The following is a 288358-nucleotide window of genomic DNA, read 5'->3' on the forward strand; positions in this document are numbered from 1 at the left end:
AATATAGTCTCTATTTGTGCAGTTTTGGAAAACTTTTAATATGGACATTTTCAAGTGCTTTTAAGTAGAGAGAATAGTATACCTGGCCTCATTTCCCCATCACCCAGCTGTGTTTATTTACTGAAGCAGTTTAAAGCAGGTCACAGACACCATATTCACTGTGGTCTTCAGTTGCATTTCCTGGATGTCTAATGAGGTTGAGTCATGATTATGTTTATGGGTCATTCTTGTGTGAAGTGACAGTTCATCTGTTTTTGCTTTATTTTTGTGTTTAGTATTTTGTGTGTCTGTGTATGTACTTTTTTGTCTATTGGGTTATTTGCATTTTTTTTTCTTATTAACTTTTAATGGTTCTTCACACAGTCAAGACGTTAATCCTTTTTAAAAAAATATTTATTTTATTTTTTACTACGCTGGGTCTTGGTTGCTGTGCACAGGCTTTCTCTAGTTTGGGCGACCAGCGGCCACTCTCCAGTTGCAGGCTTCTCATGGCAGTGACCTCTCTTGCTGCTGAGCACAGGCTCCAGGGCACACAGGCTTCAGGAGTTGTGGGGAGTGGTGTCAGTAGTTATGGCTTATGGGATCCAGAGCACAGACTCATTTGTTGTGGCACACCTGCTCACCTTCCCTGTGGCATGTGGGATTTTCCCAGACCAGGGATCGAACTGGTGTCCCTTGCATTGCTAGGCACATTCTTAATCTCTGGACCACCAGGGAAGCCATGACATTAATCCTTTGGCTGCTTATATGTGTCGCAAATGTTCTGTGGCTGATCTCTTCATTTTCTCTATACTTGGTTTTAAACTTTTAATTTTGAGATAATTTGAGACTAATAGAATAGTTGCAACATAATACAGAAAATTCTTATATACCCTTTACCTACTTTCCTTTCTGTTAACATCTTATATGACCTGCATAATATTTTTGGATGAACAAAAGTTCTTAGTTTTAATGTATCAGTTCAGTTCAGTTCAGTTGCTCAGTCGTGTCCGACTCTTTGCGACCCCATGAATCACAGCACGCCAGGCCTCCCTGTCCATCACCAACTCCCGGAGTTCACTCAAACTCATGTCCATCGAGCTGGTGATGCCATCCAGCCATCTCATTCTCTGTCGTCCCCTTCTCCTCCCGCCCCCAACCTTTCCCAGCATCAGACTCTTTTCCAGTGAGTCAACTCGTCGCATGAGGTGGCCAAAATATTGGAGTTTCAGCTTCAGCACCAGTCCTTCCAATGAACACCCAGGACTGATCTCCTTTAAAATGGACTGGTTGGATCTCCTTGCAGTCCATGCATTCATATTAATATATCATTTATGTAATATATATCTATATACAAATCTATGTAATACAAAACATTATTTAAAATATAATATAAAAATATATTCAAGTAACTAAATTAACATAACTGTATATAAGTGTACAATGTGTTGATATTCCTTTACAGTTGGGGCTTTCTATATCTTATTTAAGGAATTCTTCTCTACTCAAGGTCATATGTTATCCTCTGCTAGCTACAAGGCATTTTTAAAAATTTATTTTTTGGTCTTGCCGATCTGGGATCTTAGTTCCCCTACCAGGGACCCATGCTGTGCCCCCCACACTGGAAGTACAGCGTCTTAAACACCCGACACTAGTGAAGTCTCTCCTAGGCGTTTTTAAAGTCTTGCCCTTCATATTTAAATCTTTATAACCCATCAAGAATTTCACTTATCAATTAAAAGGTAGGGCTTCAATTTCATCTTATCTATACGGATTCAGTTCAGTTCAGCTGGCTGTGCGACCCTATGGACTGCAGAGTGCCAGGCTTCCCTGTCCATCACCAACTCCCAGAGTTTACTCAGACTCATGTCCATCAAGTCCGTGATGCCCTCCAACCATCTCATCCTCTGTCATTCCCTTCTCCTCCCACCTTCAATCTTTCCCAGCATCAGGACCTTTTCCAATGAGTCAGTTCTTCACATCAGGTGGCCAAAGTATTGGAGTTTCAGCTTCAGCATCAGTCCTTCCAATGAATATCCAGAAGTGTTTCCTTTAGGATGGACTGGTTGGATCTCCTTGCAGTCCAAAGGACTCTCAAGAGTCTTCTCCAACACCACAGTTCAAAAGCATCAATTCTTCGGCGCTTAGCTTTCTTCACAGTCCAACTCTCACATCACACATTATCTTGATACTATTACTCAATATTCTAGCCTGTAGTGCCACCTCTGTCACATAGGGTTTTGATATCTGCTAATATGATAGGTGAGAAGGCACACCTAAGTGCAAGTTTAATGTACATTTCTCTTATGCATTTAGGGTTATCTTTTAAGTAATATTTTCAAGACAAGAGGTGAGAAGTGGTGGGTGGAGGAGGAATTAACAATTGCTGAGAACCCTTTATGAGGCCCAGCTGCTGCACTTCATTTAATTCCCATGATGGCTTGATGAGATGAGGAACCATTACCTTCCCTATTCTCGGTGAGGATGCTGTGCTCACAGAGCCAGCAAGTGGCTGAGCAGCGACTCTGGCCAAGCCTGTCTGGCTCCCCCGTTCTGCCCCCTGCAATGCCTTCAGGGATGGTCCATACGCCCCAGGGCCGTATGGGGTCAGAGGTGGGGTGCTGCCAACTGTACCGCCTCTCTCATTGCTGAAATGACAAAGGTGGGGGACTGGTTAGCCATATAGGGCCTTGGTCTATGTGGAATGTAGGCTAACTCCTTGCCTGACTCCTTGTCTACCTTCTCATTGGGACACAAAGCTTTATTGAAAGAAATAATCTTGCTCTAGACACATAAAGCTTTATGATCTTTCTAAAGAATTAAATCTATCAATCACGGAGATATTGTGTAGGAAATATATATTGGGTCATTCAGATGGCCAAAATACCTTTCTCATATATATTTGGTCTGCATTCACAGTTCCTGGCTCACAGCTCCCCACACCCTTGGAATTTCCTAAATGTTGAGAATGATAAAGGTGTCTTTTACTATGTGAATGAGGTAACTTTTAGAAGCACCTAAGAAAGGGGGCTGGAGAACTAGGCAGGTGATTAGAGCGTGGGGGAGGAGAAAGGGACTAGGGGTTGAATAAATCATCAGCAGCTGGTGATTTAGTTAGTCATGACTGTGTAATGGCGCTACCACGCAGACTCAGCATGGGTACTGTGCGTGTTTCGTCACTCGCTGGAGTCCGACTCTGCGATCCTTTAGGTTGTAGCCGGCCAGGCTCCTCAGTCCATGGAATTTTCCAGGCAAGAGGGGATTTTCCTGATCCAGGGATTGAACCCGCATCTCCCGCGTTGCAGGTGGATTCTTTACCCGCTGAGGCCTCGGAGAAGCCCAGTAAAGATCCAGGAGGACAGTTTTTTGGCCCTTTTTCACATAGGCAAGCAAAATGCTTCTACGTGCCCCCTTGTGTGCCCAGGGCCTCATGAAGACAGCTTCTTTGTTTGGAACCTTGCTTTGTGCATCTCTTCACCCAGCTGTTGATTCATTTCCTTCAACAGCCTTTTATAATAAAGTGGCAATCGAGTGAGTCAATAGGCTTCCCTGAGTTCTGTGAGCTTTTCCAACAAGTTAATTGAACCCGAGAAGGACTTGTGGAAACTTCTAGCTTATGGTCAGTTGGTCGGAAACACAGGTAACAACCTACGTTTGCTCCTGGTGTCTGAGGTAGGGCGTGGTCTTGTAGGACTGAGTCCTCTACCTGGGAAGTCTGATTCTATCTCTAGGTAGAGAGGGTCAGAATGGAATTGGAGGACACCCTCCTGGCATCTGAGAATCACCGGTTGTGGGTGTGGGACAGCCTCCACACACACGAATTAACATTGGGTCCAGGAATCCTTTCCAATCACTGACTACAGGAAGAAGCTACAGAGTCTCTTGGTTTAGGCAGATATTTTAAATAAGGTTGGCTTTGTTTATTTACTTTAAAATTTATTATTTTTGGCTGCCCTGGGTCTTTGTTGCTGCATGCGGGCTTTCTCTAGTTGCGGCAATCAGGGATTGCTCTCCAGCTGGCTTCTCATTGGGGTGGCCTTTCTTGTTGCGGAGCACAGGCTCTAGGGGGCACTGAATTCAGTACTTGAGGCTTGTGAGCTCAGTAGTTGTGGCACATGGGCTTAGTTGTCCCACGGCATGTGGAATCTTCAGGGACCAGAGATTGAACCAGTGTCCCTTGCATTGGCAGGCAGATTCTTCGCCACAGGATCACCAGGAAAGTCCCTATATATATATATATATATATATTTTTTTTTAATTGATAGTTTTGATTGAACAGAGTTAAACTTGAGTTGTTGTGACTTTAGGATAAAGAAGTTATGACTCTAAATTGCTCAATGACATTTGGCAACAATTATTTACATGTATGTCTGTTTCAACGAATTGGATGTGACACTCATTTGATACCCTAGAGCTTTTGAGTCAATGTGCTTTTGTATGTAAATGGTCTATAGCCCTAAGGGTCTATCTCTGTGTTGCCTACAGATTCATCTTCATTTGTGTGCAGGGAGACAGCCTAAGGAATCCCAGGGGACAGAAGCATCTTAGACAGGGTGCTTTAATCTCTTGCTTCTTGCCTCCGTAGACAACATGCATGAGCACATTTTTATCAATGACATGAATGATAAAAGCAAAGTCTCAGGACTTCTGCTTTCAGCCCCAACATCTAAAGAGCTTAGAAGAAATAGATAAATCCACTATTTGGGGATTTTAACCTCTTCTGTCAGTAATTGATAGATCAAGTAGGCAGAAAATCAGTAAGGATATAAATGACCTGAGTGTTATCAATCAGCTTCATCTAATTGACACTTATGGAGTACTCCATCCAACCACAGCAGATCACCAAGAGAGACCATCATTCTGGGCCATAAAACACAACTTAACAAATTTAAAAGAGTATAAAGCATACAAAGTATGTTCTCAGAACAAAATGTAATGAAGCTAGAAATCTGTAACAGAAAGCTGGAAAGTAATAGAAAGCAATAAAGATAGCTGGAAAATTCCCAAATACTTGGATATGAAACAACATATTTCTAAACAGCACATGTGTTGAAGAAGTCTCAAGACCAGGTGGCCAACAGGTTCATTAAAAGATGCTCGACATCACTAATCATTAGGGGGCTGCCCTCATAGCTCAGCCAGTGAAGAATCTGCGTGCACTGCAGGATACCCAGGGTCCATTCCTAGCTTGGGAAGACCCTCTGGAGAAGGAATTGGCAACCCATTCCAGTATTCTTGCCTGGAGAATCCCATGGACACAAGAGCCTGGCAGGCTGAACAGTCCATGGGGTCACAAGAGTCGGACACGACTTAGTGACTAAACCACTAATCATTAGGGAAATGAAAAGCAAAACTGCGATGTGATGCCACACATTCAGAATGGCAGTAATGAAAAAGACAAAACACGAGTGTTGGAGAACGCTTGTTAAAAAGAAAAGGGAACACTCGTGCACTGTTGGGGGGAATGTAAATTGGTGTAGCTACTATGGAAACAGTAATTTCAAAAAATTAAAAATAAGACTTCTACAGGAAAACACAAAAAAGCTTCCTGGCTTAGAGTTGGTGATGAGTTTTTTGGTACAACACTAGAAGCACAACCCATGAATGAAAAAAATTGATAAGCTGGACTTTGTACAAATAAAAGCCTTCTTTGTGCAAGACACTCACTGTTAAGAGAATGAAAAGACAAACCATGGTAATTAACATATATATGATAGAGGACTCGCGTCTAAGATAGACAAAGAACGCTAAAAAGTCAAGGATAAGAAAGCAAACCCCAGTTTAAAAATGGGCAAAATATCTGAACAGAAAATGTATCAAAGAAGCTATCAGTTCAGTTCGGTTACAAATAAACATATGAAAAGATACTAAACATCTTTTGCATTAAGGAAATTAGAAATGAAAATAATAAAACACCACTAACACGACTGAAGTGACTTAGCAGCAGCAGCAGCAGCAACATCTGTTAGAACGGATGAAATCCAAAAAACTAAATGCCAATTGTTGGCAAGGGTGCAGAGCAAGAAGCACTCTTATTCATTGCTGGTGAGAAGGCAAAATGGAACAAGTACTTTGGAAGACTGTTTGGTGGCTTATTTTGAGGCTAAACTTAGTCTTACATATAATTCAGCAATCGTGTACCTAGGTATTTACACAACTGATTAAAAAGCTTCAGTTCAGTTCAGTTCAGTTCAGTCGCTCAGTCGTGTCTGACTCTTTGTGACCCCATGAATCACAGCACGCCAGGCCTCCATCACCAACTCCCGGAACTCACTCAAACTCATGTCCATCGAGTCGGTGATGCCATCCAGCCATCTCATTCTGTCATCCTCTTCTCCTCCTGCCCCCAATCCCTCCCAGCATCAGAGTCTTTTCCAGTGAGTCAACTCTTTGCATGAGGTGACTGAAGTATTGGAGTTTCAGATTCAGCATCAGTCCTTCCAATGAACACTCAGGACTGATCTCCTCTAGAATGGACTGGTTGGATCTCCTTGCAGTCCAAGGGACTCTCAAGAGTCTTACATCCATACAAACACTTGCACACTAATATTTATAGCAGTTGTAATCATGATCACTAAGAACTGGAAGCAGGGACCTTCCCTGGTGATCCAGTGGTTAACAATCAGCCTTGTAATTCAGGGGACATAGGTTCGATCCCTGGTCGGGGGCTGAGATCCCATATGCTGCAGAACAGGTAAGCCTGCCCATCACAGCTTACTGAGCTTGTGTGCTTCAGAGCCCGAGGACCACAAGGAAAGATCCCATGTGACACAACTAAGACCCGATGCAGCCAAATAAATAATTAAATGTTTTGGAAAAGAACTTGAAGCAGCCCAAAATGAAATATTTTCTCCTCAACAAGATATAATGTATGTAATATCAAGCCACACAAAAATACCAGTGAATCTTAAATACATACTGCTAAATGAAAGAAGCCAGTCTGTAAGGCTACGTACTGTATGACCGTGATTACATGACGTTCCGGAAAAGGCGAAACTGTAAAAGCAGTAAATAGATCGGTGATTGCCAGGGCTTTGAACAGGTGAATTACAGAGGGGGTTTTGCATATGCAAGACTGGGGATTGATCAAAACCCACCAAGGGGTTTCTGTGTGCTTTAAAGTTTGAGAAGCACAGGTTTGCTATGACGCACATATTTCCAGGTGGTACAGTAGTAAAGAATCCTCTTGCCAATGCAGGAGATGCAAGAGACACCAGTTGGATCCCTGGGTAGGAAAGATCCCCTGGAGAAGGAAAGGACAATCCATCCAGTATTCTTGCCTGGAGAATTCCATGGAGAGAGAAGCCTGGTGGGCTACAGTTCATGGGGTCACAAAGAGTCAGATATGATTGAGTGACTGAGCACACAGCAACACACTCAGTCCAACTCCACTGGTGCCAGACATGTGACTGAAGAGGACTTCAGATGACTCCAGCCCTAGGCCTCATCTGAGTGCAACAGTATGATGGACTTCCCTGGTGGTCCAGTGGTTGATAGTCTGCCTGCCAGTGTGAGGGACACAGGTTTGATTCCTGGTCCAGGAGGATCCCACATGCTGAAGCTCGTGTGCCTAGAGCTCGGACACTGCAATGAAGAGTAGCCCCTGCTCACCACAACTCGAGGAAGCCTGTGTGTACTAACAAAGACCCAGCACAGGCAAAAATAAGTAAATGCAATAGAGTCACCCAGCTGTGCCCAATCAACCCACAGACTTGTAAAGAGATAACAATAAATTATTGGTCTTTGCTATTAAGTACTGGAGTGGTTTATAAGACCACAATAGATAACCAGTCCAGATGGCTCAGTGGGTAAAGAATCTGCCTGCAATGCAAGAGATGCGGGAGACTCAATTTGGTCCCCTAGAGTAGGAAATGGCAACCCACTCCAGTATTTTTGCCTGAAAAATCTCATGGACAGAGGAGCTGTCGAGCTACAGTCCATGGGGTTGCAAAGAGTCAGAAACAACTGAGCTAGAGCTCTAAGGTTTTACCTTGATCTGGGGACTCCTACCATGTTGCCTTGCTTACCCCAAAGAGAGAGTGCCTGAACTATCAGAGGAGAAAAATGGAAAAGATCTGTAGGTAACATTCCCAAGTCAAGGCAGTTACCCCAGCTTATTCCTCACCCTTCTTACCCATTCTCCAGCAGCTGAAAGAATGAACAGATTTCATTATAAATGGTCAATAGCTAGTTCTGCAGTTCTCTTTCTAAGGGAAGAATTAAAGCAATGCTCAGGTTATCAGGAAAAAATTGGTGTTGGCATCATGCAGTTCTCAGGAAGGCTCCAAGAGCTACCCCACTCAATATGACCAGAAAGGGACCAATGAGGGACTCAGGCTTAGATGTTACAAAAATGGGGTTGGAGAGTACAGATACACCCCTGAACAAGAATTAGCTCACACAACTGAAGAAGTGAAAGTGAAGTTGCTCAGTCATGTCCAGCTGTTTGCAACCCCATGGACTATACAGTCCATGGAATTCTCCCGGCCAGAATACTGGAGTGGGTAGCCATTCCCTTCTCCAGGGGATCTTCCCAACCCAGGAACTGAACTGAAGAAACATCTTTTCTGGCCACGCCGTGCGGCTTGCAGAAACTTAGTTTCCTGGCCAGGGATTGAACTTAGGCCAGCGGTGAAAGCGCTGAGTCCTAACCCCTGGATTGACAGGGAATTCCCTGAAGAAACATTTATATAAAACATCTCCAAAGTCTCAACGAAATTATCTTTAATCTTAATCACAGGGCATGCCTACGAAGCAAGAGGTTAAACAGAAGGTCAAAGACAAGAGCATCAACCAGGAAGTGGCTCTTAGAAGCTGAGTGGAGGGGGAAACTTCATAGAATGAAAAGTACCTCAGAAGCACCTCGAAGCCGAATGTATCCTGCTGCCTTGGAGATGAGGTCCAAGGGAAAACCCGTCAGGGGCATGGGGCAAAGGTAGCGGAGAAACGTGATGAGATGATGCATATGGAAGCAGGCAGTAACGACGCAGCATGCAGTGGGTTTTCCCAACGAGAACAGAGCAAGTGTATCAGAACCAAATTTGTAAATAAAATAGAAGGGTGACTGTAATTTGTCTACTAAAAGGATTCTCTTGCTATAATAAGACAAACAGTATAAAACCATCAGAACCAATACAAATCCTATAAGCAGCAGGGCAGAATAGGGCCAGCTTATCATGGGAAATTTAAGGTTGGCTTCAGACTTTCCCCCCAAATTCAAGATGCCAAAGGAGAATGGAACAGTCATTTGCAGAGTATGGTGGGAAAACCTTTGAGCTGAGAACTCACAAATGCTTCTTAAACTATGTGCTTTCAGGGAAGACATATTAAAAGAAGAATCAAAATAAAGGACATATGAATATGAAGATTGAAGTCTGTGATGAGCCTTGAATCGAAATAAACAAAATTATTAGGTTAACGTGACTGACAATTGTGGCCATAAACCAGAATTTACTTATTAAATGTTATTATTTTTACATTATGTTGATTATTCAAGAAAAGTAAGAGATCACAAAAATCTCAGCTAGTGCCAGCAGAAGCAATGGAAGCAGAGAAAATCGGAAAGGATCTTGGCTTCTTCATTTTTCTCTACAAGGGTAATGTCTTAGTCCATTTGGGCTGCTATAACATAATTCTACAGACTGGACAGCTTGTAAACAACAGATATTTATCTCTCACATTTCTGGAGACTGAAAATCTGAGATCAGAGTGCCAGCATGGTCAGGTGAAGGCTTTTCTTGCTGTTTTCTTGCCTGGGGGTAGGAACTGTGGGGTCTTTCTCTCTTTTTTTTCCCCCCATACATAACATTTTATTTAGTATAAGCATTATATCTCCTTCTTTTTTTCCTTTTGAACTTTTTATTTTGTATTGGAGTATAGCTGATTAACAATGTTTTCAGGTGAATAGCAAAGGAACTCAGCCATACATATACATGTATCCATTCTCCCCCAGATTCCCCTACCATCCAGGCTGCCACATAATATTGAACAGATTTCCATGTGCTATACAGTAGGTCCCTGTTGGTTATCCAATATAGCAGTGTGTACATGACCACCCCAAACTCCCTAACTATCCCTTCCCTTCTCCCAGCAACCATAAGTTCATTTTATAAGTCTGTGAGTCTCTTCTGTTCTGTAAGTAAATTCATTTGCATCATTTCTTTTTAGATGTATGGGGTCTCTTTTATGAGAGCTTTAATCCCAATGGTAAGGGCTTCACCCTCATGACCTTATCATCTCCCAAAGTTCTCATCTTCTAATACTATCACCTTTGGGGATTAGGATTTTAAAATATGAACTTTGCAGTGGAGAGGACACCTTCATATCATAGCAGGGAATCAAGAAAGGATATTTTATTAATTTATTTGCCAAGTGGTACTTTGGGCTTCCCAGGTGGCACTAGTGGTAAAGAATCCTCCTGCCAATGCAAGAGATACAGGAGATGTGGGTTTGATCCCTGCATCAGGAAGATCCCCTGGAGGAGGAAATGGTAACCCACTCCAGTATTCTTGCTGGGATAATTCCATGGACAGAGGACCCTGGCAGGGTTACAGTCCATGGAGTTGCAAAGAGTCGGACATGACTGAGCGTGACTCACGTCACATGTGGGATCATAGTTCCCTGACCAGGGTGGAACCCTCACTCCCTGCATTGGAAACGCAAAGTCTTAACCATTGGACTGCCAGGGAAATCCAATAATATTTTATTTTTAAAGCTCATAAATAGGGACTTCCCTGGTGGTCCAGTGGTTAGGAATCTGCCTTCCAATGCAGGATATGCAGGTTCCATCCCTGGTCAGAGAACCAAGATCCCACATCTAAGCCCACAATTAAGCCCAGGCCCCACAACTAGAGAAGACCCAGCACAGCCAAAATTAATTAATTTTAAAACATAATAAATAAATAAAGCTTATAAATATACTTTAACTTTTTTATGTTATTGTTCAGTTGCTAAGTCTTGTCCAACTCTTTGTGACCCCATGGACTGCAACACGCCAAGCTTCCCTGTCCTTCACTATCTTCCAGAGTTTGCTGAAATTCATGTCATTGAGTCAGTGATGCTATCTAATCATCTCATCTTCTTCTGCCCTCTTCTCTTTTTACCTTCAATCTTTCCCAGCATCAGGGTCTTTTCCAATGAGTTGGCTCTTCGCATCAGGTGGCCAAAGTATTGGAGCTTCAGCTTCAGCATCAGTCCTTCCAGTGAATATTCAGGGTTGATTTCCTTTAGGATTGACTGGTTTGGTCTTCTTGCAATTCAAGTCTCTTGAGAGTCTTCTCTCACAGCACAGTTCAAAAGCGTCAGTTCTTCTGCACTCAGCCTTCTTTATGATCCAACTCACATCAGTACATGATTACTGGAAAAACCATAGCTTTGACTAGACAGACCTTTGTCAGCAAAGTGATGTCTCTGCTTTTTAATATGCTGTCTAGGTCTGTCATAGCTTTTCTTCCAAGGAGCAAGTGTCTTTTAGTTTCATGGCTGCAGTCACCATCTGCAGTGATTTTGGAGCCCAAGAAAATAAAATCTGCCACTACTTCCGCTTTTCCCCCTTCTATTTGCCATGAAGTGAAGGGCAGAGTAGGCACAGGTGATTCCAGTAACAAATCTGTTTCCTCCAAGATGAAAATATACTTCCCTTAATAAGCATTTCCCCACTTTTAGGTTGCAAGCTTAATTTAGAATTTTACTTGTAAATGAATCTTTGAAAATGAAGATATCATGCAAAGACAGCATAGCGTAGTGGTTAGGAGCAGACTCTGGAGCTAGGCTACTGGTCAATTCCAGCATGTACTGCTGTTGCTGCTGCTAAGTCACCTCAGTCGTGTCCGACTCTGTGCGACCCCACAGATGGCAGCCCACCAGGCTCCCCCGTCCCTGGGATTCTCCAGGCAAGAACACTGGAGTGGGTTGCCATTTCCTTCTCCAATGTGTGAAAGTGAAGTCGTTCAGTCGTGTCTGACTCTTAGCGACCCCATGGACGGATAATTTTTTTGCCATGTGGCATCTTGGGCTTCCTTGGTGGCTCAGCTGTAAAGAATCTCCCTGTGATACAGGAGATACAGGAAACAAGGGTTTGACCCCTGGGTCAGAAAGATCCTCTGGAGGAGGGCATGGCAACTCACTCCAGTATCCTTGCCTCCCATGGACAGAAAAGCCTGGCAGGCTACTGTACATGGGGTTGCAAAGAGTCAGACATGACTGAAGCAACTTAGCATGCACGCATGCATGTGGAATCTTAGTCCCCCAGCCAGGGATCAAACCTTGAACCTGTATGCCCTGCATTGGAAGCACAGAGTCATAACCACTGGACCACTAGGAAAATCCACCTGGGGGATCTTGAACAAATGCATTGGTTGAATTTTCTCATCTGAAAATGGAGTTTGTACCTTTCTCATGGTGCTGAAGTGAGGATTAAATAAATTGCTATATGTATATCACCTAGAGGGCTTCCTGGCAGAGAAATGATGCTATGGAAATGTTAGCTACAATAATTACAGTAGATAAAGGGAAATAGAATGTCTGACTGCCTTTTACTGTTGTCCTTGCTGAAGGGTGTGTTGATTGTGGTTAGCCCAGCCCATGAGTGTTCTATCTTTGTATGTTGTGAGTGGGGCAACACACTTGGAGTTGGAGTGATGAACTCGGCATCTGGCTCTTAAGTCTGGGTGGAGAGAGTACCTCCTTCCACTCAATTTAGAAATTCCTGTCCAACACCCGTAGATTCTGGACTTTAAGCTTGATGCCATGACTGGATGGAACTTTTGGATATCATCCTTGGAGGGGAGGTGTGTAAGTATATATTGCTTATAGGGAAGAAGGGTGGTCTAAATAGTGACAAGAAGCATAGACTGTGATAATCTTTAGTTGGCCAATATTTCCACTTCTCCCATTTCTGGGTATACTGCAGGGTACAATTTGGGGCCCCCTGGTCATAGAATGAGTTGTGAGCAAAAGAGATGTATCATTTCCAGATCAGTGTTTGGGTGGGGGGGAGTGTGTGTGTGTTTAAGTATTTATTAATTTATTTTTGGTTGTGCTGGGTCTCTGTTGTTGTGTGCAGGCTTTCTCGAGTTGTGGCGAGGGGGGCTACTCTAGTTGCAGTGTGTGGGTTTCTCATTGTGGTGCCTTCTCTTGTTACAGAGCACTGGCTCCAGGGCGTGCAGGCTCAAGTAGCTGTGGTGCACAGGCTTAGCTGTCCTGTGACATCTGGGATCTTCCGGGACCAGGGATCAAACCTGTGTCCCTTGCATTGGCAGGTGGATGCTTGACCACTGGACCACCAGGGAAGTCCAGGTCAGAGCTTTTAATTACTGATGCTATCTCTTCCTCTGCCACGGTGACCAGGCACATGCCACACAAGGGCCACTTCATCAGTCAGTCTAGGAAGGAGGATAGCATGATGGAAATTTCCAGTCAACTTGCTGGATATGTAGAAAGAGTGGGAAATAACATTTTGTCGCTATAAGCCACTGAGATTTTAGGGCTGCTGGCAGCAGAATTAAGCCTATCCTGAAGACACAGAAATGTGAAGGGAACATTTCACTTGTGTGAAATCGCCTTACACTTCATCTCCCTGTTTGGGGGCCAAAACCCTTGTTAAGGCCAGAGAGGAACCAGCACAGCGCTGATATGTCGTGGCTGCCTAGAAGGTAGTTTATGATTGATCGGTGAACGTCATATTTTTCATGCTAGAAATTCACTTCCATTGGACCTCTAAGGTCTCCACTAAGCTATTATTAGAATATAAATTGGAGCAGACTGCTTTGTAGTGACAGGAATATGAAAGTTGGTAACTTAGAGGCACTTCATTTTGAAACCGTTTAGACAGCTCACATTCAGGTATTACAGCAGGAGAGTTATAAGGAAAGATGAGCATGGGGAAGGCAGACAGGTTTAAAATGCGGCTGCTAGAAATACTCTGAGGGGATTCCAGCATCTCAGTATTTACTATGTGATGAGTATTGAAGGGAGGCAGATGCTTTTTAGCATATCAATGTCCAATGACTTTGTTTTCTTATAGACCAGAAAAGGGGCCTAGTAACCCATGGGTATTAAATTTAAGTATTTAAACAATTTAAGTATTAAATTGTTGGATGTTAAGTCGTTGGGTGTTGAGCAGGTCAAGGCCAAGTTCAAAGTCATTCTTTTTTAGAAAGATTTGCATTTAAATGTTTTTGAAGTACAGTTGATTGACAATGTGTTAATTTCTGCTGTACAGCAAAGTGACTCAGATATACACACATATACATACTTTTTAATATTCTTTTCCATTATGATTTATCCTAGAATATTGAATATAGTTCCCTGTGCTATATAGTAGGACCTTATTGTTTATCCAATCCTATATGTAACATTTTGCATCCACTAACCCCAAACTCCCAATTCATCCTTTCCCTACTCTCCTTCTCCTTGGTGTAACCACAAATTTGTTCTCTGTCTGTGAGTCTGTCTCGGTTTCAATGTTGTTCTTGTTCAGTTGCTAAGTTGCGTCTGACTCTTTGCGACCCCATGGACTGCAGCATGCCAGGTTTCCCTGTCCTTCACTATCTCCCATAGTTTGCTCAGACTCATGTCCATTGAATCGGTGAAGCTATCCAACCATGTCATCCCCTTCTCTTCCTGCCTTTGATCTTTCCCTGCATCAGGGTCTTTCCCAATGAGTTGGCTCTTCATATCAGGTGGTATTTTGCCGAAAGTTTTCACCTTCATCTCAGGTTCAAAGGATTTGTTAACAAAATAAGCCACACATTATATACAAATAAATAATATAGATATTTATTAGAGAATTACCTAGCTTACTTTCAATATGCTAACATTAAAAGAAAAGAGAAATAGAGCGGAGAATACATCGCCAAATCGGGTTTTGACCAACATCCAGACTTAAACAGCGCTGGGACGTCCTCTGTCACAGCACATCTGGAGTCACAATTGGGAAAATGTCCCAGGCACCTTGTCCACTCCATGGGTGAGACTTCAAGATTGCAGTTCAGGGTTCCCGGTTATAATCCCAGAAAGGATGCCAGCTGATACCATCATCAATCTGTGACCAAATTGGAAGCCTGGTTTCCTGTTAATGCTGTTTGTTTTGTCTTGTAAAACTTGGAATGTTGCTAAGCTTGGGGCTTGGTTGGCCAGGCCCCATCCAGGGGCTCAACAATCTCAAGATTCCTCTCCCATCTTACCTATGCTGCTGCAAGTCTTGCACTCAGAGCAGGCAGTCACTTACAGCCACTCTCAGTCAGGGCAGTGTCCCGGCAGGTTAGAAGCAAGGTCAGAGGCCTGCTCTGCTTAGTCTCTGAAGCCTAAACAAGACTATTCATTAAATTCCCCAACAGGTGGCCAAAGTATTGGAGCTTCAGCTTCAGCATCAGTCCTTCCAATGAACATTCAAGGTTGATTTCCACTGGTTTGATCTCCTTGCAGTCCAAGGGACTCTCAAGAGTCTTCTTCAACACCTCAATTTGCAAGCATCAATTCTTTGGTGCTCAGCCTTCTTTATGGTTCAACTCTCACATCCACACATGACTACTGGAAAAACCATGGCTTTGACTAGACGGACCTTGTCGATACAGTGATGTCTCTGCTTTTTAATATGCTGTCTCTGTATCATAGATAAGTTCATTTGTGCCATATTTTAGATTGTACATATAAGTGATATATAGTGTTTGTCTTTCCCTTTCTGACTTACTTTACTAGTGTAATTATCTTTAGTTGTATCTATGTTGCTACAAATGCCATTATTTCATTCTTTTTATGGCTAAGTAGTATTCCATTGTATATATATTTCGTATCTTCTATATCTATTCATCAGTTGATGGACATTTAGGTTGTTTCCATGTCTTGGCTATTGTGACTACTACTGCTATGAGCATAGGGATGCATGCAAAATCATTCATTTTTGTAGTGACTCCTCTTAATTGTTGTACAAAACATTTCTTTGCCTGCTATATATCACCTTTTTCAAGACTTCATGAAGTTTATCCTTTTAATTCATTCTCATTTTTAATATGGACTTGTTATTTCTAGTAGTTCATTTCATAAGAGCAGTGAAAAGGGACGAGTGTGGATTGGGCAACATAATCAGATTTGCATTTTGAAACAACTCCTCTGCAATATGGAGAACAGATCTCTGGGTGCAGGAGTAGGTGCAGACAGACAGAAAGCTGCCTAGGACTCTAGGTGAGAGATGATGCTAGGTTGGATTGAGTCATATAAAAACGAGGAATTGACAGGTACCAGAGAGGTAGAAGAAATAAAATGACTTCTGGATGCCTTTGATCCTGGAGACAAGGGAAAAGATAGTACAAGGATAGTCAGGTTTCTTAAACATCAGGATGGATGAAGGTACCACTCATTGAAGTAGATGCAGTGGGTTGAATGGTGCTCTCCTCAGATGTCTACGTATTAGAACCTGTGGTTGTGACCTTATTTGGATAAAAGGTCTTTGAAGAGGTATTTATAAGTTAGGATCTTGACATGAAATTATCTTGGATTTTTCCAGGATCTTTTAAGAGAAAGGCAGAGGGAGATTTGAGACATACAAGGAGAAGAAGTGAAGATCATGTGAAGATGGAAGGAAGAGACTAAAATGATGCAGCCACAAGCCAAGAACACTGGGAGCCACCAGAAGCTGGAAGAGCCAAGGGAGGATTGCCCCCTATATCTCACCTTTTGAGGGAGGCTTGATTTCAGACTTCTGGTCTCCAGAACTGTGAGGGCATAACTTTGTTGAAGTCACCCAGTTTGTGGTAATTTGTTATAACAAATATAGAAATGAATGCACTAGTGAACACTGGAAAAGGAACAGGCTTGGAAGAAGAACTAATGAGTTTGTTTGGACACGTTGAACTTGAACTGCCTTGGAGACAGCAAGGGAGAGACGCTGAATGGGCCCATATGTACTTGTCTAGGCTGGAGTTTGTGAGTCATGGACATTTAGGTGGTATTGGGAGATAGGACATGGTAAGATCAGAGGAGAGAAAATGCAAGGAAGAAGTATTTACAAGAAGACTAGGTCTTGAAGTACCTCAACATCTAAAGGGGTAAGTAGTAGAAGATACACCTGTAGAAGAGCTAGGGAAGGGGAGGGCAGGGAAATAGAATGAATCAGGAGAGCACTGTCTTAGAAAATAAGGGAAGAGGGTTATTTCGGAAAGGATGGAGTGGTATAATTTTATTTTTTATTAAAATATACTTGATGTACAATACTATGTTGGTTTCAGGTGTACAGAAAAGTGATTCAGTTTTACATATATATTCATAATACATATGTGTATATATCAATTTGGATAAGTATGAAAATATATATATTCTTTTTTCAGATTTTTCCCTGATGGATTATTACCAGATATTGAATACAGTTCCCTGTGTATTGAATACAGTTCCCTGTATATACAGTAAGTCCTTATTGGTTATCTGTACACAGTGGTGTATATACGTTAATCCCAAACTCCTGATTTGTCCTTCCCCCACCACCTTTCCCTTTTGGTAACTATAGGTTTATTTTCTATGTCTGTGAGTCTATTTCTGTTTGTATATAAATTTATTTGCATAATTTTTTAAAAATTCTACATATAACTGATATTATATGATCTCTGTATTTATCTGACTTAGTATAATCTCTAGGTCATCCATGTTGCTGAAAATGGCATTATTTCATTATTCTCTATGGCTGAGGACTATACCACATCTTTATTTAGTCATCTGTCAAAGGACATTTAGGTTGCTTCCATGTCTTGGCTATTATAAACCACCAATGTTTAAAATTAAGGGAGTACAAGGACTAAAAAGTGTCTCCAAATCTCATGAAGTCATTGGTAACAAGAGCTTTGCTAGTCAAGTAATCCTGCTAAATCTACACTGGCACGGGTTGAAAGTGACTACAGGCAGCTTCTTTGGGGAGAGGACAAGGGCATTAGTACTGTTCAACAAAGGAGAGGAATTTATACATTGGAAAGAGAGGATATGAGGGTTTAGTTGGTTTGGTTTGTGCTTTTGTTGGTCTGTTTCTGTGAGAAGAGTCACGAGGACACTGAAAAGCTGACGAGAAAGACCCAGTTGAATTGAGAGGTTGGCCATGTAACAAAGGAGGGATAATCCATTCTGAAAGCATGCCGAGAAGAAGGGTCAAGATGGGAACCAAACCACAGGTGAGAGGGCGCTTCTCTGTTGCGACAGGTGGTAATGATAATGAGATGCTGCAGATGAATGAATGGATGTGAACGTTCTCATGCCATGGCTTCTACTTTCTGTGTAAAATTGGAAATGGAATGTGGTTGGTAGCCTTGAAGATGGCCCCCAGGGATGCCTGCTGGTGCTCATGCCCTTGTATGACCCCTCCCTAGAGTGTGGGCTGGGCCCAGTGACTTGCTCCCGCCAGACCCAACATGACACCATCACGGGAAGCCACTTCAGTTATGAGATACCCTGAAAGGCAGTGGCTTCTGTCTTGAACTCTGTTGCATGCAAGGGCATTTGAGGAAAGCCAGCTGAGTTGCCTATGGAAAGTCTCAAAAGGTGAGGAACTGGGGAGGGGGCCTTCTAACCAATAGCCTGCAAGGAGCTGAACAGCACCAACAAGCATGGGAGTGATCTTAGAAGAGGATCCTGCCCCACTTGAGTCTTCAGGGGAGGCACAGACCTTACCGACAACTTGGCTGAAATCAAATGAGACCTGGAGCCAGAGGCATCCAGCTGATCCACACCTGAATTCCTGAACAACAGAAACGATGGACAGCAAATGCTTTTCATGTTTTAAGCCATTAAGTTTTTTAAGGGAATTTATTACACAGCAATAGATCGCTAATACTTGGTTTTATCTACTGAGAATGAAGGATGGTCTTTCTGTGACATCTTCAGGGACATAGACTCATTCAGCACATCTGCTGAGGGTTTATTATGTGCCAAACACTCTTTATGCATTAACAAATATTTACTGGGTGTCTAATTGGGCTTCCCTGATGGCTCAGACAGTAAAGAATCTGCCTGCAATGCAGGAGACCTGGGTTTGATCCCTGGGTCAGGAAGATCCCCTGGAGAAGGGAATGGCAACCCACTCCAGTATTCTTGCCTGGAGAATTCCATGGACAGAGGAGCCTGGTGGGTTACAGTCCATGGGGTCGCAAAGAGTCTGACACGACTGAGTCAGTAGCACTTTTACTAATTGATGCCAGGGCTTCCCTGGTGGCTCAGACAGTAAAGAATCTGCCTGCAATGTGGGAGACCTGGGCTCGATCCCTGGGTTGGGAAGATCCCCTGGAGAAGGGAAAGGCTACCCACTCCAGTATTCTGGCTTGGAGAATTCCACGGACTATATAGTCCATGGGGTTGCAAAGAGTCGGACACAACTGAGCGACTTTCACTTCAATTGGTATCCGCTGTTCTAGACACTGTTCTTGTGGGAGATGTGGAAAATTAATAAGTAAACAAAAAGGTGATGCAAACTTGAAAGGAAAGAGGAAGGAATGGGATGAGGGGGCTCTTTTATGTAGGGGGCCAGGGCAGCTTAGTTGCAGGGGCTTCTGGAGATAGAGGATAGTGCAGGGAACAAGATAAAGTCTTTGCCTTCTTGAAAGTTACATTTCTGTGGAGGAAATAGAAAATAGAAGAAGTACAATTGTGGGATTTCCCTGGGGGCTCCAGTGGTTAAGAATCCACCTGCCGATGCAGGGGATACAGAGTCAATCCCTGGTTCAAAAGGATCCCGTATGCTGTGGGGCAACTAATCCCGTCTGTTGCAACAACTGAACAGGTGCTACAGAGCTCCACAACAAGAAGCCCAGGCACCACAACTTAAAGTAGCCCACTCTCACCCCATGAGTGAAAGCCTGTGCACAGCAGTGAAGACGCAACACAGCTACAAATAATAAATAAATCAATAATTAAGAAAAGTATAGTTGTCAGCACTGATAGATGGTAGGAAGCAGAATTAGAGTGAGCAGGGCACGCCTCTCATAAAGGGTACTATCTGAACAGAGTTGGATGGAGGGAGGGAGTTCTGTGGAAACAGAATCCCACCCAAGCCAAGGGGATGATTTCTAGAAATGCTCTTGGATGGGACTACGCTTGAAACTTTCCAGCCTTGGCCAGTGCTCTGGGAAGTGAGAATTGCTTTTTGCTGATGGCACAGAGTATTTCCAAATTTTCATGGAGTTAAAAAAAAAAAAGAGCAGAAAGTGTCTATTAACAGATGATCTCCTCACTCCAGGGGTAAACATTTTATTCCATTGGGTAAGAAGAAAAATTACACAAGCCAAACTCCCCTTTAAGAAGTGTCAAAATTGTGTTAATAACAGCAGTAAATATTTATTAGGTGCTTACGCCATGCCTGACACTGCTGGAGAGCTTTAAATTATTAACTAATTTAATCCTTTCAAACCTTATGGGATGAGACTATTGATTTAATCTATTTACAGTTCAGGAAACTGAGACACAGTTTCCTGTGTTTATGTGTTTCTTGTCCAAGGTCACGCTGCTGTCAAGCGATGATGTTCTGGCAGAACCCTTCGCCCTTGTGCTGCCTTCATCCAAATCTCTTGGAAGGATATTAGAAAATATTAGCAAATAATATGCATTATGATTTAAGTTTAATGGAGTGGATTATATATGTGAAGGGGAAATTAATTTCAAATATCTTAATGTAACATTAGATTTCAGTAGTTGGATAGAAAGCAGCTTAGATTTTACAGATGGCTTACTAGTTGTTTGGGTTAGAATTCTTAAAATGTCACTCACTGAGTTTGTATCTAATCATAAAATATTAATGGGCTAATGATTTATGTGGAACTCTCAGCTGCTGATATGCCGAATCTTTTCAAATACTGTCCATCTGGAAAAACCCTAACTGATCATGGGGTAGTAGTCACTCTTTTGTCTTTCCATTTACACAGCAGGCTCAAAGACTCTGCATTTGTTTTTCCTTTGATGGTTTTGAGCTCAGTCTGTTAGTGACTGATTTTCATACAATTAACTTAAAAATAGGCTTTATTTTTCACAGCAGTTTTAGGTTCATAGAGAAATTGAGCAGAAAGTATAGCGGTTTCCTATATACTCCCTGCTCCCCACTGACTCCTAGACAGCTTCCCTCACCATCATCTTCCACAAGAGGAGTGCACTGATGAACCTACATCGACACATGCTAGTCACCTGAAGTCCACCGTTTAGGGTTCACACTTGGTGGCATATATTCTATGGATTTTGGCAAAGGTATAATGACAAACATCCAACATATATTTAGGGAAGATGCATGTCCCTAAAAATCCGCTATGGTCTGCCTGGTCAACATTTCCTCCCACCCACCCCTGGAAACCGCTGCTGTTTTATGGTCTCCATAGTTTTGACTGTTCCAGAATGCCATGTAGTTGGGATCACACAGCATGTAGCCTCTTCATGCTGGCTTCTTTCACTTAGTATGCTGGCTCCTGGATGCTGCAGGCTTCTCATGATAGCTCATTTCTTTTTGTGCTGAATCATGTTCCATAGTCTGGATGTACCACAGCTGATCCATTCACCAACCAAAGGACATCTTGTTATCGTTCTTGTTCAGTCGTCTGGTCGTGTCCAAATCCGACCCCGTGGACTGCAGCACTGAGGGACAGGGAGGCCTGGTGCGAAGGACATCTTGGTTGTTCCCAAGTACTGGCAGTTATGAATAAAGTTGCTATAAAAGTATGCACAGATTTTCAACACATTTAAGTGGAGGGATTTCTGTCTGGGTCATGTGGACTTGGTGGCAGAGGCATCCCTTCTGAGTGACACCCTTGCTTTCGGAGGAGGACGCTGGGTGAGGGCAGTAGCTTTCAGTCTTCCCAAACCGCTCTTCCTGGCATTGACCCTCAGCCGTATGAATAGGGTCTGGTATTTTCAGCGTGCCACCCTTGAGGAGAGCCTCCATCTGCAGGGATCTGTGTGGAAGAATGGAGCCCCATACCCTTGGCCACACCTGCCTGGAGTCTAGTCTCTGCAACACGTAGCTGGGGTTGAAGGGTAAGGAATGCTGTGCCTCCTGGAAAGACACTGCAGCCATCAGTTGGGAGGTTGGGGAAGGAGCCCTGTGTTCTCATCTGCACTGGCCTGGACTGGAGTTCTGTTACGCTGAATAGCGACGGGGAGGGGAGAGAGGGACTGGCTGTGGTTCAGATACCGCAGACTTGCACTGTATTTACTAAGTTTTAATCGATTTTCTTGAATAAATGTTTTTTTTGTAAGATAATTTCCAGAGACTTTAAATGGTTGGGTTTAAAAAATTATTTTCCCAATTTATACTTACTTCATTGATGAGCAGGTCCATAGAATTCCTCGTGTTCCCAGTGTGGAAGTGGAACTCCTGGAAAGGTTTTTGCTAAATTCAATTTTATTAAGACGTTAATTCCTAAAGTATTGTCTAAATAGCTACAAATAAAGTGTGGTAAAGAGAAAGGGTGAGGGAGATCGCTTTAAGGGTTACAATAGGTGCCTTCACTACAGAATACCTTCAAATAATACTGTGTCACTTCAGGTAAAACATAAGAATCTTATAACAGGTGGAGACAAGGGTGAGAAATAACAGTAAACAGAATATAGTCTGACAAAGTGTAAGTTATGACTGAAATTTGGAGGAGAAGGGAGAAAAGCCAAGGTAGATGTGATAATTGATTGTTGAACAGATAACAGGTGAGAATCAACAGACACCCTAGACACTAAAGCGTAAACGCTAAATGAGCTTTTCTCACTTATACCTAATGGAGAACATAGAAAGTATAAATATAGAAGCAACCAGTGAAGCAAGATACAGGCTTTCCTAAATACAAACAATAATTTTAGAAAGAAGGTGACATATCACATAAAGAAACTTAGTAAATATAACACACACAATAATTAAAACAATATGAAGGCATTAAGACCATACATATCAATCGTATCTATAAATGATAATGGGTTTAACAGCTATTAAAAATGAGTAACATTTTTATGAAAATATGTGAGATGATTTCAAGGATATATCATTAAGAAAAAAATAGCAAAGTGCAAAAGGATATATTCATTTTGTGTAAGGAAAAATGGAAAATAAGAAAACATATACACACCTGCTTGTTTTTGCAAAAAGATACAAAGAAAAAATAAACACCAGAAACTAGTAGTATGGATTGTGCACAAGAATGAAGTCGGGTGGGAAGGATAATGGAGAAAATGATACTTTTTAATTTTTTTGACTTTTGTAATCATATTAATGTTCTAAATACTAACAAACAAAAAACAGAACAGCATGGATGGGGAGGGGAAAACTAAAACTAAATGCAAACATAGACGGTGAATTCAACTGTGTTTCCTGACAACCACAATAAAGGGGGAAGGGATTAATCTGAGCAATATTTGAACACAATACTTTGACTACATACCCACCCTCAGTCTAAAAAATATAGTCTAAAACATTTCCAAGTAGGCTTTATTTTCATAGTGACTTATAGGCATAGCAATTCTGAAACTGTTTTATGTGATTTTGGATTGTGAACATTGAGATGGCTGGATGGCGTCACCGACTCAATGGACATGAGTTTGAGTGAACTCTGGGAGCTGGTGATGGACAGGGAGGCCTGGCGTGCTGTGATTCATGGGGTCGCGGAGAGTTGGACATGACTGAGCGACTGAACTGAACTGAACTGAACATTGGGAACCAGGTTCTCACTGCAAAAGTAAGATATAAATATCGATTTTTTGTTTAAATATAGGGAAAGCAAGGAAGAACATCGTGGAGTTGTATTGGAATTGGCTGTATCAGCACAAAGTCCTGTGTATGTTGATGCATACATGCATGTATATATTTATGCATCAGTTCAGTTCAGTCGCTCAGTTGTGTCCGACTTTTTGCAACCCCATGAATCACAGCACGTCAGGCCTCCCTGTCCATCACCAACTCCTGGAGTTCACTCAAACTCATGTCCATTGAGTTGGTGATGCCATCCAGCCATCTCATTCTCTGTCGTCCCCATCTCCTCCCGCCCCCAGTCCCTCTCAGCATCAGAGTCTTTTCCAGTGAGTCAACTCGTCGCCTGAGGTGGCCAAAGTATTGGAGTTTCAGGTTTAGCATTCATACACATATGTATTTAAATTTTCTCGTGCTTGAATATATGTGCATGCATGTGTGCATGTGTTTCTGTGTATTTCATCTCACAGTCCACTGGAAAAGCCTAGAAGCCACAGTGGTCAATAGCAATGAGCATATCTAGCATTCAGAGTTTGGTTTCTAAATACCATTTCCTATTGAAAGGACCAGAGCTCCTTAGAGAAATGTTTGGTTATAGGGCTCAGGAAGGAATCACACAAAATAAGTATGGAATGTCTTATTGTACCAGAAGAGAGGAAAGGTTAAGATAAACAACAGGGCATGTGAAAAAGGCAGAAGAGTCAGCTTGAAGGACTTCACTGTTCAAAGCTAGAAGAATGTGAACACTGAAATAATAAGATCAGGGATGGTTTGCACATCTAGTGGAGGAGCCGGAATTAATGAAAAACAGTGTTTTTGTTCTCAAAGTATCTTCCCACACATTACTTACTATTTATCTTTTCATAATTATTAATAACAACTATACAGTGGGTCGGAGAAGGCAATGGCAAGCCACTCTAGTACTCTTGCCTAGAAAATCCCATGGATGGAGGAGCCTGGTGGGCTGCAGTCCATGGGGTCGCTACGAGTCAGACATGACTGAGTGACTTCACTTTCACTTTTCACTTTCACACATTGGAGAAGGAGGTGGCAACCCACTCCAGTGTTCTTGCCTGGAGAATCCCAGGGACGGGGGAGCCTGGTGGGCTTCCGTCTATGGGGTCACACAGAGTCGGACACGACTGAAGTGACTTAGCAGCAACAGCATACAGTGGGTAGTTGGACAACACCTTAAGTAAGTGACCAAAATTACTATCACTGAGAAAAGAAAAATGGTATCATGTGTCTTCAGGTGTGGTGCCCTGAGAAGGACACAAAATCACTGGTTTAGAATCACAGTATCTACATATTTATCCATGATTACACTGAAATCTAAACAGACTAAACATTTCTTTTGAAAGGACAACATTTTCAGAATGGAGGGGAAAACCCTACTGTAAGTTTGTAAGAGACAACATAAATATAGAAATACAGAAAGTTTCCAAGAAGAAGGGTGGAAATATATACATACCGTGCAAAGAGAAATGGGGTAACTCTACTAACATCAGACAAAGTCAGCTAAGCCAATAAGCACCATTTAGAAATTAAGTGGGGAATCTCATAATATTGAAGAGATTCCTCTACCAGGAAGGCATAGCAATTCTAAATCTTTTAAAATTAATTAGTTTTGGTTGTGCTGGCTCTTTGTCGCTGTGTGTGTGCTTCTCTCGTGGTGAGCAGGGCCTACTCTCCAGTTGTGTTCGGGCTTCTCTTGTTGGGGGGCACAGGTTCTGGGTGCGTGGGCTTCACTAGTTGCTACACATGGACTCAGTAGCTGTGGCATGTGGGCTTAGTTCCCCCCATTGCATGTGGAATCTTCCCAGACCAGGGATCGAACCCACGTTCCCTGAATTGACAGGTGGATTCTTAACCACTGGACCACCAGGGAAGTCTGCAATTCTAAACCTTAATGCATCCAGCAGCATAGCTGATAGACATGTAAAGCAAATTAAAGAGGTAAACTGAGGAAAAGGCGAGCCCTATGGGTTCTACCTTGACGTACACCTTTTCCTATCTGGAACCAGTCTGTTGTTCCATGTCCACTTCTGACTGTTGCTTCCTGACCTGCATACAGGTTTCTCAAGAGGCAGGTCAGGTGGTCTGGTATTCCCATCTCTTTCAGAATGTTCCACAGTTTACTGTGATCCACACAGTCAAAGGCTTTGGCATAGTCAATGAAGCAGAAATAGATGTTTTTCTGAAACTCTCTTGCTTTCTCCATGATCCAGCGGATGTTGGCAATTTGATCTCTGGTGTCTCTGCCTTTTCTAAAACCTGCTTGAACATCTGGGAGTTCATGGTTTACATACTCCTGAAGCCTGGCTTGGAGAATTTTGAGCATGACTTTACTAGCGTGTGAGATGAGTGCAATTGTGCGGTAGTTAGAGCATTCTTTGGCATTGCCTTTCTTTGGGATTGGAATGAAGACTGACCTCTTCCAGTCCTGTGGCCACTGCTGAGTTTTCCAAATCTGCTGGCATAATGAGTGCAGCACTTTCACAGCATCATCTTTCAAGACTTGAAATAGCTCAACTGGAATTCCATCACCTCCACTAGCTTTGTTCGTAGTGATGCTTTCTAAGGCCCACTTGACTTCACATTCCAAGATGTCTGGCTCTAGGTCAGTGATCACGTTATCGTGACTATCTTGGTTCCAAATAGGAAAAGGTGTACGTCAAGGTTGTATATTGTCACCTTGCTTATTTAACTTCTATGCAGAGTACATCATGAGGAACGCTGGGCTGGAAGAAGCACAAGCTGGAATCAAGATTGCTGGGAGAAATATCAATAACCTCAGATATGCAGATGACACTACCCTTATGGCAGAAAGTGAAGAGGAACTCAAAAGCCTCTTGATGAAAGTGAAAGAGGAGAGTGAAAAGGTTGGCTTGAAGCTCAACATTCAGAAAACAAAGATCATGGCATCTGGTCCCATCACTTCATGGGAAATAGATGGAAAAACAGTGGAAACAGTGTCAGACTTTGTTTTTTTGGGCTCCAAAATCACTGCAGATGCTGATTGCAGCCATGAAATTAAAAGACGCTTGCTCCTTGGAAGGAAAGTTATGACCAACCTTGATAGTATATTAAAAAGCAGAGACATTACTTTGCCGACCAAGGTCCGTCTAGTCAAGGCAATGGTTTTTCCCGTGGTCATGTATGGATGTGAGAGTTGGACTGTGAAGAAAGCTGATCGCCGAAGAATCGATGCTTTTGAACTGTGGTGTTGGAGAAGACTCTTGAGAGTCCCTTATACTGCAAGGAGATCCAACCAGTCCATTTTAGAGGAGATCAATCCTGGGTGTTCATTGGAGGGACTGATGCTAAAGCTGAAGCTGCAATACTTTGGCCACCTCATGCGACGAGTTGACTCACTGGAAAAGACTCTGATGCTGGGAAAGGTTGGGGGCGGGAGGAGAAGGGGACGACGGAGAATGAGATGGCTGGATGGCATCACCGACTCTGTGGACATGAGTTTGAGTGAACTCCGGGAGTTGGTGATGGACAGGGAGGCCTGGTGTGCTGTGATTCATGGGGTCGCGGAGAGTCGGACACGACTGAGTGACTGATCTGATCTGATCTGATCTGATGGGTTCTACCACCTTTCTCAACAACCGACAAGAAGAAACAAAGAAATAAGTAATTATACATATTGACTGTCTAAATAACAAAATTAAATTTGGCCTAACAATAAATATTAGAGCACTGTATTCAATCATAATGACATAACAGATGTCCTTTTCAAGTGTATATGTGTGTGTGTGTGTGTGTATAGTCACCATTTTTTTTTTTACTGTTGAATGCTTGGATATTTTTGAGTGGAATTCTCATATTCATACATTCTTTTTGGAATGTAGATGAATCAGTTTCTTCAATAGGTAGTAGGAAAGGGAAGGTTAAGCTTGCCAGGAGCCATGCTCTCATTCCCTTTCTCTCCCTAAGAGGAATTGACTGACTACAGCTCAGTGAGTTATTTGGCCATTTTGATCTTAATTGCAGAATCCAATGCAATAAACCCTTACAACAGACTCACTCTCGGTGTCCATTCAGAGTTTGAAGATGAAAAATAAATCGTCCCTCTCGGGAAGTTCACAGCACAGTCAGAAGGGTAGAAACTGACATAATTAACTAGACCCTTGTGCTGGGAAAGACTAAGGGCAGGAGGAGAAGGCTGGTGACAGAGGATGGGATGGTTGGATGGCATCACCGACTCAATGGACATGGGTTTGAGCAAGCTCCAGGAGACAGTGAAGGAGAGGGAAGCCTGGCATGCTGCAGTCCATGGGGTCCCAAAGAGTAAGAGACGACTTAGTGATTAAACAACAATAGGATGACAAGTACTGTGTTTACTGTGTAGAAATAGTCTTATGAAATTAAGAACATCAAAAAGAGATGTCTTAAGAAACGCAGACTCCTGAGAATTCTTTGCCTGTACTTTCGTCTTCATCAGGTATCATTTGGTTATAAGAAACAAACACATGGTAGCTCAAGTCAAAGAAGTAATTTACTGGAAAGTAAATTAACGGGTAATTCCTGGAACCCAAGAACAATGCGTGAGGCCAGCCCCAAGGGGTCTGTGATTAGGCACTGATCATTCACAACCTGGTATTTCTCTCCCTGTCTTGCCAGGCAGCCACATGGCTTCTTAGGGCCGCTTTTTCTGTCTGTTTCACTCTTTCTTTGCTGGCTGGCTTTGTTTGGTTTGGTGTGCACAAAGCTGCTCCAGTCTTGTGGTTTTACAACTTAAAATGCCAGTGAAGACTGACTGGGGTCCTGAAGTCATAGTTCCAATTACACTTATGGTAAGATAACCCATTCAGCGTAGTCAGCTGTAGGGAGGGTTCAGGAATGTGGTCTCTTTCAAGTTAAACAGAGGCTGAGGGGGGCAGTGTGGGTCACACACTTGCTATAGATGGGCTGATCCATAGGTTTTTCAGACTTCTGTCTACATGGTTAATTATCACAGTTGTGGCACTGGAAACAAATGTTAATTATTGTTTTCATAGTATCTATGGGAAAAATGCCAAGTTAAATCTGTGGGAAGATAAAAGTTACATACATGATATCTGCAACAATTTTAGCTGAGATTAATAGTGCTCATACTGGGTTCCATGAAGGATGGGATTACTGATAAAATGGTACACGCTGAGAATTTCCTGGTGGTCTAGCGGTTAGGACTCTGTGCTCTCACTGCCGAGGGCCTGGATTCAGTCTCTGGTCAGGGAACTAAAATCCCACAAGCCACACACAGTGCAAGCACAAAACACACAAAAAAATGGTACAAGCAAAGTATCGAGCATTGTGCCAGACCTAAAAATGGTTTTCCTCTTGTATTGAACATGCATTCCCAGCAACTTCCCTCTCAAGAATGCTCTGGTTTTCCTAGTCATGTAAATTACATGCGATTGGTTTCACATTCAACTCCAGAGGGAGAAACTGATTGGCCTAAGCTGTCAACATACCCCATCCCCATGGTCTCAGTGATTGGTTCTAAGACAGACACATGAACAAGATCAGGTCAGAAAAACTCCATTCTTGGACCTCTGAGCTATCTGAACCTGGGTCATGCCAGCATATAGATCTTGAGAGCAGCTGACAGCAAGTCTAGAAGCAGGAAGAGTTCTCTGAGAATGGAGGTAATACATTAGTACTAAATTGCACTCATTTCACATGCTAGTAAGGTTATGCTCAAAATCCTTCAAGCTAGACTTCAGCAGTATGTGAGCTGAGAAATTCTAGATATACAAGTTGGGTTTAGAAAAGGCAGAGGAACCAGAGATCAAATTGCCAACATTCGCTGGATCATAGAGAAAGCAAGGGAATTCCAGAAAAACATCTGCTTTATTGACTACATGAAAGCCTTTGACTGTGAGTCACAACAAACTGTGGAAAATTCTTAAAGACGTGTGAGTACCAGATTACCTTAACTGTCTCCTGAGAAACCTATACACGGGTCAAGAAGCAACAGTTAGAATCTTACATGGAACAATGGATTGGTTCCAAATTGGGAAAGGCATATGACAAGGCTCAATACTGTCACCCTGTTTATTTAACTTCTGTGCAGAGTATATCACACAAAAACCAGGCTAGATGAATCACAAGCTGAATCAAGATTGCAAGAGAAATGTCAACAACCTCAGATATGCAGATGACACCACTTAATAGCAGAAAGTGAAGAGGAACTGAAGAACCTCTTGATGAAGGTGAGAGAGGAGACTGAAAAAGCTGGCTTAAAACTTAACATTGAAAAAACTAAGATCATGGCATCCAGGCTCATCACTTCATGGCAAATAGAAGAGGAAAAGTGGAAGCAGTGACAGATTTTATTTTCTCGGGTTTCAAAATCACTATGGACAGTAACTGTAGCCATGAAATTAAAAGACACTGGCTCCTTGGAAGGAAAGCTATGTCAAACCTAGACAGCGTATTAAAAACCAGAGACATCACTTTACCAACAAAGGGCCACGTGGTCAAAGCTACAGTTTTTGTAGTAGTCATATACAGATGTGAGAGCTGGACCATAAAGAAGACTAAGTCCAAAGAATTGATGCTTCCAAACTGTGGTGCTGGAGAAGATTCTTGAGAGCCTTTTGAATAGCAAGAAGAGCAAACCAGTCAGTCCTAAAGGAAATCTGCCTGAAATATTCATTGGAAGGACTAATGCTGAAGCTGAAGCTCCAATCCTTTGGCCACCTGATGCAAAGAGCCAACTCACTGGAAAAGACCCTGATACTGGAAAAGATTGAAGGTAAAAAGAGAAGAGGGCAGCAGAGGATGAGATGGTTAGATAGTATCACCGACTCAGTGAACATGAATTTGAGCAAACTGTGGGAGAGAGTGAAGGACAGGGAAGCCTGGCATGCTGCAGTCCATGGGGTCACAAAGAGTCAGATAAACTTGGCGACTGAATAACAAAACTGAAGCACAGCAGTGAAGCAGACAAGAGAGGCACACTTTCTGACACACCACTGATTAAGCATCATGAACTTAACTGGTCAATTCATAACTCTATTCCTGCTTCTGCAAAGAGGCTGCTCCTTCCCCACTACGTCAGGTCAGGATAGGTGAGATTGAGGTGCAGTAACAAGCAACCCTAAATCAAGGTGACTTAAAGCAACCAAGGTTTATTTCTTACCTTGCATGTTGACTGTAACTTGGCAGGAAGGTCTGTTCCACACCATCCTTTTTCAGGATCTAGGCTGATGGAGCAGTGGCCAGCAACTGGGAGAGAGCTCTTGAGAAGTTTGACTGGAGGGTAAACGCTCTGACCCAGCAGTGACACATCTCATTGGCCAGAATTGGTCATAAGGCTGCATCCAACCAAAAGGTGGGCAAGGAGCGGGGAGAACCAGATTATTGAACACCAATAAGGACTACAATGCCAGTCTTCTCCATTTCAAAAGGTACTACCATCATATACCCAGTTATCCAAGTTAAAAAAAAATTTAGGTGTTTCCTTTGATTTACCCTTATTCTCAGTGTATAATCCACCAGCAACTACTATTTAACCTTCTCTTCCATCTCCATCACTACCCTTCTGTTCTCCAAGCTATACCCTTTTACTTGGAGTACTGAAATACCCTTCCAATCTTACCCTCTGTCCACTCAAGTCTGATTTCCACACAGCATCTGTGGTAAGCTGAGTAGTGCCCTCCTCCCCCAGTTTCTACTTCCTAACCTTCAGAACCCGTGAATATATCATGTTACTTGGCAAAATGGTCTTTGCAGGCTATAAACCTTGAAGGTTATAAACCCTGAGATGGGGAGATTATCCTATAACTTCTGGTGGGTCCAATCTAAGGCCACAAGCCCTTAGAAGAACACTTGGACTTTCCTGGTGGTCCAGTGGTTAACAATTCACTTGCCAGTGCAAGGGACGAGGGTCCAGGAAGATTCCATGTGCTGTGGGGCGACTAAGCCCAAGCGTTACAACTACTGAGCCCATGCTCTAGAGCCTGTGCTCTGCAACGAGAAGCCACCTCAAGAGGAAGCCTGTGCACCCCCAACTAGAGAGCAGTCCCTTTTCACCGCAACTAGAGAAAGCCCGTGTGCAGCAATGAAGACCCAGCGCACAGTCAAATACAATTTTAAAAAGTGGAAAACTTTTCCCAGCTGAAATCAGAAAGACGCGGTAGACAGAAGGTAGAAGCGACAGTGATGCAGCAGAGAGGGGCTCCTACACCTTGTTGCTGGTCCTGAGATGTAGGAGACTGCGAGAAAGGATCACAGAGAGATCACCAGGAGCTAAGGGTGCTCCCCAGCTGAGAGCCAGCAGAGAAATAAGCACCTTAGTCCACGTGTGCTTGGAACTGAATTCTGCCAACAACCAGAATGAGGCTGGGAATGGACTCATCCCCGGAACCCTCAGAAGGGAGCCTCGACTTCTCGGGAGAGTTTGAGCAGAGCAAACAGCTGAGCTGTGCAGACTTCCACCTACAAAACTGAGAGGTAATGTTTTAAGCATAGAAATTCTTGGAATTTGATACAGCAGCAACAGAAAGTGAATATAGCATCCACGGATACCTTTTTAGAAACAGAAATTAATGTCACTACTCTGCTCAAAATCCTCCATTATTTTCCTATCACACTGGAGTAAAATTCATCCTTTTTCCTATGGCATCCATGGTCTGATGGCTGCACGCTTCCACCATTCACTTCCTTCCCTGTGTTCTCATTTCTGACCCTTAGTGGACCCAGACTCCTCCCACCTACTTGCCTCCTTCCTGTCAGTCAAATCCTAGCCTAAGTGCCATCTCCTCAGACAAGTCTTTCTGAGCACTTAAAACCAAGTAACCCCCTAATTGGGCTTCTTGGGTGGCACAGCGGTAAAGTGTCTGCCTGCCAGTGCAGGAGATGAGGGTTCGATCCCTGAGTCTGGAAGATCCCCTGGAGGAGGAAATGGTAACGCACTCCAGTGTTCTTGCCGGGAAAATCCCATGGACAGAGGAGCCTGGTGGGCTACAGTCCACGGGGTCGCAGAGTCGGACACGACTGAGCACTGTAACCCCCCAATCACACTGTCACAACACCTTATTTTCTCTGTAAACATTTAGCATTTTCTTCTTTTTCTTACCATGTGTATCCTCCACTAAAATATAACTTCAGTGAAACCATGGACCTTGTCTGTCTTGTACACTAAGGTGTTCCAAGTGCCTATGGGTCTCGATAAATAGAGTCCATTTAGTCACTGGGACATTAGACTAAGTCTTATCTAAAGGCCTAATGTGCTAATAAACTCCTTTTGTGGTTTGAGCCAGTTTGAGTTAGGTTTTCTGTAACTCTCAACAGGAAACTTCCTAACTGGCACATCCTTTGTTTTCCCTTAGAGGAGTTTTGTTTTGCTTTTTTGATTAGAGGATAATTGCTTTAAAACGTTGTGTTGGTTTCTGCTGTACAACGTGAATCAGCCAGAAGTGTACACATGCCCCTTCCCTACTGAGCTTCCCTCCCCTCACCTCCTCCTCTAGGTCATCACAGAGCACCAGGCTGAGTTCCCTGTGTTTATACAGCAACTTCCCACTAGCTAGCTATTTTACACGTGGTTATATATATATATATATATATATTTCAATATTACTTTCTCAATTTGTCCCACCCTTTCCTTCCCCCACTATGTCCACAAGCGCATTCTCTACATCTGTGTCTCTATTCCTGCCCTGCAAATAGGTTCATCAGTACCATTTTTCTAGATTCCACATATATGTTAATATACGATATCTGTTTTTCTCTCTCTAACTTACTTCACTATGTATAACATGCTCTAGGTTCATCCACTTCAGTTCAACAGACTCAAATTTGTTCCTTTTTATGGCTGAGTAATATTCCATCGTACGTATGCACAACTTCAGCTCTGTCTAAAGCATATCCTTATTACCATTTCACTCAGTATAACAGGGTGTTTCTATTCATGTTTATATTATAGGACCTTCCCTATCCTTAGGCTTCACCTTGTCAGAGAGTAAGTCGTCAGTAAGCTCTCATGGAAGGAATCACTGAGCTGAAAGATGGTATAGGGAAGGGTGTGTTCATAATGTTTATAACCCAACAGGCAGATAATCAGATTTCTAAACAAGTAAACAATACTGCCTACGAAGCCAGAGCAGAACAGCTGTACAGTACGCCTTCCAACAATGGTTTTGTCCATTCGTGTCACACCATTAATTATCAATAATCCCCAAATACTTTCCTGGCCAGAGAGAGAATTGAGCATGAGATCAGGCATTGTTTAAAAAAAAAAAAAAAGCATTAAGAGTGAATTCTGAATGAGCACTAGTTACGTAAATAATCTTAATAGCAATGATAAAAGAGATAATTGTTCACAGGTGTCATTTCCTGGGGGAGGGAGAAATCCACCATTTCTTGCAGGAGAAAATGCTAATAGTTACATTAAATTTATGAGCTTTAATTATCACTCTGCTGTTCTAATTACTATGGTAATTCCTGAAGTCAAGTTCTTTTACTCCTTTCCCTCTCTTAAGTAGACTCATACACAATTAAACACTTTTACTTTCTTTATGAATATGTGCATTTTGGCAGGGCTTTGACATTTATCTTCAATAATGATGCTGCTGCTTCCAAAAACATGCAAATAATTAGCTTCTCTATGGCTTTGTCTTTGTCTATGGCTCTTTTTTCTCCCATATATATATATATATATATATATACACACACACACATATATATATGTGTATATATATATACACATATATATGTATATATATACACACACAAATATATATGTGTGTATATATAATATATACACACATACATATATACACTCAGCTAGCCACAGACACAAACATACCTCTCTTTGTGATGTAAATACATAACTTAGAAAATACTAAGAAGTTAGTTTCCTTACAAGCTGTATGTCCATAAAGGTTTTTGTTTTGTTTTTAAAAATTTTTTTTTTTTTTTTTTTACAGCAACACAGCAAGAACAGTTCACAAAATTATCAAGGGTTCTTCTGTCTGAGTCACATAACTTTGTTCTTCATGCTCTTCTTGATATTCTGATTTTGATGACAATGATGGTGATAATAACCTGTAGCTTCCACCTACTGTACTCACCTTGTACAAAGTATTAGGCCTATTGCTTTAAATCTTATCTCATTTAATCCATCCACTGACCCTATAGGTAGATTATTAAACCTATGTATACAAAAAAGGAAGCTGAAGCTAAGAGTATATGTAGCGTGTGCAAAGTCATATAGCCCCTTTCTCTTCCTTCTCTCTGTGGGGCTTTAGTTACAGGAAAAGTGAAATGTTTTAAAATATACATCTCATGCTCTTTCCCTTTTCACTTTTTTTCTGTTATGTTTTAGTCTGAATATTTTCTTCTAACCTATCATCTAGTTGATTAAGTCTCTCTTCAGCTGTGTCTAATTTTTTATTTAACCCTCCACTGAATACTTATTATTTTTCAATTCTAGTATTTCCATTTTGTTTTTACAGTTTTCAGTTCACCTAAATTTTCCATCTTGTCATTTAATTTCTTGAAAATAATCAGCATAGTTATTTCTGAAAGTTTAAATGGGTTTCCCAGGTGGTGCTAGTGGTAAAGAATCCACTTGCCAGTGTAGGAGACATGAGCCATGGGTTCAACCCCTGGGTTGGGAAGATCCCTTGGAGAAGAGCATGGCAAGCCACTCCAGTATTCTTGCCTGGAGAATCCCATGGACAGAGGAGCCTGGTGGGCTACAGTCCATGGAGTTGCAGAATCAGACACGACTGACGTGACAAGGCATAGCGTATGTTTTAAACTGCAATGTTGGGCTTTTGTGGTGGTTCAGTGGTTAGGAGTTCACCTGCCAGTGCAGGGGACAGGGGTTTGGTCTCAGGTCTGGGAAAATCCCACATGCCCCAGGACAACCAAGCCTGTGTGAGACAACTACTGAAGCCCGAGCACCTAGAACCTGTGCTCCACAAGAGAAGTCACCGCAACGAGAAGCCCACACACTGCAATGACCATGCACTGCAACAACTAGAGAGAAAAGCAATGAAGACCCAGTGCAGCCAAGATCAAAAAATAAATGAGTAAAAATACAAAGGTGGTACTCTGGTCATTTGCTGCGAGATACTCAGTATGGGCCAGACTCTAGTTTTAACCTGTCTGTGGTAGGCAGAATTCTAAGATGGCCCCTAAGATTTCTACCCCATGGTGATCGTGCTGTCTATAATCCCTCTCCCAAGTACCAGTGGGCCCTGTAATTATGATGAATGTCACTCCTCTGATTACATCACAGTCTGTGGTAATGGTGAAGGAAATTTGTTGATGTAATTCAGGCCCTAAGTCAGTTGATTTTGAGTTAATAAAAAAAATGGAGATTATTCCGAGGGGGTGGGAGTGGGTGGGTTGTGGAGTCTGACTTACTCAAGTAAAAGGCCTTATAAGAATCTTTCCTGAAGAGAGATGCATTCCTGATGGTCTTGAAGAGGCAAAAAGCCGTGTTATGAAATGCTTATGGAGAGGCATGGGCTCTTGGAGCAAATGGGCTCAGTCCTACAATCACAAGTAACTGAATTCTGCCACCAATTTTATGAGCTTTGAAGAGGATCCTGAACTCCAGATGAGCAAGCCACCTGGCTGACATCTTGTCTTATGAGACCCAGCTAAGCTGTGTTTGGACTCCTGCCCCATGGAAACTTTGAGATAACAAAAGTATGTTGTTTTAAGCTGCAAAGTTTGTGGTCATTCGTTATGTAGCATTAGAAAACAAATTCGCTATCCGTGTTGAATTCTAGTGAACTAATTGAACAAGTTTCCTAGAAGAAATGTGGGAGAGCTCCTTATTTGGAATTTGGCTGTGTATCCTTCTTGCCCAGGTGTCCTTTACAACCTTTGGACCTCTTTCCAGATTCTTCTATGGTTCTTATCTATTCAAGGTTTCATCTTCTTGGGGTTCATTTTGACAATTTCTGTTTTGTTAGGAAATCACCCAATTCTGGTAGGGTTTCCCAATTTATTGTATACATTATTTCATATGTGATTTTTGTCACTTCTGATTCTGTGATTGTCTTCTTTTGCTTTTTTTCTTAATCAGGTTTACCAGGTGTTGTTTTCCTTAGTCTCCAGCATTTTGGGGGTGGGGTCACAAAGAGTCAGACACGACTGAACGACTGAACTGAACTTGTTTATTCTATTGCTTTCCTATATAATTGATTTTAGTTCTTACCTTTTAAATTTTTTATCTTCCTAGCTTCCTGGTTAAATTTGTTAGTTAATGCTTTTTTAATTTAACTTTTATTTTTGGCTGCGCCGGGTCTTTGCTGCTTTGCGTGGGCTTTCTCTAGCTGTGGAAAGTGGGGGCTGCTCTTCACTGCGGCGCTCGGGGTTCTCCCTGTGGTGGCGTATCTTGTGTAGCAATCTGGATATAAACCCTGTATATATAATCTCTCCTGTAAATATTTCGGTATATATTCTAAAAGACAAGGATCTAACAAAATAACAATGTCCATATCATACCTAAAATGTGTAATTCTTTAATATCATCATCATTGTTCAAAAGGGTCTACTCTAGTAGAGTTGGGGGGACAAGCACAGAGCCAAGTTCAAGCTGCCATCCTCCCAGAGTCCTCCCTGCTGTAAAGGCATGGCTTTCAAATTGACTATGAATGCAGAGTAAGAAACACGTTTGACATTGCATTCCAGTGCACAGATACCGACGTGTATAACTGAAACAAACATTTCACAAAACAATACTTACAGTTACCATATCGGCTGTCTGCTCTCTCCCTTCCCTTTTCTCCTTCCTCCTTCCTCTCTCTCTCAACTACTAAATGTTGGCTGCAACCTACTAAGCTGATTTCACATTACACTATAGCTCTGTTATCTGTGCTTCAAAGAACAATCCTATAAAGCAAACATGTAAGTAATAAATTAACTGAGAAGGGGTACCTCCTTGGCAGCCCAGTGGTTAAAACTCTGTGAGTCTATGGCAGGTGGCATGGGATTGATCCCTGATCAGGGAACTAACATCCCACATGCTTCGTGGTATGGCCAAATAAAAATAATAAAATAGTTTAAAAATTAACTGAAAAGGTTTGAGATGAGTTTCAGATACCTCTTCTGAAAGGAGGGGCAGAGAACTAGCATTTTATCTGCTCTGTGCCTGGTGTCACTCGTCAAATTCAGATTCACATCTGATTCACATCCTGAATCTCTCGCTTATCTGTACTGTTTGCAATTCTTAATTTGCTAGAGCATTCTAGCAACATGTACTTAACTGTAAGTGTAATGAAACTGTATATGTATAAAGGGTCAGTATGAAATATCTGAGATCCCACTGCCATTTTCTTCTGTTAGGAAGTATACCTGTCTCCCTGACCATTTTTGTTTGGAATTTCAGTATCTGCTTTGAACGACAGTCAATCACCTTTGTCATCTATACACTTAGCAAAAATGTGAACCATTGCCCATTCTCCTGAGCTACTAAAGACTGAGAATTTGATCAAGAAGTAGAAACAATTCCAAAGGTCAAAACAATTCTGCTGATAGCAGCCTTCTCTTTAGAAACCTTAACTATAACCTTGAGGTTCAAGTGAAGCAAATAAGCAGCTAGCAAACCAAATTTTGTGAAAAAATGAACCCCTTCAACATTAGCAAGCACAATTAAGACCTTGCCACATCCATCTTTAGTGATGATACTCTATTTAGCACATATTTAATACACTTCAGTAAGCCAGTTCCTTGTTTTTGACCTTCAAAGAACTGAGAGAAACTCATTTTGTGTAACTTAAAAGAGCTTTATTCAGTACATAATCTTCATACAGTTCAGTACAACAAATTACAAAAGCTCTTTGTAAGATTTTACCCATAGGATATTAAGTACAGAAAATGAATTGTCACAAGAAAGTAAGCCACTCTCATTTTCAAAGCTTTTCCCCATGAACAAACAAGCACTCTCTTTTATGTCAAAAGGTTGTTGTATATAAAGCATTTGGGAGCATACTGGCCAAGTTATATAATCTGAGAACATTTTGTCTTCCTATTAATTCCAAGGTTTAAATGAAAATTTAAAAATGGAATATTTCTACGTTACTTTAGGTAAGTTTTGGCCAAAGAGGAGCTAAAATTGTTACAATGTTCATGTGGAATCAGAATAAACATTTTCAGTTACTTTTAAAGATGCAGGTCAAATGAAACACTGGTCTGCAGTATATACATATGCCCTTGCCATCACCAGCACCAACCCAACACATACAAAGACACACACACTCACATAAATACATTTGTCTAGTTGATCTCAGTGAGGTCAAGAAAATCACCTTTAAGTGGACAATAAATGACGTAGATAATACCTAATTATGGTCCAGGATAATATATCTGAAATGAATTCCTACTTTTAAGTCTGTAATAAAGTGACTGGAACCTTTCAACTTGAGTAGATCAGTCACTGTGATCAGCATCAGCAGCTAGTCATTTAATGAAGTTAAGTAGGTCAAGGCGGGGAATCATAACTTCACATGTATAATTTGTATATTCATTTGCTCATCTTTTGACATAAAGCTGAGACCTTTCCTTTGCATAAGGGTTCAATGACTGTGGTTTTATTCTTGAATAAATCATACCAATAACATGCTTTGGGTACATTTTAATATCTTCTGATCAGTCTAGATTTTTTTAAAAGTGAAATGAGGACTAAAATAAACAAATTTGTGAAGCAATCTAAGCTCATAAATTTTCTTGAATTTTAAGTTCTCCCAATATTTTATAATTTTCCCAAACACAATTAATTTAAAAGCAGTTTTTACTAGCGGCAACGCTTATCAAATATGACCAAAGCATTCTAGCTAACTTTCACAGAAATAATCCTTTTGTTTTAGATCAAAATGTCCTGGGTTTATGTTGAATCGTGTATTTACAACAGGAAGTAGAGCATGCACAGACAAGCAGAGAACTCCAAGGAGGGAGCTGAGGCCTGTGAGAACAGAGCAGCGGGGAGCAGCCCCCAGGGGTGCTGGGTGGCAGTCAGTTTACATGACGATGGAAACTATGAAGGGATCTGGTGAGTTGTGTCAGTAAAGGATAATTAAGAGCACTTACTGTACTTAGTTTCTTTTGAATGCTAACTCGGAAGCAAAATCAAGTGGTATTTCTATGCATAAAATACAGCCATAATTTGAGGTCATTATCAAATATTAGCACAGCCACTGAGATCCATGTGGAAAGGACCTTGGGCTACAGGTCACTTGCTTTGGCTCGGCAGAGAGCCAGGAGTCAGCCGCTTTCCCTCTCTTTCCTCCTGTGTACTCCAAGAAGAAGGTCATAAAAGAGAAAACTGAGGAGCACTAAAAATATTTAACATGATTCATTGAGAGATTTGGTCATCAGGAAATAAAAACATCAACTATACATGGTCACAGTGTTTTGGAAAGAGTGTATGTATGGATTCTGTCTTGCAAGATTTTTTGGCACTTTATATTTTTCACTAAAGACTGAACACTAAGTGTTTTGGCAACAGATGGCACCTAAACCATGAAAAAAAGATTACTGTGTGCCATCAATGCAGTGATAATAAGCATAAAAATTTAAGTACACGTTTCTAGTATATTGAAACTCCAAATACCCAAATGCGTAGATTATAATACATATAGAAATATTTAAAATAAATCAAAATATTTCTGAGAAGGTAATGGGGGTTTTAAAAACGTAACTAGATAGTCTAACATACTGTACCTTACATGTGCTTGGTTTCAATTAGAGTAAGGCACTCACTGAAGAATGGACTGACCCATGCTGTCAGCTACAACAGGCATGCATCATTACAGAATTAAAGTTTTAGTACTGATTAAAATGTTTTATTATTGTATTATCCTAAACTGCAGTGGTCTCCAACCCTATTAAGGGATACAAGATATAATTCAGGAGTTTCAGTTGCATAATTTAATAACCCAGCTACTGTCAACTTTTTATTTAAATAAGTTGTGATAAAAGCCAAGTGTCCTTGAATCCAACATGATAGTGTAAAATTTCTTTCTGAATATTGCTTAATAAGTAGTAGGTGAATATAAAATCATTTGGACATGTGATATATCCATCTTCATGCCTATAGTGACTTACTTTAATACGATTGTGAGGAGAAACATTTAAATCATTTCCAACTGGCATGAGAGATGAAAGTTAATTTCATTAGCCATCTTGATTTAGTTGAAAACACAATATGCTTTTATCAGCAACTTTTTTACATGTCCCTATCATTAGAAATTAATTATAAAAGCAATTATCAAAAACCTTTTGAGCAGGTACAAGGTATACATAATCCTCTTCATTGTTGTTCACAAGTAAGCATGACTTAGAGGCACTTGGTTACCTTTGAGTAAAAAAAGAACAACCTATCAAGGGCCCTCACAGTAAGATTGGAGACCACAAATCAAACCTAGTATGAAAATGCTTTCTGCCAAAAATATCATAGTTGTAAGTTAGTTAAGATACAACATTTAAAAAATAGTAAGACTCTGCAAGGTTCTAGGGTGTAAAAAATACAAAGGCTAAAAACAAAGAGTTTACAAAATCTTGCAAACCCAGTAAATCTGAATGAGTAAGAAATAAAGAAAAATTTTCTTACTTGCAGGATAGGTTAAATAGTATCAACAAGTTTTAAAATAATAACACTAAACAGTAACAAATTCGACTCAGCTATGTAACATTGCTGCTGCTTTAAGGACTTACAATATGGAATTTATAACCCTTTTCTGTGTCCAGCATTAAAAGATGCATGCACATGCTCATGTACACACAGACACATATGCTGAAGTGCTACCCATTACATTTCAGACAGAGCACAACAAAACATTTAGATATATACGAAGACCTAACATGATCTTTCTTTAAATAGTAAAAGCATGACAAATGGAAAACATTATAAAATTTTTAGGTGAAACAGGCCAATAAAGAGCTTTTTAAAAAGTCACCAGTTGGTCTTCACTGGAGAAGTAATATTAAATAACTTAATTATGCATTTCCTCAATTCGATTCAACTATAGCTGTTGTAAGTCAATTAAAAATCAGAAGTATTTCAAATCCTGAACAGGCTCTGGATTTACATCAGGATATGCAACTGTTCCAGGCTCCCTAGGTGGTGCTAGTGGTAAAGAACCCACCTGCCAATGCAGGAGACATAAGAGATGCGGGTTTAATCACTGGGTCGGTAAGATCCCCTGGAGGAGGGCGTGGCAACCCACTTCAGTATTCTTGCCTGGAGAATCCCATGGACAGAGGAGCCTGGTGGGCTACAGTCCATAGGGTTGCAAAGAGTCAGACACAACTGAAGTGACTTAGCATGCAACTGTTCAGGCTTCCTACAGAACACTTACTGTTCTCCCCAACAACAAACTTCTAGATCACTTTTAGAAAGTGGAAACATTTAGGCTAAAGAACATTCATGAAACAGGACAAAGACTGAAGCTTGTATAAGATACTTTCCAAGATGGTAATGCTTGTGTAAACATTTGTAGACTTAATCGTATCACAGCTTTAAGGTTCGGGCTACCTAATTACCTATGAAACATCATCTGAGTTTCATTATGATGGAGTTTCACGTATCAAAAATAGAGATTGAATAGAAAGCTCTGTTACTTGTTTCTGGATAGCTTGTAAACGTGGAATGTTTTGTTCTGGAATACTCTAGTGAAGTATGCTGTGTAGGTGGGCAGGTTTTTTTTAATCTCTTCACAGAAGCGAGGGTGGCCTGCAAGTTTCAAATCAGGATCGTTCTCTCCTGGGCCGTCCATCATCTAAAGTGAAAACCAAACCAAATACAATTTGGGAAAAAAAAAAATCATATTTACAAGACAAACATAAGTAGGAATAGGGACTGAGTTTCTTTAAGAATGACACGCTAGTGAACTTAAACTGAATGATGTTAATGTCACCTGCTGCTTGGAGATCATCTGGCTCATCCTTTCTCCCTTTGGAAGTGTGACCCAAGGCTGAAGAGGAGAGTTCTATGTCAAACAGTGTTCGCCTTTAATGGCAAAGCTAGAACCAGAACTTGGACCTCCTTGTCCTGAGGAACACACCACACTGTTCCTCTCACAAAAATTAAATACAAGAGAAGAATTTCTATGACCAGAGAAAGCTTTTCAACTCATTAGATGGCCTTGAAGCAAAATTTAAATGCACGTATTTGGTCTGTACCTTCTCTGAATTCAGGATAGTTATGGACAGTTATTTACCTTGGGCAAAAATCAAATATTCTTTTTTCTTCCCTCAGCTTTATTGAAGCATAACTGACAAATAAAATTATATGTATTTAAGGCATATAACTGGTGATTTGTTATACATAAACACGGTGAAATTATGACCACAATCAAGTGGATCAGTACATCTGTGTTGATCAAAGGATATAAGCTTGCCTTTATAAGATGAGTAAGTTCTGGTGACCTAAACGTACAGCATGGTGACTAGTGTTAATACTGTACTCTACACTTGAAATTTGCTAAGAAAGATCATTGAGTGTTCAGAATCTCAAATTCTGTCGTTAAGTTTTTTCTTTTCAGAGTCAGGCTAGATTTATCATCCCCCTGACCATTTTAGAAATATCTATCAGCTTTTAATACAGCACCAATAGTTACAGCAAACACCATTTCTAAAGGGTGAAAATCTTCTGTTGCTCTATCTGGCATAGCTCCAAAAATATTTTCCCTCAGAAGGGAGAAAAGAGAAGTGTAGCTTGTTTTCCTGCTCTGGAGTGTAAGCTTGGCTGCAGAAAGCCATCTCTGTGGAAGTGTGTCAGAGGATGAGAAGGGACACCCAATGGGAGAGCAGGGAGAGAAATGAGATTCTATCATGGGTGGGGGCGGGGTGGGGGGAGGGCGCAGGGGTGGCAGTGATGTGGAGATGGGGCACTGCAGTCATTTTGAACGAGCCAAAATGATGGTTTGGAGAAGCGGTTTTAAAAGGGAGGTTTTCTTTTTTCACTTCTGAAGCAAAACCGTAAAAAAAAAATTCTACTCAGAGCATGACCCAGACCAGGTGAAGACAAAGTTGCTTTATTTGGTGTGAAGCTGGGGACTAGAGCCCCACTCCCATCTCTCACGCTGCCCAGCTCCCGTGGCAAGTATCTAACATGCTAAGGTAGGAATTCTGCAGAGCACAGCAGATGAACGCTTGATCTACCACGGAATTCTGCAGACACTTTCAGTCTAAAGGCTGTTACGTTCCTCAGGACTCACCCTGGACCCTCTCCTCCCCGGGACATGCCCCGTGTGTGCTGGCTGGCATGCTTACGTGTCCGTTGGCGACATCCAGCAGGTCCCGCAGCCGGCAGCCCCGGCGGTGCCTGCGCTCGTAGCAGATGCTGTCTTCCAGGATCACGTAGTCGGTGCCAAAGGACCTCAGCAGGGCATGCACTTCCTCTGGGGCCCTCTTTGCATATATCTGATAAACCTTCAAAAGGAGATTAAAAAATGGAATAGGGCAAAATACCACTTAACCGCTGGGGAAGTTAGTCAAGGACTATCTATCGATGCAACTTCCCCCAAGGGCGAGTCTAATCACAGCCACCCAGCTCCCTCACCTCTTCCCGTGCAGGTCATCTCATTCACCAACAGTCCTGGGGTGTGTGGGACATTTCAAAAAAAGAAAATTGTTGGCAAGGGGGAGAGTGAGTTATGTTGAATATATTTGGATTCAGACATCAAAGAGGTCTGGATTGAGAATGTATTACCTTGAGTAATGACTATATTCATTAGTAGATGTTGATTCTAAGAATGCTTCAGCAAGGTAAAGAATGAGGTGAAGTGAAAGTCGCTCAGTCCTGCCCGACTCTTCGCGACCCCGTGGACTGTAGCCCGCCAGGCTCCTCTGTCCATGGAATTCTCCAGGCAAGAATACTGGGGTGGGTTGCCATTCCCTTCTCCAAGGTAAATAATGCGATTTAGTAAATAAGACACGACCTCTCCTTTTAAAAAGGGGACCTTCAGACTAAGAGGAATGGAAGGGACTTTGGAGGCACAGATACGTGTAAGGAGACCCAGCTTCTGATGATGGCAGCTGGGGAGCAGGACCCTCACAGGGTCCCTGGACCCGGGCAGGGGCAGCACCCATCCTCTGCTGCTGCTCTGCTGCACTCAGCTTGACCGGCAGACCCTACACTTCCTCTCTCGTCTTTCCTGGAGGGAGGGCAACGTGCAGTGCTCAGGGGCACTTCAGTAGGAGGTGTCTTCCCCGTCACCGCCCGCTTCACACACCTGGAGTCCTGCCTCCTAGGACTTGGTGGGGTGGGGGCGGGGGGAGGCTGGACAGGGTGGGGGCGCGGGGCGGGGTGGTAATGAACAGAGGCGTGCTTCCTGTGCTGCCCACTGGTTTCTCATAGGTCTCTGACTTACGAGACTGGTTCTGACCACCTCGGTCAGCGTGTCCGGATGGACGCTGCGATGGCAGAAGGTATCTGTTTGTCCTGCTAACCCTGTGAGGTTAATCCTACCTACTGTCCAGCACCGGCCTCAGAGTAATGCATTTCAGGGACTTGAAGGTCATGACTGAGGAGGCGCACTGGGACCTTCAGGGCATCACTTTTTAGGGCATGAAACAGCACTGGGGTAGGGACTGGATCTTGGAGAGGATGAAACACAGCACTCCCATCTCTCGAGTCAAAGCAGTGGCCACCTCCTGGCTGAACTTTGGAGTCTGGTGAGCCAGGTACCTTCCCCTCTTCCTCGAGCTAACTTGGGGCTATCTGGAACATTTGGGCCAGTTGGAAAATTCACATTTTAGCCGGAATCAGACAGTTCTCTTTAAAATGGAGGCAGTAAAAATCATTTGCTTTTAGGCTAGTTATTAATAAATTTCATCCCCCCAAAAAGACTTTTCAACAGACTTTCAGCCACCAAGATGAAGAAGTCACTGACAAGAAACACTAAAAAGTCTGGAACCCCTGCTGGTAAGGACTAAGATAGGCACCCTTCTGTAGCACTGACCGGAATGTAAAGTTGGTGTAATTCATACAGACTTAGGAATTCTATCTCAATAAAAATGCCCATACCCTGTGACTCAGCAACTTCACTTCTAAGAATCCGATGTACACTTTTTACCTGTGCAGAATGAGCCCTATACAAGTATGTTATTTGAAACACTGTTCATGGAATTGCAGAAGACAGGCAAACAACCTAAATGGTTAAATAAAATTTGCTATTTCCACATAACAAAACATTAGGCAGCTTTAAAAATTGCAAGGAAGCTGTTGATAAACCAATATGGAACAATCTCCAAAATATATTATGTGCCCAAAAAAGGAAGATGTAGTAGGTTAGTTCTTCTGTTTTTAAAAAAAAAAGAGGGAAAAGAATATGAATTTATGTGTGTATATACATACACATACATTTGTACATACATAAAATTGCTGGTAATGTTATTTGCCTCCTGGGAGAGGAACTGCTAGTTGAAAGACGGGGTTGGGATGGAGACTTTTCACTATGTTCTCTTTTGCATGTTCTGAACTTCTTAACTGAGTGTTCCCCCCTACACACACACACACACACACACACACTCACACACACACACTCTCTCTCTCTCACTCACACACTAGAAATGGCCCATAAACAGTGTGACCAGTACGGCTCGCCCCCTTTCCCTGCTCGCTCCAGTTCCAGGCTCCGAGGGCTCCATCCTCAAACACTCTGTCCTAAACATCTCAAGGTGCGCTTCTCCTCGGGTGCTCTTCTAACCCGAGAGGAACAGAAAGCCTAAACAGCACGACTTTAATGGATGGGGCAAGTCAAGGTCTAGGCTCCGGAGATGTGAGTCCTGCCAGGCACTTTGGTTGTGCCGTCCCCTCAGGACCCGCCAGACAAGCAGCCAGAGCGCCGGCTTTGCCAAACACAAGCCAGCCCATGGCTGCCCCGCGAGGAGCCGGGTGAGGTCCTCACCGCTCTGGTCCGCTCTCTGAGGCTGCTGTCTTCGTAGTGCGGGTGGTTGGTTAAGGTCCGTCCCGTGCACAGCTTGACGCCCGCCAGCAGCTGCATGCTTCCAGCAAACACAGCCTTCCCTGGAGTGTTAGCGCTGAAAGATTTTAAGAGTCTGAATTAACCTCACTGCTAAGACTTCCACGAAGACAATGCCACACACTCAGGATGACCCGGCTGTGTTAAGAAAGGCTAGGGATGAGTTGGGAAAAACAAGAGGCTGCTGTGATTCTGATCTGCACTCAAGCTGTTCTATGAAATTTTCCTATCTGATTTTTACAATGACTGGGAACTCTCTGATTTACTGTTTTGATGGGTTTACTCTTACAATGAATTGTCTTAGGCTGTGGGGACCTCCTGAGTCTTCTAGGCTCAATCCCACAACCCTCTCCTGCTCCTGTTCCAAAGGGACAGCTTCTAACGAGAGGCCTTCGAAGACTGCCAGTGCCTTTTGTATTAAACGTAACTAAATGGGCTGCCTAGAGTAAAACAAATTATGCTAGAAACTGCAGCTGGCCGTGAGTTGATTCCAAGGGTTTTTGGTTAAAACAAGAAAAAAGGATCACAGATACTACTATAAATTACTTTTCAGAAAAAAATAACTGCTAAAAACAAAAGAACACGGAAAGAAGATTCTGAACTAGCAGATATCTTATTACTCGGTATGAAGCTATACAACATTTTTGATGCGGGGCAGAAGGATTTTATGTATTCCTCTCCTTTAGTCCTGATTATGAAAGACTGCATGCATCTTAAGGAGTACAGGACATTCTGATACTAAATTATGGTCTCACTTTCCAGTTATCACCAAGCTGTGATTCTCCGCCTCCCCATAGGGTGTGAGGGACAGCTGATGGAGGGCCAAGGGAAGACTTCCTGATTACTGTGATACCGTGAAAGCATGTTTTCCTTTTCCGCCTGGAAAAAAATAATCTTAGTCATTGATTCAATTCCCTTCCATTTTTTAAAACCCGGGAGCTACCTTCAAATCAATGAGGTGTCATTTTATTGTGAAGAACATAACAGTTGTTCTATGGACTCTCTCCTTAATGCAGACTTTCCAGTAAAGGTCCACTTGAATAGTGTGAGATATACTCACCCTTCTTGTGTTAAAAACAAGGAGTTGATGGCTGCTAGGGCGAGTTAAAATGGACATAGTCTTTTTGAGAAGGAGTCTAACTGAAATCATTAAAACTCAACATTCATTGCAGAAAAAGCCAGAGCATATCATTCTCAATGTTTCGGACATCGGGGCATGAAACTTGCTCTAATGTTCATTCTAAGAGAAGCCTCATCATATTCATATATTCCATGAGGATGTTCTACTTATTACATTTTTACGCTAAGACTATAGCACGAATGCCACCTAACAAAGGCCTTAGAATGTCTACAAGCAAGGTATTCTACAGCTCAAGCTGAAACACTGACAAATAATATACTTTACAAAAATGCAATACTTTCTAACAATGACATTCTCGTTCACTTGAATTCCAATAACCTTTCTTAAAGTGATAGAATCACAGTGAGCACACAAGGAATGACATAGGCTGCACCCTCCCTTATTCCTGTCGGACGCCAGAATGGATTGCAAGAGAAAAACTTGTACATGAACCTGGCTGTGCTTCACAGGATATCATCATTCTGACAACCAGATCCAGGAACACAGGCATAAAAACATGTCTGCTCTGTCCCCCACCCCGAACCAGCAATTTAGAAGAAATTCTTGACATGTGTCCCACATGATCAGGGAAATAGGAGGGTTTAAATGAAAACGGGCAAAGGTTCACAGTTCCTTCGTGAAAGGTTTTCTAAAAATTCAGCTTAACTCAGTGAATACTTACTAAACGCCCAGTCTGTGCCATATATACTGTGCTGTTCTCATTTACAGTGTATCATAATTGCTAAAGAGAATAGATATGAACAAATAAGATGAAAGAAAATGTCACCATTTTTCCAAATCTGTCTTCTTTCCTACTCTTAACTGGCACAAACCATCCTACTGCAATAAATTATACAAAAAAGCTGTCTCTGGGTCCTCCGAACCAAAGAGACATAGAATGTAGGGAGAAGATGCATCTGGTCTCCGTGTTTGGCAAAACACGAGGTCGAGGTGAGAACTGACAGAACCGTCCTGGTCTGTATACTCTTACTGAAATGCAGCAGCTGCGCCGACAGTATCCACTATCCACTCCAATCTTTAGGCTGTCTGAGTATCATCATTTTGAATATGCAACAGGATTCAACATCAGGGAGATGCACAGAGCTGTTTGTAATGTTGGCCAAGATCGCTGACTGGCCTGTTATCTATTCATGGCTAATGAACAAGGCTTCTTTCCCCTTCCTGGGCTATCATCAGAATACTTTGATGAGTTATACAGTTCACAAAGGTTTAATACGTCAAACTGCTTGCTGGGGAGTTACAAGGTTCTACTTGCTTCAGCCAAAAGTTATTACTGAGAGCCTACTATGTGCTGGGCTGGTATGATACCCTGTCTTCAAGAAGCTTACTGGTTGGCAGACTCAGCTCCCACCGCAGGCAAACACTTCAAAACAAACCCATAACTAGTCCACCACATACTGATGACTGCCTTTTGTGGGCCTGCGGCTGTCCTGGAAATGGAACACTTCAGACGCGGCAGGACTGTGGTAAACACGCCTCTCCCCTCTATAGGCTCCGAGAGCACGTAGCTGACCCCACTGGCTACGGTCCCCAAGGCAACAGCAGCCTCCCCAGGAGAGCAGGTCATGTCACGTGACCGCTGAGGGGAGGGGAGGAAAAAGTGGAATGAAGCTCATTCGATTGCGACAAGATTTTCAGGTTTGGCCTCATTAGTAAAAGAGTCAGAAAGTTTAAAAGAAATGTAATCCGTCTCAACTGCAGGTGCTACAATCCTCTGGATTCTTAAGAGTCTTTCACTAAAGGTTCTTGGTTTCATTTTCAGCAAAATACAAGTACCCTAATGCCTATGAAATGGATTTAGATGTAATAATTTCTTTGAAAACGACTGACTACCAAACATACTAAAGATGCTGTTTATTCACGGAATTGTTTGACTTGGTTTTATGTGCTAGCCCTGTGGTAAATCTGGGACATTTAACTGCTCCCTTAAATATTTAATTTTACCCATAAAGCAAATGCAAAAGTAAAACAAGCAAAGTGAAACAAAATGGAAAAAAAAAATCATACATTTTCTAAACGTTAAAAACCTAGGTTGGAGTACTTTATGTTCTCTGTGGTACGCCTGGTGGGCAAAGGGAGCAGGGGTTCTTTGTCTTGACTTAAAATATGCAGCATGACAGAGGGAACCATGGGTATTCTTCCTCCACGGACACTTCTGCTGACACAGTCTGTGGTCTGTGTCCAAAATAGCTAATGTGCTTTTAACCATTGAATGACACTTCTCTATTATAGAAAAACAAAGCAATTTTTACCAATGTTTGAACAAATGATGTATAAAATGAAAGAATAATTTGTTTTTATAGCTCTCTGCCAAGCTCCATAGCAGACTGCCCAACCTGCAAACAATTTATTCTGTAAGAAATGTCACTAAATAATGACAAGGACTCACAGGTCAAATGGATTTACATTATATAATTTAAATGTCATTCTAGGAAGACCTGATGGCATTTTTGAACAAATAATCTCATTTATTTTTGAAGCTCTAAGCTTCAACAAGTTAATTACTGTTGAACTAATGGGTAAACTGAGCATTATAATATAACGTGTGAACATTTGCTTTATCGACACTTCAAAAATTTATAGAATTATGCAAAGGCCACAAAATGATTCATTAAATATAAAAGAGGCTTATTGGCATTTAAGGTCTGAACTTAACCTACATCATATTTAAAATATACTGCAATTCTTTCTGCTTTGATTAAATGTGAAGGAAGTCTGGTCCATTTTTTCAGGCCCATTGAGAAAATTTTGCACACGCAGGCTTCATCACTGGAAAGAAACTATTTCTAGTGAAAATCTCCTATAGCCAAGTAGGTAAAATGTCACACTTCAAAACAGTCAGTCTATCTGAATTACACAATGTCCAAGAAATGTTTCAGGAGCCAAAAATGAAACACTCTAAGGATGCAAAGGAACAAGGTATGAACTACCAATTGCTGTGACATTTGGCCTTGAAGTAAATGTGCTTTCTAGTCACACATAAAACCTACAAAAGTTCCACCTGGGTTCTGCTGAAAGAGATACCAGAAAGTAGAACAAAAAAGGCAGGTTTTTAATCTTCGTATTCAGGAAAAACATCATTAGCAAAAAGGGGTTAATGTAAATCCATACACTTAAATCTACGAGAAAACAGGGCATGCTGCACCTCAGTATAACATGGAAGGCAGGCAATCAGCCCAGTGAACACACAGGTGGGGCTGTGGAAGGCATGGAGAGATGACGTCCTAGTTCTCACAGGGAAGACGCTGGGGGTCTGACTGCAACAAAAGGTCCTCACTGATTAAAGACGAATTTAATCTTCAAGCATCAAGCCCTAGCATCAAGAACATGAGGCAGACTGGGAGATGGTGGTAGCTTCCTCTGAACACTTAGCACAAGAGTTGCCCCATGCTGAAATAGAGAGTCATTTGTTTTTCTGAGTTTCTTCAGGTCACTGTTTCTTGTTCTGACTCATTCTAGAAGCCGGGCAGCCATCCTACAAGGGAAGCTGTGCCCTGACCCCAAAAGATGCTGTCATTACCACCCTGTCAAAGGACAGATGTGAGCATATCACTCTGGCTACCTGAGAACAGAAGCAGACAGGATGGACAGGAGGCGTCTCTCAGTAACAGTGCTGGGTGGGACCAGAGGCCCAGCTGCTGCCTTCAGACAGTTCCAAACAGGCTTTCAGATACACTCCATGAATGCTTAGCCCACAGCCTTTCCTCCAGCACAGCTCAGACCTACTAATGTCGCAAACACTGTGTGATTAGTCAAGGCAGTAGAGTCAAAGTAGAAGGTCATATTTTATGTTTAAAAACAGAAGAAATCAGGACAGGATAAACGAATAGTAAAGTGCATTTGCTTGTGTTTGGAAATGAAGCCTGGACCAGAGCTGATTTAGATGTTGATTTAAACAAATGCATTTTGTGTCTAAACAGACCCTATTTTGACATACATTCATCATCACTTAAGCTTATTTCACAAACATGCCTAGCAGCTATTTTTGCAAAAACAATAATTTAGATTTGAAGACTTTGAAGGGAAAACAGGCAAGATGAGATCACAATGGAACTATTTTTAGGGGAACAATACAAATCCTTCAGTTGCTGAGATCTGTAAAAAGTGAAATAAATCTACGTACAAGTAGAAGGAGAATGTAAGAACAAAGCCCACTTTCCCAAATGCAGACTAAAAGATTATCTTCTTTACACATGGAATAAACTCTCATCCGTAATTTTTTGGAACCAGAAATGTTACTTTAAATAACCTCTGTGAGCAAAAGCATGAAAATAAAGGCATTACAATAAGTATATCCAGTCTGACAGGGCCAAAGATAACTCCGCTAGAATAAAATCTTAATGACACGACAATTAATTCCTAAAAGACTGGGAAGTGGAGGTGGGATGTTTATAATGCTATCCAAGCAGATCTAGAGGGTGTGCCGCCTTCGGGACTGTACCAGAGTGGGCACCCTACGCCACTCCTACCAGTGGTGCAATTTGAAAAACAGAAAGCATCGGCCTCACCTTCAGTTGCGCATGTCATAAATTCCAGTTGACTATAGCTAATGCAAAAGTAATTAGCTTTTCTTTATATGAATAAGCCTTTTTTCTCTTACACAATAAATACTGAAGGAATTATTTTCTCTATAATTGTCTGCCATGATTTAAAGTTAAATAAATAAATAAAGATAAAGCACTGCTTCATATCTCACCACTGGAAATATATGAAAAATTATACTCATTGCATCTAGTCAAATTCAGTCCAACATTGGGACCAAAGCCACATATATATTTCAGATACAAATCTCTATAAAATCCATGTATTGTACTCAAGAGGCCCAAGCTATCAAACATTTACCATCGCTTAATACACAGCAGTGCTAAACTGTACTGGTTAGTAAACATCAGTCATGAGCAAGTGCCAATATGGCTACTAAGATTCTAAGTGATGGAGACAATACAGTCAATGCTTTCAGAATATGTCACATAAGATTCGCAACATCTATTTATGTGTAAATAATTACACTGCTGCTTTTTGGTTATAAAATAGGGAAATACAACATTACAGGGCGCAGGAATGCTGCTTGGAATAAAAGAGTTAATTTTTGCTGGTGGGAGGTGGGTTTTATTAACAAAACTTTGAAAAACATGAATCTCATTCTGCTGCTGAATGCTGAGGTGAAGCAACCGTGCAGGCAAAAATAAAAACCAATGTAACATGAAAGCATTATGCTGTTCAAGGAAGGAAAAGCTCTAGCTTTTGTATTTTAAATTTTCTCTAGGCCTAATCTTGGGCAATATGATCAGTTAAAATGAAGTCTGCACTGAGCTAGTATGCCTCTAATTAACTGTATTTTTTAAAAATGATTAACAAGGAAAGAATACTTTATATGTCAGTATTAATAGAAAATCTGAATGCCATTAAAGTGAAAGAAATGCTGAAGATAAAGCTGGCAGAGAACATAAAACTTTATTTCCACTGCTGTCACTGATCTGAAACACACCCTCCGATTCTGTCTCCCTCTCCATACCGCTGCTTTCCCTTCTTCACGGGACTGTGGTTAGAGAGAACATTTCTTGAATGGAAAGAAATTATTTTTAAGTATAGAGTTTTAAAGAAAAAACTTGAGAATGAATGTATCTTCATAATTAGATTCAGAAAAAAAAAAAACCCCAAAAGACCAAAAACCAAATGAGGCCTATAGTGACTCTTAAAAAGGCACTTTAATTTTTAAAGGTTAAAAAAAAAAATCCTCTTACTTAATCCAGTTCATCAGCTCCACTGTATCTGGATCATAGAATTCTCTCAACTCGGAGAGTTCATCCATCATTCCTGGCCAGAACTGAAATTAAAAACAAAACTAAACAAAAACAAAATCCACCCCCAGACCCACAACTATCACTAAAATTAAAGTGAAAAATGAGAAACTGCATATAACTTGTGAACTAAGTAAACCCAGTAACTGGAATAGTAGAACTCCTTCACTTCTGAGGTCAATCCTTCTAAGTGTAAAGTGAGATAAAGTCTGAGAAAAGTTCCCCAAATCATTTTGAGCTACAGCTAATTAGAAGTACTGGTGTTGCCAACTTTAAAAACTGAGCTTTTATTTTACACTAACAAAAATGCTGTTGTATATGTGTTAATATCTAGTAAAACGTTAATTTGGATACGATAGGAGTGGCAACCATGAGAAAGTTCACAGGATATGAGAAAAATGTGACTAACTAACTTCCTGTATTTATCTTTAAATGCAGAATGCACCCTTTGGAATACAGAATCTCGTTTTATCCATAATCACAAATCCTCAGGGAGAAAGATGATGCAGAAGGCATCATTACCATGAATATCTGTTCTTCATTTTTCTGGTTTAGAGACCTGGCTCAGAGAGACAGATAACCTGATTTGCTCAGAACAGACTGGCAGAGTCACAACTGGAAACTTCATTCTGTCCTATGGTGAGTATATTGTTTGTACCAGAAATCTGGACAAATGGCTTGAATATTAATATAATTACAGGTACAAAGGGAGAGAAGAATATTTGAAAGAAGGGTGATCCAGGAAAACCTGGCACACCTGAGTATTATCTTTATGCCACTGGTGCCTCCTACTCGAGTTACTTAAGCTATGAAAATATAATGCAAAATGCATGCTGAATCCACTGCTTTCGTATTATAACTTGTCTGTTTAATTCAACAATTAATCAAATGTTCATTGTTTTATCAAATGGCAGTTGACTAAAAAGACTCGATCATCTAAATACATGCTAGGGTGAATTACAGAACTCGTGACCGATATTGAAACAGAATGCCCAATAATGTATCTACACTTCGTTAATGTTGTAAATAGAAATTTTCTATTTAAGAACCATTAACTAGAACCAAAGTGGCACCTGACTGGTCTGTGGCTGTTTTTTTAATCCCCATCACTTTCTTATCTTCTTATCATCTCATCTTTGGCCATTTTTACTGCTCATTCCTATCTGGTCTCCAGGGTGGGTAAATCAGGAAAATTGTTGGTGATGGAAAATCAGGTGTCTGCACTACTAATCCTAGGTTTCAGAAGAAATGTAATAAAAATTACTGATGAAATGATAACGTTTGTAAGATTTCAATTACCCACTGTCCCCATTAATTTGATAATAACAGAATACCAACTTTTATTTGAAACCTGTGAATTCAATGATTATCAGATTTTTTCTAGTTTGAAAGTTGCTGTTGTTAATTCTGAAAATATTACAATCTAATAACAGTCTTATGGTACACGCCTTAAACACTGTGTGAAAAAATGCCTAATTAACTAAATGCTGTTGGCTAAATGATCAGCAGTAGTTTATATGAGACTTCAGATATCCAAATAAGTGAATTAACATGAGGGTGATGATTTTATTAAACTCTTGATTTTTGAGTGGAGACTAGCACATACTTTTCCCTTTAAAAGAGGATTATCCTAAGCAAACATAGAGCAAAATAGGTATTATTAGCAAGAAAATTTGAAATCCTCATTACAAGTGCTATGTAAATAAACTTAGATCAGACTTTGAAATATTAGCTCCTATTTCTTACAGATAAATCTGTTCAATAGTTGGAAAACATTCAGTTTCAGGGTAACTGCTAACACACATAAAATCTTTATTGTCTGTGTGATTTTGTATTTTACAAGTTCTGAGAAGCTGAACTATGTAAATTAAACTATTTTATACAGTGAAAGCTGGATGCATCAGCATTTCTCCTGAAGTCCAATACTGAGAGAGGCCTGGCCACCTGTCTTTGGAAGGATTCTTCAGAATTACTACTACTGTCATATGTGTGTGTGTGTATGTGCGCACGTGCGTGCACTCACACACACACACACATAGACAAACACATTCAGTCATGTCCGACTCTTTGCAACCCCCTGGACTGTAGCCCACTAGGCTCCTCTGTCCATGGGATTTTCTGGGCAAGAATACTGGAGTGGGTTGCCACTTCTTTCTCCAGGGGATCTTCCTGACCAGGGACTGTACCCACGCCTCTCGCGTCTCCTGCATTAGCAGGCGGATGCTTTACCACTGCGCCACCTGGGAAGCCCACTGTCTTACTCAGGATATGTCCACAAGGATTTCCTAAGGAAATCACGGCCTTTTCAGTGCTGTCATTGGTTCTTCTCTGGCAATGGTTCTCAAGAGGGGTGGTGTCGGGGGATTCTGCCATACTGGTAAGGGGACGTTTGGCAGTGTCTACAAATGTTTTTATTTTTGACAGTCACACCTGGAGGTTGGTGCTATCAGCATGTAGTGGGTAGAAGGTAGGGATGTTGCCAAGTGTCCTAGAATGCACAGGACAGCCCTTAAGTCAAAGAATTATCTGGACAAAGTGCACACGGTGCTGCCGCTGAGAGGCCGTCCTACGCAGGGGTTTCTCAAGTGTGAGGGTGCAGTGGCGCCACCTGGAGGGCTGGTTAAACCTGGACCCCTGGACCCCACTCCCAGAGCTCCTGACGCGGTAGGTCTGGAGCAGGACCCAACCATCCGCAATTCTAACAAGTTCCCACCTGACGCGGATGCTGCCTGTTTATTTCCTCTATTATGTCCTTCCTCAATTTTGTCCAGAACAAGAGACTTTAGTCCTCAAGTAGCTTTTTAAAAAAAATCAACAGATTTTCAAATAAATATCTGAGACATCAAGGAACTCAGCCCCACACAGAACAGTGGGAGAAAAGACTGCTGGGGTGTGAGTCTTTAGTGGCGAGTCCTGTGCTCGACGCCCGAGAATCAATGTGTAAAGATAAAGTTACCTCCTTCGTCATCACACTTATTCTCTGCTTAATCCTTAGTTGTTGCTTTCCAGATGTTTTTAAGAAGTTTCATTTACTTACAGTAGAGCAATAAAATTCCCAGAGGCAAGGTGGCAGAAATGATCTATTTCTATGTTTGCCAGTATCTGGGAGTTGGCACAGTGGTCTGCCTATAATAGCAAATGTTTTGGTAGATAGGAACATGATAGAACATAATTTTTTGAAATAGTTACAACAGAACTGACCAATACAGTGATTATCAGACACTTTTTCTTAGCCTAAAACCTTTGCTTCAAAAAAAATCTTACATGAAAATACAAGCAAATAATCCCAGAAGCTGAGCTGCCAAAGCTGATCTTTTCTGTGGGAGAGTCCCCCTGCCTCCCGCCACCTTCTTTAGCTACCCTCCTAAATCAGAAGCTATACACAGGAGAGTTTGAAATCTACTGTTCTAACTTAAAGTCTGAAGAAAAAAACCCTAAACTTAAAAAAATATATGCTTTTTTTTTTCTTTTAAGAGAGGGTAAGAGCTTAATTGGATAAAACCATCCAAATTCCCTACCGAGGTAACAATTCAAGATGTGAAAACACAGACTCATGGTCTTTTATGGAGGAGTCTCAGAACTGAAACACAGTTAATGCTGTTTCAGAAATCAGTCAACTGAGAATATGAAGAATTTCTTTACTTCCTGCTGAAACTGAAGGACAGATCACAAAGCTAATCTTAGACTGTATTTATATGTGCTCAGTCCTCTTACACAGATTACGTTAGATTTTAAGCATCTAATAAAATGTGTAGGTTAAAGTAAGATGCATTTTAAGATCTTACTCTATCAAAAGCAGGTAATGGGGAAAACTAATTTTTCTCAAAATAGGTCTGAAAACATCTTTATTTTCAGAGTTTGTATTGGCTGAATAGTAAGTCAGAACCAAAATGAATTAGAATAATTAAACTGTAGTATTTTTTTCTATAATGCTTTTATCTGTTAAACCCCTTTTTGGGAAGTTGATTACTTTTCCTATCAATGTCAATTGCCATAAGAAACTAAGCAGATATGTGTAAGCTCTGCAAACCACTCTACTTGCCAGTAACACTAAAGTACACTGAGTCAAAGCAATTATTCTGCTAAATAAAGACAAGAATGAGGACAATCAGTCTTACCTTATAGCACAGATACAGCAGTATTAATATCGGTATTGAATATCGCATTATACATATCTATATAAGAAAGACATTATTTAGATTACAAGTATTTGGAATACTTTTGCTTTATATTTTTGCTTTGTAAATACATTATTTAAAAAAAAATATATATATAATCTAATAGGACATGAATCTCTAATGGGCGAAAAAAACTGAGTCAATCATTTGTAAGGTATTTGTAGCTTCCACCGTATTGCCACCTAGTGAATTTATAGAGCAGAACGACCCAGAACTGCACTTACGGGCTATTAATCATTACCGTATTCTTATTAGTAATTATGTACATATATTATAGTAATTAATAATAATAGTGATAACTCTAGATAATGGGATTACTGGTAACTTTTAATATTACTTCTTGTGCTTTTCAGTATTTCCAAACATATCTAACTATGAAAAAAAATTAGAAAATAAAACTAAGCAAAAAGTTATTTTAAAATAGTTCCTTATAATGCAGGGAACCCAAAGCTGGTCCTCTGTGACAACCTGGAGGGATAGGTTGGAGGGGGGAGGTGGGAGAGGGTTCAGGAGGGAGGGGGACACATGTATACCTGTGGCCAATTCATGCTGATGTATAGCAGTGGCCATCACAATACTGTAAAGTGATTATCCTCCAATTAAAATAAATAAATTAAAAAAATCATAATATATCACTTATTTTAGTTTTAAAGTTTAGTATCCATTTTATCAAACTGATACATAGACAACTCTTGGGAAAACAACAGAATTGATAATGAAAGAAATACTGAAAGTCATAAAAATGAAATGGAAAAAGAGATAGCACTGACCCTCTTTGGGTTATAAAGATGGATCAACTTCAGAAGTAACTCCCATATTTCAGGGCTGCATAAGCCAAATGACGCAAATACACACATATGGGATGTCCAGAGGTACTTCATTCTATAAGAATACAGGCAGGCAAAGGTCAACAGTGCTAACCGCATTGAAACCTGAGACAGCTGTACAGGAAGCTATATTATTTGTGATCACTATATTATTTGTGATCATAGAACTTAATAAAACTATGCAGAAACCATCTGCCGAGGGGTTAGTTATTAATTTCATTGCCTTTTGAGAACCATCATATAAGTAAAAATAGAGGAATATTTGGTAATTAGTACTGGTTTTAAATGGTATTTTGTACTGGGAGAAGACAGTAAATAAGGACATTTTTATGCGAACCATAATCGTTATAGAAGATGACTGTCAGTTTCCAAATTACATGGTTAAACTATGTCAGGTAAAGAGTGGTCATAAAAAATGAATAGATAAGACAAAATACCTCATTGTACTCAATGCCAAGAATCCAAACAGAATCGTGTGTATTAAATTGTAGGCAGTTTCTGGTTTCAGGCCAATTGTGTATTTTCCCATTTTACACATGGACTGCTGATTGGTAGAATCACTGGATAAAACAGCACATATACAAAATTAGTACTTAATTTTAATTCAGCTAAATCTTTGTTTAAGAAGAAGATATAAGAAAGCTATGCCTTCATATATTTAGAAATGTTTTATTTCCCTAAAATAAAGTGAATCAGCTCTGATCAATTTTGAATTTTTTTATGAGGCCAAAAGTGTCATAATATAAATGTACTACTAGAGTACCTAAAACTGAATAAATTTCATTTTAATTTAAGCAAAACCTTAAAGTCCTTCAATCCCTTCAATTATAAGAGACAGCAAAAAAATTTGGAATCACTGAAATTATAAGAGATCTTCAGAGATGTTGTAGTACTCATATTTTTCTAGTTTTTACAAATAAGAAGTAAAAGTGTATCCATAAACTTGGAATTCAATAGTTTTATGAACCAATGATCACATTCTTAACCTATCACCATATCTCATTACATATGTCTAACATGATTTTTAAAAATCAAATCTCTACATTAAAATGATTAAACCCATAAAATTAACAATAATCCTTTAACATCACCTAACACCCAGTTCATGTTCTAGTGTCTTTATTTGTTACAATAGCTTTTTTCAGGTAGTTTCTTTGAATCAGGATCCAAAGCTTTCATATTGCATTTCAGTAATGTCTCTTTAAATTATCTTTCAATCAACAGAATTACTCCCCTCTCCCGACTTTTTAAGGGCATGGACTTGTTGAAGAAAATGTATCATTTATCCTATAACTATTCCCACCTTCTGGATTTGGTTGATTGTCTCCTTGTGGTGCCATTTAATATATTTCTCTAGTCTCATATTTTTGATAAACTTTTAACTAGATTTAGAGGTTAATTATCAGAGTCAAGTTCATTTATTTTGGCAAGTAGACTTCATGAAGGTACAACATATTCCATACTGCATCACGTTGGAAAGTATATACTGTCTGGTTATTCCTACCGGAGTGATGCTGAGATGGATGAGTGTGTTCAGATTTGCACAATTTGTTGTCAAGGGGAAAAGGAAAAGACAAGTAATGGCTGCCAGTTTAGGATAAAAATAATACTTCTGTAAAGTCTGCACTTATCCTTCATGCAAATCCAGTAGGCTTGGATATGTACAATGCTTCTGTATAACTGCTACTGCTGCTAAGTCACTTCAGTCGTGTCCGACTCTGTGTGACCCCATAGACGGCAGCCCATCAGGCTCCCCCGTCCCTGGGATTCTCCAGGCAAGAACACTGGAGTGGGTTGCTATTTCCTTCTCCAAAAGGAAGACTGTATAACTACTGACCTTTTATTTCCTGGAATTCTCTTTTCACAACCCTAGATACATAAGAAAACGAAAATGATACTCTATGATAATTTTCACCGCTGGTGATATTCTTTACCTAAACGTTATGAATCACAACCCAAACTCTGGCTTCCACTGACTCTAAAAGATTACTCCAGACAAGAACATACACTTTCATTTTCCCTTAATACTTGGGAGAATTCTGACACCTCTCCCAGTCCCTGCAACTGAGCCAGAAAGCTCAATTAATTCAGTGAATATAGAACAGGGCGCCCCTTTCAGTTATATACTGCACACTAATGTTGATGTGCTGTATAAACGTAATGGTACCATCCTTCCTAGCACCAGAAGGCGGGAATACTTTAAATACTTGGCGTCGATAATATATCCTTCAAATTACTTAGACATTAATTCACATTAAGACACTGTAATTCTTAAGAGACTTTTATTAATGTAGTGCTTTCCTCTAATCAAGTCCTAATATCCCTACCTGGTAGATGAAGATGCTCTAAAATCTTTATCTATAATCATATACCAAATCAGCTTCCAGGGAAGGCTCATAGATTCACACTGAGCATGGCAGACATTTTCACACAACACTGCAGGCCAACTGAACTTCCTGCTTTGCATGCAGTCTAGAGTCCTGTCGACACTTGATGTGTCTGGAATAATATTAAATTACACTGTCTAGAATAATTCCCATCTATTTTCACAGGGCTAAATTTTTATCTTGGGCTCAGTATAAAAAGCACACTTCTGAAAGATACTAAAATAGTTTATAGTCAATGAAATACCTTCATGGTTCAATGTTGCTTCATTCTTAATAATCATAAAACACCTCAGCTGAGCTGGGCTCACTGTAATGACTTTCTCCCAGCCAGTTCTTGGTGGCTGTGAATCAGATCACCAGCACCTTAATTGGGGCTTCCTTCTGGGCTTCATTACATTTCCACAAATGACAGTAGCTTCAACTTCTTACACTTAATTTTCTTTCAATTTAACATGGATAGTAAATGCAAAAACCTCCATCAGCTTGATAGGTAGGTATTTCATAAGGTTTTAAAAAGTCTTCATACTCCCTGACTTTTTCTTTTAAGTAGGCTAGCAGATTGCTAAGTTTTAAAAAACTGTCAATTAATACCTTAAGATTTTAGTAGACGCTAATAATTACGGTCCATTCCAACTTCCTAAGCCCTTAAACAAGATGCAACAACAACAAAAAAAACAATGGTTTGTAAATCAATAATAATACCTGCTAATGATAGCTAAAACCAACAAAATACTCTGCAAAATACTCAAGGCACTAAGTGCTTTATGTAATTTTAACTTATTTCTCACAAAGCCTTGATGGGTAAATACTCTTAGTACTCTCATTCTATAGAAAGGGGAATGGAAATATGGAAAGGTTATGTAACTGGCTCAAAGATCACATGATTCCCAAGTGTGTGGGCCAGGACTTCAACCCAGACCTGGGGGCATGGCATCGCTACTGTTTACCGTCTCTTCACTGTTCCACCCATAACAACTGAGAGTAGAGTCCATGCTAACCTGGGCATGTTCTCCCTTTAAGATGACTGTACTCTGTTCTGTATCTAATGCTTTGATTTTCAATTTAGCAATTTTTCTGCAACACAGAACAAGGTCATTAAAGCACAAAATTAGATTTCTGAAATATGCCATACCTGAGATTACGGAAGGCCACAGCTAACGCTGCAAGCACTGTGATGGACAGAACAAATATATAAGCGTAAAAAAGCAGAGTTTCTGAAAGTCTTTCAAATGTATTAAAAGGTAGGAGGCCAAATGCTTCTTCACACAGGTACAGGTTTGCATCAAAATCTCTAGGAAATAAAAGGAAAGCAAAGTATTTAATTCAATACAAGATAAGAAAACCTCACATTTTCCCTCAAAACAAGCCTGAAATTAAAATAACTGATAACTTACATTTTAAAGACTCTGCTGATTTAATATAAAAAACAAACACAGACTTTAAATTTAATCATACCTTGTTGCTCCAAATCCAAATTTTGCCTTCAGAAATTTAAATATGTGTTCATCTGACTTGAGGTTAAGAATTTTCTGTCAGGGAGGGAGAAAATGAAAATTGCTAATTAGTTCCTTATACATGGTTTTCTGATAATTTCCCATTGAATACACTTATTCAATGTCCCATTTCATAGGACCGTATGTGTGTACGTGTAAAATTAGTAAATGTTCAAAACAATTCTTAGAATCAAGAAATTCGAAAGCTGAGATTTTCTTTTAAAAAAAAAAAGCTTTTTAGTGAAGTATAGTTGAGTTACAATGTTGTGTTAGTTTCTGGTATACAGCAAAGTGACTCTGATACATACATATATTTTTTTCCATTATGATTTGCTATAGGATATTGAATATAGTTCCCTGTACTATACAGAGGGCCTTGTTATTTATCTATTTTGTATATAGCAATGTGTATCTCAGAGTTGGACACGACTGAAGCGATTCAGCAGCAGCAGCAGCAGTGTGTATCTACTAATCCCAAGCTCCTAATTTATCTTTCCCTGAACTCCTTTCCCCTTTGGTAACCATAAGCTTGTTTTCTCTGTCTGTGAGTCTGTTTCTGTTTTGTAAATAAATTCATTTGTACCATATTTTAGATTCCACATGTAAGTGATATGTAATACTTGTCTGTCTCTGTCCAATTTACTTCACTTAGTATGATAATCTCTAGATCCATCCATGCTGCTGCAAATGGCATTATTCTATTCAAAAGCTGAGTTTTTCAAACTCCCTTTCTTCCTATTTTTTTTTTTTAGCAGAATCACTTTTGCAAACAAAATCCAGGCTTAAGTTCAATATGCAAAATAGATAAAAGATGAGGTTCTTCGGTTTCAGGAAAAGTGAGATGGCTGAAGCCCCAGTGAGTACAATTTTTTAAATCAGAAAACCGATAATATCATGATCTGAAACCTCAAACAGGAACATAGTCCACAAATCCTATTTTGCTAATGTAAGACTCATTCACTCAAAGATAATTCAAGACACAGCAGTAATCCTCAAGGGGTAAAGAGACAAATGCCAGTGTGTATCATTAATGAGTATAATTTTAATTCACATTATTTTGTTGTTAATTTATGGCTTACAAAAATTCATACAACATAAATGGGTGAAGAAATTATATCAGAAGAAAAATGAAGATAGAAAAATAAATATGATTAATCCAGAACTGAGGTTGGTACACAAAATATATTCACTAGAGATGAGCCACAAATCTGGACTCAAGCATTCTAGCAGAAAATGCAAAGAAGGAAATAAAAGCATTTATGCTACTCACAGGGTCATAAGATTAAAACAAACCAGTTGCTTAGAAGAGATCCTTATGGTCTTAAAATTGAGACTCAAGAGAAATTTTGCCCATGAGTATATTAACAACAGTGAGCAGTCTCAAAGAGTATCTCTTCCTAATTCTTCTCATTAGGTGGCTGGCAGAATGTCAAGTGCAATTCAATAGACGTTATTTTTGGGGGGAGGCAAAAAACAGTGGTCCAGATATGCAGCTCTCTCCTGGCTTAATCCAGACACAGATAACTGAACATCTCGAGTGGTGAAATGAACAGACTGCATAACTTTCAGCCAGTCTTTCAGAAATGCTGACTGTTCTGCTCAAATGTGTTTTTGATGAGTACTGACCGATATGGAGTTTAAGGACATAGTGACAAGGACCTGGAGTAAAGGTGTTTAATGTAGCTGGCTAAGTGAAGGGTCTTTTCTTCTTTCTTTGACAGTCAACAGACAGGTGGAGGTACTTCCATTCTCCTAGAGGAAGGGTCTGTCCTGGGTCCAGCTTTCCCAGAGGGGCGAAATCATCTCTATCAATCAGTGTGGTTCTGATAATAAAGCTAGTTTATTTATGAACTTAACCCAACAAAAATCATGTCTTTTTTTAAATTTTTCTGTACCATAGTACAGAAAACAATCTCTAAAAAGTAGATTTTTTTAAATTTAGAGAAATGCTTATTAAATGCTTTTAAAGCTGAGTTTTTAAAAAAGTTTAATAAACTCAAAGGTGGGTTCAAAGTAGAACATGTTAAAGAGTGAATAGAAGTCAAGGACTAAAAGAAAACAATCCTGTTACTGAAACAAAGGTAAAACTGAGTCTGTTTAAAGTAAAACTAGTAACTCTTCAGTAATGCTAAACTAAATATATCATTTTATTGACATACCTTAATAATGTTGTTGAGAAAAAGTGTCAAACATAAAACGACAAATAAATGTAACAATAGTTTCCCAAGTCTATTAAGGAAGTTTCCAGTTTTCAGATTTTTCTAGAAATTAAGAGAGTTAAGTTTTAACTTTTTAATATTCATTTAATTTCATAAACATTTAAAATGAGATTACTTAAAAGATTTAAAACATTGAGTCATGCAACATACAGAGAAAATATAACCTAATTTTCATTCAGTAACATTGCTTAAAATATGTTATTTTCTTAACAGTAAATGAATCACTTAATAATAAGCTCTATATGATAAGGAATGTATCCGAGTCCTGTTTTAAAGACCTCTTCAACCAGAGTATGGAGTCGGCTCCTTAGAAGGTACTCAGCTCATACTCACTGAAGAAATCTTTTGATGATTCATCCACTGATTTGTATGTCACACTATAACCCATTAAATAAAAACACCAGCATAAAAATTAAATTGTGCTCTTTGATATATAATAATTTTATTATAACACTCAAAATTAACTTTACAGATTATCAAATATAATAATATCTAAACAGTTCAAAGATGAGTGATAATTCATTTCTAATTAAGGTTAAAAGGATAAATGAGATGTACAGTTTTTAACAGTCAGCGAAAAGCCATTTATTAAAATCTTTGTGAGGATTTGTCCATAGCAATTCTCACTCAAAAGACTAGTAAGAAAAAGGATTTATCCTTCCCCAAATGGAAAACAAAACAGCTTCTTGATTTAAAAGTGATTATGAGAAATGTTTCTCATACGCTTATGAGACAGAGAACATTATTATTTGCAACATTATTAAGGAAAAGACAACTAACTCAAATTTTATGTAAATTTAAGAAATTTTAATTGTACAATAAAATCAAAGATCAGGTGAATGTCAAACATGTTATTCTAATAAGTGTCCCAAGGTATTTATTTATTTGGAACCTCAAATTCTCAAAACTGTTAATTTTGACTGACTTAAAAATCAATAATAATATAATATGTAAGAATGAGGAAGAGTGATGTTACTACTCCAAATAACAAGGTGTCCACCAACTTTAAAGACTGTGACAAACATTCCCACAAGCAATAGGTTCTTCTCATTCTTGAGTTCACACTTGAAAAGTTAACATTTTTTCTCTTTTATTTCCTCACCATAGCACTCAAAAACGTATCTCTGGCTAATCTTGAATTTAATTAAGATTCCAATTTTTTAGGAAATAATAATGTCAAAACAAAGGGATGATGATATATCAGAGAGCTTAAAAATGAATGCTATACCATACACTTAAAAAAAAAAAAATAATGCCCCTACTGTGACTTAGTGGGAGTCTGGTCATAAATTTTCCTTTGTATCCTATATGAAGACATGGTCCAAACAAACACACGTTTTTAAAAAAGTTTAAGGACAAAAAAAAAAAGTCCTACCTGAAGTTTTCTTGCAATTAATACCGAAAGGTTAAAACTGATAAGCAATGATCCAAGAATCATGGAATTAAAAAACTGAAGAATGCAGACCAGGAGTAAACCTGTGAGCTGTATACCATACAGCCATGTCACCTGCAACAACAAAAGGTTAGATAATTAAACAGATTTTATCAGGGGACTCCCACATGCTGACGGGTTGGTCCCTAGCTGAATACATCTCAAGTTATAAATAATGCAGAAAACACACCTAGCTTCAAGTAATACAATCTAAGAAAGGAAAATAAAACATTATACCTTTCAGTTATAGAACATTTTAAACTTTACAACATTAAGAAGAAAGGAGATATATGAAGTACAGGAAGCAAATAAAGGTATAAATAAATTCTAGAAATAGTCAAATGCTGTTAATAGCTTTCAATTTTCTTCTAAATTCCTTTACAGTTATGGTTTATAATATTTTATCATATTCCAACAATCAACAATTTAATGTATACATTATTTCTCAATCTTTTATTTCCAATCTTCCCTAATGATGTTGAACATCTTCTTCATGTGTTATTGAACCTTTATATATCTTCTCTGGAGAAATATCTACCTAATCTTTTGCCTACATTTAACTACTGAAAGTACTGTAAGAATTCTTTATATATCCCGGAAATCCTGTTTCAAACATGTGATTTGCAAATTTTGTCTCCCATTTTGTAAGCTGTCTTTTTACTTTCTTGGTGATATTCTTTGAACAACAAAAGTTTTTAATTTTGATGAAGTTCAATTCATCAACTTTTTCTTCTTTTACATACTTGTGATTTTGTTGCTGTTGTTTAGTTGCTAAGTTGAGTCCAACTCTTTGTGACCCCCGGGGCTGTAGCACGTGACTCCTCTGTCCTCCACTATCTCATGGAGTTTCCTAAAATTCATATCCATTAAGTCAGTGATGCTATCTAATGTGTCATCCTCTGCCAGCCTTTTCTCTTTTTGCCTTCAATCTTTCCCAGCACCAGGGTATATTTCGGTGAGTCGGCTCTTCGCATTAGATTGTCAAAGTATTGGAGCTTCAAATTTCAGTCCTTCCAATGAATATTTAGGGTTGATTTCCTTTAGGATTGACTGGTTTGATCTCCTTGCAGTCCAAGGGACTCTCAAGAGTCTTCTCTAGCATTACAATTTGAAAGCATAAATTCTTCAGCGCTCAGCCTTCTTTATATATCAACTCTCACATCCATGTGACTACTGGAAAAACCATAGCTTTGACTATACAGACCTTTGTTGGCAAAAGGATGTTTCTGCTTTTTAAAACACTGTCTAGGTTTGTCATAGCTTTTCATACAAGGAAAAAGTGTCTCTCAATTTCATGGCTGCAGTCACTGTCCACAGTGATTTTGGAACCCAAGAAAATAAAATCTGTCACAGCTTCCACTCCCGCCCACCCCTTCTATTTGCCATGAAGTGATGGGTCCTGATGCCATGATCTTAGTTTTTTTCAATGTTGAATTTCAAGCCAGTGTTTTCTTTTTCCTCTTTGATCCTCATCAGTTCAGTTCAGTTCAGTTGCTCAGTCATGTCCAACTCTTTGCAACCCCATGGACTGCAGAATGCCAGGCCTCCCTGTCCATCACCAACTCCCAGAGTTCACCCAAACTCATGATCCTCATCAGGATGCTCTTTATTTCCTCCACACTTTCTACCATTACAGTGGTATCATCTGCATATCTGAGGTTGCTGACATTTCTCCCAGAAAGCTTATTTAACTTATGTTAAATAAACAGGGTGATAATATACAGGCTTGACGTATTCTTTTTCCAATATGAACTGGTTCATTGTTCCATCAGTTTTAACTGCTGCTTCTTCACCTGCATACACGTTTCTCAGGACAAAGGTAAGGTGGTCTGGTATTCCCATCTCTTTAAGAATTTCCACAGTTTGTTTTGATCTACAGTCAAAGGCAAGCCATTCAATGTCAGTAATGCTGAAGAAGCTGAAGTTGAATGGTTCTATGAAGACCTACAAGATATTCTGGATCTAATACCCAACAAAGATGTCCTTTTCATCACAGGGGACTGGAATGGAAAAGCAGGAAGTCAAGAGATACCTGGAGTAACAAGCAAGTTTGGCCTTAGAGTACAAAATGAAGCAGGGCAAAGGCTAACAGAGTTTTGCCAAGAGAACACACTGGTCATCACAAACACCCTCTTCCAACAATACAAGAGATGACTCTACATATAAACATCACCAGATAGTCAATACCAAAGTCAGATTGATTATATTCTTTGCAATTGAAAATGGACAAGCTCCATACAGTCAGCAAAAACAAGACTGGGAGCTGACTGTGGCTCAGATCATGAACTCCTTATTGCAAAATTCAGACTTAAATAGAAGAAAGTAGGGAAAACCACTAGACCATTCAGGTATGGCCTAAATCAAATCCCTTACAATTATACAGTGGAAGTGACAAATAGATAATAGATTCAAGGGATTAGATCTGAAAGAATACCTGAAGAACTATGGAGGAGGTTCATAACATTGTACAGAAGGCAGTGATCAAAACCATCCCCAAGAAAAAGAAATGCAAAAAAGGCAAAATGGTTGTTTAAGGAACCCTTACATATAGCTGAGAAAAGAAGAGAAGTGAAAGGCGAAGGAGAAAAGATATATCCATCTAAATGCAAAGTTCCAGAGAACAGCAAGGAGAGATAAGAAAGCCTTCCTAAGTGAACAATGCAAAGATATAGAGGAAAACAATAGAATGGGAAAGACTAGAGATCTCTTCACGAAAATCAGAGACCCCAAGGGAATACTTCATGCAAAGATGGGCACAATAAAGGACAGAAATGGTATGGACTTAACAGAAGCAGAAAATATTAAGAGGTGGCAAGAATATACAGAAATATACAAAAAGATTTTAATGACCTGGATAACCATGATGGTATGATCACTCTCTTAGATCCAGACATCCTGGAGTGTGAAGTCAAGTGGGTCTAAGGAACCACCATTACGAACAAAGCTAGTGGAGGTGATGGAATTCCAGTTGAGCTACTTCCAATCCTAAAAGACGATGCTGTTAAAGTGCTGTATTCAACATGCCAGCAAATTTGGAAAACTCAGCAGTGGCCAGAGGACTGGAAAATGTCAGTTATCATTCCAATCCCCAAGAAAGGCAATGCCAAAGAATGTCAAATTACTGCACAACTGCACTCATTTCACAGGTGAGCAAAGTCAAGCTCAAAATCCTCCAAGCTCGGTTTCAGCAGTACGTGAACTGAGAAATTCCAGATGTACAACCTGGGTTTAGAAAAGGCAGAGGAACCAGAGATCAAATTGCCAGCATATACCAGATCATAGAAAAAGCAAGAGAATTCCAAAAAACATCTACTTCTGGTTCATTGACTACACTAAATTCTTTGTGTGGATTGCAACAAAGTGTGTAAAATTCTTAAAAGGTGGGAATACTTGACCACCTCACCTGCCTCCTGAGAAATATGTATGCAGGTCAAGAAGCAACAGTTAGAACTGAACATGGAACAAGACTGGCTCAAACTTGGGAAAGGAATGCATCAAGGCTGTATATTGTTGCCCTGTTTATTTAACTTATATGCAGAGTACATCATGCAAAATGCTGGGCTGGATGAAGCACAAACTGGAATCAAGACTGCACGGAGAAATATCAATAATCTCAGATATGCAGATGACATCACCCTTATGGCAAAAAGCGAGGAGGAACTAAAGAGCCTCTTGATGAAGGTGAAAGAGAAGAGTGAAAAAATTGGCTTAAAACTCAACTTTCAAAAAACTAACATCACAGTATCTGGTCCCATCACTTCATGGCATATAGATGGGGAAATAATGGAAAGAGTGACAGACTATTTTCTTGGCCTCTAAAATCACTGCAAATGGTGACTGCAGCCATGAAATTAAAAGACACTTGCTCCTTGGAAGAAAAGCAATAAGAAACCTAGACAGCATATTAAAAAGCAGAGACATTAATTTGCCAACAAAGGTCCATCTAGTCAAAGCTATGGTTTTTCCAGTAGTCATGTGTGGACATGAGAGTTGGACCATAAAGAAGGTTGAGCACCAAAGAATTAATGCTTTTGAAATGTAGTGTTAGAGAAGATTTTTGAGAGCTTCTTGTACTGCGAGGAGATCAGGTCAGTCAATCCTAAAGAAATCAACTCTGCATATTCATTGGAAGGACTGATGCTGAAGCTCCAATATTTTGGCCACCCGATGTGAAGAGTCAACTCACTGGAAAAGACCCTGATGTTGGGAAAGATTGAGGACCAGGGTTCAGGTCCCTGTTCGGGCGCCAAATGTTGGGACCAGCCCAACAACGAACGGACCTGAGGGAAGAGTGCCACAGAAGAATAAAGAAAAAGACGACGCAGAAATAAAAAGAAGACTCAGAAATAAAAAGAAGACTCAGGGGTCAGATGCCATTTACAGGCCAAAGCCCAGATCCGAATCTTTGTGTGCCTTTTACTGTTAACTTCTACTTCCTTGTTTGTGCTCTAAAGATATCTGTTCTTTACAATCTCAGATTGGGGATAAAGATATACAATGCACAGTCCTCAATGTCAAGCCTTCAGGCCTTCCATGACTTTGTTTAGCTCTTTGGTTAGTGACGACCTTTCTCAGCAACTCCCTCAAGGCTCTGGTTACGGGAACAGGCACTAATGGTTTTCCATCAGTCACACCAGTACTTCAACATCTTGTTTTCAAGATGTCTTTCCATGATATACTTTTTACTGCTCCCAGCCCTTCGTCTGGGGGTGATGAGAAAGTCATTCTTTTTCAAAGAAGCCCTGTTAATTATAGTACAGGCCTGTGCATAGCATATTCCCTACATGGGAAAAGCGGATGAACAGAGGAGGAGATGGTTGCAAGGCATCACCAACTCAACGGGCAGGAGTTTGAGCAAACTCTGGGAGGCAGTGAAGGACACGGAAGCCTGACATGCTGCAGTCCATGGTGTTGCAAAGAGTTAGACACAACTTAGTGACTGAACAGCAACAAGTTGACAGCTTGGTTATAATTGAGGGTTTTTCCTCTTTTATAATCCTAAGTATGTAGTGCTACACATTTCTCTGTTAGTGCTGCTTTAGTTGCACCCCAAAAGGTTTGATGTGTTGCATTTCTGTTGTCACTGAATTGTTTTCTCAAGGCTGCCTTTTTGCCCCACAGATTATTTAGAAGTGCACTATTTAGTTTCCAAGTTTGGTAAGTTTCCTACCTTTTTGTATGGTTTCTAGTTTGAATCCATTGATTCAATCCATTGGGTATTCTACTGTTGTTGGGTGGAGTGTTCTATAAATGTTAGTTAGATCCTGTTGGTTGATGGTGTTGTTCAGTGCTATATCCTTAATGATCTCTGTCTGGTTCTCAATTGTTGAGAGAGGGTTGCTGCTGTCCTCAACCCTATTTGTAGGTTTGTCCCTTTCTCCTTTTAGTTCTGTCAGTTTTTGTTTCATATATATTGTGGCCCTGTTGTTTAGTACATACGCATTTAAGAGTTCTCATGTCTTCTTGGTAGATGAATACTTTCTTCAATATACAGTATTCTGGTCATTTCCTTTGTTCTCGTGCCAACTTTATCTGATATTAATATAGCCACTCCTACTTTCTTTTGGTTAACATTTGCAATGGTGTTATCTTTTCCAACTCTTTTAGTTTCAATCTTCCTATACTGTTTGTTTTGTGTGAAGTGAATTTTTTACAGAAAACATTTTGGTTGTGTGCTTTTAATATGCTTTAACCCATCTCTGTCTTCAAATTTTTGTATTTCATTGCTATGTGTGTGTTAGTTGCTATGTGTGTGCTATTGCTATGTGTGTGTTAGTAGTTCAGTTGTTTCTGACTCTTTGTGACCCCATGGATTGTGGCTCACCAGGCTCTTCTCTCCACAGAATTCTCCAGGAAAGAACACTGGAGTGGTGTGCCATTCCCTTCTCCAGGGGATCTTCTCAACCTGGGGACTGAACCCAGGTTTCCTGCATTGCAGGCAGACTCTTTACCATCTGAGCCACCAGGGAAGCCCTAAATAATTATTGCATATGCTAGATCTTAAAACCTGTCATTTTGTCATTTGCTATTTGTTCACTCTGTTTTCTATTTGTTTTCTCTTTTCTGCCTTCCTGTGGGTTACTCGAACATTCTCTGAATTCTATTTTTACTTATTTATAGTACTTCTGAATGTATCTCTTTGTACAGATTTTTAGTGGCTGTTCTGGATTATTACATTATGCATTCTAACTTATAGTCTACTGGTGTAGACATTTTGCCAGTTTGAAACAAGTGTAGAAATTTTACCTCAATTTAAGTCCCTTTACTTTTCTCATTTACAACTGTCTTAAATATTTCCTCTACATAGAAACCATAGGCAATATTAGTAACTTTTGCTTCAGCTATCAAACATAATTTAGAACACTCAAGATGAGACAAGTTTATTATACTTAATTCATATTTTTGAATTAAGTATAACTCAAAATTAAAGGAGCTACCCACTCCAGTATTCTGGCCTGGAGAATTCCTTGGACAGAGGAGCCTGGTAGGCTACAGTCCATGGAGCTGCAAAGAGCTGGACATGCCTGAGCGACTTTCACAAAATAAACTTGTTTCATCTGGTTCCAAATTGGGAAAGGAGTACCACAAGGCTGTATCTTGCCACCCTCCTTATTTAACTTATATGCAGAGTTCATCATGCGAAATGCCAGGCTGGATGAAGCACAAGCTGGAATCAAGATTGCTGGGAGAAATATCAATAACTTCAGATATGCAAATGACACCACCCTTATGGCAGAAAGCAAAGAGGAACTGAAGAGCCTCTTGATGACAGTGAAAGAGGAGAGTGAAAAAGCTGGCTTAAACCTCAACTTTCAAAAAACTAAGATCATGGCATCAGTTCCCACCACTTCATGGCAAATAGATGGGGAAACCATGGAAACGGTGACAGACTTTATTTTCTTGGGCTCCAAAATCATTGCAGGTGGTGACTGCCATCATGAAATTTAGAGACACTTGCTCCTTGGAAGAAAAGCTAAGACCAACCTAGACAGCATATTAAAAAGCAGAGATATTACTTTGCTGACAAAGGTTGATTCAGTCAAGGCTATGGTTTTTCCAGCAGTCATAAAGAAAGATGAGCACTGAAGAACTGATGCTTTTGAACTGTGGTGTTGGAGAAGACTCTTGAGAGTCCCTTGGATTGCAAGGAGATCAAGCCAGCCAATCCTAAAGAAAATCAGTCCTGAACATTCATTGGAAGGACTGATGATGAAGTTGAAGCTCCAATACTTTGGCCACCTGTTGAGAAGAACTGACTCCTTAGAAAAGACCCTGATGCTGGGAAAGACTGAAGGCAGGAGGTGAAGGGGACGTCAGAGGATTTGGTTGGATGGCACCACCAACTTGATGGACATGAATCTGAGCAAGTTCCAGGAGTTGGTGATGGACAGGGAAGCCTGGTGTGCTGCAGTCCTTGGGGTTGCAGAGTCAGACATGACTGAGAGACTGAAGTGAACTGAATTAATATTTTTATTCTTAATTGCCTTTTATTTGTTCTTGATGTCCCAACATTTCTCCTTTTATCATTTCCTTCTGTTTCAAGAACTTCATTTACCATTTTTTAAAAACAGTAGGTCTGTTGGTAAGAAATTCTGTTAGTTTTCCTTCATCTGAGAATGTTGTGCTTTCTCTGTCTTTCCTGAAAGATATTTTGGGCTGGGTACAGGACTCTGGGTTGACCATTGTTTTCTTTTAGCACCATGGTTTCTGATGAGAAATCCAATGTCATTCAAATGGTTTACCCCATCAGTATCATTTTTCTCTGATTGATTTCACAGAAAAATCTTTAGTCTCCAGAAGTTTGATTATGATGTATCTTGTCATTGATTTATTTGGTTTATACTATTCGACATTAACTCAACTTCTTGATTCTGTAGGTTTTCCCAAATATGTAAAGTTTTTGATCATTCCTTCAAAAATGTATTTTTTCACAAACTTTTTTCCAGTTTGACACTCTTTCTTTCCTCTTGGGGTTCTGATTACATGAATTCAAGCTCTAGCTATGGTCCCACAGGTCTCTGAGGCTCTGTTCACTTTTTCCAGTCTATTTTCATGTTCAAATTAGTTAATTTCTAAATTGTCCTATCTTCAAGTTCACTGATTCTTTCCTTTGACCATTCTAGTCCACTGTTGAATTGATCTTCTGAGATTTTTACTTTCATTATTGGAATTTTTCAGTTTTAAAATTTTCATTTGCTTCTTCTTTTTATCTTTTAAATCTCAGCTGAGAGTTTCTATTTTTCCATTTGTTTTAAGTGCATTTGTAATTGCTCAATTACAGTTTTATGATGGCTGCTTTAAATTCCTTGTCAGATAATTCAACTTTTGTCTGTCTTGGTGATGCTGCCTGTTGATCCCTGTACATTCAAGAGATTTTCCTGGTTCTTAGTTTAATAAATGATATTATGGATCTTGGAACGTTCTGTAAACCTTAATTGTCAGCAGACCTCCTCTGATACCATCCCAGCCTCATGCCACTGAAGAAAGAAGGCTGCTGCCTCATTATTTCCAGATGAATCTGGCTGTCCAGCGTGCCCATTTGACCTCTGCTGACTTTTAAGGGGATAGCTCATTACTGCAAGGTGAAGATGAAAGTTTAGGCTCCCCATAAGGCAACTGCTGACACCATCCTGGCAAAGAGAGGTAAGGGATGTCTTATTACCAATAGTTAGAAGTTGGAGGTTGTCCATTTGGCATTCATGCTTCACCCTTTTCTTGAGGCTGTTTCCACCTCTGAATCCATTAGTATTTCCTGGTTAACTTCTCTAGTACTTAGTCTGAGATAAATACAGTAAAGAGAAAATTGAGGGAACTCACTGTCATGTTTTTCCTTTGGTCTTGAGGTCTCTAGGCATAGTCTACTTTCTTTTCTCCACCTCTCTAAATCTTATGTTTGTTTTTTATATAATGTCTATGGCTGCTTTTAATTGTACTTAGTGGGAAGAATAAGGAGAAGTGCGTTGACTTCATTTTGTCTGGAAATTTACTGAGTACTTTAAAATTGCCTCCCAGGTATTAATCACTAATGCGTCTTGTTTTCACAATGGGTAATCTATATTCTTAGTAATGGAACAGAATGACATGCTTAATAATAACATTTGCTGTTCTATTTTATATTTTAAAATTCTGTACACATTTCTCACTGAAAACTTCACTTTTGATGGTAAGAGACTTTCCATCATCCATGAAAAGAAGATGACATGTACTGAAAAAGACAGTTTTTTATCACCACATCAGGCTCTGAATTTGTATTATCTTTTTCTGTATCAATTATTCTGACTCTTTCCCATGTGACATGATTAGATATCATGATTCCAGTTTATGAAGAAACTAAGGCTCCAAGAACTTGTATCAGCTGACAAAGCTTAAAGAGCTAGTTATTTTCAGAACTGATAGTAGCAACTTGGTATTATAAACCAGGATCCTTTCATTATGATACTGTTCCTCCTTAAATTCTGATACTACTTTTAACACAAACAGAGTTTCAAATATGAAAAGTTCGGTGAAGTTTAGAACTGAATATAAAATAAATCAGCTGTATTATTCTTTAGTTTTTGGTATGTGCCAAAATAGTATCTTTTATTATTTTCTAATTTTTTTTAAAAAAAGAAATAGATGTTCATTATGGAAAATTCAAGAGATATGTAGAACAAAAAGAAAATAAGGAGTACTAAGCACATTTTGTTGTTGTTTAGTTGCTAAGTTATATCTGACTCTTTGTGACCCCCTGGACTATAGCCCCCTGGACTATAGCCCAAGAGACTCCTCTGTCCATGGGATTTCCCAGGCAAGAATACTAGAGTGGATTGTCATTTCCTTCCTCAGGGGATGTTCCCCACCCATGGATCAGATGACTGCTAATACTTTAATGTATATGTTTCTAGAAACTTTCCTTTCTATATACATGTTTTACTTTTGAAGAAAAGGGAGAAGGAAAACTAATGGTTATATATAACACTCCGTTACAGAGTTACATGTTTATTTAACAATACTCTATTGCTATTGACTTAGGTCATTTTCAGACTTTTCTTATTACAATACAACTAAAATGAACATCTTTGATTATTTCCTTATGATAAATTTCAAGAAGTGAAAGTCTGGTGAAAAGACAAACACATTTTCTTGGGCTTTTGATACTTAACTGTAAAAATACACTAGAGAAAATTATATACTACAGAAAAACCTCATAATTATATTTTCAGAATTTCTCATTATTTATTTAATTTTTAATTTCTTCTTCCATTAATTTATTAATAAATCAATTTATTTATGTTAAAGTGTACAGTGTTCTTTTGAATGTACTTGTTTGGGGGAGGGAGTGATATGAAGAAACCAACTGGCCTAGGAGTGTATGACAAGGAGAAATACAGAGGCATCTAGGCACTCCTTCCCCTTAACTTGCAAGTCTCCATGAGCAAAGTATAAAGAGTTAACAAAACAGGAAAGCAAATATAAACCGACAGGAATGGACTCAGCTTCATTTGTACATATAGCTTTTACAGGCATGTGGGTTCTATTATTATTATCCAATATCACACATATACATATACACACATATACATTTTAGCTTTCGCTTATCCACCTGCTTTAATTTTTTCTAAATTTTTAAACTTTTATGTTGGAGTTTACTTGATTAACAATGCTGTGTTGGTAATAGGTGTACAGCACCCATATCAGAATCCATTCTGTTTTGATTCTTTTCCCATTTATCCACCTGCTTCCTTTACTGTATTTTACCTTCATATTTTGCTTTCTCACACTCCATCCAAATTCTACTCTCTTCATTTTTGGTCCAGCTTGAGCATCTCATTTCTGTGAAACCTTTGTAGCCTAAAAATAACTTTCCTCTTCTAGACTTCTAGTGCTTATTATTACTACAAATTGACATCTATCTATCTATATATATACATATATACAGAGAGAGAGATATACAGATGTATATATTAGACATCTAATTGTACAGACATCTTTATTTCCCAAGTTAGATGGCAAACTCCCAATGGATGGGACAACATCTTATATGGGTTCCCACCTGTGTTTTCTGTGCTGACTGATTTTAATGTTTCCTAATTCAGATTCAGTCAGTTTTCAAAGACTGCTACACCTCTTCTGACATGGAATACGTGAGCTCAACTCTTCTCTATTAGATTATATTGCTGCCCTAGGTCTGGAGATAATATTTCATTGTACTTGGGAAATACTTAAGTTACTGTTCCTTTAGAATAGTAACTATGAGCAACTTAAAATTATACACAATACATTATAACATATTTCTGCACGTGACAAAAGCCATGCAATTAAATGAAAGCAGCACACACTGGGAGACAAACAATGGTTTCCTTCATAATTTCCTTATTTCACAGGTGGCCTCTGGCCAATCAGTGGGGATTCAGATCCCACACTGGTAAATGTTACTATGAAAACTTTATAAAGTACCACAGAAAAGTTGTTATACATCCACTGATTTCCTTGGGGGGAAAAAGGATGGGGCAATACACAGTAACACATTTTATTTTTTATTTATTTTTTTTACTGTATCTCAGAATGACTTTTATTTTTAGATTCCTCACATAAATGAGAACATATATTTGTCTTTCTCTTATTTATTTCACTTAGTATATAGTGCCCCCAGATCTCATCCTTGTTATCACAAACGGCCGGATTTATTCTTGTGGCTGAATAATCCACAGTTGTCACTGTAGTAACAATTAGGACCTCTCTCATTTTACATTATTACATTTCTTTTTTTTTATTTATTTAACTGGAAGCTAATTACTTTACATTACTGTATTGGTTTTGCCATACATTGACATCAATCTTCCCCAGGTGTACAAGTAACACATTTTAAAACAGCTATTCCAATATTTTAACATTTAAGTAAACTCTATAAAGGACAATTGACTCAGACACTTGTGCTCCAAATAAATATGTCTTTTAATGTAAAATAAGCAGGATAAAAGTTAAAATCATCAAACTAGGCTGTATAAATTACTCAACTTCAACTGACCACAACATATTACAGTTAAGAAGCACCTTCAACTTTATCATTAAGCATGTGCATATTTTGAGCTCATTCTATGATATAAAACATTAAACAACGACCATCTCAACTGAGAAAAGAAAGCAAAGCTTACCTTCATTGCTGGCAACATGTCTAGGGAGTCCAGTATGAACAGCACTAATGCTTGCATCAGCATCATAAATTGATTAAATTGCCATGTTAGACTAAAGAGAAAAGTTGATATGAAAATGGCAAGAAGTGTCAGCCTCTGTAAAAAGAAAATCTTATATAATTTACACGTCTCTACTAATAAAAAGCCTCTCAGACAAGTGTTCTCAAGAGCAGCCAATATCTCTATAAACAAAACAGAAAAAAAAACTATAAAATGTTGCTCTGAAAACTCTTGCATTTGTTACTTATGCTCTAAATATCCTAAAGTGACACTCTGGATATAAATATTCACATACAGTACGTGTACTCCATATTATTATGGAGGCGATAATGCACCAAATCACATCTCAAGAGCAATTGCTTAAAAATTCTGACAGCTCTGCAGAAATCTTGTGTGGGTTTGCTGCAACTATTTAAGGGCAGATGATACAAAGAACATTTTTAACATCAAAAATGAAAACATTTTCTTTGTAAAGTAGGGAAAGACTTGGGGAAAAAAATTTAACTCAAGTTAAAAAACTAATCGTGGAATAAGAACTATCAGTAGACACTGGGACATTATGAACATCACATTTTCTGAAGTTTATAAGATAAAATTGGGGGACTAAAAATAGACACAAAAGATTATAAAAACTTACTTGAGAAAGAGGCTGTAAGTTTGGTCTCAGGAAGTATGTAATTGCTGCTATCTGGATTGCAAAGAATGGCAGCGCCCAATTCTCTCTCAGGGGGATGGTAAACTCCACCCGTGTGGTATCTATTCTGCACACGGAAAACACAAAGGGCCAAAGGGGTGATGTTTACTATCACTACCTCAAAGATTTCCCGAAGTGAAAGACGTATTACACTAAGTATATTTAGATTTTGGTTCTTGGTTCTCAATAATTTGTCCTTATCATCATCCCTGTAACATAAAACTGTCATTGAGAAAATTTAAATAACCTGTCCACAGGTAGACAGGGGTGGAACTGGTAGTGTTTCATACTCAAGTCTTAATTTTGTCATTGATTAATAATTGGTAAAAACTGAAGAATTTATTTGCAGGGCAACAATGGAGAAACAGACAGAATAGACTTACGGACATGGGGAGAGGGGAGGAGAGGGTGAGATGTGTAGAGAGAGTAACATGGAAACTTACATCACTGTATGTAAAATAGAGAGCCAACGGGAATTTGCTGTATGGCTCAGGAAACTCAAACAGGGCCTCTGTATCAACCTAGAGGGGTGGGATGGGGAGGGAGATGGGAGGGAGGTTCAAAAGGGAGGGGATATATGTATACCTATGGCTGATTCATGCTGAGGTTTGACAGAAAACAACAAAATTCTGTGAAGCACTTATCCTTCAATAAAAAATAAATTTTAAAAATACTGGTAAAAACTGCTTGACCCCCCTGCCGCAGAATGTGAACCCCCAGAGGGCAAGAATAGTTTTCAAGTTTGTACACCCAGTACCAAGAACCATTCCTACACACAGCAGGTATCCAACAAATGTCTTTTATTTACTTTTAATAGAAGCAAGTTTGACTTTTAGCAGGAATTATGTTAGATTAAAATGTTAAGAAGCAGCATAACACAGTGGTCTCACACTTTGTTTCTGAATTCTGATTAAAACTTAGCTCCATGTATACGTATGTGTGTGTGTGTGGATACCTTTCTATATAAATATATATGCCTAATAAATAGTCTCATATACATGTCTATGCATATAACTTAACTTTTTACATATATTTATATATTTAATGTGTACTATAAAACTCAACTTTTTAAGCTTCAATTACCTCATCTCTGAAATAGTAATAATAATAGTACCTACACTATAAGGTTGCTAAAATAATACATATGAAGCACTAATGTAAAGTGCTTGGCATATAGTAACCACTCAACAACGTTATAATAAAAAGTAATTTGTTGAGGATTAACCAGCATTAGAACTCATGTTCAAATTTTAAGACTGATACTGAATACTGATGCTGCTTTTACAGGTCAGGCAATAATTCGATATATCTTGAATATGTTTTTAAAAAAATGCTATTTCATATTTGGAAATTAATATATATTAATTAAATGATGTAAGAACTTCCTTACGTTTGTACAGTGCTTTATGCTTTGCTAATTAGGAGCTCCACACAATCTTATTGAGGTTGATAATAAAGCTATTGTTAAACCTTTTAAGAAATGAGATTTATGACTAGAGAAATATGAATCATACAGCAATTAGTAACAGAATTGGGACTATTATAGATGATTCTCTTGACTTACAATTCAGTGTTTTGTTCCTCAGTTGTAGATATATTAATACAGAAATAGGACTTTCTATGTTACTAAATAAAAACTTCATGAGGTAACCCAAAGAGAAAATGGTGGTTGTTTAGTCACCAAGTCGTGTCCGATTCTTTCTCAACTACATGGACTGTATCATGCCAGGCTCCTCTGTTCATGGAATTTTCCAGGCAAGAATACTGGAGGGGGTTGCCATTTCCTTCTCCAGGGGATCTTCCCGACCCAGGGATCAGACCCATGTCTCTGGCATTGCAGGTGGATTCTTTACCACTGAGCCTCCAGGGCTTCCCCAAAGAGAAAATACTCTCAGACAAATGTGGAAGAACCACCTTCTTTAAACTGGAAATGAAGTAACTTCATTTTCCAAACTTACACTTTAGAGAGGGAGAAAGGAATACTGATTCCAACTCACCTATTTGTGACGTACCAGAAGGCTGCTAACAGTCCCGAAAGCCACGTACCACTCAGGAGCCAGCTGGTTATGTAAAGAGCTGTGACGTAAATTGCTTGGAGTCCAAATAAGGTGTAAATATAAAAATAAACTGGTTCTATATATTTCTGTAAAAGGGAATGATAAAAAAATGTTTGTTACAGAACTCCTACTCCTACTCATTGCCACTTAGAAAACATGCAAGTGGAAATTTAGTATTTAGAAGTTTGGTATTAATTCCAAGAAATAAGCATACATCACTCCTTCTGATGTAAAAGCATGCTAGCAGCCTTCTTTCTCAATATCAAGAGCAGAAGAGGGAAGTTCCTGAGAACTTTGGTTTCAGACAAGTTTTACACCTAATTTTGTCTAGCATTTCCTTATTTAGGTGAGGAGGGTCACTGTGATCTGCTAATCTTTCAGGGTTTTTTTCTTAATTCAAAGGTAAATGAGGAGTGATTACACATCTTCAATTGAAAATATTTACCAGCTTTCAAACTGCACATTTATAAGCCTTGAAGTATCTATATGTAAAAATCTTATAAAATACAAATAAAGAGCAAAATTCACAATATGTAAGGAGAAAATTAGCATACTGTTGTTTTTATATCAAGACAGCTGAAGATCAGAAAAACCTATGTGAAACATTTCAACACTTTGACTTTCATTTGATATTAAATTCAGTGTCACAGATCACAACATACCTGTATGGGTAGAACTCTATATAAAATACTGAGAAAAACCTCTTGGTAAATATTCATTCGTTGAAGGAGGTTAATTGTCCTCATAGATTCCGTTTTGTTATCATATATTAAGCCACGAAAACCTAAGATTAATATTTGAAAATTCAGGAAAAGATAATTATAATTATTCATTCAAAACTATTCATAGATTCTTTAGTATATGTCAGAGAATGTGCTAGGTATTGGGGATATAATATAGTCCTATCCACAAAAAACTTGGGTTTCCAAGGTGGCTCAGGGGTAAAGAATCCACCTGAAATGCAATGCAGGAGATGCAGGTTTGATCTCTGGGTTAGGTAGATGCCCTGGAAGAGGGCACAGCAACCCACTCCAGTATTCTTGCCTGGAGAATGCCATGGACAGAGAAGCCTGGCAGGCTACAGTAAACGGGGTTGCAAAAGAGTTGGACACGACTTAGCGACTAAACAACATCCTCAAAGAGCCTGCGCCCCATATATCAGATGGACACTTGTTTAAATGTTTACACAAATACAAGTAAATTATAACTTTTGTGATGTGACAGAATCTTCTACAGAAATTTACACAAGAGGATTTTATATTTTCCTGCCCTGCCTTCCTGTCATGGGGCCTGTAGGACCTCCTTGGGGAGAATATATGAAGCCTCCCTTACTCCCCTGGGAAGGGTTTGGCCATATGACTTGCTCTGAGCGATGGCATGTGAGCGAATGTGGCAGAGGTCATATCAGCAGAATCACTGCATGTTTCCACCAGCAACCTTGCTTTTCCCTCTGCTGTGATAACAGTATGTTCCACATAGGGGCTGGATAATAAGAGTGACAGATAAATCTGTTGTTAAAGAATTCCACTGCTATAATTTGGTTACCTGCTACCATAACCAAGTCGACTATTCAACAGAAGGTATGAATAGATAGTTCACAGAACATGCACACAGTGCTTACACATTCGAAAAGATGCTCAACCTTACCCCTACTAGAAATGCAAATTAAAACTTCACTGAGATACCACTTCTCAACTACCAGATTGGAAACAATCAAGAAGCTTGACAATATATTCTATTAGTGAGCCTATAAGGGAAAGGAGTGTGTCAAGGCTGCATATTGTCACCCTGCTTGTTTAACTTACATGCAGAGTACATCATGCGAAATGCCGGGTGGAGAAAGCACAAGCCGGAATCAAGACTGCCAGGAGAAATATCAATAACCTCAGATATGCAGATGACACCACCCTTATGGCAGAAAGTGAAGAGGAACTAAAGAGCCTCTTGATGAAAGTGAAAGAGGAGAGTGAAAAAGCTGGCTTAAACCTCAACATTCAAAGAATGAAGATCATGGCATCCGGTCCCATCACTTCATGGCAAATAGATGGGGAAACCATGGAAACAGTGACAGACTTTATTTTCTTGGGCTCCAAAATCACTGCAGATGGTGACTGCAGCCATGAAATTAAAAGATACTCACTCCTTGGAAGAAAAGCTATGACAAACCTAGATAGCATATTAAAAAGCAGAGACATTACTTTGTTGACAAAGGTCCATCTAGTCAAAGCTATGGTTTTCCCAGTAGTCAAGTATGGATGTGACAGTTGGACCATAAAGAATGCTGAGTGCCAAAGAATTGATGCTTTTGAATTGTGGTATTGGAGAAGATGCTTGAGAGTCCCTTACACTACAAGGATATCAAACCAGTCATTCCTAAAGGAAATCAACCCTGAATATTCTTTGGAAGGACTGATGCCGAAGCTGAAGCTCCAGTACTTTGGTCACCTTATGCAAAGGACTGCCTCATTGGAAAAGACCCTGATGCTGGGAAAGATTGAAGGCAGGAGGAGAACGGGACAACAGAGGATAAGATGGTTGGATGGCATCACCGACTTGATCGACCTAAGTTTGAGCAAGCTCCAGGAGCTGGTGATGGACAGGGAAGCCTGCTGTGCTGCAGTCCATGGGGTCACAGAGTCAGAAATGACTGAGTGACTGAACTGAACTGAAGGTACTTTCATACACTGTAGATGGGAAGGCAAAATGATATAATAATTATGTAAGAGAATTTGGCAACACCTAGCAAAATTACATATGCATTTACTCTTTGATCCAGGAAGCCCATGTCTAGGAATTATTTCCAAAGACAGACTGGCAAAAAGACAAAATGACATAGGCATGCAACTCCAAAGTCCATCAGTGGGAGGTGTTTTGGACTGAACTGTGTCTCCACAGATTTCTGTGTTGAAGCCCTAATCCCAATGTGTCTGTATTTGGATAGGATCTATAAGGAGGTAAAAAGGTTAATATGTGAGGTCATAGGGGGGACCTTAGTCTGACAGGACTGCTGTCCTTGTAAGCAGAGGAACTGAAAAAAGGGGACTCTCTCCCTCTCTCTAAGAATACACATGGCAGAAAGGCCATCAAAGACCATGGCAAGAATGGGGCCATCTACAAGCCGGAAAGAGGCTTCTCTAGAAACCAACCCTGACGGTACCTAGTTGTACATCTCTGGCCTCCACAACTGAAGAAAAAAAAAAAGTTTATACTGTTTCAGCCACCCAGTCTGTGTATTTTGTTACAGCAGTCCTACTAGACTAGTAGGAGTGTTATGGAGTCTTTAAGTGCCTCCTGTCCGTGTCAAAGTCCTAAGGACCCCCACTGTGATGGTATTTGAAGATGAGCCTTTGGGACGTAATTAGGCGGAGATGAAGGTTAGAAGAGGGGACCCTCATGATGGGATCAGTGCCCTTATCAGAAGAGACGCTTGAGAGCTTGCTCTGTCTCTCCTCCACATGAGGGTGCAGAGGCGACCATCAGACTGACCTCAGACTCTGATCTCAGACCGCCAGCTTTCGGAACTGTGAGAAAATAAATTTGCTTTTTAAGCCACCCTGCTGCTGCTGCTAAGTCGCTTCACTCGTGTCCGACTCTGTGTGACCCCGTAGACGGCAGCCCACCAGGCTCCCCCGTCCCTGGGATTCTCCAGGCAAGAACACTGGAGTGGGTTGCCATTTCCTTCTCCAATGCATGGAAGTGAAAAGTGAAAGTGAAGGTGCTCAGTGGTATCCCAACTCTTTGCGATCCCATGGACTGCAGCCTACCAGGCTCCTCCATCCGTGGGATTTTCCAGGCAAGAGTACTGCAGTGGGGTGCCATTGCCCTCTCCTTAAGCTGTCCAGTCTATAGTTTGCTATGGCATTCCGAGCAGAAAAAGAAGACTACCCGAATAAAATATGGTTACCCACACAAAGGCCTACTGTGCCACTGCAAAAATGTAAGTAAGTAAATAAATATAAATAAGGAATATCATGATACTCTACTACAGAGTGATGAAGATTTCAGTCAAGTTAAAGAGAAAAGCAAAATAAAGAAAAGTGTGTACAGTAAGCAGGGATTTTTCTACAGTAAAAGGGAAAATAAGAATATATAAAATATTTGCTTACATTGAAAATGTTAACTGTAGAAGAATAAACCAAAAACTAATAAAAATAGTTACCTTAAGAGTAAGAAAAGAAACAGGGTGGAGATGAGAGGAAGACTTTCCTAAACGCTCCCTGTTTTATATTTTGACTTTGGAACCATGTAAACATTTAAAAAATAAGAATAAAAAAATATATAAAAACGTTTTACAAAGCAATCCCTGAAAACCAAAAGCAAGATAAAACAAAGATACCTACTGAGTTGGTATTAAAAAAAAAACAACAAACCCTCTTTCCAGTGTTCTTGAGAATAGAGAAATGTGACTATAAATTTCTAGGAGGCTACATCCTAAGGACAAAAATCCCTGGTGGCCCAGTGGTTAGGAATCCATGCTCTCACTGCCAGGGGTCCAGGTTCAATCCCTGGCCAGGGAACTAAGGTCCCCTAAGTCACACGGCGTGGCCAAAGGCAAAAAACAAACAAACAAAAAAATGAAAAAGAGTTACAAAGACAGCTTTGCTTTTCAGGCAATCACACTGTTGGCAGCAATATTATCATTTCTACACTGTAAGTATTATATATAGCAGCAAAAGATAGATAAGTGATGCTGATGTCATTGGGTTGCCATTTCCTTCTCCAATTCTAATGTCATAAGAAGTCAAAAGGTTTGACTTAAACAAGAAAGATACAAATATAAAGTTGAAAAAGTAAAACCTTGTTCTTAATTTGAACTAAAAATAGCTATATTTACATTTTCTCTCGGGGAGGGGGGGGGGAATCACATTTCCTAGCTCTGCTCACTAAAAAGGTCTGGAAACAAAGACCAAACCTAGCAGCAGTAAGGGCCTGAGTACCCAGAATGTGGTCTCTAAACAGCCGCGGAAGAGGACTGGGGCTCCTCTGGAGAAACAGTAGATTCTAAGCCACAGGTAGAAAACACACAAAATGGGTTTGAGACAACCTGTCACGCCAGAAACAAGGCAGTCTGCAAAGACTACAGGAGTCACATTAGAAAGACAGAAGCTGATGTGAAGAGCATCCCACTGGCCAAAGATTGGACAATTTGTTGTAAGAAGAATAATGCAAAAGATTGAAACACAACAAATATGTTAGAAATCCAGGCATTTATGGAGATATTTAAAAAAGCAAAACTTTAGGGGATACAAGAGATGTAACTCATTCTACAACAAAGGGAAAGGATCAATACTTCTCCCATCTTTCCTTTAGGAATTAAAATTCTGGGTTGCCAAATAGTTGAAGAGAAAATGTTTTTCTTTAGAGAGGAATTCCGTCTGATAATGATGGCAGGAATTATAGACTTAGATTATCACCACTTATAGTCATGACACAATGAATAGATTTAGGAAGTGATCATCAGTGGTGCCAAACCAGTAGCTGAAAGGCTGAGAATTCAATAATGGATGGCCTAGGCCTAATTCCAAAAGAAAGAACTGTGCATTTCCCTGATATGGACTTGTACAACACCATCTATAAAGTATTCTTGCCAAAAAGCAGAACCTAAATCTGAGCAAGCCTCTAGATCTAACTGTCAATCAAGAGGAAATTCAGACAACAGAGAAACACAGAATGCAACCATTGGGGTTCCCACAAAACCCAGCAAGTGGAAAACTCTCAGACAAAGCAATCCGCGTTTGTTTTCAACAAGGAATTACAAGAAAAAACGATGGTAAGAAATCTATAGCTTAAAAGAAAGAGACACAGCAAAAGATTGCAATGGATGAGCTTTACTTGGATCTCAAAAAAACTACATCAAAAATCTGTAAGACAATCAGGAAAATGAGAATACTGAGTGGGTATTTGATACGAAGTCATTTCTTATTTGTGACAATGACAACTTGGTTATATTTACAAAAAGGAGGTGCCATTCTTTAGAGAAATATACTGATATATTTACAGACGAAGCAATATGAGGTCTTGGAATTACTCCAAAATAATCCAGGTTGAGGGTGGGGGGGTAGTGAGGAGACAAGATTGGTCATAAATTGGCAACCACTAGAGTTGAGTGATACTTGACTGCAAACCCACATTTTTATATGTTTGAACATCTGTAAAAGAATAATCTTAATAGATGACTTAAATGAACTGAAATATCAACTACTGTGCTCACAGCGATACTTAGAAAATACTCATTATTCACCTTTAGAGCAGAGTTTCTCAGCATCAGCACTACCTGTATTTTGATATTTTGGTCCTGATAATTCTTTGTTTGGGGGACTGTCCTGACCATTGCAGGACGTTTAGAAACATCTCTCCCCTCTGCTCACTAAATTCCAGTAGCACACTCACTCCCTCCCCTCTAAATTGCAACAATCGAAAGGATCTCTGGACATTCCAGTTGTCCCCCAGGGACACAAGTGCCCTTCAATAAGAACCACTGCTTTAGAGAATGCTGGAGAAGCAACTCATAATTTTGGGAACTAGTAAGTACAGTTGATTCTCATACTCACTGTAGTTATGTTCTATAAAATTGCAAAGAAAACTGAGCAATACTGAACGAGTAGGAAAAACAGGTTAGGTTTTCTTCCAAGCTTCTTTCATCAAATGATCAACACATGACCTTGATTTATGTGAGTTTTTGTCTAAAGACATCATTTGTTGATTCATTAACATTAAACTCAACAGCACTCTAACTCACACCTGAACAAAGCTTATCTAACACATGCATTTTCTCTGTATGCCTTCACCACAGCCTTCTTGCATTTAAGAAGACTATATAGCACTTCAGTGCTATGCTTGGGGATCACTTTAAATATCAAAGTCATTAACGAAAAGCACAAAAAATGCAAAAAACATGGCACTAGACAGACTGTGAAAAGGACTCTGTAGTCTGAGAGCTAGAACATGAAAGCAGTGCATCACCTTGTTCAACTTCAGCTGGGAACACGCACATCAGACAACTGAAATTTTTCACTGCTGTGCACATGCTTGTGAATGACCACGAAAGCACCAGAACTATTGACTCTGGGGTTACAAATAAGTTTCAGAGAGAACGTGAATTTGCAAATATCGAATCCATGAATAAGGAGGATCAACGATAAGGGATGAGAAATCAACACTTACCCTGACATTTTTTTTTTTTTTTATAAACTACTTCAGGGTAACCAAATAGCTGATGAGAGAAAGGTTTTCTATGTAACAGAGTTTCAGCTAATAAATGCTGGAGGAATGACAGTCACTTCTGTAACTACTGAAATAATGTACACAGGCAATAGTCATCAACGGCTGCTAAAACCATTAACTGCAAGGCTGGTGGGGTAATTCACCTTATTATGTCTGAATGTGATTATCTACACAGGAGTCAACTGATTAACTTTTATGGCACTAAAATGAAAGGCGGCCAAAATTTCAAGTCTCCTAGGGTGACAAAATCAGAAGTACAATACATTACCTGTGACGAATACTTGCCAAAAATATACCTGATTCCAAACAAAGCCTAGAAAAAGGCAATTCTCTGTCACTGCACTCATATTAAGGATACAAAGCATATATTAAGTAGGAGAGAGCCTTTTGTGGGGGTTCCATTAAATGGAGTAAAGGTAAAGAGTACACACTAAACCACTTATAAACACAGAAAATGGACGGAAAAGGTAATTGCAAAATAAAGGAATGAATGGGGGCGCTGGAGACAAAAAAGACAACTGTAATTCTCACTTGTATTACCAAAATGTCTCCTGTTTTCAGACTCCTTTTAAATACAGAGACCTTTTCCAAAATGATCATGAAAAAAACAACAGCAGCAAAACCAAGAAACTGCAAACAGATAATTTGGGATGGAGCAGAGCTGAGACGCAAAGAGAGGAGAATTACATAAAATATTATATATAACTTCTTCCCGAGCAAAACATCTTCACGGATTGATTATGTTAAGGAAAAACATACAAGTACAAAGAAAAACTACACAAGCCTTATAAAACATTTAAAATGTATTAGTGCAGAAGTATATCTTGGCTGAAATCTTGAAAAGAATGCAGCAGACCCTCAATAAAACTGTTAGCTGTGATTACCTTGCATGAGGGTAGGAGCTTGCAGCATCTGCTTGTAGTAGGAGTAATACAGTCCGCATTCTGTTCTGAATGAGATTTCTCGCTCCACTTCCTGAAATAAAGTGAAGTTTATTGGGTTTACATGACCTAGTTTTGTTTTAAACATCTACTGTCACTGTAGAAACAGGACACAGAAACTACAAATTAAAAAAAAAGAACTTCTGACAAAATAGTCTTAAGAAATCTTGGCAAATAAAAACAATGGAAAGCTTGATACATACATGGAAATGTATAGCTGAGTCCCTTTGCTGTTCTCCTGAAACTATCACAACATTGTCTGTTAATCAGCTATACCCCAATAGAAATGGAAGGCTTGACACATAATAATATACATATGGCTGAGTCCTTTGCTGTTCACCCAAAACTCACAACACTGTCTGTTAACCAGCTATACCCTAAAATAAAACAAAAGTTAAAAAAATATAAACTACAAGGACATACTGTATAAGACAGGGAATATAACCTACATAACTATAAATGGAATAAAACCTTTAAAAATTGTGAATCATATATTGTACACCTGTAACTTATGTAATACTGTATATCAACTATTAATATGCTTCAATAAATAAATAAGCAACAGAAGGCTAATAATTATTGAAGCTGGGTATATATTATTGGGGTTGATTTCACTATTCTATTTTTGTGGATGGTTAAAATTTTCTCTAACAAATCATTTTTGACAATGGAGAAAACTAGTTCCATTTAAGTTAATGTTCTGGAGTTAATGTTTTTTTATTTCATACAAATTAAAACCTTAAAAAAACACCATTCTTATGTACTATTACTTAGAAACAAAATAGGGACAGTAGAAAAAAGTCTCTCAAATAAAAAGAACTACAATTGCGTTAGATACTTGCCTAAAAGCTAATAATATAAGATTGATAATCTTTTTATTCTAAGAATATAAGGTATTCTTAGTAAAATGGGGCAGATCTCTTACATGTGAATTTTACTCTGATAAGTGTAGCCTTGGTAGAAAGATTTTCTTGTAGGAAAATGGATATAAGAAACATTAAACTGCTTTTATATAAACATTCAATTTTAGAAGAACTGAAAATCTAAAGTAGTAGCTATTAGTCAATTTGGTTGCAAGATGCTTTTATGAAGTTCAAGGTTTAAATCAGTAATACAAAATATGGAGGCAATTGGTAACAAGCATGGGGAACTTTCTGAAATCATCCTATTAATATTCTTATATTTCATATATATATATGAAATCTTATATGAAACATATATATTCACATATATATATTCTTATATGTATACATACATACTTGTATATATACATATTCATATATACGAAACCTTCTATTAATATTCTTATATTTCATATATATATATCAATATAAATGAACAAAAATTTTTATAACCTATGTTATTATAGATCCTTAACACCAGTATTTAAAAAGACCAGGTTCTGTAACACACTTTCTAAAACGTAATACCATCTATGTTTTTCTCCTATACAGCAGATCCATATTCCACAAATGCAGCTTTATTGGGGAAGAAAAGCACAGAAAATCTTACTTTCTAGTCGATAACTGCTTTTTGCACATCTTTGCTTTCCTCATCTCCAATTATTTTTCAAATAATAATTAACATTTCATTGAAAGAAACATTCATGCTATTTATCTTCAGATCTGGAAATTATGCAATGTATTTCCTTTTGCCCTTAAGATACTAAAGAAATATTTCTCCTACCCTTAAAAAAGTATTATAAATCAATTCATGAATAGAGCACTGAAGAAATACTCAGTAACTTTCAAAGAGTGTGTAAACATCCGCTTAGTGATACTGAAACAAACTGTTACGTTTTATCATTATTAACTCTTCTTTTTAAAAAAGCCAGGAGATACAGGGTAGCAAAACTTCTTATATACTGAGTTGCGTTTCATAGAAAACAAATTTATCCTTGGGAAATCAAACAGGACATCAAACATTTCAGGCCCATGAGGTTCTGAAAGGTAACTTCGTGAGCACACCCGCTTATAAAAAGGACAGAAAATGATATAGCTCTTCTAGCTTTTACATTTGCTGCTGATTTGAGCTATCTCTTTTATAGCTACAAAGTTTTATGTTCTTAGCAGGAGCCTGGTAGGCTGCGGTCCATGGGGTCACTAAGAGTCAGACACGACTGAGCGACTTCACTTTCACTTTCATGCACTGGAGAAGGAAATGGCACCCCACTCTAGTGTTCTTGCCTGGAGAATCCCAGGGACAGGGGAGCCTGGTGGGCTGCCGTCTGTGGGGTTGCACAGAGTCAGACACGACTGAAGCCACTTAGCAGCAGCAGCAGTCACATTAATCCATTCACCTTCAATCTTTTGGCAAAACCTGCTCCATTGCTTTTGATAACATTAAACTGTATCACTTGCTCCTAGAATGCTCAGCCTCCTCCTTGATCAAGTAACCATAGAAGCTAGGAATTGACATTAAGCAAATATTAGCTTTTGTCCATACAAATAAAAAAAGAAACAAAACCATTAAGTATATTACATTCCTTTCCTTCTCTCCTGCTGCCTTAAAGTGTTCAGTATGGCTGCCTTCAGTGGAATATTCTAACATCAAACTGACATGCCCAACCAAACTGGAGAACCAAACCAGCCATTCACATGTAGCGGGCTTCCAATCTGACATGCTTTTAGAAATAAAAGGGGACTGACTTCATAAAGATGAGGAAAAAGGGAAAAAAAAAAAAACAACACTGCTCAACATACAACAAGTAGAAAGCCACTTCTGTGCCCCATCTCTCTCTCTCTAACATACCCAGAATGTGTAAAGAACAGAGGGGATCCTGATTAGTAAAAATGCATTTCGACATGATTAATTGGTAATCTTGGCACCAGCTGTATAGAACCAAATGCTGTACTTTATTAGACAGACACTTGCAAGTTTCACATCTGCTTCATGCTAGGAGAACATCTGCTTTACTCATTCAAACACTTTTCCAGTTTTTATACAGCAATGTATACTTTGCCTGGCGGATACTGCCAATGAAAATGTACACCAACAGAAGTTACCCTCTAAAGACTGTAAAATGAACAAATATAATACTTCATATTTTAATCTGCACAAGTTCTACAGGGGAAGAGCACTGTTGAAAGAATAAAAAAATATGGTCTCTGAAGATAATGACAGAAAAAAGGAGAAAGACAAAAGATTGCATTTTTAAGAAATTGTACAGCTAAAACCATGTAAGTAATAGTTTATATGGTAATTTAACAAAAGTATTAAAAAGAAATAAGCATCAAGAAAAAAAAAATGACAACTCACAATGAATGATGCTCATACTCTGGCAACATACAAAAGGTGGTAAGATCTTTCAGACAAATGACACCAAATTTGCAAAGGAACCATATCATTAGCTTTTAAAAATCTCATGTAAATAACTTTTGTTTATAAAAAGTGCCCCCCAAATAACGAGGCAACTGGTAGTGGAGAAGCCATTGAAAAACTAACATTAAAGATCACATTAACGTTAAAGATTACATTAAAGATAAATGTAACCTTTCAGAATTCAGTTAACAAATCATCTCAGCAAGAAACAGTAGCTCATGATAAGACAGCTGTTCTTAAAGTTCTGTACAGGGAATCATGCCCTCAGCAAACATATTTATGGCACATACATGGTTTATTGTCTGGTTAAATTCATGTCCATCTGTTAGAATGGGATGATTCTTGCCCTCGAGTTGATTAAAGCAGTGACATGTGACAGCTGCCAAGCAGTGTTTGTGAGTAGGTTAGACTAGTTGAAGTGACAGTACCTCCACTGGGCTCAGTTGAAGCAATTATTATCCCTCGTCCTACCATAGTTACCACTGTGTAAATTAACCCTACTTGGTCTAAAGACTCCTTGCTTTGCAGGAGTATTCAACGGGGAGATGTGCAAATTCTATAGTACCAAATAAATAAGAAAAAAATGTTAGCATAAGGTAAAAAGACTTTTTAAAAAAGTGAGTGACTTTAGTACTTTTAGCCAAATGAGAATTACCTATTCTTATCACTGAACATTCATTTGCTGAGGAAATAAAAGGTGTTAAGAATTCAGTCCTTGACCCCAAGCAGTTTGAGTTTCAGTGAGAAAGAACAATGCATTTTTTAAAAAGGGAAATAGCTATTCAAGGAAAGACTGGTATCAGTAGAAAGGAAAGACTATTCTTTGCCTATTCAACTAGCCTGGTGGTCCAGTGGCTATGACAGCTCCCAGGTTGCAGGGGCTTGGGTTGGACCTGGGTCAGGAACTAGATCACACATGACATGACTAAGAGTGTGCATGCTGCAACTAAAATAAAAAAACAAGATCCTGCATGCCACAACGAAGACCGAAGATGCTGTGTGCCGTAACTGAGACCCTGTGCAGTTAAACAAATAAATAAAAATAAATATTTAAAGAAAACCCCCAAACCTAGCCTGCCAACTGGCTTCGTTGCCTCTGATTGGTATCTTTTTAATCCAACTGATCCTCCTCATTCATTCATTCATCCATCCATCCATCCATTTATTCATTCAACAAATACCTACCAACCACCAACAATTTATAAGCAATCTTTTGCCGGGAGATTTAGCAGGGAACAAAAGAGGCACAAATCTCTGCCTTCACGGAATTTATAATCCAGAGCAGGAGGAGAAGAGAATAAACCAGTAAAACATAAAAGGGAAAGCAGAGAAGAGGCACAGGAAGGAAAAGGGGTGGTACTGTGATCCTGGAGGTGGGCAGTGAACGTCTCATGGATGAAATGACACTGACCAGAGACTGGAAGAGGTGAGGCAGTGGGCCCCGCAGAGGTCTGAGGGGAGAGGTCAACAGTCAGAACAGCCCACATGCACCCTGGAGGTCACTGAGAAGACAGGGTGGTTTGAGCAGAAGAAACAAAGGAGGGGTAGTCATCTCAGAGAGGCTAAAGGGGCAGAAACAGAATCTGAGATGTAAGGAGGGGTTGGGGGCTGACCACTGAGTCTGGGAGGCACACGGACTCTGGGCTTGTGCCCTGAGCCAGAAGGTGGGTGTGCAGGGAGGTGTCAGGTAGGAGTTCGGTTTTAGGCATGCTGTGTTTGAGTATGAAGGGTTCTGAGCAGAGACACACACTGCCAAACATCTAAAAGAATCTCACTGGCTGTTATGCCCAGGATAGACTCCACAGGGCACAAGCAAAGCATGGAAACCAGGAAAGGAGCTGCTGAAGTAATCCTCGCAGACACAAAGGCAGAGGTTGTAAGTGGTGATCTGATTCTAGATACTATCGAAAGAAAACTGAGAGACTTCCCTGGCGGTCCAGTGGTTAAGACTCCATGCTTCCCAACCTAGATGTCCATAGGCAGACGAATGGATAAGGAAGCTGTGGTACATATACACAATGCAATATTACTCAGTTATAAAAAAGAATGTGTTTAAGTCAGTTCTAATAAGATGGATAAAACTGGAGCCTATTATACAGAGTGAAGTAAGTCAGAAAGAGAAACATCAATACAGTAATATTAATGCATGGGCTTCCCTGGTGGATCAGAGGTTAAAGCGTCTGCCCGCAATGTGGGAGACCTGGGTTCGATCCCTGCGTCGGGAAGATTCCCCTGGAGAAGGAAATGGCAACCCGCACCAGTATTCTTGCCTGGAGAATCCCATGGACAGAGGAACATGGTAGGCTACAGTCCACGGGGTCGCAAAGAGTCGGAGACGACTGAGCGACTTCACTTCACTATGGAATTTAGAAAGACGGTAACGTAGACCCTATATGCAAGGCAGCAAGAGACACAGATGTAAAGAACAGACTTTTGGACTCTGTGGGAGAAGGCAAGGGTGGGATGATTTGAGAGAATAGCATTGAAACAGGTATACCATATGTAAAATAGATGACCAGTGCAAGTTCAATGCATGAGCAGGGCACTCAATGCCAGCGCTCTGGGATGACCCAGAGGGATGGGATGGGGAGGGAGGTTGATGGTGGGGTTTCAAGACGGGGGAACACATGTGCACCCGTGGCTGATTCAAGTTGATGTATGGCAAAAACCACCACAATATTTTAAAGAAATTATCTTCCAATCAAAAAAAAAAAAAAAGACTCCATGTTTCCAATGCAGCAGAGAGGGGGTGGGGGGATGGGTGGGTTCAATCCCTGGTGGGGAAACTAAGATCCCGCATGCTGTGAAGTGCAGCCAGAAAGAAAACTGATAGGATTTCCTAAAGGATTTAATATGGCATTTGAAAGAACTAGAATTTTCTAAGGACAGAAATCCTGAGCCACTGAAGGACAAAGTTGCTATTTACAGATTTGGTTTTTAAGGAGAAACACCTGCAGCCAGGGAAGGTCAGGTGTTTAAGTCAGTTTAAGTCTGAAATGCCTATTGGACAAATGCAAGTGATCAAGTAGGTGGCTGAATATACAAGTCTGAAGTTCAGGGGGATGTCTGAGCAGGGATAGGCATTTGGGAGCTGTAAGCATAGAGATGATGCATGCATGCTCAGTTGCTTCAGTCATGCCTGGCTCTTGGCAACACCGTGGGCTACAGCCTGCCAGGCTCCTCTATCCATGGAAATTTCCAGACAAGAATACTGGAGTGGGTTACCATTTCCTACTCCAGGGGATCTTTCCAACACAGGGATCCAACCTGCGTCTCCTGCACTGGCAGATTCTTGACCATTGAGCCACCTGGGAAGCCCACAGAGATGGTATTTAAAGCTACAGACAGACTGTTCTTAGCAGTTGAGGGTGGACAGAAAAATACAAGATCGGATTCTTAGGGTTCTCTGCCAATAAGAGGTCACTTGGGAGGCTGAGGAGCAGCCTGTAAAGGAGTCAAAGGAGCAGCTGGAGAGGCAGGAGGAAACCCAGGAGACTGTGTGTACTGGAGCCAAGAAAAAAAATGCTAATAGGTCAAGTAAAATGAGGACTGAAAATGACCACTACAGTTAGTAAAGTAAGTGAAAGTCACTCAGTCATGTCTGACTCTGCGACCCCATGGACTACACAGTCCATGGAATTCTCCTGGCCAGAATACTGGAGTGGGTAGCCTTTCCCTTCTCCAAGGGATCTTCCCAACACAGGGATCAAACCCAAGTCTCCCACATTGTAGTCAGATTATTTACCAGTTGAGCCGCAAGGAAAGCCCACAGTTAAGTAACTGGGGGATATCTGTGACTTTAGCCAGACATTTTTAAGCACAGCATCATGGGTGAAGCCTGATTGGAATGGGTTTGAGAGAGAGAAGGGGAAGAGAGGAACACAGATGACCAGTCACCAAACTTTTGGGGGGAATTTTGGTGTTAAGATTTGAGCAGAAAAATGGGAGAGTAAGTACAAGAGAAGCGGGGGAAGGGCAGAGTACACTATTCCTTCTAGGATGGGAGAAAGGGTGAGAGAGAAGTAACTGCTCTAGCGACGTGGATCAGCGGAAGGCAGAGGCAAGGGTCTGGCACACAAGGCAGGAAGCCGGCGAGCACGTGTCCAGGCCTGGGCAGCTACGGAGCGCAGGCAGGTGGGCGGCCTTTTCAGTTTGCTTCTCCTTTCTCAGTTGACAGAGTTCAGAACACGTTACCTCAAAACATGGCATCTTGGCATGATGAACACTTTAAGCTGAAGAAACTGGATGGATGGCAGGTGCAGAATGGACTCTGACCTTTCATTTCTCCCCAGAAGCCGTCATTAAGACTCTTGTGAGAGGTGGCTTAGGAGAGGAAAAGAACCTCTTATCTCTGAAGATGGAGGGTGCTGAGAGGGATCTGAATGAACAGGCCCTGCGCAGTGTCCCCCGTGCACTCCCTTGGGCTCACACACTATCACATTCTCCCATTACTTTCGATTCTTCATCAAATCCAGTACAAAAATGCAACAGTTTGAGGATTTCTTTGGGTCATTTCGGTTTGAGGATTTCTTTGGGTCATTTCATTATGAAGGTGTTGTGTCTCGTAAAACTTGTATTAAAGATATTTGTCTGCTTTTCTCCTGTTAATCTGGCTTTTGCCAGTTCAATTTATGGGACTCCAGCCAGAGAACCTAGGCTCTCTGTAGGAAAAATAATTTCTTCCTTCCCTACATGGTTAAACAGGAAGCGGTGTCACTATCTGCCCGTGAAGACTGGAGGAGGTCTGGCGAAGCAGAGGGAAGAAAAGGCTAGGACGGTCACACAGGAGAACCGGGGACTGAATGGAAGGGTCCAGGCCTGCCAAGCAACACTTTTTAAAAGGGCATATGTGAAGTCTTCCTTCCCTATTAATTTCAGTTTTTGACAAATGTAAAAATAAAATTATCGTGGCTTCTGTATATTTAATTTTGGCTTCAACGTATTTAACCCCTGGTACATCTGAATTTTCTTATTGCTTATAACCATTTTTCAGATTCTCTTGGGGTGAACAGGTATATAGTTGCATCACCTGCCAATAACTATCTCCTCTTTCCGTAAGGGGCAGAGCAGCCCAGCGCAAGATGCCCCAGCTCCGGGGCCAGTGGACAAAGTTTGAATCCCAGCTCTTTCAAATATTAGTGGACGGCCTCAGGCGACTCATGTAACACTTCTGAACCTCATTATTTTCTTTTGTGGAAAAAAAAAAAAGAAAATGGAATCTACCAGGAGGAGATTTTAGGATGTAAGACTGTAACCTCTGTGTGATATGAATGTGCTATATACACGGACGTATTTCCCCAGAAGCAATGGTGCAGTATTCTCTAACTCACGGTTCTCAATGACTTTATAGATGATAACTGGCGGAAATAAGAACTGACTGTAGCTATATTCTGATCCTCAGGTTCAGTGTGTAATCCTTGATTTATAATAATATCTTGGAAATCTGCTTCCTCTTTAGTGTTCTAGCTCAAATAGCAGTGGAATTTTTTAAGAGTTTGGCAGAATTCCTTCATAAAATCAACAGCATCTGGTATTTTGGGGGTGGGGTTTAGGTAGCTGTTTTTCAAGTTTTCTCTATCACATGTACAGAAATAATTTGTGTTTACTAGGGCCATTTTGGTAATTTATATTCTTCTAGAAAATCATCCATGTTCCCCACTCATCTAATTTGCATAAAATCAAACAAAACAGTATCATGTGGCTCTTTCTTATTTCATGGTCTCTATGGTTATTTCTCTGTGACCATATTTCATGATCTTTGTAGTTTTTGGATATTTTCACTTCCTACCACGTCTTTATCTTTCTTTAGTTTCTTTAGTTTTCACTCCCCAAATAACCATTCATTTATGAACTGTTTTCCTACTTTTGAGGTGACAATTTCTCTTATTAATACTTTTATCCTTCCTTCTGTTGTAAGACTTCATAAAAAGTGGAATAATTCATTTATTTCATAATGAAAGTATTTACAGCTATAAATTTTCTTCTGAATACTCTTTCATTAATTCTGAAACATAGTTTTCAATATTTTCTAGATTTCATTAGCAACTTCTAGAAATTCAGTTTTAATTACCTGTGGTCAAAGATTATTTTTAAAATTCAAGGTACTGATTTTTCTTTTTAATTAGTTATCTCCAATCTTTATTTAAATAAAGACGATACTGTGACCTTTATGCCCAAAGTCAGGAACAAGCCAAGACTATGTGCTATCACACTGTGATTAGAGAATATTATCATGTAATTTCTGTATTTTTGGACCAAGATTTTCATTATGGATTAATTTATCAATGTTTTAGTGAGTGTTCTGTGGAAACTGGAGACGAGCGTATGTTCTCCCTTTAGATATTATAGATTAGGTCTATCATATTCAGTATTACTAGGTCTTCATATCCTTATTTTTGAAAATATTTATTTTGCTGTGCCGGGTCTTAATTGCAGCATGTGGGATCTAGTTCCCTGACCAGGGATCAAACCCACAGGCCCTCTAGCATGGACTCCTAGCTACTGGACCACCAGGGAGGTCCCTCCTTACTTTATTTTTGTCCTTATGCTTTTCTATGAATGAGAAGAATTAAAACTCAATACTAATGTATTTCTAGATTCTTCTTCCATCTTCTGTGGTTTTTGCTTTGTAAATACTTTGATACACAGGTAGTCCTATTTGTAGTTTGTATGTTTATCACTGAAATACTGTACTTCTTTGCCTCAGTTCAGTTCAGTTGCTCAGTCGTGTCTGACTGTTTGTAACTCCATGGACTGCAGCACGCCAGGCTTCCCTGACCATCCAATTCCTGGAGCTTATTCAAACTCATATCCATCGAGTCAGTGATGCCATCCAAACATCTCATCCTCTGTCGTCCCCTTCTCCAGCCTTCAATCTTACCCAGCATCAGGATCTTTTCCGATGGGTCAGTTCTTCCCATCAGGTGGCCAAAGTACTGTAGCTTCAGCTTCAGCATCAGTCCTTCCAATGAATATTCATGACTGATTTCCTTTAGGATGGACTAGTTTATTCTCCTTGCAGTCCAAGGGACTCTCAAGAGTCTTCTCCAACACCACAGTTCAAAAGCATCAATTTTTGGTGCTCAGCTTTCTTTACGGTCCAACTCTCACATCCACACATCACTACTGGAAAAACCATAGCCTTGACTAGACAGACCTTTGTTGGCAAAGTAATATCTCTGCTTTTTAATATGCTATCTAGGTTGGTCATAGCTTTTCTTCCAAGAAGCAAGTGTCTTTTAATTTCATGGCTGCAGTCACCATCTGCAGTGATTTTGCAGCCCCCCAAAAATAAAAGTCAATCACTGTTTCCACTGTTTCCCGAACTATTTGCCATGATGGGACTGGATGCCCTGATCTTCGTTCTTTGAATGTTGAGTTTTAAGCCAGCTTTTTCACTTTGAATTTCATCAAGAGGCTCTTCAGTTCCTCTTTACTTTCTGTGGTGTCATCTGCATATGAGGTTATTGATATTTCTCCTGGCAATCTTGATTCCAGCTTGTGCTTCATCCAGCCTAGCATTTCTCATGATGTACTCTGCATATAAGTTAAATAAGCAGAGTGAAAATATACAGCCTTGATGTAGTCCTTTCCCAATTTGGAACCAGCCCATTTTTCCATGTCCGGTTCTAACTGTTGCTTCTTGACCTGCATACAGATTTCCCAGGAGGCAGGTAAGGTGGTCTGGTATTCCCATCTGTTGAATTTTCCAGTTTGTTGTGATCTACACAGTCAAAGGCTTTGGTGTAGTCAATAAAGCATATGTTTTTCTGGAACTCTCTTGCTTTCCAATGATTCAACAGATGTCGGCAATTTGATCTCTAGTTCCTCTGCATTTTCTAAATCCAGTTTGCACATCTGGAAGTTCTTGGTTCACGTACTGTTGAGGCCTTGGTTGGAGAATTCTGAGCATTACTTTGCTAGTGTGAGATGAGTGCAATTATGTGGTAGTTTGAACATTCTTTGGCATTGGAATGATAACTAACCTTTTTCAGTCCTCTGGCCACTGATGAGTTTTCCAAATTTGCTGGCATATTGAGTGCAGCACTTTCACAGCATCATCTTTTAGGACTTGAAATAGCTCAGCTGAAATTCCATCACCTCCACTAGCTTTGTTCATACTGATGCTTCCTATGGCCTACTTGACTTCACACGCCAGGAAGTCTGGCTCAAGGTGAGTGATCACACCATTGGAATTATCTGGGTCATTAAGATCTTTTTTGTATAGTTCTTTTGTGTATTCTTGCCACCTTTTCTTAATATCTTCTGCTTCTGTTAGGTCAATATCATTTCTGTCTTTTATTGTGCCCATCTTTGCATGAAATGTTCCCTTGGTATCTCTAATTTTCTTGAAGAGATTTCTAGTCTTCTCCATTCTACTGTTTTCCTCTATTTCTTTGCATTGATCACTGAAGAAGGTTCTTATCATACCTTGCTATTCTTTGGAAACCTGCATTCAGATGGGTGTATCTTTTCTTCTCCTTTGCCTTTAGCTTCTCTTCTCTTTTCAGCTATTTGTAAGCCCTCCTCAGACAATCATTTTGCCTTTTTGTATTTCTTCTTGGGGACGATCTTGATCACTGCCTCCTGTACAATAGCCATCGTTCTTCAAGCACTCTGTCTACCAGATCTAACCCCTCGAATCTATTTGTCACTTCCACTGTATAATCATAAGGGATTTGATTTAGGTCATATCACATTGACCTTCTTTGCTTCACTTAATAAATTTGTCTGAGACTTCTTTCCCCCTTTTGCATTTATTAAGTCTTTATCCATACTTTAGGTCTAATCCCTTTAAGTAACTTTGTTCTGGGAGGATCTTATGCATATATGATGTGATTCAGATTTTGCTTTATGATCCAGAGTTTTTATTAGATGAGTAAAACCCATTGACACTTATTTAAACAAAAACATTGGGATATATTTAATACATTTTGTGTCATGCTTTTTGTTGCTTTTTAGAACAAATCCTTTGCTACATGATCTGTCTGCTTGCTTCTATGTGTGTGTGGTTGCATATGTATACATGTGTCTTTAACTTGGACGGTTTATATTTTTGTTTTAGGGGTTACCTTGCTTTATAACCTCAGAGGATAACTTCTTTACCTCTATGGATAGTATCTACTTACTTCCTATAAGGAGTAATGACAATCTTATCATGAAATTTATATTTCTCCTCTGCCAACTTGACTTGGTATTTTTCTTGGAATGTTCTTTTCCATATACTGTGTGTCTGTTTCTGGACATGACTTTTAGTTGTAACTTTTTGAATTCTAGCTATAGAAGATAAATCAGGATACCTCCACCATCTTTTACCTTCTCTTTCCAATTCCTCTTCTAACTTGTGCTATTACGTTATTATTACACTGTGGTCTGTTACTATTACAGAATAACATTATTACACGTTATTACATTCTTCACGGGCTTCCCTGGTGGCTCAGCTGGTACAGAATCCACCTGCAATGCAGGAGACCTGGGTTCGATCCCTGGGTTGGGAAGATCCCCTGGAAAAGGAAATGGCTACCCACTCCAGTATTCTGGCCTGGAGAATTCCATGGACTGTATAGTTAGTTCAGAGGGTCACAGAGAGTCAGACGCGACTGAGTGACTTTCAGTTCACTCACACTGTTCACATATGCTTTGTTCTGTAACTGTTTAGTCTTAGTCCTAGAGTTAAATAAATTTGAAGTTCACTGACAATTTTTCTATCACCGTTTTGCCTTTTATCTCTTGACAGGATGAAGTTTTTTCCTCTACCAACTTCTCCAAGTGTTGTTAAAAACATATGTTTCTCAGAGTCAAAAAAATCTGTATGGTGTTTTATATATGATGGAGTAATTGGGTTAAAATATGTAAATCATTTTCTTAGACATCATTCGTGGTCTTGGAGCACTAGTTGTTACTGTGGAAAACTTGGAGGCCAGGTTGACCTTTGTCTCCTATTATATGTAACTTGATGTTTTTGTCTGGATGCCCAAAAGTTGTTTACTACTCAAGTACAGCAATTTCATAACTACAACTTGCTAATGACTTTTCTAGGCCAAATCTTCCTGGGAACCACTGTGCCTGTTCAATTTGTAGATTCAAGTCTTCTTTTATTTTTGGAAAGTTTTCTTGAATTACACATTTAAACTTTTTTTCTTTTCCTGTTTCATGGTTTTGGTTCCTTTGGGACACAAATTATGCAGTCTTGCTGCTGTTTTTCTCAGCTGTCACTTCTCTTTAATATTTTAACTTTACTAATTTTATTTTGTTTAATCAGTCCTGTCCAACATTTCTCTTTCTGTGCTTCCTGCAGGTTCTGGCCTGCTGTAGTCATGATTTCTATCTATTACGATTACATCTTTAAATATTTTGTTTATTGACTAAGTTCTGTCAGCTCGAGTTTCGTTTCCTTTTGTCATCTTCCTACTTCTCTTTACAGATGGTATATACCTTGCTATATTCCTACTCTGAACTCACCTTCTACAGTGGCAAACACTGCATTATGTCTGCTTTTCAGTGTGACGTGATTGGCTAGAACCTTCTTGTCTCTGCTGTAAAAGTTTTCTGGTGGCTATTCTTCATGTATTGTTTGTTCTTGTTTTTCTCTTCCCTTTTTTCTTGCAGTATCATTGTATAGATCCTGTACTAGCTCCTTTTTGAGTATTAAGTCATTTCTGAATGTGGCAAGTTCTTACCCAATCAGCTACACATTGGAAGTTCATGCAGGGGAGAGGCCTGAGCCATAACTTAGGCCTGCAAGAATTTTTCTGGTGCTTCAGAGTGAGGTTTTAGTCTTTTCCTCATTTTAGTGAACAGATTGGCAGCTTCGGGGCTATTGAAAGTGCAAGTTTTCTCTCTTTATCCTGGTCTTCTTAAACTTCCTGCTGCTGCTAAGTCACTTCAGTTGTGTCCAACTCTGTGTGACACCCCATAGATGGAAGACCACCAGGCTCCCCAGTCCCTGGGATTCTCCAGGCAAGAATACTGGAGTGGGTTGCCATTTCCTTCTCCAACGTGTGAAAGTGAAAAGTGAAAGTGAAGTCGCTCAGTCGTGTCCGACCCTTAGAGATCCCACGGACTGCAGCCCACCAGGCACCTCCATCCATGGGATTTTCTAGGCAAGAGTACTGGAGTGGGGTGCCATTGCCTTCTCCGCTGAACTTTTACAGAAATGGCGTGTTTCTGTGACGCCTTTCAGCCTGTCTGTCTTGTTTCTCTTTCACATCAGAGTGTCTCCAGGAAAGCTTCTGTCATTGCTCCTTACATCCAGTCCCATTAGCCACCACACCCCCCAACCCAGGATATGCCAGTGACTTTGGAGGACTAAACTTTGGCAGGTTTTTCTAAACTCTGCAGCTTTTGAGATTCCTCTCAGCATCTTTCTACACTTCTAGGGGTTTCACTGGATTTGGCAGCCCTTCCTCATATACTGTGATTCCAGATTACAGGACTCTTCAGTTCCATCAGAGAAGGAATTTGACTATTTTTCATTTCCTCAACTGCTCTGAAGTAATTCTAAAAAAAAGTAAGAGAACTGACATCTTTATCCTGCCACTTTAAAATGAGAAGTAAGCAATTTTAGGGGTCTAACCACAGTCAGAAACAATCTACCCCAAAATGGGGAGCAAGGAAACAGTGAAATGACCAAGGCTATAAAAATGTCAAAAAGATTATATTATATAGCTATCACTATTTACATTATAATTGTTTCTGAAAACATACAACTGTATATTGAAAAACATATGATCATTATAAAAACTACCTATACTGAAGTCATAAATAAGTAAAATACATATACACATACAGGATGAAGAAGAATGGAAGGGAAAAGGAAAATTGTCCTCTGTGAAAGGTAATGAATACTGAGTAATGTTTTTCATTGAAAAAGTTTTTGTTGTTATCACAGTATGCTGCTACTGCTGCTAAGTCACTTTAGTCGTGTCCGACTCTGTGCGACCCCATAGACGGAAGCCCACCAGGCTCCCCCGTCCCTGGGATTCTCCAGGCAAGAACCCTGGAGTGGGTTGCCATTTCCTGCCATTTCCATATCACAGTATAGTTTGTGCAATTAAAAAAAAAATACATGTTCAAACAACAAAAACAAACAAGACCATACAGATATTTACTTTAGTACCTACTAAACACAAATTATTAAAAACGCAATTAACAGCTCCGCACTTGCCATTGCTAACCATGCACTAACCTTGAAGGCAAGCTCCGAAGGCTGCACCCTTCGGCTCTAGTTCCAACCAGACTCTTTGCAGCAGCCAGTTGTCCCCAGAATACACCACTCCCTCACCCTAGAGGCTGACCCTGCTTCAAAAGAGCATTATTTACTCAGCACTGATGAGGTGCAGGCCACTGTGAGGGGAGCACAGCAAGTAATTCTCTTTGTTTGCTTTTTTAATAATACAGAGCAGACAAAAATAACCAAAAAACAAAAAAAAACCAGTTGCATTTAAAGGACAAGTTAGAGTTAAAATGTTTGGGCTTTGGAAACAGATTAAATAAAATATATGTAAAATGTACCTAAAACAGGGTCAAGCACATAGCAGACACTCAATTAAGGCTTTTTGAAAAAAGCTCTTATACTCTGAAAATGACTTTTTAATTAAAAAAATATGCTAGGAAAGGATACTACATACACATGTTTTAGGACCATTTAAACCAACATTTTCTCCTTTTCAGCTCTCCAGTTTCTGTGTTCCAGAGTTTCCCACATATTAAATACTAATATGCTAGTACGAAATGGTATGATCATTTTAAAAAATTACTTTGAATGCATAAACTGAATGTGTGATTAGTCTATTTTATTAGCAGTATCTGTACTCTCTGAATAATTACAACTAATTCAAGGTATTCAAAAGATCAAAGTATTTTCAGAAAAAAGTAGCCTAGTAATTTTGTTAAGTTATAACTCACAAATAAAAAAGAGGAAAACAGATTTACACGTCTCAAATATTTCCATAATCCTCCACGATGAAAGTGATGAAATGGAGTAAATCTAGGTATAAACTGTGAAAACGAGCTAAGTAAATCACTGATCAATAATGGCTAGAATTGTCATTGGTTTATTCACAGAAAATGTATACATACTTTAAAATTAAAGTTCAATTTAAGTAAAATTTAAAATTTAGTTCCTCTGTTGCACTAGCCACATTTCCAGTGTTCAATCGCTACACCTGGCTGGCAGCTACTGTACAGGACAGTGCAGGTTTAGATCATTTCCTTCAGTGCAGAGTTCTGAAGATCACTGGGGTTAGATGATTCGAAGATGAAAAATAAACCAATGCCTATGATCTGGTTTGAGAGATGATTACAACATCTGAGGACTCCTCTTGTGACATAGGGGAGAAAAAGAGAGAGAGGTTGAATAGAGACAAAAAAAAATGCATCAAGGCTCTGGCTCAATTTTAAGCTTGAGGGGCTAGGGGTGGTGGTGATGGAGAGAGGGAGAAACCTATCAGAGGATGGGCCTCTTTCACGGCTTCTCCCAGATGCCATCTGAGGCACAGCCAGAACCCAGCGTAGGGTCTCTTTCTTTTCTCACTCTGCATACTCCCCAAACACTCTTGCCCACACAGCCACAAGCTGGTAACAAGAAAGTGTCTGTTTCCAACACAGATGGAATTCCTGCCTTCAGGTCCATAAATCCAGCTTCCTTTACTCCAGGTCTTTACTTGGATTGTTTTGAAAGTGACTCACAATGTATCCAAACCAGAACTCCTCATTTCTTGCCTTACTGACTCCTATATAATAAAGAACTTGGTTGCCCTTTGTCCCCCGTTCCTGGGGGCAGCCAATGAACCCTGGAAATTCCCTGTGACAAGAGTATCTTTGTTATTCACGGTGGGCCCTCTTGTAAGCTTTGCTTGTGAAAGTCAATTTTACCTTCATAACCAGCTAGTCATTAGAAGTCATGGTGGGAATCAAGGTCAAAGATCATGTCATTTTTGGATGAAAAGCAAGCTATATTTGGATGAAAAACACTGGCAACGTGTAAGTTTCCTTTCAAGTGATATACTTGCTCTGAACCAAAGCCAAATTGAAGGATGTATAGAAATGTTCAGAGAGAGAGAAAGACAACAAGAAAACTGGTGTTTAAAGAATCACAGACCCTCCAGAAAATCTGATAACATTTATAGCTTCCCCCCAATCTTTTGCATATACTTTTAGAAAGGTATACCACATCAAGGTCATCTATGGAGCCAGATGAAAACTCCTTGGTTTAGAACAGTTGCTTTGGCTTTCTTTCTTTCTCCCCCCGCTCCCCTTTTTTTCCTATACTCAACAGAAAAAAATTATACTGTGATCCATTTTGTATATACATACATATAGTTAAAATAAAAGTTTCACAAATAATTATCAACCTTACTATGTGACCACATTCTCTTATATCTGATTTTATTAAGAAAAATGTTACTCATGACCTACACCAATTTCACAATCTACAGTTTGAAAAATATTGGCTCAGAGTAACTGATACATAATTGGAATAAGTTAACGAAAATGGGAAACTCATTTGACAATAAAACTTCTGATGTTATTTTAAATTAACAAAAGTCATTTTACTCTGCATCCAAGCATAAGAGCTTGAATTCTTTATGGCAAAATGAAACGGTCTTGGTCATACATCTAAATGGCTAATTAACTACTGGAGACATTGATGGGTAAATCATACAATGTTCATACCTTAATATTAGAAAACCACAAATCATTCTCATGTAAAGTGGCCAGGTAGACAGATGTAAGAAGCCCAATGCACAGGGCAACAGTTCCGCCAACTGTAAATGACAGAATCTTCCATAGTCTTCTAGTGGTACAACCTTTTAGGAAAAATAAAACAGATGAAAAACCAAATCAGTAAAGGATTTAACAGTTAATAGTTCTATTTCAGACTGTCAAGCATGCTAAGTTCCAGCTGCCTGTCACTGGAGAAGTTCTCCCTGTCCCCAGCAGACAGTTAGGGGCTCCTTTCTCTGATTCCACAGATCTTTCTATACTTTCATTATAGCTTTTCCACCACTCTGTTCATTTGTCCATTTTGCCAACTAGAATGTGAACTTCGTGAGGACAAGCACACTATCTTATTCACCTTAAAACCTAGGACCCATGTTGGGCTAGTTTAGCTACTAAGTTCCTTAAGTGGAAGAATAAATGTGTTATAGTTAAAATGTGTTGCTTATTCATTAAAAGCTACCACAAAATTTGATTAAAATTTAAAATTCCATAGGAAAAAATCCATCACACTAAAGTTAAAGGGCGTATAAACTAGGAAACATATTTACAGTACATATAAGAAAGGTTAAGTATTCTTAATATAGTATACTTTCAAGATAATAGAACAATGAATATTCCAGTAGGAAATTGATTAAGGATGTGAATAGGCAATGCACAAAAGAAAAAATGGCCAATAAAATTAATAGGAAAAAAAAAAGGTTAATATTAAAGAAATGGAAATCAAAACAAAGAGCTATAACTTTACAATACTGGCTAATTTGATAGCTTAAAAATGTTTAGTATTCTGTTTTGGTATGTACACACACACACAAAAAGACAGTTTAAAACCAATGCTGGTGTTAGAATAAACTGGTACCTTTCTGCAATCCAACATGGCAATAGGAAGTAAAAGCCACTGACGTGAGCACCCTATTTGACCAAAAATTCTAAATCTAGGCATATGCCCTAAATAAATAGTTTTAAACAAAACATTTGGCCATGAGGATATTTATCACACTTCAGTTTGTATAGGTAAAAGGTTAAAAATAATCCAAATATTAAATAAGAAATTAGTTAAAGAAATTATGCTATAGTTACACAGTGACTACACACTGACAAAACTTTAAAAATACAGACTGATGTATGTTCATATATATCATAATAAGAAAAAGACAGCAAGGTACACAAAAGCATGTAGGATCAATTTTGCAAAACCACATCTGAATGCTTGTAGGTATATATGTACAGAGAACAACATGCAGATTGTGAGATAATCAAAGGGCCTAAGTGGCAACCTCAGGATAAGTGGGTTTCTGGGAATATCTGTTCCTTCCTGTTCGCTTTTGTTTTTTTCTGACATATATACTGCTTTGGTAGAATTAAGAAAGCTATGTTTTAATTTAATGTTAGGGAAACTAAAATGGAGGAAATCTTGTTCAGGCTTCGGAAGCAGGAGAGCAGGTCTCTGACCTGCTTCTGACCTTCCTGGACACTGCCTGGATTCTGTGCCTGCCTGCAAGTACAGCAAGTCAGGTGGCACTTTAGATAAGAAAGGGAGTGTGTCCTGAAATTTTTGGGGCCCTGGAGGTCTGGCCAGTCCCCCGGGGTCTAAGAAGTCTTGTGACTCACAAGGTGAAACATACAGCAGTATAAAAGTTAAAGAAAAACTAGAGCTGCATTTTTGTGTGCAAACTGATGATGATATCAGTTTGTGGCCTGGAATTATAAATGAAAGTGAAAAGTGAAAGTGAAAGTCGCTCAGTTGTGTCCGACTCTTTGCGACCCCATGGACTGTATAATCCATGGAATTCTCCAGGCCAGAATACTGGAGTGGGTAGCCTTTCCCTTCTCCAGGGGATCTTCCCAACCCAGGGATCAAACCCAGGTCTCCGGCATTGCAGGTGGAGTCTTTACCAGCTGAGCCACCAGGGAAGCCCAAGAATACTGGAGTGGGTAGCCTATCTCTTCTCCGGGGGATCTTCCCAACTCAGGAAACGAACTGGGGTCTCCTGCATTGCAGGCGGATTCTCTGCCAATTGAGCTATGAGGGAAGCCCCAGGATTATAAATGGGAGTCCTCCCAACTGCAACCTCAAATCTTGCCTGTTGGGTGGACACACCACCCAGGATCCTTCCCCAACTGAGAGTCCAGATTTGCTATTAAGGAGGGACTGCCCAGCACTGTTTAAGTCTGGATGTTGGTCAGCCCAATTTGGTGATGTTACTTTTCCCTATTGTTTCCATTTATCTTCTTTTAATGATTGTATATTGAAATTAAGTCAAATAATCCCCTATTAAATGCTGAAATTGTTTACTGTGTGTGACAAGTGTTTTCTTTTGTTAACGAATCCTTCCAACCTAAAATGAAAGTAAAACTTTCAGCAAAAATTTAAAAGGACAAACTTGAACTTGGATTTGTATAAGATTTTCAAAGAGTACTCTGCATTATCTCAATTTGCTAACAGATGAGTGGCATGACTGCTCAACACAGACTATTTACTTTATAAAACTGCTACCCCCAAATGACTTTACTAGCTCCAGCTGCAGTCAACATAAACTCAGTCATATCCAAAATGGCTGATGGACATGGACTTTTTCATGCCTACTTTTAAAAATCCTGACATGCTTAGTCTAAGAAAGCAACTCAGGAAGCAAAAGGTTGGCAATTAATGCCATTTGATGCATGGCTTAGCAAAAGTCTTCAACACTGTATAAACAATTTACCAAATTCTGACCACTTCCCTCCCCACCTCCCAAAAAGGCAAAGAAAAAATATTCAGGAATTTGACTGAAAATAAAAAATTAGAAAATGTTTTGATTCATCTTTCAATACTTTAATGAATCGAGAAACTCACCCAAGGTAAGGCTGTCTACTGTGAGCAGCATACACAAACCAGAAAAAGAACTAGACTAAAATCTGAACAGTGGGAAAAGATCAGGTTGGCATAATCATACTAAACAGACACCTGAGAAGCAAAGGATTCTAAGCATAACTGTAAAATAAGTATTATCAGATTGCAATCAAATCATCTGTAGAACCCTCAGGGTAGTAGAACAAGTTTCTTCAACTATTAGGTCTCTCCAAATTTTGTTCCTGTTGGAGAGTGATTATTTCAATATGCAGACAAAAAAACAATCCAAAATGCTACTTTAATTTAAATCACATACTAGATGGCAATTTATCTTCCAACTTCACATTTTCTTCTTGTGCCGTGTAATCCTCAGAAACTTCTGTGGTTTGTATTCCTTTTCTTTGCCTGATGGATATCATGGTGTCAAAGACTCACATGCATTGTTCTTCCAACCACTCCTACAAACAACACAGAAGTAAACCACCAGCCATATGTGAGTACCCTCTCTAGCAAATACACCCTAGTGCTCATCTGTGTTTTAGAGACTTTACCTGAGCCATTTTTCCATGCTTACCATGCCCTCCCATTGTCCCATCCAAACCTTAACTAGCATTCAAAGCTACTCTCAAGACACAACACAGATATTTCTGTAACACAACCACATTTATAAAGCGCCTGTTCTATGGTAGGCACTGCCAAGAGTTAGGAACACAGGTGAGCATCACAGACAAACCCCTGCCCTTCTTCCAGGAAGTCTTCTTTTCCTGGGACACACCAACCCCTACAGATTCTTCCCCTTCCTGAGTTACAGCAGCCATCATGCAATTTGCCACATAATCAGGTAGCTTCTTATCATTTTCTATAGTGCTATACCATGCAAATGGTATTAAGCAGAATCTGTTGATTGTTGATAGCCTGATTTTGAAGAACTGAAATACTGTTTTGTCTCAGGTATCTGGATTTTGATACCTGTGTTCCTTCAAACAATCCACTCTTGGAAGCTTTAGGAATATGCCTGGGCGGTGATGGCAGCGGGGGTGTGCCAATCAGGGCAGCTGCTCCGCTAGGGAGCAACAGTGGGAGTGCCAGCAGGGAGCAGGAGCCTGGTTTGGAAGCAGCAAGTGGGAGGCGGGGGAAGGCTGGCAGTGAGTAAGCTGGCTACCGTCCCTCAGAACATCTTGCGTCACTCCTCCGACTAATGAACAGCCTTAACTAATTATCAACTATGACCGGCCGCCGGTCATGATTGTTGGGGCAGTTTATTAATTCCTAAAAGTAAACAAGTTGCTCTATTGAAAAGAACATATCATCCAACACGATGCAATTCATTCATTCAAGCAAGCAAAAAAACCTGAGAGGCAAAACAGACTTCGGTGCAAACACGGAAAATGGAGACTCTGGAGCAACGAGACAGAAAAGGAGTGTCGGCAAAGTCGTACCTCCAGAGATGAGCTTATCCCCAAGTTACCTCATCCTAGAGTCATGCTAAGAGGCTGCAAGCGGAGTTGTAAAAATTCCCACAACTGATACACCGTAACATGTTGGGATAGACGGCAACAAATATTTTAAGTGTCAACTATGTGTGATAATTGCATGAACCCATGTAGCAAAAGTTTCCCCACCAAATTACAAGCTACGCTATCTTAATGTTTGAAAAGGGAAACGACAGCGGTGCTTTTTTCCTCCATTGCTTAGGAGGACCAGCGCGTGCTGGACATCCGGGGCGCTGCAGGGCACGCTGTTCAGCTCACCTCCGCACCCCAACCCTACAGTACCAGCGGTCCCCGCCGGCGGCCGAGGGGCCGGAGAAGTTCCGTAACTCGCCCGGACTCACCCAGGAAGTGGCGTGGCAGCCGAGGCCGGAGACCACCCGGGCCCTCCCTCCGCCCGCGTGGCCGAAGCAAGAAGCCGCCCGAGAAGGCGCCCCGCCCTCGGCAAACTTGCTCTCTCCAGAGTTGCTGCCCGCGGCCCCGCACGTCGGGTGGACTGGGGCGACCCGTCCCAAACCGGCTGCCCCAAGACGCCACGAGGGGCGCGGCCGCGTCCCCAGACTGCGCGACGGAGCGGGGCGGCCAGCGGGCTTTCCGTCTTCGCGGCTGACCCGGCCGAACACCACCAGGCAAAGGCGCAGCGCCGCCCGCCCGCCCGCCGGACAGTCCCGGACCGCAGAAGCCTGGCGCCCAAGCGTCCCTGCGCGCCGCCCGCGGCCCGACACGCAACCACAAACCTGCAGCCTCAGCCGTCCTCGCGCGCGGCTCGGGACCGGGGAGGAAGGCGGCCGGCCGGCCGGGGGCGCAGAGGGTCGCGGGTGCGGGGCCTCACCACGGCCTGCAACGCGCAGGGGGTACCGCCCCGACCCCGCCGCCGCGGAACCTTGTGCAGCACCCTGGAAATGGGGGGCTGGGGGGCGTCTGCCTCCCCGGGGAGGGGGCGCGCCGGGGAGGCCGGGCCGCTGCGGCCGCGCCCATAGGTCCCGGGAGCCGTCCGTCAGCGCGGGCCCCCGCCCTCTCCCGGGACGCCCCGCCCCGTCTCGTGCGGCGCCGGCCGGAAGGAAGCAGCGCACTTCCGGTCTCCAGAGCGTTCCAGCCCGCGGGGTGCAGCTACCTCCGCGGCACCCGGGACCCCGGGAAGAGCGCTGGACTCGTGCTGCAGGCCGCAGGGCCGGAGGCCGCCTTCCCCCACGCAGACGCCCACCACCCCGGGACCAGAGCGAGCGGTGGGGCTCGGGGGAAGAGGGCCGAGCTGCGAGGAAGGGTGGCCTCGGATCGGACCGCGGAGCCGTGGCACCTCTTCTGCCCCCAGGGGGAAGGTGGGCGGGCCGCGGAAAACTGTCACCTGCGCTGGTCGATCCGGAGGGGCCGGTAAGGGCCCGACGGACGGAAGCTCTCCGACCACTCGGACTTGTCGCAGCTTCCTGGGCGGCAGGGCCTGCGCGCCCCTGCCCGGTCTAGGCAAACTCCCCAGGCCCCAGCTGTCGCTGATCTGTGCTTGGAAGTCTTTCCCCGACTGCCAGTGAGCGTACCCACAGAGATAATTTCGTATCTCCATAGGTGCCCTTTTTCGGGGGCGGCGGGCAGTATCTTCTTCCCAGTTTTGTCTTCTAGAAAACAGTATGTTCCTTTTTACTGGCTTGCGTTTCTCGTCTCCAAACTGCTGTCAGCTTTTTGGAGGGCTATTACTGTTCTGTCTACCTAAATATCTTTCTTAATCACACTGCGACGAACAGTAGGTAAAGCCTTTTGTCAGCAGATTCTCAGAGCACATGTTAATTCATTTTTGTTAAGGAATGGCCCTCTAGGTCCTCCACCTGTGAAAGGCTGCCCATCTGTTTAATTCCAGGAATTCCTTCAGCCAGGTGCCATTCCTAGTTACCCCTGTTTGATATTCTTCTCCTCCTTTGTGTGTCTGTTGCTATTAGTAACAAACACACATTCTGTGAGTATGGATTGAGGTAACTGCTGGGTTGTCTTAATAAAACTAAATGTCAGCTGTTTTTTCAGATGGTGTTTGTCATGTTTCAACATGCTTGTTGGTGTCTTTACTTCATGGTGTGGACCTGAGAACACGGACTGTGTATTTATAATCCGCCTATTTCACCTTAAGATGCAGCAGTAAAATACATTTGTGTGCTTAATAAATACATATGTGAGTTGATTCCTCATTAAATAGGATTACCCCCTTCTTTCTTATATAGGGTTTTTTCTTATTAATAAATTTTCATGACTCTGTTGTGAAACATGTATCTTTTGAGTCAAGGAAATACTGTTAGCAGCTGCTTGCTGTTTTAATATGAAATGGTTTTACTAAACAAGATAAAGCTTTGAGAGAAATAGAAACCCACTGCAGAGAGTAAGTTTTGGTAATGATTAAGAATGAATTCTTCATTCTGTTACAGCAGTTGTGGCTGTGGGGGTGATGGGTAATGACTGGTAGACCTTAGCCGCCACTGAGCTCTGGTCACAGACTGTGACCGCAGAGGTGAGCACTTCTTGTTTGTATTATGTTTTGAAACACAGTGGACTCTGGCTTTTCCTTTGTTGGGGTCAGCAACAGTTAAGTTGTGCTGAAACAGGTCAACTCAAAAAGTATGGTCTGGAAACCTGCGTCATCATGGGCATCTTGTTGGAAATTATCAGATTTTCCCCACGCCTATTGAATCATCATCTGTAGGGGTTAGGGACTGAGAATCTGTTGAAGTTCTCCATGTGAGTCTGTGTTCAGCAAAGTTTGAAATCCATAGCTGCTGCTGCTGCTGCTGCTAAGTTACTTCAGTCGTGTCCGACTCTGTGTGACCCCATAGACGGCAGCCCATCAGGCTCCCCCGTCCCTGGGATTCTCCAGGCAAGAACACTGGAGTGGGTTGCCATTTCCTTCTCCAATGTGTGAAAGTGAAAAGGGAAAATGAAGTCGCTCAGTCATGTCTGACTCGTAGCGACCCCATGGACTGCAGCCTACCAGGCTCCTCCGTCCATGGGATTTTCTAGGCAAGAATACTGGAGTGGCTTGCCATTGCCTTCCATAGCAGGACCTTGATATTCAAAATGTGATCCGTGGATCAGCAGTGTTGGCATTACCTAGGACCTTAGAAATGCTGGATCTCCAGCTCTCCCAAACACCTACTGAATCAGAAACCTTCATTTTAATGTAATCCTCAAGTTCCTTGTATGTACCGGCTTTCTTCTCATGCACGATGTTTGTTCAGTTTTTAAGTTGTTTGGCTTAGTAGTGTGAACACTCTGGATCACTCCTGTTTTCTGTGGCAATAGACTCTCCTGGTGTTCCTTGCTTTTCTTGTTCAGTCTGTTAAGTCATGTCCGACTTTTTGCAGCCCCATGCACTGCAGCAAGCCAGGGTTCCCTGTCCTTCAGGGTCTCCCGGAGTTCGCTCAAACGCATGTCCACAGAGTCGGTGATAGAGTCCAACCGTCTCATCCTCTGTCGCCCCCTTCTCCTGCCCTCAATCTTTTCCACCATCAGGGACTTTTCCAGTGAGTTGGATCTTCATTATCAGGTGGCCAAAGTATTGGAGCTTCAGCTTCAGCATCAGTCCTTCCAGTGAATACTCGGGGTTGATTTCTGGCATTGATTTCTGGCATTCCTTTTCAGTCTTTTGTAAGCTCCTTTTGCTCTCTGGCTCATGTCTCCCGTTTCCAGTGATATTGTGGTGACTCATAAGTGTTTATGTCGAGGCATAGCGCCTCACCTTCAGGTTCCATATGTTCAGTGCCTGTTGGAGATTTCCATGTGTACAACGCACCTCAAACTCCTTGTTAAAAATCAAACTTTTTCTAATCCCCAAAACTACTTTTCCTCCCACATACCCCCATGTACCTACTTGCCAGTAACCTAGGAACCAAACTTCATTCTTCCTTGCTGTGTAACCCAAATACCTAGTCAAATACTGAGTCCCATTGGGTTTATTCCTAAATATCTCAGAACTTGCCCAACTTTTCTCGCTCTCTATAGCCAGTACTGTAATCCAAGTTACCATCTTTCTGTCTGGACCATTTCAATAGCCTGCTGACAGATCGCCTTGCATCTGGTTCCTGGTCCCTGGCTTTGTCCACTCAGTCCACCCTCCATATAATAACCAAACTGATCTTACTAAGATATAAATCTTTTGGTGGCTTACTGGCTTTCTATAAAAACCAAGCTCCTTAACAAGTTTCTAAGTACTGCTATGAATCAGGCTCCATTTACCTCTCCAGCCTCATCTCTACTTCCTGTTCATAAATTTCCAAGTTTTTGTAAGTGGTCTCCTTGCCTGACTTATCTACTATTCAGCCTTTAAATTTCAGCTTAAATGATCCTTGCTGCTTGGTATTTATATACTCCCCTCTCACTGAATACAGCTTGTTCTGTGTGATGATGCATAGGATATGGTGGAAGTGACACTGGGACTTCTGAGTCCAGATCATAAAAGACATTCCAGTTTTAGCTTAGCCTCTCCAGGACTGGTCAACTATAGGGCCACCAGCCCCTGTGTTGAGAGGACATTCAAACAGCCTGTAGTGAAGGCCACATGGGCAGCACCTGCCCTCTGACCAACAACCAGCCTGCCATGTGAGCGAGCCACCTCAGAGCAAGACCTACCAGGTCCAGGTCCTTTGTGCCACTCCCAAATATCTGATGATGAGAATAGTAAATGTTTATTTTTGATATAGCTGAAGGGATTTGGGGGTAGTTTTGTTATACCATGATGGATAATCAATACAGTAGTCATCTTCCATATGGATATATTTATCATCATTTAATATTTCCCTGTAATTTGACATTTACATGGTTTCTAGCTCTATCCTAAGTAATGCTATACAGAATATCCTGATATAATATTTTAGGATATATTTCTAGAATTTAATTGCTATAACTCATATTTTAAATTAGGATAAACATTGGCAAACTACATTCCAAAAAGGTTAAAACTTCTGTTACTTTACACTTGCACCAGGTGCATTATGGTGCTTATTCTCCATGTCCTTGCCAACAATGGCTGTTTTTCATCTTTGCCAATCTTAGGTGACAAATGATCTATCACTTTAGATGTATTGGTGAGGTGGAGATAGTTATATCAGGAGATTATTGATTTTGTATTGCTTTTTTCTGTGATTTATCTTTTCATGTTTTTCAACCAATCATCGATTTAATCTTTATATCCCGGGATTATTTGTGGATTATGGATATTAATTTTTTGTCATTAACATGCAGGTGTTCTCTCAGTGTTGTGTACTTCATACTGTGTGTTTACTATGCACTGATTTTCCATTTTATGTTGTCAGATCTATCCTCTTCCCTTTATAGCTTATGGGTTTTTTGACCATGCTTAGGAAAACTTTTACCATCCCAAGATTCTAAAACTTTTAAAATACTTTTTACTAGTTTTAAAATTATTGCATCCTTTTAATATGAGGAGTGATAGAGGTCTGATAGTTTTTTAAATTGGAGAATCACTTGTTTCACCTTCATTCTTACTGAACTATCTGTATCACATACTAATTCTTGTATGTATATGGCCTATTTGTAAACTTGTGTTTAAATGATTCTAAAGAAGAACTACTGTGTAACAGTTCTACATAGTGTATTATTATTATTATTTTACAATATAGGTCCTTGCAAGGAGATCAAACCAGTCAATCCTAAAGGAAGTCAGTCCTGAATATTCATTGGAAGGACTGATGCTAAAGCTGAAACTTCAATCCTTTGGCCACCTGATGCAAAGAACTGACTTACTGGAAAAGACCCTGATGCTGGGAAACACTGAAGGCAGGAGGAGAAAGGGACGACAGGGGATGAGATGGGTGGATGGCATCACTGACTCGATGGACCTGAGTTTGAGCAAGCTCGGGGAGTTGGTGATGGACAGGGAAGCCTGGAGTGCTGCAGTCCATAGGGTTGCAAAGAGTCAGACATGACTGAGCGACTGAACTGAACTTGCTGATTATCTGTTTTAAATATAGTAGTGTGTACATGTCAATCCCAAACTCCTTATCTATCTTCCCCTCCACATTTCACCCCTGGTAACCATAAATTCATTTTCTAAGTCTGTGAGTCTGTTTCTGTTTTGTAAATAAGATCATTTGTAACATTAAAAAAAATACTGTATATAAGTGATATCATATGGTATTTGTCTGTCTCTGATTTACTTCACTTAATATAATAATCTCTAGGTCCATCCATGTTGTGAAAAATGGCATTGTTTCATTCTTTTTACTGGTCGAGTAAAATTCCATTGCATGTACACACCACATCTTTATCCATTCATCTGTCAGTGGACATTTAGGTTGCCTCCATGTCTTGGCTATTGCAGATAGTGCTGCAGTGAACACTGGGGTGCACGAATCCTTTGAATCATGTTTTCCTCCAGATATGTGCCCAGGAGTGGGATTATTGGATCGTATGGTAGCTCTATTGGCAGGTTCAGTCAAACAGTCAGTCGCTCAGTCATGTCTGACTCTGCGACACCATGGACTGCAGCACACCAGGCTTCCCTGTCCAGCACCAATTCCCAGAGCCTACTCAAAACTCAAGTCCATCACATCGGTGATGCCATCCAACCATCTCATCCTGTGTCACCCCCTGCTCCTCCTGCCTTCAATCTTTCCCAGCATCAGGGTCTTTTCCAGTGAGTCAATTCTTTGTATCAGGTGGTCAAAATATTGGAATTTCAGCTTCAGCATCAGTCTTTCCAGTGAATATTCAGGACTGATCTCCTTTAGGATGGACTGGTTGGATCTCCTTGCAGTCCAAGGGACTCTCAAGAGTCTTCTCCAACACCACAGTTCAAAAGCATCAATTCTTTGGTGCTCAGCTTTCTTTATAGGCCAACTCTCACATCCATACATGACTACTGGAAAAACCATAGCTTTGACTAGACAGACCTTTGTTGGTAAAGTAATGTTTCTGCTTTTGAATATGTTATCTATGCTGTCATAGGATTAATTTTCAAAATATACAAGCAGCTCGTACAACTCAATGCCAGAAAAACAAACAACCCAATCAAAAAGTGGGAAAAAGACTTAAACAGACATTTCTCCAAAGAAGACATACAGATGGCTAATAAACACATGAAAAGATGCTCAATATCGCTCCTTAGAGAAATGCAAATCAAAACTACAATGAGATACCACCTCACACCAGTCAGAATGGCCATCATCAAAAAGTCTGCAGAGAATAAATGCTGGAGAGGGTGTGGAGAAAAGGGAACACTCTTGCACTGTTGGTGGGAATGTAAATTGATACAGCCACTATGGAAGACAGTATGGAGATTCCTTAAAAAGCTAGGAATAAAACCACAATATGACCCAGCAACCCCTCTCCTAGGCATATACTTTGCGGAAACCAAAATTGAAAAAGACACATGTATCCCATTGTTCATTGCAGCACTATTTACAACTGCTAGAACATGGAAGCAACCGAAGTGTCCGTTGACAGATGAATGGATAAAGAAATTGTACATATACACAATGGAATATTACTCAGCCATAAAAAGGAATGCATTTGAGTCAGTTCTGATGAGGTGGATGAACCTAGAACCTATTACACAGAGTGAAGTGATCAGAAAGAGAAAGATATATTCTAACGCATATATACAGAATCTAGAATAATGGTAATGAATTTATTTACAGGGCAGTAGTGGAGAAACAGACATATAGAATAGACTTATGGACATGGGGAGAGGGAAGGAGAGGGTGAGATGTATGGAGAGTAACATGGAATGTTACATTTCCCATTGCCAACGGGAATTTGCTGTATGGCTCAGGAAACTCAAACAGGGGCTCTGTATCAACCTAGAGGGGTTGGATGGGGTGGGAGATGGGAAGGAGGTTCAAAAGGGAGGGTGTATATGTATATCTATGGTTGATTCATGTTGAGGTTTGACAGAAAACAAAATTCTGTAAAGCAATTATCCTTCAATAAAAATAATAATAACACCCCCATACACAATAATAAAAGAGCAGTGGTCTCCAAACTTTGATCTCACAACTTAAATAACAAATTTTGTTTCTCTCTCTCTCTCCCTCCCCATATGTTTATGGAAATGCTAGTATGTTCTTCCTGCATGCCATGTGTTGTTTCATATTCTGCTCGTGTAGGACCCATGTCACAGACCTCAGAGATCAGGTGTGTCTACAGCATTCTTTCAAGCCTGATTTGGCACACGTGGTCATAAGCACCCCATGCTGAGTCCTAAGAAGGATCTCAGTGCTCACAGATCATTCCGGAGTTGCACAGGAATTACACCAGTTACACCAGGGTCCTCCTCCCTCAGTACTCCCTCTCCTTCTCACCCTCCACCCCCATTTAAAATATTTGGTTCCTTGTTAAGAGTAGGCATTATGTAATATCATTCGTAACTTTTTCTCTCTTCCTATGACCAACTGGATTGTAATGGCTTAAACGGTGAAATTTATAGGCAGATTAGCATAGGTGCATAGTTATCCAAGGACTCTATTATTGACACATTGTCAGTGTTTTATTTTCTTCAATACATGCTACTCTTCTTGCCTCTGCTCTGTGTTAGTTTCCACCTACACCTTTCTTTTCTGATTCTATGGTTCGATTAACTATTGGACTTGCGTATTTTTGAATGAGGAAACAAAATGTTAGTGCTTTATCACTCAAGCTCTAGGCCAAATGTGATGATTCCTAGATGTTGGCTTTTCAAATCCGCAAATCAGTGGCTTTGGCTAGTCTTTCCAATTTGTTCTCCTGGACTGCACTACTATCATTCCCTGCAAAACAGGGTATACACAACAGTGTCTGGAGACCCTCGAAGCAGATATTTCTGGCTTTGGTATTTTTTTTTTTTAATAGGAAGAAGTAGGACTTTCAGCCATAAATATATGTGTTAAAACCCTCAAATTCAGATATTTTATCATTTCTTTTTTGTATATATTTTATTAGTTCCAGGTTTCTGATGGGTTCAGAATGTGGCCAAGTAATTATATATATATATATATATATATACATATTTATTTATTGACTGTGCTATAGGCTTCCTTGCCCCATGCAAACTCTTAGTTGCAGCACGTGGGAGTTAATTCCCTGACTAGGGATCAGATCCAGGCCCCCCTGCATTGGGAATATGGAGTGTCAGCCACTGGACCACCAAGTCCCCCTAAAATATTTTTTAACAAACTCACACAATGGAATTGATGATTGGTTGTTGGAAGGGATCTTGCTTTAGGGATACACGCCTTAGTCACCTGGAGCCCAGAACAAAGATTTGACCAAGTATTTAACCAAAGGTATTATACCAGGGAACTCTGACCACATCCTTGTTTAAACATGCCACTTAAGAGAATCAGCATTAGAAATACCGTGGGTGAGAGCAGCAGCAGGGTATCAACCTGCCGGCAGAAAACAGGACAGCAGGGTTAGTTACAATACAGTGACTGTAGTAATGGCGTTCGGATTCCAGAGAAAACAAAGGTGGTGGTGTGGTTGCTGTTGCTGTTTAGTTGCTAAGTCCTGTGTGATTCTCTTTTGACCCCATGGACTGTGGTCTGCCAGGCTCCTCTGTCCATGGGATTTCCCAAGCAAGAATACTGGAGTGGATTGCATTTCCTTCGATCATTTCTTAAATTATGGCTAATCTAGCACTGGGTTGAATTTTCACTAACACTTATCCAATCCTGGTCCCCAAACCTTCCTGAGTCCACCCGTGGATGTTGATAAACTTGCTTGAATGGTTTATGCTTAAGAATTCAGAGGACTGATTGCATCTCATCAGGCCTGAAAGCTGCTAGGACTCAAATGACCTCAATAGCTGTGTGGAGACTGGAGTGGGTGGGCTTTGTCTGTTGTGCTCCCCACGTGATGGAGGAAAGAACACAGCTAACTCTGAGAGGTTTTTAATCACCATCTCTTGATGGCTTAAAATTTTTTCAGTCAAGATACCAGGAAACAAAGCTTGTTTCTTCTTACCACTCTCACCAACCAGCTCATTTGTATGAGCATGACTTCTCCATGGTGACACTATTCCCTCCACTCCCAATAGGGAGAAAATCGGTTCTTAGGAGTTGAAAAAAGAATTCATGTTATGTATTGGATTGGTCAAAAAGGTCGTTTGAAGTTTTGCATAATATGTTACAGAAAAATCCAAATGAATTTTTTTGCCAACCCTGTATAAAATGCAGATATACAGTATATCTAAGGTATTCAAATTTCATGGAGGAGGGGTGATCAGGGAAAAAAAGTCTAGAAAAGTTTCCTTAGGGAGGTGATAATGAGAAAAAGGTTGAAATGCTGATAAAGATTAAATTTTGGGGGGTTGGAACCCTGACTAAATCCAAACAGTAAACTTTTTTCTGTAGTGAATTTTCACTATGCATGAGTGTGTGGCAGGGGGCAGGGAGGAAGATGGGAAATAATGTTAGGTTACATTAACAGATAATGGTTAAATACAAGTGCTGCTTTGGGTTTTATCTTTGCCCCTTCTGCCTTTTTCCTTTGGGAAAAAAAAAAAAAATTGGTCACTGAGTTATGTCTGACTCTCTGATCCCATAGACTGTATAGCCTGCCAGGCTCCTCTGTCCAAGGAATTCTCCAGGCAAGAATACTGGAGTGGGTAGGTTTTTCCTTCTCCAGGGGATCTTCCTGATCCAGGGACTGAACCCAGGTCTCCTGCACTGCTGGTGGATTCTTTACTGTCTGAGCCACCAGGGAAGCCCTTTCTTCTGCTGCTGCTGCTAAGTCACTTCAGTCGTGTCCGACTCTGTGTGACCCCATAGACGGAAGCCCACCAGGCTCCCCCGTCCCTGGGATTCTCCAGGCAAGAACACTGGAGTGGGTTGCCATTTCCTTCTCCAATGTGTGAAAGTGGAAAGTGAAAAGTGAAAGTGAAGTCGCTCAGTCGTGTCCGACCCTTAGCGACCCCACGGACTGCAGCCTACCAGGCTCCTCCATCCATGGGATTTTCTAGGCAAGAGTACTGGAGTGGCTTGCTATTGCCTTCTCCGGCCCTTTCTTCTACCTGATCCTAATTCTTCTTGGTGGAACTATGTGAGCAACACCCCAGGCCCACAGGACAGTACCCTACAGAATGAGGCTGGCTTTGGGGCTGGCCTGCAGGTGTACTTCAGAATTAGGATTGTTCTGCAACCAGAGTCCTGCAGGTCAAACTGTCCTGTGTGATGGTTAGAAGAATGAATTTTGTGTGAGAGCCTTGCATGGTCTAAGGACATTTCTCACTGTTTTCAAGAACTTCCACCCTTCCCTAATAGTCCACTGCACTCCTATATAGTCAGCAGTTGGTTATACTGAATGCATACAATTTAAAGTACCATTCTTTTTCCTTGGGCCATTCTGCCAGGTTTCTAGCTTATTTAACGAAAGAGGCTTTCTTACATAGTCCTTAATGGCGGTTTATGGATGTGAGAGAGGGATTGATATAATAATGGTAGCAGGGCAATGTTCTGATACTTTATCCCAGGCCATTGTCTTTTGAGATGTTACATGAGTTGTATACAATATAGTCCAAGTACCAAGTTTGTCTTTTTTGGGTCTATTTTGAGAGAGAGGATTATTTTGAGTTACTGTTGTTCAGTCACCCCGTTGTGTCGATTCTTTGCGACCCCATGGATTGCAGCACTCCAGGCCTCTCTATTCCTCAACATCTTCTGAAATTTGTCTAAGTTCATGTCCACTGCATCAGTGATGCCATCCTCTGACACCCTCTTTTCCTTCTGCCTTCAATCTCTCCCAGCATCAGGGGCTTTTCCAGCTGTTCACATCAGGTGACCAAAATACTGGAGCTTCAGCTTCAGCATCAGTCCTTCCAATGAGTATTCAGGGTTGATTTCCCTTAAGATTGACTGGTTTGATCTCCCTGCTGTCCAGGGGACTATCAGGAGTCTTCTCCAGCACCAGTTCTTCCGTGCTCTGCCTTCTTTATGGTCCAGCTCTCACAACTGTGTGTGACAACTGGGAAGACCACAGCCTTGACTATACGGACATCTGTCTGCAGAGTAACGTCTCTGCTTTTCAACACACTGTCTAAGTTTGTCATAGCTTTCTGCCGAGAAGCAATCGTTTTCTGATTTCATGGCTGTAGTCACCCTCCACAGTGATTTTAGAGCTCAAGAAGAGGAAATCTGTCACTACTTACACCTTTTCCCCTTCTATTTGCCATAGGGTTGCATGCCATGATCTTATTTCTAAGCCAACTTTTTCACTCTCCTTCTTCACCCTCATCAATAGGCTCTTTAGTTCCTCTTTGACTTCTGCCACTAGAGTGGTATCATCCGCGTATCTGAGGTTGTTGATGTTTCTCCTGCCTATCTTGACTCCAGCTTGTAACTCATCCAGGCTGACATTTCTCATGATGTATCCTTCCTCAAAACACAAACCAGTATGGTTCTTAGATTCCTCTCCAAGGCTCTAACAGGAAGCTTTGATATTATGATTTATAAGGGCATTTGATGCCTCCCTGTCCCCAACACACACACTGAATACTCAAACAATGATAGGAGCCACTGTTTGAGCTCACAGATGGCCAGACCCTTTATACCCATGGTTCCTGATCTTCACAGCAACTCTACAAGGTTTAAGTATCACTGTCTTACTGATGAAGAAACCAAGGCTCAAAAAAAGGTGGAAAGCCTTACTCAAGGTTACATAGCTTAGACTCAAGGACCATCCAGAACTGTCAGAACTTGACTCGGTATCTTACAGATGATCTCCTTTAGTCCATATAACTCTGAGGTCGGTATTATAACATCAGTTTGACATTTCAGAAAATAAAAGCAGTAAATGAACTTACAAGAGGTTAAAACAGGTAAAAGCAAACTCTATTTCGCACCAGCTAAGGTAGCAATACTCACTCTGTGTGCAGCCTAGTGGGCTGTCCAGGGACATATGACTGCTTCCCCATTAGGAAGATTCACACTTTTTTTTTTTCCTGTGATTACAAAGCAGGTTTTAAAAAGTGTCACACATAGGGGTTCAGGATGGAGGGGACATGTGTGCCTATGGCTGATTCATACTGATGTATGGCAAAAACCATCACAATATTGTAAAGTTAATTACCCTCCAATTAAAGTAAATAATGTGTCACACAGTGAACTGGAGCCTTTTTTATCAGCACTGGCACACAGAGAACAGGGCTGGCTCCAACTGGGCAGATCCTGAAGGGTTTTAACCTACAAGGTGACGCCCTGCATGGACTCGTCTCAGCGTCACGACCGTACCGTCTGCCTTCTCATGCTTCATATGGAGAAGGGCTTAGAAAATAAAGAACCTTGAAACCACTGGTTTCCCACAATTATTTATTATCTCCGCACAACTACTTTTTGTAGAATGTTAGCTGCAGAGGACCAGGAATAAGTACAGCTTAAGATTTGAACTGTATCCTGCTGTACTTTTTCTTAGAAGCCTGAAATAGAATTTTCTAACACCTTTTGTGGTTGGAAATACTGAATTTAAATAGGACTGCAGATACAACCATGTAGATTGACATGTCTATTTCCGTAAAATGCAGCCACCATATTGGTGAAGTATGGATACTAAAATTAATAAAATGACAAGTAGGAAATCCCCCACACCCAAATTTGGAGATATGCGCTGTAGTGACAATAAGCCTTTACATAACGTTAGGTACTAATAAAGGATCTGAAAAATGAGTTAACTTGTTTTATTTTGTTGAGGGCCTCTTCAGGTCACAATTTTCTGTTGTGTACATATTTAAGATGATATATTTCATTGATAACTAAACAGGGCTTCCCTGGTGGTCCAGTGGTTAAGAATCCGCCCGCGTGTGAGGTATATGGGTATGACACCTGGTCTGGGAAGATTCCACATGCTGCCAGGCAGCTAGGCCAGTGTCCCACACCTACTGAACCCCAAGCGCTCTATAGCCTCTGGTCCACAACAAGGGAAGCCCCCGCATGAGAAGCCTGCGCACCGCAACTCGAGAGTAGTCCCTGCTCGCTGCAACCGGAGAAAGCCCACGCGCAGCAACGAAGACCCAGCACAACCTAAACAAATATATACAGAAAGCTTTACAAAATAATTAAAGAACATGTTACTATTACTGATACCAGTGGCAATGACATGGATAATTATTCTTTTAACTTTTAAGAGGATAAAGCTGAGAAATTGAGGCTTACCTTGTGGTCCAGTCAGTAAAGAGTCTGCCTGCAATGCAGGAAACCCGGGTTTGATCCTTGAATCAGGAAGATCCTGTGGAGGAAGAAACGGCAATCCACTCCAGTATTCTTGCCTGGGAAATCCCATGGACAGAGGAGCTTGGTGGGCTATAGTCCATGGAGTCACAACAGCTGGACATGACTTAGCAACTAAACGACAAAGCTGAAAGTCAGAAAGATGAAAATAGTTGGATCTGACTGCATGGTTAAAGAATAAATAAAACTTCACCCACCTGTCTTGACCTTTTCAAACAACGGCCCCATGTGCCTCTGAATTGCCATGAGGCTATATGTCTTACATTCAGGTTTGCAAACTGTTCCAAATGGTTCCTTTACTATATTGGATTAAGTGACACAACTGGTGTAAATGTGGTTGAGTTAGAAAGCAAAACAGTACCAACATCTGATGATTTTTTTTCTATAATGGTAAGAATTTATATTAGACGCCTAAAATTAAACTTTAATTCAAAGGATGATCTACTATAATCAACTTTTTTTAAGGCAAACAATTTAAACAGGAATTACTCATACTGGAAAAATAATCAACAGATAAAAATCAATGTCATAGCACTTTATGCTTCAAATGAGAAAACTGGATACAGTATATTAATGTATCACCAGAAAAATGAGGGCCACAGTTCCCCAACACAACATACACACCTAGTGCTGCACATTTAGGACTCTGGAAATGGTTTAAGTATCTTAGTCATTTGGATTCTAAGATATAAACCAAAGCATACTACCTATTGTGTGGTGTGGCACCAGTTAAAAAGAGGAACGTCTCTAAGAATTTACAGGGCCAAGAATGTTTATTTTACATCTTTGCTGCTTGATACAGAAGAATCTATGTAGGTGAATACTGTGACTTTTTCTTAAATCTGCCAGTTTAATCAACAGTTCTACATCAAAGGCAACCACAGCGCACCTGACCTCAATCTGGTTTTAGGCTCAGAGAAGCTATTCATTATAGAGGTGTATCTGAGGCTCTTCTTTATATCCTGGATTATGCAAGTCAACTGGTCACCACGGTTGAGTGGATTAGCTGCCACAGTTACCTCCCACCACAGTTACATCACTGAAGGGGTGAAGTAGGGAGGGTAACATCAGCACCATAAGGTTGTCAGGAGGAAAAGGGTACTTTTTAAAGTGGCATTACTATTTAATTACGTTATTTTAAACAAATGATGTTTGGCTTTAAGTAGAGACGATGAAACACTTAGGTTGAAGTTGTAAATTATGGGTAGGGCTGTAGAAGAGGAAGACTATAAAAATTACAGAGGGAGAGATAATACAGTTATAAAACAGTGCTATATAATAAAGTTTTCTTTATAAGAAGCCTTTTTTCTTTCTCAGAGCTTTAAAGCACAGATCATACCACAGTTCTATGTCAGAGGTCAGCAAACTCTACCAAACGATTTACTATTAAACAGATCATAAGTAAGTTGGGTTCCATGGTGCATGTATTTTGTAACAACTATTAAGTGCTGCTGTTGTACCTCAAAATTAGCCGTATACAATATGCAAATGACTGGGTGTGGCTGTGTTCCAATAAAACTTTATTTTTACAAACATGGGTGTCAGGCCAGATTTCAAGCAAGAGCTGTCAGTTTACTAATCCCTCTTCTAAATCACCAAAGAAATACAATGTAAGCCACATATGCAATTTAAAATTTTATAGCAGCTACACAAAAAAAAATAAGCAGGTGAAATTCATTTTAATATTTTATTTAATCCAAAATATCCCAAATAGCATTTCAACAAGTAATCAATATAAAAAGCTATCAATGAGATACATTTAAAAAAATATGTCTTCAGAACTGTTGTATATTGTACACTTAGCATCCTAGTCATTACAAGTGCTCAGCAGCCACATGTGGCTGGTGGCTACCAAACTGCACCATATGTTCTGGATCTTCTATGCTGGGATTACTATAGCTATCTGGAGGCTGGCAACAGTGTTGGGATTTGGCTCTTGAAAAGATAGGGGATATAATTATGCTGCCTCTGGGACACAGGACAAGGGATTAAAGCTTTTGGGAAGAAATATGTGGCCTTGGACACTAGCAGTTGAGGTAGCCCATGATTCTAGGGCAATGTAACTAGACCAATGATACAGTCCGACTAGCTTCACTTGCCAATGCAATGAATCAATGCACACACAAAATGCTAACTGCTGTTAAGAGAGTTTAGCACTTAGACTGTATCAGAATTTAAAGCATATATGGATGTGGAAGATAGCTGTGTAGCAAGGAAAAAAAAACTTCAAAAATTAAATTGAATTTCTAAAAAGATTAAAACAATCTAAATGATTTTTCAGTTACCTCTGTCTAAAACAGTATAATGCTAGTCACCAATAGTTTAACATGTTACTAAGAGGCAATCATAACTCTTATTTTAAGCCTCAGGAAGTTCTTCATTATTTAAACCCAAATTTCTAAGTGATTAAATCAGTATTTCCAAATTAAGAATGGACATAACTTTTTGTTAATAAAACTTAGAGGCAAGTGTTTTTAACAAAAAATTTATTACCAAAATACAATATTAAAGTCAATACATGACAAACTCCTGTAAAGCAAAATAAATTATTCTAACATTGTACAGTATTTCCAAAGGTAGTTAAAGAAGCGCTAAGACCTTGCTTCACTGTTTATTGAACAGATAAACTGTTCTACCATGAACACAATCCTAGAGTTTTAGGCGTTAAGGCATGCAGCTTGATGTGCAGGATAATTTTACAAAATGCAAATCATCCTATTTTAATAAGATACAGTGTCAGAATTAACTGTAGTCTTTACATGTCAGTGTTTCGGAAATTTTCAGACTTTGGCTACAGAAGCAATGCCGTAGTGTTACACAATACTTATTTCTTAAAAAAATACATGTATTCATGTCCATGAATATCAAACTCAAATTTCTATTAAATATATTTTATAGAATATTACTTAGAGCACCTTGCTGTACAATAAAAAAAAGATTAAATAAGTGTCTATGAAAACTAAAAATATAGTAAGTCTCAATAGAGAAGCCTGCTTGTCTCTGTCAAGCCAAATACATTGCAGGAAGATACAATGTAAACATAGGTGCCCACCGCTTGCTTTGTGAGAAGAGACAAAAAAAAAATAGTAGCAAAGCCACCGATAGCTACCTCGAATAGAGAAAGATCTAGAATAAAGGCTTCAGTCAGTGTCACTACACTGCACTGGTTGGACTCAGAACTTGAAGTCGACAGGTCAACTGGAATCTAGGCATGGTACTGTTAGAACACTGGGGATACCAACCATATTCTGGATTACTAGAGAAAGAGAAAATGATAGAGCCCTGATAAAGTATTATTTCTAATGATCAGAATGCATAATCTTCCCCCTCCCCACCTTTGCCTTATCCAGTAAGTTTGTTTTAAAAACTATGTTCACTATCAAATCTTAGAATTTAAGTGTTCAGCATGGAAAACAAATAACTGAGTTTTGTAAAATAAAAGATCGAGTACCAGTAAATGTTATTCCTATATAAAGAGAATTCCTGCTGATTATTTTAATACCTATCTCTTCTAGAATTAAAATTGCATATTTAGTCTTCATCAGTACTTTTAGAAATACTCAATTGTTCTTGGTGGAGACAGTTAACTTAAGGCTTGTCACAAAACTGTAATGGGAAAATACAGAACATTTTTGGTATAGGATTCCTCCTACAGGCCAGGAAAAAGTTTTTGGAGATATTTTAGGCTAGAGTCAGATGAATATTTAAAGACTTTTGAACTTCTGGGTTAATTTTTTCCCATGAGCTAGGGAAATTTTAAATTTGTGATTCCAAATGGAAAATTTAAGTAACAACCAATGGAAATGGTTTAAGGAAATGAAGAAAGTTAATTCAAAAATTCATTGTTGAAATTTTGGGAATGTTTTTCAGTTATCAGTATTTTCCAAATGATTATATAAAATTAAAGCCAAGGAAAATTTATGAAACAAAAAAATTCTTCTAAGGTTGTCAGTTTTCAGAATAATAGATTTTTATAAAGAAACACTGAGCCAGAGCCACCAGTAATGAAAAAACTGAGTGAAAACAATATAGTAATGATGGAACCATTTAAAATATTTCATTTGAATTTGAAATAAAATTTCACTGTGCTTTAATCCTGAAAAGAGGAGAAAATGAGAAAACCCATTGTATGGGGTCTTGGGTAATACAGTTTAGTATACATGAATTCATCTTCTCTTTTAAAAACCAGATATCAGAAATGGATTAACTTTGACAAATAAATTAGAGCTACCTAAAGAGCTGCAAAGTTACAATCAATTCTGTTTGTTCAAATATCACCATCAAATGAGATTAAAAAAAAAAAATCCGATAATATTTCAAGTGCCTGGCCCCACGTAAGTAGTTACTAATGCTATCTGAAAAATGTTAATTCATTCGACTCATACCTGGACTTTGGGAAGAGAATTCTTTCCTAAAATGTGTCAGTAGAGTATCCTATTCAAAAAATTCTGTTTCCATGTTTTCTAAGCCTATGAGAGTCACAGCCTTAGCTCTAGAGGATGAAAAGTCAAGTTCAGAAAGAGCACCATGAAGATGGCGCACTGCACGGTGCACCGGCTGCGTTTTGATTTGCAGGCAGAACTGACATTAACAGAACAATGCATACAGAAATGATCAGGACCACAAAAGCAAAACAAAAAGCTCTGTTCTCTTTACCCTGAAATATGCTGTAATACAAACTGCGTAACTAGTGAGATTTCATCTATCTGATGGTGAGTTTTCACTGGCTTCCCATGTGTCCTGCTGCACACCAAAAAAAAGCAATTTCCTGGATAGAAGAAACCCAAATGTTTTTTGTTATTAAAAATTTTAGAAACACTCTGAATTTTTACTATATTTTAGCCACATTTGGTTATACTTCATAAGCTAAGTATAACTAAATAAAAAACTAAAGGAAATAAAATTTCAATAGTAGTACTCATTTGAAGGGGGTTCTGAATTTCATCCCACTTCCCCTAAATGATTTTAACAGTTTAAACTATTCTGAAGGTCTCATGGCTAGATGCAGTTTCCTACTTTGTTGTTTTAACAGACTTTTTTAGATAACAAGCTTGGTCTAGTTTTCTAGAAGAGTAGATTAGAAGGCCTATATGTAACTATTGAGAAAACTGGGGTTTCTATCAACACTCTGAAAAGAATCTCTGAGAAGTGCACTGTGCTCAACTAGTCACCATTTTTATGAACTTTGAGTTTTGACTTGAGGTTGGCAGGAATTCACCTTTCTCCTCTTTTGCTCACAAGACATTCACTGTAAATTTAAGACAATAATTTACTTTGTAAATGGTTACTTCTAGTCTAGATTTGGATTTAGAGATCTCTTTTCTTTCTAAAGAGTAAAGTATTAATAATATATCTCAGGTTGAGTGTAGATTTATTCCTATCAATCTGGCGAAAGATTTAGATTGATCATCTCAAAGCCTGTAATAATCTTTTTTTTCTTGTTGATACCAAAAAACCTTCAGACACTTGCCTCCCATTTCTCACAAGAGGCCTGTCATTCATGTCAAAATTGAGAATAAAGAAAACTGAGGTCTGCTTAAGACTGTGACACTTTAGTAACAGTACGTTTTGGAATAGTTCCTGAAAAGCCCCTTCTTAACTCTTTTGCTTGCATTTCTACACTATAATAAGCTTTTAATAATAAATACAATCAAACTAAGAGGTAACAGAAGGTTATTGTAAGGTTATATCTTTGCTGCCTCCTCAGCCCACTTCCCCTCATTCAAAATGCTTAAATATTATCACCTCTTATCTATTTGGAATTTCTTTTATTACATTACAAAATTTGGTTCCAAAGTACCATCTGTCATTTCCTCAAGAATCACACCAACTATTTCTTCTGTGTCTAGTAAGTTACTGGACAGCACAAAGGGCAAACTGCAGTTTAAAGGATTCTTCTTCGGCTGGTTTCCTCTTTGGATAACAATTCCATCTAATTTGTGTTTAGAGTTGTGTTGTGGTCCTTGTTTAGGATGATGTTTACAATTTCACCCTCATGCTCTTTCATATGATCCAAGAGATTCTCTTTGCTGGTAGACTCAAAACCACATATACAACAACAGAAGAGTAAAACGCAATACTCCACGCCAGGAGGGGCCAGACTGGAGTTTTTTTCTAAACTGCATGAGGTATTACTTGCAGGGCTTAGCTTCTCATTCTCGTTGGGACCTTTGACTTCATTGGGAGCTTGGGGAATCAGCTCTGAGGATGACACCAAATTTTCTGAACTTCCAGAAGTGAGAGAATCAGCTCTTTCTTCACTGCTGTTTAATACTGTCTTTCCAGAGGATTTTCCCCGAATCCTTAAAACAAAACACATCAAATAGAGTTGGTTATAAGGCAGACTAGTAGATTTAACTCTAACTTAACAGAAAATGTATATATATATCACAGTAATTTATTTATATATAATAGTAAGATCAAATACCTGCCGCTTTGTGAAATTGCATCATTAATAGCCTTGTTTACTTGTTCGTAGTTGTAATTTTGGTCACTGGCATGCTTCCACATGTGAGACTTCAAAGAAGGAGGATGGCTGCACACATACCCACACAATGAGCATCTGAAAAACCAAGATGAAGGAAATGAGATGATCCCACGATTTTGTAACAACTGTTAAATTTGTTCACCTGAGGACTTATTAGATATCACATTTCACTGAATCTAAGATGTCACTGATTATAAGAGACATATTGATATCAGAGGCTAAAATGTGCTAGTGCGGATCTCAGAATCAATGAAATAAAAGTATTTTACATTATAAAGAAATTACAAGAATCAGGACAAACATCCCAAATTACTTTAGCTATTACAGTATTTGCAAAGATTTTTAATACACTAACATGCGAAATCTTTGCACTAAATTATTTAACCATACACATACACAAATACACAAAATCAATTCTCCATACCACTTTATTTCTTAAGAAAACAAAAAGCAATTAAATAATTTTCAACATTAACTCTGTTTACTTATAAGTTCACAGAAAATGTAAGTAGTAGTCCTGAAATGCTTCAACAATGTAGATTTCATAAATAAAACAGATAAAGTTTCTAGTCCAAGTAACAATTGTTTGACATAATTGGGCACATTCATTAAAATCTGAACTGCATAAACTACTTAAAAAAATTAACAGATTATTTTTAGAGCATGCTTATGTTTATCCTCTTTTCCCTCTGTACCCAATTCCTCCTATCATTAACATCTTGCATCAGTATGGAATATTTGTTACAACTGATGAACCAATATTGATACATTATTATTAACTGGGGCTTCCCTGGTGGCTCAGAGGTTAAAGCGTCTGCCTCCAACGCAGGAGACCCAGGTTCGATCCTTGGGTCAGGAAGATCCCCTGGAGAAAGAAATGGTGACCCACTCCAGTACTCTTGCCTGGAAAATCCCATGGACGGAGAAGCCTGGTAGGCTACAGTCCACGGGGTCACAAAGAGTCAGACACGACTGAGCTACTTCACTTCACTTCACAGTTTATATTAGGGCTCACTATGTTGTCCAGTTCTATGTATTTTGATAAATGCATAATGCCATGAATCCATCATAATATCATGCTGAGTAATTTCCCAACCGTAAACATCCTCTGGCTCTCCACCTGCTTATCCCTCCCATCCCCTAACCACTGGCAGTCACCAATCCTTTTATTGTCTCCACAGTTCTGCCTTTTCTAGAATGCTGCATATTTGGAATCATACTGTATCCAGCCTCTTCAGACTAGTTTCTCTCCCTTAGCCATTTGCATGTAAGTTCTTCCATGTCTTTTCAGAGCTTGTTACTGTTTTCTATTTGTTGTTTTTGTTCTTTTCTTCTACTCTTTTTCTGCCTTTTGTGGTTTTCACTGAGCATACTATATGATTCAATTTTTCTCCTTTCTTAGCATGTCAGTTATACTTATTTTTTTTACTTTATATTATTGGTTTCCCTAGTGTTTGGCAAATACATTTACAGCTAATCCAAATCCACCTTCAAGTAACACTATACTGGCTTCATGGATAGCTTGGGTACATTATGATAAAATAAAGACATCTAGTTGCTCCCAAGTTTTGTCAATTATGAATAAAGCTTCGATTAAACATTCATGTGCAGGGTTTTCTGTGAATATAAGTTTTCATCATTTGTGTAAATACTTAAGAGCAGAATGTTTATCTTTTTAGGAAACTGCAAACATACTTTTAAAAAGTCATTTTTATTTAAATACTTAATCACCAATCTAACATATCAGGTAACTTATCTGAACTCTTCACCACAACAACAAGAGAGTCAGCAGAGGTGTAAAAGAACAACTTTGAGACATGCCAGAGCATTTTGTCTTAACAAGGTCTGCTTATCTAACAGAGCCTTAACCTACTGGAGTTTTATCAGAGCATAACTGACCTGAGGGAAAGAAATACACAACTCCAGGCCACTCCAGCGATCTTGTCAACCAGGGGCTGGGGAGGGAGGGGACTGAGAAGTACAGTTCACAGCCCAGAGGCACAGGCTCACTAAAAAACTGAGACCTAGTCATGGACTACAGAACATTTTCCCTCCCTTTACTTTTAACCATCACATTTCTAAAGTCCTACTGACAGCAGAGCCTTTTACCCAGGACATCATCCCCGATTATCAAGAAAAAATTATAAGACATACTAAAAGGCAAAAACCAAAGTTGAAGAGACAGAGCAAGCACAGGAACAAGAGTTAGATATAGAAGGATGTTGGAATTATTAGACTGCTGATTTAAAACAACTATGATTAATAATTCTAAGAGATCCAATGAATAAAATACATAGCATGGGAAAACAGATAAGTAACAAAGCAGAAAGATGGAAATTCCAAAAAAGAACCAAAAAGAAATCAAAGAGATCAGAACCCTAAAAAAAAATGAGATAAAAAAAATAGATAACAGAAATGAGGAGTCCTATAATGGGCTTATCAGTGGATTGGATACACCTGAGGAAAGAATCTCTGAGCCTGAGGATATCACAACAGATAGAAACCTCCAAACCAAAAAGCAAAATAAATAAATTAATTAAAAAAAGAAAGGACTGGGAAAAACAGAACAGAATATACAACTACAAAAGGTGTAATCTATGTGTAATGGGAATACTAGAAGAGAGAAAGGAACAGAAGAAATTTATTTTAAACAATGACTGAGAAGTTCCCTAAATTAACATCAGATATCAAACCATAGATACAAGCCTCTCAGAGAACACCAAACAGGATAAATGGCAGAAAGACTACATGTAAGCCTATCAGTTTTGAACTACAGAAAATAAAAGAAAAAGAAAAAAGGAGCCAGAGGGAAAGATAAGCAAAGAATTAAATCAAACTTCTCAGAAACAATGCAAGAAAGTAGAGTGAACTATTCAAAGTGCTGAGAGAAAAATCAACCAACGTAGAGTTCTGTACCAGCAAACTTACTCTTCAAAGCTGAGCAGGAATAAAGACTTTCTCCAACAAAGTTGAAGTAATCTGTTGCTGGTAAATCTGTCTTGCAAGAAAGGTTAAAGAAGTTCTTTAGAAAGAAGGAAAATGATCAAGTTCAGAAATGTGGATCTACACAAAGAAAGGAAAAACATCAGATAAGGCATGTTGCTGCTGTTGTTTAGTTGCTAAGTTGAGTCTGAATTTTTGCCACACCATGAACTGTAGCCTGCCAGGCTCCTCTGTACACGAAATTCCTTAGGCAAGAATACTGGAGGGGGTTGCCATTGCTCCCTCCTGGGGATCTTCCTGATCCAGGGATCAAACCAGTGTTTCATGCATAGGCAGGAGGATTCTTTACCAGTGAGCCACCAGGAAAGTCCCAGACAAGGTGTAAGAGAGGGTAAAATAAAAGTTTTTAATTTTAATTGATCTGAGAGAGAACAGTTTGTTTAAAATAATAATAGCAACAATATATTCGATTACGTATGCTTATGTATGTATGCACACAGGTGCGTGCGCGCACACACACACACTATGTATAAGTGAACGAAAGAAGGAATGGAGGTAATGGAACAGAAGAATTAGGTTATTTTATTTTAATGTACCTGGGATACCCATGAAGCTAGTAATGTTACTTGAGGGTGGATTTGGGTTATGTGTATGCCAAACCCTAGGAATCCATTAATGAAAAGTAAAAAAAAGTAAGTACAACTGATATGCTAAGAAAGGAGAGAAAATGGAATCACATAACATGCCCAGTGAAAACCACAAAAGGCAGAAAAAGAGTAAAAGAAAAAAAATAGAACAAGCGCAGCAAAAAGAAAACGGTAACAAATATGCAGCTAAGAATTCAACTATTATCAATCATCATTTAAACGTCAGTGGTCTAAATACACCAATTAAAAGACGGAGATTGGGACTTTCCTAGTGGCTCAGGGGATAAGAATCACCTGCCAATGCAGAGGACAAGGGTTCAATCCCTGTTCTGAGAAGAGACTCCACTGCAATGAGAAGCCCACACAACACAATGAAGAGCAGCGTCCACTTGCTGCAACTAGAGAAAGCCTGCATGCAGTCCCAGTGCAGAGCCCAGCGAAGACCCAGCACAACTAAAAGTAAAGAAAAAGACAGATTGTCAGGTTGGATCAAAAACAAGACCCAACTATATGCTGTCTATAAGAAACTCACTTTATAAAGACACAAATCAAATGGATAAAGAATGTCTAGAGTAAACCTACAGGTAACATCATACTTAATAAGAAACTAAAAGCTTTCCTGATAAGTTTAAGAACAAAGCACAGATGTCTTGTCTCACCATGCCTTTTCAACATCATAACTGAAGTCCTAGTTAATGCAATACATATGTGTGTGTGTATACACGCACACACAGTTTGTTCAAGTATCATCTGATTGTCTACACAGAAATCTTAAAGCATATACCAAAAACTCCTAGAACTAACAAGTAATTATCTAAAGATTACAAGACACAAAGTTAATATAAAAAAAAGTCAACTGCTTTCCTATATTCCAGCCATAAACAAGCAGTATTTGAAATTAAGAACATTTAATCCCACTTACATTAGCAGTACTGAAAACAAAATACCTAGGTATAAAACTAACAAAATACATACAGGGTCTATCTTTATGAAGAAAACTACAAAACTCTGATAAATCAAAGAGTTATAAATGTACAGTGTCTACGTTCATGGATAGGAAGACTCAATACTGTCAAGATGTTAATTCTTCCCAACTTGATCTACAGATTCAATACTGTTCCAATAAAAACCCCAGCAAGTTATTTTGTGGATATTGACAAACTGATTCTAAAGTTTACATGGAAGGCAAAAGATCCAGAAGAGCCAACATAATATGGAAGGAGAAGGACAAAGTTGGGAGTGTGACACCACACATCCATGGAATCAATAAAAGGTCTGAGTCACTGAGGGGGAATAAATAAGTGGGATTCAGCCGATTTTTTTAGAGCAGTGAAACTACTCTGTATGATACTGTAATGGTAGACACATGACATTGTAAATTTGCTTAAATGCACAGAGTGTGCAGTATCAAGAGTGAACCCAAATATAAACTACAGACAGGTTTACAATGATGGGTCAACACTGGCTCATCAATTCTCACAAATGTACTACTCTGGTGGGGAATGCTGATCATGGCGGAAGTTATGAATGTGTGGGGCACAGAGTATATGGGAAATCTCTGCTTGATACTGCAGTGAACCTAAACTGTCTCTAAAAATTAACCTATTAAAAATAAACTGACAGTGGGGCTTCCCTGACGGTCCAGTGATTAAAACTCTGCATTTGCACTGCAGGGGGCATCAGTTCAGTTCAGTCGCTCGGTCACGTCCGACTCTTTGCAACCCTATGAACCACAGCATACCAGGCCTCCCTGTCCATAACCAACTCCCAGAGTGCACCCAAACCCACGTCCATTGAGTCGGTGACGCCATCCAACCATCTCATCCTCTGTCGTCCCCTTCTCCTCCTGCCCTAAATCTTTCCCAGCATCAGGGTCTTTTCAAATGAGTCAGCTCTTCGCATCAGGTGGCCAAAGTATTGGAGTTTCAGCTTCAACATCAGTCCTACCAATGAACACCCAGGACTATCTCCTTTAGGATGGACTGGTTGGATCCCCGTGCAGTCCACGGGACTCTCAAGAGTCTTCTCCAACACCACAGTTCATCAATTCTTCTGCACTCAGCTTTCTTTATAGTCCAACTCTCACATCCATACATGACCACTGGAAAAACCATAGCCTTGACTAGACGGACCTTGGTTGGCAAAGTAATGTCTCTGCTGTCTAATATGCTATCTAGGTTGGTCATAACTTTCCTTCCAAGGAGTAAGCGTCTTTTAATTTCATGGCTGCAATCAGCATCTGCAGTGATTTTGGAGCCCCCCAAAATAAAGTCTGACACTGTTTCCACTGTTTCCCCATCTATTTGCGATGAAGTAATGGGACCAGGGGCTTCCCTGGTGGTTCAGAGGTTAATGCGTCTGCCTCCAATGCGGGAGACCCGGGTTCGATCCCTGAGTCGGGAAGATCCCCTGGAGAAGGAAACGTTAACCCACTCCAGTATTCTTGCCTGGAGAATTCCATGGACGGAGAAGCCTGGTTAGGCTACAGTTCACGGGGTCGCAGAGAGTCGGACATGACTGAGCGAGGGAACAGAACGGAATGGGACCAGATGCCATGATCTTAGTTTTCTGAATGTTGAGCTTTAAGCCAACTTTTTCCCTCTCCTCTTTCACTTTCATTAAAAGGCTCTTTAGTTCCTCTTTGCTTTCTGCCATAAGGGTGGTGTCATCTGCATATCTGAGGTTATTGATATTTCTCCCTGCAATCTTGATTCCAGCTTGTGCTTCTTCCAGCCCAGCGTTTCTCATGATGTACTCTGCAGGGTGACAGCCTTGACGTACTCCTTTTCCTATTTGGAACCAGTCTGTTGTTCTATGTCCAGTTCTAACTGTTGACTCCTGACCTGCATACAGGTTACTCAAGAGGCAGTTCAGGTGGTCTGGTATTCCCATCTCTTTCAGAATTTTCTACAGTTTATTGTGATCCACACTGTGAAAGGCTTTGGCACAGTCAATAAAGCAGAAATGATGAGATATTAATTTTTTTCCCTAAAGGCCTACTATTCCACTGACTAAAGTCAGTAGACTAGCCAGCTTCTTTGTATTTAACTTAGCTTGTACCTTTAAAGTTCCAGAGACCTTTATATAAGTTTTTCAAAATATGAAAAGCTTTTATAAAAAGAATATACATGTATACATGGCATTATTAAAATAATATTACTATTATTCTTTTAATCTACTATAGAAGTCTGTTTTCCAGCATTTTATTCAGTATACCTGCGTTGATAGTCCTAAGTGAGACTGGTGTATAGTTTTCTTTCTGTTGCCCTTGCCAAATTTTACTATCAATATTATTCTAATTTGATAAAAATACTTTGAAAGCCTTTTTATTTATAAAGGCTTTATATTAAAGAAAAAAGAAAGAAACTTTTATAAAAACATGAAGGGCTTCCCAGGTGGCGCTAGTGGTAAAGAGCCTGCCTTCCAATGCAGAAGACATGAGATGCAGGTTCAATCCCTGGGTCAGGAAGAATCTCTGGAGGAGGGCATGGCAACCCACTCCAGTATTCTTGCCTAGAGAATCCCATGGACAGAGGAAACTGGAGGGCTATAGTCCACAGGGTCTCTCAAGAGACAGACAAAACTGAGGCGACTTAGCAGGCATGTTCTTCATGGGAGGCTTATTTTAGGAACACAGAGAATTTAATATTAGAAAATACATTATAATAAATCACTATTTGAAAGGATCAGAAAGAGACAAGTCACTTTCACTGATGCTACTGAAACTTAATCCAAAGAAATTCAATATCCATATTTAGAAAAATTTTTATTATGGACAACTGAAGCAAAAACTAAAGAAGGAAAGTATAATGAATCTCCACTTCTCAACTCCAGTAACTACTGACATTTTGCTAGTCTTGTTTCATGTATTCCCTCAAATTTTCCTAAATTTCTGCAGAAATGTTTTATTGTAATGAGGATCCAAATAGGATCTATACAGTTATCCCTGGGTATATATATGCAGGGACCTGGTTCTAGGACCTCCCATAGGTACAGAAATCTGAGATGCTCAAGTTGCTCATGTGAAATGGTATATATAGTACTACACTGCATTTGGTTGGCATATATCTTGAACTCTTTTAATATGTAATAATTCTTTCTTTTCCCCATCCCCCTCATGCCATTCGTATGTGGAAGAATCCAGGTCATTTGCCTCCTAGAATATTTCACAAGCTGTACTGGTTACTGTTAGTTTCATGTTTCTATACTCCCCACATCTGTTTTTTTTTTTTTTTTGGTAAGCGGTAGTGAGAGATCTAGAAAAGGGTTTCTAAACCTTAGCACTCGACATCTGGGCTAGACGACTCTTTACTGTGGGGGCTGCTCTGAGCATTGCGGGATGGTTTCAGCAGCATCACTTTCCTCCACCCACTAGGTGCTACTAGCGTCTTCTCTCCATCTTGTGACAACCAGCATCTCCAGACACTGCCAAATGTCTCATCTGGGAACTACTGACGTAGAGGTTTTATCAGATTCAGGGTTAGATTTTTCCATTTCTGTTCTTTTTCAAACATAGCTTCATGGGTACAGCTGTGTTCCCTACCACATTTTAGGAGGCACTTGAATCAGGCTGATAACACCTGAACCCAATTAACACTCAATAAAATTTCTCACCAATATATGCTAGGCAAATAATGCTTCAGTATGAAACAATATATCTACCTGAACCCCAAAACTAGCATAAAGCTTAAAATGGAAACATCAGGAGCATTCCCATGAAGCCCAAGAACAAAAGAAGGATGGTCACTATTCCCACGGTTATTGAGAAGTGTGGAGGTGCTTTGTTGCTGTTCAGTCACTCAGTCATGTGACTCTTTGTGACCCCACGGACTGCAGCACGCCAGGCGTCCCTGTCCTTCACAATCTCCGGGAGTTTGCGCAAACTCATGTCCATTGAGTCGATGATGCCATATAATCATTTCATCCTCTGTCGGCCCCTTCTCCTCTTGCCTTCAATCTTTCCCATCATCAGGGTCTTTTCCAATAAGTCAGTTCTTCACATCAGGTGGTCAAAGTATTGGAGATTCAGCTTCAGCATCAGTCTTTCCAATAGAATATTCAGGGTTGATTTTCTTTAGGATGGACTGGTTTGATCTCCTTGCTGTTCAAGGAACGCTCTAAAGTCTTTTCCAGCACCATGGTTGGAAAGCATCAATTCTTTGGCACTCAGCCTTCTTTATGGTCCAAATCTCACATCCGTATATGACTACTGGAGAAACCATAGCTTTGCCTATACGGACTCTGGTGGGCAAAGTGACATCTCTACTTTTCAATATGCTGTTAAGGTTTGTCATAGTTTTTCTTCTACTCAGCAAGTGTCTTTTAATTTCATGGCTGCAGTCACTGTCCACAGTGATTCTGGAGCCCAAGAAAATAGTCTGTCACTGTTTCCATCTTTCTCCCTTCTATTTGCCATGAAGTGATGGGACCAGAAGCCATGATCTTAAGTTTTTTGAAAGCTGAATTCTAAGCCATCTATTCACTCTCCTCTTTCACCTTCATCAAGAGGCTCTTCAGTTCCTCTTTGTTTTTTGCCATTAGTGTGATGTCATCTGCATAACTGAAGTTATTGATATTTCTCCTGGAAATCTTGATTCCAGCTTGTGCTTCATCCAGCCGGGCATTTCACATGATGTACTCTGCATATAAGTTAAATAAGCAGGGTGACAATACACATCCTTGACATACTCCTTTCCCAATTTTGAACCAGTCCGTTGTCTCATGTCTGGTTCTAACCGTTGCTTCTTGACCTGCATACAGGTTTCTCCGGAGAGAGATAAGCTGGCCCGGTATTCCCAACTCTTGAAGAATTTTCCGCAGCTTGTTGTGATCCACATAGTCTATGAAGCAGAAGTAGATATTTTTCTGGAATTCCCTTGCTTTTTCTATGATTCAACGGATGTTGGCAATTTGATCTCTGGTTACTCTGCCTCTTCCAGCTTGTACATCTGGAAGATCTCAGTGCTGACATATTGAGTGCAGCACTTTAACAGCATTATCTTTTAGGATTTAAAATAGCTTAGCTGGAATTCCATCACCTCCACTAGCTTTGTTCATAGTAATGCTTCCTAGGGCCCACTTGACTTCACACTCCAGGATGTCTGGCTCTAGGTGAGTGATAACACCATCATGATTATCTGGGTCATTAAGACCTTTTTTGTACAGTTATGTGTGCTCTTGCCACCTCTTCTTTATCTCTTCTTCTTTAGGTTCATACCATTCCTGTCCTTTATTGTGTCCATCTTTGTAAGAAATGTTTCCTTGATATTTATAATTTTCGTGAAGAGATTTCTAGTCTTTCCCATTCTATTGTTTCCTTCTATTTCTTTGCATTGTTCACTTAAGAAGGCTTTCTTATCTCTCCTTGATATTCTTTGGAACTCTGCATACAAACGGGTTTATCTTTCCTTTATTCCTTTGCATTTTGCTTCTCTTCCTCAGCTATTTGTAAGACAACCATCTTGCCTTCTTGCGTTTCTTTTTTTTGGTAATGGCTTTGGTCACCACCTCCTGTACAATGTTACGAACCTCTGTCGATAGTTCTTCAGGCACTCTATCAGATCTAATCCCTTGAATCTATTTGTCACTTCCACTGTATAATCGTCAGGGATATGATTTAGGTTATACCTGAATGGTCTAGTGGTTTTCCCTACTTTCTTTAAGTCTGAATTTGGCAATAAGGGGTTTATCATCTGAGCCACAGTCAGCTCCTGGTCTTGTTTTTGCTGATTGTATAGAGCTTCTCCATCTTCAGCTGCAAAGAATATAACCAATCTGATTTCGGTATTGACCATCTGGTGATGTTCATGTATAGAGTTGTCTCTTGTGTTGTTGGACGAGGGTGTTTGCTTTGACCAGTGTGTTCTCTTGGCAAAACTCTGTTAATTTTTGCCTGCTTCATTTTGTACTCCAAGGCCAAACTTGCCTATTACTCTAGGTATTCCTTGACTTCCTACTTTTGCATTCCAGTCCTCTATGATGCAAAGGACATCTTTTTTTGGTGTTAGTTCTAGAAGGCCTTGTAGGTCTTTATAGAACTGTTCAACTTCATCTTCTTTGGCATTAGTGGTTGGGGCATAGACTTGGATCACTGTGATACTGAATGATCGGCTTTGGAAACAAACTGAAATCATTCTGTTGTTTTTGAGATTGCACCCAGGTACTGCATTTCGGACTCTTTGGTTGACTATGAGGACTGCTCCATTTCTTCTAAGGGATTCCTGCCCATAATAATAGATAAAATGGTCATCTGAATTAAATTTGCCCATTTCCGTCCAATTTATTTCACTGATTCCTAAGATGTCGATATTCACTCTTTCCATCTCCTGTTTGACCACTTCCAATTTACCTTGATTGATGGACCTAACATTCCAGGAATACTGCGATATTGTTCTTTATAGCATCTGACTTTCCTTTCAGTTACTAGTCAGTACAATTAGATAAAAGAAAGAATATGTGTAAATATCATAAAGGCAAGGTTGAGAAAAGTATTTGCAGATAATACAATTATGAACCTGGCAATCCAACAGGAATTAAAAACTTTTACAAATAATAAGATAATTCAATAAGTGTATAAAGCTAACATGCTGTATGCATCAATAGTGTCCCCACATAACAATACTGAAAACTAGGAAAGGAACCAAGTTATAAGAGCAACAGAAAAAAAAAAAGGAATAAGCCTAGCAACAAGTGTGTGTGCAGGCAGTCCTTGCCCTATAATATTTCTGATATGAATGGAGTTTGGTTACTATGGCATGGTTAGATAAGTCTCCTAACAACACTGTCCAAATTTCAAAGTATTATTAACTGTGAGCAACTGTTGTGTACAAACTTCACCAAGAGCTCTTTGGCCCACTCTGAAAACAATAAAACAAAATATAATCAGTGACTAATTTATGTCATTTCTTTCAAAGTCTGTCAGTGATTAGTCAGTCGCGTCTATTAATTTAGTCACAGACAGCAAAGTGTGTCATGTTGCCTCCTTGTATCCCAGTGATAAATTCATGTAACAATTTACAAAAATGGATGATGCAAAAAGAGAACTGGCCAACAAAATGGAAAAACACACAGCAAGAAACCCAAAAGTGGTAATGCTGGAAGTGAAATTAGACACAAATGTAAATGGAGTTAGAGAACAAACAGCCGACCAGAGGAAAGCTGATGCTGCCACTGCTGAAGCAGCTCTGGGTATGCAGCCAGAGGATCTCCATGACATAAGGAAAGCTGTTCCCAGGGAAAGTTACGCCAGTGAAAAACTTCACATAACAGAAACTCTTGGAGATGTTTCATGACATTTAAAGAGCAAAGGATAAAATGTTCAAAGTTGATCCCTACTTAGAAAGGAGTATGGTCATTGGAGAGGGCACAGAAAAACTGCTCACCCTGTGCTGCAAGGTATACAGTGAGAACACAAGCACCATGCAAACTATTCTTGAGAAGGTTCTTGTGAAGAAATCAAACACTCATTTTCAGTGTTTCTAAGGTTTAAGCTACAGTGTACTAAGCTAATATTACTTTTAGTATTTTTCATTTCCTTATACATCTGTAACAGTAAAAGCGCTTTTAATTTTTAATTTATAATAGAACAATTGTAGTTTTCACCATTAATTAAGTTAGATTTGCATAATTTCAGCTTGCCAATCATTTTTATGGTCCCATTCCCTTGTGGCTCAGCGGGTAAAGAATCTGCCTACAATACAAGAGACCTGGGTTCAATCCCTGGGTTGGGAAGATCCCCTGGAGAAGGGAAAGGCTACCCACTCCAGTATTCTGGCCTGGAGAATTCCATGGACTGTATAGCCCATGGGGTTGCAAAGAGTTGGACATGACTGAGCGACTTTCACTTTCACTATTGCACAAACTGAGAACTATCTGTATACTTAATGCATACATATATGTATGCACGGATATATACACATACAAAACAAGAAACGTTCACAATAATATATATGGAGAAAACTCTGCACGCTTATGAGGGACAACAGATGACTTGAAAAAAATGGAAAAGCCCAAAGCTTGTTTGTATAAAGTTGTCAATTCTTTCTAAATTAATCTAGAAGCTTACCATGATCCCAATACAAATAGCAACAGAATTATTTTTAAGAGGAAACTATGACAAGCTGATTCTAAAGTTCATCTGTGCACGTAGGTATTACCCAATCAAAACCTCAAACAAGAAAGAGAATTATCCACAAACTCTACATACTTCACTTCCTTATCACCATTTCTCCCACAGAATTTGGAATGCTTTGCATATACAATTGGAAAAATGATTTTTTCTTTTGTGAAATGTAAGAGTGGTATAAAGTGTCCATGCAATTTTACAAAATGATAAACACTGGGTTCACAGTAATTATTTAAGGAGAAGACTACCTCTATCTTAAGACCTCTTTGTGGGTTCCTCCAAGATACCTGTTCCTCCTCAAAAGAGGCATCACTTCTCTGAATTTTGTATATGATTTGTTTACTTTTTCTTAGTTTTCCCTTTATGTATCCCTAAAATCTAAAAAGAAACGATACAAATGAACTTACTTACAAAACAGAAACAGTCTCACAGAATTCCATGGTTGTCAGGGGGAAGGATGGAGGGGAGGGACAGTTATGGAGTTTGGGATGGACATGTACACACTGCTGTATTTAAAATGGATAACCAATAAGGACCTACTGTCTAGCACACGGAACTCTGCTCAAAGTTATGTGGCATCCTGGATGGAAGGGCAGTGTAGGGGAGAATGGATACATGTATATATATGGCTGAGTTCCTTCCCTGTTCACCTGAAACTATCACAACATTGTTACTCCGCTATACTCCAATACAAAATAAAAAGACTTTTTTTTTAAAAAAGAGGAACTGAAGAGCCTCTTGATGAGGGTGAAAGAGGAGAGTGAAAAACCTGGCTTGAATGTCAACATTCAAAAAACTAAGATCATGGCATCCGGTCCCATGACTTCATTGCAAATAGAAGAGGAAAAAGTGGATGCATTTTTCCTGGGCTCCAAAATCACTGTGGATGGTGACTGCAGCCATGAAATTAAAAGATGTTTGCTCCTTGGCAGAAAAGCTATGACAATCCTAGACAGCGTGTTAAGTAAGCAGAAACATCACTTTGCTGACAAAAGTTCACAGAGTCAAAGCTATGGTTTTTCTAGTAGTTATGTATAGATGTGAAGTTGGAACATAAAGAAGGCTGAGCACCAAAGAATTGATGCCTTCGAACTGTGGTCCTGGAGAAAACTCCTGAGAGTCCTCTGGACTGCAAGGAGATCAAACCAGTCAATCCTAAATCAACCCTGAATATTCACTGAAAGGACTGATGCTGAAGCTCCAATACTTCGGCCACCTGATGCCAAGAGCCAATAGCCTGGAAAACACCTTGAGGCTGGCCAAGACTGAAGACAAAAGGAGAGGCGGGCAGCAGAGGATGAGATGGTTGGATGGCATCACTTACTCAATGGACATGAGTTTGAGCAAACTCCAGGAGATAATGGAGGACAGGAGCCTGGCGTGCTGCAGTCCACAGGGTCGTAGAGAGTCAGACACGACTCAGCAAATGAACAGCAGCAATCCCAAAATATTGTTTATTCACATATTTTTCGAGCATATAAATATAATCACACTTTATGTATTCTTGTGTGACTTGCTTCTTTGTCTTAGCTCAATGTTTCTGAGGTTCATTCATGTTGATAGGATCATTTACCTTACAGGTTATGTGCTTTACTTTGATTTTTATCTCTGTAGTTTCCCAGTTTCCCTGATAGATAAAATATACACATAAACATTGTTTTAAATATTTACCCAACATTTTAGTCATCTTCATTGGGACAGTTGTTCAATTTTATCTAGTTCACTATATTGTCTGAAATGAGAGCCTCTGCTTTTGGATGTTTAGTTAAAATTGCGAAGCCAATTTCTGTCCTAACTCAACTGGTCAGCAAATGTGGTCTTTATTTAAACGTTTCCCTGATTATATAATTTATATCCCTTACACTGTTGCTGTTGTTCAGTTGAGGATGAGTATCTCTCAGAGCTGGAGAAAAGCTAAAATTTACTGTGAAATATTATTCATGGTCAGAAATGCTCTTTTCTAACAATTCAGTGTAATCTATGAGGTAACCTAGGGTCTATCACTTTCCTTAGCTTTCCTATGTAAACAAGGCATATAGATGAAGCCTTTTTTACTTTTCAAATTTCTCTTTCATTCTACTGGATAAAGATTTATTTCTGTAAGCTTCGCTGTTGTTCAATATCCCTTAATATGAGGTCCTTAAAATCTTTTTTAAGAAGAGGAGAGATAAAGCAACAGCAATGTGCTGAACAACTAAGTCCTAATTCTATGAATGCCTACCTTAGCCTGGTACAAAGGTTATTCTGAAGGAACACTTACAATGGTGAATATTCATTTAAAGATCTAAGTACGAAAAAAAATGTAGGAACAATCTGAAAATGCTAAGTGTTTACTAAAATGATTTTTAACTGACTAGAGGAGAAAGAATATGATAAGAGAACCTTAACTTCAAAGTTACGTAAAGGTGGCTTAAATCTATTTTTACTCCCTTTTAAAGAAAATATTTCTATCAGCTAAAATAGTTTCTTATTTTCATTCCTTCTTTGCTTTTCCTGTATAATTTCATGGGGCAAACCAAATTCTCTTAGTTAAAAAAAAAAAAATTAGAATGAACCACTATTAATTACTGTCCTGTTTTATTTACTTCACTGCTGCTGCTGCTGCTACGTCACCTCAGTCGTGTCCGACTCTGTGTGACCCCATAGATGGCAGCCCACCAGGCTCCCCCTGGGATTCTCCAGGCAAGAACACCAGAGTGGGTTGCCACCTCCTTCTCCAAAGTGTGAAAGTGAAGTCGCTCAGTCATGTTTGACTCGTAGTGACCCCATGGACTGCAGCCCACCAGGCTCCTCCATCCATGGGATTTTCTAGGCAAGAGTACTGGAGTGGCTTGCCATTGCCTTCTCCGCACTTCACTGCACTTATTGTCTGAAATTCTAGTTTACTTTTTTATTATCTGTATTCTTTCATGAAAGTGTAAATTCCATGACTATGCATTTTGCTGAGTCATGAAAAGAACAGAACGTTAATGTATCAATAAAAATCTGTGATATCATGACTTATAACAATATATATTTGGTCTTCATCCCAGTTCTTGGCACAGAGCTCCTATAACCCTTAAATTCTCCAAGAGATAGAGCGATAAAGGCCTCCTGTATGTTAATGAGGTGATTTTTTGGAAAGTTTCTAGGTCAGTGATCCCCAACTTTTTTGGCACAGGGGACTGGTTTCATGAAAGACAATTATTCCATGTATAGGGGATGAAGGAGATGGTTTCCATATGATTCAAGTGCATTACATTTACTGTACACTTTATTTCTATTATCATTACATCAGATCATCAGGCATTAGATCTCAGTGGTTGGGGATCCCTGCCCTCGGTAACCTAAGGATGGTGGCTGATTAATCGCCAGAGGAACCAACTATGTGATTAGAGGGTTGGAACTTCCAGTCTCAGAGGACAGACTATTGAGATTCAGTTCAGCCATCAATGGCCAATGCTTTAATCAATCGTGCTTATGTAAAGAAGCCTCCATAAAAACTTGAAGGATGGTTCAGAGAGTTCCCAGGCTGGTGAACACATGGAAGGGCTGGGAGAGTGGCACACCCAGACAAGGCACGGAAACTCCACCTCTCCTGGACTCTGCCCTCTGTATCTCTTCATCTGATTGTACACCTGTATCCTTTCTAGCCAATTAATCAAACCTGAGGAGGGAGTCACAAGAACCTTATTTACAGCTGATTTAATACCTGATTTATGGCCAGCAAGTAGAAGCACAGGTAACAACCTAGACTTGTGACTGGCATCTGAAGTGAGGGCAGTCCTGTGGGACTGAGCCCTTCATTGGTGGGATCTGATGCTATCTCTGGGTAGACAATGTCAAGATTGAATTAAATTTGCAGGACACTCAGCAAATGCTGCTGAGAACTGAGTTGCTCGGTGGTATGGAAAACATCTGACATCAGAAAATCCAAGGTTTCTGAATCTGGCTAAAAACCTGAACTGAACTTTTCTACAGGCTTTCTCCCATTGCTAATAGGTCAGTTACTTGAATCCCCACAGAGCTAAGAATGTGGTTAAACTACCCTATTTCCCTGGCCTGGGGCTTTACTTGGACATTACTCCAGATCTGATTTAATTAGGAACAATTGTCTTGAGGAGTTAGGCAGAGGAAAGCAGAACCAGATGTCCTGCAGTACTGGAGGTATGACTTGAACATATGTGAAAAAACTAAAGTAGAAACCTTGCAACAGGATTTGTCTTACCATATTCAATTAGTTTTCTATGCTTTAAGGCCCAGAGAAGATTCACTTCAAATTTTGTAATGAACCTAAGAACTCTTTGTGCCACTGTTAAGAAACAAAGTCCATTAATTCATTCCTTCTAAACAAAACACATTTCTTTTCCCCCCAAATTAAACCATAAGCTAAACTGTTTTCCTTAAATTCAGGGTTTTCAAAGACTTGAGATTTTTCCCAAGCTAATGCAACTGACTAACAATTCAACATGGTTTCAGATTAAAAGAGATTTAAGAAATCTGTAGGGTGGAAGGCGGGCTTCCCAGGTGGTACCAGCGGTAAAGAACCTGCCTGCCAATGCAGGAGACATAAGAGACGCGGGTTTGATCCTTGGGTTGGGAAGATCCCCTGGAGGAGGGCATGACAACCTACTCCAGTATTCTTGCCTGGAGAATCCCATGGAGAGAGGAGCCCGGCAGGTTACAGTCACAGGGTCGCCCAGAGCTGGACACAACTGAAGCGAGTAAGCATGCACAGGGTGGAAGGTGGGAGGGAGGTTCAATAGTGATGGGGACATATATGAATATATACCTATGGCTGATTCATGTTGATGCATGGCAGAAGCCTACACAATACTGTAAAACAATGATGCTCCAATTACAAATAAATAATAAAAAAAGAAGTCTAAGTTGGTGGAAGTGATGACATGTGACCTCCATGTAGGTATGTCATCAAAGGTAATACTGCTTTCATCTACTTCTAAGCATTCACTTGTGGAACCACCACACTTGGAAAAGTCCATGTGCAGAAATCATGTACGAACTCCAGCTGAGAGGTCCAGCTGAGGCCCCAGTTGACAGTCCGACTGGTGAGGGAGCCCTCAGGTGCCTGCAACCCCTGTCATCTCAGTTACCTCCAGACTTCAAGTCTTCCCTCCTGAGTCCCAGACCTCATGGAACAGAGACAAGCCACCCCTTTGATGCCCTTTCTGAATTCCTGAGCTACAGAATCCCCGAGTCGAATAAAACAGCTGCTGTTTCACATCACTAAGTTGGGAGTGGTTTGGCAGCATGCCTCATGAAGAGTTCTCTCTGGCAAAGCAGATACAGGTGGAGTGGCACAGCTGTCAGGAACAAGGGTTCAAGGCCTGGCTCTGCTACTTGGGAGGATCGTGGGAGATCGTTCATCTACCCAGTCTCCTTTCCATATCTATTAATACAACACTAATAGCAGTAACATTCCTAAGTACTGGGCTGTCATGAGGATCAAGTGAGCTGACACAGATTGAGTACTCAGCACACTGCCTGGCCCATGAAAAATATTTTTACAAAAAAATGTTAGCTATTATTATTGTGTGTTAGTCACTCAGTTGCATCCGAATCTCTGTGACTCCAAGGACTGCAGCCTGTCAGGCTCCTCTGCCCATGGAATTCTCCAAGCAAGAATACTGGAGTGGGTTGCCATTTCCTTCTGCAGCCATTATTATTGCCATTTGTAACATAGCTATATAAAGACCAGACTTTTTACAATGACTGACCACATGTGAGAGGCAACTCTGTCATTCCAAATGTCATTTCCATTGCTTGAAACCTTTCTGGTTTTTTTTTTTTTTTTGAGATTTTTCTTTTACTTTTTTGTGTCCTATTAGAAAACTAGAGTCATTAATACATTCAGTTCAGTTCAGTTCAGTCACTCAGTCGTGTCCGACTCTTTGTGACCCCATGAATCACAGCAAGCCAGGCCTCCCTGTCCATCACCAACTCCCCGAGTTCACTCAAACTCATGTCCATCGAGTCGGTGATGCCATCCAGCCATCTCATTCTCTGTCGTCCCCGTCTCCTCCCACCCTCAATCCCTCCTAGCATCAGACTCTTTTCCAGTGAGTCAACTTGTCGCATGCCCACAGAATTTTTGACTCAGTTAACGTGAATCCCTGAAAATCAGGCTCATTATTTTATAAGCACACATTTTTACCTCTCCTTTCATCATCTACCTTAACTGCACGACTAGAAAAATTGGCATCAGTTTCAGAGTATAAAGATATATAAGGCCTAAGCACAAAGAAAAAGAGTAACACATCTGATTACATTAAAACTAGAAATTTCTTTTTTTTCAAAAGATACCACTGAGAGTAGCATTAAGTATAGAAGATATGTGCAATACACATAATAGACCAAAAAAAAAAAAACCAAACTTGTATTCAGTTCAGTTCAGTCGCTCAGTTGTGTCTGACTCTTTGCGACCCCATGAACCACAGCACACCAGGCTTCCCTGTCCATCACCAACTCCTGGAGTTCACTCAAACTCATGTCCATCGAGTAGGTGATGCCAGAACACATAAAGAATTGTTGAAAAATCAGTCAGAAAAAAGCAGACCACCAAAAAAGAAATGCGCAGTTAACACATGAAAAGATGTTCAACTACATAAATCATCAGGAAATGCAAATGAGAACCACCACAACATATGTACCTACCAGAATGATCAAAACTCAAGACTGATACAACAAAGTATTGATGAGGGTTTGAACTGGTACAACCACTGTAAATTGGTATAACCATTTTGGATAACTGTTGACAATACCCACCACACCTCAGTGTAGCATGGTCTACTACCCCCATATTCCACTAGACATACATAATGGAAAAGAGCCCATTTCATGAAAAGTATGTAAAAGAATATTGGCATTATTCATAATGGGGGAAAGTCTGGCAATAATCCAAATATCCATCAATAAATAAAAAATAAATTGTATAATCTTAAAATGGAATACTATACAGTAACGAAAAGGAACACATTAATTCTACACTGAATTACACACAATGGTGCTGAATGAAAGAAGCTAGACGTAAAAGAATATGTGCTGTATGACTTCATTCATATTAAGTTCAAAAACAGGCAAAACTAATTTATGTTAGAAGTCAAGATGGTAGTTACCTGGTGGGGGATAGGGGTAGTAAGTGGAAGCGCCAAGAAGAGAAACTGGTAATGGTTTATTTCTTGGTCTGAGGAATTACAATGATGGGTTTAATTTGTGACCATTCATCGAGCTGCATACTTTTGATTCATGTAATTTTCAGGATATATGCTGCATTAAGTTATAAAGTTTATTTCAAAATTTTTAAAAGAGAGAGACTTAAGAAACATCAATCAAATGTAAAGTTTGGATCTCCTGATATAAACAAAATAACTCTAATAAAAGATACTTCTGAAACATTTAAGGAAATACTGGGTATTTTTAGACTGGGTATTAAAATAGGATTGGTACTAAAAAATCAACATATAGTAATATATCTGGGTGACTCTTCTATTTAAGGAAGAATATTACCACATATTTATTTTCAAAACATAATAAATATATAGAACCAGAGTCATTTTATAGATGAGAAAAACTAAAGTATACAGATAATTATCAGTCATTTGAGCCCAACACTGGGCTTCCTGGGTGGTTCTAGTGGTAAAAAACCTACCTGCCAATGCAGGAGACCTAAGAGATGCAGGTTCGATCCCTGAGTCAGGAAGATACCTTGGAGGATGGCATGGCAACCCAGTCCAGTATCCTTGCCTGGAGAAACCTACGGACAGAGGAGCCTGGCGGCTTACAGTCCACACAGCTGCAAAGCGTTGGACACGACTGACGTGACTTAGCACACAAGCACATCAGTCATTTACTGAGTACCTACTATGAGTCAGGCAGCGTGCTGAGTGCTTCAGTCCAAAGCCCACGTACGTCCCTGCTGTTCCTCCTACCCTCCATCTCGCCGTGTAGTTTTGGAACCCGAGTTCTGATATAATTATGTTTCTAAGGGAATATGGGCTCAAAGCCACAATCAGGAGGAACCGTGGGGACACGAGGCAAGTGTTTTGTTGTTCCATCTCTAGCTAGTCATTCATGAAAGTGGTATTATAGGAAGGAAACCAGCAGTAACTCTAGCACCGCAATAACCAGAGACAATCTAATATGTGAAAATTTTGAATGCACCTTTTACTTAGTTTGGTGTCAATGTTATAATTATCATAACTGGTATGTGGTTTACTTAGAATGTTCCTTAATAAAGCACTGAAAAGAATAAAGTTTGCTGCATTTGGTAGACCGAGGCCTTTTTCATCTTTCCCTGTCCTAACATGGGAATGGAAAATAGATCTCTTCCTTCTGCAGTGAGGACAGAGTTTCTGAGATGACCTCATGAGCCAGGCCCTTCAGCGCTCCAAGTAACATGCTATCAGAAATGCAGAGTGCACGCACTCTGAGAAAGCAAGACTCAACTCTGACCGTAAGTGTGCTGGGCAGCAAAACTGAATGGAGCATACATGAAATAAGCCAGGAAAACTATGATAACTCAGTATTGAATTAGATATCAAGAGGGCTATGCGTTCTCACAGAAAGTCCTAGAAACATATTGGAAAAGAATATGGTAACCCGTAATGCTCTGCAGAGTGCAAATCTCATGAAGACAAAGGGGAAGTATTTAAAGAAGGTTAAAACAAGAGTCACAGGATTTGAAAGTTGGAAAACAAGTGTTATGTGAAAGGTAATAATTACATGGAGGGGTTGGCGTGATAACATTTTTTCTAAGGCACTCAGGTCAAACCCAGTGAAAAAGTACAGCGTGAACAAATTTGGAAAATAACCTACTAAGACTTCTCTGATGTAACAGGAAGAAGATTCTCACTGCATGTATTAATTTTTAAAACCATATATAATTATTTAAAACCATATACACATATTCTCTATATTAAAACCACATATATACATAAAGAGAATGAGAGCCACAGTATGGGATCAAGCAATGGCAATTTAAGGTACAGTCTGCCAGGTTCTCATTTAGATATTAATATAGTAACTTTTCCACAGTGACCTGTGTCACACCTATAAAACCTGGGGAGAGAGTTAAAACACGAACCAAGTTTTGTCAAGGGGACAGAAAAGCTCAGGGCATTGCCGAGCACGATCGGTCACGGTGACTTGGCTCAGCTCTGACTGGAAACTCGATGTTCCCTGATGGCTACCAGTAGAACACACTGCTCTGTGACAGCTGGACAACCTCTGCAAAAATATCTGTATCTTTGCTATACATGAACAACAAGTAGTTTATTCTCCAGAGGCAAAGTCTATTTAAGAAGTAATTATTTCTATTTATCAGCCTATCTCAATCAACTGAGAACACCTCTATTTTCTGAATACATATTAGAATGAGCTTTTGTAAAAAATCAAGTAACAAAATTAAATGATCTTACTCTACACATGGTAAGATTTATTTTCAAAAATAGAATCTTTCACAGGGAATTTTATTGCTTTTAAGTTTTAAGAGTCTTTTGCTGGAATATTGAATACTTAGCTACCAAATTATTGAAATGTACTCTAAGCAATGAAAATTGCTATAATTTATACCCACATGAAACTGTCAGATATAGGCATCTTCTTTTATTACTACTAAGCAAAATCTAGTCAAAAATAAGCCTATCATCCCGAGACTAAAGCTTTAAATTCAAGTTCTTTAACAAACTACACAATACTCGTGAAACAAGGAAGTGAAAGTTTCTTAGTGCTTAACCTATGCTTAAACAACTGTTACGAATTTTTAATTATTTCCACTTTTTTCTTTACAGTATTGTACACAAGTATTAAAACTCCAGGATCATCACACTTACCTGTAAGGCTTATCAGAGTTATGGATTCGTCTGTGGTTTCTGACACCAACGTATGTTGTACTTGTATAATCACATACATCACATCTATACTGTTTCTGGACTGAAGACTTATTCCCTGGACAAAGCATTTCAGTTTTAGTGATGTGGTTGGATTAGATTAAAACAACAATATTTACATTCCACTGTAAATGAGAATTTATACCACACAGTATTAACATTTCAATGTAGGCTTTCTCACTGGTTAATAAAGTCAACAAGCTTGAATCTAGCTTTACAGGTTCTCCTGCATCTGCACTTTCTGTGGATATAAAGTGAGTATCATCTGATCTGTGAAAATACATTGGGTTAGCTTCTACATAACCCTGTACAAAATTCTGAACTATAATGAACCTGATGTCAGCTGCCCTGCTGACTGAGTTGCAACTGATTTAACCAGAGATAAACTGTGAATCTGAAAGGTGTTGGTTTCATCCATATAGGATACAGCCTTCAGGAAACACTGATTTGCCAACCAGCTGTAATTTAATACTATAATCCAGTACTATAAAGTACAGCTACAAAGCATCGATAACAAACTCAATATACAAAGTCCAAAGCTTTTTCACTCTGTAGGTTTCCTTCGTTTATAACTTACAATAGAAGGAAAAGCAAAGGCAAATTATTAAGTGCTATGTAATGCAGTATAATTATACCCCGTAAACTGACAGTTTACAAGGATAAGGTAAACATGTAGCTCTCTGAAATCCAGGAAACACAGATCCATGGAATTAGGCCCTGTTATTAAACTCACTCTGCAACAAGGGGCGGGGTGCAGAGGGTGGGCAGGATTCAAATCAGGGTAAGCTTGAGGCAATACAAGCAGAATGACTTGATCATAGAAAATTGTTCCTGAAGATATTCAACAATTTATTTACTCTTCTGTCAGCTCAAAGTTCACAGGCCATTCATAGCTTGAATGCTTTATATTCAGAAACAGAACAAGGCAGAACAGGAAGAAAGCTTAGGCAGAACACCAGCACACGCTGCAGAGAACTAAAACTGGTGATACAAAAGAACTCCCATATGGAAATCTTAACAAAACAAAGAAAATCCTTAGGTTAAATTTATGCTTTCTAAAATTGCAATTTTCTTTGGCTAATAACTACTTTTGCCAGGCAGAACAAAATGTCCTAATTTCCTGGTATAAATCTGTAACATTAATATACACACTAATCATAATTATAATCTAAGTACTGCTCTTAATTGGTGGGTTAAAAACTTGGACTTGATTATAAGTGGCACTACTCCAGATAAGAGTTTAAAAAAGAAAAAAAAGAAGTGTGAAATATTGTATAATGGTTCTGTGTGAGAAATATTACAGATCAATGACAACTAATAAAAATGACAGATGGGAAAACTTAATATAGCACAGAATGAGAGGCTGTGCTACTTCAAGCAACTGTTTCCAATGGAAAGAATACTGGATTTAAATTTTGAAAACTTGGGCTCAGTCCCTGCTCTGCCACTTAGTACAAGTGTGATCATGGGCAAATTCTTTCCCCTCTTGAGGACTTGGTTTCCTCATCTACACAATGGAAATACTGGGACCTCCCGGCATGGTTTGTACGCCCAGGAGCATGCTTCGCTTCACCGCAGTCCGTATGTCACCCATGTGCTGGTGTCAGGTCTGACCCGTCACTAGCTGGAGCCTCCCTGGGGGCAGGGATCTGCGTGCTGTGCTTACATAAAATCCCCAGGGCTTGGCAAATTATAGGTTTACAATAAAGAACAATTAAGTTTTGTTAAGAAACTCCATGTCAAAGTGCTCTGTCTACAGCTGAGTATTTGTGGTGCTTATTAATGTACTCGTTAATACCATTATGTGTTTCTCACTGGGTTGGGCCCCTCAAGGGCACTGACACCTCTACTGCACTTCAAGCACTCAGCACAGTATCCAGCTCACGATGGGCACTCCATACCTTCTGGTAGAGCAAACGTCTGAGGTGCTATTAGACTGGGCCTCTGAGTTAAAAATGAGCTACAAGTTACCTGGGCTATCGTGACAGAGACTCGAAGCCACAGAAATATACATCTCTCCTCTTGTTTAATATGTTTATTAAATGCTTAAACATGTTTGGATAAACTGAATCATTTTCACCTTCTTTGTGAGCTAAAAACTTGTTCTTCAGCCCAACCACCAGATTCTGAAATATCTAATACTGAATCAATAAAGTATCAGTGCAGATTAAGCAAGCAGGAATTCTCAGTCATCTGAACTGTTATCCTACCAGCAAAGAGAGTTAAATGGGGAGGTAGGCATGAGAAGCAATTTAAAATCTATACATGTAACGCTAAGAAACAAGAGTTTGAGCCACAAAGGAAAGATGCTGCAAAATGGAATATGGTGGAGAGATGTAATGCTATGAAGCCCAAACTGGTTATTTTAATTTTGAGCTGACATTTCAATCTTCTTAATTCAAATTGTGGGTTTTAATTTGTTAACCCATTTGGACAGTTTTAAATTATTGCTTTTGGAGATGGTGCTAGAAAAGACATATTCCACCGCTGGTAGTAACTGCAGGTGGTACCAGTGAGTAGTACTTACTTTATTCCTTCATTAGGGATTTATGGTCCAAAGATATCAAATGTTTTAATGTCTCCTTTAAAGGGGATATGGAAACATAATGAATTAAAATAAAAGGAGGCAGTTAGGGCTATTTTTACAAAGGAAACAAAACAGTTTTAGCTCAGCCATCTATCGCAGGAACAGATGCTATGTCATAAACTCCTTTTGTTTTGGATAGTTTTACAGGGATGACATCTGTTTGACAAGGGAATTTTGGTGCTACAGTGGTGTCAAAATCAGTTCTTTCAGAAACATTCTAGAATCAGTTATGCTTTCTGGGGTATAATTTAATGAAACATTATGGTAAAACATTTTACTCTGCAGTTGTTTCTAACTTTAATTCTGAGGAAATCTAAAAAGGAAAGTCACCCCAATATGTTTTATTTCCCATAAACGCTATGTACCACAATTGAGACATTTAAAGTATATCAATTTAAGTGAGCTGATGCAAGGAAGCACAGCTTATTACACTTTATCCCTAATTCTCCGGATGTGGCATCCGCCTTTTCATGGAACTCTAATTAAATCTTTTGATTCTAATATTCCTATTAGCAGAAACTCGGCCGACTGGCACCTAACTGGTACATAAAAAGAGCCTGTGTTTTTTTTTAAATAATGCAGATGAAATCTGGCAGTCACACTTGGATAAGAATAAGATCACAGCAGGAAGCCTCAGTTAAAGTTTGAGGTGGGGGCCTACCATCTGCAGAGGCTCCGTTCTCAGTGGGTCAGCCGGTATTGAGAAAGGGAGGAGGCTCTCCTCCTGCACTGCTGCTTCCCTGGCTTGCTGGCGTGGCACCCCAGGGTTTCTGCTGTACCTGGCTCTTACAGGACAGCGTAAATTTCAGAGTACATCTACCTAGACAGTTGAAGCTGAGTACTTACTAACAATATTCACATAGTACTCAAGAGATAAGATTCACTCACATGGTATAAAAACAGAGGAGACGAGATGCAGCCTTAGTCCTGAAAATAACCCACATGACAACAAAGGGCATTTTTTTCACTTCGTATGCTAGTCAATCTCATCTATATATATATATATATATATATATTCAAAAAAATGCACAGATACCTTCCTGAACACATTTGCCATCAGTTTTATCACTGGAAATTCTGGACTCATTAGAAGTTGCTATTGACAAGGCATCTGGAAGACTGTGTTGCTCCCTCTCATGGTTCCTCAGTTGACTCTAAAAAATTGAGAGAAATTAATATGTAGTTTTCAATAAACACACTTGCACAGTTACTAGGAGGCTACAGAAAGGAGTGAACTGCTTTCATGGCCTAGTACCTAGAACACATTACCATTATTTAAAAACCAAATGCGCTAAAAGATAACCTGACACGTTTGACAACTTACAAGAAGAAATACACTAGAGAAAACACAATCTTATCAAAAAGGCAGTTAGTTTCTCTTTCCACATTCTCTGAAAGGAAGCCACTGCTGTCTTAGGGGCGCTTGTGCAGAGTGGATGTATGCTTCCTGAACCACTGCTGAGTCCAGAGGAGGAACAAGCAGTGTTCAGAGTAACTCCATACCTTCACGAAAATCAATCCAATCAGTTAACTTCTGCACTTCTGCCTTTAAATATCAACTAAATGTGTAAAAGAGACTTAACTGGAACTGTGACTCCAAGGACCTCTTACTCCTCACCCCCACCTCCATGAATCAAGTGTATCAGCAGAAGAAACTTCTGGAACTTGCTTCTGCAGCTCATCTGTATGGGCTGCTTGTCCAATGGCCAGAGGCCACTTTAGAATTACATGAGAGCAATCCAAGTGACAGTGAAAATCTCTGACTCAGAGGCTTTTTAAAAAACTCTTGATCACCTATTTATTACCAGTGGACCTGGACCCCAACACTGGCGCACTGAAGAAAAGCTCTAAACCAGTGATTCAATGAATGCAAATTTCCTTTACAAAAACAGTATTTCATACTGGTTGCTGGTTTTAGGTAGCACATAAAATGAAAACCAGTCAAGGTAATCCTTGAAAGTCCTGTAAACTTCCCATAAAATATAACACACATGGCTCTGTTTCCACTGCACTATCTTTCATTATATCTCATACAGTCCATTTCTCCCTGTGCAATGGTATAAATCACCCTTGGCTCGTTGTGTAGCAGCTGAAGTGAATGACTTGCATTTAGGGGCCATGTAAGATTAAAAAATAGGTATTTTTGTGCATTGATGACATAAGGCTAAATGTGAGTTAGATGTGTGTACAATGTTCCTCCACAGTATATCCCTTTGAAATTTCCTTGCACTTTAAAATCAACACAATTTAAAAAAGATATACACATGAAAACACTAAAGCAAAAAACACAGGGTCTGTTAAAGACGGGGCATACGGGGGGAAAAGAATCCTATGCCAGACATCTTGACGACCGATTCTAGTCCCAACTTTAACACTAATTAATAGGGATCCCCTGGGCACATTACCAAACTATTCTGGGCCTCAGTTTCCCGATCTATAAAATGAGGTGGGTGGACTGTACCTAGAAAGCTCCCTCTTTGCTCTAAAACGCTACGGCTTTCTGAAGGACTTCATGAGCCCATGCTTACTTTATAATGGAAGGAGTCCTCACACTGCTTGCACTGGTATATTCTTGTTTTGCAGTGGTTGATCATGTGGCTCTCCAGGTCTTTGCTGTTGTCGGCAATGTGCTCACAGATGGGACACTGGTAGGGCTGTCTCTGCCGATGGACTCGCAGGTGCTGCTTGATGTAACCCTTGTTGCCGCTGCTGTAGTGGCACAGCCGGCAGCGGTAGGGGCGCTCGGCGTTAGGGATGTACTCCACCACGCTGCTTCCTGACAAACTCGCGTCGCTGCTGGGTTGGCATTGGGCGTTATCCTGCAACTCTTTCAAAATGTCGTCGTCGGAAGCATTTTGGTCTGTCCTTTCCCGTAACTTTTCAATCACGGTGAGTAGGGACATGCTGATGCCTGTCTTAACCTGCCCATCTGCCAGCTCCTGCCTATCCTCTGGGAGTGCTACTAAGGTAGAGTTGCTTTGGTTGAAACTAGCTAACCCCTCAGGAGAGTTTTTCAGTGGGGACATCATTTTAGAATATGCTGCCACTGTCCCGTCTACTTGCCTTTGTCCGGTGTCCGGATCTAAAAGGTTTATATTCCCATAGTGCCCAAGGCTGGTTCGTGTTAGTTCTGCTGCTCTTATGGGCATTGTAACCAGGGCTTCTGCAGCTAGTGAGTGTAGTCTGAGAGACTCAGAATTTGTCCGTCTTCGGCCCGGTGGGGCATTCTCATCAGTAGCCAGTCCTTTGTTTATTAACTCGCTGTCTTTCTTCTCTGAGTTGCCCCAGCCTATGATCAGCCCCCCGATATCGACAGTGCATTTATCAGCATGATAGACTTCATCTCTTCCTTCGCACCCAATCTTGGCTTCTGTCGCACTCAGGCTTTTCCCCTCTTCGATTTCGGCATTCATGAGGAAATGTTTCTGTGAAAGTGTTTCTTCAGCACTCGGCAGACGCTCCACTATCACGTTAACGTGACCTTTCTTATTTGGGCTGCTGCTAATGATTTTCTGTGCTGATGAAAGGAGGCTATCAGCAACCAGGTTCTCCTCGGCATCAGAAATCACCTCAAGCATTTCTTCCTCGTTAGGGTCAAGGGTAACTGACTGACTGAGATGAACCCCCGCTTCCGCACTCTGTTCTAAAGGAGAGGAAGATGATAATGGCTCTGAGCTGCAAATCTGCACCTGCACTGACGGCCCGTTGTGGATACTCAGTTCATTGTCTCCAATTGCAATGACGACTGCGTGGACGCCGCTGGGTGCAGCAGCCACTGAAGAATCCAGCAAGCCGAGGGGCTCATTCTCATTTTCAAAGATTGGATAGGAGCAGTCCACCTCCCCGGCATGTTTCCAAGCATGTGTTTTCAACATTCTCTGCTGGCCACAAGTGTAACTACAAAACAAGCATCGGTACATGCCATACTGTTCATAGGCATACCATTTCCTCTTACCTATTTCTGCCACGGATGCTGTTTGGACAGTATGAGTCTGTGGGTTGTCCACACTTGCTGGGATGTCAGGAATGCTTTCACTGTTTCTTTCTGAGGTTCGGTGACACAAGGGGCTGGTGGGGCTTACGCACTGTTGGGCTTTGGATTGAGTGTGACTGTTGGCATCATTTTCGTGGTCATTTACCACGTGAGCTTCAAGTTCCTCTTGGCTTTTTGATGTAATATGGCACTCTGCGCACATTAATATCACTTCGTTCTGCTGACCATGCTGCTTGATATGATCTTTTAACACAGAAAAAGACGATGACAGAAACTTACAAAGGCTACACTGGTAAGACATAGCCTTCCCATCACTCTGGGCAGGAGAGTCAGGGGTAAAATGTATTTGAGACACCTCAGCCCTTCTAATATCAGTAGCAGGTGACTGGGTTACTTTAGCTGGAATCTCACAAGATTCTTGACTTTCAAGAGAGTGTGCTGCAGCACTGGAACGTGGCCGTTTTTTGCCAATTAAAAGACATTTTTGTGACTTTTCATGTTCCACTATCTTGCTTAACTTCTGGATAACATGGATTAATGGATCTGTTTTAGCTTTTCTTTGTTCATCAATTTCCAATGATGAACTGATGACAGTTTTGGCAGTCAACATAGCTTCCTGTTCCCCAATATCTGGCACCAACATGGCGACACTGCTGCTTTCTTCCATATCTAAAAAAACAGAATATATGACAGAAAGAAACACCAGGTTACAGGATCATTACAGGCATAAAATTCAGGAAATCTAAACTAGTCTTAAGAGTTTAAGCTGATCTAAGTAATTTCTAACCTGGGAGCTCCATATTGATATACCTGGCTATCCTCAGTAGAGACTTAAATTGCTTAGAATTTTTCTTTGGAGTGTTGTCCCCTATTGAGACTGATGACCAAGGTCTTTCAATCCTTCATTTCTTTCTGTAGAAATGATTTAACTACATCTCCTTTTTTCTTGACTTTCTTTCCCCTAAACATCTATCTGGACCTAATCAGTACTCTTCTTTTGTACAATGCCAGAAAACAAGACTGCTATTCCATTATTAAAGGGCTACAGTCATTCTTAGGGCATGTGGAACCACCTCAAGTATTATGAAACACCATTCTGTAAATTCAACACATGACTGATGCAATTCTCAGGAGATAATTTCTTGCACCAAGTATAATTGTGATTTAATACTAAAACCATAAACTGTTTTCTCCTCCCCAGATCTTTAGAATTGTGAAAGTATGGGCATGTAACTTTATGTAAAGGGCATAGAGAATTTTGAGAAGTATTATACAAATGAAACTAAATAAAAGCAATGATCCAGTTCCTCCTTTTATTTATTTTCCTGACGATAAACCACAAACTATGCTGTGGTTTTTTTAGAGGTCATATTAGTGGTCAACTATTACTCATCCACACACACACTCATATACATATATATGTTTTTTCTTCTGGAAGGGAAAGGGGCAGCAGAGAAGGCAAAAATTGATATCCTAGTTGTTTTAGGTCTAAAAAAGCACAGAGGCCTTAAAAGGGGTTATCTGTAGGTTCAAGTAATGTATCATGGCCACGGAAGGCATTAAACATGAAATGATTTATCTTTTAGCCTAAATCTTGAATACTTTATTTTCTGGCAGAACTTTCAAGCATTTCCTTTGGCTTAAAGTGAGATTAACTTGTTGACTTGGAACACATTTTTAAGTTTAGGCTTTTTTCCAGCACCAAGTTTTTCCACATTTTAGGTGCATTCTGGAATCTTACTCACAACATTCAGTAAATGCCAGCAAAATTACTAGTAGAACCAGCTACAGGCCAAAGATCATACAGGCTCTGAATTCATTTCATGGGGTGAAGCAAGGCTCCTCTTCCTGCAGGTGGCTGAATCAACTTTTAGGGGCCCATTAGTTGCTGCAAGATGATACCTGAATTCCTGTAAGACCTCACCAGTCCTCTGATCAGTTTCAGGCCCTTTTCTCCCCTATCAGCTGACAGCAGTTACGGCTTTCCTGCTCTTATTTTCTACTCTTTGTGGCACACTAACTTTCTATAGCCAGATCCATATCATGCAAAAAGGTAAGCATTTTACTCTCAGTTTCTTTAGTACCATGTCTCCCCTCCGTCCTGACACTCTGCCTTGCACGATGGGGCTTTTCTCTCTTCTACTTCTAGCTGCACTCCCAGCAGGGTATGCACTGCACAGCCATTACAGCAAAGACAGCTATGCCAGCTCCCCAAGGCCAGTGGCCCTTGGGTCACTGTCCCTCCTAAACAATCTGAGGGCATTACCTCTCAAAAGACTATTTCCTTTATATCTCTCTCAAGCAGGAAGAACAGAAGTGTTTTTAAAACTCTACAGTCAATCTTAAGTCACTAAAGAAGGGACCAGTGGGAGAACAATGTTTCTTTAGAAAATCCTTTGTGGCTTCACAGTGAAAATGAAAGTGTCAGTCGCTCAGTCGTGTCCAACTTTTTTGTGACCCCATGGACTGCAGCCCACCAGGCTCCTCTGTCCATGGGATTCTCCAGGCAAGAATACTGGAGTGGGTTGCCATGCCCTCCTCCAGGGTATCTTCCCCATCCAGGGCTCGAACCCGAATCTCCTGTCTCTTGCATTGGCAGCTGGGTTCTTTACCACTAGCACCACCTGGGAAGCCCACACTGCCTGAGATTTCCACATCTGTAGGCCAAGGGAAGCTTTGGCTCTTCAAGTGATTACTCATTTCCCTCTAGGGTCATTCACTTAAGGCTTTATTTCTTTCAGTTCAATTGATGAATGCAAATTTCTTAAATAATAGTTACTAGGACTCCTTGAACATTCCATTTCTTACATAAGATTTGGTGCCCTACTACAGATGGAAGGTCTCCTTCCCAAGAACTGAGACAGCTACGTAGGCTGATTGATAATCTGGAGGTTAACAAGTGAATATTTGCTCACAGACGCTGCACACCCACAGGGTTACAAAGGTGACTCATATTATCCTTCTACTATTTAATGACATAATCGGAGGGAGACAGAGCAGTGCAAATTGCTCCCTGAGGATATTTCAGCATGTACCTTAAAAGAAAGTGAAATGAAGAAGAGGAGGCGCTCATCTCATCGCAAGAAAAAGACTAATACAAAAGAATCTGACAAAACATTCAGATTTTAAAGCTGTGTCTGCTCAGGCATTAAGAGCTAATGGAAATTTGCAGCAGATGCTGCAATTTTCCCTGAACATTTATGCAAGTATCTCATTTTAGAGACTGCATACATTTGGGGATAAGTACAGAAATGGCACCTATAAAACAGATATCACAACATAAAATACATCAAGAAACACCTGAAAAACCAGTTTGGGTCCACATGGCAAAGTCGATGCACAAGTCTCATTATAACAAAAGTCTCTGTTAAAAAAGGTTAGATAAACAGCTCTTAATAAAGTATACTAAGAGAGGAAGTTACGTTGAATATTGACCAACTCTTAAAATTTTCACAAAAATTTCACTTAGGCCATCGACGGGCATGTGCATTTGAGATGTCCTAAGGTAAAATCTGCATGATAAAGGAGATAAAAATAAGGAGTACAAATACAATCCCAGTGGCTCAAGAATGCTGACAACCTGGATTAAGATAATCCGCATACTATCCATGGCCTCTAAGAGACCAAGGTAAATGCAACTTAAAAAAACAAGGGTGGAGGAGTAGGGGCACTCAGAGAGGGTGACAAATCAAGTAATAACAGCAAATTTTCTAACTGGAATGATGCGTACCTTGGAGTTCATTATATTATTCTTTCTACTTGTGTAAACTTTAAAGAATTTTAAAACTGAAAGCTAAAAAAGAAAAAAAGTTATGTACAAGGCATCAAGCTAGGCATCAAGAAAAAAGGAAAAAAATTTTACTCACAGTTTAAAACTGAGTTGAATGGGAAAGACTCACATACTTAGAAGTTAAAAAGAATTAACCACTTTTAAATAACCCAGCAGTACCCAAGGTGAGAAGGTCAGTTTTCATTCCAATCCCAAAGAAAGTTCAAACTACCGTACAACTGTGCTCATTTCACATGTTAGCAAAGCTATGTTAAAATCCTTCAAGATAGGCTTCAGCAGTATGTGTACAAGCTGGGTTGAAAAAAGGCAGAGGAAAAGGAGATCAAATTGCCAACATTCCTTGAATCTGGAGAAAGCAAGAGGATTCCAGAGAAACATCTACTTTTGCCTCATTGACTACAGTAAAGCCTTTAACTGTGTGGATCACAACAAACTGAAAAACTCTTAGAGATGGGAGTACCAGACCACCTTACTTGTCTCCTGAGAAACCTGTATGTGGGTCAATAAGCAACATTTAGAACTACATATGGAATAACTGTTCAAAATTGGGAAAGCAATGCAAGACTGTGTATCGTCACCCTGCTTATTTAACTTCTATTCAGAGTATGTTATGCGAAATACCGGGTTGGATGAATCACAAGCTGAAATTAAAACTGCTGGGAAAAACACCAAAAACCTCATATATGCAGATGATAGCACTTTAATGGCAGAAAGTAAAGAGGAATTAAAGAGCCTCTTGATGAGGGAGAAAGAAGATAGTGACAAGGCTTGAAACTTAACATTCAAAACACTAATATCATGGTATCCTGTCCCATCACTTCACAGTAAACAGAAAGGGAAAAGTGGAAGCAGTGACTGATTTTATTTTCCTGGGCTCCAAAATCACTATGGACAGTGACCACAGCCATGACGTTAAAAGACACTTGCTCCTTGAAAGGAAAAGCTATGGCAAACCTAGACAGTGTATTAAAAAGCAGAGACATCACTTTGCTGATAAAGGTCTGTATAGTCAAAGCTATGCTTTTTCCAGTAGTCATGTATGGATGTGAGAGTTGAAGCATAAAGAAAGCTGAGTGCTGAAGAACTGATGCTTTTGAACTGTGGTGTTGGAGAAGACTCTTACGAGTCGCTTGGACTACAAGCAGATCCAACCAGTCAATCCTAAAGGAAATCAGTCCTGAAAATTCATTAGAAGGACTGGAGCTGAACCTGAAGCTCCAATACTTTGGCCACCTTATGTGAGGAGCCAATTCATTGGAAAAGACCCTGATGCTGGGAAAGATTGAAGGCAAAAAGAGAATGAGGTGGCAGCGGATGAGATGGTTAGACAGCATCACCAACTCAATGGATATGAATCTAAGCAAACTCCAAGAGACAGTGGAGGACAGAGGAGCCTGGTGTGCTGCAGTCCATGGGGTTGCAAAGAGTTGGACATGACTTAGTGACTGAACAACAATCACCCAAGGCGAAATAGTTAGAAGGCAACAGCCAATGACTAAATCCTAACAGGCTGAAAAGCTCATTTTGGTCACGAAGGGAAACAAAGGCTTCCTGGAGAGGTAAGATGCATTACTGCATTCCAAAAGAAGAGCCTCCTGGATGTCACCCATCTGCCCCTGTGGCTCACTGACTGACTCTCCACTCTGCTCTCTATTCCAGGAGGAGTGACATCATTAGCTTCCCATGCCCTCTGGTTGAGTTATGCCAACGGGGAGCCATAACAGGAAATCAGGAGGCGGCAGCAAAGGGAGATCAAGACACTCATTTTTTTGGTTCCCTCCCTCGAGGCCACCTTGAACTGCGATTCTCAAAAGAAGGCCATTATTTCCAGGCAGGCTGTTCTATAGGACTCTCCTCTCTTCTGACGCTGCTAGTTCCAGAAACTAGATGATTCCTGGGGCTTGACTATATAGGTCCTATGTCTTTATAAGTATCTTTTAAAATACATCCTCCCTGAAATGTCCTAATCTGAGTGTGCCTGCCATTTGCTTTCTTGGAATTTGGTGACAAGAAAGCAATCATAACATCAGTAGATTTTCAGAAGAGAGAATAAGCACGCTATCTAGAGATTAGAGAAAAGACCAGTATGGCTGAACAGTAAGGTTTACTACAATGAGGAAAGACTAGGCATCAGCAGAACAGGGTGTTTCTCATTTGAAATCGTTAGACATAACATTCGACCAAATATACCAAATTGTTATAAGTAAATAAATGTTGTATCCCAAAGCAGAAATGTTTTACAACCTTCTCCACTTTCCTAAACAATAGACTCCCACAGGCAAAAGCTTGTAATTAATGTCTTTCCCAAGAAAAGAGCCAACTTATATCAGCTGTCTTTATTTCCTTACAATTTGCTCTTTGGCTTATTTGTACATCTAATTAGTTCCTTTCACTTACAGCACTAGGTTATCATAAGTAAAAACAAGTTGAACAATTCATGCGGGCCTGGGTGGGACTGGATAAAAGCTGTAATTTTCTGTGGAAGAAGACAGTTCAGTATGTTATATAAAGCATCTTTTCTTTCAGACTAAGACTGTTCTTCTAATTAGAAAAAAAAATTGTGTTACAGAAGTAATGGTCAATTCCTCATTCTTCCACATTATTGTAATTCTGAAAAATATTTATTTTGCTCTAGCCAAAAGGTGGCAGGGGGCATACCTCATGGGTTCCTCTCCTAGAGGAACCTCAGTTGTGTGACCTTAGGCAAGTCACTGTTTCTGAGCGTTTTGCATTCTTCAACTGTAAAACTCCAGAGTTGTGCTGGACAAATTTTCGTGTTTCTGGGTTATAAACTGAAAGTTACTTTGAAAATGCTTACATGTTATTTGTAGATTTAACTTACTAATGCCTCTAACAACTTGAGTTAAAATCTCCTTCCGTTCCATTCCGTCGCTCAGTCGTATCCGACTCTTTGCGACCCCGTGGACTGTAGCCTACCAGGCTTCTCCATCCATGGGATTCTCCAGGCAAGAATACTGGAGTGGGTTACCATTTCCTTCTCCAGGGGACCTTCCCGACCCAGGGATCGAACCCGGGTCTCCCGCATTGGAGGCAGACGCGTTAACCTCTGAGCCACCAGGGAAGTCCTAAAATCTCCTTAGCTTAATGTAATTAACTGCTCACCAAGAAAAAAATGAATGTAAATATTAAAGTACATCTAATATTTCTTAGGAGAAGGCAATGGCAAGCCACTCCAGTACTATTGCCTAGAAAATCCCATGGATGGAGGAGCCTGGTAGGCTGCAGTCCGTGGGGTCGCTAAGGGTCGGACATGACTGAGTGACTTCACTTTCACTTTTCACTTTCACACATTGGAGAAGGAAATGGCAACCCACTCCAGTGTTCTTGCCTGGAGAATCCCAGGGACGGGGGAGCCTGGTGGGCTTCCGTCTATGGGGTCACACAGAGTCGGACACGACTGAAGTGACTTAGCAGCAGCAGCAGCAGCCTGAGAGAATATCTGAAGTTGGCAGCTGCAATTAAGACATAAGGTGAAACTAATGTTAACCAATATTCAGATTTAACAATCACTGAGCACCTGTAAAGTGCCAAGCAATGTGCTGGAGACTACCGAAATAAGAGGGAATCTGTGCCCGTGAGGTGCTCACAGACCAGAGAACAGCACCAGTACAGATTCTTGTATTACTAATGTACCTGGTAATACTGGCCCCTTTATTTTGCAGATGAGGAAACTGAGGCTCACAGATGTAAAGAAATGGCTAGCTTAAGAATTAGAATACAGGTCTATCTTATTCTAAATCCATCCTTCCTCAGTTCAGTCGCTCAGTCGTGTCCGACTCTTTGCGACCCGTGGACAGCAGCACGCCAGGCCTCTCAACACACCAATTTTCCTCTTACTTCTCAGCGTGAACAAAAAATGTATAAAGTATAAATACTGAAAAGAGCAATAGCCCCTTACAGCTAGGCAGTATCAAACATGTATGTCTGAGCTTCATTAAGTCTTTGGGACAGGTTACCTGGATGTTACATAATTCTACAAATAAGGGAACACTCAGTGCAGTTTAAGTGACTTACCCAAGGTTACATGGCTGTTAAGTGGCAGAGCCAGTGTCTTTCAAATCAATTCCTGAAATTAATACAGTCCCTTGGATCAATCTTCAAAATCCAGCTGTAGCCAAGAATGAAAGTATATAGTATCAAACATTCTCTTTCTTGGTGAAACCAAGTAGCAATTTTTTGGGGGGGAGGGGAGGACAGTGAAAAATTACCCAATATTTCATGTAAAGAAATTCAGAGGAATGTTCATTGAACCCAATTATGTGATGCAAATTTACATAATTTACCTAACAAGCAGACTTCAGAATTTGGCACAAGTTGGAAAAAGCAGCTCTGGAAATTTCTCCAATAATCGTTATGTTTCATGTTTTAGCTCAAAATGTATCTAATTGACTCAAAATACTACTGGCTTTACTTATTATAACTTATTTATTACTTACTATAAACAAGTAATAAATTTATATAATTTTACTTATTATAATTTACTTATTATAACTTTCTAATGAATAAAAAGCAATTAACTGTACACTGCCATTTTAATCTTAATCAAAAATACAGTCTAAATGGTTGATTCTGCAAACTTTCAACAGTTCTACAACTGAAGGGCAGCATGAATTGATAAGTCACAGTCGACTGACCTACGTATATCATCTAAGGCACTTTCCTGCCCCAGTCCTACATTTCTTTGCTATTTCTTATGCTAGCTAGAATGAATTTAAAAGATCAAAGAACGGTATTAATTTCACCTATAATGCAACTTTATCGACTATGGTTAAGTAAACAGTTCACTGCCAGGGCAGAAAGCACATATTTGGCTCTCCCCTGAAATTAATTTTAAACGAGTTAGTGGGGTAAAGGAACGCAGGGCCAGACTTTCTCTTTTCATCAATAATGCAACCCATACACTGAGTCACAGCAGAGAAGAAAGTACAGACTGAAAGAAGTGATAAATCCAGTAATTGCCGGATAAGAGAGATGCAGACCGAAAGCAAATTACAGCCCACTGCGGTAACTAAAAAGATCGCCTGCGGGTTGGGATGGTGGCCTCGGCCTAATTAATCATCCAGGCCTTCCACACACAAACCGTTCACTCCGGATGCCCCCAGGTCTTAACGGTGGGGAGCTTTTCCCAGTGATTTCAGTGACTGATCATTAGGGAGACCACTTACTTCATCGAAGTGGTTCGAAATAGGTGCAGAGACCAGAATTGCTTTTCTACTAGCTCTTCCTACACCAAGCAGTGGCTGAAGGGCAGGAGCGATAGGGGTTGAGAAAAGTAATCAAGAGACGCGGGGAGGACACCGTTTTCGCTCCATCCCGTCTAGGCGAAGCGGTTTCACCTAAGCAAAGGGAGGGACGCGACGGCCGGCGGGCCTGCCTGAGGGCCAGGCTGGTGAGAGTTAAGCCGGGAGCAGCAGCTTCCCCCACCCGCAGCTGCATGGCAAGCCCGGGGTCTCCACAGTCCTTGCTGTGGATGGGACAAAGGGTTGAAAAGGGACACGGAACTTGGAGCATGTGGCGAGCACCGGGAGAGTGTCGACCGGCTGAGCAGGAAGACGGCGCCGGTAAAGGCCTGAGGGGAGGACGCACATGGCCGGCGGCGGCGCTAACAGCGGGCGGAGGGACGGCCCGGGGACGCGGTACCTGCGGTCGGGCGGCGGCTGCTGCTCCTGCGAGCCTCCTTTGCCGGCCAGGAGCCGGCCGTGCCCTCGCCCTCGTCCTCGCCCACCTCTCTCACGGCTCTTTTCCCTCTTTTACCCCGCTTTCCCCATCCTCATCGGGAGCTCCAAGATGGCGGCGCTGGGGACGGATCACGTGAGCTGCGGGCAGGTCAGGTGACCCGAGTGGCGGGCGGCGGGGGCGGGGCGATGTTCGGGCCCCGCCCATGGGCATCCCGGGTCCTGGGCCTGGGCGGGCGCGAAGACGATGCCACTCCCACTCACTGTCGTCCCCGGCTTTTGGGTGGGTTTTTGGGGGCGCGAGGAGAAGGGGACGACAGAGAATGAGATGGCAGAATGGCATCACCGACTCGATGGACATGAGTTTGAGTGAACTCCGGGAGTTGGTGATGGACAGGGAGGCCTGGCGTGCTGTGATTCGTGGGGTCGCAAAGAGTCGGACACGACTGAGCGACTGAACTGAACTGAAGAAAGTGAAAGAGGAGAGTGAAAAGGTTGGCTTGAAGCTCAACATTCAGAAAACGAAGATCATGGCATCTGGTCCCATCACTTCATGGGAAATAGATGGGGAAACAGTGTCAGACTTTATTTTTTTGGGCTCCAAAATCACTGCAGATGCTGCTTGCAGCCATGAATTTAAAAGTCGCTTAGTCCTTGGAAGGAAAGTTATGACCAACCTAGATAGTATATTAAAAAGCAGAGACATTACTTTGCCTACAAAGGTCCGTCTAGTCAAGGCTATGGTTTTTCCAGTGGTCATGTATGGATGTGAGAGTTGGACTGTGAAGAAAGCTGATCACCGAAGAATTGACGCTTTTGAACTGTGGTGATGGAGAAGACTCTTGAGAGTCCCTTGGACTGCAAGGAGATCCAACCAGTCCATTCTAAAGGAGATCAAACCTGGGTGTTCATTGGAAGGACTGATGCTAAAGCTGAAACTCCAAAGAGTTGACTCACTGGAAAAGACTCTGATGCTGGGAGGGATTGGGGGTGGGAGGAGAAGGGGACGACAGAGAATGAGATGGCTGGATGGCATCACCATCTCGATGGACATGAGTTTGAGTGAACTCCGAGAGTTGGTGATGGACAGGGAGGCCTGGCGTGCTGTGATTCATGGCATCGCAGTGAGTCTGACACGACTGAGCGACTGAACTGAACTGAACTGAAGGCGCGAGTTGTCAGGCTCCTAAGGTCCCATGGCGAGGCCTTGTCAGCGGTCTTTGGTTCTTGAAGTCAGTGAGTCTTCACTTTGGAGTCTCCACGCATCGCCCAAACCTTCTGTGGGCTGTCTTGATCACTTCATCCTCTCCCTCACTGGCTTTCAGCAGTGGGCCTTGACGTTCTTTCAGCCCTATACTTCTGAGTTTGCTACTGCTTTTGGCTGGGCTATACTTTTTTGCGGTGTTATTGGCTAAAATGTAGAGGTCATACCTAGGTTCATGGCTGGACTTGAGGTGTGCCTGGTGAGGAGCAGAGCTGGCACTGGGAAATCTATTTGCTGGTGGGACTGAAGATTTTCAGGAAAATCCCCGGGGTTGTAGGACCAGACTTGGTAGCTTGCTTGACCCAATGGCACAACTGCAGTCCTCTGAGGGCAACATGGTGTTGGTCATTTGGATCTGTTTTATGGCATACACACCAGCTTTATAAGCAATCCTGTTTTGTCCCTGGCTAGGTGTTCATTGGAAGGACTGATACTAAAGCTGAAACTGCAATACTTTGGCCACCTCATGCAACAAGTTGACTCACTGGAAAAGACTCTGAAGCTGGGAAAGGTTGGGGGTGGGAGGAGAAGGGGACGACAGAGAATGAGATGGCTGGATGGCATCACCGACTCTGTGGACGTGAGTTTGAGTGAACTCCGGTAGTTGGTGATGGACAGGGAGGCCTGGCGTGCTGTGATTCATGGGGTCGCAGAGAGTCGGACACGACTGAGCAACTGAACTGAACTGAAGCAGAGTAAAATGCAGTGTGAGTGAAACTTTCCACCCAACTTCAGGAGTGCTGGACAGGTTGAGTGTCTTAGCAACTGAACAGCAGGGTGCTTGGATCCGAACTGAGAAGGAGGGCCATGAATAGTAGGAAGGGAGTGAAACTGAAGATTCCAGTTCACAGTAATGCACTTTTTCATTGAGCTACAGGTATACCTGGAAGACAGTGTGGATTTGGCCATTGCACTAAAGTGATTCACATGAATTTGACATGAATTGGTTTTCCAGGGTATGTAGAAGTTATATTTACATTCTACTGTGGTCTATTAAGTGTGCAATAGCACTGTACCTAAAAAACATTATTTGTTGTTGTTATTTAGTTGCTAAGTTGTGTCTGATTCTTTTGTGACTCCCCCCCACCCCCACCACACAGGCTCCTCCGTCCACTGTATTTCCTAGGCAAGAATACTGGAGTGGGTTGCTGTTTCCTTCTGGCAGGAGAGGGGGAGTCTTCCCAACCCAGGGATGGAACTCATATCTCCTTCATTGCAGACAGAGCAAACACTGTTGAAAAATTGGCACTGATAGACTGACTTGATGCAGGGTTGCAGCAAACTTTCAATTAGCAAAAGATGCAGTATCTGCCAAACTCATTAAAAGGAAAAAATAAATGAAGTGCAGTAAAATGAGTTATGTCTGTATCTCTTGGGGACTTCCAGGTGTATACAGAGATCTGTGCAACAGGCTGGGCCCTCAATTATCAAGTGGGAGAAAGGTCCAGAAAAACCTAGTCATTATTCAGACAGGTCAGTGATTTCCTGAGATGAAGTATCTGAGAATACAAATTCACCTGAATTTGGGGGGAGGGGGGAAGTTGGGAAACCAGCAATGTTAGAATTCTGCTAGTCCACAGAATTCTTTGCCAGTTGGACTAAATAGCTAAGAAGAAGGAAAGATAAAGGGGTGAGTAATTTTTTTCCATAAAAGAGATTGAGCCGAAGACTAGCTTGGAAGGGTGGAAGGAAAAATAATTGAGGAAAACCAGGATGCATAAAAGGGAGAAAGTGAGAGCAAACAATTAATGGGTAAGTTTCTTTTTTTTTTCCTTCTAGAGCTGCTGACATGAACAGTCCTTGTTTGTAACTTTGGAATAGAGGCTTTTGTTCAGTTCTGTCTTAACTGTAATGTCCATGAATCTAAAAGTGGACGGAACAGAAATCAGAGTTATTTTATCAGGGTATGAAAAAAAGGGGAGAAACTGTAAACCAGGGAAAATAAGGGAATTCGAAAACAAGTGAGAGGTTAAAGTTCCTGTGGTCTTTTCTAATATTCACAAGGTGTTTCCCAATGTTCCCCTTCCAGCATAAAGTAAACTTTCTGGCTCAGAGGTGTGGCCTGGGACTAGTGTTGGCTAATGAATTGTGTTGCAGAAGTGAGGGCCACCTCTTCTGTCCTGGAGCATTTATTGCCAGGGCCGTTCCCTCCAGAGTGCCCTTTCCCTGCTGGCTTTATGACCAGCAAAATAATGAAATGGCTTGAAATGGTGGCCACCCTGTCAGCCCACATTTTATGTCTTTTGGTCATGGCTCACAGTATATGGGATCTTAGTTGCCTGACCAGGGATAGAACCACTGCCCCCTGCAGTGGACATGCGGTGTCTTAGCCACTGGGGGACTGCCATTGAAGTCCCCCAGCCCTCATTTTAGAGTGGTGGTGATGAGCTAAGCTTCTAGTTGACCCACAGCATATATGTAGAATGAGGAAGTCACTGAGGTTTTGGAGCTGTTTGTTACCACAGCACCACACGGTCACTGCTGATTGACACTTCTCTTCCCTACACTGAAGCAACTGGAAGAGACAGAATCAATAAGAAGAAACCATTACAGGCAGATAGGAATGTTAATAAAAGAATTAGAACCTTAGTTCCTGAATGCAGAGAAGGCATGAGACACAAAGTCCATTAGAAAAACCTAGGCAACTTCAAAAACTCAGTGGAGCAAAACTCAGTGTTTAGCTTTCTTACCCCAAAGCTCTCTAGAAAATTGCAGTAAACATATTTAGGTCGGGGAACACAAAGCTGATCGCCAAAGAATTGATACTTTTGAATTGTGGTGCTGGAGAAGACTCTTGAGAGTCCCTTGGACTGCAAGGAGATCCAACCAGTCCATTCTAAAGGAGATCATTCCTGGGTGTTCATTGGAAGGACTGATGCTAAAGCTGAAACTCCAATACTTTGGCCACCTCATGTGACGAGTTGACTCACTGGAAAAGAGTCTGATGCTGGGAAGGATTGGGGGCGGGAGGAGAAGGGGACGACAGAGAATGAGATGGCTGGATGGCATCACCGACTCGATGGACATGAGTTTGAGTGAACTCCGGGAGTCGGTGATGGACAGGGAGGCCTGGCGTGCTGTGATTCATGGGGTCGCAAAAGGTCGGACACGACTGAGCGACTGAACTGAATTGAACGGACACAAAGACATTCAGGTGTAGTTCAACTGAACTTGTGGACGTCTCACTGAAATCTCTTCTAGGCACCTTCCGCTTGCCATAGAATATCATTTGTCATGATTTAATTAACCAATCCTAGTAAAATTTAGGGTTATAGATAGGAAACTTGCTTACCCAGTTATCTAGTACCTACTCAGTGGAATCCTATGTTGTCTCCAGATGAGAGATGACCCAGATAACTGAATTCTATCTCCACACATCTCATTATTCTTCTCTGGGGTCATTAATTAGCTGATCAGCTTAAAGGTTTCACTTCTGCAATTGTCATGGGTCTGTATCTTTTAAAGTGAATAGGTTGTCTGATAATACATTGTGTGTGCTTGACAACTTAAGCCAGAGCACAGTTTAAATGTTGGGGAACATTCACAAGAGTGCAGTAAGCAAGTTGTCAACTGAATGAGACGTGGAACCAGTTGAAACTTGTGGAGTAGACCAACTTGTTTCCAGCCGTGATGTTCATGAAGGACACCTTGTCTTTGGTGTAATAGGATTAGGTTTGATTTCTTTTGAAGGGATGATTATGTAAGTCTTTGGCACAGCACAGAGAGTTACAGGAGACATGTTAGTCTGCATTTCTTTTAGTTGTCATTTTTATCATGACCTTTAAAAAATATACTTTGGATGTACTGCCTCAAAAAAAGGAAAGATTAATAGACCCACAGACATAGAAAACAAACTTATGGATCCCAAAGGGGAAGGTGTGAAAAAGTGAAAGTGTCAAATCACTCAATTGTGTCTGACTCTTTTCGACTCCATGGACTGTACCAGGTTCCTCTGTCCATGGAATTTTCTAGGCAAGATTACTGGTGTGGGTTGCCATTCCCTTCTCTGGGGGATCTTTCCGACCCAGGAATCAAACCCGGGTGTCCTGCACTGCAGGCAGATTCTTTACCATTTGAGTCACCAGATCAAGGGAAGGTGGGGGGACTGGTAAATTAGGCAGATGGGATTAATATATACATGTTATTATATATAAAACAGGTAACCAACAAGGATCTACCACATACCACAGGGAACTAAGTTGAATATTTTATAATGACTTGTAAGGGAAAGATTCTGAAAAAAGAATATACATATGCATATATATATATATAATTGAATAGCTGTGCTGTACACCTAAACTAACATGACACTGTAAATCAACTATACTCCAATAAAAAAAAAAAGGAAGATTGTGGAAGGGTCAGAGATGGCAGGGGACTAAATGTGAGGGGAAAAAGATGTGATGGTGGGAGTGGAGAAGGTACACACAAAATTTTTTCTTGACTTTCTATTTAGCCATTGTGGGACTGTGAGCAGGTGGGCGGTGTCTTTCTGGTGTTTCCATCCTGTCTGTAAAAGAAGAAGTTCAATTTATCCTCTTTTTTAGCTTCAAGTGTCTGGTATATGGAAGTACAGAGTTTAATTATAGGAGTCCTTTGGGTTCAAAATGGGACTTCATCATTAAGAATAATGGCAAGGCTTGATTTTATTAATGAATGAAAAGATTGCTTGATGTAAGTCAGAAGGAATGTAAGATTAAAAGACATGATATATTATTATATATACAGCTGTCAGTAATAAATCAACATTAGCACTAGGTTCCTTACACTTTGCATCCTGACTGTACACCTAGAAATACTTCATAATTATAGTTCAGGTCTCAAGAATCATCATAAATTATCCATCTGTCATTTATTCTCTCCTAAAAGCCACAGACCTACATCATTTCAATGGCAGACTTACATCTAAAATCTCTGGTGAGACGAGGCACACATATTAATTTATTTCTTATTGAGGACTGGATTAAACTAGAAGGATACACAACTGATAATGACCAGGAAGAACCGGAGGAGGAGCAGGGGGCATCTGTTTATGAGAGTTGGGGGATGTTCTTGCTTAACTTTCAACTCAGAAATTTTGGGTCTGAGCTGTTAACTGGTTTAGAAGAGGCCGCCAAGGAGCTCAGACTGTCACAACATCTGAAGCAGCAGTGTGGTGCAAATGGTGATGGAATTCTGTATGGCATTCCCTAACCCTGGACTGTCTTATACCCGCATCTGTGAGTGAGGACAGGCATCAATGGTGGTGACATCTAGTGGCTTACCTGGGATGTTGCAGTCAAGCCACAGAGCCCACCCCTGGGAAGCAGGGAATTTGCCTTCTCCAGCTCACCCAGGCCTGACCCCTGGGGCTCTGAATCAGTCTAAGAGTTTGCTTTCTGACAGAGCTGCCCTGCATTCACGTTGATTTGTGGCTGGGGTCCAGGAGAGACACCGGCAGGCTGAGTGTAGAGGTGGAGCGGGGCTATTGAGGAGGGCGTCAGGAGGCTCCCTTCAGTCTGGTCTGCATACGCCTTGGACTGTGGGCTGGGCGGAGCTGCGTGGAGGAGCGGGGAGCTGGTCTCCACCAGACCGTCTCTCTGCTTCAATGCAGACTGGTTATTGGAACGCTCAAGCAATTTTCAGTCGTCTTTGTCAATAAAGTCTTTTCCACCAGGGGAATGAAAATGAGATTTTGAGGCCTCTGGAGGGTTGTCTCCTATGGCCACTTTATCTACCCAGGAACCTCAGCTGAGTTGGGTGGCAGCTATTCGCTGTGTCCACAACCCTGTTGACAGGTAATACCACCTGCTTCTGAAAGAGACAGTGTGATTCTAATAGGGCGCTGTTAAATTCTTCTCACAGAAGTGGTTTCCTTAACGCAGTGACCTTTGTTGATGAGAGGGGTAGAGGAAGAAAATGAAAAGAAGGAGATGAAGAAGGACACTAAGAGGAAAAGTAGCTGCTAATCAAACCAAGACGGCCTGGCTAAAGGATAAACCATGACCGCCCGATGTGTCATTTGTTATTTTGACAGGTCCTCTCGAGGTGATAGACTGGGAGAAACCAGCTGGGAGTGCCACCTCTTGCTTCCTTAAGACATTAGTAACTGGATAACCTCAGACAGTGAGTGGACTACCTTCTATGGTCCTCCAGTCTGAGCTCTTCATATACTACGGGAGGCCAGGCATAAGGAATGTTATTTGATCTTCTGGGATGTTTCTTTCTTTGAGAAAAAGACATGAGTGAGAAAGGGAAGGGAAAATGCACATAGCACTCAGAGATGTTCTGCACTGTAACTGTCATACCTTTTCTGGCAGTGAGGCCAGAACTGGTCATCAGTGGCTCCAGCAGGCTGTAAGATCGGGAGGACCCACCAGAAGTCTATTGTGAGATGGGAGTGGTATATCCAGGGTCAGGCATGTGTGAGATTGCAGGGTACATGTGAGTTTCATGAGCAAGATTCCATATCATCGTCGTGCAGGGCACAGGTGAGCTTCATGAGCCAGGCTTGCACGTCATCCACCTCTCTTACAACATCTCTCCCTCAGCTTACAACTCTGGGCCCCAGAGAGGGAGATCCCTGTGCCCAGATGATGAGAAGGGATAAGCTTGAGCTAAGGTCTTGGTATGTGGAAGAATATGGACCAACATGAATGGAAGCGTGAGGTGAGGGTGAACATCAGGCGTCTGTCTGGATTTGAAGACACCTCTGCCTGACATAGAGGGACTGGAGTGGGGAGTAGGGAGATCTTTGGCCTGAAAGGCACACTGGGGTTGAGGCTGACCGAGGCAAAGACAAGCAGCGAGCATCTGTTGGGGGACCTAGTGGTGTAGGGCCCTGTGTTAAGGGCTCTGCTTGTCTTGTTTCACACGTCTTTGTGGGCTTGGCTCAGCGATCATTAATTACTTACATAGTCTCTGCCTCAGCATCTGTCTACCTTGGCAGGGAATGAGTTCCAAGAGCCCAGGGAGCTTGCCAGTCTTGTGCATCAATATTCCTTGTGGCCTAGAATAAGATCCTGAATGTAGTTATACTCAGTAAACACTCGTTGATTGAATGAAAAAGTGATTTCATTCAGCAGATGTGCTCCCAGACCTGAGCTTTATTTGAGGAGCTACTTGAAAGCTGTGTTTGGGAAGCTCAAGCATTCTATTGAGAACTAGGGGCTTGGGAGGGACCAGGAGTTGGCCTCAGCAAGCTTCTAAGAATCCAGGCTGTGGACTGGGTATCATCCTGAGCTTCCAAACCTATTAGCACTCACTGGCTGTGTGATCTGGGGCAAGGAACTTAACCTCTCTATACCTCTGCTACTTCATCTGTAAAATGAGGATAGAGACACCTATCTGGCGAAGTTGTTGAAAAATTTTAAAGGACATAATGTATAGGAACCTCTGATGTGCTCAATTGATAAACAAGTATTATTATTGCAAAGGTTTAGACTAGAATAATATGAAGTAAATGGAAGAGATGGAGGTGGGACTGTGATCAGAGAACATGCAGCATTTGAGGTTCATTGCAACTAGGGTATGAAGTGGCGGGCAAGTGATCACCTCTGTTCTTTCAGTGTGCCCTGAGTGGGAAGGACAGACAGCTCTGGGCTCCAAGAATGACAGAGGCAAGCACAGAAGTCAGAGAACACATGGAATAGAAGAGGCCAGAATCACCCAGCTACTCTACAATCAACTCATCAGCCGTTTGCCCTGTTTGTCATGTCACATACGACTACATGGGTTTCCAGCCTATTTTTCCAAAACACAGATTTTATTGGCAACAGAATGTGTGCTGACACCCTAAGATTTAGTTACATTATGGTTAAGAAGTCCAGAAGACTTTGGAGTCGGTTTTGAAAAATTGAAAGTGAATTGAATTTGCATTATTTAAGTGGCTTATTCAGATTAACACAGCTCTCTCTTCAGATTTAGAATTTCAAAGACTCAAGATTTGATATTTCAGCAGCAACAATGACATCTAGGGGTTGGTTTGTACAGGTTTAATCTTAGATATATGTCCTCTAGATTTTGAAAAAAAGGGGTGCTCACACATTGATTCCATCCAAAGTGTCTGGACTGTGTGAACTTGGTCAGTGACCAGAGTGACACTGATACATCAAAAGTAAGCAAAGAGCCAGAAGTGGCTTCTGCTTCATCTGGGAAAAAGAGTTTCCTTCTAAAACTTCAGCACCTCTCAGCTTACTGAAAATACTCGTTTCCCCCATGACCTTTTAACTAATGATATAATAGCATCCTTCTCTGTTCTCCTGCTTGAGTCTCGACTGTTCTTCCATGGGGTGACAGAACTGCCTTCCCTGCTTGGAGAGGCGCTGGGACCACAGGGTCTAGCTCCTTCTAGTTTTTTCCATTCTTTGATTGTTCACCTCTTTCTACTCTGATTTTACCAGATTCGTTTTAATGCATCAATCTGTTGACTTTGGGGCTTTGACTGTCAGACTCAGAGTGAGCTTTTGGTCTGTTGTCAGGGAGTCAGTCAACTAACTGTTGATTGAGCACCTTCTGTGTAGTCACCTGTGTGCACACCTGTGTTTGTGTGTGTGTGTCCCGTGGGGTTCATGTGGGATTTATAGGGGCCCCAAAAGCAATCCTCCTAGATTAAGTCCATGAAAAACATAGTTTGTTTAGAAGACACCAAGCACACATATTAATAGGAAATAAATTATACATGAAAACATCTATGAACATACTGGAAAAATTCACAAATATTCAGATGATGTTTAAAGTTCCTCTCAGCCTGAAAATTCTGTGATTTTGTACAGATTAAAATTAGTACCCTGTTACACTGATGCATGATAATGTTGGTAGCAACACAAGAATTATAGATTTTATTTTTTATGTTCTAGTGAAAGCAATGCAAAATTGGATCCATCTCTCTAGGTGAATGTGAGCTGACTTTCATCATTATCAAGCTGTGAGGCTCACTTCTGATTTTCAGACCTGTACAGAGAGAACTGAGGCTTCCCAAGTGTCTCAGTGGTAAAGAGTCTGCCTGCCAATGCAGGAGATGCAAGAAATGTGGATTTAGTCCTTGGGTCAGGAAGATCTCCTGAGAAGGAAATGGCAACCCACTCCAGTATTCTTGCGTGGCATGGACAGAGGAGCCTGGTGGGCAACAGTTCATGGGGTCTCAAAGAGTCAGACATGACTGAGCACACGTGCGAGGACAGGGTGAGCTGAGGGTTGGGAGACCTGGCCCAAGCGTACCACTCTGGAAATGTGCACCCTGATTGTTTAACTTTCTGATTGTCTTAAGATGGGCCGGGAAATCCTTTCTTGCCAACCCTTGCTGTTGAACTTTCGTCTCTTTAGCTTGTTTGTCCAGCTTCCTGCCATAGCCAGCAGAATGTATAGGACTGACTGTGAGGCTGTCAGTTTCACTGTCCCAAGTGTCCTCAAATGTGTCCCTTTCTGATGGTACCTCAAAGTCTCCAGTGGCTCATAGATGAGATCCAGACATTTCTCCCGTCTTCGAGCTCGGCCTGGTGCTCTGACCGCTGCCCCGGCCACAGTCTCATCACACCTGCCCATCCTGAGGTGTGCTTTTTGGTCTTCCAGCTACACCTGGTGGCCTCCAGCCTTTTCCCACTGCTCTTCACATGGTTATCTCTTACTCTCCCTTAGGTCTCAGCAAACAGCCATTTTCTCAGGGCGGCCTTCCCTGACTTCCACAACCAGGCTAAATCCTTCTACCCTTGCTTAGAGCCTCGTGCCCTTCCTTTGATCACAACTCTTGACATTGCTGTAGTTTATCTGTACATCTGTTGCACCCATGCCAATCCCCCTTCATAAACTTTGGCTTCTGTGGCATCAGCCAACATGTTGTGTTAGTGTGGTGCCTGGCACTAGTAGATGCTAATGAAGAGATAAAACAGTGAGTGAATAAATGATGAATATGGTGGAGTTTGTCATAAATGACTGAGATTCTCACAGTGCTTCGGTTTTGTCAGTCCACTATCAGATCACTCTGATTTGGTCCATTCTGGCTGCTATAACGGAAAGCCATAGACTAGGGACTTATAAACAATAGAAATTTATTTCTCACAGTTCTGGAAGCTGGAAGGTCAAAGATCAAGGTGCCAGGAGATTTGGTGACCAGTGAGGACCCACTTCCTGGTTCATAGACAGCTGTCTTCTTGCTGTGTCCTCACATGGCAGAAGGAGCAAGGAAGCTCTCTGGAATCTCTTTTATAAGGGCACTAATTCCATCCACAAGGGTCCCAACCACATAATCTAAGTTCCTCCCAAGAATCCCACCTCCAAATGCCATCACACATGGGTTTCAACCTGTGAATTTTGGGGGAACACAACATTCCGTCTACAGCACTCCATTTGATGGTGCAAAATAGAAAACTAGATGGTAGATAATGTGGGTTGTATGTATGTGAGTTCTGAGACCCACTGAGGAAAATTTGATTTGAATGACTATTTCACCATGTCCCAGTGCTGATATAGAAAATCCTAGTCACTTGAGTAGTCTCATTGATCAAAGGTCCTCCTGAATATTATCAGTGAGATGCTGTAGCATAAAGAGGCACTGAGGACTTCCCTGGAGGTCCAGGGGTTAATACTTTACCTTCCGATGTAGAGGGAGTGGGTTCAGTCCCTAGTCAGCAAGCTAAGATCCCACATGCCTTGGGCCAAAAAATCAAAACGTAAAACAGAACCAGTGTTGTAACAAATTCAATAAAGACTTTAAATATAGTCCACGTTCAAAAAAAGATATTAAAAGGGGACACCCTGGGCTTCCCTGGTGGTCTAGAGGTTAAGAATCCACTTGCCAATGCAGGGGACACATGTTTGATCCATGGTCTGGGAAGATCCCACATGCCAAGGAGCAACTAAACCAATGCACCGCAACTACAGAGCCTGTGCTCTAGAGCCCGTGCTCTGCAATGAGAGAAGCCATAACGTGATGCCTGCACACTGCCACTAGAGAGTAACTGCTGCTCACTACAACTAGAGAAAGCCCTGCAGCGGTGAAGACCTGGTGCAGCCATAAATAAAACAAATAATAAATCTTTGTTTAAAGAGGCACCTGGTATAACTAGTTTTCCTTTGATAAAGTTCATTGATGTTTTGTTGTTCAGTCACTAGATGTGTCTGACTTTTCGCAACCCTGTGGACTGCCGCACACCAGGCTTCCCTGGTCTTCACTGTCTCCCTGAGTTTGCTCAGATTCATGTCCATTGAGTCAGTGATGCCATCTTTGTTATTAGGTGGCCAAAGTGCTGGAGTTTCAGCTTCAGCATCAGTCCCCTTGATGTTAGCTGAGAATTCTTGTGATTCAAACCCAGGTGGGGTCCAAGAATGGGAGTTACATTCGCACATCTTGAGGGAAGAACTCCTTCCACTCTCTCTTGGAAACAATTTTCTAAAAATCGTTTGCCTCACTAACCTCAGGTTGGAATCTCACTAGCCTCAGGTTGATATAATCTTAATGTTTTATCTCTAAGGGAAAGATGATCGGGTAACATCTTAATTTGGAGCAGAGATTTGTCATTGGTTATCTGTTTTGGAAAAAATAAGAGTAAACTCAAGGTGACATAGTGTTAGCATCCAAAGGCTTTTCTCAGGGTATTTTCCTAATTGTTTGTGTATTTATCCTAGATTTCAAAGTCAAGAAAAACGGCATTCATAGAGTTTAAGGGCACAGAGTCTGGGCCATGCCTGGGTCTATTTCCTGACTCCATCACTTATTGGCTCTCTAATCTTGGGCACATCACGTTGACTCATTGTGTCTGGATTCGTTGCTTTCAACATTCAGAGAACAATATTCCAGATCTCACAGTCATATCATGTGGGTTTTATGACTGAATACCCTGGAGAGTGCTTTAAACATGCCTCTGTAGAAAACATATTTCAGCCTTAGCTACTACTCTGTATGAGAAGTGGAGGGAGATGTGCTTTTACCTATTCCAATGCACGGATGGAATTTGTGGTTTGCAGTTTCTCACCCACTTGTTTTGCTTTAAAGCACCTAAGGTATGCGTGGTGCTAAATAAGATGCTATTTCAGGGAAGTTATCACCTAATTGGAGCGAGAAGGGCCCTGTGCGCACAATTGCAGAATGTACTGAACCCTCTATTCAGTCAACAAATATTTCTTGGGACTTCCCTAGTGGTGTAGTGGTTAAGAATCTGCCTTTCAGTCCTGGGGACACAAGTTCGATCCCTGGTCAAGGAACTAAGATCCCACGTGCCCTGAAGCAACTAAGCCTGCCAACTGCAATTACCGAACCTGCACACTCTAGAGCCCGCATGCCACAACTAGAGGAAGCCTGGGCTCCACAAGGAAAGATCCCGCAACAAAGTTCACCTGTACCTCAACTAAGATCTCACACAGCCAATAAATAAATAAGTAAATAAAATACCAATATTTCTTGAGCATCTACTGTGTGCCAGGTGTTATTCGAGGCACGAGGAATATGGCAGTGGAAAGGACTGACCAAGTCTCTGCCTCTGTGCACCTTATAATCTAGGGCTGTTGTTCAGTCTCTAAGTCATGTTCGACTCTTCGACCCCATGGACTGCAGCCCACCAGCCTCTTCTGCACTGTCTCCTGGAGTTTACTCAAATTCATGTCCGTTGAATCAGTGATGCTATCTAACCATCTCATCCTCTGTCACCCCCTTCTCCTCCTGCCTTCATCTTTCCCAGCATCGGGGTCTTTACCACTGAGTTGGCTCTTCGCACAAGGTAGCCAAAGTATTGGAGCTTCAACTTCCACAACAGTCCTTTCAGTGAATACACAGGTAAACAGGCAGACCAGTCATAGCATGGCTGCAATCTAAGAAGAAATAAGAGCAGAATGAGAGGTTAGAAAGTACAGGGGAGGTGAGAGTCAGTCACTGTTATAGACAAATGAGTTGTTCAGAAGAGGCTGCCCAGAGGAAGGCCAGAGGGATGAAAACTGGAAACTGATTGTTTCAGGCTTGGGGGACCACAAGGTGAACAGAGCCTGGACTGAGCTACGCCAAGCACAGGAAGGCCAAGAGGAGACCCCGACAATCTTGAAGAAAATGATAGGCATGGCCCAACAGAGTGAAGGAGGAAGGCATTTCTGTATTCTGTTGGTGGGACTCAGAGAAAGGGCTCCCTCAGGGCAGTGCTGCTTCTTCCTCCCTGACTGCTGGGAAGGACATTGTTGGGACTCTGAGGTTCCTCGAGCTCAGGCCCCAGTGCCCCGCATTTGCCATTTTCTGCGGCTGGTGCCAGGTCCATCTGAACCCTTTTTCCTCTCCCTCCCAGTACTGGGAAGCTGAGGCAGGTGCGGCGACGCCAGCCGGGAGCCCAAGAGCAAATGGGGTTTTAAAGTTGTTAGGGCATTTTGGCATCCAGTTCCCTGAGATGAACAAAGTGTCTTGTCTGGTAATTGCAATTAATGGCTCTGCTATTCAAGCATATCCGTCAATAAATCTCCTCTAATAACTGATTGGGCACAGTCGTTGCCATAGTTATGTCTCTAAATTGAGCCCAGGGTAGTTGGCCATGACACTGACCTTACAGGGGTTAGGTCTGCTTCCTGACTGTATGACTCCATATCCCAGGAATTAAAAGTTACCCGCCGAATGATTGGCTTCGGGCCAGCTGAGAGACAAGCTCAGCCCCTTGCCTTAACTGCCTGGAGATTTCCTGTAAATCTCTTAAATGCGGAATAAAAATTTTCGAAACCCTATAATGTCAACAGCTGTAGGCATTAATGCCATCCGACCCGCTTTTGTACAGTGCTGGGATGTAGTTAGCGGGAGACCACCCATCAGATCTGTGATCACCAGTGTTATTCATGGCAGGCCCTCACCTCAGAATCCCTGCCGTTGAGGTCAGCACCCCGCCATGGAGTCCTTGTCTTCAGGGTCTGTCTTCTAGAGAATTCCTCCCCCCAGCCTCAAGTTCTGTCTTCAGGAGCCTTCCCTTTCTGGGGGCCATTATCCTGCAGCCTCCTGGGTTGGCTTGTGCAGCTAAGGGCTTGAGTTTCTGAGGCTTCTGCCATTACTTTCAGAGACCAAATCTGGTCCTTTTTCCTCTTTGACTTATGGCACTCCTTGTCTCTTCAGGAGATCTTGGATTTCTGGAACGCCATCTCAAAACTGAATTGGGAACACCTAATGAGGTGGGGGTATTTTTAAATGTGTCTATTTATATGTTTGAGATGATTGCTGTTGATTGCACAGAAGGTGGAAGAAGGGACCTGGAGGCAAAAGTTCTCAGCAAAATAGTCTCTCTTAATTCATTTCTGTGTAAAACCCTGGGTGAGGGAAAGGAAAGACAAAGGAAAGTTATTTTCTGACTCTGGCTGGAGCCAGGTTTAAGTGTATCTTGATTTAAATGTTCAAAGCTTCGTTTTCATTGTTCCTGATTTTTGCTTTCTTTCTCTTTTTTGTTTATTTCTGGCTGCGCTGGGTCTTCATCGCTGCGCACAGGCTTTCTCCAGTTGCAGCAAGCGGGGGCTGCTCTTCCGTTGTGGTGCAGGGGCTTCTCATTGCAGTTGCTTCTCTTGTTGAGGAGCACTGGCTCTAGGGCGTGTGGGCTTCAGTAGTTGTAGTACACTGGCTCAGTTGCTCTACAGCATGTAGGCCATTCCCAGACCAGGGATCAGACCTGTGTCCTCCGCATTGGCAGGTGGATTCTTAACCACTGGACCACCAGGGAAGTCCCTGTTTTCTTTCTCTTCCATCGCTGCTGATTTCAGAAAGAATGGTATAGGATTTTAGGGCTGGAAGGATCTCCAAGGTGGGACGAGTAGTGAGGTCATGTGACCACGGGGCCCGGAGAACAGAGGCGGGGGCTCACTGGTCCTGCCATTGGCCCAGTTTCTATACCACCCTCCTTTCTGAGGGATCCCCTTCACGTGATGAGGCAGGGTTTAGTATGGTACCTTCCCTTGGCACCCGTCTCTGAGAAAAAGGGAGAGGAATTTATCTATACCAGCAATCTACAAAGGTAGTCCCTCTAAGATAGTCCCAGTTTATCGTTTTGCCTCTAACTTTTTTCAGTAACCTTCAAATATAATAAAAACAACAGTGTTTTCAAAGTGGATACATTTTGTAGCATTTCATGGGAACACTCCTAATCTTTTGAACCGTGACACTTCAGGTTAATAACGGAAAGAAAATCACATAGCCCAAGTGTGGGTTCAGTGGGAAACGCATGGGCTTTTATTTTCTAGTTATTTATTTACTTAATTTTTTTTTACTGAATGAAAGATTCTTTGAATACTATAGTGTTCTGCTGCTGCTAAGTCGCTTCAGTCGTGTCCGACTCTGTGCGACCCCATAGACGGCAGCCCACCAGGCTCCACCGTCCCTGTGATTCTCCAGGCAAGAACACTGGAGTGGGTTGCCATTTCCTTCCCCAATGCATGAAAGTGAAAAGTGAAAGTGAAGTCGCTCAGTCATGTCTGACTAGTAGTGACCCCACGGACTGCAGCCCACCAGGCTCCTCTGTCCATGCGATTTTCTAGGCAAGAGAACTGGAGTGGCTTGCCATTGCCTTCTCCGATAGTGTTCTAGAGTTTTCAAAAGTTTCCAAATGTATGTGCTTTTAAGATGCTGCCTATCAGTATATCAGTGGCTTAGTGTTTTGGTAGATATTTGATGGAATTTGAATTATTAAGCAATGTCAAACAGAATTTTGGCTTCACTGTTAATGATGTGTCATTGAAAGGAGCTGCAGAAATAGCACAAGATTTGCTTTAATAAAAGGGAAAAGGGAAAGGCAAGTGAAATCCAGTGAACGAATGGAGCTGAGCAGGTGGAGGCACTCACTTCTTTCTTCACCTCTCTTTTCTCTCCGCTGGGTTCTGTTTGCCACCTCGACTGAGATAGTTCACAGACAGCCAGTGAGTGCCCGGTGACCCTGATCTATATTCAAGAAATGGTGGGTGGACTCCCTACCCATTGCCTCCTCCTAAACATCTCCAGGTTCCTAGATTCTGTTCCAAATGCATTTCGTCTGCATCCTGGCCAGTACTGTTCAGTGGGCAGATCCTGTTCAGTGGTCATCCTTGTGGTGTCTGGGCTTAGAGAAGAATCGAAATACACACAATCTCTGCTGTACTTTGAGTTTCAGCTGAGGGCAGATGGCCAATGGAGCTGTCCACTGCCAAGCTGCTTCTTCACATTGTGTATGTCCAGAGTGCACTTGGCATGTCCCTGGCACGCCTGGCCACATCCTGGCACACTGAGCAGGAGGGCTTATTCTTGTCCTCCTCATACTGATGGCTGTAGGGAGTGAGGATCCCTGGAGAGAGAGACCCAACACAAGGAATTTCAGAGAAATTGAAATGAGAATTGACAGCCGGGAGAAGAATCGGAGGAGAATGAAAAGAATGGGGAGACTAGAAAAGAAATGCTTCCCTGGTAGTGAAGAATCTGCCTGCCGATACAGGAGATGCAGGTTCGATTCCTGGGTTGGGAAGATCCCCTGGAGAAGGAAATGGCAACCCACTCCAGTATTCTTGCCTGGGAAATCCCATGGATGGAGGGGCCTGGCAGGCTACAGTTCATGGGATCACAAAAGAGTGGGACATGACTTAGTGACTAAATAACAGCAACAAGAAAGAAAAGAAATGCCAGTTCAGGTTGGATCAGAACAGAGGAAGAGTGTAGGGGAAGGCGGCACCTCCAGCAGGCCCTGACCCCAGCACACCTTCCTGTAACCCTACTCCTTCCTTTATCCTTCCTTCTTCCCCTCAGGACCTTCTTTATCTCCTCTTCATACTTTTGGCTTTCACCTTGAATCACAGCCTAACGTTTTATTTTTGTTTATATACTTCAAGTAGTTAACACATATATACAGTATAAAATTCAAGACAAAAAGGGTATACAGGGAAAACTGTCTCCCGCACCTCTGTTACTAGTCCCCCAGTTCTTCTACAAAGGAACCATTGTTAAATTTATTGTGTTTTTTTTTTTTTGCAAAGAGATTCTATGCAAATACATACATACAAAGCATACTATATACATTCTTTTGCACATTGCTTTTCTTCCCCCCTGCTTCCCCACATGATCTTGGAAATTGTGCCATATTGGTACGGAGAGAGCTGCCTTGTTGATTTCAAAGGCTGCACAGTATTCCACTTTTTGCATTTACTGTAATTTACTTTACAAGTCTTCTGTTGATGGACATTTAGTTTGTTTCCAATCTTTGACTGTAATAAATTTCCTTGTACAGACATCTTGGTGCACATGTATGTATATATCTGAAAAACAAATCTTTAGAAAAGGGATTGCTGGTCAGAGGGTATATGCATTTTAAAATTTGAAAAATATCACCACATTTCCCTCTTTTCTAATTTACAGTACCACCTTGCCAAACCAGTGGGATCAAAAGTTGATCTTTGACAATCTGTTAGGCAAAACATGTATCTCTCTGAGTGAGTTGGCGCCTTGGCATTTCCTCCTCTGTAAACTGTTCGTTCATGTTAAGGGTAGTTTTGATAAATCCATTTGGAAGAGAGTCAAGTTCAGAGAGGTCACCAACTGGGAAAGATATAAGAAGAAGAGGAAAAGAGCCAAGTGAGCTTTATGAAAGAAAAATAAACTCAAGGACTATTTCTTTTCCTAAAGAAACCACTGTATCTGGATTATGCCCTGTCAATATGCCAGTTATGCACAGATGGCTCTTCAGCTTGATGAATTGACATTTCTTCCCCTGGACTGTGATAATAGGAGCCTTTCTTCTTGCAGACCTGGTACTCACCATGCCATCCTAGCGTTCCTGGAGTATGTTTTTGTTGCAAATCGCATATAAAACCCATTGTCTCACTGGAAATAGAAGTTCAGATTTACTGTGACACGACCGCAAATGTGATATTTTCATCCATAAAGCCCTCACTTACTCACGCGCTTTAGTGCATTAGACGGAAGTGAGCCATCTCATTTTCAGTGAGTGACCTTGAGGTGGCAGCAACATTACATTCAATTCTGTGAGGCACCAAGTCCATTACAAAGTGAAAGTAAAAACTGCAATAAATCAGAATAATACTGATTGTTATAATTTTATTATCAGGGCATTAAGTCAATAAAACTTATCTGAAATGTCATTTGCATTGTATACAATTTTTACTAGTTAGCCAGTTTGTCTTAAAAGAATGTTTCAGACAACAAAATGAAGAAATTGGTGATAAATTGTGCAAAAGCTGGGGTTTGTCTTTCACTATAGTAAAACTAGATTCTCTTTTGATTCTTTGCTTTGTAAAATATTCTTTGTTCAGACTTTTAACTATACCATAATGCCTTATAATCTGCCCAACTGTATTTAGTGCCCTATTGTCTGATTACTTGTTTTCTGGCAAGTTGTCTGGCCCTTTTTCACTTATGATTTTATATAGGAGGGTCCTTTAATATATGGTATTCTTTCAGAAAAGGAGAATGTGGTTGTTTTTTTAATATAATGAGGAATAATGAAACATATTTACGAAGAAAGTCAGAAAAATTTATTGAAGAATCACTAAAAGAGAAACATGCAAATTAAAAAAACCCTGCTTAATAGCATATTCATTACCAGGGAGCTTCCAAGTAATGAAATAGTTGTGTAAAAGGCAGGATATTAGGTGATGTAATATTGCTTGTGTCAGGTACAATACATGATTACTATGCATATTTGTCTTGTCAATTGCTATTAGATTATCAGTATTGCTGTGTACTTAAGATTCAAGATGCAAAAAGTGTTTAGACCTTTATTTTTACAACTGTTTTTTGTTTTGAATTGTGTGATGGATTGCTGACATGTAAGTTATAGGAAGTTGGAAAAATAGATTCTGAATGTGTCTCTAGTTTGATAATAGTAATGATGTTCTGGTTACCACTTTGACCTTTTTTTTTTTAAAGTGCTTATTTATTTGCACATTAATTTTTTTATTTGGCTGCACCAAGTTTTAATTGAGCCATGCAGGATCTTCAGTCTTCGTTGTGGCATGCAAAATCTTTAATTGCAGCATGTGGGGTCTAGTTCTCCAATTAGGGTTTGAAGCCAGGCCCCCTTCATTGGGAGCATTAGCCACTGGACCACCAGGGAAGTCCCTGGCCTTGGTCTTTTTAAGAAAATGCAGAGTTAAGACTCTCAGCTGTGGTGTGCAGATGTTGGACTGGAGGTCAGGAAGCTTGGATCCCTCTTCCAGCACTGCCACCATCCAGTTCTGTGGCCTCGGTTAGTGGCTTGGCAACTGTGAGCTTCGGTTCTTTTGTCTTTTCAGGGAGCTGGCCTTGGAGGAAGTGCATGTATGCGATCATTCACTCACTTAGCAGACATCCATGAGCGCCTGCCTTGGGCTGGAAACTCTTTTGAGGGCTAGGGGTCCCGAGATGAATGAAGACAACCCAGAGCATGAGGGAATCCATGCAGTGGAGAAGGAAGATGTATATAAACAAAGCCTCAGAGCAGGCGCCACGCAGGGTGTAGTGGTGTGGGTCCTGGCAGGTGATCATGACTCATATAACAGAACTGAACACGTACTCTGTACCAGGCATATGGTGAGGTCTTCACATGCATTTAAAAAAAATTTATTAAAAATTATTTATGTATTTTTCTGCTCCGGGTCTTGGTTGCAGCACATGGGGGCTTTTAAGCATGTGAACTTTTAGTTGCAGCATTGGGATCTGCAGAGATCAAACCTGGGCCCCCTTGGGAGCATGGAATCTTAGCCACTGGACCACCAGGGAAGTCCTCACATGCACTGTTTCTTATAACCCTCTCCCTAACCTCACCTTGCAGAGGAATGATGACCAATCCCCATATTTCAGTTCAGTTTAGTCACTCAGTCATGTCCAACTCTTTGTGACCCCATAGACTGCAACATGCCAGCCTTCCCCGTCCATCACCAACTCCTGAAGCTTGCTCAAACTCATGTCCATTGAGTCGGTGATGCCATCCAACCATCTTATCCTCTGTCATCCCCTTCTCCTCCTGCCTTCAGTCTTTCCCAGCATCAGGGTCTTTTCCAATGAGTCAGTTCTTTGTGATTGGTATTCTGATCCCCATATTACAAATGAAAAGGTACAGAGACTTGACCCTTATCAGGACCTTTATCAGTTAACAGATGATGGGCTGAGATTTTTGCACAGGCTCTCTTCATCCACATGCTGTACATATCCACATGTTCCTTTCTTCCCCTTTTATTCTTACTCAGAAAATGCCCTTTGTCTAAAGAATGCAATGGACTGTTGCTCCATCACTTCTCAGTTCAGTTCAGTTCAGTCGCTCAGTCGTGTCTGACTCTTTGCGACCCCATGAATCACAGCACGCCAGGCCTCCCTGTCTATCACCAACTCCCGGAGTTCACTCAAACCCACCTCCATCGAGTCGGTGATGCCATCCAGCCATCTCATTCTCTGTCGTCCCCTTCTCCTCCTGCCCCCAATCCCTTCCAGCATCAGAGTCTTTTCCAAAGAGTCAACTCTTCCCATGAGGTGGCCAGAGTATTGGAGTTTCAGCTTCAGCATCAGTCCTTCCAACAACACTTCTGCTGCTGCTGCTGCTAAGTTGCTTCAGTCGTATCCGACTCTGTGTGACCCCATAGATGGCAGCCCACCAGGCTCCCCTATCCCTGGGATTCTCCAGGCTATAACACTGGAGTGGGTTGCCATTTCCTTCTCCAATGCATGAAATGAAGTTGCTCAGTTGAGTCTGACTCTTAGCGACCCCATGGACTGCCGCCTACCAGGTTCTTCCATCCATGGGATTTTCCAGGCAAGAGTACTGGAGTGGGGTGCCACTGCCTTCTCCAACGACACTTCTAGGGAAGGGCAAAGACTTCAGAAAGAAACCACAGCACAGTGAACAGTAAACACGTGACTTGGGCCTTACTCAGGGCCTGTGTCTTCTGTTAGTTGTGTGGCATCTGTGTGACTCTGATTATTTATTGATTATTACTCACAGTAGAAAGGAATCTCGGGCCTCTCCTTTTAGCATGACTCAGCCCACTAATAAGTAGAGCTGTGCAGTGGTTAGGAGCAGGCCTCTCAAGACAGACTGCCTGGGTCAAATCCCAGGAATGAGACACATAATGTCTCAGCCCTGGTTCGTCAGCCCTAAGACAGGGATACCGACCATGACTTCCTTGTAGACTTGCCAGAAGATTAGACAATCCTGCTGATGGTTTGAGCCCAGAGTCTCCATGGTAAAAGTGCTCAGTAAGTATTTTCCGTAACTGTTCTTATTCTTGATGGTCTTTTCCTCCTGAGCAATTGGCATCAATAGACATGTCAAAGGAAATTCGAAACAAAATTAAATTAGAAGCTCATATTTTATCTCAATGCAACTGATACAAAGATCAAAGTAATGTATAGTTAAATGTAAATAATCTAGAAATTCCTTTTGGTAATAGCAACCAGCACTGCAAATCTCAGATAAGTTGATTATTAGATAAAATACTTATTCTCATCTCACAAGAAGTATTGATTGAATTTTGGTGACAGTGTCAGTTTGAGGGGGCTGATTGATGTTTGGCAATGTTTGTGTAAAATGGTCTAACAAGACAAGTTCTTGAACTGCACAAACAACTGCATGTATTTATGTAGTTCAGAATGGACCTGCTTCCTGACTGCTATGCTGACATGTGTTTTAAACCCTTGGAGCTGAGTTTGAACATAACCCAGAGAATGGACCCTTATCAGGACCTCTCTGTATTGGATTCTAGAGCAACTGTTGTCTACCTTGCCACATATTGCCTTGATAAAGCTTATTTACTTTTATGGGAGGCTTCGATGGTGGCTCAGATGGTGAAGAATTTGCCTGCAGAGCAGGAGACTGGGGTTTGATCCCTGGGCCAGGAAGATCCCCTGGAGAAGGGAATGGCTAGCTACTCCAGTATTCTTGCCTGCAGGATTCCATAAACAGGGGAGCCTGGCGGGCTACAGAGTTGGACACATTTGAGTGACTAACAGACATACTTGTTATGGAACCACCTCACAAACACATCACTAAACAAAATACAAATCCCACATGGCTTTGTTTCACTGGGTTCTTTGAGAAAGGCACAAGACAGATACCCTTTTTGGGAAAGTGAAGTAAAATGAAGTGAAGTCGCTCAGTCGTGTCCAACTATTTGAGACCCCATGGACTGTATGTACCCCACCAGGCCCCTCCATCCATGGAATTTTCTAAGCGAGAGTACTAGAGTGGGTTGCCATTTCCTTCTCCAGGGGATCTTCCTGACCCAGGGATCGAACCCAGGCCTCCTGCACTGTGGGCAGACACTTTACCGTCTGAGCCACCAGGGGCCGACTTTTTTTGGGGGGGGGAACATGACTGTATTTGCTTGAAATATTCAACCTCAAAGATTAGATCACAAAACACATAAAAGCAATCTGTGGTTCTCCAGGGTACAACCGTTCAATGTGCCCGTGTTGGCATAAAACCAATGGGCCCCACAACTTCTGGGCCTGGCCCACAGGGACACAGGGCTGGGAGCACACAAGTTCCATTTGTGATCAGTTGCCAATGTGAGTTGAATCAGGTGCTTGGGGTGGTCTGGTGTGTACTTCCTGAATCTCCTAACAGTATTTGTCTGCTTGTGGTCATCTTTCTGTTTCTGGTAGTTGAAAGGGACTGTACAGCTTGTCAGAAAATCAGTGGACAGTTTGGCTTCTAATACTTTGAAGGAATGTCTCTTGCACCCACAAATATACTCACACATACTCGTGTGCACTTATGTGATAATACTCACAAACGCATGTGCATATGCGTACACTCACATTCCTTGCTGACTTCTCTAAGCTAAGAAGAACTTTCATTTTCATCATAAGTCAAAACCATGTTATTGCCACCCAGACCTTTTTATAATTGTCATTTAAGTTTCATGTATTGATGGAGGGTAGCTTTCATCATCTCCTGTCAGCAGCCCAGTGTTCTGATTAGCTCTTCTCACTGAAGTAGCAGTTGCAGCTAAAACTCAGCAAACCAAGGTTCACCCTCCACTGAGACTGTAACCACCAGAGTTGTCTTGCCCTGACCTTGTGTGAAGGAAGCATGGAAGCGAGCTATTTAACCCATAAAATGTCCCCTTGTAAAGGGAGCAGGGGCATGCATTTCTGAACATTTCCTGGTGTCAAAGCTAGTATGCCCTTTTCCATTCTGTTTTGCAAAGAGGAGAAAGAAGGTGGAGAGGGTAACCACAGACTTTTCAAGGTCAATGGCAGACTCTAATGTAGCCCAGTGAGCATGCTCAGAGGTCAGACTCAGCTCAACCCAAGGTTTTAAGAACATTTGAATCAACAAGAGAGTCCAGGCACAGACTCCTGCTGGGGACGTTTCTTTTTCAGCCCCCTAAAGAAGAAAATACCTGCTTTCCTGGTGGTGTCATACACAGGAGGACTTTTCTATTTACAGTTGAGATGAATGAAGCCTGTTGCCTTTGCTCCTAAATTCTTACCCTCCTCTCCCTCAACACCACCCCCTCAGGCTCAGTCTGCCCCAGGCCAAACTCCCAAAGTGTCCTGCTTCTTTCAGAGGTCTAAATTATCTTGAGCCTGAAAGGAAGGAAATGGACAGGCCTAGTTTTCTCAACAAGAGCAGAGGACAGAGAAAGGTTGAAAAATGGATTGAGCTCTTCCTTGGAATGATCCAGAAAAGATTAAAAAAAAAAAAGGCCCATTATCTGGGTCATTTCAGCTGGATGAGTTCAAGATTTCAACATGGTAACCTGACTGAACTCATTTTCTTTATCATCATCATCATCATCACCATGACCATCTTTTTTTTTTTTTAATTTTAAGAAAAAAGTATTTACGTACTGTGAGGGATTTGAGCTGTCCACCCAGCCCTGTAACTCACCAGGTTAACAGCCTCAATGTTTCATGCAAAACAAATCACCAGGCTGGCGCTGAGCAACGTGAAATCCAACTGGCTAGAAACTGTGTCTCCTTAGAGGCCATCCACACAGCAAGCTAATGCACTTGAAAATAGTCACATGATTCCTTCACAGAAATCACAGAAGTGATTTTGTTACTGGGCAGCCAATCAATTCCCTCAAATCTGTTGGCAGTTTCTCTTCTTAGATATTTTGCCTCTTTTAAAACCTCATTCCTCCTCTGAACCCTCAGTTTGCTTTTGCTCATTTGCATCTACCAAATCACTAGAATCCTCAACAAAGACACTCCATGAAGTTTGCTTCAAGACCCCCTAGGATAAATGTAAAGTCTGGCTCCCCCACCAAACAACTGAGTTAAGGCCTCTCCTGCCTTTTGCAGACTAGAAACAAACATATTTCTGGCAGAGAAAGGACCTACCTTTGGATGAGTCTCCACAGAACAAGTGTTACATGTATGCCAAGATTGTTTCTTAACCTCTGCTCAGCATTTGTTCGGAGAAGGCAATGGCAAGCCACTCCAGTACTCTTGCCTAGAAAATCCCATGGATGGAAGAGCCTGGTAGGCTGCAGTCCGTGGGGTCGCTAAAGGTCGGACACGACTGAGCGACTTCACTTTCACTTTTCACTTTCACACATTGGAGAAGGAAATGGCAACCCACTCCAGTGTTCTTGCCTGGAGAATCCCAGGGACGGGGGAGCCTGGTGGGCTTCCGTCTATGGGGTCGCACAGAGTCGGACACGACTGAAGTGACTTAGCAGCAGCAGCAGCATTTGTTTTTCTAAAAAAGTAGGGGAAAAATCGTCATATGCAAACAAAAGCTAAAACATCTCTCCTGTTGCAGAATTGAGTGCTACTGGCATTTATATTTCTTATGAGTTGGCTCCTAAACTCCCAAAATAACAAAAACAAAGAAAAACCCCTTTGCCTCCCTCCCAAGAATCCTGGGACAGATTTTACCATTAATCCTGACACACCAATAACTCATTTCCATCAAAGAGCTGTTCAAGCCAAAAAACTTCAAAAGTCACCCTGAGTTTCTTTGTTTCTATACCTCCCACTTAGAGATTAGGGCAGGAGGAGAAGGGGGCAACAGAGGATGAGATGGTTGGATGGCATCACCAACTCAATGGACATGAGTTTGAAAAAACTCCAGGAGATAATGAAGGACAGGGAAGCAAGGTGTGCTGCAGTCCATGGGGTTGCAGAGTCAGACATGACTTAGCAACTGAACAACAACATCGCCTCCCACTTAACCCATTGTCAGGTCTTGTTGGCTCCATCTTAAAGAAAGTAACCCAACTCCAGCTGCTTCTTTCCACCTCCGCTGCCATCATCCCAGGTCACCATCATCACTTACCTGGTACTGTGAGACCCTCCCTGCTGCCACACCTGCCCCCTAGAATCCTCTTTTCAGACAGTGGCCAGAGTCTTCTTTAAAGAGCAAAAAGCAGATTGTTTCACTGCTCCACTTAAAAACCTTTGGGGTTTCCTGATGCCCTTAGAATAAAATCCAAATTTTTCACCAGGGCTCTTTCCTCTTACCAATTTCATCTGGTACCCTTCTCCCCCTGTGCTTTAGCCATGCAGACTTCCTTTCTGCCCCGAAAGTCACTGATGGACCTTCACATGCGCTGTTATGGATGCTCAGAATGCTCTTTTTCTGATTTTTGCATGCTGGCTTGGTCTCAGCTTGCTGGTCTCTATTAAATGTCACCTCTACAGAGAGGCCTTCACTAACCATTCAGACTATACTAGAGGCCTTTCTGACTTACTAGTGAATCTCAGTCACTCCATCCTGTTTTGTTTCCTCATAGCATTTTCTGAATTGTCTATGATATGTTTACAAACTAATTGTTGGTCTTCCCTTACTAGAATATAAGTGCGTAAGGAGCAGGGATCTTGTTGGCTGTTCTTGGCTATGTAGAAATTCAGCACCTAGGACAGTGCCTGAGCCTTTAAACACCCGATGAGTCCTCTTTCTTTGTGGTGTTTTCCCCTATAATGGTCCCTTGACTTATTTCCTACTCTTCTGTAAGTTTTTGGGTGAGCCAGTCCTTCTAATTTTACTTTCAATTCTTTACAAATAATAGCTTTGGAGTTATGGATCTTGTTGCTCTGTCATTGAAGTCAGTCGTTCTGAGCAGTCATCCTTGACTGTTCCTCAATATCAGAAGCAGAGCAGTGTCCAGTGTTAATATCCCAGGGTTTGTATGCAGACCTAACCTGTCCTGGGATGACCGTGAATCAGAGGGGAAATACTGGAATGGCCACTCAAGGGATCTCATTCCCCTGGATGGCCCTTGCAGTCAGGAGAGACTTATTTGCTGGAAACCAGCTTGCTTGTCCTTCTGGGAAACTGATGCTGTCTAGAAGCCCAGTCAGTGCAAGGAGACAAGGTGAAAAGTGTTGCAAGTTGAGGCCTGGAAGGGCTTCCATGGAGGAGGGCTGTACAGCACTCCCAGTTGTACAGCATGTATACACATGCTAAGTCACTTTAATTGTGTCCGACTCTTTGATGCTATGGCCCATAGCCCGCCAGACTCCTCTGACCATGGGATTCTCCAGGCAAGAGTACTGGACTGGATTGCCATGCCCTCCTCTAGGGGATCTTACTGACCCAGGGATTGAACCCGCATGGTAGGGGCAAAAAAAGCACTTGTGCTTTAGCAGGATAATTTTTCACAGCATAAGTTGCTTTTCTTTATTATATGAGAAGACTAGGTGTGCATACATGATTGGGCCTTCACCTTTTCACTGAAGGACACCTACTGCTCTAGCCAGAGAAACTCCTGGCTCCAAGAGGTCAGAAACCATCATTCCTCTGGAAGGATAAAATTCTATCCAGACCAGCCTACTTCCTCAGACTCCCAAGTTCTGTGACTTCATGAACTGATTATTAGAGATGGCAGAGATTTTTCTGCTGGGTAAAAATCAAATTGGGGGATGGTGGCAGGGAACTCAGGGATGGAGAAAACGAAAATAATGAAAATCAATAGTGCATCTGAAGTGATCTTACAGTTCAATCTGAGCAGTTCTTTGCACATGTAATTTGTGAGAAAATTCATTATATTGTAGTGGCAGCAAACACATTCCATATAAATGCACAAATGCTCTGCTAATAGCCAGCACTATCCCACGCTGTATTGTGGAGAGGGTTGAACTGAAATCAGAGTTGTAGAAAGTTAGAGCTGGAAGGCCCTGAGGCCATTTTATGGTTGGGTAAGTAAAACCCAGAGGGGAAAGGAGCTTTTCCAAGGTCTCAAAAATCATTAACGGTAGAGCTGGGCCTGCACCCGAGCTTCTGTCTCCTACCTTGTGTTTTCTCTCCAGTCCTGATGCCAAGTTGACCTCGTCTCCTGGCCTCTGTGTCCAGGCATGGTGCTTGTGTTTTGTGAACATATCAATTTAGACATTGCCCTTGAACTCTGCAAGTCCTTACTCCCAAAGGCACTCATGAGCACTGGGATGGCAGAGAGAGTCATAGCATGATGACCTTCTAGCGTCCTCAGTGGGCTTCCCTGGTAAAGAATCTGCCTGCAATGCAGGAGACCCTGGTTCGATTCCTGGGTCAGAAAGATCCCCTGGAGAAGGGATAGGCTACCCACTTCAGTATTCTTGGACTTCCCTGGTAGCTCAGGCAGTAAAGTATCTGCTTGCAATGTGGGAAACCTGGGTTTGATCCCTGGGTTGGAAAGATCCCTTGGAGGAGGGTGTGGCAACCCACTCCAGTGTTCTTGCCTGGAGAATCCCAAGGAACAGAGGAACCTGGCGGGCTACAGTCCGTGGGGCACAAAGAGTCTGACACGACTAATGACTAAGCATAGCACAGCACAGCACAATCCTCAATAGGAAGTTCTGGTTACTGATGACCACTGTTGAGCATTCCCGACTGTCAGCACCTAGCTCTTCATCATATCATGATCCAAAATCTCTCTCCTCTTTATGCCAAACTGCTCAGCTCTTTCTTCAGTCCTACCCTTAAACTCACAAACTCCAAACCAATGAAACAAAGGATCCTCCAGTGGATAAGATACTCTTTATCAATATTTTTTTATTGAAGAATAGTTGATTTACAGTGTGTTAATTTCTGCTGCACAGCAAAATTATTCAGTGATAGGTATGTGTATATATATACATTCTTTTAAAAAATATTCTTTTCCATTATGGTTTGTCATAGGATATTGAATATAGTTCTCTGTGCTATAAAGTAGGACCTTGTTGTTTGTTCATTGTACATATAGATGATTACACAGGACCCTCTTTAGCAGGCAGTGTGCTTGCCATCTTTATCACTTGAAACTTCTCCTGGAGTCTTACCCCCAAACCACAGGCAGCTTATCAGAGTATTTCCTCTAAACAGATATAGTTTGTCTCCAGGAAGAAGTCTGAAATGAAATATTTCCCCTTCTCCTATAGTCCCACCACATCGTGTAGACTCCTAAACTGGCTTCCCAGGGGCCTCTTTTCAGTCTCTCTCTGCTGCTCAGGGAACTTTATTGGCAACCTCCCAGTAGTGTATCTGACTTTCTGGACGAGGATGATAGAATGATGAACAGCATCCTCTACTTCCTTTGTGAGGAGGTGTGACTGCCCCACGATGGGATGCCAAAGTCCTCTCAGTTCATCCCCATGCTCAGGAGGGAGGGGCTCCTCCCCATGACCCTGCTAGGTGCCCAGGGGTCCTTTTTGACTTTACAGTAGTCTTAGATGATCCTGCAGGGAGTTGTTCTTTAAGGGGGGCTGGCTGGTAACTTGCATAGGGCTTGTCCCCTTGCTTTTGATGACTATGTCTGTGTGTGGGGCCTGCTACTGAAGGCCCATTGTGTGGACATGATCTTTGCTTTCTTCATCTTTAAAATAGGATCTTCATCTTTAAAATAGGTCTCCCTGGAGTTCACTGTTGAGGATTAAAGATAAGATATATGAAAGATAAGATATAAGATCACAGGGTCGGGGGCTTCCCTGGTGGTCCAGTGGCTAAGTCCCCATGCTCCCAATGCAGGAGACTCCAGTTCAATCCCTGGTCAGGAAACTAGAACCCACAGGTCGCATCTAAGAGGTCATACACCGCAACTAAACATCCTGCAGGTTGCAAGGAAGATCGAAGATCGTGTGTGCCACACAGTAAGACCCCAAACGTCAAATAAATAGATATATAAATAAATAAATAAATGTAAAAGATCATGGGGTGGGGACCTGCTGGTGAAGACTCTGATGAGTTTCCTAGGTGTTTTCGGTAGCGCTCCTCCGGTGGTCACCCATCAGTTTCTCTCTGTTCTATCAGGGCTGTGGAAGGGCCCCCTTAGCACAAGGTTTTCCTCCCTTTTCTCTTAATCCAGGCCTCTGCTTCCTGCCCACATACCACTTTATCACACACTCCTACTCCAAACATCTCCAACTCTTGTTTTCTGTGGTCAGTCCCACAGCTATGACCCTTTGTGTGCTGGTCTGATCTCTGTTTCCTGGAAGGTCCTGGGGAAGGTTACCCTGCAGCAGAGGAAAGACCACAAGTTGTTTGACTTTTCCTACTCAGGAAGTGACCATAGTGCCCACCTCCCCTCCATATGCCACGCTCCTATGGGGTACAAATTGTTTCATATATCTTATCTTTAATCCTCAACAATGAACTCCAGGGAGCAAATGCTATCATCCCTATTTTAAAGATGAAGAAAGCAAAGATCCAAGAGGTTCTGAAACTGCCTGGAGGTCACCCAGCCCCTGATGGCAGAGCCAGAGACTGAATCCACGTCTGCTTGCTGCTGAGGGTGCCTTCTTTCCACAGCAACTCATGTGGCTCTCCGTGACTGAGTCCCCAGGAAAGACAGCTCTTCTTCTTCTTTTAAAATCAGACAGACACAGACAATTTGGAACCAAGCTGTTCAGAGCTGCCATCTGTTAAGAGGTCGTACTGTGGCTTCTTATTGAAAGATGAAATGTGGGAGAAAATGTGGGTACCCCAGGAGAACTAGTGCCAGCTCTGGGCTCTATGCCTCAAGGTGCTGTCCCTCTGGACACCACTTCTGTGCTTTCTGATACATAGTCTAGCATTCAGACCCTGGACACATGTCCCCTCACAGGTGATTCAGGCTTGAGGAAGGCACAAACGTCCTGCATGGTTGTCAGGTCGCCAGACCACAGTCCCTGAAGCCTTGATGGACCTTGATTGGAGCTTGGACCCCTTGAGAACCAGTGGGCATCGGTCTTCAGCCAGGCCCAGGTTGGCTCTCCTGAATGCTGAGTTGCATCATTTAAAGATATTGAGTTGACCCTGAAGATGCACACAGGACAGAAGTGCATGCTGACATGTCTGCTTCCATGTACACCATGTGTGGCTGCGCATGTGTTCTCAGCGTTGAGAAGAGGGAAGTTCTGAAGCCACAGCTATCGATCTTTCTGTGTGTTTGCATCACTGCGGGTGGAGGAGGAAGTGGCTACTGCAGGGCTGCCTGCCAGCTCTGCTGTCCCGGGTTCGCACTCCCCGACAGCCTGTGAAGGCAGCGCTTATGGTCGGGATCACGCGTCTCTGCGCTCGGGCTTAGACTGCAAGGAATCGGAGGCCTCCACCAGCCACTGGAGTCCTCCTGGCAGTCTCTGAGGCATGGGCTGCTGCCAGAGCACCGCTCCCAGACAAATGTGTGAGTGAGTGCTCTAACTCAACCCAAAAGAGCTTTTGAAAAAAATCAGAGGCAGATCTTTAGAAAGTCAGGGAATGATGCCTTTGTAAATTATTTTTTCAGCTCCTGGAAGTGATTTGAAATTTCCAGTTGAATTGATAGGACTTCCTGCTCTGTGTCCTGCCCCTTCCTGAGGTCCTGGGCCTATTTGGGGAAACCTGCTGCTGGTGACAGAGAAGTGGCAGGTTGTAGACGTGACTGCTGCCTTGGGTGCCTGGTTGTGGCAAGGGCAGAGAAGGCCCTTGGGACATGTTACTTTATTCTGCCCGAAGTCCACTAAAAATACAATTCCAGTGAGATGGATAGCCAGAAAGGCGTAGTCTGATATGTATATAGCTAAAAATAAAAGCACAAAAGTCTCAGCATCCTGTGATCTGTAAGTGAAACTAAGGCGTACAATTTGGGCCTCTTAACTGAATATATGACTCAATTCATATATTCATGGGGCAACATGGGGCTCCATGAGGGTATTGGATAGGATTTCCTAGAAACCTCCGTGATCCACAGGAAGTTTACTAAACACAGGGACCATGCAGCATTTCTCCTCATTGTAGTTATTTGAATACCAGGTTTTCACTTTCCTACACTTTACCCAACACGTTGTTTTCTTTCAGAGCTATGCCATGCAGAGATTCCGATGGGATCCTACCGGGAGAGGCACAATTAAGAATCTTATGCAATAGCACATTCCTTTGTCTTTATGATCAGCATATGTATGGACATCCTCAGAGGGGAAAATAGTGCTGATATTGGTTTTCTGAGTTTGGCTTTTTTATTTTCATAGAACCATATTTGCGGATTTTAGTTATCCTATCATAAGCCAGGGTATTCTATGCCTCAGCATTATGGTAACATTAAGGCATCGACTTCTAGGATAATGACTATTGCTTCTGCGGCAATCTGCTCTTAAGGACACCCTGGGAATATTTCCGACTTTATCAGGTTTTTGACCTCTGAGGCTTTTTCTACGTAATTCCAAAGCATATTGTCATTTCAGGGTAAAACTTGAAGGAAAAAAAGAAAAAGCAATTAACCAGTTGCCTAGCATTGTATAGATAAAAAGATCTAGATAATCAACCTAATCTTTGATTTGGCTTGATTGATTAATTAATTAAACATTTATTGAGCCAGGCCTGAATAGGTGCTTCCATGCTGTATCTGATAGTCAGGGGTCTGGAAGGTAGTTTGCAAAAGTTGATCCTGCCTATGAGGGGTACCAGGGAGAAGAGAGGATACCCCAAACACTGTCATCAGCTGGTGAGGGGAGGGCCCCTTTCTCAGCTGCCTCTGCCCCAGACGCATGCCTCTGGGAAGTCAGAATGTCCGGGGCTTGGCCGTGGCCATGGCTACCCTGAAGCAATGGGTCCCTGTGTGGGAAGATATTGAGTACAGAAAGTCCTCTACATATGAGTAAGTTCCGTTCCAAGAGCACGTTCATCAAGTCTAATTTGTTTGTTAAGTCCGACAAAATTAGCCTAGGTACCCAACTAATACAATCGGCTGTGTAGTACTATACTATAATAGGCTTACAATACTTTTCACACAAATAACACCTAAAAAACAAACACAGAGAGACAAAGAAAACATTTTTAATCTTACAGTACAGTACCTTGAAAAGTGCAGTAGTACAGTACAGTACCATTATGTCGTCTCTGCTTTTATGCTTGCTTCAGGACATCCTGGGCTTGAAGTAAAGGTACTGCCCTGCTGTACTGTATATAGTACCGCACAGTAAAGAACCCAGAAGCACAACCGCTTGTAGAGGATGCACGCAAGTGACGATGTACGCCAGCCACATGAACTAACTTACATGGTTGGACATGCAGACGCACGTTTGCATTTTTGAGACTTCTCAACTTGAAGGTTCGTAGGTAGGGGACTGACTGTACGCTTGCCTGTTCACCCGTATTTGTGCACCCACATGCCCACGCAGATGCGGCCTTGAGGGTCAAGAGGGGCAGAGAGGTTCCACTCTCAGTGCTGCTGGGAGTGTTATTAGTATATGCACTAATATATATTAGTGTATACACTCCATGGACTACAGGACAGTCACATCCATCCAGTTATAAGATGCAGTTACTCACCTTCTAGGAATTTTTCCTAAAGACAGACTCCCATGCCCCAGTGATGAGCATTCAAAGATATTTATTCACTATTATTTGTTTATTCACCCGCCACGTATTTGATGAGCTCCTGTTGCATTGCAGGCACTGTTCTAGGCAGTGAAGAAACAACGATGAACAAAAGACTGGCTCTTAGCCTCTAGGAACTTATATTCTGGTGGAGGAGGCGGATGATAAACAAAGCACACAAGGAACTTGTAGGCAGCACGTTAGGTAGGATGGCGATGCATCCCCGCTGCCTGGGCTGGTCACATTTACGTCCTCATTATAACTGTCAGTGACATCCCCTTCTGCTCTTGGAAGTGTCCCACTCTGCACAGTAAACATGCACCCCGAGGGGGTACCGAGACGTACTGTGAAAAAAAAAAATTTCAGGAGAAAAACAGGGAAGGAGTGACTTCAGTGGGTGCTAGTTTATGTCTTGCCATTTCCCCCTCCAGGGGATCTTCCCGACCCCAGGACTGAACCAGAGTCTCTTGCATAAGCAGGCAGATTCTTTACCCCTGAGCCACCTGGGAAGTCCTGCTAGTTTATGTCTTATTCATCACAGATAGTTTGTAGAAGCAAAAAAATAGAAGCAACCTCAATGTCCATTAATTGGAGACTTATTGACTGTTACATGCACGCACTAGATACAACATCATTGCCAAAAAGAGTGAGGCAGAATTATGTTTGCTTCTATGGAATGATCGCTAAGATATACTAAGTGAAAAGAGCAAGACGGAGGAACAGTGGGTGTAGTTTGACACCACTGTGTATATGAAGGGCACATATCTGTGGGTTATATACGTGGTCAGGCACAGAAAGGTTCTGAAAGAACATGAAAATCTGGTAACAGTGGTTGCATTTGGGAAGGGAAATTGGGACACTAAAGATTAAAGATGGAGGAAGACTTGCTCTTCCCTGTAAAACTGGTTTGTATTTGTTGATTTTTATTTTATTTTTTGAGCATGCCGTGTGGCATGTGGAATCTTAGTTCCCTGACCAGGGATCAAACCCATGTCCCCTGCATTGGAAGCATAGAGCCTTGACCACTGGAGCACCAGGGAAGTTCCTATGTGTTGATTTTTTAAAAGCTGTGTAAAAAATGCTGTTAAAAATAACAATAGAGAAGAGAAAGAAAATATCTCAAGTCTAGCCTGATATGAAGTGCCAGAATCTTCTATGGCAGCAGTTCTAATTTAGAATCCCTAGGAGAAATTAAAAAAAAAAATACAAGCGACTGGACTCTACCCTCAGAGATTCTGATTTACTTGCTTGTAGATGGACCTGGGGGCTTCCCAGATGGCTCTACTGGTAAAGAACCTACCTGCCAATGCAGGAGATGTAAGAGACAGGGGTTTGATCCCGGTTGGGAAGATCCCCTGGAGGAGGAAATGGCAACCCACTCCAGTATTCTTGCCTGGAGAATCCCATGGACAGAGGAGCCTGGGTGGGCTGCAGTCCATAGGGTTGCAAAGAGCCGGACACGACTGAAGCGACTTAGCACGCATCTACTCAGGTGGACCTGGAAACTGGTATTTAAGAATGAAACTTGCCCAGGTGATCCTAATATGCAGCTGGGGCTGGGACCCTCCACTTCTCCAAGCTTAACATGCACCAGGATTACCTGGACCCTTGCTCTAAAGTACAGGGTCTACAGGGGTGGGCGTTTCTAACAAGGTTCTGCGTTTGTAACCGGTCCCAGATGAGGCTGGTGTAGCTGATCCGTGGATCACACAGGTAGTAGCACAAGGCTAGAGTATCTCCGGCTCAGAACAGATAGCCCCTTCACCTCTGCTTACACACATTTGGAGACGAGCTGCTCACTACTTTTTGAAGGTTGCTGTTTCCCAAGAGAGTGGGTACAGATAGTTAGCTTTCCTAAGTTGGAAGATCTGAATGCTATTAAGTGGTACAGGATCCTGGGCTTAAATCTTGTACATCTATTATTATTCCAGGTCTTTTTTATATTTTTATTTTTTTATTGAAGGATAATTACGTTACAGAACTTTGCTGTTTTCTGTCAAACTCTTCTATGTCTTTTGAGAGGACAATAGTTAATTCATTCACTCACGCGTTCATTTATCTGGGGAGCTAAGTTTCATAGTATTTCATGGGTGATCTTGGGGGAAGCCCCTCTCCCTCGGGAAGTTTGGAGAAGGGCACTGATTGCAGGAGTAGGTGGTCTTGAGAGTCACCCCTGGAAGGCATTAAAGACGTTAGCCAGGAGAGGAAGCGGCTGGGAGATAGAAGGTTTTCTGTCTGTTGGCAAAAGTAGGGCTCAATGCCTGCTAGCAGGCAGTGGCTTGGTGTTCCTGAAGATCCTTAACAGAGGGTCTGTCACCTTCCTGAAAGCAGAGGTGGCTTTGACTGGGCACCAGCAAAACTGTGGCTTTCACCAAGCAGGTAAAATATGAGCAAGTGTCCATCAGCAGATGGTGGCATGTGTCCCTGGACAGCCTCAGTAGGAACCTCTCATGGGCTCCCGAGGGTGTCCTGGGCCCCCTCCAGCCTGAGAGTTCATTATTAGCATTGAGTGAAAATCTTAAGGAAATAAGAATTGGTATTTTCCTTTGTCGGTTTCAACCTGTAGCTACAGTCTTCAACCTGTAGCTACCCAGATTGACTTTGTCCCATCGTAGGACTTTCCCGTTTCTATGTGGGCGGGGAAGCATCTGTGTTTGGACCTTTTGGACCCTTCAGGGAGAAGTGAAAGCAAAATATCTGGGGGTGGTTTGTTGCTGCAAAGAAGCAAGAAGAAAAATCACCTCCTTCTGTGCAGAGGGGCTGCCTCAAAATAGACTTGATCCGTGGGGTTGCAGAAAATGGTGGGAAGGCACAGAGGCTCAAAGAGACCATTTCCCCATGGACTGGCTCTGAGGGGAACTGTCTCTGCTTTCACTACCGTCAGAAGATGCCCGACGGGCTGAGGGTGAAGGATTTGGTCAGGGAAGGAGGAAGTAAAATCTACCAAGTGTGGAAGTCCAAGAGAGTTTTCAGGATGCGTGTTTAGTGAGGTATCCTGAACACGGCCTCTGTATTCTTGTCCTTGCCCACAAGTTTCCCTTGCCCTGTGATGCTTTTCTCCTCGTGTATGTGTGCATGTGTGTGCTAAGTCACTTCAGTTGTATCTGACTCTCTGTGGCTGTATGGATTGTAGCCCACCAGGCTCCTCTGTCCATGGGATTCTCCAGGCAAGAATACTGGAGTGGGTTGCCATGCCCTCTTCCAGGGCATCTTCCTGACCCAGGGTTCGAAACTGAATCTCTTATGTCTCCTGCATTTACCACTATCGCCACCTGGGGAGCCTGCTTTTCTTCTCTGTTGCTGCTAAATCCTCCCTCTTGGGAGCGGTCTTCTTCCATAATGCCTCCTGACCTCCTCCCCACTTTCTCCACTCCCCACACAAAGAAGCCAGCAGAGTCCATCTCTCCCATCCTGTGCCTTCAAGGCTTCTTGTGAACTCTCTGATTCTCTGTGACCCCATGGACTGTAGCCCACCAGGCTCCTCTGTCCATGGACATCTCCAGGCAAGAATACCGGAGTGGGTTGCCATTTCCTTTTCCAGGTGATCTTCCCAACCCAGGGATCAAACCTGCGTCTCATGTCTCCTGCATTGGCAGGCAGATTCTTTACCACTGAGCCACCAGGGAGAGATCAAAGCAATGCTTCCTCTTACAGACATAAGTACCAGCCAGTGGCTCCAGGCTCAGGGAAAGACCCTGGATGAGATGAGTTCTTTATTCTCCAGTTAATAATAGAAGAAAACTGAGCTGAATGTTCCTGGGTTGGCCGTAGGGATTTCAGGAGCCTTTCCTCAGCTCACCTCAGGTGGCCCTATTTACCTGAGACCCAGATGAAGGCCAGATTCAGGGCAGAGGCCTGCAGGGTGGGGCCAAGTGTTCATTTATAGAACCCAGGGAGCAAACTGTGGAATCAGAAGCAAATTTGGACCCAAACCCAATGGTAAGGTCCAAACTAAATAGAGGTAGTTCTGGAACAGCAATTAGAGTAGTCCTTAAGGCCTGTGGTTGAGTCAACAGGTTTTCTTCTTTAATCTTCTTCCTAGATGAGCCAATGGCCAGGTGAGCTGGGCAGAGTAGGATAGAATGTTTCTGACTCTAGACTGTATTCTGGTTTTGCTAACCCTGCCAAGACAATGTCACAGGAAAGGCCTAAACCTGTCCTCCAACACTACCATGTAGCCCAGGGTGAGGCATACAGTAGGCCCTCAATAAATGCCAATACACTCAACCTGCAAGAAAACATCATCTATGTTTTACTTGGAGTGGGTCTGTATCACCTTAACTGGGGTTGCTGGCTTGCTGTTAAGGAAATTGCTTTTCTACCCAGTTGGAGCCTAAATCAAGCCTGTCCCCACTGACCCTCGGGCCAGAATCGACTAAGTTACCTTGTATGGGTCCAACTTTTGAAAGATTCAATTTTCCTAATTTCCCTCCAGGTCCTGAGCTGAGTCAGTGACTGATTAGCTCTCGAAGAGTCATGTGCTGGTTGTATTTATAGCACTAATTAATTAATACAGGTAAAGAGCCAGGAAGATAAAGTACTAGCGGAGTGCGGTGTCTTCAAATGACTATTAGCACCCAGGCTGGGGACCTTTGAATGTGAACGTATGGGCAAAAAAGTGCCATCACAGGTGGAGCCTTTTAAAAAGCATCAGCTTGATTACGGAAGACATAAATTAACTGGAGGAAGTAGCGCTGTCAGTGACAGACTGTCGTCAGAATCCTCTCCCGTTCGGTTTCCATTTAAATCGACACATATGGCGAGGGGTTGTTGGAGGGTTTCAAGCATATACGTGCGCTCATTCTCCCTCAGGAATAGGATGCCTCAGTTCCAGTGAACCTGGTGGGTGGTATGGTCTCCCAGCTCCCCTGCTTTTCCTGAACAACAGGAAAAGAAGTGGTAAACTCTGCAAGGGTTAGGGAGCCCAGAGACGGGCGTGGGGGAGGGCTTGTTTCATTTTATTGCAGTCATCAGAGTACCTGAAGCCCTTCAATAATGTCACATGGGCACAGATGCCCGGTAGCATCGAGGCCTGGCCTAGGGAACATGTGATTTGGGGAGGGCTTGAAGCAGCGTCCTGGGCTCTTCATGTTGCAGGAGAAGGCATGGAGAGGTTTGTGGCTTGCTGGGGTTCCCATGTCCAGGGACCCCAAGAGAGCAGCTGCTACTTCCTGTTTTCTCTCTGCAGCCAGCTCAGAGCCACATGCAGTGGAAAGAAAGAGGCCTGGGATAGGCTGAGGAGCAGAAGGCCAGGTTTGGAGCAGCTTCTGGAGGTCTGCTGAGTCATGAGTCTGTCCTGTTCTGGCCTGGTCTCAACTTGCGTGGAAATGCACATCAATCCTAGCTGAAATTCTCCTCTGAAATGCTCCAGGCAGCTCAGAAAACAGCCCTGGGGACTACTTGGGAGGAGGCTAGGGTCTTTGGGGTTTGGAGGAAAGATTTTGCCCCACCAAGTCCACTTGGACCTAGAAACATCTCAGCAGGATCACCACCAGCCCAGGTTTAAGTTGAAAAAAGGCCTCCTCCAGGGGAGTGCAGCATTCTACAATATATATTGAGTGTTTATTTTTTAATTTTCAAAGCCCATGGTCTTCATTTATAGATGTTCTAGTTGTAAAAATAATTTACTGGGAAGTTTCTATTTCTTCTTTTATCTCTTTGGATATTCTATATATGGGCTTCTGTGGTGGCTCAGATGGTAATCTGCCTGTAATGCGGGAGATCCGGGTTCAATTCCTGGGTTGGGAAGATCCCCTGGAGAAGGGAATGGCTATCTACTCCAGTATATGTAAACACATGTATAACTTGATTTAAATTTTTTTTTAGATTTAAGTATTGTGGATTTATAACATTGCATTGGTTTCAGATATAGAACACAGTGACTAATTTTTTATAGATATGCTTGATTTAGAGTTATTGCCTATATTCCCTGTGTTGTGTAATATGTATTGAAGTGCAGCATTCTAGATACAGGGCTTGGAGTGCAGAGCTCAGCTGCATATAAGCCCTTAGCAGGATGCTTTTGTGCAGTGAACAACCAGCACGACTGTATGAAGTGTCCTGTGTCTCAGATGGCACTTCCTCACAACCACCTTGACTGTGCAAAGGTGAAGAGGAGACACTACATCTAGAGTGGCCCTGGGAGAAGGCCACCCTAAGTTCCTAGACGCTTGCTCTAGGATCAGCTGATGGTATCAGTTGGAGTCCAGTCAGATATCCACCCCTGGGTATATCAAAATCAGCACCCACAGTCTGGAGCCTGGGGTGCAGTTGCAAACGCGTGGCTTGAGCAAGAAGCCGGGCCTGCACTCTCTGGGTTGCTGCCGCTGCTGCTCTTACTGCCTAGGCTGCTGTCCCCTTCCCTGCTGGCCCTCCTCCACTACGGGTCTGCTGCTCCCACTAGAGGAGGCTTTGAAGCTGGGTCCGTGGCTCTCCCCACCTTATGCCTGTCACTTTTCTCCTAACGCGTGCTCAGTCACTCAGTTGTGTCCAACTCTTTGTGACCCCCTGGACTATAGCCCACCAGGCTCCTCTGTTTATGGGATTCTCCAGGCCTGACTACTGGAGTGGGTTGCCATTCCCTTCTCTAAGGGATCTTCCTGACCCAGGGGTCAAACTCATGTCTCTTGCATCTCCTGCATTGGTAGGAGGACTCCTTACCACCGAGCCACCTGGAAAGCCAGTTTTCTTCTAGAACTTCCTATAGCAGAGCCTCGTTTGAAGTGGGTCAGCCAGCACAGGAGTGTGGAAAAAGCAATTTGTAGAGCTCTAGCCCCAGTGCTGGGGAGGTGAACCAGAAGGGTGACTTTTACCAAGAGACAGTATCCACTATGCTGCCCTTTCACCTGTGCCCATCTTGTTTTTCTTTGTGGCTTAAAATTTGAAAACAAGAGAATTAAAAAAATATTTACTATACACCTACTCAGTGTCAGGCCTATGCTAAGCCCCGGAGATGCAGGGCTTCCTGCTGATGAGGATCAGAATCCTTCCTGATGAGGATTCCTGCTCATATGGATCTCATGGCCTGGGGAGAAGTAGTCAACGTTGTGAGGGTGCTTCTGGCTAGGGACTGAGCCCAGGGTCTACATGGATCATCCCATTTAGTTCTGGCAACAACTTGATGAGTTTTCAAATGAAGTAACAGGAGTTCAGGGAGCTTATCCAAGATCACACGCACTGAGAGGTTCACTGCCATCCTTTGTAAAGTGATGTGCAGTCCTTGCTGTGTGGGTGTGGGCAGCTCTCTTGTTTGCCACCCAAAGGGAGGAGCCTTTGAAAGACCTCTCTTGGACTCTTTTTTTGGTTGCACTATTCAGCTTGTGGGGCGTTAGATCCCCAACTAGGGATTGAACCCAGGACCCTGGCAGTGAGAGTGCTGGGTCCTCACCACTGGATTATGAGGGAATTCCACCGGGCCCTTTTTACTGAGCCGCCAACAGGCTGTGACCACAAGATGTGCAGACCTAGCCGTGGTGGTCCCTGCTGCTGCTCCTGCTGTGGCACCCTTGGTAGCCCACCAGCGCCTTACCAGTCCACACTGGCCTTTTCCTCCCAGACCTCCTAGAGGAGTTGTTGGCACTCCTGTCTGCACACTGTGGGAGCGATGTAGCTGTTATTCCTAAAATTTCCGCTCTGGAGCCTCTTGTCTTCCTGGTGGGTGCTGTAGAAGGCCCTCAGCTTATCCATCTTTGTGTCTCTTGAGTCTGGCACAGAGTCCTGCACATAGCAAGCACTCAGAAAGACATTATTCATGTAAATCACCTGTATAAAAAGAGCAGGCCATGCAATCCACATTTGGCAGTCTTCAAAAGTAAATTCAGCCAAAAGATTTGAAAGCAGGGACTTGAACAGATATTTATACACCTGTGTGCATAGCAGCATTATCGACAATAGCCCGAAAGTGGAAGCAACCCAAGTGTCCATCAATGGATGAATGGATAAACAAAATGTGGTATAGATTTACAATTGGAGTATTATTCAGCCTTAAGAGGGAAGGAAATTCTGACGCAAGCTACAACATGGTTGAACCTACTGAAAAAAGCTGGTCACAAAAAGACAAGTACTGCATGATTCCATTTACATGAGATACCTAGAGTAGGCAAATTCATAGAGACAGAAGGTGGAATGGTGGTTTCCAGACGCTGAAGGAGAGGGTGATGGGGAGTTTTATTTAATGGACACAGAGTTGTAGTGTGGGAAGATGAAAATGTTCTGGAGGTAGACGATGGTGACGGTTGCCAAACAATGAATATATTTAATGCTGCTTGAGGGACATCTTGGATGGTCTAGTGGTGACTGGACTGTATGGCAGAAACCAACACAACATTGTAAAACAATTATTCTCTAATTAAAAATAAATAAAAAATTATTATTCTCCATTTTAAAAAGCCCGCAAATCAACAACTCCCCTGCAAAAGAAAAAATAAAAAAACCCAACAGACATTCAAACAAAAGAAGAATCTGCCTTCCAGTGTGGGGGTCACAGGTTGATCCCTGGTCTGGGAACTGAGATCCCACATGCCACAGGGCAACTAAGCCTACATGCTGCACCTAAGATAAATAAAAATAATAAATAAACAAATATTTAAAAAATTTAAAAAGACTGATTGTTTTTAAAAATGGTTAAAATGGTACATTTTATCATAAGAAAAAAGTAAACTCAGGGTTCTGCACTCGGGCATCCTGGTTTGTGATGGCTCCTGACTCTTACAACCCGAGAATCCTGCTTAGGAAAGGGTACTTGAGAGAGTTAGTCCAGCCCTGCCTCCATAAAGACTATGAATTCCAAGGCTATTTCTGGCTGTTGAACTAATGAACTCATAGCTACTTGGGCCTTCATTTGAACCCCTAGAGAGGCACAGCGTATTAAAAAGCAGAGGCATCACTTTGCTGGCAAAGGTCTGTCTAGTCAAAGCTATGGTTTTTCCATCAGTCATGTATGAATGTGAGAGTTGGATCATAAAGAAAGCTGAGTGCTATAGAATTGATGCTTTCGAACTGTGGTGCTGGAGAAGACTCTTGAGAGTGTTTTGGACAGCAGGGAGATCAAACCAGTCAATCTTAAAGAAACTCAACCCTGAATATTCATTGGAAGGACTGATGCTGAAGCTCCAATACTTTGGCCACCTGATGCAAAGAACTGACTCATTGGAAAAGACCCTGATGATGGGAAAGATTGAGGGCAGGAGGAGAAGGGGACAACAGAGGATGAGATGGTTGGATGGCCTCACCAACTCAATGGACGTGAGTTTGAGCAAACTGTGGGGAACAGTGGAGGACAGAGAAGCCTGGCATGCTGCAGTTCATGGGGTCAAAAAGAGCTGGACATGACTTAGCCACTGAACAACAGAGAGACACACTGGTCCCGCTAAGGTAATGTCTTTGGAGGCAAAGTGAGCATTTTCCCAGAGATGTGAGGTACAAACACTTTTTTGGATTGTCTTAGCAGTGTGACCGGAGAAGGCAATGGCAACCCACTCCAGTACTCTTGCCTGGAAAATCCCAATGAGCCTCGTAGGCTGCAGTCCACGGGGTCGCTAAGAGTCGGACATGACTGAGTGACTTCACTTTCACTTTTCACTTTCATACAACGAAGGAAATGGCAACCCATTCCAGTGTTCTTGCCTGGAGAATCTCAGGGGCAGCGAAGCCTGGTAGGCTGCAGTCTATGGGGTCGCCCAGAGTCGAACACAACTGAAGCGACTTAGCAGTAGCAGCAGCAGCAGCAGCAGTGTGCCAGGGGGACTATGCCCATCTGTACCTATCAGAATTCCTTGCTGACACGTTCCTGGAACTAACTCCAGTGATTATCAGCACATTAGGAATTTCCTGGAAGGCTCCCAGACAGCTCCAGAGAGGAAGGGAATGCTAGAGAACAAGGCTTAGCAAAGAGGTGGAAGTCAGGTGGCCCAAGATATCTGCATAGTGTAACAGCTTCAGCAGATCCAGGACCAAGAGCTGGAGTGAAGGGCTCGCTTCCTGCATCACTTCCTTGAGACTCGGGGCCTGGGTCAAGCAGCTGACTGACTGACCAGGAAATGGGTCACCTCTCGATTGCAAGGGCAGGACACTGGAGGGAAAGAGGAGCCTTGAAGAAAATTTGGGACCTGAAAGGAAGGGCTCTGGAGGCTCAGAAGTTGCAGTGGCATACGTGCCCTTGAACAGGGGCCCTTCCCTGCTGAGACCACGCGGGAACCCAGGCCCTCTGGGCACTCCTTCATCACGCTGCTGCTGTGGGTTCCAGAAGGGCCTGGGAACAGAAGCAGAAGGGGCCTCTTTTTGTCCACCCCGGGGCCTAGGTCGGGGTGGAGGCCTAGTCTTGTCTTGAACACATCTGCCCCAGCTCCTCAGTCCCAGCCCTCAGGCTGTAGGAGGGCATGGGTGGGCACTGTTGTCTTGGCTGGTGGGGGGCCACCATGCCATCTTCCAGCTGTTGCCTCCTGGTCTGTCTTGGGTAGAATGTTTACTATTGCATTTAATTAAGACCCCATAAATCTCCAGGAGTAACAGAGCAGCAGTTTGGGGCCTTCTCGCATCTTTACAGACCCACTGGGGGCGGGAAAACCAGCTGCAAACCAGTGCATGACCTCGTTTGCCCTAGAAAAATATGAATCTTGGAGAACTTTTCCCTTCTTCCCAAACATGCAGTAAAATGTTTACTTCCACGTAGTCTTTTAAATGCACCACTGATGCACTCACTCCCCAAGTATATCAGCAGATTTAAAAGGTTCATAAAAATTCCCTTCATAGGGCTACAGTAAACTTTTGTGCAATTGTTCTTCTGTGAGATTAGTGGTTCACAGACCATCTTTTTAAGTTTGATCACTGATTTGTCTGAGAGCTAATTATCAGCAGCCTGGGGAATGATGAAGTTTATTTATCGCCAAGCGGGTGAATCAACATAGCCCATTAAGCCTCTGGGGTCTGATATCTTGAGGACCTTATTCCTCTGTGGAGCATGAAATGCCATTCTCTCTCCCCCTCCTGGTGCACTTGTCTCTAGCACGGAACTCGTCAACGGGCAGCTGCGGGTGTCTCAATTTGGGGCCATCTTGGCGCTCCCGGGGCGCCTCATGGGGCTTGTGGTCTGCGATGTCATCTGCAGACACATGTGCCGCCCAGAAGAAAGCACTTTACGAGATGCTTATGCCCCAAAGCCTGACTGGCAGGGGCTTAAACAGACAGTGAATCTAATTCTGCCTGCAAGGCAGGAAGGTTGAAGACATCATTGGCCACGTGCAACCTCACCTGTGGGCGTGGGGTGTGGGGGTGGTTGTGATTCAACCACATCAAGCACGTGCTCCTTCCGGGTCTGTTGCTTCTGTGTTGTCCTCTGCCAGGTCCCCTCTCCTGTAAGGTGTCCACTTGGCTAAATTCCTCACCAACTTCCAACCATGCTCAAATCTCACCCCTTCTGTAATTTTTGGTTGACTGTGCTGGAGCTTCGTTGCAGCATGGGGCTTCTCTAGCTGTGATGTGTAGGCTTAGTTGCCCTGAAGCGTGTGGGATCTTTGTTCCCTGACTGGGGATTGAACCCATATCCTCTGCATTGGAAGGCGAATGGATTCTTTACCATTGGTCCACCAGGGAAGTCCCTGTGACTAATTTTAATGGTGGCAAAATATACACAACATAAAATTTACCATCTTAACCAGTTTTAAGTCTACAGTTCAGTGGCATTAAGCACACTCACATTGTTGTGCAGCCATCAGCACTGCCACCTCCAGAACTCTTTTCATCTTGCTAAAAGGAAACTCTGTACCCATCAAACAGCAATTCCCCATACCCTTCCTTGACCCCTGATAACCTCCATTCTATATTCTGTCTCTATGATTTGACTACTATAAGTATCTCATATAAGTGGAATCATACACGTGGAATTGCTGGACCATAGGGTAATTTTTTAATTTTTAAATTAAATTAAACACTTGATAGGTACTCAATATTTCCTGAATGAATGAATGAATAATACTACTGCCTTGCTTTGCCCCTTGTAACCTTGCCAGGCAGTCAGGACAGAGTGTCCATCCTTAGGAGATTCCTCCTGCCTGTGACAGAGCTGAAGAGTAAAGAGCTGAAGAACTCAGGGCCTCCTGCCTCCACCATCGGGCTGGGGGCCGTGGTGAAAGACAGAGTGTGAGCTAGCAGTAGCAGCTGGCTTTATGACTTCCTGATGCTTAAGCATTATGATTCTGTGATGGAGAGTCTGGTCCCCTCTGCCTCATAAGATGGCACTGAGGAAGGTCCTTCCCCTGCTCTGCCCCATGCAGACCACAGAGCTGCTGCCCACAAACCACCTTGGCAGTGTCTTTGCTTGGACCTCTCAGGCAGTTCCTGGGCCAGTGTCCTCCAGCTGTATTTCTTACTGTGAGGGAAGTAGAGTCAAAAAATTGCCCTCAATTTAAGACTGCTTGACCCCAATTTTATCATCCACCTTTCTTTCAGTATTGTCTTTGATGTTATTTTTATGTTGCCCTGTTGAAGATCCTGCCCTTGTTGATTAAGCTAAAACCAACCTCTGTAAATATGTATGTAGTTTCTCCCTCGGCTGAATTAGAAACGTTCACACAAGTGGTAAACTTAAACGTGGATGAGTTTTGGCTTCTTCAACTAATTTCTCTCCCCCTAGGTAATGTCTTCCTTTTGAATTCATGAGGACAATTTTATATAATATTTATAATTGGCTTAACATTTTGATACCACTTACATTGGAAGGACTGATGTTAAAGCTGAAACTGCAATACTTTGGCCACCTCATGCGACAAGTTGACTCACTGGAAAAGACTCTGATGCTGGGAGGGATTGGGGGCAGGAGGAGACAGGGACAACAGAGAATGAGATGGTTGGATGGCATCACCGACTCTGTGGACATGAGTTTGAGTGAACTCCGGGAGTTGGTGATGGACAGGGAGGCCTGGCGTGCTGTGATTCATGGGGTCGCGGAGAGTCGGACACGACTGAGTGATTGAACTGAACTGAACTGAACTTTGGTCTAGGCACTGTTCTAAGTCCTTCTCATGCAGGTCCTGTTTTTAGCTGTTTTTCAAGAAGGAAAATGGTAGGACAGAAAGGTAACCTGTCCAAGTAACCTCAAGGTAACTTGCAGTAACTTGCCCAAGGTCACAGAGCTTTTAAGTGGAAACCCAACCCAACTGTTGATGATAATTCCAGAGCCCAAACCAAGTTTCTAACTCTGACTGTCGTTCAGATCACTTGCTCTGGGGACTTCTCTGGCAGTCCAGTGCCTAGGACTCTGTGCTTCCACTGTGGGGAGCATGGGTTCGATCCCTGGGGGAACTAGGATCCCAGGTGCCTTGCAGCATGAGCAAAAATAAATAAAAAATTTTTAACAAATCGTTTGCTTTGGTTTGGGTGCTGCAGTTTTTAACATCTTTAGTGAACTGAAGAGGTGGAATGAAAACAGCAAGAGGAACCTAAATACCAGCCAACTGGTTATTGTAATTGGGCACTGGGTGTCCAAGGTTGAGCTGAAGGGCACCTGGAAGTGAAGGGTTTCCCTGGAGAAGACTCACTGCAAGGGGTGGGGGTGAAGCTCTGCCTGCTTGTCTGACTTGGGGAACTAAGAGCAGAAGGTAGGTTGGGGATGCGGTCAGAGAAGACCTGGGTTCCCCACCCCCCTGATGGCTGGAGGTGAGGATTTAGAGAAGTAGGGAGGAGACTCACTGAGGGTGTGTCTATTTACCTCCCAGCATCTTGCATCTGTAATGCTAAGGCAGAGTTTTGTCCTGGAGGTGGTCCTGAGCACTGGGTATAACTGAGATGCACAGATTTCATATTGTGGTAGTAAAGGATTGATTCGTTGGTTGATAAAATCATTGCTGTCTGATCTCTCTGATAGGACCTGGGGATAGAGGAGAGGAGAGAGGGGAGGACAGAGGGTCCTAGCAATGTGTCATCAGTCTGGGAACCGGGGCTCCTAGGGAAAGGATTTGGTTGATGGAATTAAGAAGTTCCAGGGTTAAATGTTTTCTTTTCTGCCTTCCATCTCCTCCTGTTATCTCCAGTCTTTAGTAAAGTTTGTTTGCACTCAGTTCAGGTGAGTAGGGCTTTGAGAATGAGGAGGGGGCTGGAGTTCACACCTGGAGCAAAGTAGACTAGAAATGAAGGGACTCCAGCCATCCCCTCATTTCCTGAAGCCCTAAACTTCACTAAAAACTGGAGATAATAGAAGGGAATATAGGAGTTCCTTAGGTAAGAACAGAGAAGCTCATGGCAATGGTCAGTGGGAAAGGCAGCAAGCACCTGGTAAGGACATGTCAGCTCTCCCTGGATGGCTACAGCTCAATGTGGGAGGAAGGGAGGATCCAGGGTTGCCTGACTTCTCATAAAATGGGAGCAGGGTGTGACTATCATGGTGAAGGAAGACCTCAGAAGGCTGAGCTCTCAAGGACAGTAGGTTTTCTTCTGCTCAGATCTGGTCCTAGTCCAGCTCCTAACCATCATAGGGAGGAATGTGGATCTAAGTAAAGGCTAAAAGAACAGTTTTTCCAGCAAACAGCGTTAACAATAGCAAAGCCTGTAAAACAGCAAAATCACTGGGGCCCAACAACAAAGAAATCTCATAGAACATTTAGTAGCACTCCCCAGGCAGCACTACTCTGGAGCCTGCTGCAGATGAGATACCAGATAAAGGCCACCATCACAGATAACCACAGTGTTTATTTACAGCACTAGGGGCTAGGCAGTGCGTAGGGATCTAACACATAGTGGGAGACTTATGTGGGAAGGAGGGAAAGAGAACAAACCCAGGACAAGCAGGGATGCTTGGGGAGCCCCAGAGCCTACAAAAGGTACAATGACAGTTAGTGGATGCTGCAAGGAAACCAACAGACTTGATGAACACACATGTATTCCGTGGGAATTTCAGAATAGACTTAATAAAGTTCTGAAGTCCTACATTAGCAAGATTCAGTGAAAATGTTATCTGTGTTTACACTTTTAAAAATTGGGATAAGACTTGCATTCAATAAAATGCACAGGTCTTCAGTGTACAGTTCTGTAACTTTTGACAGAAGTACCCACCTGGAACCAACACCAACTCAAGATATGAAACATGTCCATAACCCCAGAAAGTTCTCTTGTGTCCCATTGCAGTGAATGCTCACCATTCATAGACAAACATTGCTGTGATTTCTATCACTGTAGATTAGTTTGATCTGTCTGGTGTGTCCAAAAAACAAAATGAAATCATACACAATGGACTCTTGTGTCTAGCATCTTTCACTCAACATGTTTTGAGATTCATTCATTTTATGTGTCAGTGAATTAGTATTCCCTTGTATAATACTTCATAGATAGTCTGTTTATCCATTCTTCCACTGATGAATATTTGGGGTTGCACTTAATTTTTAGCTATTATGAGGAAAGCTGCTGTGAACATGTGTGGACAACTTTTGTGTGGACATAAATTTCATTTCCCTTGGGTAAATATCTGAAAGTGGAGCTGGGACATGTGATAAGTGTATGTTTAAATTCCTATGAAACTGCTAGTTTTCAGAAGTGGTTGTATCTTTTTAACCCCAACAAGCAATGTGTGTTGTTTTACATTCTCACCAGCATTTGGTGTTGTCGGTTTTTAAAATTGTAGCCATTCTAGTGGTTGTAAAGTGGTATCTTATTGTGATTTTAATCTGTGTTTCCTGATGGGTCCTGAGGTTGAGTACCTCTTATGGTTTTTTTTTTTTTTAACTCCTTTTGGCCAGTCTTTTGTGAAAGTGTATTCAAGTTTTTGTCATTCTAAAAATGGAATTAACTTTTCATTGTTGATTTTTATGAGTTATTTATGTATTTTGTATACAAATACTTTGTCAGATATATGAATTGTGAATATTTCTTCCAGTGTGTGGCTTGTCTTTTCATTTTTTTTAACAGTGACTCTTGATGAGTGGGAATTTTTAACTTTGATGAAGCCCAATTTATCAGTCATTTTTCTTGCAGAGGGAGTGCTTTTTGTATCTTCTCTCAGAGACTTTTACCTACCAGAGGTCAGATATTTTTCTGCATTTTCTTCTGGAAGTTTTATAGTATTGACTTTATAGTTAGGTCTATGATCTAGGTCAAGGTAATTTTGTGTATAATATGAGGTAGGAGTTGAGGTTCATCTCCCCCCATATGTTTATTCATTTCTTGCAGCACTATTTCTTGAAAAGACTTTTATTTCCCCAATTGAATTACATTGGTATCTTTGTTGAAAATCAACATGTGTGGGTCTGTTTTTGGACTCTACTCCATTTCATTGGTCTGTTAGTGAAAGTCGCTTGGTTGTGTCTGACTCTTTGGGACCCCATGAACCCCATAGAATTCTCCAAACCAGAATATTATGATCCTAATTAATATCAAGCTAGGTCTTAATTACTCTTTTTACCAGTTAGTTAGGTAACACGAGTCTTCCAACATTGTTCTTTTTCAATATTGTTTTGGATTTTGTAGGTTCTTTTCATTCCCATAAAATTTTTAGAATTTATGAAAAAGTGATAGTGAAACATTCAGTCTTGTCTTACTCTTTGCAGCTCCATGGTCTATACAGTCCATGGAATTCTCCAGGCCAGAAAAATGGAGTGGGTAGCCCTTCCCTTCTCCAGGGGATCTTCCCAACCCAGGTATCGAACCCAGGTCTCCCGCATTGGAGGCAGATTCTTTCCCAGCTGAGCTACCAAGGAAGAAAATCTTATAAAAAGTGTGAATTTTGATTGTGACTATATTGAATCTAGATTAATATTGAGTCTTCCAATATTAGAAATCAATCAATATTGAATCTTTCTATCCATGAATGTGATATACCTTTCCATTTACTTAGGACTTCTTTAATTTCTGTTGTAGAGGTTTTTAGAGAAAGGATCTTGTGTGTACTTTGCTAATGTATTTCTAAGTGTTTTGTATGTTGATGCTATTGTAAACTGGCATAAAGAGTTTTTTATTTCCATTTTTTTTTTTGCTGCTGCCAGTGTACAGAAATACCATTTATTTTCATATACTGACTCATACCACAACCTTGCTAAATTTACTTGTATTTTAGCAATTTCTCTGTAGATTCCTTAGGAGTTTTTAAATAAACCATCATACTATCTGTAAATGCATCCAGTTTTATTTCTCCTTTTTTGATTGTTCCTTTTTTCTTTTATTGTCTTATTGTATTGGCTAGCATCTCCAGAATGATGTTGAATAGATATATCGAGAGAAGACTTCCTTTCTTTGTTTCCAATATTCAGTTCAGTTCAGTCGCTCAGATGTGTCTGACTCTTTGCGACCCCATGAATAGCCGCACGCCAGGCCTCTCTGTCCATCACCAACTCCTGGAGTCACTCAAACTCATGTCCATCGAGTCGGTGATGCCATCCAGCCATCTCATTCTCTGTCGTCCCCTTCTCCTCCTGCCCCCAATCCCTCCCAGCATCAGAGTCTTTTCCAGTGAGTCAACTCTTCACATGAGGTGGCCAAAGTATTGGAGTTTCAGCTTTAGCATCAGTCCTTCCAATGAACACCCAGAACTGATCTCCTTTAGAATGGACTGGTTGGATCTCCTTGCAGTCCAAGGGACTCTCAAGAGTCTTCTCCAACACCACAGTTCAAAAGCATCAATTCTCATATGATAATATACATGTTTCAATGTCATTCTGCCAAATCATCCCACCCTCACCATCTTCCACAGAGTCCCAAAGACTGTTCTATACACCTGTGTCTCTTTTGCTGTCTCGTATACAGGGTTATCATTTCCATCTTTCTAAATTCCATATATATGCGTTAGTATACTGTATTGAAACATGTATATTATCATATGTGAAACGAATCACCAGTCCAGGTTCAATGCATGATACAGGATGCTCAGGACTGGTGCACGGGGATGACCCAGAGGGAGGATAAGGGGAGGAGGGAGGTGGGAGGGGGGGTTCAGGAAGGGGAACTTACATACACCCGGGGCGGATTCATGTAAATGTATGGCAAAACCAACCAATATAATATTGTAAAAGAAAAAAAAAAGCATCAATTCTTCGGCGATCAGCTTTCTTCACAGTCCAACTCACATCCATACATGACCACTAGAAAAACCATAGCCTTGACTAGACAGACCTTTGTTGGCAAAGTAATGTCTCTGCTTTTTAATATACTATCTAGGTTGGTCATAACTTTCCTTCCAAGGAGTAAGCATCTTTTAATTTCATGGCTGCAATCAGTATCCGCAGTGATTTTGGAGCCCCCCAAAATAAAGTCTGACACTGTTTCCACTGTTTCCCCATCTATTTCCCATGAAGTGATGTGACCAGATGCCATGATCTTCGTTTTCTGAATGTTGAGCTTTAAGCCAACTTTTTCACTCTCCTCTTTCACTTTCATCAAGAGGCTTTTGAGTTCCTCTTCACTTTCTGCCATAAGGGTGTTGTCATCTGCATATCTGAGGTTATTGATATTTCTCCATGCAATCTTGATTCCAGCTTGTGCTTCTTCCAGCCCAGCGTTCCTCATGATGTACTCTGCATATAAGTTAAATAAGCAGCGTGACAATATACAACGTGGATGTACTCCTTTTCCTATCTGGAACCAGTCTGTTGTTCCATGTCCTGTTGCTTCCTGACCTGCATACAGGTTTCTCAAGAGGCAGGTCAGGTGGTCTGATAGTCCCATCTCTTGAAGAATTTTCCACAGCTTATTTAATATTGTACCAAAAAGTATGATGTTAGCTGTAGAATTTTTTATAGAGTGACCTTTTACCAGATTGATGAAGCTCCTTTTATTCTTGGCTTAAAATTTTTTCTTCTACAAATGGGTGTAGAATCTTGATAAATGTTTTTTGCATGTGTACTTGGATGATTTTTTTAGTTCTTTTTCTCTGTTAATATAATGCAGTATGCTATTTTGTTTATGACTATTGAACCAAACTACACTCTGTGTAAAGCTCTACTTGGTCATTTTATAAATATATATATTTTAATATATTACTAGATTTTATTTGCTAACATTTTATGAAAATTTTTTGTGCTATGTTCATGGAACATATTGATTGGTAATTTTCCACCCTTTTTGTTCGGTTGAGAATCAGTGTTCTGTCTTTATAAAACTAGTTAGAAATATTCTCTCATCCTCTGTTTTCTGAGAGAGTTTATATAAGGTTGATCATTGTCCTTTTCTTAACACAAGTTCACAATGACATGTTTGGGTGTCAAGTTTGTTTTTGATGATGAATTCAACTTCTTTAATGGAATTAAGACTTTCAAGGTTTTCTATTTCTTCTAATATCAGTTTTGGTAAATAGAAGTTTTCAAGAAAATTTTTGCATTTCGTATAAGCTGTCAAATTTACTTGCAATAAAATCATTCATAATATTGCCTCTTTATCCTTTTAGTGTCTGTAGAAACCCCAGTGATCGCCCCCTTTTCACTTCTGATATTTGTAACTTGTGTTTACTCTGTTTTTTTCTTTCTTAGTCTTTCTACATCAATTTTGTTAATCTTTTCAAAATCTAAATTTTGGTTTTATCAATTTCCGAATTATGTGTTTTTTATTTCATTGACGTCTCCTTTTAGCTTTATTACTACCTTCCTTTTAATTATAGTAGGTTAAATTTAATTTTTATAGCCTCTTAAGATGGACACTTTAATCATTGATTTAAAATTTTATCATTTTAAAATTTCCTTCCAAAATATCCACTACAAGCTATGAAAAAGTGAAAGTAGGGGAAGTAGAAGTTGCTCAGTTGTTTCTGACTCTTTGCGAACCCATGGAGGTAGCTTGCCAGGCTCCTCTGTCCATGGGAATTGTCCAGGCATAGATTCTCTCAAATTACTGTTCTGGCTGCATCCACAAATTCTGATACATTGTACTTTTACTATCATTTAGTTTGACATAGTTTGCAATTTCTGTTGTAATTTTTTATTTGACTCATATATTATTTAGATGTGTGTTGTGAATTTCCAAATATTTGCAACTTTTCCATTGTGGTCAGAGAGTATACTGTTTAATATTTCAATATTTTAAAATGTACTGACACTTGACTTTGATCTGACATATGATTAATCCTGGTGAACATTTCAGGCACACTTTAAAACTGTGTGCGTTCTACAGTTGTTGGTTGTTGGGCACCATGTTCTAAAAATGTCAATTAGGTTAAGTTTGTTTACAATTGCTTTTCAAATATTCTATATATTTGTTGATTTTTTTTTTATTGTCTAGTTGTCTCATTTGTTACCAAGAAATGGGTGTTAAAATCTCTGGCAATGTTTATGGATTTGGGTACTTTCCTTTTAGTTTAGTTAAGTTTTGCTTCATGTATTTGGAAGCCCTCCTAATTACTACACTCTTTTTTTGTTGTTGTTATGCTGCTAAAGTCCTGGCCATGGCAGTAAAAGTGCTGAGTTTTAATCACTGGATTGCCAGGGAATTCCCTCAAGTTTTGGATTTTTATTTTTTTCTGATAAGTTGTCTCTTTATCACTATGAAATATATCATGGTTATATTCTTTGTTTTGAGGCTTATTTGATATTAATATAGTCAGATTACCTTTCCAGTTGATTTATTGCCATTTTCCATCCTTTTACATTTTACTTAGCTATTTCTTTCCATTGAAAATGTCTCTTATAGATAGCATACAGTTGGGTCTTGATTTTTAAATCCCATCTGTTCTTTTCGATTAGAGAGTTTAGTCCATTATACTTAATTTAATGATTGATAGTCTACAAGTCTGCCATCTTGCAATTTGTTATCTGGATGTTCCATCTAATTTATATTTATTTGTTTTTCCTTTCCTGAATGCCTTTGCATTATTGTACTCTTTTTTAGCATTCCCATTTTAATTATTCTTTTTATATATTTCAATACAAAGAATCCTACCTATTTCTTTGTTTTGTTTTAGTTGACCACACTAGGCATTACACTGTGCATCCTTAAGACACCACAGTCTATTTTAAATTAATCTTGTACCCCTTCATGTGAAGTATAAGACTTTTACAACAGTAAAAACCACTTAGCCCACCATCCTTTGTGCTATTAGTGTCATATTTTTAATAATACTTAATAACTACCCAACATTGTGTTACTATTTTTTTTTATTTAGAGTGTTTCCTTACAAATAAATTAAAAGAAGAAAAAGTCTTTCATATTTACCCACATATTTACCATTCTGATGCTGTTTATTACTTCTTGTAGATCTGAATTCTCTTCTGATGAGAAGTTGGCTGTCATTTGTATATATCATTGTTCCTCTGCAGCTTTTTTTAATTGACTACTTTTAAGATTGTTTCTTCATCTTTAGTTTTCACCAGTTTGACTTTGACCGGAGCTGGGTATCAGTTCAGTTCAGTCGCTCAGTCATGTCTGACTCTTTGCGACCCCATGAATCACGCCAGGCCTCCCTATCCATCACCAACTCCCGGAGTTCACTCAAACTCATGTCCATCGAGTCGGTGATGCCATCCAGCCATCTCATCCTCTGTTGTCCTCTTCTCCTCCTGCCCCCAATCCCTCCCAGCATCAGAGTCTTTTCCAATGTGTCAACTCTTCGCATGAGGTGGCCAAAGTATTGGAGTTTCAGCTTTAGCATCAATCCTTCCAATGAACACCCAGGACAGATCTCCTAGGTATCTCCTTATATTTATGCCTTTTGGGATTCACTGGACTTCTTGTCTCAATAAGCTCATACTTTCCACAAATTCTGTGAAAAAATTGGTTGTTATTCTTTCATGAAATTTTCTATTTCCTCTTTTTCCTTTCCATCTTGGACTCTCTATATATGTTAGACTGCTTGACATTTTTGCCACAAATCCCTGAGACTTTGTTCATTTTTCCCCAGTATTTTTATCTCTGTTCTCAGACTGAATACTTTCTATTGATCTGTCTTCAAGTTTACTAAATGTCTTCTTTGGCCAGGTAGCGCAGTGGTAAAGAATCCACCAGCTAATGCAGGAAACGCGAGACACCAAGTTCAATCCCTGAGTAAAGAAGTACCCCAGGAGTATGAAATGGCAACCCACTCCAGTATTCTTGTCTGGAAAATTCCATGGACAGAGGAGCCTGGTGGGCTACAGTTCATGGAGTCATACAGTCCATGGAGTCAAAAGAGTCAGACATGACTGAGCAAATGAGCAGATTTATTAACTCATCTGCAACCTACAATTTTCTGTTAAGACTATGGATACCAAGCATTCATTTCATTCGTTGTATTTTTCATTTCCAGAATTTTCATTTGGCTTGCTTTGGTGTACACACACACACTTATAATTTTGGGGGCTATATCTACTGCTAACTCATTATGATTCTCTTTTCTTTTAAGTTCTTAAACAGATACTTATAAAGTTTCTTGAAAGGCTTTTTCCTATTAATTTCAACATGTGGGTCATCCTGGGGTCAGTTTCTACTGAATGATTACTATTATTATTTTGGGCTTTCCTGGTGGCTCAGAAGGAAAAGAATCTGCCTGCAATGCAGGAGACCCAGTTTCTATCCCTGGAAGATCCCCTGGAGGAGGAAATGGCTATCCACTCCAGTATTCTTGCTGTGATAATCCCATGGACAGAGGAGCCTGGTGGGATACAGCCCGTGGGGTTGGAAAGAGTCTGACATGACTGAGTGACTAACACTTTCATTACTAGGGGGTACTTTCCGTCCATTAGAGTCAGTTTAACTTGTTAGGATCTATTTTAATTTTGAACTCACCTTCCCTTTGCATTATGCTCCTTAATCCAAACACCTGACCTTTTGAAGATCTCAACTGGAGGTTTAGAGTATTCAGTGAAGTTTCTCTACCGTGGCTTGACTGAAACTTTAATATCCTACAGCAGTGCACAACTTCTCATATCACCATACCACTCTCAGCTCTGTAGCAGGAGATGTTTGCTCGGCTTCCTGGTCTGTAACCCTGCATGCATGGTCCAGCCCTCGACCAAGGTCCCATGGTGACCCCTCAACTAGATTTACAGCACCTGTCTTTGTGAAGCTCCCTCTTTTCTGCTCTTCTGCTCTACACAATTCAGTCACTTCAGTGGCCCGGAACTCTGAACACTGTCTCATTAGCTTGGTGAAACTACTGTTCCATCTGTAGCACTCATCCTTGTGCCATGGCAGAAAGGTACTTCCTGGCAGAAAGCCAGAGAAATAATGGGGTTACCTCATGTGTACGCCTTCTCTCAAAATTACAGTCCTGCGCTGCCTGTTGCACAATGTCTGAAAACAGTTGCCTCATATATTTGTCTAGTTTTACAGTTGTTTTTGGCAGGAGGGCAAGTCTCATATCAGTTATTCTGTCATGGCCGGAAGCAAAAGTTCTCCAATTTTTTTTTAAAGAGAAGATTATTTAAAATATAAATGCTGCTGTTTTTTGTCTACATTGGTGCTTTAAATTTTAGCAGGGCCTGTTTAATTTATGAATAGATTAGATGTGATTTAACTCTTTCTCTGATACTTGAAAGGTCCTTAATAAAGAACCCACTCTTTTATTTACAACTGGAGATACAGATTAACATTTATACTAAGCTATGAGAGAATGAGCCCTGGGCGGGATGTCAGGAAAGCTGGGCCCTTTCCCTGACTCTGCCACTAACCAGAAGTGTTACCTTGGATTTCTAGCCTCAGCTCCGCCATCTGTAAAATGAATTGAATGAGTTGTATGCCTTCAGGTCCCTTCTAGCTCTGACATTTTAGGACTGTCATATAGAATTCTGAAATTTCACTCTTCCCTGATAGCAAGCTTTTCTTAGAGTGGTGGATGGCAGAGATCCTGGGTATGCTGAGCCCCTGAACGGTTGGAACAAGCAGAAAACGAAAAAAGCGACTCTTGAGGCAGAAAAACCAAATTTTATCAATTGACAATTTTGCATAAACCAATCTTCATTATGAAAGATAAGAGTATCAATAAAAAGGGTTCATGGAACCAGATGTCTACCATATTTTCTAAACCTTTAACGAATGATGGTTGTCATTTTTTTGAGCACCTGTTGTGTTCCAAGAGCTGGAATCAACACTTAGATTCTCTCTTTCTTTCAGTATTGCTCTCACTTTTTTTTGGGATACATTATGTTCTTTTTTTCCTCACAACAACTATCAGGGAAGTCTTACTATTCTTATTTCACGGATGGAAAACCTGAGGATCATGGGGATTTAGCATCTCCTTGAAAGTCGTGTGGTAAGTGCTGTGGACAATATTTTAACCCAAGGTTTTCTAACTTGCTATCCACTGCATTCCTAATACTACTGGGAGATTTCTATTTTTAACACCAGGTGACTGTAATATTGGCTGAAAGAACCCACAGTTTCTTTCTAATCTCTAACATGGGTATATAGTTTTACAGTTTGCAAAGCACTTTTGTGTATAAATGCAATTTGATTCTTTCAAGAACATTAAGATTATGGTCCCTTCACAGATCAGGAATCTGAGGCTAAGTGAAATTCTCCAAAGAAACACTCATTGTTCAGTAAGTGGTGAAGCCAAGATTTACACTGAGCTCTGGCTGCCTCCCAGGCTCTACACGTGATCTCCATTAGTTGGGTCATGGTTAGGAACAAGGGCTTCCCTGGTGGCTCAGCATTAAAGAATCTGCCTGCAATGCAGGAGCTGGAGGAGCTGCAGGTTCAATCCCTGGGTCGGGAAGTTCCCTTGGAGGAGGGCATGGCAACCCACTCCAGTATTCTTGCCTTGAGAATCCCACAGTCAGAGGAGCCTAGCAGGCTACAGTCCATAGAGTCACAAAGAGTCGGACACAATTGAAGTGACTTAGCACTCACTGGGTGGAGAAGGCAATGGCACCCCACTCCAGTACTCTTGCCTGGAAAATCCCATGGACGGAGGAGCCTGGTAGGCCTCAGTCCAAGAGTCAGATATGACTGAGCGACTTCACTTTCACTTTTCACTTTCATGCATTGGAGAAGGAAATGGCAACCCACTCCAGTGTTCTTGCCTGGAGAATCCCAGGGACGGCGGAGCCTAGTGGGCTGCCGTCTATGGGGTCGCACAGAGTCGGACATGACTGAAGTGACTTAGAAGAAGCAGCAGCAGCAGCACTCACTGGGAACAGAGCTGAACTGATCAAGGCAGTAATAATGACTCGTCGCAGGTGTTCAGAGGAGAGTAACTGCTGAGAGAGTTACTGCTGCTGGGAGAGTAAACTGGTGTATCCACTTTGGAAGACTGCATACCTTTATCTACTAAAAATGAATATGTATTCCGACAGTTCCTCTCCTAGATATAAACCCAACAGAAATGTCTCCCTGTGCATAAGGATGTGCACAACGGTAGCCAAAATGACCACCATGAATAGATTGAACGCACAGCGTCTCACTTTAGACCTCTATAGCCAAACACCATAGACTGTGTGCCTCAGAAGCAACAAAAATTTATTTCTCACGGTTCTGGAGGCTGGAAGTCTGAGATCAGAGTGTGAACACAGTCAGGTTCCAGTTTGCGCCTATTCCAGGCTGCAGGCTGTCCACCTCCAGTTGTGTCCATACATGGTGAAAGAAGAGAAGGCAAAGAAACTCTCTGGAGTCCCTTTTATAAAGTCACTGACTTCATTCATGAGAGTTCCATCCTCATGACCTAATTACCTTCAAAAGGCCCCACTTCCTAATACCACCCCTTTGGGGGTTAGGATTTCAGCATAGGAATTTTGGGGGATTATAAACATTTAGTCCATTGCATATAGACTGTACAATATTCATATAATACATTATTAAACAGGAAGAAAAGTGAATAAACTACTATTACAGTACTTGTAACACCTTGGGTGACTTTTTTTAATTAAAATTTTTATTTTATTAAAAAATTCTACAGTGCTTTACAATTTTCAGAAGTTTCATGCACATTTCATATAATCCCATAATAACCTTTTTTAAATTCCCCACTCCAATGTTGCCCTTCCCCCTTCCCTCTCCCCACTGGTAACCACTAATGTGTTCTCTGTGAGTCTGCTTCTTTTTTGTTTTATTCACTAGTTTGTTGTATTTTTTAGATTCCACATATAAATGATACCATACAGTATTTGTCTCTGAAGTGGATCTCTTTTGAAAGAAAGAATCCAGACACAAAGGAGTACACACTGTATGACTCCATCTATATAAAGTTTAAGACGTAGGTGAATATTATCTATGTTGTTAGAGATCAGACAATAGTTTCTTTTTGGTGGAATGGTGAGATATTGATCGGTAGGGGGCCCAAAAGGCTTCCCTAGTGGCTCAGTGGTGAAGAACTTGCCTGCCAATGCAGATGATATAGGTTTGATCCTTGGGTAGGGAAGCTCCCTTGGGGAAGCAAATGGCAACCCACTCTGATAGTCTTGCCTGGGTAGTTCCATAGACAGAGGAGCATGGTGGGTTGCAGTTCATGGGGGTCACAAAAGAGTTGGACACAGCTTAGTGAGGGTACAAAAGGTGCTTCTGGTGCTCTCTTGATCTCAATATAGCTGCTTCAATGTAAGTTTACTTTGGGCTAATGAATTGAGGTGTACACTTATGACTTGTGTATTTGTCCACATGTATGTGGTATGGCTGTGAGAGTTGGACTATAAAGAAAGCTGAGCACCGAAGAATTGATGCTTTTGAACTGTGGTGTTGGAGAAAACTCTTGAGAATCCTTTGGACAGCAAGGCGATCCAACCAGTCCATCCTAAAGGAAATCAGTCCTGAATACTCATTGGAAGGACTGGTGCTGAAGCTGAAGCTCCAATACTTTGGCCATCTGATGTGAACAGCTGACTCATTGAAAAAGACCCTGATGCTGGGAAAGATTGAAGGAAGGAGGAGAAGGGGACGACAGAGGATAAGATGGCTGGATGGCAACACTGACTCGATGGACATGAATTTGAATAAACTCTGGGAGTTGGTGATAGATAGAGAAGCCTGGCGTGCTGTGGTCCATGGGGTTGCAAAGAGTTGGACACGACTGAGCGACTGAACTGAACTGGTGTTGTATTTCAACAGAGAGTTCAACGAACGCAAAAGTAAAGAAGATACCAAATTTGAGGCTAAATGGTTTCTTTAAAAAATATCTTGGTTGTATCTGTCTTTCTGGGTTTATCTTTTAGAAAGCAATTACTTAATCTGACTTATAATCTTAATTAAAATTTTAGAAAATAGATAAAGCACAAGTGACTTGGTTCTGCAGTTCACCTCATTGTACTAGTTCTTAACTAGGGGGGGGTTAAGCATCTAATGTAAGTTTTATAACTTGAGAGTGGCAGTTATTGAAATTCTGGACACTAGTGGATCAAAAGCTCACCTCTCAGAATCATTTTTGTGAACCTATCAGGCTCTGGAGATGCAGTGTTCATATGTAGTCTGCATACTAAAAGATACACGGCATTCAACGTAAGTGGCTATACTCTCTACTCAAGCTGTGAAATGAACTCTGGGCATAGTATCTTGGTTATTGGAATTGGAGACTTTTGGTCCAACCAAAGATTAGATCTCATGATGCTTTGAAGTGGACAATTGCTGCATTTTACCTCTCAATGTCTGCTTCCCCTGCTTTTACTGGGTGGGGCTCTCACTTCACTTCTCTGAGTCTACATGGTATGGGAAAGTTTTTGCCCAGGTGAAGCCTGTGACCCCTTCTAAGCCAATCAGCCTATCTAAGCCTATCCCTCTGGCTGCAGTGATTGGTTCAGGCGGGAGCATGTGACCCAAGTCAATCCGGTCCAATCAGTTTCAGTTCTGAGCTTTGGTTTGGACTCAACTATAGGCCCATGTGTTATGTAGACATGAGCCTTAGGCTGCCAGTGTACCCCACTGAGCTGAGAAAGAAGGTTACCCCAAGAAGCAGAGGCAGAGATTGGGAATGGTAGGTTTCTGATTCATTCCTGCCCAAAGCCAAATCGCCCTTTGGACTTTTCACTTATGTGAGCAAATGCATTCTCTTCCTTTTTTATAAATTTTTATTGGAGTATAATTGCTTTGCAGTGTTCTGTTAGTTTTTGCTGTACAGTAAAGTGAATCAGTCTTTTGTATACACATGTCCCCTCTTTTGTCAATTTCCTTCCCATTTTTAGGTCACCACAGAGCGTTCAGTCGAGTCCCCTGTGCTATACATTAGTGATCTAGTTCATACATAGTCGTGTCTGTCTGTCAGTCCCAATCTCCCAGTTCACCTCACCCTTTTCCCACTGCTTGGCACCCATAAGCTTGTTCTCCACATCTGTGTCTCTATTTCTGCTTTGCCCATAATCTCATCTGTATCATTTTTCTAGAAACCATGGATAAGTGATATGATATGATATTTGTTTTTCTCTGTCTGACTTACTTCATTTTGTATGACAGTCTCTAGGTCTACCCACATCTCTACAAATTGCACTATTTCATTCCTTTTTAAGCTTGAGTAGTATTTCATTGTATGTGTGTACCATATCTTCTTTGTTTCTCTGTTGATGGGTATTTAGGTTGTCTTCATGTCCTGGCTGTTGTAAATATTGCTGCCATGAACACGGGTGCATGTATCTTTTCGAATTATGATTTTCTCTGGATATATGCCTAGGAGTGGAATTGCTGGGTCATACGGCAGCTCTATTTTTAGGTTTTGAGGTGCCTCCATTACTTTTCTCTATCATTTTCACCCACAGTGTATGAGGGTTCTGTTTTCTCAATACAATCTCTTTTATTTCAAGCCTATTTGGGTTGAATTTTCTGTCACTGGCCTCCAAAATATTCTAATTGTTATGCCCACCTTATTCTCTCTGAATGGGTTTTGTCACAAGAATCGTAACAATAATTCTCATGGCCACCCTCTCATGGCTGTTGAGGGAAAAAAAAAACCTAAGCTCAAGTGCTGGGAAAATTTCTTTGGCCTGAAGACAACAGCGACAATGGTGATAACAATACTGGCAAAACCCCAGACTTTTCCAAACTTCTCAGCAGTTGCATGGCAGGTTCACACCATCTTCTGCTGGCAAGATGTGGCAAATATTGCAGCTCAGCGGTAAGAGTGAGAAGCCCATGTCCCAAGCAGTTGGGTGGCTCTTCTCAGCAGGCTCAGCTCTATTTAAACCTCCCAAACTTTGCTCTGTGTGTGTGTGTGTGTGTGTGTGCGTGTGCACGCACGTGTAGGAGGGTTTGGACGCTCTTCCTCTTTTGTTATGAAGGAGAACAGGGAGCAGATTGGAACAGGTTGTAACACTTCCGCACGCCCATGTCCCGGTGCTTATTTCATAGTGCCGTCTGCCAATTGGCGTCTGGATCCCGTGCCTCTTTGATTTATGTATTTATTGTAAAGCAGCCAAATTTCAGAGGGAGGAGAGGAGATTCTAATTTAATAGTCAGAGCAAGGTGTAATTTCTTATAAAGGGAGGGAAAGGCACCCGCATTCTTATTTGATGTCAGAAAATAAGACTTCTCAAGACTTCTCTTACCCATCTAAAAATTAAGACTTAAGATGTGGTTCCATCAAATGATTAGTTTGGTGTTTTATAAGACATGATCATTTTATTTGTGAATGGGATTTTAAATTAGGTAGGTATTACATTAGGAAACAAAGACACCCAGAATAAAAAACTCCAACCTTTCAAACAAACAAGCAAGCAAGAAAATCCCTTAAATCTTTTTCTTTTAATGCCTTTTTTTTTCCTTTTTCTTTTTGCTGTGCCATGCGACTTGCAGTATCTTAGTTCCCTGACCAGGGACTGAACCCATGCCCCCTGCAGTGGAAGTGTGGAGTCTTAACCAATGAACTGCCAAGGAAGTCCTAGAAATCCCTTAAATCTTACCACCAATCACTATTTCCCCTTTTAAGTTGGTTAAAAATATTACCTAAAGGCCAAGAGTTTGCATGTCAGAGTTTGACACCATTGCACAGAGTTAGGGCTGAGATGATGAGCACCTGTAATGGAGCCCCTAGGGGGCCTAGACAGGTCTGTGGAATAATTGGAAGGTGACGGATCAAAGTGGCTACAGGGGTAAACGACCCCCAGGACTCCCCTAGCACCGGGCTGGGCAGGCCTTGTTTGCCTGATTTGCATCCAAAACTCGGGGGGGCGGGGAATGGTCCCCATCACCTTTCCGGGCATGTTTTCCACCTTGGGTACCACCCTCCTCAGCTTCCCTCAGTGTAAGTTCATTCTGTTAGGCTAAGTGATGCTGTTCAGCAAGAAGAGTCACTGTGTGGTGGGTGTGGGGGCAGTGGGGACCACGAGTAGGGCCTAGGTGAGCGGTGACCTTGTCCCCAGCTCCCCCAGCACCTGACACACAGCAGGAGCTCCGTCACTGTGCTGAAACCCTGGGATTCCATCTGTCCAGTTCTGAAATCTGTTTATCTTTACCTTGCCCCACCTCCGTGGCTCCCACTTGTCTCGGTATGTGATCTCTTTGTGTTCTGGAGTTTTCATACTCTCCCCATCACTTCTGGGAAGGCTGGTCTTCTTGGACGTGCTGTGACTTCACAAGGGTGGGCTGGGAGTTCATAACCTGGTTCTAGCTCCGAGTGAGTGATGTGGAGGGTATCTCAAACTCACACCATGCCTTAGTTTCCCCTTCTTCAAAAAAACTGTAATATTTATCTTTTTATCACTTATAGATATTATGAAATTAAAATGATAGATGTGAGAGGAATTGGGAGAAAGGCCCTCTGCGAATTCACCACTGTGATTAGCATTCTTGTTATTCCTTTTAATATTAGGTCCCTAAATGATCACACTCTTCAGTTAAAGACATGATCTGGGAACAGAAAAAGAAATAAAAGCTGCATCTACCTGCAACCTTGGAGTAGAAAAATCCCCTTATTCTTTCCTCTTTCAGAAGAGAACTTGGTGTGATCGGGTCATTGCGTGTAAAATGCTTTAAGAATGTGATCTGTACTTCATCATTTTAAAATTCAAACATTCCTGAGCCTTTTTTCCCCTCACCCCGTTCATATTTATCTTCTTGGTCTTGCCTTCATTGGGCACCACATTTGTATTGATAAATTGTAGGTGGTAGGAGATGTATTGATGGGATGGAGACAGTTCAAAATGTAGAGTGCTGTGGCTTTGCATATCATTACACCTAGCTAGCTTTTTGCCTCCTGAAAGCTGTCGATTTGTGCATTATTGCTATTCAGGCTGATAAATGACAGTAATTGTTCTTAAGTTGAAGAGCTGGTTTAATATGCTGTCTGGCCTGGGAATTTCCTGAGCACCAGGGTTAAACTCATGCTCCACTCGAGCTAGCAAAATGGCCCTTTTTTCATCTCAGACTATAGAGTTAATTGAATTACTTGCTATTCATGCAGTTTGTAGCCTTGATTCTAAAGATACCATGAACGGAAGGGGGAGGGGGAGACTTTCTAGGGGACTCTGGGTAACCATGGGCCCTGCCTCAAGGACGTGACCCCTTCCCTGAGTGGAAGGCAGTTCATGTTCTGCAGCATGGTTTGCTTTCCTGCCCCTCTATTTGCTCTTGGTCATTTTAGAGGAGCCTTCTGGGGTTCCCCAAACCTAGAAGGCAGCAGGATTCTGGAAGATGCAAAGATTATTTCTCAGAGACTATTTTTGCCAATTTTCTAAAATTTGGAAATCAGAGCATGGAGTTGCTTGCATTTTATTTTGTTCACTTTTTAAACTTTTGGGTTTTAACACATACTATGATCTGGGTGGGAGGAGGAGAAGAGGACGACAGAGAATGAGATGACTGGATGGCATCACCGACTCGATGGACATGAGTTTGAGTGAACTCCGGGAGTTGGTGATAGACAGGGAGACCTGGCGTGCTGTGATTCATGGGGTCGCAGAGAGTCAGACACGACTGAGTGACTGAACTGAACGGATGATCTGGGTGAAGTCTAGAGTTGCCACTTAGCTGTGGAGCAGCCCCAAGAATGTTTCATTCTGTTTTCCTTCCCAGTGACTCAGCTTCTAACTGAACCATTCAATCCAAGGGTCTCACCCCAGCCATTCTGAGTCAGAGGATTCTTCCTTGGGCTGAAGGTGGGGAAGGAATTAACTGCAGGAAACTGGGGAAGAGAATCTGCCTTTCAAGGAATGTCTCATCTGACTTTGGTGTGTGGGCAGTGGTTTCCAGAAAGGTTCACGCAGCAACCTCATCTTCATCCCATCTTCCTGGTATCTCTGGGCTGGTCTTCCAGGTCTCCCCTGGATAGAATGAGCCCAGAGACAAATGCAAAGCACGGAAGAGACCCAGCTTGCCTCATATTTACCCTTTAGCATTGAGATGACTCCAAGTACCTGTGAGAGTCAAAATTACTGATTTGCTTCTGTTTGGGAATCAATGGCCACTTCCCCTACTCACATACCCCCGTCCTGGCCCAAGGTTAAAACAAAGTTATTTCTCCAATTTATTGGAGCATGGCCACAGGCTTTCATGTATGCATTGTCTGGGGCTGCTTTTGCATTGCAGCTGTAGAGTTTAGTAGCTGCAACAGAGACCACAGTGTCCTCAAAGTCTAAAGTATTTACTCTCTGAAGATTTATAGAAAATGTTTGATAAACCAGTGCCCGAAAACCATCCTGCTGAGGTTCAAATGCTGCTCTACCACACATAAGCTGGATGTTCTTGAGCAAGTTAGACTTCCTATGCCTTAACTTCCTCATCTGTAAAATAAGAATTATACTATAGCTGCATATGTTGTTTGTGAGGGCCAAGTAATTCAAATGTATGAAGTGTGCTTAAAATAGTTCGTGGCACATAGTTAGAATTCTAGAAGCATTATTTGTCATTGTTATATTTTGTCTTTGAAAAGGTTCAATGATTACATATTATGCTGGTTTGGAAAATTGTCAGTAAAAGTCTTTATTAAGCGAGAAAGTAATTGAAAATATGAAATTGATTATCAACACATTGTTTTATGTAAGTTCCATAAATAGAAATGCAGGGAAAATATTTGCAGGGCGGGAACAGACATGCAGACACAGGAAACAGACTTGTGGACACAGTGGGTGAAGCAGAGGGTGGGACGAATCGAGAGAATCGTATTGAAATATGTACATTACCATATGCAAAATAGACAGTGGGAAGCTGCTGTAAACACAAGGAACTCAACCAAGTGCTCTGTGACAAACTAGAGGGGTGGGGTGGGGTGGGGAGTGGAAGAGAGGAGGCATGTATATTTATGGCTGACTCACGTTGTTGTGTGGTAGAAACCAACACAACATTGTAAAGCAATTATCCTCCAGTTTAAAAAAACGCATAGGGAAAAATATCCAGGTTATTTCTCCTATAATTGTTCAAGCTTGTGTAACAGTTTGGGACATTATTAGTAGATAACCCCCCTCTCCCTTTCTCTCTCAAGATGGAAGGAAAGTTTGGTACCAAGTGATGTTCAATACCCTAGCTGGAAACATTTTCCTTGTTTAGATCCAACTTCAGGAAAGTTTGGGAGGCTGTCTCTGCACGCCCTGTCTTTGATCTCAGTTCTCAAGTGTGCCCACCAGAGCAGGCCTGAGGGATGTGACCCCACCCCAGAATAGCTGGAGTACGGAAAGATTCCCATTTAGAGACATTCATCATTTCTCATCATAGATGCTCATAAAATCCATCTTTTGCTGTCTGACAAGGTGTGAGATAATGAAGGAAGACTGCTTAAAATGTAAATCATTTGGATCTGTTGGTAACACTGTTTAGAATTAAATTCATGTGTAATAGAACTTCCGATCAGAAATGAGCAGTTTCCCAGACAAAGCCATCATGAGTTCCATAATTTCATATGGATGCTTCCAGCACTAATGGTGTTGGTGCGGTTCACTTGATAATGCTCTGAGCAGGAAAAGATCATTTTTCCTAGTTCTGCAACCATGCAAACATGACGGCAGATCACTCACTCCAGTTCTTCCTGTCTGGTGTCCCAGAAGAGTACATCTCACACCTTACCTGGAGAGAGGTACTCCTTCCGGGGTGGGAGAAAACCCTCCCTGAGGTCAAAAAGTGACCTGCCGAGCCTCCAAGGGCCTGACAGTGGTCAGGGTCCCTCCTTAGGCTCTGGGTCTCTGCTGTTGCCCTTCTCTGTCCCACATCTGGGAAGGGCCGGCTCAGAACCCAAAGTGCTTCCAGAGGCCGGGCTCCTCCAGGGCTTTGTTTGGGCTCATTCATGAAGCCCAGTGCCCTCTGCAATAGGATGGGTACCACTCGGGACATGTGACGTGTTTAGCTTGCCACAGAGGCGTGGCTGTAACTGATACTGAGTCACATATCATTTTCCTTCAATCCATTTTCAAGGTTTCTGATTATGTCAAAGAGAAATTCTTCTTTGGTTTGAGAGTGTTTTTCATACCTGAACTCTCATGTTTGCTAACCTTCTTTTATGAAAAAATGGAGGACAGGCCTTGGACTCAGAATCTTCTTCACAGGACAGTATCCAGCTGCAGCAAAAAAAAAAAAGCCACTTTTTAAAAAGGTATTTATTTTGTAGTTACGTTTTATTGTGACAAATGATACTAATTTTCCTTTGTGGTAAAGACAAAGATTCCTTCTAAATAAATTCCTTTAAATAAGGAGAGTCTATTTATGAATGCTGCTACTGCTGCTGCTGCTGCTAAGTCACTTCAGTCGTGTCCGACTTTGTGTGACCCCATAGACGGAAGCCCACAAGGATCCCCCATCCCTGGGATTCTCCAGGCAAGAACACTGGAGTGGGTTGCCATTTCCTTCTCCAATGCATGAAAGTGAAAAGTGAAAGTGAAGTCGCTCAGTTGTGTCTGACCCTTAGCGACCCCACAGACTGCAGCCTACTAGGCTCCTCCATCCACGGGATTTTCTAGGCAAGAGTACTGGAGTGGCTTGCCATTGCCTTCTCCGTATTTAAGAACAGTATTATGTAAATATGAGTCCGAATGATGCTGGTTTGTGGGAATGATCTTGAAGGTGCCATGTGGATGGTTATAGTCTGGGAAGCTGCCAGATTGCTGTGAGGTGCTGGTGGCAAGAGGGCAGGGCATGTTCCCTGGAACTCTATCATTGCACAGAATTCACCGTATCTCAGCACAGATTCAAAACTACTTAAAAAATACCACTGTCTTATTTTCTCTTTGAAAGCGTATCAATGTTCTTTGTAGAAAATTTGGAATATATAGAAAACACACTCTCAAAAAGCAAAGGAAATAAAAGAAAAGGAAGGAAGTGAAAAATCCCCTAAGAGCCCATTTGCCAGAGATAGCCATTACTAATGTCATGCTTTATTTTCCTTTGTCTTTCAGCATGTAACCATAAATGGGGGCTTCCCTGGTGGCTCAGTGGTAAAGAATCCACCTTCTCTGGGTCAGGAAGATCTCCCAGTATTTTTGCCTGGGAAATCACATGGACAGAGAATGACAGAGAATCTCTGTCATTGCCTCAAAGGGATATCAGTAATATTTGTCACACATAATGTCTCCTAATGTTTTTTATTTTTTGCCCATTTTCAAACTGGCTTGTGTTCTCTAACTGTTGAGTTTTTAGGGTTCTTTGTATATCCTAGGTGCCAGTCCTCTGATGGATATGTAATTTGCAACGCTCTTCTCATAATGGGTAGCTTCTCTTTTTATCCTAATCCCATGGTATTTGCACACTCCCAAGTTTTTACTTTTGATAAGGGCTTCCCTGGTGGCTCAGAGGTTAAAGTGTCTGCCTCCAATGCGGGAGACCCGGGTTCGATCCCTGGGTCGGGAAGATCCCCTGGAGAAGGAAACGGTAACCCACTCCAGTATTCTTGCCTGGAGAATCCCATGGACGGAGAAGCCTGGTAGGCTACAGTCCACGGGGTCGCAAAGAGTCGGACACGACTGAGCTCCGGAACGGAACGGACTGTGTCAATTACATATAATTTTAAGCTTAATTGTATGCCTGCCTTAATAATGAGAATGAAGACTGTGTTAAAAATACATATTTCCTGAGGCCCTACTAAGCCCCACACACTTGTTTAGGGTGGGAGACACTGCAGAGAGAAAAATGTACTGTTCTTGCTTATATGGAGTTAGACAGATAGTGAAAATATAATTTCAGAAGTACTTATATAATTGTCCTGGTGAAAAATGGTCTCAAGAGAAAGACTAGGGATTCTTTTCTTTTTTTTTGATCTTTATTTTTTTTTATTTTACAATATTATATTGGTTGGTTTTGCCATACATTGACATGAATTCGCCCCAGGTGCACATGAGTTCCCCCTTCTGAACCCCCCTCTCAGAGGATGAAACAGTCTGAAAAGACCTGCTTCCCTGGAAAAGCATCGTTTACATAGAATGAGGAGGAGCTAGCCGAATAGAGAAAGGCGTGGGCACAGGGACCAGCCTTGGCGTGGAGGAGCTTGGCATGTTTGAGGAGTCAGACAGTCTGTGGAGGGGGCAGGCCTGACGCGGCTGCTGTGGGGCCTGGATCAAGTGGCACTGTGGGCCTCGGTGGCAGCTGGGACTTCACTGTGAGACCCGCAGGAGGCAGTGAAAGGTTTCATAGGATGAAGGGCCTTTGTGAACCCCTTACTGAGCTTTGCAACAAACAGCATCATTGTTTTATAGAAATCTCAACCTTGTATTCATGTGAAGGGGAAGTTGGATACTTAGCTGAGCTGTTGACTTATTTATAGATCCTGAGTTCTAGAATACTCCGTACTCAAAAACATCACTCTAGAAATTTCACTCTCTGTCAGGTTATGCAAAATGAGGAAGATACCAATATCTAGAGGAAAAAGGAACAGCTTTGGGGTCTTCCCTGGTGGTCTCACGGTTAAGAATCTGCCTTGCAGTGCAGGGGATGTGGGTTCGATCCCTGGTAAGAGAACTAGGGTCCCACGTGCCGCAGAGTGACTAAGTCCGAGCACCACAGCTAGAGAATCCATGTGCTGCAGGCCATGTCTCACATGTGTGGTCCATAACCAACACCCAACACAGCAGCTTAATTAGTTAATTAAAGAAAAACAGCTCTTCAACTTCTGATGTAAGTTAGATGACATCAAGGAGGGCCAGAGGCCTGAGGTTTCATGGGTGTACGTTTTGGGGACTGGATCCTTTCTGCTGGTTGCTGTCTAATGCTGGGACCTGCCGTGCACTGGGGGAAGGTTACGGATGAGATGGAGGTGGGGCGAGCGGGGGGACTGGCGGTGGACAGCAGGTTGATACAGATGCGGCTTGGAAGTGCACGTGGTGACTGGTTCTTTGTGGGGTCGCCTTCTTGAATTTACTTCTGGGTTAGGGACCATTTCTTTGCATCCTGAACTAGGCAAAATTCTGGAAATGCCAGCCCCCTGGGAAATTGCTTCCCTCCCCCACCCCACCCCCATCTAGGCTACTAGGCTAATAGCATTCTAGGGCTATGTTGAGACAAAAGGACAAAAGTAAAGAATAGAAAGGGTTCTGGAGGTTACCATGTGCCTGGAAGTCTCACTTGTAAAATGCTGGGGACACACCCTCCTATGCTTTAGGGGCACTTAGCCTGATCCTGTAGTTTGACCTGTGAGATGTTGTAAGGTCTCAGATGGTGAAAAGCTTGTCTTGAATCCTAACAGCATCCCGAAGTTGTGTTGGAAATTGGAGGTAATGCTTTAGGGGTGTTTCTTGTGCCACCCCAGGATGCACCCAGGGCTGTGTGAGGTTGTTGGCATCTTAGTCCCATGGTGCCCTCACCCCCAACCCGAGAGAGAGGAGGTGGGTACTAGGACGATCATGAGCTCCTCTAAGGCTGCATACCCACTGAGTTGGCTCTCTGTGGGGGTGGAAGGGAATAGGCCAGTTGTAACACCAGCTGTCAGCACACAAACTGCTTAATTTCAAAATCACACCACAGACAGAATTAAAAACATCACACTTGAGTTAAAGTGAGCGAAACAAAGAGAAGCATTTTCAACACAGAGCAGAGAGACGATGTGTAGTGTGCTCTGTGGGACCTGGGAGCTCTGGAACAAAGTCTTTCCTTAGTGATGCCTGGGAGGCCTATTAAACAAACAGATAACGTGAAACCCCGTGCCCATCCCCAGTTTAGAATAACCAATATCTGCTGGTTGCTACTCATTTTTTCCCTGGCTGGTCCGTCACGTAAAATTTGGCCAATTGTTGGCTCATGGCTGCTGCAAACCCACCTTTATTTTAACCATGTAGAAGATGTGAGAGGGTGGGGCGGAGAATTTGCTGATACCTGTGGTGCCTGCCTCCCTTGAGGGTGGAGGTGCTCCCCCAACCCCCGCCCCGTCTGTAGGACTTGGCCCCTCCCACTGGTTGTGATGTTCAGCACACAGTTTCCAGTGGAGTGTACTGGAATGCATTGAGACAGTCTGTTTGACTCTTAGATATATATTTAAAAGTAGACATAGCTTCAGATGAAATGCAAACCAGCAGCTCAGGGTAGAGGCTGCCCGAGTATTTGGAACGTGTCTGAAATAGCTAATGGAAAGAAAGACCTGAGTCACTGGTGGACTTGGAGGGTTTCATCAGCCTGTGGGATGTTGTCCTAGACAGGAATGAATCTCCCCAACTCTGGGCTCCTTTGAACACGTGATGCTTCTCCTAGGGCAGGTCCCTGCCATTCTGCCATCTCCATGTTCATCCCATGGGCATTTGCAGGTGCCTAAGTGTTGTTCCTGGGAGAAGGAAATGGCAACCCACTCCAGTGTTCTTGCCTGGAGAATCCCAGGGACGGGGGAGCCTGTTGGGCTGCCGTCTATGGGGTCGCACAGAGTCAGACACGACTGAAGCGACTTAGCAGCAGCAGCAGCAAGCGTTGTTCCTGGGGAGACCAGAAGTAAGACCTGGTCCTTGGCTGTTTATTTTCACACCTCTCTTTCTCCTTCCCCTGGGTGGACTCTGAGTATCTTGAGGGTAGAGGTAATATGTCTGTGTATCCCCTGGGCAGAATTTAGTGCCTGGCACTATCTGTGGGCACCTGGAGAGCATGGAGTTGGAAGTGGCATAGGATTGCTGGCCTTTCCTCCTTCACTCTTTGCTTTGCTGACATGTTGGGTTCAGCATCCACTCCTTCAGTCAGTACATTTCTGGCTGCCTCTGTGTGCCCAGCACATTGCCGGATGCTGAGGTTGAGTCATGCAGTCAACCTGGGTGTGTGTGTTGGGCTGTCTTGGCGCTGCCCTCACCATGGGTAGAATTTCTGGCTGTGCTGTGACTGCCTCAGTGGCTTTGGGCTGCTAAGACCCCTGGATAGGGTAGGAAAGATAGTGGGGAGGGAGACTTAGAACCCTGCCTGTCCCTGAAGGAGATACTAGGCTTACACATTTTGGAGTAGGGATCCCCAAGCTCTGGGCCATGGGTGGGTACCAGTATGTAGCCTGTTAGAAACCAGGGTGCCCAGCAGGAGGGGAGCAGTGGGTGAAACTGAAACCATTCCAACCCTCTAGAGACCGTGGAAAAATTGTCTTCCATGAAACCAGTCTCTGGTGCCAAAAAGGTTGGGGACCACTGTTTTCGGAGCACTTAGGAGATTCAGTGCATGTCCAGATTTACTAGTCCGGAGAACCTCTAATGGGTGAGCCAAACGCTCAGATTTTTAACAGTTTGGTTTTGGAGGAGGATTTTCAGGTGGATACAAGGTCCAAACAAGAGATCCAAGGGCTCATACCAGGGTTGACACAAATTTCTAGCGTGTTTCAGCCAGAGGTGGGGCCCTGCGGTGTCCACCCAGGGACCAAAATAGACCGCTAAGCTCACCCTTGATCTCCCCTTTCCCTTGACCTTCTCTCTGGGGAAGGATGGAAAGCTGCAGAAATAGGACGCAGGGGCCCGGAGGTTGGGGGATGAGTGCCTCATGTTTGAGGGTTTATGGGACTTTCGGCCTTCCTCGGGTGGAGTTTCTGGAATTGCCATAGGGCAATGCTCCAGCTTTGGCACGGGTCTTGCTCCTGGCCGGAGCAGTCGTTTGCCCCGCTCCCCACCCCACACTGCCCCCCAGGCCTCTCTCTGCGGTCCTCCCAGTCATGTGGGCTCTGTGCTCAGCTGAGCTCCCCCTCCCCTCCCCAGTGAGATGCTTCCAGGAATTCTCACCTTCCCCAAACCACGAGGGGAAGCCTCTCCTTGCCTCATTTGACTCGATCACACTGCCTCTTCCTCTCTGAAAACTCAAAACAGAGAAGTACACTGTGGAGGAAAACTTATTTTTTCTCTCTTCACTCTGGAAGCCAGCCTTGATCCGAATGTTCCTATAGCAACATTAATTCTCCAAGTTGCACCTACTGTATAATAAGTTATATATATAGAAGACCTACTGGGGTCCAAATACCCCATATGTGCAAGCGAATGAGTTAATGCTGCCGTGAGAATTAGCAATGTTCCGTTTCCTGATTTTCATGCTTTTAAAGTTGCAACCTGTGTTTGCTGGGGGGCTCTGGATGGAGGCTTGGGGGAGCAGTGAAGGTGGGTGCAATTCTGGCAGAGAACTGCCTCCACGGCAGATCGAAGGATGTCTGGAGAATTTTTGAGTCTCGAGATGGAAATAGACATGGGGATGCCAGTGTCCTTCCTCGTTACCACTGAACTTTTCCTCGAGCTCAGCTCTGGCTGTCTTGGAGCCCATGGTTGTCTGATGGTGAAGCTGGGCAGTAGGTGTTCAGACTAAGAGAAGAAACAGGTAAGGCAGACAGGGCCCAGCCTCTTTGCTGCTTGAGTCCTGGGGTTGAGGTTGATCCTAGGCCAAAGTTTCTGCCCCGCCTCTTTCCTTACAAGTTGGTGGAAAATATAGCCTTGGCTGTGGGAAATGTTTGTATCCCTTGTGGGTCTCCTGGAGGTTGTTTGTATTGGCTAGGCTCTGTAGTATTGGTAAGCCATGATCTCGGTAAAGATGATGATGGTTTACATTGACAGTCTTGTCACAGGCCAGGTTGGCACTCCGAAATTCTGTGCAATGTGTCCTTTACTCTTGCAACAAGATCTGTGCATCTCCCATTGTACAGATGGAAATATGGAGGCATAGATGCAGTTAGCCAGTAGCACTGGAGCTGGAGGAAGAGCTCCCAAGCCTGTTACCAACAGCACACTCTATGCCTTGCCATGGCAGGTGCTGATGGGGGCCCTGCAGATCCGGTGACTCTTGGCCTGCTCTTGCGTCTTTTAAACCTTCCCCTGCTTCCTTCACCTGGGACCTGGGAGCCCACAGTTTGCCTTTAATGCACAGGCTAACCCTGTAGTGGTGAGATTCCTTCCAGCTGGATAGGATGCTCTGAGGTGGGTTGTGAGATGCGGGAAGGCCCAAGGTCTCCTTGGGCACATGTGTAGTTGACTGCCCCTATCCTCCAAGATCCAGTGGACACGGGGACCTAGACACTTCCTGTCTGGCAGTTCAGGTGTCCCTCATCATCTCTGGCCCTGCTTGCCCTCAAGAGGCTTTTATGCTGAGCTAGCCGGTGGCCTTGGTTTGGGCTTCAGGCCCCACTGGACCCCAGGCTAGGACTCAGAACACCACCAACCACCAGAGGGCGCCATCTTCAGTCCACTGGCTGCTCTCAGATGGGAGCTCAGGTGTGAACGTGGGGTTTTAGAAGAATTACCTTAAAACCGCACAGTGAAGAGTCCAACTCCTTTCTGACTGTTTCTTCCTGCATTTAATGACATGTCTTTTCCTATGCTGCCTACAGCCAACAGATACCCTGAAGGGGTGTAAAACTCAATAGATACTCACGCAGATAAAAAAACTCGTAAAAGTTCTTGGTTTGAAATCTTCTTTTATGGCCCTGGATGGGAAGTGTTCCTAGAAAGCTATTTTGGGAAATGAAATGGTCCATTTGTCCCCTTGTAAAGCTGATCTGAGTCCTGGGGGGCCTTTGTGGTCCCGCCTCTACCTCTGGCCCTCTGGCTGGATGCCCTTAGGAGTCATGGACAGTAAGTGAGGAGCATGAAAGGCTGCTCCTTGGACTCCAGAGCCTGGAGTGGACACCCTGCATGAACTTGCATCCTCTCAGGGGCCACCCCCAACCCTACTCCATGCTACTCCCCACCCCCATCCCTGCTAGGAGGCACAGGGCAGTGAGATGCTTGCCAAGATGTGTCCAATTTGGTGCAGATAGTGGGGCACCACAGTGGTACTGAGAAGAGACCCAGGTGGACAGGACATGGCTTAGCTCATGGTCTCATGGCCTGGTGGGCAAGCCTAGTAGGGGACTGGCAACTGGGGTGTGTCCTCAAGCTCTCATATTTATTGTTTCCCCACCTTCTTCATCCTGACTGGACAGGATTCTTCTTGTAGAAGGGACGGCACAGCAGAGCACAGGGAAGTAAAAGCCTATTCCTGATTTTCGGAGTTTAAACATCCATTAGTTCCTTTGGGCTGTCATTTCAAAATATCACAGACTGAGGAGCTTTGTTGTTATTGTTGTTTAGTCGCTAAGTTGTGTCCAACTCTTTGCAACCTCATGGACTGTGGCCCACCAGGCGCCTCTGTCCATGTGATTTCTCAGGCAAGAACACTGGAGTGGGTTGCCATTTCCTTCTCCAGGGGATCTTCCCGACTCAGGGATTGAACCCTCGTCTCCTGCACTGGTAGGTGGATTCTTTACCACTGTGCCACCAAAGAAGCACTAAGGAGCTTAAATCACAGACATTTATTTTCTCACAACTCTGGAGGCTGGAAGTCCAAGATTAAGGTATCAGTAGGGTTAGTTTCTTCTGAGGTCTCTCTGCTTGGCTTCTATATGGTCATCTTCTGCCTGTGTCCTCGTATGGTCTTCCCTCAATGTGTGTCTGTGTCCTAATTGCTTCTTATAAGAACACAAGTCATATCAGTTAGTTCAGTTCAGTTCAGTCGCTCAATCGTGTCCGACTCTCTGCGACCCCTTGAATCACAGCACGCCAGGCCTCCCTGTCCATTAAGATTGCTGGGAGAAATATCAATCACCTCAGATATGCAGATGACACCACCCTTATGGCAGAAAGTGAAGAGGAACTCAAAAGCCTCTTGATGAAAGTGAAAGAGGAGAGTGAAAAGGTTGGCTTGAAGCTCAGCATTCAGAAAACAAAGATCATGGCATCTGGTCCCATCACTTCCTGGGAAATAGATGGAAAAACAGTGGAAACAGTGTCAGACTTTATTTTTTTGGGCTCCAAAATCACTGCAGATGCTGATTGCACCCATGAAATTAAAAGACGGTTACTTCTTGGAAGGAAAGTTATGACCAACCTAGATAGTATATTAAAAAGCAGAGACATTACTTTGCTAACAAAGGTCCTTCTAGTCAAGGCTATGGTTTTTCCCGTGGTCATATATGGATGTGAGAGTTGGACTGTGAAGAAACCTGATTGCCGAAGAATTGATGCTTTTGAACTGTGGTGTTGGAGAAGACTCTTGAGAGTCCCTTGGACTGCAAGGAGATCCAACCAGTCCATTCTGGGGGAGATCAATCCTGGGTGTTCATTGGAAGGACTGATGCTAAAACTGAAACTGCAATACTTTGGCCACCTCATGCGACGAGTTGACTCACTGGAAAAGACTCTGACGCTGGGAAAGGTTGGGGGCGGGAGGAGAAGGGGACGACTGAGAATAAGGCCTACCCTAATGAGCTCATTTTTCGGAGAAGGCAATGGCAGGCCACTCCAGTACTCTTGCCTAGAAAATCCCATGGATGGAGGAGCCTGGTAGGCTGCAGTCCGTGGGGTCGCTAAGGGTCGGACACGACTGAGTGACTTCACTTTCACTTTTCACTTTCACACATTGGAGAAGGAAATGGCAACCCACTCTAGTGTTCTTGCCTGGAGAATCCCAGGGACGGGGGAGCCTGGTGGGCTTCCGTCTACGGGGTCACACAGAGTTGGACACGACTGAAGTGACTTAGCAGCAGCAGCAGCAATGAGCTCATTTTAACTTAATTACCTCTTTAAAGGCCCTTTCCCTAAATATTCGGGTTTCCCTGGAGGCTCAGCTGGTAAAGAATTCACCTGCAATGAGGGAGACCTGGGTTCGATCTCTGGGTTGGGAAGATCCCCTGGAGAAGGGATCGACTACCCACTCCAGTGTTCTGGCCTGGAGAATTCCATGGACTCTATAGTCCATGGGGTCGCAAAGAGTTGGACATGACTGAACAAATTCCACTTCACTTCTCTAAATATTCACATTCTAGGGTTCTGGGGGTTACAACTTCAACATATGAGTTTTGAAAGGTACAAAGAGCTTGAGTGAGGTAGCTTATTAAGAAAAAAATATTGCAAACCCTCAATAGTAATTTGATTTATTTTTTGCTATAATATATATTATTAAAAAATGATAACAAGATTTAATAATACTTATGTGGAAAAAAGGGAACCCTCACAGACCGCTGGTGGAAATGTAAATTTATGCAGCCACTGTGGAAAATAATATGGATGTTTCTCAAAAAAAGTAAAAATAGAAGGACCATATGATCCAGCAATTCTGCCATTGGGTACATATCTGAAAAATCCAAAAATACTAATTTGAAAAAAAAAATAACAAAAACAACACTAATTTGAAAAGATACATGCACCCCAATGTTCATAGCAGCATTGCTTACAATTGCTAAAATATGGAAACAACCTGTGTCTATCGACAGATGAATGATAAACAAAATGTATATATACAATGGAATACTACTCAGCCATAAAAAAGAATGACATTTTGCTATTTGCAGAAACCTAGATGGACTTGGAAGGTGTTGTTGTTGTTATTCAGTTGCTCAGACTCTTTGTGACCTTATGAGTATGCAGAGTGCCAGGCTTCCCTGTCCTTCACCATCTCCCGGAATTTGCTCAAACTCATGTCCACTGAGTTAGTGATGCTGTCTAACCATCTCGTCCTCTGTCGTCCCCTTCTCCTCCTGCCCTCAATCTTTCCCAGCATTAGGGTCTTTTCCAATGAGTTGGCTCCTCGTATCAGGTGGCCAAAGTACTGGAGTTTCAGCCTCAGCATCAGTCCCTCCAATAACTATTCAGGATTGATTTCCTTTACGATTGACTGGTTTGGTCTCCTTGCTGTCCAAGGGACTCTCAAGACTCTTCTCCAGCACCACAGTTCAAAACCATTATGCTAATTGAAATAAGTCAGACAAAGAAAGACAGATACTATGCGATGTCCCTTATATGTGTAAGTCTGTAAATCACAGCTAGTGAATATAACAAAGAGGAAGCAGACTCACAGAGAAAACAAAATAATGGTTCCCAGTGGAAGGAGCAGTATAGTGGCAGGGGAATAAGAGGTACAAACTATTAGGGATAATATAAGCACAAGGATACATTGTACAACAAGGGGGAATAAAGCAAGTATTTTATAATAACTATAAATGGAATATAAAGTTAAAAGTTATGAATCACTCTATTGTATGCCTATAATTTATATAACGTTATGCATCAATGATACTTCAATTAAAATATTTAATAACACATTGAAATTCTTCCAATGTGCGAGGCATACTGTGCTAAGCATGTTCCCTACACGATTTCATTTAATCTTTATAACCACTCAAGGAGAAAGATAGTAATATTCTTGACTACAGATCTTACAAAAGTAGATTTAAACTCCTTGTGCTTATAGCTTTTAGACAACTCTAACACCAGGTCTGCTTTACAAATTAAAAGCTGGCAAAATTATAAAACCAATACATTTGAAAATGAAACATTTTTTAGTGGAAACGATGATGTTGTTTTGTTGTAATGAATTCACAGCTTTTAACATGATTCTGGGACTGACACGTGGAGAAGGCGATGGCACCCCACTCCAGTATTCTTGCCTGGGAAATCCCATGGATGGAGGAGCCTGCTAGGCTGCAGTCCATGGGGTCGCGAAGAGTCGGACACGACTGAGTGACTTCACTTTCACTTTTCACTTTCATGCATTGGAGAAGGAAATGGCAACCCACTCCAGTGTTCTTGCCTGGAGAATCCCAGGGATGGCGGAGCCTGGTGGGCTGCCGTCTATGGGCTCACACAGAGTTGGACACGACTGAAGCAACTTAGCAGCAGCAGCAGGGACTGACACCTATGACCTACGTTCTTTCCAGATTGTTAAGATTACCTATCTTGGGAGTGGGGTGGGGACATTGCTGATTCCGTTTTTCCACCACTTTGTTTAATTTGAAGCATCATTGGTGAGAGCATGGGAAATTCTTTCTTTGCCTCCTTCTTCCTTGACCTCCCTCATTCTTTGCTGAAGAACAAAGAGAAGATAATTTCATAACAACACATGAAAGTGAAGCTCAAAGAGCCTTCAAGTTTAACAAGAAAATGTCATTGATACAGTCTGGTGGATCTGAGATATCTAAAATTTCAAAGAAATATAGAATCTTAAAGATCTGACCCTGCCCTTCCAGCACGGGACGTGAATCTAGAGCAGGGGTCCCCAACCCCCAGTCCCAGGACAGCAGGAGGTGAGTGAGTAAAGCTTCATCTGCCATTCCCCATCACTCCCATTACCACCTGAACCATACCTCCATCCCCAATCCTCCCTCCGCCCATGGAAAAATTGTCTTCCACAAAACCCGTCCTGGGTGCCAAAAAACTTGGGGACCACTGATCTAGAGAGAAGGAGCAGCGATGAAAAGAGACGAAGAGGGTAGGAGAGAAGAGAGAGGAACAGAGGGTGAAGACCCAGATGTCCACCTGGGTGAACTCCGTATGGACCAAGAGGTGACTCAGTGGAGAAAAGCATGGACATGTAACGTGCTGTCTTCTGTAGGCTTCTGATGGATCCCAGGTCCGTCTTTCAGGGCACGCATCCCCTCCCCACTCTGAGGCTGGAGTAATACAGGGCTTACACTCCCAGGAACAGGATCCTATAATTCTGTTTGGCCTTCCCTCAGCCCCCAGGCCCATTCACTCTGGCCCCTGCTCTTTAGTCTTTGCTGATTTATTTCTTTTTGGTTGCACTGGGTCTTCGTTGCTTTGCGAGGGCTTTGTCTAGCTGTGGTGAGCAGGGGGTACCCTCTAGTTGTGATACTTGGGCTTCTCATTGTGGGAGCTTTTCTTGTTGTGGCGCATGGGCTATAGAACACATGACTTCCAGTAGTTATGGTGCGTGGGCTTAGTTGCCCACAGCACATGGGATCTTCCCAGACCAGGGGTTAAACTCACATTCCCTGCATTGGCAGGCATTTTCTTAACCACTAGACCACCAGAGAAGTTCTAGTCTTTGCCGATTTGAAGAGTGTGCTTTTTACCCTAACAATGGAAAACACAAACTTGGGATGGAAATCATATGATAGTTGATAGATGATCCAGAATATGTTTGTATTCATTGTTTCTTAAAAAATGGCAATATAGTTCATTTATTACTACAATGTCATGTTAATTATTGCTACATAGCAAAGTGATTCAGAGACACATACGCACACACACAGACATATATAGACACACACACACACACACACATACACACAGGGGCTTCCCTGGTGGCTCAGATGGTACAGAATCCGCCTGACCTGGGTTTGACCCCTGGGTCAGGAAGATACCCTGGAAAAGGAAATGGCAACCCACTCCAGTATTCTTGCCTGGAGAATCCCATGGACAGAGGAGCCTGGTGGGCCGCGGTCCATGAGTTTGCAGAGTTGAATACCACCGAGCGACTAAGCACACACACATATACACAAACCATCTTTTTTAAAATACTTCTTTCCATTATGGTTTGTTGTAGGATATTTTCATTCTGTCTTTTAGATGGATTTTTACTAATGTGAAAATACTAAAAAAAAAAAAAAATTGAAAATTGCCAGAAGGGGTTATGGACTCTTGAGAACATATCCACGGGTCTCAGTTTGAGAGTCTCACATGTTGCCCAAAGGAGGAGTAAGTAGTGCCCCAAAGATAGAGGGAAAGGATTTTAAGTTTCTGGGGCGATTCACTGACAGGGAAACTTCAGGATGGAGCCCTCAGCTTTCTGAGTCTTAGTTTTCTGAAAAACAGTGGCGCTGCTGCTGCTAAGTCGCTTCAGTCGTGTCCGACTCTGTGCGACCCCAGAGACGGCAGCCCACCAGGCTCCCCTGTCCCTGGGATTCTCCAGGCAAGAACACTGGAGTGGGTTGCCATTTCCTTCTCCAATGCATGAAAGGGAAAAGTGAAAGTGAAGTCACTCAGTCGTGTCCGACTCTTAGCGACCCCGTGGACTGCAGTCCACCAGGCTCCTCCATCCATGGGATTTTCCAGGCAAGAGTCCTGGAGTGGGGTGCCATTGCCTTCTCCGATTCACAAATGGTGGCAGGGGCCAAATACGACCACAGGACATATGTATGTGACCTCTGTCAGCTGGGGTGGGCTGCACCACTGGACGGTGTGATACGTGGAGGGGACTGCCGTTGTGTGGTGTCTGGGGTTGATCTTTCTGTCCCAAGGTCTGGGCATGGGGGCAGCTGGTGGGGGCAGGGGTTCTGACTGCTGTTGGGGCACCTTCTGTGATGAAGTGAAGTGAAAGTTGCTCAGCTGTGTCTGACTCTTTGCGACCCCATAGACTATACAGTCCATGGAATTCTCCAGGCCAGAATACTGGAGTGGGTAGCCATCCCCTTCTCCAGGGGATCTTCTCAACCCAGGGATTGAACCCAGGTCTCCCTCATTGCAGGTGGATTCTTTACCAGTTGAGCCACCAGGGAAGCCCTCTGTGATGAGAGGGAGATGAATGGAATGTACCCCAACCATGATGCTTGATTCTAAAGGTGAGGATGTGAGTGATGGCTCCTGGAGAGGTTCACGCTGGGGGTGGGGGGCACAGGAACCCTGGATGGTGCTCAGGGACCCCAGAGCCCAGCCTTCCTGGAGGAGCTTTCTCTGCTAGGATAACCTGGGACAGAATCCCCCAACTAAACGTGGGCCAAGGCATGTCTTTAGGGTAGGGCGGGAGGAAGGCCCTGGGGGCTTAGCGAGGCATCTCCCCTGGAGGCTGCCTTTGGAGGCCCCGTGAGCAGGTACGGAGTCCCCTCCAGGACTTGGGCATGGGTGAAAGTAGTGAGTTTGCAGCTGCGTGGGCTAGGAGGGGTCCTTGGAGTTAAGTAAGGTGGCTGCAGTGGGCAGAGGACAAAGCAAGATGCTGCAGAGATGAGCGAGGGCCAGAATCAGGTTGACTAAGTTATGTTTGGAGAAGGCGATGGCACCCCACTCTAGTACTCTTGCCTGGAAAATCCCATGGGCGGGGGAGCCTGGTGGGCTGCCGTCTGTGGAGCTGCGAAGAGTCGGACACGACTGAAGCGACTTAGCAGCAGCAGCAGCAAGTTATGTCTTGCTGTCACAGTGGGCAGTGACCCGCCTGGCATTCCATTCTTCCTAATGGGGTCGGAAAGGAGGCAAGTCCCAGACCGCGAGCTTGCGTGACCCCCTGTGGCAGGCACTGCTTTCCCCTCCATCTTCTGGAGCTCTGGTAGGCTCTACCTGCAGTTCCAACAAGGACCTGAAGGGGGTGCCCCACGGTTCATTGTCACTCTAGTCCTCCAGCCTCTGAGGCTTTGCTGTCTCCATCTGTCAGCAAGGCTGTGTACCGTGTGCATGTGTTTGTCATGGGAATGTGCGTGTGGGGGTGGTGATGGAGGGTTGCAAAGACAGGAAAATGAAGCTGGGACAGAGCCCAGAGGAAAGGCCTGGACACAGATCTCAGGTGCAATGGGAAATGCCTGGGACCAGTCTGCTGCAGGCACCATGGAGTTAGTCCCCAAAGGAGCTAGGCTATGCCCTCCCCTTCTTGCACGAAGTCTCTGCTTCTTCCATGGCTGGGGCACAGTTTTTCCAGTGTAGTTGCTAGGTGTCTGTCTGTCCATCAGATCAGAGGCTGCAGGATGGACTCTTCCAGCCACCTGCTGCCCTCTTAATGAGGGATGCATACGAGACCCAGCTCAGAATAGTTTCCATCCCTGGAGCTGGCAGGGCCCCAGGTTAACTTGGTGACTCCAGGCCAGTATAACAAATTTACTGTTATTCCCGCTTGGTAATTAACACCCTTGCTGCCTGCTTCAGCAGCTGATGCAAGAGAGATTTAAGGGAATATTTTAATCTGAAATCTAGCAGCGGGGAGATAAGAGTGGCGTGGCGAGGCTGGGCTGCAATCGACATATTTATCGTCCGAGGCTGACCATCCAACGAGTGAGTTCTGCTCGTCAGTTCAGATGGATAGCTAATCACTCTCTGGGTTTATGATTTCAATTTCTGCCCTTCGTGGGGTTGTGGTGAATTAGCTTGGTGCCATTTTCTAAAATATCAAGCATTTTTATACATTAGGTATAGTGAATGGCAAATACTTGATGTAAAGTCTGCAGTTTTACTCCATAACCAGATTGTAAAATATGAACTGAATTAATCATAACTGCGAAGACTAATGGTACGTTTTCTCTTATTTTATCTTTAGTGCCTTTCAGATCATGTTTTAAAACCTTCCCCGTCTGGCGTTGGGAACGCAGCCGCGGCTTGGTGGTGGATAGCAAGAGGCAAAGGTCAGACCGGAGGCTGCACAAATATTGTATGCTGGATTTATTGTTTTAATTAAGAGCGTGGCAGTTCATCATAAACTGTTTATGGCGTTTCTGCACAGTGCAGCATTTTGAAATCAGCTGTTTTAATGAAAACATAATGTCATATCTGTCAAAGTTCTAAATATTTTGAAAGTGAAATATGGAAACAAGAACTTTGATTCTAGGCTTACTGAGATTAGCTCATTGAATTGCTTTTAAATCCCTTAAGAGGGTCACATCATGGGGACCGTATGGTTTCATGTAGGTGACTGGGGGAAAAAAATTCTAGGAGTTTCTCAAGCTGGTTATTTAATAGTGAAAATACAAGTTGAAGGTTAATGTATCGAGAAACCAAACCATTACGGTTGGCGTTGGGGTTTTAGATTAAAGATTCAATAATGGGTGAACAGGGCCTGGATGCCGAGCTGTTTGGGGAGGCCTAATTGTGCCGAGAGGGAGCCAGGAACCTCTCAGGGTAGGAGAGAAATGGAGGCGCCCCTGTCCTCCTTTTCCAGCGGTGAAGCTTTGACATCGCCATGTTTGCAACTAATTATTTATAATGACCTCAAAGATGATGAGGTTTCATGGACTTTTCAGGCTGAGCAGTTTGCAATCCTAGTAATTCCCTCTCATGGTCGCCGGGCATCTGTGTAGACATGTCAGCCATTCCTGGTTACATTTGTTAGGGAGTCGGATAAAATATTTGTCTAATCTGGAAATTGTATTTTTAGCTGTACTCTCATTGGAAACAGAAATTAAGCTTGTCATTAGATGCTGGGCCACAGGAGTTGACTGAACAGGGTAATGTATGTTATATTCTGTGCTATACTTGGTCAAGTTTCATATATATCGTATTCCACATTATTTTATTAACTTTAATATCTGCACTTCCTATTACCAGACATGCCCCTCATTCAAAGCACAGAGGCACAGTTCTCTAATCAGAAGTGACAGGCTATATACTTTCTCTCAGCCATTACTTGGTAGCCTAGAGCAAAGAACTCTGTTTCCTTGAAAATGTTTTGAATTGGGTTATTTTTATTGAAGTATTAAAGTAATTCTTCAGATTTTAGGCTATTATTTAAGTACTTTTGGGAGAATACAATAACCTCCGGATTCTATAGGCTTTGTTACTTTAACAATCTGAGCTGCTAAATGCATCTTTTTAATGCTGGTTATATAAGTGTCTCAGAACTCATCTGACCAGCGGAGGCTAAGAGCATTCAGGTAATTATAGAAAATTAGTAGGCTAAATTAGTTTAGGAAAGTACAAAAGTGTAATATCAACACTACTTGCACAGTCTAGGACTTGCTGGCCAGATTTTTCAGTGACAAATTGCCTTTTCTGATGATTTTATCTTTGTGATTTGGCAATTCGGTTGAAATAACCAATTGATTGGTTAAGAAAGCTGAACTGGGCGTGGGTTGGTGTAGTCTGATAATGGATGGATGATTTCACAGGAATTCCAATCCATGATGTTGGAGGAGGTGGCAATGACAAAGGTTAGACTCTGCCCTGTGAATTTGATCAGGAGAACCCACAGCTGGATGGCCCCATTATTGGGGGCTTCTTGGGGGTCCCAGCTCAAGCCACAAGGACATCTCAGAGTGCCTGTCTGTAAGTGGCCACACTTTATCAACAGCGTTATGAAGAGGAGCCTATTCCCATGTACTTCCTGAATCGACGTGCTCCTGACAGCCACATGGGCAGAGTCTTACTGCACTTTGGGTGCCTAGTGATGAGGGAGTCAACAGAAGTTTAGAAAAGGACTAGACCTCACTGAGCACTCACCACTCACCAAGCCACCAGTCCTGGGCACATTGTCTTATTGAATCCTCCTTGTACTGGCCTCCTTTCCAGGCAGCAGAAGCCAAAAGAGAGGATCCCATCTGCTCAAGGCCAAGTGAGCAAAAGCAGAGTTGAGATTGGAACTCAAGTTCATTGTCAAGATTCTTCTACTCTGCCATGCCATCTCCACTGAACCTGATGAAGTAAAAGAGATTCCACTTAATCTTTTTCCTTTCGTCAAGTCTCAAGTTGGTTTTGTTTGCAATCCGTCATTTCTTATGTGACTCAGAGATGAGAAGGTGTCAAGAAGCTTTTAAGAAGAATAGTTTGCAAAATATATCTAACTACAACCCAAGAAAATCTGTATTAGACCACTGGAAAAACACCTGGACCCACAAGCCTCCAGTATACTCATTAGAATTAACTTTCCAGTGAGGGAAAACTGACATGATTAACTCTGTGCTAAATGTAAATCCAAGAACCTGCTAGATATCCTGAGACATATTTGGAATTCATTATGAACCCCACAAAACTCTAGCCAATAATCTAAGCATTCTGCTGTGGGATCAAGCACATGGAATAGAAAACTTCTGACACTTGGTAGGATTGTGCATCCAAAAAATAGGGAAGTAGGGACTTCCCTGGTGGTCCATTGGTTAACACTCCATGCTTCCAATGCAGAGGGTGTGTGTTTGATCCCTGGTTTGGGAACTAGATCCCATATGCCAAGCAGCACAGTCAAAAATAAGTAACATCCAGATTTAATCAATTAAACAAAAGAAAGAAGTGTAGAAAATAGGGAAGTGTATATCCTTGGCAGAGATGTTATGTTAATGCAGATATGACAATGAAAGGTATTAAAAGCAAAAGTGGCTTGAAAAGCAACCAGCTAGATATCAGATAGAACTGGTTGGGTATCACCATTTGGTGACCGCTCTGGATGTCATGGTTCTAGCCATCGAACCAGGGCATGCCCCATCATGCTGATGTGCTGTGATTGTTATTTCTACTAAGCTACATGAGTGCACCAATCGAGTGAGGTTTACAAATGCATAAAGCCTTAAATCTTCATAGTAGCCTCTTAGGTTGGCATTGGTTACCCTCATCTTACAGATGAGGAAATTACATTTCTTTGACCACTTAGCCCAAGGAATCCAGCTAAACAAAGCACAGTTGAGTTGCAGACAAAGGGAGAAAACAATTTTTAAGGAAAGTACTTGAAACGTCCTTTATTACGTGTTCTGCTTGGGAACCATCTGCCTTCTGCCGTGATTGGCTCTCTGTGGCATGGTTTATCACCACTGGCAGAGATAGGGAGTTGTTCACCAAACATGCCCTCCTGTTCTCCCAAATTTCCCAGCTCCCTTGTGAATACAGAGAGTATGCCTTATTCTGGTTGAAGGGCTGCTGCCAGGCGAAAGCATCGAAGCCCCTTTGTATGGCTACCCATGGCTCACTTCCTTTGCTCATCAAGGCCTCTGTTAAAATGTAGGAGCCACAAGATCAATACAGCCTGGACCACTGAGTCCCATGGAATGTAGACAGCTGTCCTACAAGTCTCCCAGAAGCTCACTGTGTTTTGCGAAAGCAAAAAAGTAACACTGTTAAGCTAGTGAGCTTTGGGGGTTGTTTGTTACAGCAGCACAAGCTTGAGCTATCCTTGCTCACACAACTCTCTAAGCATTGGTTTTGACAACTTCTCCCCTCTTCCCAGGGCCCAGAAGTGGAGGCTTCTCTTCCTCCTTCCTCCATCTGGTTGGCTTTCGCTCAGGGATGACTGACTTTTCACGAAGCCATCTGTGATCTTTGTATTAGGAACGCAGTGTAAAAATGAATTGTATTGTCTGTGTAGATGTCACCATTGACTCCTCCTTGCTGAAACTGACTGTAACAAGTGGTCGGAGTTTCCACCTGAGGGTAATTCATATTTATTTGAGCTGCCACCGACTCCTTATTTCATTTGCATAAACTACCCAGGACAGAAGAGGAATCTCCCTGGACCCTGTTTATCTTGTGAAAGTGGAGCTTACTCCAGAGGGTGGATCACTCCTCACATGGGCCTCCCTCCATCCCTTTTAGTGAAGAATAATCATCAGTCATCAGGAGAGGGGATTAAAAAATAGATTTATTGCTATTTCTAAAAGTCAGAACTAGAGGATGAGTAAACACAACAGATGTATAAGAACGTAAGTAGAAACACTATTTTACAATAACATGTACTGAAACACATTTATGTCCTGGAAACTATGAAAAATAGCTCTCTTTAAATGATTTAACATTTGCTCTTCCTCATATACAGTTCGGAGAAGGCAATGGCAAGCCACTCCAGTACTCTTGCCTAGAAAATTCCATGGATGGAAGAGCCTGGTGGGCTGCAGTCCATGGGGTCACTAAGGGTCGGACACGACTGAGCGACTTCACTTTCACTTTTCACTTTCACACATTGGAGAAGGAAATGGCAACCCACTCCAGTGTTCTTGCCTGGAGAATCCCAGGGATGGGGGAACCTGGTGGGCTGCCGTCTGTGGGGTCACACAGAGTTGGACATGACTGAAGTGACTTAGCAGCAGTAGTATAAGCAGCAGCAGCATATACAGTTGAGCTTCCAGTGGGAGAACAAAGATGCTCACAGCTCTCTTGGCTTTTGTGAGACTCTCTCTGAAAATCTTCTGGAACACTCCATAAAGCCAGTATATGGCTTAGCAGGACTTGGGGTGGTTCTTGGCACACATATACATGTATGTTGTCCTATTTCCCCGTCTCCCCCATCCATGTGGGATCACCACTGGAGTGCAGGAGATCTCATGGCCAGAGTCAAAGAAGAAGGTCATCTGGAACAAAGTCTGTTAATGATGCTTCCTTCTGGAGACAAAGGAGGGTGTGCCTTCTCACCAGGAGCTGGCCCCGTGTGCCTGGGATTGTGCTCGTGTGAGAACTCTGTGTTCAAGGCCACTGTGGGTAGCTCATTTCTGGTGATGGTGGCAGACGGCAAAGCATTCGTTGGAGGAAAGCTGATTTCATAGCTTTGGCCCTTTACAGAGGCCTCAAAATGTGGGCTGTGTGGTTGACTGGATTGATCATATGGCAAAGGATTCTAAGAAAATGTGCCGATCTAGACACCTAGACAGACTTCATAGTCCTTGAATGTGCGTAACGTAGTACCTTTTTATTTTTCTTTTTAAATTATGTATTATTTACTTTTGGTTGCCCTGGGTCTTCGTTGCTGCCTGTGGGCTTTTGCTCTAGTTGTGGCCAGCAGGGGTTACTGTTTGTTGTGGTGCATGGGCTTCTTGTGGTGGCTTCTAGTTGTGGTGGCTTCTCTTTGGGGCACGGGCTCTGGGTGTGTGGGCTTCAGAAGCTACAGCATGTGGGCTTAGTTAGTTGTGGTGCATAGGCCTTATTGCTCTGTGGCATATGGGATCTTCCCGGACCAGGGATCAAACCTGTGTTCCCCTCCACTGGCAGGCAGATTCCTGTCTACTGTACCACCGGGGAAGTCCTGTAGTGTCTTAAGTAGTGGATTCTTTGGAAGGGTTTTGCCTTGGAGTTTCTGAGGACCTTAAAGACCAGTGGGGTGTGAAGCTGGCAGAGTGAACCTCTGCAATGATGTGGCCCAGGGTTGGTGACATGGTGTCACAGCAGAACAGATATGAAAGCCAGCTGACCAGTCCAGTTTGGTCCACACACTGTGGGTGAGTATCTTTTCCTAGAATTGACTTCTTAAAGTCACTAACTGCTTGTTTTGTTGTCTGGGTGACTGTAGGTTTTAAAAATTTGGTCCTGGAAGTTCCCTGGAGGTCTAGTGGTTAAGACTCACAGCTTTCACTGCTGTGGCCTGGGTTGAATCCCTGGTGGGGGAAACTAAGATCCCATAAGCCACACAGCATGGCCAAAAAAAAAAATAAAACAAAACAAAGTAAAATTTGGTTCAACCCAGTGATTTGGGAGTGGTAAGAGAACAGCGTGTTTGGAATGGAGAATGGAGTTGAGGGCCCAGATCTCAGATACCTTTGATACAAACAGATCTCTTCTGGGCATACCTTAGATACTGGAGGTATGGTTTTGTTTTTTTTTTTTTAATTTATTGGAGCATTGTTGCTTTACAATATTGTGTTACTTTCTGCTGTACTGAAAAGTGAATCAGCCATGCGTCTACACATATCCCCACTTTTTTTGGATTTCCCTCTGGTTTAGGTCACCTCAGAGCATTGAGTAGAGTTCCCTGTGCTATACAGTATGCTCTCAGATGGATCTAGAGATTGTCATACAGAGTGAGGTAAGTCAGAAAAACGAATATTGCATATTAACACTTATATGTGGAATCTAGAGAAATGGTACAGATGAACCAATTTGCAAAGCAGAAATAGCGGCCCATTCGTAGAGAGCAAATGTATGGACCCAAGGGGGAAGGGGAGGGTGGGGTGAATTGGAAGGTTTGGATTCACATACATACACTCCTATGCATGAAATGGGTAACTGATGGAGGTGTGGTTTTTATGGCTCACCCCAAGATCCTTGTGCAACTAACCAGGCTTTCTTTCCTTAAGAAAGTGGTCTGAATGAAATTTACATGTGATCACAAAATTCCCCTCAGAAAAGGAAGGCCAGAATTTGCAATATTTAGAAATGAGAGGCAGACTGTGTGGCTTGTCATCTTTGTTTAGTGTGCACCAGATCACAAGCGTGTGTGTGTGTTTGTGTGTGCGCGCACGCATGGGTGTGATGCCTCTGTGTCATTGCCAGATTTGGAAATCTGTGACAGAAAAATAAGATCACATAGGTGTGTGCTCATTCTACATGTGTCAAATCTCTGGTTTCAGGATTATTGAACTGGCTTCCGGCTTTTTCTCTTCTGCAGGGGCACTGAGCAACCTTCGTACTAATGCAATATTAAGGACCGCATAATTAGCCACCTTAATAAATTTTTTCCAAGATGGATAGGTGATGTTTGGCTTTCTTCGGAAGAAAACCTTCCTCTAATAGTATTCTGTGGGAATCTACAGCAAGAACAATGAACAGAAATATCTGGAAATATATTAAGATATATGTGCATATATTGGACATTAGCACCATACACTAAGCATATTGGGAATATGCTTCAAAATATTTCAAACATTGTTGACCTTTGTTATATAATCCCAGGCTTGGGGAAACATATTTGCATAGACTTAGCAATATATTGTAAATAACTACGTAGGACACTGTGTATTTTTCCTTAAGATGCAGTATTATAAGCAAGACATTAAATTATGCCTATCAGACAAAGCAGCCGGATCTCTACATTTTTTTATAGCACATTCTATTGGGAAGACATCCCTGCTTCTAAAAAGCACATGCATTAACTGCCTGATTCATGTGGTGACATGTGGCATATCCAAATGCGTTATGGATCTCTCAGGAATAAAAACAACATAGCAAAACCATCACCTTGGGATGTTCATTGAGTGAATATTTTACAGACACACTCCTTTTATATTTATATAATAATTTAGTGTTATGACAATTTTTTTAGCCGAGTTGGCAGTTTTTCTTTTTTATAATGGTATTATATTTGTGAGCCTATTAAGTGCATATGGGATAAACTACAGAAAAAAGTATTTTTCATAATTCCTCAGGGTGCTTGTAGCAAAAAAAAAAAGCATATTGGTTTAGAAAAATGTTAATAAAAGGTCAAGCAGAACTTTCCAGTGCTTAGCATGACAGCAGTGGCAATTTTGAGGCCTTTTTTGAATTGTATATCGTGGGGACGTGGGGATTTATGGGGCTTCCAGGAGGAAAATGGCACCTAACGTCCTTTCTGAAAGAGAGACTGACCCTTTGCCAGGGCTCGTGAATTTTTAAACAAAGAATCGAAACAGCGTGTTGTTTGCCCTCTCCATCCTTGTCTCCTCAGCCGTGAGCCCAGGCTGGTCTCTGGCTTGGCCTGGGTCCCCAGGAGCATCTCTGGGCTGCAGACATTGGGGCCGATGCTCTGGCACCTATCCAGCTGGGCATCTTTCCAGGAGCTGGGGAGCCAATGCTGAAAATTGGGGTTCTTCTCCCTTTTTCTATCCTCTGAGGTAGAACAGCACAGCCACCCCTTCAAACCAGAGGGACAAGGCGGGTACATCCGGAGGGCTGGGGCCGTGCCCACCCGCAGAGCAGGAGTGCCGGCTGGGCCAACCAACGGCCCGCGTGGGACTCCCCCTGCTCTTGCCCGACGCGTCCCGTTTCTCCTGCAACTGGCACATCAGGTAAGAAAGTGGGAAAATGCTGCATTTCTTAATCTCTTTTTCTCTTTCCTTTCAAAGACCTTATAAAGGCACAAAAATAGAGCATGGTTATTTGGGGATTTTTATTTAGCGGTTGCCTGCATTTTAGCATGTTTCAGGCAAACCTATCCACTGTGATTCTGACCAGTCTCAAATTACACTTCCTCAAAATAGACATGTTCTCTGTGGAGAACTGGACAGGGAGCGACTGCCTTGGAACAGATCCAACCTGGGTCCCCAGCGGCAGAAGCCCAGGCACCCAAGCGCCTGGACTGGCAGGACCCACCCTCCCATGTTGTTCGGCAGTGGCCCTTGTGAGAAAGGTGGGGAAAAGTCACAGGATCCGTAGGAGATGAGTGGGTGATTTTTCTCAGGATCTGCCCGATAGTTTTGTGTGTCTCATCAGCTCTTATATCCCGTTGGCGCTGCACTTAATGTGTCATTTCACAAATGACAGCAGAATTGCTCATCAGAGCCCAACCTGGCTCCTTCCTGTGGGAAGAGGGGGCTTGTCGGCTGGCACTGACTGGTCTAGCGGGCAAGTCCCCCAGGGCTGGGATTCGGACCTCCAGTTGAGTTGTGGCATCTTAAGCAGGGAGCCGCTCACAGGCAGTTGTCACCAACAGTTGTCTGTTTTCCACCTGTGATGTCCACTCCTGGATGACCAGGTACCTCTTTACACGTGCCACGCTCTCAGCCGGGTGCCAGGGACACCGGGGTTGGTGAGGTACTCTGCCCTTGTCCTTGTCGGTTCAGAGACGCATCCCCATGAACGCTCAATTATAGCCGCGGTGCACACAGTGAGGACAAAACCTTGGGTGCTGTGACAGTGTGACGTGGCAGGGCTGAGGTTAGGGGGAGTCACAGAGGTGGGGTCAGCTTTATTTGAAAATTTGAGGTTTTGCTCATACAGATTTTCCCCATTAATTTAGATGTTTAAAAATATTACACTTACCCCAATTGTTGAGTTTTTGACCCCGTTCCTGTGAATCAGGGCGACTAGACCAGGTCTGGGGTTGGTGGAGAAGGTGCCCCCGAAGAAGGGGGATTGACCTACAACCGGATGCATGGCTATTGGATGACCAGGAAGAACATCCCAGAGAGGGACACGCATGCTCTGTTGTAGATGGAAGAGGGCGTGGTGTGCTCAATGTGAGGCAGAACAGAGCAGAACAAGGGGCTCGGTGAACCACCCCCCGACCCTCCGCAGACATTCAGGGCAGTTACCTCCAAGCAAAATGCCCTGTGACCTCCGTCCGTGGCTTCCTGTGATCAGCACGCTGCCCCTCGTGTCCCTCACCGCTGGCTTGGTTTTCAGAGGCTCGAGTAAGATGTGCCAGGCTGCAGGCATGCACAGAATGAGATCTTCCCTGTGATTCTCATGCTCTTCCCCAAGGGGCAGTGTGGAGGGGCCCAGCCAGCTCCTCTGGGCCACCAGCCCTCCCCAGGTCAGGGAGTCCAATGAATCGTGTTCCTCCAAGGCCACGTTTGACCCAAAACACTGCACTATAAAGGCTCTGACTGCCCAGCCTGGATGGGCCACTGCTGCCTGCTCAGCTCTGCTGGACTCTTTGGGGCCACACAGCACAGGGCAATGCCCTGTGTGCCGCCTCCTCCAGGGTTCCCTCCTTGCATGGGTCTTCTTCCTCCAGGCTCACTGTGAGCTCCCTGGGCTGGAACCCTCTCTCCCTTTTCCCTGATCTCAGGCCTGAGGAGGGCTTGGGTGCCATGGATTCTCAGGACAACACTTGTCAGCTCCTAGCTTCCTGGTTTTGTCCTTGGGTCCCTTGATGGAACAGCTCGAAGGGGAGCGTTCTGAATGAAAACGTTTGTCTCTTCGGTAAGCCGGATTATGGCAAAGGTCACTGGAGGGGGTACCCTCCCGCCGGCAGGTGTATGTGGGGTGGGGGCATGCGGGGGAGGGGGCGCTGCTTTTGCTGTTGATGGGCTCAGTGTCGCTGCAGGCCTCTCCCCTGTGTCTCCAGCGGAGGGGCATCCCTGGTCATGGGAGTGTCAGGAAAGAGACCATTCCCAGAGCACATAGCCTGGTGGGAACGTCCAACGCCAATCCTGGGGAGTGGGCGTGGCTGAGCGTCTGCTGAGGAATCCCATGTTGGGTTAAAAAAAAAAAAGAGTCAGTTGTCTTAATGGGGACTTCCCTGGTGGTCTGCCGCGGCCACAGGTTCGCTCCTTGGTCAGGGAACTAAGATCCTGCACCCTGTGAGTTGGGACCAAAAAGAAAAATAGATCATCTTGATGTCTATTAAATGTGCTTATCTATATCCTGATTTGTGTCCCCTCTCATCCCTTAACTGTTCTGAGACAGAAGGAGTTGAGGAACCCGGCTGGATATGCTGTTGTCATGGCCAGTGGTGGCAGAGCAGCCTCAGTGCTGCTGGGGGCTCACTGGCTTGCTGAGGACCCTGGACAGACATATGCTGAGCCAGCGGGGAGGACTTTTGAACTGGAGAAAGGAAGAACTTGGAGCACAGGCCCTTATCTGGGGGGCCGCCTTGCCCTGCCCCCCAACCACGGGCCCTCCCCACCCTCTGGGCCAGGGCCACCTACACCTGAGCACTCAGCAGGGACTCAGCTACCAGGCAGTTCTGGTCCCCTTGCGGAGGGGCAGGAGATGATGGGCTAAAATTCGGGGCTTGATGTGATGCTGGGGGGGTACTCATCCCTTCATCCCCCTTCCTGCTCTGGCCAGTGGCACACAGGGCTTCTCTCAAACATGGCACAGCGATGCCTTTAGCCTCGGTTAATGAGGGGCTTTTGTGGTCATTACATCATTAGAGTCTTGGGACCAGCCTGGTAATTAGAGCCATCTCACAGATGGGAAAGCAGAGACCCAGCTTGGTCCAAGTTTCCCTGCTGCCAAGTGAGTAACACGTGCTCAGCTTCCAGCCCACCTGCCTCTGCTCTGCAGACATCCCTGGGGGCAGTTCTGACTCTGCCGAGTCCTTCCCCAGCAGCCCTTGGGGAGTGTCTTTTGGACCGTGATTTGTCACGGAGGTGAGAGCCATGCTGATTGTTGACTCTTCTGCAGCCGATGCTCTCAGTCTGAAATTGATGATGGCCTTGAGCTTGACCAGGCATTGTGCTTGATCCAAATGCTGTCTTGCCTTTGGATGCGAAACTGGGAGAGAAGCAAGCCATTGGGTTGTGTCCACACTTCCCTTCCACTCTCCCCCGTGCCTTCCTATATTTAGTAAACACTTGTTCAGCCTCTCCCGTGTTCCAGGCGTCTCACGAAGCGCTGGCCGAGCAGTGGGTCGAGATGCTCACAGATGCTGCTTGTGTTCGCTCAGCTTCTTTTAGGTGAGTTCCTTTGTTGCTGCAGCCAGAGTGGAAAGGAAAGGGCTCTGACTTCATGCCATGGTGATGCTGTCCAGGCTGGACCATGGCATTTGGCCAGCTGTGATAGCTCAGGGGTCCTGGGAGCATATCAGAGACTGCTGATACTAAGATGTCCATGGTGGGCTCTGCATGTCACTTCTGGAGACCTTCCCATGCCAAGGCAGCAGGTTCCGGTAGCACCATGCCTGGGCACGCTTTGAGGGATGCCCTTCCCTTATCACATCCCTTGTGCATGTGTTAGTTGCTTGGTCATGTCTGACTCCTTGTGACCCCATGGACTGTAACCCTCCGGGCTCCTCTGTCCGTGGGGATTCTCCAGGCAGGAATACTGGAGTGGGGGTAGCCATACCCTCCTCCAGAGGATCTTCCCAACCCAGGGATCAAACCTGTGTCTCCTACCCTGCAGGCAGATTCTTTACTGTCTGAGCCACCAAGGAAGCCCTGGAAACAAATGGATTACAGTTAAGTGGCTGAGAGGACCTCAACTGGAGTTGCAGTATCTGCAACCACATAGGCATCCCCTTCTCTGGTGCCCTTACATCTACTCAACTGGGTAATGCCTCTGGGTATTAGGGCACTGATTGAACTTCTAAGCTGCCTGGTATGAGACATCCCCCTACCCCTATCCTGACCTGGATACACACAGAACAGACATAGCCAGCTCTGGGTGAGGATGAGGAAAGTCACTAATTCCTCTCTGATGTTGTTTGCACAGAGGCTATGAACCCTAGTGTCTGAGCCCTAGAAAGGCACAGGACCAACCTAAGACTGTCCCCAGCGCCTGTCCCCCAGGTCCTCTATTCCCCAACACCCCAAGGGTGCTTTCTGGTCCATGTAGTGATGGGAATGAAGGCTCCTGTAAGGGAAGGTGGTGACTCTGACTCCGTGATTCCTGTTCTCCTTTCTTGGTTTAGCCACCAACTCATCAGCGTTTTGGTTGGACTCGAGGACAGTTTCTGGGTTCGGGAGGGATAGGGTGGTCATCCCCTCAGCTTGTTCGCTTTCAGGAATGTCCAGACCTACTGAGGGATGGGCTTCCTGAGCATCCTCAGTGACTAGACGAAGAAATCCATCCAGATTCCACCCCCAAGATGCCCTCATGGCTGCTCACTGAATTAGCCAGTGTGATGGCCAGTGCTGCCCAGTTCTCACAAGCCAGGCCACTCCAGCCCAAGCCTGGCATCTGGGGTCTCCAGTGCCTGGGGTCTCCTGGCTTCTGAACTTGGCTGCTATACACCACCCTCAGCCCAGAACCAGGAGTATCATGGGCAAACAAAACTGGATCACATCATTCTGCACAAAGCCTCCAATGACTCCCGTTACATCCAGAAGAAAATGAAAACTCCCCACTGTGGCCTAGAAGGTTCTCCAGGCTGCTGCCACCCTTCCTTTCCCTTGGCGTCTCAGACCCCCTCTTCTGCTATCTCACTTTGCTTTCTCTCCTGCAGTTACGCAGTTACACTAGCTTCTTCTTTTTTAAAAAAATATATATTTATCTGTGACGGTTCTTAGTTGGCATCATGCGAGATCTTTCGTTGTTGCTGCACAGGGACTCTTTAGTTGTTGAAGTCTTCAGTTGCTCTGCAGCATGTGGGAGCTTAGTCCCCCGACCAAGGCGGATCAAACCTGCATCCCTGCATTGCAAGGCAGATTCTTAACCACTGGACCACCATGGAAGTCTCCATACAAGCCTTCTTGCACATTCAACCTTCCGCTGTTCCCTCTGCCAGGAATCTTTGCTACTCGTTTCATGCCTCTCCCGCTGAGAGCGGCTTTCCTGAACCCTTCCCTAAGATAGCTCCTTTCCCCAGCCTTCTTTATCCGATATCTGCTCAGCACATATCAGAATCTCAGGCCAGCACTCTTCCTTCCTTGGTTGTCTCCCTGACCCTGGAACTCAAAGGTTCATGCCGGGCAGCTTTTAGAATGCGCCTTGCTCCAAGTCTGTTTTCTGAGAAAATTTGATGAATAAGTGAACGAACAGCCAAATGCACTGCTGGTAAGGAATGTAAATCAGTACCTTTGTAGAAAACCCCTAAAAACTGTTTTTCTCATTAACAATTGATAAGAAATCATTAAATGGAGAAAATACCAATCAGCAAAAATATTACAAATTACTTATATATGAAATTAACTATTAACTACATTCGCCTTGTAAATTACTGTATAAAATGTGTCGACAATGTACTGATTTTAGATTCTAACGTGTATCAACAGAATGTAAATAAAATAATATTGAAATACAGAAACATGAATTGTATAAGAAAGTATTTCTTTTCACTGCTAATTCCAAACTAGCAGATGCAAACTAGTATATATAGGATAGATAAACAACAAGGTCCCACTGTTTAGCACAGGGAACTATATTCAATATCCTGTGATAAACCATAATGGAAAAGAATATGGAAGAAAATATATATGTATATATATGTATTTTCTATACAGCGGATATTAGCACAAATTTGTAAATCAACTATACTTCAATAAAATAGAAAAAAGTTTTGGTAACTACATATGGAGTTTACCTGTTTATCTGTATTGATTATCTGCACAGACTCAGCACCATAGATGCAAAAACCAGATTGTGATTATTTTTTTTGAGGTACACCCCTAGAGTTTTTTCCCATGTGTGTAGAGAATAGTTACATTGCTTGTAATTTGCTTTTTATTACTTAGTAGTATGTTATGAACATCCCTAAAAGTCATTAGGGACATTTCTATAACATCATTTTTAAGGACTCTATTGTATGGAGAATATATATAATTTTTTACTCTTCCATTATTGGGCGTTCGGTTTGTTTCCAATAACAATGAACAACTTACAACTGAATCCTTATACACATCCATAATTGATTCCTTTGGAAGCAGAATCTTTGGCTCGTGCATTTTTAAGGAATTTGGTAGTATTACCAAATTGCCCTTCATAAAGGTCACCTAATTTAGCCTATCGTCACTGCTGTTGAAACGATTCATTTTGCCCCCTCCATAAGCACCGTATATTATCATTGCTTTTATCTTTACCAGTATAGAAGCAAAAATGATCTCTCATTTTTGTTTCAATTTGTGATGTTTTTGAGCATCTTTTATGTGTTTATTTGTCCTTTGTATGTATTCTTCTGTGAATTGCCACTCAGGTCCTCAATACATTCTTTTTCTGTTGAAATATTTGTCTTTGTTATTCATTTGTAAGAAAGCTTTCTACATTGGGGGCATTAACCTTCTCTCTGCTATATATGTTAAAAATGTTTTTTTCCTGATTTTGGTTTACCTTGAAATTTCAAAACTGTATTTTTCACTTATGAATATTTCAGGTTTGCAGAACTAAAATCTAGCTATCTTTTTTTTTCTTTCTAGTTTCTGCCTTGGGAATTGGTCTTAGAATAGGCTTCCCCATTACAATTTATGTAAATGGTACTTTTATAGTTTCACTTAAAAATTAAAATCTTAAATTCATATATGATTTGTTTTGATATATGACATGAAGTAGGGTGCTGGCTTTACTTATTTTTTGAATGAGTGATAGAATGTACCCATTACTTTATCAATTATCCATCCTTCCCTCACTGATATAAATGCCTTCATAAACGTATACATATTTGCTGTTTTAATCATTGGTGGAACTTCCCTGATGGTCCAGTGTTTAAGAATCTGCCTTCTAATCCAGGGGATGAGGGTTTGATCCCTGGTTGGGGAACTAAGATCCCACAGGCCTGGGAGCAACTAAGCCCCTGCATCACAAACTGCAGAGCTCACATGCTCTAGAGCCCTCGTGCTGGAACTAGAGCGAAGCCTGCACACTCTAGAGCCCTTGCACTGCAGCTAGAGAGAAGCCTGCACACTCTAGAGCCCTCATGCTGCAATTAGAGAGAAGCCTGCACTCTTTAGAGCCCTAGCAACTGAAGCTAGAGAGAAGCCTGCATGCTCAGTGAAGAGCCAGTATGCCCCAACCAAGATCTGACACAGCCAAAAAAAAAAAAAAAGAGTAAAAATTTTTTAAAAAAGTTGCTTTCTGCAATATATTTTAATAACTGGCTGAGCAACTTTCTTCTAATTTCTCTTGTCTTTTCCCTTTTTTCCTTTAAAACCTGTGTCCTGGAAATTTTTTACTTATTCATACTTTTGGATGAAATTGGAAATCAATGTGACAAAAATCTCAAAAAACTTTTGATGGAAGTTGGGTTGGGCTTGCACTCAATTGAAAGACTAGATATGGGAAGATTGACGTGTTGACAGTGCAGAGCCTTTCTGTCCAGGAGCTAGTGGTTCACCTTTCATTATTCACTGGAGCACTGTTTTATGTTCACCCATCATTTTCTGGAATGTTTTTCACATAGGTATTGCGCATCTAGAAAATAGTGTCATTAAGAACCTAGAAAAACTAATTCCCTCAGTAATTCCACCTTTATTGATCAGTCTTAACAATGTGAACAAAGGTCTATACATAAAGATTTCAGTCACAGTATTATTTACATTATAACCTGGATTAGATGAGTTAAACATACTTTAAACGAACAATAATTGAAAGGTGATTAAAGAACTTTTAATTCAGTCATAAGTCGAAATATTATGCAGCCCTTAAAAAGATACTCCACATTTATGGAAATTACTTTAGTGGAAACGTTACATAGGAAATCAGGGTTGAATATTATATGGACACTTTTATATTGTATGTTCATCTTCTATGTGTATCGGTGGGATGGTCACATAATAAGAGGAGAAAAATATACCAAAATGTCAATAAAAGTAGTTATATTTGGGAGAGGTGTTATGAATGATGTCTATTTTTAATTTGGGGTTTTCGGTATTGTCTCATTTTTCTGCACTTCATATGTATGGATGCCTTAACTGGAGCAAAGTGCACATTTGTGGGAAGTGAGCCTGCAGACCGCGCTTGTGGCTCTAGCGGGCGGGCAGGCGAGTCGGCGCTGGTCAGTGCAGTGCCGCGCGCGGCCGGAGGGTGGCAGTGTCCGCTCGCAGACCCACCGCGCGGCCCGCTGACCTTTGTCAGCCTCGGCGGCCTCTCGTTTATCACTGATCACAAGAGTGGAATGAACATATTTACTTGTGTTTTGCTTTCCACTTATAATATCTAGTGGCATGGGAGGGAAATGAAAACAATTGTTCATAGGGGAAATTTATGAGGTTCATCTGGCTGCGAGATTTCCGTAGTTGCCCTGCGCCGCCCAGGGACTTGGATTGCTTTTTGCATCTTCAGGCGAGGAGGCAGGCGCGTATCCATCTGCCGGAACGCTCTTTAGTGTTCGTCATCTTGGGTTTTAGAGGCAGTTGCCTCTGAACAGCAGACTTTTCCAGACTTCTTTTCCTTTCCCTTCAGTTTGAGAGGAGCCGAAGGCTCCCCCTTTGGGGTGTCACATCATCTTCCGGTGTATCAGAGTGGTCCCGATTTCAAGCCAGGCGCTCCAACAGAAGTCCAGGTTAGCCAAGATTTCCTGGCTGTCCAGAGATGTTCTAAAATTCCTTCCCTTCAAGGAGCTGGGATGAGGCTCTGCTGACCCCTCAGGAACTTCAGGAGGCCTCTCCAGAGTCATGAGATGGGAGATGGGAGTGTGGGTGGGCCATTCCTTACTCTGGCAGTCCTAGCTGCATCCTGAGACCTGTGGTCTTATATCCAGAGCTGGGGTTGGGGAAACTGGGGTAGCATCACCAGAGAACTGAGGGCTTTGTTGGAGAGGTGTGCCTGGGTGGAGGTGGGAGCTGTGAGTGGTGTGGTGGGCTTCTGTCCCTGTCCAGCAGAGAGCCGGGCCAGGCCATGGGAGTTGCTGTGACCAAGATGAGGACAAGTCAGTGAGTCTGTTATGTCTTCAAAAGACCCCTTGAGCCTCAGGCTCATGGAACTTGCTCCCAGGAACCTGGAACCAGGTGTGCCTGAAGCCCAGCCCTAGACAGAAGCGTCCAGGGACTGAGCCGATCTATTGCTCTGTTGAACAGCCTCCTCCCAGCCTATGGGACACACCCATCCTGGGCAGAGGATGCCAGGGGCTCACCCTCCAGGTGAGGCCAAGAGGGCTGTCCCCGGTGTGCACTGTTGTTGTCCATTCGCTCAATCGTGTCCAACTCTGCAACCCCATGGACTGCAGCATGCCAGGCTTCCCTGTCTTTCATTATCTCCTGGAGTTTGCTCAAACTCAGGTGGGATTCTGGAGTGGGTTGCCATGCCCTCCTCCAGGGGATCTTCCTGACACAGGGATCGAACTCATGTCTCTTATGTCCGTCCTCTGCATTGGCAGACAGGTTCTGGGAAGCCCATGGAGCTGAGTGTAAAAAGAAGCCAGGCTGGCTATACCAGGGACACATGGTAACAGAAGCATAGAAGAAGGAGATGTTAAAGCCACAAGAATTACTGACATGAACACACTGCTAGTGTGCTTCGATGTGGAGTCTTTTGCATCACTTGTGTGTGTGTGTGTGCTAATATTGTCTACAGTGGGAAAAGTTGTTCATGGTTATAATGGACCCTGGGTTCTGTTTTCTCCTTCCTTCTTTTCTTTCTTCCCTCCTTCCTTTCTTCCTTTCTCTGTCTCCTCTCCCTCCCTTCTCTCCTCTCTCCCTCCCTTCTCCCCACTCCCTCCATCCCTTCCTTCCTTCCTTCCTTCTGTCCTTCCCTCCCTCTTTTCCCTTCTCGGCCGGGGGATGTTTTCGTGAAGTGACCTTGGGGTGGCATGAGGCAGAGCTCACAGGGTCCTGGCTCCAGGCCAGTACCATCTTGTGGTGGTGGCTGGGGTCCCTCCAGCTCTGTGCCTGCAAGGGTGTGACAGGGTGTGGCCGCTGCAGGGCGCAGCATCAGGCCAACTGGTGAGGCTTTGATGCCAACTGGCCAGCACGAGGGCCTTAGTCAGGGGGGACTTGGCCAAGGCCTTCTTCTGCAGCTGCAGCAACAGCACCCGTGAATACCGCCTGAGCCCCCTCTGCATCACTGAGGGAGCAAGTCTTCCTTCAGCCAGAGCTGGTATCCTCTAAATGGGAAGAAAGGGAAACTGATTCACTCTCTGTCTCGAATATATAAAGACCTCATGTTGTCATCGGCGAGGACCCTGGTTTACATTTGCTGGGAGACAGCGTCTTGATGTCTCTCGCCCACAGGACCCTCCCTCAGCTCATTACAAATCCACCTCATTTCCCCAGCAGTCTTACAATCAAATTACTCAAAATTGCACTGCTTTATTGCATATTGCTAAATTCCAAGACAAGCAAATACCCAGATAATGAACAATTATTTATGACAAATTATTACTTTTACATATAAGATGAACCATTTCCGTTAGGTGCAGTAAAGGTGACGGCCCATCCCTGAAAAATGAGCCTGCGGTTTTCATGTGGAATGGGGCAAGCACCCGCAGAAGGTTGGGTCTGGGCAGGGCTGCATCTGTGCAGGTTCCTGCCAGCTGTTCCAGAAGCTGCGTTTACAGGCTATGGGAGCCTCAGGCCGGTGGGACAGGCAGTCCGCTCTTTCCACCAAAGGCAACTACACTTGCATCCCCAGCCTGTAACTGGGCGATTTCCGTGAGGTTTCCCACTTTCTCCATCTTTGAATATGTAATGATGAAAGTATGAGAGAATGTGACATGTTTCACTAATTGCATTTGCATTTAAGTGTTCAAAATAATATATTATTTGAAACTGAACTTTTCTTAAATTATTTATGGACTCACTAAAAGTATGCTTTGGTTATTTCACCCCATTTCCACAGTTCTTCTTGTGAACAAAATCGTCTCCCAGCTAATTATAACATACAGTATTTCTCCAACAGTCTTACAATCAAATTATTCAAAATTGCATTTCTTTATTGCATATTGCTAAAACCCAAGACAAGCAAACATCAAGATAATAAACAATTATTTATTGCAAATTATTACCTAATATATAAGATTAACAGCTTGTAACTATTAAGATTAATACATGTGGTAAACTGTATTTATTATACTTATTTTGTAGCAAATATCTTTGTATAAAACATATGTTTATGTATTGCAATTAATGAGAAAAAGTGTAAGATTAACAATTTATGTTGGGTTTTGTTTTTAGATTTATGCACACTGTAAAACTTATTTATTGCACTTATTAAAAGTATTTAATGATGGACTTTTAGATGCTATATTTTTAATGTGCAAATATAAACTAAAGGAGTATTAAATTACAGAATGGAAAATTATAACCGAAGTCAAAGAATCTAACTATTTTCTGCTATAAATCTGCTTTAAAAAAATCATCACTGGAATTACTGAATCTTTAAATAGTGGCCTTTATGGTACATAATGAGTTCCAATGAGTTATCCTTTGAAAGGCTTTTTTCATCATTAAAACTAAACTCAACATTTTGCTCTTAAAGATAAATGTAGCCAACAGCGCAAACAGCGGAATCATTTCGTTTTATGACGAGAAGTTGAAGTAACATTGGAAGAAAGAGGCGCACGGCCGGACGGGTCCCCCTGAACGTAAGGGAGGCAGCAGCAGAGGAAGAGCCCAGAGTGGGTGCAGCTGGACTGAGAGGTGAAGAGCGTCCTGAGGACCGAGGGGGTGGTCCTCATTTTTGCTACCCTGGCTGGCCTCCGGGCTGGAGACAGGGGCAGGTGTAGCCAGGGCCATTTCTTTGTCACAGAACTAGGTAGCGATGCACATAGGCAGGTGGTGCTGACTGTTGAAATAGCAGCGAGGCACGGCTGAGCAATTCTCGTTTTCCTCGGCTGCAGAGGCCCCGCTGCTTTGCTGGGAGGGGGAGATATATTCTAGAAGGCAGAGCAAAGGAGCGAAAGAAACCCCTTGGGAAAACCTGCCCAAGTTTTGGGCCACTCATTTTCAAGAACTTGTAGGAGCAAGCAGTAAAAATGAGTCATTTCAGGTTTGCTATGGAGAGAAGTCTGCCGTAGCTGAGAGCTGCTGCAGACATGGAGCAGTGCGTCCCCTGCCAGCCTGTGGCCATTGGCCTGTCCCTGTCAGGGGTCTCATCCCATCCCATGTGCCTGTGGGTCCCCCACGAAGCTGGGGTCGGGGTTTGGACACAGACAGCAGAGACCCCAAACTTTGTTTGGTCCCTGTGTGCTACCCAGGGACCCCAGACATGTCATCATTCCTCTGGCCTGTGGGTGGGGATTGGCCAGGGGGTGCAGGCCTCTCCTCCTGCCCGCTGCATGGAGGGGTTTGGGCACCCTAGGAGGAGGCAAGTGGCTTTCTTCTTGGCCTGTGCCAATCCTTCTTAGGAAGACGAAGAAATAAAAGGTGGAGATGGGAGTGGACAGGAGAGAAGGGAAGAAGGATCCAGGTCCCAGCCTGCTCAGAGCACTCTTCTCTGGTGGAAATTTGGAAAATCTGTTCTGCTTACTCAGAAGGCAAGTGTTCATTTTCTCAGCAGCTTCTGTTATTTTATTTCAGATATTGAAAGCTTTCCTCCCCCTCACCCCCACCCCTTGCCCCAAAATAATCATCTTATTTGTAGTGGGGACAGGTGCAAAACTTCCTTGAAAAAACGTGCATAAAACATGAAACTCTGATACTTTGTGCTGGCGGCATCCTGGGTGCTATTAGGTGCTCTGGTCCTGGGGTGCACCAGTCAGCATCCCTGGGCACCTCCAGGGAGGATGTAGTTCTGTCTCTTCTTCCAACCTGGCTGCTTGTACCAGAGGGCAGGCTGGTAGGCTTCCATCTCTGCTGGGTCCCCTAACTCACTCACAGACCTTCATTTATTAACTCAGCCACTCACTCATTTCTTCATTTGTTAGTGAGTTAACTCATTTGTTCATTAATGAATTTACTGCTCAGTTAATTAAGCAGTTCCTTTCCCTTCCTTCTTTCTTCCTTATTGCTTCGTTCTATAAGCCGTGTTTTTGACTGCTTCCTGGGAAAGAGCCCCAACTGCCACAGCCTCTCAGTTTTTAGGGTTGCGGCGCTGGTCAGAAGTCTTCATCAGAGTTCCGCAGTGATGCCGGGTCTCCACTCCCAGAGCCACTGCCCTCTGGGAGCCTCCTCTCCAGCGGTTCCTGTGCCAGGAGTTGGGGCCCCATGCAGGGATCACAGCTCGGGGAACATGTGGGCTTTAGCTGTGGAAGGGTTGGTAACAGAAAATCCATGCTCCAGAGGAAGGATCCATGCTAGACCTTATTTTCCTTGGAAGTCTAAGGAATTAAACTTTCTCCTGTGCTCCTAAGGGTTTACCACATGAAAAGAGCCAACCTCCCAGAAATAAAAGATGCTAATGTTAATAGCGAGGTGATTTTATTTTAACCCCCCAAACTGGTCGCTGTTTATTTGTAGACTTGATGGTATGGACTCAGAGGCAAGGAACCAGCAGCCCTGCTGGCTGCCTAGGAGAGGAGTTTCTAGGAGGGTAAAGTATACTTTCTTCTGACCCAGCAGGCTTCTCTAAGGGTTTATCCTGAGGACATTATTAAAAATGAGTGCAGAAATTTAGTACAGGTATATTATTACAGCATCTTGTATAAAAAGAGGTTACTGATGAAACAAGTCTAATCACTAGACTAGATGAAATTATTTTTTAAAGCTTTTTTAAAATATTGCAGTATAGTGATGCTAAAGCCAAAACTCCAATACTTTGGCCACCTCATGCAAAGAGTTGACTCATTGGAAAAGACCCTGATGTTGGGAGGGATTGGGGGCAGGAGGAGAAGGGGACGACAGAGGATGAGTTGGCTGGATGGCATTACCGACTTGATGGACATGAGTTTGAGTAGACTCTGGGAGTTGGTGATGGACAGGGAGGCCTGGCGTGCTGCAATTCATGGGGTTGAAAAGAGTTGGACATGACTGAGTGACTGAACTGAACTGATAGTGGCTCAGACGGTAGAGAATCTGCCTGCAATGTGAAAGACCTGGGTTCGATCCCTGGATTGGGGAGATTCCCTGGAGAAGGAAATGGCTACCCACTCCTGTATTCTTTCTTGGAGAATTCTATGGACAGAGGAGCCTGGCGGGCCCCAGTCCATGGGGTCACAAAGTGTCAAACATGACTGAGCAACTAACACTCTTTCATAGCTGAGCTTGATGTTGTGGTACACAACAGAGCAGGTATGCAGGTACACAGGTTTCAGGTACACAGCAGAGCAACTCAGCCATATATATATACATGTATTCATTCTCCCCCAAACTCCCCTCCCATCCAGCTGCCACACAACATTGAGCAGAATTCCCTGTGCTATACAGTAGATTCTCAGTAGTTATCTCATTTACACATAGTAGTGTGTGTATCCGGAGAAGGCAATGGCAAGCCACTCCAGTACTCTTGCCTAGAAAATCCCATGGATGGAGAAGCCTGGTAGGCTGCAGTCCGTGGGGTCGCTAAGGGTCAGATACGACTGAGCGACTTCACTTTCACTTTTCACTTTCATGCATTGGAGAAGGAAATGGCAACCCACTCCAGTGTTCTTGCCTGGAGAATCCCAGGGACAGGGGAGCCTGGTGGGCTGCCGTCTATGGGGTCACACAGAGTCGGACATGACTGAAGTGACTTAGCAGCAGCAGCAGCAGTGTGTGTATGTCAATGCCCATTTCCTAGTTCATCCCACCCGACCTTCCCCCCTTGTATTCATAAGTTTGTTCTCTACACCCATGTCTCTATTTCTGCTTGCAAATAAGTTCATCTGTACTGGTGGCTCGGATGGTAAAGAATCCGCCTACATTGTGAAAGACCTGGGTTCGATCCCTGGGTTGGGAAGATGCCCTGGAGGAGGGCATGGCAGCCTACTCCAGTATTCCAGCCTGGAGAATCCCCATGGACAGAGGAGCCTGGTGGGCTACAGTCCATGGGGTGGCAGAGTTGGGCATGACTGAATGACTAAGCACAGCACACGGCAGTACCATTTCTCTAGATTCCACATATAAGAGATATTATCCCATATTTGTTTTTCCCTTTTTTGTCCCTTGATTTATTGAAGCAAATCTCAGATACTGTGTTGTTTTTTCCTTCAATAATTCAGAAGGCATCCGTAACAGACAAGGACTCCTTAGAAAAGCAGAGGCACAGTTACTTTATCTCATTTTAACAAAAATTCCTTCATATTGTCAAACATCCGGTGAATGGTCAATATTCCCTACTTGTCTCAAAATCTTTCTGTCTTCTTTTAGACTGCCAGCTTGGGAATTTGAATCAGATAAGTGGCATCCATTGCAACTGGTCCACATACCTCATCTTTTCCATTTCTAAGTCCCCACCTTCTCTTCCTCTTTTCCCCTTAGAATTTACTGAAGGAACTGGATAAATTGTACCATTTCCCACAGACTTGATTTTGCTGATTGCTTTGTTTTTGTTGCTCTGTTTCTTATATATCTTGTGACTTTGTCACTAATGGAAACCACAGGTATTTCCATGTAGCATTACAGCTATTGTGGGTGTCTCAAAATAGAATTTGTGCTCATCTCTAGTATGAAGTAGGAAATGGCATCCCACTCCAGTATTCTTGCCTGGAGAATTCCATGGACAGAGGAGCCTGGTGGGCTATAGTCCATGGGGTTGCAAAGAGTTGGACATAATTGAATGTACACACACATCTTTACTAAGAAATTATTGGATCTGTCACTAGACCTTGTTATTTGATTAGCAAATGAATATGCACATTTATTTTGGTTTTTGCTCATTTAAAAAACTCAACTGATTTTTTTTTAAACTGATGAGTTTTTGAGAGTTCTTTTTCTTTATTTTCTGGAAGAAATCTTATAGAATAGCATTAGGTTTTCTTTAAACATTTGATAGAATCCATCGTAACACCATCTAGGCCTGGAGATTTCCTTTATGGATATTTTAAATCTCAAGTTCAAATTTCTAATCATTATAGTCTAGATTTTAGTTCTTTGTCAGATATACAATATTTTCTGGACCTTGTCTTTTCATCTTCTTTACACGGTCTTTTGAAGAGCAAAAGTTTTGAATTTTGATTAAATATACTTTATTAGCCTTTTCTTTTATGAATAGTGCTTTTCCTATCGTTTCTCCTGTCAAGAAGAAACTCTGCTTAGCTTTAGATTCTAAAGATTTTCCCCGTGTGCTGTTTACTAAAAGTTTTGTAGTTTTACATTTTAGTCTGTGATCAATTTTAGTTAATTATTTTGTAAGGTGTTAAACTTTATATCAGTGTTCTTTTTGTTCATTTGTTTGTTTTTGCCTGTGGATGTCTAATTGCTCCAGAACCATTGGTTCTTTGTTTCATTAGATTGCTTTTGTACCTTTGTAAAAAGTCAGCTGGATATATGAGATATGGAAGCAGCCTAAGTGCCATCAACAGATGAATGGACACACACACACACACACACACACACACACTACTACGACTCAGCCATAAAACGAATGACATTTTGCCATTTGCAACAACATGGATGGACTTGGAAAGTATTATGCTTAATGAAATAAGTCAGACAAACCTTATCACTTATATGTGGAATCTAAAAAATACAACAAACTAGTGAATATAACAAAAAAGAAACACACTTACAGTTACAGAGAAGAAATTAGTGGTTACCAGTGGGATGAGGGAAGGGGGAGGGACTCTGGGGTAAGAGATTAAGAGCTTCAAAATACTGTGTATAAAATAAGCTACAATGAAATATTATACAACACAGGGAATATAGCCAACATTCTATAATAATTATAAATGAAGTGTAACCTTTAAAATAAATTCTTCTGCGATCAGCTTTCTTCACAGTTGCTTTTGAACTGTGGTGCTGGAGAAGACTCTTGAGAGTCCCTTGGACTACAAGGAGATCCAACCAGTCCATTCTAAAGGAGATCAGTCCTGGGTGTTCATTGGAAGGACTGATGCTAAAGCTGAAACTGCAATACTTTGGCCACCTCATGCGACGAATTGACTCACTGGAAAAGAGTCTGATGCTAGGAAGGATTGGGGGCAGGAGGAGAAGGGGACGACAGAGAATGAGATGGCTGGATGGCATCACCGACTCTGTGGACATGAGTTTGAGTGAACTCCGGGAGTTGGTGATGGACAGGGAGGCCTGGCGTGCTGTGATTCATGGTCGCAAAGAGTCGGACACGACTGAGCGACTGAACTGAACTGAACTGAATATACAATCTTGATCACTGTAGCTATATGGTAAGTCTTGAACTTGGGTTAACCAACTTCTTCTACTTTATTCCTCTTTTTCTAAAATTGTTTTTGCTATGCTGCTCCTTTGTTTTTTGAAATAAATTTTAGAATATCATTGTGTGTGTGGGAGAAGGCAATGGCAACCCACTCCAGTACTCTTGCCTGGAAAATCCCACGGATGGAGGAGCCTGGTAGGCTGCAGTTCATGGGGTTGCTAAGAGTCAGATATGACTGAGCGACTTCACTTTCACTTTTCACTTTCATGCATTGGAGAAGGAAATGGCAACCCACTCCAGTGTTCTTGCCTGGAGAATCCCAGGGACGGGGGAGCCTGGTGGGCTGCCATCTATGGGGTCGCACAAGGTTGGATATGACTGATGAGACTTAGCAGCAACAGCAGCAGCAGTGTGTGTGTGTGTGTGTGTGTGTGTGTTTATGTCTTTATGGAATTTTGGTAGAAATTGTATTAAACCTGTGTATCAATTTGAGGAGAATCTATCTCTTTGTTGAGTCTTCTAATCTATGAACATTTATTTAGGTCTTCTTTGATTTCTTTCATCAGCACTGTGTAGTTGTCCGCACAATGCTTATACAAGTTTTGTTAGATTTATATCTTCATATTTTTTTTCTGAGAAATTATTAATGTATTATATTACAAAATTTTTGTGTTCATTTATTGCTAGTTTATAGAAATATAATTGATTTTCGTATATTTATCTTTTACCTTGCAACCTAGCTGAATTCATTTGTTATTTCTAAGAGAGTTTTTACAGATTTCTACACAGATAATCTTATTATCTACAAACAGAAAGAGTTTTGTTTTTTCTCTTCTGATTTGCATGCCTTTTGTTTCCCTTTTTGTTTCATTATTGCACTAGCCAGAACTTTCACCAATATGTTAAATAAGAGTAGTGAGCGTGACACCTTGCCTTGTTCCAGGTCCCTGGGGAAAAATAGTCTTTTATCATTAAGGTAATGTTAGCTGAAAGTTGTTTGTAGATTCCCTGTATTGAATAAAGTAAGTTCCCCACTACTCCTAATTTTCTGAGATATTTTATCAAAATATTCTGTCAGCATCATATCATCATATAATTTTTATTTTTTTTTGCTTGTTAATATTGACCCAGCTTTGCATCCGTGGGACATAGCCCGTTTGGTTACTGAGTGTAATTCTTTATATATGTTGCTGAGCTCTATTTGCTAATGTTTGTGAAGGACTTTTGCGCGTTCTTCCTTCTCCCTCCCTGTCTCCTGGCTCTTCCTCACTTCCGCCCTCCCTTTTCTGCCTTCCTTCTTTCCCTCTTTCCTCCCTCCTCCCTTTCTTCTCTTCCTCTCTCTTCCTTCTTTCTTTCACGGTGTTTGGTTTTGGCAGCAGAGTATTACAAGCTTAATGATACGAACTGGGAAGTGTTTCCTTCTTTTTATTTTCTGGAAGAAATCCTATAGAAAAGCATTCATTTTTCTTTAAACATTTGAGAGAATCCATCAGTAACACCATCTAGGCCTGGGGATTTCCTTTTTGGATATTTAAAATCTCAAATGCAAATTTATTAATCATTATAAGACTATTCACACTCTTGTTTTCACCTTGGGTGAATTATGTGTTTTTTGAAGGATGAACCCATTTTGTTTCACTTGTCGAAGTTACCGGTGTAGAGTTGTTTACAGATTTCCTTATCATCATTTTTATATCTGCAGAGTTTGTGCTGATACCTTTTGTTTTACTCCCATCAGGACAATTTCTGTTTTTCTATTTTTTTCTTTTTTGTCAGTTTGCCAGATATTTGTCAGTTTTATTGATCTTTCCAAAGAAGTAACTCTTTGTTTCATTGATCTTCTCTATTGTTTTTAATTTCATTTATTTACATTCTTATCTTTATTATTTGCTTTCATCTGTCTTTTTTTGCTTTGAGTTTATTCTGCTCTTCTTTTATCAGTGGCAGCTTAGACTATTTATTTGAGACCTTTCCTCTTTTCTAAAGTATGCATTTAGTAGCATAAATATCCCTCTCAGCACTGCTTTAGCTGTGTCCTACAACTTCTGATTTTTGTATTCTCATTTTCATTGTTTCATTAAAAAATTTCCATTGAGATTTTTCATAACCCATGGGTTATTTTTAAGTGTGTTGTTTAGTTTCCAAGTGTTTGGAAAATTTTGTTATCTTTCTATTATTGATTTCCATTTGGTTTTATTGTGGTTGAAGAACATACTCTATATGACTTAAATTCCTTCAAGTTTGTTGAGATTTGTTTTATGGCCTAGGATATAGCCTATTTTTGTATATATTCCATGGACACTTGAAAAAAATGTGGATCCTACTGCTGTTGTGTGAGTTATTTGATAAATGTCAGTTAATTCTTGGTTGATGGTGTTGAGTTCTTCCATATCCATGTTGGTTTTTTGTCTCGTTTTTGACAGAAGGGACTTAAAGCTCTCAACTATAAGTGTGGATTTATCTCTTTCTCTTTTCAGTCCTGTCAGTTTTTACTTCTTATATTTTGTAGCTCTTTCGTTTGGTATGAACACATTTAGGATATACACACATTCTAAGTGTATGCACGAGTATACAAGAATAATGAATATAAGAATGCAAACATATTCTTGATGGACTGATCCTTTTATCATTATGTATTATCCTTTTCTGTCTAAGGTAATTTTCTTTGAAGTCCATTTTATCTGATATTAATGCAAATATTCCTTTTATTTATTTAACATTTGCAAAATATATCTTTTGCTTTCAACCTGCCTATATTGTATTTGATATGAGATTTTTGTTGACAATATGTCATTAGATCATTTTTTTTTCTTTTCTTCTTTTTAAAAATAATTTATTTATTTTTAAATTAAAGGATAATTGCTTTACAGAATTTTGTTGCTTTCTGTCAAACCTCAACATGAATCAGCCATAGGTATGCATATATCCCCTCCCCTTTGAACCTTCCTCCCATCTCCCTCCCCATACCATCCCTCTAGATTAATACAGAGCCCCTGTTTGAGTTTCCTGAGCCACACAGCAAATTCTCATTGGCTATCCGTTTTATATATGGTAGGAGATGGTGAGATGTATGGAAGGTCATGTTGTTTAATTCATTTCTGCCACCTCTCTCAATTGGTATACTTAGACCGTTTACATTTAATACAACTATTGATATATTGGGGTCGCGGAGAGTCGGAAACGACTGAGTGACTGAACTGAACTGATTGATATATTAGAGTTTAATTCTGCTATTGTCATTCATTTGTTTTCTGTGGTTTGTTCGTTTTCTTTTTCCTGTGTGCCTGTGGAACATTAAAACATTCTGCTTTGATTTATCTGTAGTGTTTTTGAGTGTATCTGTTTGTATAACTTTTTAAGTGGTTGCTGTAGGCGTTGCATTCTTTATATATAGCTTATCAGCTTCTACTGGTATCATCATTTCATGAGTTTGAATAAAGTATAGAAACATTACCTCCCCTTACCTTTATCTTCCCCATTTATAATATTGTTTAAAATTTTTTCACATACATACATTTAGAATTACATCAAGCAGTGTTACAGTTTTTGCTTTGATCATCAAACATGTTTGGAAAACTCAAAAGAAGGGAAACCTATTGCATAATATTTACCCATATTTTTATTTATTGTATTCACTCCTCTTTCCTCTGTTGCAAGTTTTCTTTTCTTTCTTTCTTTTTTTAAATAGCATCTTTTCTGTTTACAGAAACTTCTTCAACCTTTTTTTTAGGGTAGGTCTGCAAGGGACAATTTCTCTTAGTTTACTTTCACTGGAGAATGTCTTGATTTCCCTTTAATTAATGAAGAGCAATTTTGTTGGGTATAAAATTTGGGGTACACAGTCTTTTTTCCCCAGCACTCAAAGAATATTGTTTTATTTCCCCTGGTGTCCATAATTTCTCATGAGAAATCTACTGTTTTTCTCATTGCCTTCTCCCAGTGTTAACATATAATTTTTCTCTGGCTATTTTCAAGATTTTGTCTTTGTTTTTAGTTTTTAGAAGTTTATTGATAGTGCATCTTGTATAGGTTTTTGAAAAATTTATACTGTTTGGGTAAACTTAGCTCCTAGAATCTGTAGGTTTATGTCTTTTGTCAAATTTGGGAAGTTTTCAACCATTCTTTCTTTGGACACTTTTTAGTCCTGTCCTGTTTCTCCTCTCCTAGGATTCTGATGAAATTAATGTTAGGTCTTTTTTTACAATCCACGGGAGACTGAGCCTCTTTTCAGTCTATTTCTCTCTCTGTTGTTCAGATTGGGTAATGCCTATTTTCCTTCCAGGTCACTAATTATTTCCTCTTTCTCTTCCATTCTGCTCTTACGCCCAACTACTGAACTTTTTTTTTTGTTACTGTATTTTTCAGTTATAAAACTTCCCTTTAGTTCTCCTTTATATCTTCTGTTTATCTGTTGAGACTCTTTCCCCCCTCATTTGTTTCAAATCGGTCTGTAATTAATTGGTCATTGAAGCATTTTAAGTGATGGCTGCTTTAGAATCTTCATCAGATAATTCTAACATTTTTTTTTTCATATTGTTGGCATTTGATTGTCTTTTTATTTATTTATGTTTTGTACAACATTTTCTTTTTTCAATTAATTTTTATTGGGGTATAGTTGATTTACAATGTTGTGTTAGTTTCTGCTGTACAGTAAACTGAATCAGTTATACATATACATATATCCACTCTTTTCTAGATTCTATTCCCATGTATCTGGTTGTCCTTTAAAATTCAGTTTGAGATCTTTCTTTATTGTGGTATGATGATTTTTTTTTGAAACCTGGAAGTTTGGATTATCTTAGGAGGTTCTGGATCTTACTTAAACTTTTTGTTTTAGATGGTTTTCTCTGACCCTGTTGTAGTTGGGGAAGGGGGATGCTGCCTGTTAGTTCTGAGTTCAAAGCCAATGTATTTTGCAGCTCTGTTTGGTGCATATGCATTTAGGATTGATATGTCTTCTTGGTAAATTAACATATTTATTATTATGAAGTGTCTCTATCTTTGATAATTTCCTTTGCTCTGAAGTCAATTTTATCTGATAGAAATATAGTCGGCTTCCAGGTTTCCCATGCTGTTGTCTATGGAGGAAATAGGATCCGTACTACTTTTGGATGTGGGTAGGTGAACTGGCTCCCCATGTGGACTTCACTGACAGAGTGATGGGCTGGCCTTGTTAACTGGGCAATGATGGAAGTCTTGATTCTCCACCAGGCCTGTTTTAAACTACATCAGGAATGGGAGGGGTGTTTTGTTACTGCCCAGAGAAAGGTGAAGTACAGGCTCCCCATTGTCTCCACAGACACTGTTGGGATTCTCCAGGCCAGAATACTAGAATGGATAGCCCTTCTCTTCTCCAGGGGATCTTCCCAACCCAGGGCTCAAACCCGGGGCTCCTGCCTTGCAGGTGGATTCTTTACCAGCTGAGCCACAAGGGAAACCCAAGAATACTGGAGTGGGTAGCCTATCCCTTCTCCAGTGGATCTTCCTGACCCAGGAATTGAACCAGGGTCTCCTGCATTGCAGGCAGGTTGGAGTAGAGTGGGTGGAGTAGAGTGGTTGATTATTGCCTAAAACTTTTCTTTCTTACTAGACTGCCCCTTTCCTTGTCCTTTGGCCAGAGAGATCAGACTTTCATCGGGACTTTCTTTTGACTGTGCCTATTGTAGTTTCCAGACTTCTGGCTTCTTCTATTCCAAGTCTAGCATATATGAAGCAAAAAGAAAATCAAGAGAACTGACTACTATGTCATTTCTTGGGTCTTGAGGTCCTAGCCCATCTACTTTTGTCTTTACCTCCTCTGGGATCGGTGGGCCTTCTCCCTCCCCTGAGCACTCTCCCTTGGGGATTTGTTCTGTGTCATCTAGCACATGGCCACTGGCCCTCATTCATCTGTTCAACAAAATTGGTGTTAGCCTATTTCTGCAGATACAGTGATTGAAAAACCTTATGAGTTACAGTTAGTGGAAGAGACAAAGAGTAACCACAGGGTCTGGGAGGACAGTTTCTCCTGAGCTGACCTTGCCTTGTCCTTGAGGAGGAGATTCTGGAGTGCAGGGTCTGGGCCTTGCTTCTCTGTCCAGGATGAGATGTGGCAACCAGTCCCAGTTTCAGTGGATACATCTGGAGGTTTGGCCCCAACAGACACGCTCAGGTACTGAGCATCTATCTGCCCATGCAAAGACGACACTGGGATGTGGAATGTGAGATGAGAGAGGAGACGCCAGCTCCTGGCAGCTGCAGGCCCGGGCGGGGCTGGAACGAGGCTGTGGAAACAATCAGTGTCTTGAAAGCTCACCCTTAATGGGAATATGGGCACTAGGGGTGATGGGGGATCAGGCTACGGCTTCCTCAGGAAGGAGGCTTCTGAGCTGCTCCTGGGCACTGATTGAAAAAAGTGCCAGTAGAAGGGCAGCCGAGGAGTGGGCTCTGTTTCCTGCCCCCATCAGGTGGAGCAGCTGGAAAAGGGACCTGGGGAACCCAGGTTCCCACTGGGGCCGCCGCCCTGGTGTTGTCCCTCCCCTCCCCATGGGCATTGTCTTCCTCCTGCCGGGGTACCCCCAGCCTGGTCTTTCCTCCTCCCCCCACGGGCATTGCACTCCTGCCCATGATGCCTGTCCAGGCCCTCCATTGTCTGGGGAAGATGTGCGCTCACCCGGGTGGGTTATTATTAGCCTGCGATGAAGTGAAAGGCCCTGAATGGGGGATGCCGAGCTCCTGCCTGACACCGTGGCCGAGGCAAGAAGGAAATGATTCATTATGGCTACAAGGCGTGCTCTAATTTCATATAACGAAATAAATGACAGTCGTATTTTGGGCGCCACCATGCACAGATAGCATTGTTCCCTGACTGCCTCTCACCCGGGCTGCAAGGAGAATTGGAGCAGCCCTTTGTGCTGAGAGATGAGAGGCTGGGGGCGCTTGGGGGGTGGCAGGTGCTGTGACCCTCGGAGGATGAGTCAAGTCACGGCTTAGTGGCTGGGGTGGCTGGGGAAGGGGTTCCGGGACACCCTCCTCCCCAGTCACGGGACCCCTCCCTGCTGATCTCACTTCTTCCTGTGCTTTAGACACCCCACCTTCCATCCTCGCGGCTCCTCCAGACCCTGCCTATCCATCCAGTTCAGCCCCAGCTCTGAGCCACCTCCTCCAGGAAGCCCACAGGGGACTCTGCTTTTCCAGTGATGTGTCTATGCATTCTGGTGAGCCCCTGTCTCCCTCCTTGCAGGCTCCTGGGTGCTTCATACAACACCACACTTACAGCTTTAGGTGAGGCTTCCATGGCTGTGAAGGTGTCCCCAAGTTCAGTGTGCCTTCACCTTCTGGAGCAGGGAATTCACTCAAGTTGAGGGCAGGGCAGCCATGATGGGGTGCACCCCTCAGGGCAGGTCTAGCTACACGATTTGTTGGGACCAGGGTCAGATGAAAATTCATGGGCCCTTGTTACATAATTAAGAATTTCAGGAGCAGAATCTTAAACCCTTCTGAATAAGGGACCCTAAGCATTGCATAGGTGGCAGGCTCTATTCTATAGCTGGAGCGAAGAGACCCAAAGTTGGTGCCCGGGGTCCCCTGGTGACAGAACTGGTCCTCTTCTACCTTAGCTGTGGTCAGGTCAGTTTGATGGGGCCTGGGAGAGGGACACTGGATCAACGAGGATGGAAGCACTTTCCACAGGCTTCCACAAGTGGCCGCAGAATCTTATTTTCCCAGTGTGTCTCATTTGTGGTCTGGAACCTAAGATAAAAATAATAGAAGAGCAGGATAACATTCAAGGGCAATTTCATCTCTGAGCGTCTCACCAGGAGAGGAGCCTCAGGATCGTTGGACCAAGGAATTCTCTTTCCTGCAATATTTGCACACAAAATGGTCTCGTTTAAAAATGCACATTAAGAGTCATGTCAGTCACTAC

At 41.9% G+C, this 288358-nt stretch overlaps 3 protein-coding genes across 9 annotated transcripts; 1 reads left to right on the forward strand and 2 right to left on the reverse strand.

The window, feature by feature from the left end:
* Positions 1-38227: 38227 nt before the first annotated feature.
* Positions 38228-112414, reverse strand: DPY19L3 (dpy-19 like C-mannosyltransferase 3). 4 transcript variants are annotated; one of them, XM_088830850.1, is made up of 20 exons: positions 112275-112414; positions 110364-110505; positions 107170-107303; positions 89116-89206; positions 81670-81791; positions 80948-81093; positions 79394-79471; positions 78894-79017; positions 78218-78352; positions 66027-66158; positions 64592-64693; positions 62395-62468; positions 62072-62230; positions 58990-59112; positions 58496-58607; positions 57666-57722; positions 53491-53573; positions 46531-46663; positions 43892-44050; positions 38229-42396 (listed from the first exon to the last, which is right to left on the reverse strand). In XM_088830850.1, exons 2-20 carry the CDS (start codon positions 110464-110466, stop codon positions 42235-42237), a joined length of 2229 nt encoding a protein of 742 aa, XP_088686976.1. In that variant the 5' UTR covers positions 110467-110505; positions 112275-112414; the 3' UTR covers positions 38229-42234. The 4 variants fall into 4 exon arrangements, with proteins under 4 accessions (XP_088686975.1, XP_088686976.1, XP_055268326.2 ...); XM_055412351.2 differs by lacking the exons at positions 79394-79471; positions 112275-112414 and adding an exon at positions 111882-112025; XM_055412350.2 differs by lacking the exon at positions 79394-79471 and having other exon boundaries at positions 38230-42396.
* Positions 111662-117619, forward strand: LOC129546915 (uncharacterized). Of its 3 annotated transcripts, XM_088830853.1 has the most exons (3): positions 111662-113692; positions 113943-114025; positions 117150-117609. In XM_088830853.1, the coding sequence occupies exon 1, from the start codon at positions 111694-111696 to the stop codon at positions 112996-112998; it is 1305 nt and encodes a 434-aa protein (XP_088686979.1). In that variant the 5' UTR covers positions 111662-111693; the 3' UTR covers positions 112999-113692; positions 113943-114025; positions 117150-117609. The 3 variants fall into 3 exon arrangements, with proteins under 3 accessions (XP_088686979.1, XP_088686977.1, XP_088686978.1); XM_088830851.1 differs by having other exon boundaries at positions 113943-117619; XM_088830852.1 differs by having other exon boundaries at positions 111662-114025; positions 117150-117610.
* A 9780-nt stretch (positions 117620-127399) lies between these two features.
* ZNF507 (zinc finger protein 507) lies at positions 127400-171000 on the reverse strand. 2 transcript variants are annotated; one of them, XM_055412355.2, is made up of 7 exons: positions 170847-171000; positions 169221-169314; positions 159930-162064; positions 158438-158555; positions 154758-154872; positions 132154-132288; positions 127400-132028 (listed from the first exon to the last, which is right to left on the reverse strand). In XM_055412355.2, the coding sequence occupies exons 3-7, from the start codon at positions 162060-162062 to the stop codon at positions 131659-131661; spliced, it is 2871 nt and encodes a 956-aa protein (XP_055268330.2). In that variant the 5' UTR covers positions 162063-162064; positions 169221-169314; positions 170847-171000; the 3' UTR covers positions 127400-131658. The 2 variants fall into 2 exon arrangements, with proteins under 2 accessions (XP_055268330.2, XP_055268331.2); XM_055412356.2 differs by lacking the exon at positions 169221-169314.
* Between the last annotated feature and the right edge of the window lie 117358 nt (positions 171001-288358).

The sequence above is a fragment of the Moschus berezovskii genome, chromosome 22, assembly GCF_049115385.1.
Source record: "Moschus berezovskii isolate FMDL1 chromosome 22, NW_MosBer_1.0, whole genome shotgun sequence".
Lineage (NCBI taxonomy): Eukaryota > Metazoa > Chordata > Mammalia > Artiodactyla > Moschidae > Moschus > Moschus berezovskii.

Excerpts from the sequence above, each read along its gene's own strand:
- LOC129546915 (XM_088830851.1), top strand. The coding sequence starts at position 111,694 with ATGTTTGAAAAGGGAAACGACAGCGGTGCTTTTTTCCTCCATTGCTTA.
- DPY19L3 (XM_088830850.1), bottom strand. The coding sequence starts at position 110,466 with ATGATATCCATCAGGCAAAGAAAAGGAATACAAACCACAGAAGTTTCT. Across the intron at positions 81,094-81,669 it reads ATAGAGTTCTACCCATACAG|AAATATATAGAACCAGTTTA; the intron begins GTATGTTGTGAT and ends TCCCTTTTACAG. Across the intron at positions 66,159-78,217 it reads ACATGTTGCCAGCAATGAAG|GTGACATGGCTGTATGGTAT; the intron begins GTAAGCTTTGCT and ends TTGTTGTTGCAG.
- ZNF507 (XM_055412356.2), bottom strand. The coding sequence starts at position 162,062 with ATGGAAGAAAGCAGCAGTGTCGCCATGTTGGTGCCAGATATTGGGGAA. Across the intron at positions 132,289-154,757 it reads AACTCTGATAAGCCTTACAG|ATGCTCATTGTGTGGGTATG; the intron begins GTAAGTGTGATG and ends TTGGTTTTTCAG. Across the intron at positions 132,029-132,153 it reads GCAATTTCACAAAGCGGCAG|GATTCGGGGAAAATCCTCTG; the intron begins GTATTTGATCTT and ends TTTTGTTTTAAG.